The sequence below is a fragment of the Piliocolobus tephrosceles genome, chromosome 1 (assembly GCF_002776525.5).
Source record: "Piliocolobus tephrosceles isolate RC106 chromosome 1, ASM277652v3, whole genome shotgun sequence".
Taxonomy (NCBI): domain Eukaryota; kingdom Metazoa; phylum Chordata; class Mammalia; order Primates; family Cercopithecidae; genus Piliocolobus; species Piliocolobus tephrosceles.
Genome location: NC_045434.1, coordinates 102,004,705 through 102,293,062, shown reverse-complemented (window position 1 = coordinate 102,293,062; position 288,358 = coordinate 102,004,705). Strand labels below are relative to the sequence as shown.

Below are 288,358 nucleotides of genomic sequence, written 5' to 3'. Positions count from 1 at the left end.
AGAGCTATTTCCTCTTATATAAAATTTCCAGAAATCCATAGGCATACTGCATCATGTGGCAGTGGGCTTCTGCATTTCCTTGGAGCCTTACGACAGGCCACCCTAATTATAATCACTGGTTCTCAGCTTACCATCAGCCTGTGTTAAGCAGTCTCACTTTCAACTACTCATCGTCATCTCCAGAAAGCCTCCCTTGAACTTTGGACTGACCCAACTGCTCCCATAGTATCTATGTTTACCTCTGTCATAGCATTTCCTCACTACAGTAATTGTTTCTATTTTTGGTCTGTCACGACACTGGACACATTAGAGCTCCTAAGTTGTATGGACTAGCTGTCACTTATCTGCATATTATCAATGCTTAGCACTATGTCCTGCACAAAATACACATTCAGTATATACTGATGAGTCATTGTTGAAGGTTTAGTTGAATGGGTTAAGGTAAAAATTATTTCCAGGTCTGTGAATTAATTCTATTCCAGTGACTCTGTTGCCAATATTACTGTCATGAAATATTAAGTATGACTTGTTTTGACACTCAGACAGAAGGACATACAGCCCACTAGAGTTATCACTGCAAAAAGGCTAATTAGTTTAACTCTCAAAGAGTAACTTTATTTACCATGCCTTTGTTGGTGGGAAGGTGTTGAAAGGATGACTAACTTCCCCATGATTTCACCCTGTGGGAGACAAGGAATTTAGCAGCCACCTGGATTGGCCTTCAGTTTTGTCTATATCTCAGTATCCTTCAGTGTTATCTTCCTTAAATCTTCCCAAAAGTCTGTGTAAGGTTTCATGGACATCACCAAACTAAACTGCCTGATAAGACATATGGACCCCTCAACCTCTGTTTCAACTTTTTATCTATGGTCTTCCCACCCTCCACTGACACACAAGCATGCCTTTGTCTCAGATATAGACTGGGAGCCCCAGAGATAATCTTTACCAACCTCAACATCTCCAGTTTTCTCTGTTCAGCAACATGATAAAGACGTCCCTGAGGGGGATTTTCTATCCCAGAGGTTTGACCAGAAAACTGAGATTTTTCCAACTCTGGATCCTTTGGCTTTGGCCCTGATTATTTTACTAGGGCCTTAATCTTCTCTAATTCTTAACAGTTTAAAAAAAGTATTTCCCTTGCCATGGTTGAGAAGCATGAGCCCTTGTTAGGATGAGATTTGGATAGCTTTAATGAGAAGATGTATGTAAGCACATGTTGCAAAGAGACAAAACTAGAATATAGAAATAAGGCTCTGTTGATGAAGCAAAAACCCTCCTGAGACCAGCAGACTCTGGTAATGGAAAATGGGACCAGTGGCATTTTGCTTATTTGTTCTGGGCATCATTCTGGATGAAGGGATAGCTAATTTTTCTCTGTAAAGATTAATCAGTGGCGGGACCCAAGATAGTTGTTGTTGTTGTAGAGGGTGCCTCACCCTGTGAGCTTCCTTTCTGAGGAACACTACCAGCAACATCCTTAGGTCACAGGCCTGAGCATTGTCACAGGGTTAGACAAAGCCTAATTCCAGAAACTTAGTATAGAAGCTATGTATGAATATAGTTTCCAAACAAACTGAATCTTTGGGGACTGCAAATAACATCACATGATTGGGCCTTCCACACTCCTGCCTTGAGGTAGGAAGTGTTAGGCAAAGACCCACAAAAACTACAGGCTGAGCGGAGTGTGATCCTGACACTCTAGAGATGACTTCCATATGCAAGTGATACTTGAGCTCTTTCTGAATGAAACCAAACAAGAGGTGATTCCTATTATACTGTAAGATTATTTAAGCCAGGGAACATGGCTTGTGTAGCATTCTCAGAATTTTGCCCAAGAAAAGAAATATTTTCTAAAAGTCTGCCTTATCAAATATTAATGGCGCTAACGTCAGATTGCCTGAGTATGACCTTTGGCAAGATTTTTAGTCTTTCTGCATTTTTCTCTCACCTATAATGTGGGTATAATAATAATACTATCAGCTTCATAAAGTTGTTGGGAATTAAATAAGACACTGTACTATCTAAGGCGCTTAAGCTGGCATGAATAAGCACTTGATAAATGTTTCTTGTTTTATACTTATCACTTGAGAAAAGTTCACTCTGCATTTTATAAATCCTCGAGATGTTTTAGGAGAACGTGAAGGAATCCTACTAAAAGATATATCTCACAGATGAACTGAACCCCAGTGGGGCAAAGTTAACTGTTCCAGATTGCTTTGCAAAGCATCTGAGAAGCTGGGACTAGAAATTAGCCCTTATCTTTGCCTGCTGGGTTTATATAAAGGAAAAGCAGATTGAGATTGGCTCAGGCTAGGTTGGCTCAGGGGCTGGCAGAAACTCCCTGATGCCTAACAAATTTGTTTCCTCTTCTTCCTATGCATTCAGCTAGACTATATTGCCCAGTTTCCCTTGCAGTTAGGTGTGGTCATTGGAGTTCTAACCATTAGAATAGAGAGGAAGTCACGCACCAACACCAGAATGGGCTTATGAGTATCTCCCATGTACAAGTTTTTGTTCTTTCTCCTTACCTGCTAGCTGAATGGAGAGGCACTGAGCTAAGGGCTGAAGATATTGAAGCCATTAAATGGAAGATGATTGTTTTCCTAAATCATTGCTTGGAGAAGAGCCGCTCAATGAGAAACTCCATATTGGGTTGTGAGATGAGTGAGAAATGGACATTATTTTGCTAAGATTTGGAAGTTTATCTGTTACCTCATCTAGAGACAGCCTAAGAGGGGCTCTACCTGCCCATGTGTAGAAGGATGCATGGTGTGGGCAAGATGAAGAGAACTTCAAGAATCTTCTTCATGGAGTTCAAAAGCTTCCCTGAGAATGAGAGCTGCCAGAGGTTGACTTGGCAATCCTTTGGCAGCCCCCTTTGTCCACTTTGACTTCACTAGGTGAAAATACTAAAAATGACTCAAAACCCCTTTGGTCTTCTGTGCCTCTGCAGGGCCTGCAGTAAAGTGTAATAAAAGCAGAAACTGTTAGTAGGAAGCATCTGAAGTGGGAAATGCCGTTAGGCTGGCCCATAAAAGATGAGTGCTATGAGTAGTAAAATGAGCTAAGAAGGAAAACATGATGAATGTTTTCTCGGCTTTAAGCAGCAAGATCCCATTTCACCATCCCACGTGGCACTGTGTGCCTGACTAGAAAAAGCAAGGGCCTCTGTGCAGAGCCTGACTCAGGGAGTGTGGCAGCTGAGCCTATCCCTGGGGCCCTAGCTGGGGCAGTGGAGTGCGGTGGAGGTGTTGGGGGATCTGGGGGGATGCAGCTTGATTTCTTCATCACCTCCCAGGCCCTACTGATGCTTTCCATGTTGAAGGTTCCCACTGAGACACTGGAGGAAATCCTGAATTGCCCAAGTTCCAGAGCAAGGACACCTCACACAGGGAAAGGGAACCCAGAGGTCATGGTGCCAGGAACAGCAGGGAGAACTTCATGAGATTTGACTTAAGAAAATGAATATCTTCTGTTTCAATCTCACTACCATAGCTCATTATACCACACAGAGAACATGCGTCTTTACTGTGCTGGCCCCACCCTCGCACCAGGACACCATCCTCCTCCTCAGTTTAGGCAGTTTCCATGAATTCTTCGAAGTACGATTCAAGTTCAACTTTCTCCATGAGCCCACCACTTTTTATTATAGTCCCTATAAATCTCATTTTTGGAAAAACATAGTAGTGGAAAGGTCTGGGTTGGAGCCCTGCCTTTGTTACTTGCAAGCTATATGATTTTGTGCACATTGCTAACCTCTGTAAGTTTCGGTTTCCCTATCTATAAAATAGGGATTGAAATATAAATCCTATAGGGTGGCTGCAAGGATTACAGGATATTACCTTGCATAATGTGTAAGACGTAATAAACACGCAATAAAAAATTAGTTTTCTTCTGAAATTTTGCAGCATATATGGTCTTTACCACCAATTTAATACTTTTATTGTTTCATATGCATGTAGCTTGACTCCTCAACCAGGGTAAAATCTCCTTCTAGAACAGAATGTCTCAGATCATTATAGACTACCAAGTCATATTTAATATTTTTGCTTATTAATTACCGTTCATCATTAATCTGATTAGCATCAATTGGTTGGTTGATCATCAGTTTTAACCTTTCACAAAGTTAGATAGAAAGATGTCTCTCATCCTCTAAGAACGTCATGAAAATATGATTTTACTCGGGCTGTGTAGAAGATAGATTCACATTTTGAAGAGTCTCTAAATTACTCTAGTCCCAAGAAGACTCCAAAAAATGAGTATCAATACTACAAAGCTATTGTAAAGACAAAAATGCCTGGCCTCCACTGATACAAGACCAGCTGAGCACATCTTCCAGTGAGGCATGGCTGCCCTCAGCACAAGTTACAGTAAGCCAATTCTAAGAAAATGGCTATATTTATACTAGCTCAAACATCACCCTCTGAGAGCAGCCCTCTTAGAAAATCCTATCTAAATAAGCCTTCATTCTCATTGTCCAGCCATTCTCCATCATTCTATTATTTTTAATTTCCTCAAAGTCATCATTGCAATCTGAAATTATTCATTTACTTGCTAGTGTATTCAATATCAGTCTCCCACCAGACCATGAGTTCCTTAAAGGCAAGAACATATCTGGTTGTTCATTGCTACATTCTCAGTGCCTAGAGCAGCACTTAACAAAGAGCATTATATAATATTTATTGAACTGAACCTGATGAACCTTGACATAGTTGTGGGGAACAAATCTCCAGTTGATGATCATAAGCAAAAAAGCTTTTGTGAAATGCATCTTTGCAGCTGGGTTTCCTTGGGAGGACAACTCTCCTTTAGCTTACTGAATGCAAATTGTACAAACAGAGCTTCTCTGAAATCCTCAAAGTACTAAGCAATGAATTAAACACTTGGCATCAACCAAACAGCTCTGTTCTTGGATCTCAGCTCTCAAAACTCCCACTAATGAAAAAATATTCCATAGAAAAAGATACTAATCTATTGGCTGTAAGAAAGTTCTGAATATCTCTATCTTTATTAAATTGCTCCTTGAATTGAAATGCTATCATTTTTCCTCCAATGTTTATTCATTGTACTATCTTTTGAAATCTTATTTTGTTCTCAACCCACCATTTCTTATTTCTATAAAAATTCTGAGCATCCTTAAAAGTTCAATAGAAGTTCTGCCTCACCAACAAAAACCATTAACCTCTGCTTCTTACCCTAAACGTCGTCTTTGAATTTCTAGAGCCTTTTCTTTCACCTCATTGTGAATGGCTGCCTAAAAAGTGAGCCCTTTCAAGAAAGAAACCATGGTGTGTTTTTTACTCTTCATTCTCTTCATTCTGTATAATTGATGCTTGCTAGCTACTATTTAAATTTACACTAATCTACCACAGAATACTATATGAAAAACAATAAACCTTTGTTAACTTAGGTAGCTTTAACTTGGAGTAAATAATATTATTTAGCCATGCAACCATTTTTTACCATCCTTTGAAAAAACGCTTTGGTCAACAAATTAAACAATAAGTATGTATTGAGATTCTATAATAGATCAGGAACTGTCCTAGCTATTGAGGATGCAAAGATGAACAAGATAGCCTTTCCCCTAGAAAAATGAGTAATTGTAGAGCACCTTAGACTATAGAAGAATAATCCTTCTAGTAAACTCCCCTTTGTGTAATCACTATGCCAATTCCAATAAATGCTCACTATTTCATGAAAGAGAATTGCATAGAGCATATTCTTCACAATTCTTTATCCAGTTTGTTTTTTAAAAAACATTTTTATTACTTCTTCAGGTACACATAGAAACATATGCCATAATTCAATGGAACTAACTTGGATTGTTCTAATTAACCCAAATTACAAAAATGTTCTGTACTTAATATTCTGAATGATTACTGAAATTATGATTCTTACTATTGGATGAAAATATGGAGATTTCTATGTCAAGTTTTCTGATTGGCATACTATGATTACCTACCACCCCAAACCTCAAAGGGTGTTAGATCAGTGAACAATGTTTGGTATGCTGCTAAATTAAAAAATAATAATAATAACCATAAACTTCACATGCAATTGTTTTTGTTATACCATTATGAAACCAAGGGGTGATGCAAGGTTTCCAAATAGGAGTGGTTTTCTAAGTTTTGAGGCATGTCATGCCCAGAGAGCCTACAATCCGTAGAGGTACTCAGTCAGTCATTGTCCAGCTATTTTGGCAATGATCTGATGGCTAATGGAATTAACTAGCATGCCACCCTCTGCAGTTGTTTATAAAACCAGAGCAATGAATAAGGTTTTTGCTCTCCCAAACCAACCTCCATTTCCAGTGAATGGCTGCGGTGGTTGGCAACCTGAGCCCACCAAATCAAACCCTAGTGAAATGGGTCAGTGAGCAACCAGTGTAACAGTCCACCAGGAAACAGTCTGGAGTAGGGGCAAGAGTAGGAGTTTTCAAGTCCTGGCTCTGCTGCTTCCCAGCCACTTAAGAATGGGCAGGTCATAAAGCTTATCTTTTACTTCTCCATTTGCAAAACGATACTTCCTGGCCTGTCCACCTTTCATGGTTATTGTGAGACTCCAATGAGATAATATACCAAAGTTCTTGTAAATGGCACAGTCCTAGCCTCTTTATTAGTCTAACTTGTCAGTTGGTGCATGACAACTCAAAACCACTCACCCTATGCTGTAGTGATGCATTCAAGGAGGATAGTGTATACTTATTGTTCAACACACCAAACAAAATCCAGGCTCAGAGGCACCCTCACCTCAGTGCCTTAAGATACATCTTATTTCTTGACTGTCTAAGTGCCTTGTGGTACTGCTGAATGACAGAGTTAATTGACCTTAGGGTCAGATTGCCAGCTCCACCACTTGGTCAAATATTTAACATTCTATAAGCTCGTTTCTGGATCTATAAAATGATGATTCAAATATTACCTATCTCACAGAATTGTGGGAGGATAAGATAATCATGTAAAATACATGGTATAGTATCAGGTGGCACACAGTAATGATGACAATTACTATTAGCCTCACACAGGTTTCTGCAGCTAACACGAAGGCAAAAATCCCATTAGAGTCAAAAGATCTGGTTTCATGTCCTCGTTCCCTCTGTGACAGGCTGCATAATGCTGCCAAATTCATTCAATCTCTCTGGAATGCAGTTACTACATATAAAAGGATGCTAATATTCACTTCATGGGGTCTATATAAAGATCACATAGAGTAATATATATAAAACTTCTATACTCACTGTAATGCACGATGAAGATGCACAAGGCTGTTATTTGATTTTTCTGTATGAACAAACATGCAGAAAACAATTGCAAAGATTTTATTTAGCGGCTTTCTGTGCTTGGCACTTAGAAACAGAGTTCCGTGCATAAGGGCAAATTTTTATACACCTTTTCTTCATACATATTTTACATACCCTTTTATTGCCCCCTTTTTCATATTCATAATATTGGATTCCCCACTAGGCACATAAATACATTTATCTACAACACCTCAAAACCAGAAATCTTAATAATATCTGTATTTTTTTACTTGGTATTATTTGCATTTCCACACCATTTAAAAATTTTAGCTTGCACCAAGCTTCACTTGCTTTCTTACTATTAAAAGATTTGAAGGGAAAGGGAAAGATGAAGGAAAAAACCCAAAACTTCAAAATGCAATGAACTATTTGATAAAAATGGAGATCTAAGGGCAGGTAGAAGGTATAGAAGACCCATCTGCAATTGCCTGGGACATGAGGGGATTTTTCCTGCCACAGGGGTAGCGGGCAGGCATTCTAGGTTAGGCGTCTGGATCCGGCACTTGGAGGTCAGGCCTCTATTTGTTGCCTCTGCTCTTGATATCATCTTCTGAGATTGTAAAACTATTCCTTCTTCACTCCCTTCTATTTCCCTTCCCCTACCAGGCTGCATGCTGTGGAATCAGCACTTCCCACGTAGTGCACCTCTCTTTTGGATCACAGTGGTCAGAGCTGTGGGCTCAGGATGCATTCCTTGCTCCGTCCCTCTGACCAACGCCCTGACCATGCTCAATGTGCCAGAGATGTTTACTCCTCAGTAATGCCATGATTCTTTCTATAGTAGTGGGGCAGGCGGCATTTGGGGGGACAAACCAAAAACACATCTCCTTGGTGAATTAAAACTCTCATCATTGCTCACACTTTCTTTGTCACTCTTGCTCTCCACCTCTCTCCTGTTCTCTGTTCTTCCTGTTTGTCTTTCTCCTGTTCAGCTGTTCTTTCTCCCTCTTTCCACGGGCACCACTGGGAATATCAATGATAGCATACAAGTGAAGAGAGCCAAAGTTCAAAAGCAATCTTTTTCCAGAAGCCAAGTCCAGTTGTACTGATGTCTTTCCACTCTCATCCATGGGGAGGGTCTCCAGGATACATGGTTCATTCCAGAAGCAGAGGAAGCTGCAGGGGAGAAAGACTCGCAGCTACTGCTGGCCCACTCCATCTAGAGTTGTACATAGACAAATTCTTGGTGAAAGCACCCATTCTGGGCCTCCCTCCACAGAGTTCACCCAGTTCAGAGTCAGTGTGCATGTATGATTGCATGTGTATGAACTGTGTATGACTATATATGTGTGTGTGCATGTATGTATTGGTAGGTCTGTCTGTATGTGGGTGTGTATGTGTAACTTTTCATGGCTGCCACACACTAGCATCTCCCTTAACATTATGACGAAGTGATTATTCAGTCTCTTCAAAGGCCACTCTGGAACAGACAATGCTTTATAAAACTAAGGTCTGGGAAGGCAGGAGAATGGCCACTGAGTTGTGGATGATTCTGCCGCAAGTATCCCTCACTGGCTTAAAGGTGTCTCTAGTTCTTGGGGATATGTTTTCCTCCAGGAAAAAAAAAAAAAAAAAAAACACAGTTTCTGTTTTCTGAAGGCACTGGACTCTCAAAGAAGAGGATCTGACCACGAAGACTCTGGGGCCTTGATTGCCAAATGCTCCGTGGTGTTTGGACTGGCCTTTAAACCATGTGCACAGACATCTGGGAGGAGGAGCCTGGAACTGCCCCATATTGCCGGCCATCACAAGTGTTGGTTGCCTGTTGGTTATTGGGTGAAGGGCTAATCATGTGCATGCTGTGCTCCATCCCTGACGGCAGGTACTGCCTCTCTCCAAAGGCCCCGTTGGAAGGAGAAGAACAGAGTAAAGTGCTTTGAGAGGCGCTCAGTTTTTCTGGGCTTGCAGCTAGTCTAGGGGAAGTGGGGAAATTGTATCCATACAGGTTGTAAGGGTTGTGAAGGGAGAAGGCATTGTAGGAGCTCTGCTGCATGTGGCTGCCCCCGAACATGTGTGGTGATGAGGAGCTGGAGGCAGCATTGCCTGCCTGCATGACATACTGAAACTGGGAAGTGGGGAAGGACCCCAGCTGGCCACCATAGGCTTCCATCTTGCTGTTGCCAGGCAACGAGGGAGGAGTTGGTATTCCGGATATCAGGGATGGAGTCCTCTGAGGCATGAAGGTTTCAGAGGGCTGAGTGGCTGAAGTGGTGCCACTCTGAAGCCTGTTGTAGCCACTGTCACTCAGCCCTGGGTAGCTCTGCAAGGCAGCCATGTTGCTTCGGGCACATGGTGGATAATCAGAGAGGTTTAGATTACACAGCTGGCTCTCTCGGCAGCCCACATTGAAAGTGTTGGGGGCCAGATGAAAAGTTGGAGGAGAACAGGATGGAGATAAAAGATGAGAAGAAGCCGAAGGGGATGGTGTCCCAGTGCTGGAGGTGGTTGGGGAAGTGCCTGTGCTGCCTCCTGAAAAATAAAATGTGAATACTATTGAGACAGAGTCTTTTAAGATGAATTGGCCTAAGTCATATGCAAGCCATACTGGAGGTGCCTTGAAATGTCCAAGATAAGGCTGACTTTTACAGAACCATTTTTCCTCTTAACTCAGCAGACCTATGCTAAGTGATTCCACCTGTGGACACATACACAGTCCTACAGTCATACACACACACGCACATTCCAGAAGACTGTGATCAAAAACAACACTAAATTCTTTTGTTTGTTTCTCTCTGTAAGAGCCTTAGTGAGTCCTTTGTATAAAAATAACAATAAACCTTCCAAGATTCACGTTGCCATTTCTCACCATCAAATTCACTTTCTAAGACGACCTCTGATGTCAGCATTAAAATCCACTAGCTCAGCTCTTCCCATTCTTAACGGAAATGCATTAAATATGCATTTTATTCAAGGGCTGTTGCCTGCTTTGCCATTTTTATTCTTCCAGCCAAACATGCAGGGCACCAAAGCAGGACCCTAATCTCAGAGGAAATGGGGTAATGGAAGAGAGTGCCAAGTCAAAATTGAGGCCTGGGGGTGCAAGCAGTGGAGCCTGGGGTATGAGATTGAAGTTTCATCACGTGAAAGACATTGGGAACACAATTATAAGGGCTAGATTAGAATAAAGCAAGGCTAACCCAAAACAAAATCATTATGAACCAGAGACTCTGCTGATCTCCTTTGATAAGATCATGCCCATTCTCAGAGACTGGAATAAAGACTGTAAATGGAGTCTTTGGAGTTTCGATATTTATGAGAACAAGAAGCTAAACAGGCCTTAAACTGACCTGAAAGTCAGGAGATCTGGGTCTGCTCACAACTCTGCCACACTAACTGCCCAGGTAACCCTGGGCACATCATTTACCCTCTGCAGGTTATAGTTTCTTCATCTAGAGATGAGGAATTAACTTACATCAGTGGTTCTCGACTATAGAGGACCTGGCAGCTTTTAAAAATGCTGGTGTTCCAGGATCCTACCTCGGATGAACTAAAGCAGAGTTTCTGGGCATGGGACCCCCACATCAGTATTATTTTAAAAGCTCCCCCAGATGTGTAGTGTGGCTTAAGAACCAATCATACAACCCGAATTCCTCATTTCTAAGTACTCAGAATAGTCCTTCCTAAATTTGAGTGTGTATGAGAATCAGCTAGATGGCTTGTTAAAGCATAGATTGCTGACTCCATCCCTAGAGTCTCTGATTCTGTTGGTCCAGGGTGGGGCCTACAAATCTGTATTTCCAACAAGTTTTCAGGTGATGGTCCAGAGACCACACTTTGGGTTAGAGGAACTCCAGATTCCTTTCATTTCCAAAAGTTCCTGAATCTGTGTTTGAATGAGTTGATCTTACGATGTGTGAATGTTAGAGCTAGACAGGTGGATGACACACCAACAGACTGGGGACTAGTTCAATCCAACCTACTTCAGTGTGTTCTCAGATAGTTTAAGAAAGCCAAAAACGACCTTTACGAGCCTCCTCTTTCCCAAAGTCAGGAAGGAGCAGTGTAGCATCCGCCTCCTGTCTCATCCAATGGAAGTTAAAAACATGGGTGAGTGCTAGGGCTGCAGGGCCCTTTATTTGAATTCTGGAAAGAGCAGTTGCTTTGTCTTCCATAGAGAATCTTCCATGATGTAACTTCCTCCTTCACAGCAAGGTTAGGAGTTTCCCAGCATTGTCAAGAGCTGTGATTTCCCCAAGGAATGTAATATCCTTTAGATCACCTATGCTAGACTTGTTGGGACTCTTAGAAGATGAGCATTATAAAAGGGTAAGGGGCATTTTAGGTAGAAAAGAGAAGGAATAAGGTTTTTCTCAGTGAAGAAAATGTTATAAAAACTAGCAGGGGCTCGGTGCGCTGGCTCATGCCTATAATGCTAGCACTTTGGGAGGCCGAGGCAGGTGGATCACTTGAGGTCAGGAGTTCAAAACCAGCCTGGCCAACATGGTGAAACTCTGTCTCTACTAAAAATACAAAAATTAGCTAGGTGTGGTGGTGGGCGCATGTAATACCAGCTACTTGGGAGGTTGAGGCAGGAGAATCTCTTGAGCCCAGGAGGCAGATGTTGCAGTAAGCCAAGATAGCACCATTGCACTCTGGCCTGGGCAGCAAGAGCAAAACTCTGTCTCAAAAAAAAAAAAAACGGCAGGATTCCAGAGACACTGGAATACAAAGAAACCATCCACAGTGTGCTAAGGACTCAGGGGTCCCAGATGTGTCAATTAAGAGACAGGTGCCCTCAAAGAGGAAACCAAGGTTAATTTTTAGCAGGGAAAAAAAAGCATTCAGCTTACAGCCATGGTCATAAGTAGTAGTGCTGGCTATAGAAGTACAAATTTGGCTCTTGTTGTTATAATAGTTTATTCAGAGGTAAATTTTAACAAAGCCTAACTAATAACAAAAGAATTTCAAAAGAATTTCCCCCAATGAACTTTCAAGGAAGAATTGTATTTAATAGAGTCATTTCAGAAACTTCTCCTTCCTCCTTTATAATACTCAACTTAAAAATCCTTAAAAAAAAAAAAAAGTAAAATGATTTTTATTCCACAATTTGAGACAAGGCCAACATTGTAAATACCACTGGGAGAAGGAAGCCAGCAGCTGGCCACGTTGGAAAGAGCCCTGAGTCTGATTCTAGGCTTATTAACCTCTGTCCAGTTCATGACCACTAGCAATGCAGGCCACCTCTTCATTCTCATTAGCTGTGAAATCAGGGACTTGAACCAGTGGGCCTCAGTTTCTGTCCTTCTCAGCATATCTGTAACTGAGGTTTCAAGTAATATAAAGTGTGAATTGCCAACAACAAGTACTTTCCATGGAATTATTTTAACGTAATGAAGGATGTCTGGCAGGAGAAGATTCTAGAAGGAGGAGGAAGAACATCTCATCTGTCTTGTTTCTATACAGCTGAACGGCCAGGCCTTCTGTGCCTTGCAGAAATCTCAAGGATTTATTTCAAGTGTGTAGTTCTTCTTTGAGGCATCCTACACATTTTCCTTATTTTCCACTCTAAATGCCATGAGCTTCTCTGAAATAAATGCTATGGCACAAATGGAGAAACCTGACTCCAGCTGTAAAGAGATATGTGTTTTATGGGATAAGTATCTGGTCACTTCTCTTTGAAAGTTCATCCTTGCTCTCCCTGATCTGGTGTTTATGTGGTCCCTGAGAAGACCACCTGTTCAGCATGCCATACTGTCCTGTTATAGGCATATTCCATCAGGCACTGGTTCTAGCCCTGCAGCAGGAAGCATAAGGTGGAACAGATGACTTCCTACAACTCTAAATGGTTTCCTCTCATGGCCCAAGATGGAACGAGTGGTACTGATTTGAGGCCTCAATTGGTTTCACTACAAAAAAAAAAAAAAAAGGTGGGGGGAGGGTGGAACTTTTAACAAGTTACAGGGATTTCTGCTGAGCAGATGAAAGACACATGTTAAAAAGTTTGTAGTCAGCTTGCTTGGGCTTTTAAATGACACTCACTGGAAATGAGACTTGGTGGCCTGCTGAGCTTGAGTGGGAGAAGACCCCGTATGAACTACTGTTTGAAGGAGGCAGGGGCAAGCCTGTCCAAGAGAAGGTCACCTTGCTTCCATGCACTTTGAAGAAATGCTCTTGTGCACATAAAGTACTCAATACAGATAGCAGCTATTTTTCAAAGTCCCCATAGAAAGAGAAGACTATGGTATTCATTTTGCAGAGAAGCAAACCAAGATACTGACAAGTCTTTTTCCTCCCATGATCTAACAGCTTGTTAACTGTTAAGTAAGACTGGAATTTCCAGCCAAGGGCAAAATGAGCACAAAGAGGGAGCCCATCCTCCTTGTTCATTTTCAACACTTGGCTGACTAGAGATTCTCATCACAGAAAAGCTAGGGCAGGGTGGGAGGCCAGGCCAGGCCACACTGATACAGGAGGGTAAGAGCTGCCTCTCAAAGCAAAGCATGCCTCTCTTCCCTGTGCCCTCCTCGCCTCTGTACCTGCCAGGTCCTGCGTGCTCTGAGCATCTTGACAGAAATTTTATTTAATGGGTGAGTGTGGTCTATAGGGTCAAACCCAGTTCCAATCCAAGTTATCTTACTGATTAAGGACAGAACCGTAGCAAGTTAGCATCTCCAAGCCTTTTACATTATTAAGGAATTGCTGCTATCTACTTGGTAGAGATGTTTTGAGAAATAGATAAGATATAATAACATATATTACAAAGTGCTCATAACTGTATTTAGCACATAGGCATTAATTTTTTTAAAAAATAATTTTTAGTAGAGATGGGGCCTCACTATGTTGCTCAGGCTGGTCTTAAACTCCTAGGCTCAAGCAATCCTCCTATCTCAGCCTCAAAGTGTTAGGATTATAGGCATTAGCCACTGAACCTAGCCCAGCACATAAGCATTAACTATTCTCTTCTATGAGAGAAGAGTGAAGGAAGGAGAAAGGAACTTCGGTTCTAATGAGAATGGCTCTGCGGTGTTGGACTCTGTCTGTGGAGCTAAGCATCTTGGCCTCTCGCCACCCTGATGAGCATTATCTCTCAATAGCTACATGTTTGTTGTAACATGCTAGAGGAACCTCCATTGCTGTGAATGATGGAGCACTAGGCCAGGTAGCAGCTATGGCCCTACCTGGGCCATATTCCCAAAGGCTAACCTAACTCTGGTTTCTCTCTGAATTATCTGTTCATCCTCCCTCACTTCCAGTTCAGGACAAGAATGGCTGCCCGTGTCTCCATCTTTCCTCAAATGAAGCAAAGTGGAATTGACAGAACACAAATAGCTAGACTGTTGTCTTTCCCACTATCCTTAGAGGTCTTAATTCACCGCTGAGAAGTGATTAAAATATAATGCCCTAAGTAGCTTAAAACTTTCAAGAGTTCTGTAGCATCTGTAGGATCTGTAGGTCCTGTAGGATCTGTAGGGTCTGTAGGATCAATCTCCTACAGCCCCAGCTCCCTTCATCCTATTTTACCCATGGGCCAATATGAGGCGGCACACATAAAAATTCATATATGACATTAACTTGTTCCAATATCCAAGGCTAATGGCCAAAACAACCAAAAAGGATACGTTTAGCAGTAATTCCGTATGAGGACAATAACCTAGAATATACTTCATTTTACCATAAAGACAAGTTAAATGTGACCATGAAAATCCTGAATACTAAACCTGCTGACTTTTGCATCTCTAAATTGATCATTTCCAGATTGTAATATGAGGGCTTTCACATACAGTTTCCTTTTCAATTTGTTTTGTTGCGCTTTTCTTCCTCCTCCCCCAAAATTGAAAAACAGTAAGGCGAAACCCCATCTGGGCTAGTAAAGAATAAATTTCCATGTAATTACTTGGTTCCATGAGCCAGACTCTTCTCTCATATAATTCAATGGCATCTTTCTCTGAGGAGTGCTGATTCACTGTGTATCCTTGAGAAGTCTTCTTTGAGGCTTTCAAACAGGTAAGAGGTAAAATATCAGCACCCTATAGACTGATCCCAGAGAATAAACCCAGAGATCATAAAGTTTAATGAGCACAGCACTATTCATTTCAACAAAAGAATTACTTAGTTGAGATGAGTACCATCCTCATAATGCAAACGTGAACATTAGAGTGCTAATAGGAAGCGTGTGGTTTCAATCTTAGAAAGATTCCTAATGAATCATTCTCCATAAAAGCTAAAGGAATGCACAGACCTAAACTCCTTCTATTTAAAATAGCTTTGAATATATTCATCCAATCCAATTTTGCACATTGGTCCTCTGTGTTCTGAGTGTCTGCTTCTTAGATGGTCCTATTTTATATCTACCACATTCCTTAGGTGGACTGCAGCATTTCTTCACTTTCCATTAACTTAATTGTTTTCTCCGCTACTTGTTTTACTGCCTTCCTTGCCGCAGCATGCATCTGTTATCTTCATTTAGAATTAATCTGCTTCTTTCTGGCAACAGTATCTAGTTTTCCCACCACTACACACTTTCTCCCACTCTCACTGCTTCACCCCTACCTTCAGGGAAGGCATGTGACTCAGGCCTGGACAATCAAAGCATCATTTTCCCCCCCACCACAGTAATTAAAATTGAGATGACTCGATTAAAGGCAATTAGATTCAATGAGATTTTGGTAGAAATCTAAGGAGAAAGGTACATGCCTTTTCTCATCAGATTTAAATCTCAAAATATGTAGGGCCAGGGGTTCTGGTAAGCATGTTCATACCATGGGGAACCTGAGAACAAAGTCAGGATGATAGCAAAGTTGAGAAATGGAGTTGATGATCTTTTATGGATGCCTACATTAAGCTTTGCCTAAAACTGGCTATTTGAGTCATTTCAGTTTCATGACCCAATGAGTTTCTTTTTTGCTTTGCCATTTGGGTTTTATATTATTTACAACAGTAAGAATCCTCATTGATATGCCTCCCTAATTCTATAGGTAATTCCACTATGAAACTGAAGGGGTAGGAATATTAAGATAAAGTTGGAAGAGACAGAAATAAAAATGAGAACGGTAGGACTAGACTGTGAACCACTTTGTCAAATGGAAGCTATGGATGATTCCTTCCTAAGACATGATAAATCACCTATGAGTAGAAACAAGGTATTTCAGCTATGTAAATAGACATCTAGCCCTGTAAAAAATACCTAATAAGATAGTGCCTTTACTTTAAAAATATACATAATCTTTTAAATGGTTTCTGGCCTCACTCTGATCAATAAGAACAGGCTAAAAAATGAAGTGAAAATGCTGGCAACTTTGCAAGATGATTTTTTCATATTAGTGTTCATGACAAATAAGGAATATAATATGCAGAATAGAAAAACAACAGCTGCTGGTTTTTTTTTTAATTTTTCTAAAAGTTCAGTAGAAAGAAATGTACAAATCTAAACAAAAAGGTAATTTCAAAAACCTATATAACCCCACAAATGGTGAGAAGATAAAAGTGGAGTGTCTAAAGACATCAAAGTGACCATTCTCTGATAGGTTTGTGAAATGCAGTTAGATAAGACATAAAAGGAAGAATATATAAATAAAAGCAGGAAAAACAATGGTGTGATCTTGTGGGAATAACATTAGGACGCCTAGAATTAAGTGAAGTTTGTAGTCTTCCCTAACAGTAATACTCATATTTTTTCTTGTACTGTGCTTCTTTCTTTCAAAGTATATCACTTTAATTAACTATTCTTGTCATTATTTCTATCCCGAGAAGACTTAACATTACCCACAACAGCATGAGAAACATTAATGTTAATCGACTGCATGAGTGAACAAGTGACTCTTACTTCTCAGTATTAAAGCTTCAAGGTCATTTTACTCACTCCCCATATTATACATACTGACACACGGATTTCTGAGATGATAAATAATTTTTTCCCAACTTACTATCTTGTTATTTTCACTTAAGAATTTTGGGGGCCAGGTGCGGTGACTCATGCCTGTAATCCCAGCACTTTGGGAGGCCAAAGTGGGCAAATCGTTTCAGGTCAGGAGTTTGAGACCAGCATGGCCAGCACGGTGAAACCCCATCTCTACAAAAAATACAAAAATTAGCCAGGCATGGTGGTGTGTGCACCTGTAGTCCCAGTTACTCGGGAGGCTAAAGCAGGAGAATCGCCTGAACCCAGGAGGCAGAGGTTGCAGTGAGCCGAGATGGTACCACCGCACTCCAGCCTGGGTGACAGGGCAAAACTCTCATCTCGAAAAAAAAAGAAAAGAAAAGAATTTAGAATAATTTCTTCACTTATTTTCTTCTTTTTTCTTTTCTAATCATCATGCCCTTCAAATTTTATCCCAAAGTTGTCTCTGGTTAATTTTTGCCAAACACATTGGCATTAGTCCCTATGATATAAAACCTAGCAGAGTTTATTCACTTATTCAATAACTATTTGAGTACTAAATATTAACTATTTCAATAACTATTTGAGTACACTCAACCAACTGGGAGTGTTTGGACCCAGGGATTTAATCATGTGGGGAAAAAATAGTGAGAAAAATGTGGATAAGAGACATTAATGAAAGAATGACACAAATAAACAAGAGTTCACCTTAAGGAGATGTGGCCTACTCTAGATGGCAGGGAATTTCCCCAAGGAAGTCCTATTTAAGCTGTGATCTCAGAGACAGATAGCACTAAGAAGGCAAGTGGGTAGCAAGGAGACTTCCAGGGAAAGAAAACCACGTGGCAGGAAAGAGCACACCATGTTTGAGAAAGGGAAGTAAGATGAGTGATGCTGAAACAACAGAGAGAATGAGGGGACGTGATATAGGCTGAAGCTAGAGTAGTAATAATAGCAATAATAAGGATGATCATAGAGAACATTTTTTAATACTCAGTAAATCCTAGGCTCTTTTCTAAGCAATTTACATTCATTAATTCTCATTGTTATTACCTCTATTTTAGAGGTGAGGCAGCAAAAGCCAGAACATGCAAGGACTAGCGACAATGTTAAGGAATATGTCTTTCATAGGTGCAAGTAAACTGTGGCCATTGAGCAGCTTTAAGCAGATTGGAGATAGAAGGTTGAGGCACAAAGATGTGTGTTTTGAAAAAATGACTCTCATTTCTACATGAGGAATGGCTTGGAAGAAAATGTAGAGACTATAGAGGACATTACGGTCATGCAGTGAGAGGTGACATCAGTGCAGAGTGGTATGGTAGCAAGGAAGGTTAGAGATGTGGACAGATTTAAGAACTTAGTAATGGTTGGGCATGGGGGTAGGGCAGGGAGGGAAAATTCCGGGATATCGAGTGTTCTCCTTCCCCGTGGAGAGGGCACCAGGCTGTGAGGTAGATGCTGACTCGGTTTTGGACATGCTGAGCATAAGGAACTTTCGGGACAAAACAAAATATGAAATCAATTACTGTTTGTTTTAATGGATTGAATTGAGATACTCTCTACCCCCTATCAGGAGCTCTTCATGATTATAGTGCAGAATTAGGATATTGCTCTTCTATAGCTAAAAAGGGAGTGCTTTAAAAAAATTCTATGTGACTATTTACTGGTAAGCTATACATATGGCCATTATTCCTCACCTCAGCGATAAATAAGATCTGTGTAAATCGACTATGTTTTGATCATTACAGTAATGTTACAGTTCAATGGCTCATGTCCACCTAATTGTCCTTCTTTCCCAGTATCTTACTTGTATGACTTGATCAGTAGCTGATCCCTCTCACTAACCAATCTCAACTAATACAAGTCAAACTGATGAAAATTCAGTCACCAACAGAGATACTCATAATCCTGACCCTTTAACTGCCTGACAAACACTGAAACACCCAATGGTACTGAGCTCTGTAGTGATGTCTGCCAACTCTCTTGGGGAATGGAGAGCTTTTGTAAATGGCAGGTACCCTCATGTCCACAGATGGAAAGTTGGCAGTTCTGGTGTCATTGGTCCAGAATGATTCCTTTTAGGACAACAGTTATCAAACAGCTTGAAGTCACTGCTGATAAAGCTCTCAGTTTTGGCCACTCAAATAGCTCCATTATATACATGAGGAAGTTGAGGCACATATTTTATTCAAGGATATCCTTCAGAACAACAACAGCATTGCACTTAGCTATAACTGACCTGGACTTTTATTTCCTTTTCCTTCTATGTTTACATTGCCTCAGTCACTTTCTCCAAGCATAACTTGCCTGGTTAGTTCATTTTCTCCTTGTCACTAGCAGTGTTCAGGCAAAAGCCATTCCTGAGATAGAATCTTCATCTCCAGAAACTCCAGCCACTCTAGACTCTCCAAACACATAAACATCCTTGAGTCTAACTGAAGACATCTGAAGACCATATACTTGACTTACAAAAAAATAAATTATTGACCTATTGAGAGTTAATGCTCAAGTTGTTGAACAATAAAAACCATTAATAGGAAGAGCAAACTAAAATCTTTGTGGAAAATTAAAGCTGTGGTAACAAAGAAAAAGAAAAATAATGTAATCTGGTGGAAAGGAAACTGTCCTGTCAAATAAGAGATCTGCGTTGATACTCTCAACTTAGTTCTGCCACCGCTTAACTACAGATATACTAGACCAGACTCGTCCAACCCATGGCCCAAGGGCTGCATACAGCCAAGAATAGCTTTGAATGCAGCTCAACACAAATTTGTAAACTTTCTTAAAACATTATGATATTTTTTGTAGTTTTTTTAGCTCCTCGGCTATCATTAGTTTTAGTATATTTCATGTGTGGCCCAAGACAATTTTTCATCTTCCAATGTGGTGCAAGGAAGCCAAAACATTTGACACCCCTGTACTAGACCGTATCAGGCTTCAGTTTCTTTTTTGTGTCAAAGGCAGAAGATAATTAATCTCATGTATCTTCTCCCTAACACAACTATTTAAAATACTCTATTCAATGTGATTTTAAAAAGATTTGAATTTTTGCAAAACTGTGGAGAATTTACCTAAGTGCTTTCCTTGAAGTTTTATCAGCAGATGAGTCTTAATGACAAGAGAAATAAAAGATGGCAGCAAAGCCAGGATGAAAAAAGCATCCTTAACCTCATGTATGCAGAAAGACAGATCCACCCTCACCAGTAGCAGCACAAAACTGTCTAGGACTGCTATGTGACATGACAGATATTCATGTGCTTGAAACAATGAGGTGATATGGACAATTGGATAAGTCAGTCAATATTTGGCACCAATTTTAGGTTTGGTGCAAACACTGCCAATACTCACCTCATTAAAAGGGAACTACTGTAAAAAATAGACTACCACTGCAGTTTCCACTAGAAGTTCATTCCTCTCTATTCCTTCTAAGATGCAAAGCAGTTCAGCATGCATGGTTGTGTCTCTTCTCTTCATTTTATGACTGATACTGTCCAGAGTCACTGAAACTTATTTCTTAAGGGAATAGCGGATGATGTTGTTGGGTTTACATCCTTTGTTAACGTCAAAAAACCAAGCCACATGTTTTTTAATAATGAGAATCTGGATCAACTTCAATGGATATTTCAAAAATATATTCCAATTAAACTATTTAATAGAGTCCTGGCTTTTTCTCTAGCCCCATCCCATCACCATATGTATCCAATAATTCAAGTTCTTTCTTCTCTTCTGATAAAAGTGAGGGTCACTGAAGTGTTTTGAAAGTTCAGTTTATCTGAAACCATTGTTTTCAAAATGTCAATAATAACCTTTCATACTGGTAAATTTTTAGTATAAGTACCAAGAAACCTACTATGCTGCACATCTAAGTAACCCATGCAGGCTTCCTGTGTCTGTGCCTGCCCAATGGTCACCCTCAATGATCACTCCATATCCATGTATATATACACATTAGGTGATTGTGCTCCAAGATGAAGGCTGAGAGTGGCTCTGCACACCTGAGTCACAGTGCCACCAAGTGATCCCATTCACTATTCACTGGGTTCGTACTAGGTGCCAGGCCCTGTGGTAGATCGTGGGGATACAGCATGGAAGACAATTGTTGCCATTAATGCCTGCCCTCTGAAACTGGCAATATCACTGCCAACCTTCTCCGACCAACCTCCATGATACAAACTCTGCTTAGCTAGAGCTTGGAAAGGCAATGAGTAAAGCAAGGGCAGATAAGCAAAGAAGCCATCTCAGAACTAAATCAAATCAATGACACATTTTTGTCTACACAGCATGTTTATATAAATTTCCTCACACGCACAAAATAATTATCCCTCTTTTGTAGGTGAGAAAACTGGCACGCAGGAATAGAATTAAATTGTTTCAAATGTAGAGAATTTGTGACCATCAAAGATAAGGGCCTAGATTTTCCTAAGTCCCTTTAAGCCCCTGCCTCTTAATGGCCATCCATGAGGACTTCAAACCCGTGGTGACACCTTGAATAACTATTGACTCTGCTTCTAATCACAGCTTTGTAGGGAGGACTACATAAAAGAGTTAGAAATTCTGGATCACTTACTTCACCAGATCCCTGTGAAAATGAACAATCTAATCATAGTTTAAATAATTAATTATCAGAAAGGCAATATTCCCTGGTCCTGACATAACTTTGCTTAAGAGTCTACATACAGGGACATAAGGGCCTTGAAGGTGAAGATAATGAGGATGATGAAGACAATGATAACAAGTAGTATTAAATGCTTACTATGATTTTAAATGGACGATCTCATTTAATTCAAGAATTCTATTTGATTCTACTTTTCCATATAATGCAGAAGATAAAACTGGGTGTCAGAAAAGTTGAGGGACTTGAACAAGGTCACAAAGCTAGAAAGGATCAGTGATAAGAGCCTAGCCTAGACCTAGTCTGACTCCAGAGTCAATGCTTTTAATCACTACACTCATCCTAAAACCTGACAGATTTCAGCAGTTTAGGTTACAAACCTAATTCAGTGTGCAAAATGTTAGAAGCTCCTCTGAAAAGGGAATGTAATATAATACATGGGTGCTATGCCTGGGGAAGCTACAGACTAGACTGAGAAAATTTGAAATAAGTCACGACCCATCTGGCCACAGGTTTCCCAACCTGAGCTGCAAGGAAAGAAAAACTATAAATTGGATAAAAAGCACAGAGTTCAAAGCAGTAGGGGGGGACGTCTATTTAGTCCACCAGCTGAGAGGGGTGTTGTTTTATATAAGCAAAAAAGGAAAGAACACAAGTTGCAAGGTTCAGATAGGCTGGCAGCAGCCCACTCCTCACCTTGAGACCTCATACAATTGATTCCCATTGTCCAGAGCTAAGATTTTGCTCATCACAAAACTTTTCTTATTCTAAGAAAAACTGAGAAGGCTACCATGAGGAATAAATGAACTTATTAAGAAAATCTCTTCAAATACCAAGGCATATGTGAATGCTTAGCAATATTAATAATAATATCATCATTATCATAATAATATATCATATAATGATGATATTATAAATATATAATCGCACTCTCAGGAAGGGTGAGAGCATTTTGAGTGCCAGATGAAATGCTGCCTTTGGACCCAGCTTGTTTACCCAAGTGGTGATGCTTTGGTTATTTACAGAGCTCCTGAGTTCTCTCCATTCCAGGAGAATTGGTATAACCCATATCTTGGCCTGAGGCCAGATGTGCTATATTCAGTTGAGCTCCCCACTCTGTCCCTGGTCCTGTCACTAAGCAGAGGCCTTGCTCCAGGGCTTTACCTTGCTGCTTCTGCATGGTGGTGAAGTCTTCAAAGGTGAGCGTGCGCACAGGAGGTCTCCAGAATGCATAAGTCTCCATGATGGCTTCAAGTCCAGTTCTGACGAGAGAAAAGCCAGCAAGGGAAGTCATAAATAATCTCAAGAAATGCAATGACTTTTCAAAGATCCAGAGGTGGACTGTTAAACAGGTAATAAAAACAAGTACTAAGATCTACCACCATCAGGGTAAATTAGGGTGAAAAAACTCAAGGTACAATAATACTGGACTGCAGGGGAAATAACAAATTAACCCAAGTCAGATAATTTGCAAGCAAATCTACAACTATGATGGAATTTTATTCTGACCCTCCTTTAAAGGAGGCTTGGTTTGCAGGGAAAAAAAAGCATGGTAAGTGTTAAAGGTTAAGGCCACTAATATCATGAGTACAGTTGTGCAGAAAGTAACACTGACTGTTTCTCTAGCACAGAACAATGTCGTCATCATTACCACAGTGCACTGACACAGCCTGACTGAGAGTCAGCTCCTCACCTTGGGTATGTACAGAATGAATGGAACAGTCAAACTGCTGTGGTTTTAAAGCCTTCTTAAATCAACAGAGATGAGTAGGGCAACAGAAATAAAAGGAGAGGTAAGCAATGAAATACAGTTGGGTTTCTGCTGTAGTAAGAAACACCTACTTGAAGATAAAGAAAGGGCTTGGTCTCAGAAATTATGGCTCAGGCAAAAAGACTAATACATTTCTCTAAACATTCATCTGCATTTTAGTAACCTAATAATCAGTCTGGTCTTTGGTCATCACAAACTGTCAGAGTTCAGGAAGTATCTAGTATTTTACAAGTACATTCCTTCAAGGCTCCTGGTTCATTTATATCGGAAATTCCATAAATTGGACTATGTGTATACTGTCTTTTTACCCTTCAATTAACTATGTCTCTAATACATATGCAAGTGTTGATATACATCATTTTCACATGATTATTGAGGTTATCTCAGACATATTCTTGCTGATATCCATACCCTCAAAACAAAATATCACCTGGGGCTTTGTTTGGAGCTTTGAACACAGCTTCTAATTACTGATTTTTCTTTTTAAAAAAACTGCTTCACTTAACTAAATAGAGGGAGGAGAAGTGTGGGACCTGCGAGAAAGGTGGGAGGAGAATGGGAAAGAGCAGATGGCATAAATCTTTTCATTGCAAAGTCACTGGAAGGTGGGTGGTATGGCGTCCCTTCCTGAAATGGATTAGCTTTCCCTTTTGAGATGAAACTTCTGCTGCCTGTGCTTCTTTCTTGGTAAATGTATTTCCAGAGTTCTCTTCAGCCTTACATAACAAGAATAAAGACATTTTATTTTAGGTGAGAACAAATATCCTTTACTTATCAACAACTATAGGAAACCCTGAGGTTCTTCTCAGAAGAACTGTTGATACACTGATTGACTCTTTGTGTTGGAAAATTTCCTCTCTGAACAGGCCTCACTTGCACAGTTAACTTTCTAAAGTCTTCCCTGGAATCTTGGAGGCTTTAAATACACCAATGTTGGCAAACCAAACTCTGTATTTTAAGAAGAGGTTCAGACAAGAGAGTGTTGCATGGTGTTTATTAGCTGTTAATCTGTTAGAAGTAGGAATAGGAGACATCTCCACATAGTCACTCTACGTTAATGTTGAATACAGTACATGAAACTATTTGTGGAGAGAAAGAGCCCAGGCAATTAGGGAGTTCAGAATAATAAGGGGATAGGCAGATAAAGCCACACTGAGCCTGGATGGATAGAAGAAATAGATAGGCCAGGCTTAGGTCTTACTGCTTTGTTTTGGAATGTTGGCCACCCACCAGAATATCTTAGGATTCCCTTTAATGGCACAGGAGGCTCACTGAAAATGGCAGGGTCTTTATTGTTCCACCTCCTAGTTCTTTCTTCCCAGGAACATGTACTGATGATGAGGACAAAATATTAGCTCAAGGACAAAGAACAGTCCCTTCTCAGTTCATAATAAAGTGCTAGAAGACTATGAAATTGCAGTAACATACTGATACACTGCCAATGTTTTATTTGTTGAATAAATAGAAAACGAACTTCACTTTCTATCCTAGTTCATTTTGTGATGCTATAACCTACCATACACTAGGTAATTTATAAACAATAAAATTTATTTGGCTCACAGTTCTGGAGGCTGAGAAGTCCAAGAGCATAGTGCTGGCACTTGGTAGGGGCCTTTGTGCTGAGTCATACATGGTGAAAGATGGAAGGTCAAGAGAGGGCAAGAGCAAAAGAGAAAGGGTCCAAACTCATTCTTTCATCAGGAACACACTCTTGTGTTAATTAGCCATTCGTGGGGCACAGCTCTCAGAACCTAATCACCTCTTACAGGTCCCAGCTCTCAATACTGTTGTATTGCAGATTAAGTTTGGAACATATAAACTTGGGGGAACATGTTCAAACCATGGCAGTTTCTTTTTCATAATAGGCAAGAAAACTGTGACAAAAGTGTTAATAGTTTTATCTTATTTAAGCAGTTAAATCTATATAGAATAGTGACCACTTATTCATTAATTCAAATCTAAAATCCAACTAAAAAAACTGAGTTGTAAAAGCACAGATTTTAAATCTGGGAAGAATCTTAGATGTCATCTACTATACCTCTTATGATATCATCTTGAATGGTTATCCACCTCTGTTAGTATATATATCCCCAGGAAATTTTTCAGTTTTTTGATAGACCTGATATAACTTTCACCCTCTGGTTCCATTACCAATAAGTAAATAGTAAGAGGACAGGCATTTCCCACAAGGAGTCCACCTGCCACATCCTCAGCAGGGAGACCTTCCTTAGCTAAAGAACATAATGTACAACATGCCACATATGGACACATATGTAATCCATCCAGGGGTCTGTCACAACAAGGATCAATTTGGTTGTGGAATTGTGTGGGGAGGGTTATGGCTCCCAAAAAAATAATGGCTAAGACCACACATGCCTAACCATCTTATTAATCCACAGTGGATCTATGTCTCATAAATATATCCTACATAGCATATATATAAATTATTCTATAATAGAAATGATCTTATAATATGTACTATCCTATGGAGAATAATATTGGTCTCATAGATTTATATTATTGATTTTATTTATGTATTCAGTGTGTATTGCTTTTTAGAAAAATTAATCCTATTCATTTACCATATTCCACCTCTTTTATTTGTACTCAACCCTATTATGCTTCATTGGATAGATCTAATTATTAGAAGGTACTAGTTCTATATACCAATATTTGGTGTAGTGCCATGCCAAGATTAAACAATTCACCTCTCTCCACCACTAGTATGTTCACATCTCAAGGGCTTGGGTCCCATGTTCTTCTATGCCCAGTTTTGTAGCACGGTGCTGGTTACAGGGTAAGATCTCAAATGATATGCATTGAATTAATAAGTAGAGGAATTAATGCTTTATTGCTGAGTCATTCTTACACTTTAACAAGCATTCACTTTTCTAAGTCTAAAACTTAGGAACACAACTCAGTGTAAAATAAAGTCTCTGAAGACAGAAAAGATCCTCCAGTATTAGAGATTTGGGAATTGTTTCTATTGCTTATTGTGATTGTGCCTTTATTAACTTCAGGCTCAGAGAGGTTTGCATTTTCATTGTATTTTTTCCATTCCAGTCATAGAACTTCTGAGCTTCAGCAGAGTCTGAGTTCCTCGCAGGGGCAAGTCATTTCACCCCCCATCTTTTCTTACAAGAGTTCTTGCCAACCACCTATTAACATCTTCAGCCAGTTGGATGTCTAGTCAAAATTTACCCTGTGCTACATATTGTTTATTCATTTGTCATCATTTTACCCTAGTTTTGTAAAATTGTATCTCCAAGTTTTTAAAAGTGAATTCATTTTCAAACAGGTGAAAAAAGCAGTCTTAGGTAATGGTATGCCATTAACATGTTCCACATGGTGAGCCTCTCAGGTCTGCTGAACACCAGAGACCTGATGTCATCTCTGAGATTTCCAATCAGAGAGAGTCAAATTGGCAAATGTCCCCCTCTTGCTCATTTTTCCCTGTTAGCTCCAGTGACAACACAGGCCGTATCAAAACCACCTTTGTTCAGTGCTTTGGCTATAATCACCTCTCTGGTTTCCAGGCCTCTTCTCTTTAGGCTTTTCAGGCTGCTCACTGGCCAAGCCAACAGAATGTGCTGAAGACAAGGGGAAAGAGGAAGAAAAGAAAGCAAGCCAAGGATCTCTTTTGCAAATAGATGATGCCTTGAAATCAATTTATTTGGAAAAATAGACTACAGAAAAAAAACATCCTTCCAACGTTTTCAGTCCAAAAAAGATGGCAGGATCATTCCTTCAAAGTTCAACAAATATTTGATAAGTACGACAATAATTATAATAACTTTCATGACCCTACTTGGTAGCACTCCAATACATATTTCTGCTTTTCATTTGTCTTGAGATAGGGAGTTGCTTTTTAATTTTTCCTTTGTTTATTTTCTCTTTAGTTCTGACTTCCTTAATTTTTACTCTTCCACATACTATTTGCTGGTGACACTGGTAACAAAGGGAACATATGCTATGGGTTGATAAGGCCATTGGTCATCCCTCAGTAGAAGATAGAAAAAGACTAAAGGAAGCTTACTGAGACAGAGGTCTTAAAGTAATAAAAGAGTTATCCAACCAGAAAAAAATACTTACATGCTAAGTTCAGGAAATGTAAAGACAGAAAAGATACAGGGTCTCTACTCTTTACAACTGTCTTGTTTTTTTAAAAAAGGAACAAGATATAAATGACTAATTTCTCAACTATGCAGTAAATGTTACACTGAAGACACGTGCGCCAAGATGCCATGGAGTATTGAGCAAGAATCACTTAATACACCTGAAAAACTCAAGGAAGATTCCACAAAAGGCCAGTTATTTAAGCTTACTATTAAAGAGTACTCAGCCATTTTCCATCCAGAAAAAAGGCAGGAAAAGTTTTTCTAGTAGACTTAACAGTATGTGCAAAGACTTGGAGGTATGCAAGAGAAGGCATGTTTTGAGGACATAGTTCAGGGTGGCTGGAGCCTAGGGTACAGAATGGGAGAGGGGCAGTAGACATCATGAACATTTATTCCATGTTAGGTGCTTAGATTTTATCCCATGGGTGGTGCTATGCCTCTGATCCCCTTTATTTTCCCTTCCAGTATTTGAAAGGACATATAACTAGAATATACTGTTCCTTCAGATATAATTATCACATCTCAACATTGATAGATTTTCTTGCTTGGTTGAGGTAAGGCCAAACCTTCCATACTTCCTTCTCCTTCACTGGATCTGAAATAGAATTACTCAGATCAAAATAGCCAGATTACTCAGGAATTTTATTGTCCAGGGATATTCTAAAATATCTAAAATATCCAGCAGAAGTGTGCAAATTGACTAAAAACCTAACCATCATTCAAAACTTGGCATTAAATAGTACCATAAGTATATCTACATGAGGAAGTAGCTGTCATTAATGTGCCTTGCAATGGCTTGGGAGAACAAGTGTTCAATGGACAGATGCCTGGAGTTGAGTTAAAATTATTCCTTACCAAGTGATTCCCAACTTGAGAACCCTGTCCTCCCTTGGCATATGAATCAGTAGCAATGGCAGTCCATAAACAGTTTTCACTGACTCAAGAAGTGTAGTAATAACCCATGATCACACAAAGTTGGTTAACTAGAATATTAAGTTTCTTTGCATTTTACTGAAATTGTCTAACTTTAATTCAGTGATGCTAAAATCACATAAGGGACAAATTAGCATCACGGTTAAGAGCACAGGCTCTGGGGCTAGATTACCTGGCTTCAAACTGCAACCCTGCTAACTATTAGTGCAACCTTGGCCAAGTTATATAACTTCTTCATTTCTAAGTCTGCCTATCTATAAAATGGAGATAGTCATAATACTTCCTCCTAACTGTGATTTAAAAAATGCAGACTGATTAAAGACAAAATGTATCAAAACAAGGGAGAAAACATAATGAAAGTTTGAGGACCATTGGTCTAACTCAAGCGAAAGAATTCCAACCATTCTGCTCAGATTGTGACCTATAATAGAAGAATATATTCTTACTTCACTGAAATCCAAAGTTCTGTCAGCCATCTGGCTCTGGATTAAATGTGGAGGGAGCTATATGGTACCTAATTCCATTTTTCATTGTCTTCTCAAAGAAACAAAAACGTGTCCCTCAAGTCCCTGTAGGCCTCATTATCTTGCAGATATTTCGGACTCCAATATGTTGGCCATTAAAAAGACGTCCCTCTGTTCGATGACACCATCTCTGGGCAAAAGCCACATATAACAAAATGATTGCCAATTTTCTCTGGCAAGTTCACACAGCCAGGAGGACAATGGTGGAAAAGGCTCATGACAAGGGAGGGAGAGCAAATAAGGCAGAAAAAAATGTTAAGTACTGGCTGGAAGACCACAAGCCAAGGAATATGATAAACAGCTACGGCCTGCATGAAAAGCAGGAGTGCAGCTGGATCATCTGCCAGAATCCAGCACAGGGCCAGCTATCTTGAACTGTAGATGTGGTAGTACCTGATGGAGTGTCCAGCACTTATTGCTTCTTTAGATCTGCTAAATGGAAGAAGGCACCCATGCCAGGGATAACAAAAGGGTATGCAAAATTTGTGGGGGCTGGTAAGATTGCCAGGAAAGAGCAGAAAGAGATTGGCTGGAAAAACATACCCAATGGCTTTAAGGAAACCAAATGAAAATATAGAAATTGAAAGTAAGGTAGACACTTGAGATATCATGCTGGTTGAATTAAAGACAAGTGGTCAGTTTACTGACTCTAAGCTCACTATATGAGCCTTCAGGAGTGACAGGGAGCCAGAGGTGGACAAAGATACAATTTCTGTTGACGAGCAAGCTATGCCTAGCAGAAGAGAGTTAAATCATTCTCTGTAGGCTGTCATTAGCTGGATTTACAAATTCTGAAAGCTAATACCTCATCTTGTTCAGTCTTACCATCAGTAAAATGGGAAATGGTGCATTGACATCATCAACTTGGAGATTAAAATGGACAATTTGGACCACAGATACTCTATGAACTAATTATTACTGTTGTTTGTATACTTATTATTTGAATGGCTAAAAATAAATATATGAGGTTAAACTGTATGAAATTGCTAGCATTTTGCCATTTTTGACCTATAAATACAGTATTTTTTTATGTTTAACTTAACAGATAAAGGTATAGATAAGATTTGAGTTACTTGGTATAATAGAGAACTCTATCAGCAAATTTTAACTGAGATCCTCTGTATACCCTTTCTCCTCCCACCCCCAAAGACAAGTTGTCTCAGATTTCAGCAAAAACAAACTGGCCCTAGGATTAATTTCTAGCCGACTTTTCCTTGTCCCTTCTTTTCCTCCTGTTAATATTAGGCACTTTGATTCCTCACCTTACCTTCCACCTTCTATTATTGGATATTGTGAGGAGGGGCTGGCCCTCCAACAGGGGACTCCTATTTGTGCCCAAGAGAGGTGGTTCTTTATAAACATGGCCATGGGACAGCAGCTGCTGAAGAGGTGGTCACGGGAAAGTTCTTTGCTCCCAAATATTTTCTCCACCACCATTAGAGAGAAATTATTTATCTCAGGTTAAATATCAACCTCATTAAACATCCTTTTTCAGTGAGCAAATATATCCATTCCCGTAATGCAATGAGTGGCTCCATTTTTAGATCAGCATCCTCTGACACATTATGTAAAAGGACACTAGACACCAAGAAGGACTGCCACCAGCCACATTCCCAGCAAACAGCACTGCTGGCTGCAAACACTCTAAGAATATAAGCTCAGACTCAGATGTCTTCTTGCGCCTCATCCTGCAAGCCCTATTGTTTCTTCAGTGAGGGGCAATGCATTAAAACTACTTACCCATAAAAAAAAAAAAAACTTCCTTTTGATACAGAGCCTGCCACTGACTCCTTTCTGATAGGTTCTAAGTTACAGAATTTGAGTGTTCTGGCTCAGGCCTCCAATGGTGGATTTCAAAGAGAAAAACATACACTCCTAAGAAGCTGTACCAATTCCCTGGGCTAGAGAAGGACCATTCCACTTGGGCCCTATCGTGGGACCAACAGCAGTGGCTTTGGGGTGTCGTGCCAGCTGGAAGTATCTGGAGGAAACTGTGTCAGATGGGACAGTCCTGCCTGTAGCTGTACTAGATGCAATGGAGGCTAAGAGTAAGGGTAAAACCCAAGGTCATAGACAGGATGAAGGCTCCGTCAGAGGAAATCCCAGAGTCTTTCACTCCATAGCACGTTTAAGACAAGTTCATAGAACCTTTCACTAACCAGACAGACCACAATCTTAATCATCTTATTTTTACATATGTGTTTGCTTTGAAGGAAGTCCCTGAGAATTATATAAAATTTCCCAAGCTGAGTTGTGCTTTCTGTAAAATCTTGGCAGCCACCCCATCAAGGACAAAGCTTTCACATCAGATGTGGGATGAAAGATGCAAAGTCTCTTTCTTTCCACTTCTTTGGTTATGTCTTACATGTGCAGGGTCTTGACAGTTGTCATGCTCCCTCTAGCTGAGCACAGTGGACTCTCCAGGTATGCGTGCACATGCACTTCCCAGGGGTGCTTCTCAAAAATTAGACCCAGCGCAAAGACTCTTGCTCCTCTTCAGCTTCAGGATCTTTGTCTTCTCCTTGGTGCAGGTTCCCCATTGGGGTGGCCATCCTCAAAGACATAATTTTACCTCTTGGTTCACTACTGCATGGCCTTTCTCAACCAAACCTCATTTTGCTTTAACTCAGTCTCTGGGAACCACTTCTTTTCTGAAGCTCGCAGGCACTGAAAATTGCTAGGAATCCTTCTCCAGGGAGCCAGAACACACAGACGTGCCCCAGCTATCTAGAGCCAGATCAGAGGGCCTCAAGGGTGTGTGTGTCTAATCTGCAGTTAGGCTAAATCAATGTCTTACAGCAGCAATCAGTCTCTGACTTTCATCAAAATTGTCATTAATTTTTAAGCTAAGCCTCTTTAGAGATTTGCTCTTTCTTCCCTCCTTATGTGGTATTCAAAACTAGCTCCTCACTGCTGCTCTACCTGATTTCCCTCTGGTTGGGACAGGGCTTTCTCTCTCTAATGCTCCTGGTTTTTATATTCTGTGCCACTCATCAACACCTTTTCACTGTTTTGTAGCTAATTGAAAAATTATTATTTTATTCTGTATTCCTGGCACCATGAAAAAAAAAATACAAGAACAGAAACCTGGAATAGGTACAGTCCCAGTCTTCCAGGAGCTTATATTCTAGTAGAGGGGAGAGCCCAGGAACACAGAGCACAATACCAAAAAAAAAAAAAAAAAACTTAAGCTGAGAAAAGCTATTTTCTCCTGAAAATGGGCAAGTGTTACTATCTCCCCCAGTAGGAGAAGTCTCCCAGAGGCAACCCTGGATATTGTGTCTGAGAGCTATAGGCCTGATAACAGGTGAACACTGCCCTCCTCCCACACACACACCCAAAGCCAGATTCAGGCCACACAATTTCTAAGAAATCTAGAAGTAGAAACAACTTAGAAAAAAATAAAAAAACAATTTCCCTCCCATTGCAGAGACAATGCCTGGAAGCAAAATCTGTCAGTGATTTCACTCCAGAGGAAATGGCCATCTGCTATTCTTCCCCACAGTGTGAACACACACATACTCCCACTCCTCTCTCTCTCTCTCTCTCTCACACACACACACAGTCATATACAGGTATACTTATACTTGCACACACACACATATTCACACATATACGAATACTTACAATACTTATACAAACACACATAGACACACACTCACACATATACAGGTTTACTTACACACACACACACTCAACATTCACACACATACACATGCATACATGCTCCCAGTGAAGACTTCTCATCAGGGGCTTAATTACTTGGTAATGGAAAGTAGCAGTTCCATAAGTCAACTCTGAAGGGTGGAGACCTTCCCATGCTTCTCACCTGACACTTCCTAAAGGAGCAGGGAGAACTACAACAGGCTCTAATGATGGTGGCACCACAGGGCTGAAACGCGAACTCACTGGGGCTCCCACTGGGGTCTTACACAGTCCAACGAATATCACCTCTTGTTTCACCCAAGCTCAGAATCTATTCTGTGGAAGGCACAGGAGCCTAATGCCATGGAGACCAGAATACCATTTTCACTATAGATAAAGGTGTTTGGGGGTTGTGGCATAGGTGAGAAGGCTGAATGAGCTGGCTAGAACTCCCCTGAAATAAGCCAATGCCCCAGAAACGTAGGCCTCGTCTGCTAGACTTTCCACATAATGGAAAGACAGCTGGGAATGTATGTTCTGCAGGTAAGCAGGCAAGAATCTAGGGGGTTCCTTCTTCCAGACTCACCAATCAGATCTGGTTCCCATTTAGAGTAATGAGAAGGTGATGGGGCTAGAAGCCAGGAGGACTTCTCCGTGGATATCCCTGGTTTGTTTTTGTTGTTGTGGTTGTTGTTGTTGTTTTCTTCTTTGAGACAGATTCTCGCTCTGTTGCCCAGGCTGAAGTGCAGTGGCATGATCTCGGCTCACTGCAACCTCCACCTCCCAGGTTCAAGCGACCCTCCTGTCTCAGCACCCCTAGTAGCTGGGATCACAGGCACACACCATCAGGCCCGTCTAATTTTTATATTTTTACTAGAGATGGGGTTTCACCAGGTTGGCCAGGCTGGTCTCAAACTCCTGACCTCAAGTGATCCACCCACCTCGGCCTCCCAAAGTGCTGGGATTACAGACATGAGCGAACGCACCTGGCTGGCTGTCCCTTTACATCAACATATGAAAAATGGGAAGCTAGTATGCTCAGCCACAGGTCCCTCAAGTACTCTTTTCTATACTTCAGAGGACATAGCTGTCAGCCAGGGGGCCACATTCAGATGGTTCTGAGTGTGAGAGGCTTATGGGCTGAGAGAGACTCTCACAGGCATTTGAGGAGAGTGTTGTGGGTGGCTGTGTCCTCCCCATCTTTCCTCTCATTCCTCATTTCTTGAGCCTCTGGATTGTACTTGGATGTATTGAGATTGACAAACCTGAACATGTTTTGGTTTGAGGTTTGGCAAACTCTGTAACTCCAAAGTCTTCCACAAATGTTTTGTGTTCTGCAAAACCAAAAAACATTGGACAAGCACTTTCCCCCCTAATTTTTAAGCCCATGTGTTTTTAAAGGAAATACAATCCGTATGTTTTGGGTACATTTATATGCAACTCATCAACCATGCTCCTCTGCATGAGTCACTTGATGTCTAAAATGCATGGGGAAGATCTTAGATTTAAAATTTAAAAATTAGAATTTCTTTTTACCACAGAAGGGCAATAGATGAGGTGCTGGATGGAAGGTGGTGAACTGGGTCCTGATTCTGGCGCAGAACCACAAGTTCCCAGAAGATTTGCAAATAATTCTCTATATCCTTATCTATCAATATTTCCCACCTGCAAAGTGGCATTAATAATTGTTACCCTCATCAGATCCTGTGGGTAGCCAGTGAGAATTAAAGTGTGATTATCAGGTAATTTTGAGATATTTAAAGAGAAAAATACAAGGACTTCCTTACTTGTCTTAACAATTTATTTTAATCCAGTTTTCCAGAATGTTAAAGGACAAAAATGGCTTCTATCTTTAGTAATTCATCCTTGCCCCATCATGAGACACATGACTTCAATGTCATTATATCATAGTTTCATCTGCTAGGGAAGGTCAGGCTGGCTTCCCATTGTCTACTAGGAAAACACTTATTTACACGGGGATAGAAAGTTGATAATGAAGTCACGGGGAGTAGACTATGAAGACAAACTAAGAATATACAGTTTGTGTTGCTTGGAAAAGCAAAGGTTCTAGGTGACTTGAATAGTGTTTTTACACAGATTAAGAGGTAGGATTCTGCCTTTTAGAGTTGGGATTCTGTTCTCAATATCTGTTGAAGATAAAATAAGCCAAGTGTAAACTGTTAGCATGATAAAGCACAAAGCATTCAGGCTTTGAAGTCAGGCAGAGTCGGCTTTAACAGCTGTTCCAGCTTTACTATGTGACAGTAGGAAAACTGCCCAACCTCTCTGAGCCTCAATTGTTTCATTTGTAAAATACGAGTTGTTTTCAAGATTAGAGAAAACATAATTAAAGGTCTGGAACACAGTAAGTTAACTGATAAGATTTCTGATAGTACTTAAAGTAGCCCTCAGATTTTGATGGAACATAATGAAGAATTCCCATGCTATCAGAAAAGAATAAATAAATAATGCAGGGAAATGGGCTAATGAGGATCCACAGTTCTGCTTTCCTGTAGCCCTTAGAGAGAATAGAGCTCATTAGGAAGGACACACACATAACTGTCCGCCCTGAGCAGTAAGACAGTCACCAGCCTTCAGGCCAGTAGAGGAATGAGGGCCTCAGCACTTGAACTGAGATGTCATCACAATTCCTAGCCAACAGCAAATCCTTCAAGATACAACAGTCTAATTCTCAAAGTTAAAGAGTGGCTCTATTTCCTACAACATAGATCTAATGCTGGTCAACACTAGCTCATCTAGCCTACTTTTCTGTTATAAATCATGCCTCAGCACCTTCATTCTCATGATGCTCAGTCATGTTCCTGGGCAGGGGTCATGCTTTGTAGTCACAGGGCCTCCTTGTGTATCATAGACATGCCTGGCACACATCTGTCTTTGCACTCGCTGTTTCCACTGCCCCAGAGTACATAGCTGGCAGCTTCTTTTGCAACATTCATGACATCTTATCAGAGACACCATCCCTATTCACCCTGTAAAAATATCTCCACCTCTCACTCTACCTCTTAATCTGATTTATTTTTCTTCTTCGCATTTATCAACAATTGACCTACATATTTCTTGATGCCTTTGCAGTGCAGACAACAAATGGTCAAAGTACATTCAGATGGCAATTTCCAAGGAATGGGTGACTGCTCATAGGAAAGTACTTATTTAGAAATCAAATTCAACTTTAGAAAAATAAACAAATCTCTGAAAAACACGGACTCAAAAGGGAGAAAAAAAGCAAAGAAAATAAAATATTTCAAGTGCCAAGAATAAAATAAGCAAATACTAAATGCTATTGGAGATACAGAAGGAAGGAAAAGGAAAGAAGAAGTTTAATAACTAACACCAGTAGGCTGGAACCCTTAAGAAAGAGAGAAAGTTGTATCCAGAGCAGAAATTCTTAACTTTAAGACTTTTTTGAAAATCTGAAGAAACGTATAGACCTCTCTCCAGGAAAAATGTGCATCTATTCATTCAAACACAACTTTACCTACAATATCTGAAACCCCTGAAAAATCTATCCATGTACTCCAAGCTAAAGGTCTTAAAAGCCCTTACATACCACGGCCTGCCTCCAGAAATAGCCTGTCATGAAAGTCCTGCCCCAAAGAATCACCACCAAGACAGAGCTAGAGGCTTCTTTACAAAAGGCCAGCTTCTATTTTTGATCTCCTTATCACTAACAAGGTCTTCAGTTAGCCCACAGTGCAGAACACCTTGGAAAAAAGGCAATAGGAAATGACTTGCAAGCACATTCTGCTGACCTGGACATGTAAAATAAGCTAATGGGATGGAAGAGGACAGGTCATCTGAAATGAAAGTAATAGGTATTCATTCCTCACTGGCTAAATTTTGAAAATGAGGGCCTCTGTCTTGTTATAAACAACGAAAGATCGAAAGGAAAAAGCATTTGGCATATAGTCCACAAGCCTGAGTTCTACTGTGCTCTACCACTAACTAGTAGTTGCTTGACCAAAAATATATTGCTCAATTTTGTCGTCCACAAGCTGGAAGTTTAAGTGATTTTTACTTTTCTCAGTGCATACAATTTCTTAAAATTCTAAGGTAAATACAATTTTATTCAAATCTAAATATATTTTAAATATACATACGTTTAGTAGAGAAGTGATTCATAAATCATTTTGTAAAGAAAATGATTGCCATAACTGATTTTTAGCATAAATATGGATTCTAATATAATGCACTGCACATTTCACAAAATGGTCTTAAATAAAAGTTTTTGGTTAAAACTCTTACAGAGAGAATACCGAAGATAATTCCTGGTAATCTGTCATTTGAATGTAAATAAACGCCCTCAAATTATGGGGAAATAATCTATTAAACAGTCATTGCAAAGCCTACTCACTTTATGAGACAGATGTGTCACATTTGTGAATTCAATATTGTCTATATAAGATGAAATTTTCTGATTGAATAATCTTAGATACAGCTGGTTTCCCTACCCATTTTGAGTCTCTCCTAACTTTCCATAAGTAACAGCTTTTAATTTTATATAGGAGGAGTGAGAAAGAATTTAGAGAACAGAAAGAAGTATCATCCAGAGAAATGACACAGTTTGTAAGGACATTTATAGCAGGAGCAAATAGTCCTATAAACTTCAGCAATTCTTAAGAGATTCACTATATAATAACCTAGTTATAATGACTGAGGCTAAGTCATCAAGAAAGGGGTTTCTATAAACTCTCTTTTCTAAGGCAGGAAGCATCTGATATATTTTGGAATTATTTCCCAGGAGAAAAGCAGTTATATTTTTTTTCACATTATTTTAGCTCTTAAGGGAGTAATTTTCTGAAAAAAATGTTATTTGTCTACAACTCCTTGTTTCCCGGTAATGGAAATAGATGAGATATCACTGCAGGTGCTGAAGCCACTTACAAATACTTATCAGAGAAAAAATGGCAATCTTTTAATGATAATAAATTACCATAAAACTTGTTTTAAGTGACTCAGTTACTAAATATGACACAGGGAAGAAAACAGCATGAGGGATCTGATGTGGTGATTTAGGCTATGCGACAAAGAATTTGATTCTTACGTTAGCTATCCATTTCTCTTTGCTGAAGTGTACACAGTGGCGGAGCATACAGGTGTTTTCTAAAAGGCAGGAGCCATCAGCCGTCAGCAGGATGTGAGGGAAGTAATGTCACATAGAAAAGAAGTGCCTCTTCCCCGGTGATTCTTACCTGTTTCTCCCAGAATCTCTGAATCCTTTAGCAAAAGGGTTTCGGTCAATTTTTAATCTGGTAATCTAGAAACAAACAAATAAGTATGAATTGCTTTTATATTAACTGATTTCTTTTTTAGTACTCCTAGAAAATTACAAAAATCACTTTTTAAATAACAGCTGTTGCTTTTACTTAATTTCCTTTCAGCTTGAGATTTAATTTGAAGCTGGATATAGAACTTGGCCTGGCACACAGATGTCTGACCCACCTGACTCACTTCTCTATAAAATCTAAAGTTTGCCCAGTATGTGACTCTATAAACTCTCTTCTACTCACCTTCCTTGCCCCAAAGTGGTGATAAATCACTTGTCTAGACAGATATTGAAATGGAAAACTGGTCAATGGTCATATCCATAGTACACGACACACAGAAGGCACTTAAAAAATGCTTGTTGAATGAATTAGTTAACAAATTATGTGCAAATGAGTTAATAATTAATAATGGACTCAGTCAACTCAGTTAGGTGCAATCAGACCACCAGACAATCTGCCTCAGCCTGAAAGACCCCAAAAATTGACTGCATTTGCCATTTCACTGAAGGCATGCCTTTCCTACCACTAGAAATTATTCATTTAATGACCTGAAATGTTCATGTAAAGGACAGAAAAAGCAGACTTTTGCCAGGGTCTTACCCAAAGGAAAATCTACAATGTGAGACTGCACGGGACAGGATGCAGTACATGTCATTCAGTCTCCAAGAATCACAAGCAAACCAGAAATAAAGAGCCAGTTTCATAAGGCTGACCAACCTAGCACATCCAATTGTGTCACCAGCTTGGTCCTCAGGGGCCATGTGGTTCAACCTCCACTCAACACATAAGTCCCCATCCATTGCATCCTATCTTAGTTCTGGCAACCCCTGCCATGGTTGTATACATTGCCCTCATGCCTGTAGACTAGAACAAGCCTGAACAACATATTCCATATGTACTCTAGTGTTTCCACTTTCAGCCTTGGTACCTTTGTGTCTGCACCAATTGTTAATGACTCACTACATTCAAGCAATGGAGACTTAGGGATAGGTGCTAGGGAGCTCAGGAAAGAAGGAAGGCACTCTCAGTGCAAGGTGATTCTAGAAATAAGGAAATCTCATTATTTAAGATCATCTTCATATTTTTGATAATTGCAGAACTTATCATTAAGACAGCTAAAGTTGTTTCCTACATTGCAAATCTTTCCTAGTTCTCTCTCACCTCATTTTATCGGAGTGGAATTTCCCAAGACCGCAGTCTTTAAAGGTCTTTTAAAGCAATGTGAGATTCTGACGACCAGACTCTGACTTGAAAGAGTCTTCAAGGCTTCAAAGTTATTCTTCTCCCTAAATATTCCTTGCCTTTAAAATTGCACACTAATTATGCAGCACTAATAATGTAGCAAAGCAATTTTGCATGTATTTTATAGACCAGAGCAGTACCCTAAAGGTTTGACTTTCTAAAGTTGAGTGTCTGCCATGTGAATACTGTATTGAGTTTAAAGAGTGTCACTGCTTTTCTGTGTTGACTTAAAATCAGTTCTTTCTTCCTCCATAATCCACAGCAATAAACCATGCACCATATTTTCTTTTCAAGTTGGGGTTATAATATTTTATTTTCTCTTTCAAGTTGGTTTATCCTGTCCAACTCATTTATGATAGGGATTTCTGACACATGACTGTGATGCCATGTTTTGGGGGTCTCCACAGACCCATGTAAATATAACAGCACTCAACTTCATGGACCTGGGAGAAATGGTTGAAAATATATTTCCCACAGCTCACTGGATCCCAGGCCAATGGGTATGCATGGAAATTTAATAGCAAATGCCTCAAATGTTAGAAAAAACAGTATCTGTACACTTGTTTTAAAGCTTTTAATGTGAGAATTAGAGAGCTTTATGAAGAGCATGGTTGTGCCACTTATCATTTATCATCAAGTGCCTTCTGTGTGCAAAGCAGTGTGACAAGCAACACAGGTGACAGAGTGGTGCACAGCCAGTGTATAGCTATGTGTCATCCATTTTTCCTCAAGGAGCTTATAATATAGAAGAAAGAAGTAGACGTGCACTATCAATTACAATATAAAAAAGAAGGTCATGAAGTTCACAATAAAGGCAAAGTAGCCTGAGAGCTTAGACGAAGTAGGAATTACTCCATGTTGAAGGGCTCTGGGGTTTCATGTTAGAGACAGCATGTGAGCCAGGCCTTGAAAGATGTGTAGGATTTTAATGAAAACACAAGAGAAGGAAAAGGAACAAAGGAAGCATTTCTTAAGAAAGGCACTCTGTAACACAGGATATGATCAAACACTTCTCAAAAGAAGACATTTATGTGGACAAAAAACACATGAAAAAAACTCAACATCACTGATCATTAGAGAAATGCAAGTCAACACAATGATATACCATCTCACACCAGTCAGAAATGGTGGTTATTAAAAAGTCAAGAGGCCAAGCATGGTGGCTCATGCCTGTAATCCTCATACTTTGGGAGGCTGAGGCAGGTGGATTGCCTGAGCTCAGGAGTTTGAGACCAGCCTGGGAAACATCCTGAAACCCCATCTCTACTTTAAAATACAAAAAATTAGCTAGGCATGGTGGCGTGCACCTGCAGTCCCAGTTACTTGGGAGGCTGGGGCGGTAGAATTGCTTGAAACCCAGGAGGTAGGGGCTATAGTGAGCTGAGATTGCACCACTGCACTCCAGCCTGGATGACAGCATGAGACTCTGTCTCCAAAAAAAAATAAAGAAATACAAAATAAAAATAAATAAAAATCAAGAAACAACAGATGCTGGCAAGGCTGTGGAGAAAGAGGAACAGTTTTCACTGTCAGTGGGAATGCAAATTAGTTCAATCATTGTGGAAGACAGTGTGGCGATTCCTCAAATACCTAGAACCAGAAATAGCATTTAACCCAGCAATCTCATTACCGGGTATATACCCAAATAAATAGTAATCATTCTATTATAAAGATATATTCATGTGTATGTTCACTGTAGCACTATTCACAATAACAAAGACGTGGAATCAATCAAAATGGCCATCAATAACAGACCGGATAAAGAAAATGTAATACATATACATCATGGAATACTACACAGCCATAAAAAGGAATGAGATCATGTCCTTGGAAGGAACGTGGATGGAGCTGGAAGTCAATATCCTAAGCAAATGAACACAGGAACAGAAAACCAAACACCACATGTTCTCTCTTATAAGTGGGAGCTGAATAATGAGAACACATAGACACAGGGAAGGGAACAATACACACTGAGGCCTGTCAGGGAGTGGAAGAGGAAGAGCATCAGGATAAATAGCTAATACATGTGGTACTTACTACCTAGGTGATGGGTTGATAGGTGCAGCAAACTACCATGGCACACGTTCAGCTATGAAACAAACCTGCACATCCTGCATATGTATCCTGGAACTTAAAATAAAATTTAATTTAAATGTTTTTAAAGAAAGGCCCTATGTAAGCATGAATATCAAAGTGAGAAAGAATGACATATATTCCAGAAACTTTAGCCCATGTCATCATCTCTTGACTGAACTACTCTATGTGGCATTAGAACTGAACTCCTTTCTTCCATTCTCGTCCCTGTACAACCTCTTCTCTACCCAGCACCCCAATTGGTCTTTGTTAACATGTAACTGGACCATGTCATTCTCTTTAGTGGCCACTGCCACTCAGAATTTAATTCAAATTCCTTGCCCAGCCTTGTAGAGCCAGCAGGCCCTTACTCTGGTCTGCCTCTCCAACCCATTCACACTCCCCCGCCTTGATCCACAGGCTCAGGGCAGACTGAGCAACTCAGCCAGACTGAGATACTCCCAGTGCTGGATTGTGCCAAGCTCTTTCTGTGTTCAGACTACTCACATTTGCACTACAACCAGATTTGAAATGCTCATTTATCTACTTTGCACATACCTGACTCCTCGTTCTAAGTCTCAGTCAAAATGTTATCTCCTGAGAGAGATCTTCTCTGATCATCTCTCCAAAATAGGATAATTCTGCTACTCTTCTTAACTGCACCCTTTTAAATTCCATCTTTGCTCTTAGCCCAACTGGTAATTACACATGCATTTTTGTATTGACATGTTTATTAACTGTAACTCCCCCTGGACCACAGGTAGGAACCATGTCTATTTTGTATACCATTTAATTAAGCAGAACCTAGTGTGACATGCTCAATGAATATTTATTCAATGAGCGAGTGAATGAATAAATGACGATTTGAGAGCTAGGGATCAAGAATCCCAAAACCATGATAAGTTTTAGAGAATCTAGACCAAACAATGCTCTTGATTCTATTTGCTTTCACTAGAGGCATTAGAGACAAAAATCCTATACTAAGAGAACAAGATCTATTAGTAACCTCCTGTGTGACTAAAACAAGTCTACTAGTCTACATGTCCAAACTTTGCCCAATGATAATGAGAAGAGAGGGAAAATACAGAGGTTGTAAAAGCATTTTACTTTACAGATTTTATTTCCATAACCTTATACTAATTTGTATAGTTTGAATTATAGAACACTGAGGCACATAAGGGGGTGGTTGCCGACTTGCCACCATTAATGTTAATCATTGTCACAGACTTCTTGCCTAGTAACATGGAGGCAGTTAATAAATGAGGTATACTTCACAGTGCACTAGGCAGACATAAATAGCACAACCTGAAAAGGAAATGAAACTTGAATATCCTGAGTATGGTTTTATAGTACCAAGGCTGAAAGGGCCTTCTCTTATTAACACTCTTCGTTATTTTTATTTCATACTATATTGCTTGAAAGGTTTTCCATAGGGGGGAAAACAAAACAAAACAAAAAACCTTAGCCCATATGAAAAAAATTCCACACTGATTTGAGCCAGCAAAACGACTCTCTAGTTTAGACTATAATGAGGGGCTCAGAAATCCTACTGGATTTGCTCGCACAAACCTGGATGTGGTTTCCGACTTCCTATCTGGTTCATGTAGCCAATTCTCATCAAGAAATAAGACTGTGTTACCTGGGGAGAACAAGGCCATGTCTTTTTGAAATCTAGTTTCCTGTTTGAAAACAAAAATCAACGTTCAGCATTCTTTTTCCCTTAGAGAAGACAAAGGCTTTGCAATGGAAATTTCTTGCTAATTCCGTGAGGATGTGTTGGCGTCAGATTCTTCTATGAAAAAGCATGAAGTGTTGAGTCACCTTTATTCCCACATCTACCACTTTATTTCCCATGAAGAGATTCTGGGCATGCTGCACCTTTCTCTCTGCCATAGGTCTGCCAAATTGGCACATAGAGAGCAAATAATAGTAATAATAACTTCAGTATGCTAGCAGCCCTAAGAGTATTGGTCAGTAAGCAAGGATGGAAGGAAGGAATGGAAAATGGGGAAAGAAAAGCATAACATATTCCATGAAAATAGAAAAGCTCTCTTCACTACTACTTACATCCAAAGAAAAAGAACCCCAGATATATAAAGAAACCAGTGGTAGAGTCGTGTCGGCTAATCATTCATTCAGTTTCATTTCAGTCATTTGCCAACCATATATATTAACTGCTATGCAATATAGGTCAGACACAAATATCTTAGAATTATGGAGATGTGCTTCAGAATTTTTTAGGCCAATTCTAATCCCCCTCCCATCATTTGAGGAATCAACATTACATCCCAATTTTTCATTCTACCAAATGGAGACAGTTAACACCTATCTACTCTCTCCTGTCTCATAATTTCATAAAATAAGTGACATTTTTATACCTAAAAAGTAGGAAAGACAAAATAAAATAAAGTCTATTAAATTGAGAGTCTACATTCATAAAAGTCTCTATATTTCTATATTTTTCTCATTTTTCAGTGGACCATAAAAGCTTCTGCATAGACTAGTACTGATTCAGACCAAATCATCAATTTGTAAATGAGAATACTAAGGTAGAGTGATTTGTCAAAAGTAGTACAGTCTGTCAACTGCAGAGTTGGGTCTAGAACTCAAGTCTCCTAACTCTCAACTTCGTGTTTTCTACATCATACTATTTATTTGTAAAAGGTACAACTTTTGTTCTTAAAAAGCTCAAAATATCAAGAGGAAGAGTGGGGATGCACGCCAAAGTTACAATGTGATGAGGTCATGAGAAAGTGCAGCCCCCTAACAGTTCTAACTGGGGAGAGTTCATTTGCAGCTGAAAAAAGGAAAGGAAGTGGTAGGGGATGGAATTTTCACTGAATTTTTGAAGAGTAGAAGGAATCAAGACAGATAAAAATGAAAGTGAAGGGCATTCCCAGAAAAGAAAAAGGGACATACAAAGGCAAGGATGCAACAAAGTTCAGGCAACAGTAAAAATCTGACCAGATTGCAACTCTCTTGTAGATGTGTGAGGAGGAATAACAGAAATTGAGCCTAGAAATGTAGTTGGTTTTTAGCCACAGAGGACACTATTGGAAAGACTCGGGTTCCAGGACTTGACTCCCTAGGCACTGAGGAGTCATTAACAATTTTTGGCATAGAAATGGTGCAATTATCGCTGTGCTTCACAATGATGTATAGGATGGCTTGTGAGACATTAAGCTTGCAGTCCAGGTGACCTAACTGGAAGCTATCATAAGAACCCAAGGTCGGGGGAAGGCAGGAACAGAACAAGGGCAAAATCAATTAGGTTAGAAAGAAAAAAATATTCTATCAGTAGAAGCAAAAGACATTCGTGGCAGACTGGATGTTGTGACAGCTAGGTGTTCAACCTGGGTGACAAGATGGAAGTTAGCAGGAACACGGTGTTTAACAACGGAAGGCTCACACTCGTAATCCCAACACTTTGGGAGGCCGAGGTGGGAGAATCGCTTGAGCCCAGGAGTTCAAGACTAGCCTGGGCAACAAAATGAGACCCCATCTCTAAAAAAAATCAAAATAATTAGATGGGCATGGTGATACCGCCTGTGGTCCCAGCTACACAGAAAGCTGATGCAGGAGGATGGCTTGATCCCAGGAAGCCAGGGCTGCAGTAAGCCATGTTCACACCACTGCACTCCAGCTTGGGTTGACAGAGCAAGACCCTGTCCCAAAAAACAAACAAAAAATAAAAACAACAAGAGAACTGAAAAGAGTCACAAATGAACAGTATATTGGGGAATATCTTATTTACAAAACACCATGTTCATACCTTTCAAGTGTAGACTTATTAAAAATGTACTGGTATAGATTATCTGGTGAATAAAAACAATTTTCAGACATGAACATTCTAATAATTTTCAGTAGCTGAAAATCGTGTTGATTGTCTTGGTTTGAGAACAATTGCTCCCAATCCTCATTAAAAATCATGCAGAAAAAAAGAGGGATAAATTAGAATTCCAGAGCTATCAGGGACCTTGTAAAGCACAGGCCAATTCCTCATTTTCTAAGAGAAGAAACTGCAGTGCGATTATTGTAAAAAAAAAAACACAGCTTGCTCAGAGCAACATGTGTAGCTAGTAGAAAAGTTAAGACTAAAACCCAGGTCTCCAAATGTCTAGCTCATTGCTGTCTGTGAAGCAGGACACTGCTTTTCCTTAGAAAGTCTGGGTAATGTTCCATTTCCATTACATTCCCTCTATTGGCTTTTCTTCAGTGTTTCCCCAAACAAGTTCCTGAGAACACTAAGGACCTACCACTAAATTTTTTTCTCTTTACTATTTCACAGGCCTACTAACCATTTCCTTAAAAAGAAATAGATGAAGTAAATAATTTTGCCGTATTGATTGTTCTCATTCTAGAAGGTTATGAAGAATAAAAACACAGTAATAGGTGAAAATAGCTCACAAAAGAGAACAATTTATGCTACCTGGCATCTTCAGAACAAGTCTGAAAAGTATAGTTAGGTAACAGCTCTGACCTACAGGATGCAAACTTCAGGATTCCTGGGGGAAAGACTCAAGGTTATTTTGTATTACTAGAAGTTACTGTATTATATTAAATCATATCTGCACAGCCAAAGGGAATGTTAAATAAGCATGCTTGTTGATTTATCCAGGGATTAGAGGCTTGTTAAACAGGCAAAAGCTGTCATCTTGATCCCAAATGGGCAGAATTGAGTATGACTCATCTATTTTGAATGTCAGCACATCATGAATTCAACAATATGACATGACGACCGAGAGATCAAAGTAGTTACCTATGGATTATAATTCCTTTGAGAGCCATTACAGCTCCTCCAATTTCCAACAATGCACTTTTTCCTTAATAAGCAATTTATTATTTAAAATTGCTTCTATGCCCCACTTTTCATGCCTGTTCAGACCCAGCCACAGAGCAACGTAGGCTGACTACTATTAATTAGATGTCAGGTTTGTATCTGTGAATTTACACACGTTCCCTGATTTAGTCCTCATAGCTCTATAAGGCAGGTGCATTTTCAAGACCGGAAACACAAGTTGAAAGGAATTAATGCCACACAGTGTCAATGAAAAGATCAGAAATCAAACCTAGCTTATCTGCTGCCAAATTTCATGATCTTAACCATGGTATCCTGCTCCCACTTCAGCCCAGATGTAAACAAAATGTTTCTATGATAGAATGTACTCATGTGCTAGAACACTATCTGTGAAAGAAGGTAAAGGATGTGAAGGGGCTGTCAGAAACCAATGCTTGGTCCTCTTTCATTGTCAAAGTGAGTTGTAGCTTTCTAGTTTCAACTTGGGTTACAGTACTGGCTCTCCTGGTCTCTATAACTGATCTCAATAAGGCAGTAGAATGTTTGTTCTTCAGTGTTCTATAAAGTAAATTCTGATGTTGAAATATTTATTGTCACATCACTGCCTTCATCAGAAACTAACTATTTTAAATTGTGACTGGAGTACTCTTAGAAAAGTCTAATCAGTTATCCAGAGAACTCAGACTCTTACTCCCCTTCTTCTGAGCCAGAACCAATCCCAAAGTTCTGGTTGCTCCAAAGTCCATGTCTATATTGATGCTATATCTTGTATTGGAGCTGGAAAAATCTTAATTATTACAGTTTTCTGTATGGATCCTCCATGGCTGCTGCATTTTTACTATCTAAGGAATTCGAGACAGTTTAATAGTTTCTTAAATAGCACCCAAACCAAACTAAAGCTCTTCTTCTATTTTTGATGAAATGTGGCATTCACTAGGAAAATCTGAAGTTGGAAACACTTTACAGTTGCTGAGAAGTCTAACACTACAGTGTTAGTACTTAACCTTTAGTGGACTAAGGGTTGTTGTATGTCAAATTCCTCTGAAAGTAAATAATACCTAAGGAATCTTATGCAGAAGGACCATGAAGATAGAAATATCCTTTTTATCTGAGTCAATACTTACATAATTCGCCTTCAGCTGCCTGGCACATACTAATCACTTGATAAAGAATTAGTAAACGAATGCTTTTCTATATATTGCTTTCACTGTTAGAGCACGAAGCAGAGTATCCAATACAAAAGGTATTGAGTATAACAGTGTATATTCACTTTGCTTCCATAGGTCCCAAATGAAAGTAAGCACAATTTCAAGCAAGATAAACAAAAAATTTCTTTGTTTTGGAAAGGCTCACTGCAGAGTCTTTGTAATTACATATTTTGAAAAATAATTAAATACCATCCAATTAATAAAAATGGCATTCTTATGCAACTTTTAGGGAGTTGTGTAAAGTGAGACCACTTTTAAGCCCACCTAGCCACCTTCCTCAAAAAAAATATATAAAAATAAAAACAAAAACAAAAAACATGTTTAGAATACCCACAGTAATTCCAGACTTGACTTCTCCTTCCCCCTCTCCTACACATATTTCTCCTGCATTCTTCTGGCTAGTTTGTGTGTGTGTGTGTGTGTGTGTGTGTGTGTGTGTGTATGTGTCGACATCAGAAAAGTATCAACTCTTCCAGGAAAACTTACCTTATTCCACAAACCAAGAAACATTCTGCCTACATCTCTGTCATTGAGTTATTTCATTTTCCTATCATTATGTATTTACATGTCTTTCATTCAACAAAAATTATTCTTTTCTTGAAAAAAAATACATCTTAATCAGCTCTATTTCTCTGCTAAACTTGGAACATAGTCGGTTCTCAATAAATATTTATGGAATGAATGAATGTATTACAGATATAAACTTACAGATCTTATGATGTGGCTGGTGGTCACACAGAAGTAAATTTAATCTGAAAGTGTAAGTGGAAGTGGTGGGTCTTAAATAGACCCACAACAGCTTGATGCCTTTGATGTAGCCTGGTGGAAGGATACACAGAAAACTGTATATAAGAGAGAAGGCATGACTCAAACCTCAGTACTTGCAAAGGAATTCCAAACGATGAGGATCATTTGCCAGGATGTAGTAGAGATCATGAACACAGGTGCAAGTACAGAGAGACATAAAAATAATTTAATAGGTTTGGTCTTCTCAGTCAAGATCTTGTCTCTGATCTAAACCTAGACTGTGTAAGCTGTTACTAGGCACTACCATATTGTTATCACCAATGCCCTGTGTGTACTGAAAAGCTCTTGTCTCTCATACTAACTCTTCAGTGCCATGCAGGACTAAGCATTTCTTGCCCAAAGCAAGAAGAGACTCTTTTAAAAAGAGATGTAGCAGAAGACTCTCAAGGGCCACCTCTTACCTGCTGGTTCTGATAGGCAGTAACTGTGGTGAACACAGTCTCAGGAAAGTTGAACGTTTTCACTCCATCCCCAACAGGAACAGGCTTAGTGGGTGAAAGGTCGCTGCTGAAGTCTTTGCGAATCACATGAACTCGAGGCTGGTATTTGTGCATAGAGTGCAGAATGATCTGAAATAAAAAGGCGACTTGTACCAGGCTTGGCTTTAAGGAACCTACATTGTGCTCTCATGCAAAATACATCACTAAGTAGAAGCACTAGGAAAAGCACAGATTGGAGGTGAGATGTACAGAAAACTAGAAATCAGTATACTTGCCAGGAAGAACTAAGCGATTAAATAGCATTACATGGAACCAAATAGCAGGACATCCTTAACATGGATGGTAAAAGTATTATGTTTGCTTCAATTGGATAATGCCGAATGACTTCTCTAGTACCAATGGACAACATATCACTAAAAGGTCTCAGAACCTCTGCCATGTGACTAGTTATTCCCTCCAGCTTCAAATGTTCAGCATGTATTCATGCTGTCTTTAAATTCTACGTCCTATTATTTGCATTCATTATTGAATATGTGAACATTATTTTGTCATGTGAGAGTGAATGGTAGATATGGGTTTTCACTCTTTCAGAAAATTGTTATTTCCTTGAAGATGGAAGCAATGGTTTTAACTTATTCAATCTTCCCATAGCACCCAGTATGGGTCCTGCCATTCAGTGAAAATTCAATATATGTTTCACTGCCAAAGATATATTAATAGCATCACATGCTCCAGTTATACTTGGGAAACCTTAAGATTTAGTCTTCCCTATAAAAAAAAAATTTCTTGACAAATTAGCTGAAACTGTCATTCACTTGTTTCTCTTGTTTTATGGCCTTTGGGTTATTCTACTGAATGTTGTGATTTCTTTTACCACTGGTTAATTTGTCTTGTTTTTCTGTCTTGCCTCCTCGACTAGACTGTAAGCCTCTGGAGCACAAGGACTTTGTCTGGTAAACACAACTTGATGTATAACAGATGTTTGCTAAATGTTAGATTTGTAATAAATGGAATTTAACTGGAAAAAAAAAACACTTTTATGCTTACTTACTTAAAATGACTTAAAGTGGCATAGAGATTCCTTATTTTACCTATTTGAAAAAGACAGGGGCTAGCCAGCTCTAAAACAAACAGGGGAAGAGAGAAAGAAAGGAGAGACAGGATTCTTTGACTCACATGTCCTTGATCATCCAATTCATTGTTGGTGAGCTTGAGTTTGTCAAAACTGACCACCTGTCTCATCCAGGTGTCTCCAGAAGCCAGAGAATCGGGGTGTATATAAACTCTTGGGGGCACAGGGGAATCAGCATTGCCAGCCACCATCCACTTGGAGCTATGATACACATATCTGAGATAAAGAGAAAGAGAGGAAAATTCAGAGACAAAGGCAGAGAAGGGACAGAGGTCCAGGAAACAAGTTGAGACAGGGGAAAGGAGAGAAAAACAAAGAGATTACAGGAATGGAGAAGTAATGGGAAGGAAACAGAGAATCAAAGGAGGAAAAGAGAAGGGCAGATAAGCAGGGAAATGAAATAGAGATAGAAATGGACAAAAAGATGGAGTGGGGAGGGCAGAGAAGTGTTGTGGTTAATGATCAAATCTACAGCCCTCACAAGGAAAACATTCTCACAGCCCTCTTCCTTTCTTCCCTCTCTCCACGCCATGCACCCCTGTGTGCATACAGGCATCCTGAACTCACATGTCTAGCTATAGAAAAGGCATTTTACTGCAACCTTTCACCTTTCAAATGCAAACCATATAATCCCTTGGCCATTTGTTCAGGATTTTGTTCCTTATTAAAAACATCTTCCATATTGTCCTATAAAATGCAGCCATGTGCAGAGCCCTTCCAAGTCTCTCACTGGTTAACCATTTCCTTGCTAAGAATCTGGACTTTGAGGCATTTCTATGACGGGCCCTTGCCTCACTGCAACCATTTCAGAAACACCACCAAATACTCGCAGTTCACATTGTCTTTGATGAACCTGTTTTGAACATCATCTTCTACACTATTTTCCCACAAAGTCACTGGAAACAAGACGTTTGGTAGCAAAGGAAGTCAGTTTTCCCAACTTTGCCAATTTTCTCGGAGTTCAGAAGAAACATCTTCATGGATCTGGCACTTCCCTGCTTCTCAGTTCTAAAGGACCACATGGGACCTGGACCCTGAGAAATAGAGGCACCCAGTCCAAATCACAACTCCCAAGATCCCCTAAAACAAGCTGGAAGCATCTTTTCTCCTAAGTGCTGAAAGTCAGACGTGTCTCTCTCAGCCAGCTCTCTCCCTGCTTGCCATACTAGTTCTGGCCTTTTTCATCAACACTTGCCTCCCTATTCATGGGTTTAGGGCCAATTTCTTAGACTTTAGATATTTCAAAAATGAGTAATGATTTACTGATTTGAGTGAGACCTCAAGAGAACAAATAAGCAACAACTTTTTTTTCTGGCAAGAACTATGTATAAGCCATCCAAGAGACACGGAGACTACATTGGCTTTTAATCAGTTTGAGGGAAAATTACTTAACAATCTCACTCACAACCCATATCAATGAATAATAATTCTCCCTAAGTAGATATTCTTCCTAAAATTTTACCCAGTTCTCCTGTTCTTCCTCTCCATCATCTATGGGGTAATCCATCAAATATACATTTTAATATGCTTTATTGTTCCACCTCTCCTTTCTTTTTCCAAAATAAATCACCCCAATTTATTTAGCATTTCACAAACCAAATTATTCAGTATATTAATCACTCCCAATATTAATTAAATTAAATTTAGACTTAAGATCCCACTTGGTTTTTGCTACCTTGGGAGACACTATACAATCCCATTCTATCCAGAGACATAGTGGGGAATCCCAGTTCAAAGTTAACACTTTTTCCAACTGGTGCTCTGCCACAGGCCATTGACATAGTCTCCATTCCTTGTTCCCTGTACAGCATGCATTGCTAAAATATTTCCTCCAAGGAGTTTGAAGGATTGTCTTGGAACGCTGGTGATACCCACATTTCCACATCCCAGAGTTATTGTTACCTGTATCTTTTATTGTCCACAGGCACAATGTCCATTGCTATGTAGTACTGCTGATGTGGATCTAGGCCAGTGATTTTCACTCTCATGGCAGGAAACATCCTCCTATGTAGATGAATAAAAGAGAAAGCTCAGAAATCAGAACGGGAGAAGTAGCAGGGGTAAAAGCTAAAACAATGTTTTTTGTTTTTGTTTTTGTTGTTGTTGTTGTTTGATATGGAGTCTCGCTCTGTCACCCAGGCTGGAATACAGTGGCACAATCTTGGCTCACTGCAACCTCCACCTCCCAGGTTCAAGGGATTCTTCTGCCTTAACTTTCTGAGAAGCTGGGACTACAGGCATGAGCCACCACGCCCAGCTAATTTGTGTGTGTGTATGTGCATGTTTAGTAGAGACGGGGTTTCACCATATTGGTCAGGCTGGTCTCGAACTCCTGACCTCGTGATCTGCCTGCCTCGGCCTCCCTAAGTGCTGAGATTACAGGTGTGAGCCAATGTGCCCGGCCTAAACAATGTATTCTTATTAGATACTCTAAGCACATCAAATTCTAATGTCCTCTAATTCTCAAAGTTGGCTAATTTTTTCACTTTGGAAATTATCACTACGAAATATACTGGAGACTTATACTACTGAACTAGTATCATTTTATTATTTGAAAATAGTCTCTCAAGTAAAAAAGAATAAAGGAAGGTGTGACCAGTCTCTAAACAAAGAGCCACCAAGATTTTTTAATGCGTAAAACTGTAGAAAATTTTCTGCAAGTTCTCAGGCTGTCAACATGTGTGTCAGAAGAAGGACCCTGTGGAACTGGAAGCAAATACCAAATGAATTCTCGTGGCCTCCGGGCAATACCTTGTTTCTACCACAATGGCTTGTTAAACTTGCCAAAGCAAGTGAGGTCAGGATATAGCACTTTACAACTTCTCTCATAATTGAAGAGAGGAGGAGACAGAGCAGCCCAAAAGAGGTATTGAGTTTCAATAAGTCTAGAATAAAGTTCACCATTCTTCTTTAACCATAAGAAAGAAGAAAAACATCAAGCTCAAGCTCTTTTGCATCAAACCGGACATAAAAAGTCCTCAGTTCAAAAATTTGGATTGCCCTGAATGTGCTTGAGGCTACTTGTATGCAAAATGCTGCATTAAGCTTAACCATCTGGGGCTAGTTAGTCAAGCTGGGCAGAGCACAGTGCTAATGAGGTCAAGGTCACAGGCTTGATCCACATATGGCCTAATTGGCTTTGCTCCATTTCATGGCCATAGACCATACCCTGACCTCAGACAGCCATCTTGCAAACATGTACTGGTTGGTCACAGGAGAGGCTCTCTGTGCTAGTTACACACACACTACTCATCCAGGAAAAGCAACCCAAAAGGCTAATATCCCCTGGCAGTAGGTCAGTGACATCAATAATCACATCTGAGGGAAAGCACAAGAAGGATCACAGTCCTTTAATAGAGATGGTGGCTAATTCTTATACAGTTACAAAATTAATACGTAACTATTTCATCTTTCTCACCTTATTACTCTTCAGAAGCTTCTATGGGTATATCATTTAAAAATGTCTCACCCTACCCTCACAATTTTTATTTAAAAGCCTCATACTTTTGTCTTATGGTGGGCTAATGAAATTTGATGATGGGATACTCATATTGACTAAATCTAACATTCCACTATAGGTTAGGCACTTTAATTTGCATTAATTAATTCCAAAAATTTGGCAACCTTGATCTATACATTTAAATACAGATAAGTAATTCCCTTCTTAATAACACTGATTTATAGCTTCCCTCTATATGTAAATGTTTGGAGGGCATCTTGCCAGAGATAGGGCAAAAGTCCTCTCACTTATTACCTGAGATAAGAAAATATGGTTTCCCCCAGTCACCTAGAGAGGCTGTATTACATGAAAAAGAGAGACTTCTTTTCTTCATAACTTTACAAAGAAAGATGTTAGATTTTTAAATTCAGTGTCTGTTTTGTCTGGAACAGTTATATGACCTTCAATGGAGAAGCTACCCATCTCTTTCCAGTATCCAACTTCTAAAATGAATGAACTATGTGACTTTGGATAAGTCATTTAACCTCATCACCTATAAAACAAAGGAAATCGACTAGATAATCTCCACGGTGCCCCCTTGCTTTAAAATTCTGTGACTACCTTTGAATTCTCTTCTTAAAATCTTTGCAAGTCTTTTTTTTCTTTTTGTCACATTTTAGCACAGAATATCGGGTGAAGTCACAACATTCTAAAGGAAAGTTAATCTTTCATGTTTTACAAAAAGAGATGTGTTGGGTTTTAATTTTATGGCTAAATTTAGGCCAATTTTTTTGTCTTCTAAACCCATTAATCCTTGCAAGCACCTCTGTCCATGGTGCTGATTATGCAGGTTGGGTTGGTACACTCAAAGACTAAGGGCTCTATAGACTTCAGTAGCTCTGAATCAATAGGATCACAGTTCGGGATGTGGGAGGAGGTACATGTTGACTAGGATCATCTAAATGAGAAAAAGGAGAGAAAGCCATATATAACTAACATAACTAAGAAGATGGAGTTTGGAATTAAAATGGAAAATAATACTGACAATAATGTACAGGAAGAAAAATGAGTGAGAAGCAAGAAATCAACCAGGAAAATGAGAAGAAATGAAGAAAATTCACAGAAGAGAAAGCCTTATTTGTATGATTCTGAGTTGTTTCAGAATTACCTGAAAAGAATTAGATGTAGTAACAACAGTTAAGACAACTGAATGCATTGATGTAGTTTCTAAACTTAAACACATGATTTCAATTATTACTAAAGAACAAACTATGTGTCTGTCTTGGGGAATATGTAGAGTATTCAGATATTAAGGTGAATTTGTGAAATCAGAGATATGAAAATGAAAATACTGCAGAAGAAATTACAAAATGAGTCACAAGAGGGTGGTCAAGGAGATGTTCAAAAGAACTCAATGCACTGAAGCACAGGGAATAAAGGAGTAATACCAGGAACAAACATGACAGGAATACACAGACCCAAGAGTAATAAAGTAAAAACCCAAAAAGAAAACTGGAATATCTTACAGACCAAAAAAACTATAATATTTCTCCTCTCTCCAAACCAACTCTTCTACCAAAACCTTAAAAAACTTTTCCTTGAGTTACTTTGCTTTCTTCCAAGACTTTACACCCCAAAATGTGGAACAGAAGTACACTGAGACCCAAGCAACAAAAAAGAGATGGTATTGAACACAATTATCCAGCCCAGCTGCTCCCCCTAGGAAGCCTTTAATGGTTTTATTCACTACTGAGAGAAGGAAGAGAGTTCCAGAAGAGAAAGAAGATAAATAAAATTTCAGCTTTATTTTAACTTCATGTTTTTGTCATATCTTATTGTATTGGGAGGTTTCCTTATATACATGTAGATAAACTGGACCCAATCAAAATATTACTTTACTTTAAATGGCTATGTTCACAAAAACAGCTCATAATCAGTAAGATGGGATTTTTGTTCCCCATGACATGTAAGATTATGTACACTGGCTTTGAAAACACAAAAGTAGCATAATTGTTTTGCTTAATTTCAATGAACTATTCCTATATGCTGAAAAGCTTAGTCCAAAATTTATTTATTTTTTTATTTTTGAGATAGAGTCTTGCTCTGTCACCCAGGCTGGAGTGCAATGGCATGATCTTGGCTCACTGCAACCTCCGCCTCCTGGCTTCAAGTGATTCTCCTGTCTCAGCCTCCCAAGTGGCTGGGATTACAGGCACCCATCACCACATCCAGGTAATTTTTGTAATTTTAAAAGAGACGGGGTTTTGCCATGTTGGCCAGGCTGATCTCGAACTCCTGACCTTAGGTGATCCACCCGCCTTGGCCTCCCAAAGTGCTGGGATCACAGGCATGAGCCACCACGCCTGGCCCAAATTTAATTTTATCTAAATAGTTTCATTTTGAATCCAAGGGGCAAGAACTACAGCCATTTCTTAACAGTTCAGAGTTGAGACCACTGTCTTAGAGCCACACAGATTTATGCAGAGTTCTGGAACTGCCTCTTAGTACCCATGTGCCTCAGACAAGCTAATTAATGTCTTTCATCCTCTGCATCCTAATCCATATATGGGATGATTATGTCCAACCTCATAGGATTCCTGTAAGTTTCAAAGATGTGTGTTGCGTGTCCAGCACAAAATAGATACTTAACTATGGAAAGCTGAAACATACCAATAAAGGAGTAGCTTAACTAAAAGTGTCTATATCAAGAGAAACTGTGTTTTTAAAACTTTGTAATCCTAGAAAAACAGTTTTGTAAGAAATTCCATAGGTCACCAATAAAGTTGCGTGATAATTTCAAGTCAATGATAAAACACAATGGACCATCAACAGGGCTCAGAATATGCATCAAGCCAATTCTTTTTTAAAAAATTATTACAAAAGCATTGTTTCTTTAAATACTTTAGAAGATGCGAGTTGTTATCTGGGAAGCAAACTTCTTGAAAGTATTTAATGGTGAAGTAAACACTTGCTTTGGAAATACATATTTTGGCTGTTAAGATACCACGGACTTTCAGTATTAGTTGAAATACATTTGTAGGTGGAAAATGTTTATGATTTACATGACTTACATTTGAATGGCCCTTGGAGGAACATCATACAATCACAGCAAACACAACAGAACCACTTTACCAAGATGTCCAAACGCAGAAAAATGAGCGCAAGCTGCTTTGGTTTTATTGATGCCATCACAAATAAATAAGAATGGAAGAATGTAATGGCTCCTACTTCTGCAAATTCTTTGAATCTGGCCACTCAAAGGAATTTGTCCTTACCTGCCTGCTTTGGTGATGATCATTTCAGTTCCAATGTCATGGAAACGCTTCCAGAGGTCAGCACATTGCAGCTCCACCTGAATCTCCTCCATGGAAGACATGGCAGCAGGCACAGGGCCTGCAGCGCCAGAGGCCAGGTCAGTGTGAGTGCTGAAGGAGCAGGAAGTCCGCTCAGTGAGTACCTCAGAATCTGAACCAGTGCTCTGCTCAGAATCTGCAAAATAAACAATCAAGCCTTAGGTGAGAAACTGCTGAGCTCCCCTCACCCCTGGCCCTAAAAGATGGGGGTGGGAAACGCAATGAAGTGGGGAGAGGGGTAAACAAAAGGAGACTTAAAGCTGGGAAGCTCCAGAGCACAGCACTCAGGGTATTTTATTATTTTTTATGGTTTGTTTTTGTGATTTATGACCTTCTTTCAGGTTTCGTGTTTCCAACATGACATCTGGCATTTTAGTAAGTTTTAGCAACAGCTGAAGAAAATTGGTCCACAACAGGCAATATAAATAGTACTAATGTCACCATGTTGAAGGGAATGAGGCCAAACTGGGTCAACAAAATAAATGCCAAATTAAACTAAAATAATTATAAATTATAGGTCCAAACCTAGATTAGACTACTTCATTTGTGCGAGTAAAGATTCAGTGCTAACAATATGTTCTTCAATTCCATACCACTCAGCGTCGCTGCCTGTCAGTTATTTTAAACACAGAAATTTTTCCTCTACTTACATAAGCCATGGCCATCAAAAGTAATGAAAAGCTGCTTGGGATCTTTAGAAGTACTTTGTCATATATTTGAGTAAATGGTTTTTCCTAAGAGTCTAATCAGGCCATTTTGGATGGGAAAAAAACCTCTGTTGTGAGTCAAGGATGTAAGCATATGGAAAAAGTTACCCAAAAAGGCAGTTGAAACAAAGGAAATAAATGAGTTCAGGAGACACCTTGATTGGTTTCTGAAGTATGGGCAGAGGGGAGGGGTGATCCAAACAGGAAGGTGGGATTGAGAGCAACCAAATAAAAAGTTGGCATGCTGGGCCAGATGGTCCTTTCCTGTGTCTTCTGTACTCCTGAAGACAAGTGGGGCTGGGGGGCAGGGGAAGCTGACTGATGAAGAAGGCTAGAGCCAGATTTATCAGGGAAGATTTTCTGGGATTTAAAATATTTACCTTTAGGAGCTTAATGCCAAGAATTGTATGTCCTAAAATTTTTCAAATTCAGATTATCTAGTATAATTTTCTTAGGTCAAATGATGCTGCAAGTCAAGCCTAAGAATCCATTTCTTTAACCCACCCTTAACATCTAGAATTCTAATTGCTTTCCTTGGATTTAAATATATACATGAGTAAAGGCTGGAACCAAGTGTTGTACTCTGACAAGTGACTTTTCAATGGTGTCAAGGGTCAGAGCTTCTTGAGCATCAGTCCTTGGCACTAGTAAGATGGAAAAAGAACAGGACAGAATGCCAAATCATGTTGCTGCCAACCTCACTTACCTGCAGCAGGTTTGCAGCCCTGTGAAAAATACATCCCATGGTTCCTTTACTTTTCTTTCCTTTTGTCACTGACTGTTTTCTCTTGCAACCCCAGGCAGCATCTCTGGCAAGAATATCTAACAGCTGTGTCAAAGCCCACAGAGAATAAAGTGCCCACAGGGGGAAAAGCGTCATTTCTCTCTATCTCCCCAATTCCTCACCTGTCACTTGTGAAGATATTCAGCTTGTTAAAGAACCAAACCAAACTTCTAAATAAAGGGGAAGTTTCTGACCAAAACCTTCAGTTTACCCATAATCACTACTGTAGTCACTTCATTATCCCTCCTCCTCTGCTCCCCCCAACAAAAAACAACTATAAAGTTTTATAACTAGGTTTTACATGTCTAAGCACATAATTTTATACCTAGGACTAAACAGCAGCTATTTTTTGGTCTTCTCCAAGCACTGAAAAGTAGAACTACTTATCTAAGATGACAGCTGTTGCTGAGTGACAAATCTATGTCCTAGCCTGATTCTATACGCCTTTCAGTGGCAGACCCATTATATCATCACACACTCAGCCAAACACACAATTCATGTCCCCTGAGACATAGATTCCCAAATCCTATTTTGTTTCCGGGATATTTTAAGAGCTCCTCACTTATCATGAATAGTGTAAATTTTTCAAAAAATTCCTCAAAACAAGATTTTAAAAATACATTATTGTCCTAGCTTTGGAAGTGAAGAGCTATGAAATCCACCATAAAGTGCCACAATTACAAAAAAATGAAAACATACACCTTAAGTAGGACCCAGCAGAAACTTTGAACATACGATTTCTCCAATGTATGTTTAGGAAGTGGGAAAGGGAAGGAAAGGTATCACTACACTAAGAGATAAGTATTTAATGGTAGCTAAATTGAGGTTGAGATTGGAATTGGGACTACGGCTGGAGAATTATGAAATAAGAGACTCTACCCTTAACTCAGTATGTCATCTGGAACAAAACAGGGACTCAAAATGTAACATCAAATGAATTAATGAATAAACTTAGACACGCCATTTAACCACAGGGGGGCCTAGGTCCTCAATGTGCAATGAGAAAGAATGAATTTAAGGATTCCACCTCTAATGACCGGTATGTAAGAATCCTCCCCAGTGCAAGTGCTAACCCAGGTAACCTCCATTAGAAACATCAAATTTAAAAGTCTTTGAACAAGACGAGTTAAATAAGGAAAAAGACTGGGGGCTCAGATTCACATTACCATAGGAGTTAAATAATTGAGTGGGTATTCTATAAGAGTTTATAGCTTCAATCAAATCAATCAATAAGCACCTATCAGCATATGGCCTTAGATGAAGTACGATGCAGATAATTAGAAACAGAATCCAAGACCTTAAGAAATTTCCCAGTTAGTGTTGATTAATTATGTGTTTATTGAGTGCTTACTATGTGCCCAGCTCTGTGCTAGATTCTGGGAAATAACGTAGTACACAATGGGACCCCTCTTCAAGTACAGTACAGTGGAGACTAGGAGCATTCAAAAATAATCAGAGAGCAACACAAACAACTGCCACACAGTTTTCCTGTCCCAGACATGTCTTAGAAGTCCAGAAGAGAAAGAGATCCAAGAGGGCAAGAACACTCCTGGGGAACCCAGGGTTAATAGAAAGGAAATGGGCAAGTCTGTGGAGGCATAGGCAGTATTTGTCCATGGAGAGGATTTTCAAAGACATTTATTTAATTGGAAATACCCTGAACTTCTGGATTTTCACTCTCTCACAAAATAGGATCCAGTGACTTTTATATCAAGAATGTAAGCAACAGCACACATGTGCAATAACATGAATGCATATGCAATCTTCTATTCTCAATTGTTTCTTAAATATTAAAATCTTAAAATAAAGTTACTGTTACTTTTATAGAGGCTTTATTTTAAAAGCTTCTTGAAGAGTTAGGGCCACCTGTGGGGTAAGCTACCCTACAAAACCCTTAAAATAGTAACCTCAGAGTCAAGATTAACAGGCTAGGTAAAAATAAAATTTAATCTTTTGTAAAATATATTTCCAAATCATAGTTACAGAAAATATTTTGGCTAACCAGATCAAAATTTTTAACTGTTAATTAGGATGTATAGTCAAGTTACCTAAGTCATGAAGAAACACACGGCTGGTTATTTTAATCAAATTAAATCATCCATTTAGAAATATAATCAGTCAGTCCCTTAGCGATCAAAAAACACCTCTGTGTTTTCAAATTCATTTATTCTTGGCAATTTGTGACTTCCTGTCCACAAAAAATAACTATTAGGAACTCATATGAATGATGCAGGACTTCTTGGCTATCAGATACTGTCAGAGTAATATTTCAACAGAAGTTTAAGTATATCAGGAACATAAAATGTTACACATAACCAAGGCAGCTAAAGAAGAAAACTTAAGTAACCTGCGCTGAGCCAGTTACAAATCACTGGAGAACATTTTGTGACTCACAGGGCCAAAGCAAAATAACCATTCTCATCCCCCAAAAAAATCCTTTACAAAGAGATTTTAATCATCATTTTACTTTCTATCTCTGACCTATTTCACTTTGATAAAATGCATACTGTAACACTAAGTTCCCACAGAAAGCTGAGTTTAGCTTAGAGTAAGTTCAATTCTCACTCTAGCAATAGTAATAAAATAACTTTTAATTTATATTTTACACATTACCTAATATTGTATTCCCATTGATAAGGTAGACATAGCATGTATTTTTATGTCTATTTTGTGGACAAGGACATGGAAATAAGAGAAACTGAAAACTAACATGTACTAGAATGTAGGTCTTCTCCATCCTGATCCAATGGTCTGATCTCCCCAAAAGCGTACTAGGCTCAACCCAGCCAAAACAGCTGGCAATTCTGTAACACCCCTTAACTATTTTAACCATCCTCACAACTAAGGTGGCTTAAATATGTTTGATTTTGGCCAAGTCACATGACTATTCTGGTCCCCAATTTCCTTAATCTTTATGGCACAGCACATGCACATTTAATTAGAAGTGCTATAAAGTCCCTTTTAACTCGAATGTTTAATGGGTGGATTAGTAGTACAGCTTAGAGACCACCAAGTCTAACAAAAGCAAACCAACTACAATAGGTTTATTTGTTTCCCATATATAGAAAATGCCTAAATTGCATACACTTTTATTCTAATAAAAACTTAATGTCAAAATTAGACATTTTAAAAGCATATTTTACAGTCCTGGCATCTCCACTTAACAGTTAATTTTGAGGAATTATTAGTTACTACAGTGAACAAAGCACATATACTCCTTTGGCTCTGCTACTGATCAGCAGTGGGATCTTTAAAGTTTCTTTGGTTCACTTGGCCTCAGTTTCCTTATCTTTACCATGGGAGTGGGAGTATAAGATACCTTTCTGCTAAAAAAATAGTTATATATTTATGATAAAGCATAGTGTAATGGTTCTATTGATAATAATATTATTGACTTTGGACAGGGAGATGACTACAAGCTCACAAGAACTAACACAAAGAGTTAATGGCCAACATTATTTGAGCTCTTTCTATTTGTCAGACACTCTGCCAAGACTGTACATGCATAACATCACTTAGTACAGGCAAGCCTAAGAGTTATTATTATTATCTCCATTTTATACATTATTGATGCCAGAGTCCAGGTTACATCCATTCTATTGCCTAAGGATTTCCAGCACAGAAGACTACATTTAATTTCATTTTTATGTCACCAAATATTTCTGCTTTGCCTTGACTAGATTACACATTAATGGGCCAAGACAAATAAAACAGGTTCTTGCTCGGAAGGAGCTCACAATTTGGTAGAAAGGACATGGAAACTGTTAAAGAAGGCTGACTGTGACAGGTACTCCAGCAGAGGTGGGGAAAAGTGTTGAGGAGCTTCAAAGTGGAAGCAAGTCAACGATAAGATGATTGAGAAGACTTTATGAGCTAACATTTGAATATGGTCTTGAAATAGAAATTTGAAACCAACAAGCAACAAAATGATGCGGAAAGAATTTCAGATAGTGGGAATAACAATGATTAAGGATTTGGAGTTTTAGAGAATTACAGACAAACTGGCATGTCAGAGTTTAGATTATGTAAAGGGAGAGGGGAGGTAAGATAAATGATGAAGATGGAAGGTCAGGTTCAACTCAACTAAATGACTGCATATTGAACATTTACTATGTGCCAGTCACTCTTCTAAACTCTTGGGACGTCAGGGAACAAACAAAAATTTATAGCCGAGGATCTTGGGTGTCAGGATATGGAGTTTAGACTTTATCATCTACATACTAAAGTTTTCTTTTACTTGCAGGTGGTAATAGTTCTGTCTTCTATTCAGACCATGAATTCCATAAGCTCAGTTTAATGCTTTGCCACATCTCCTGTGTGAATGATGCAAGATAGCCTGGTTTCTATGTGAAATGTGTAAGCTGGCTGTAGAGTCAGATAAGAGATGTAGAATGCTCTGAGATTAGATGCACAGTGTCACTTCTGTAAGACTGGAGCTCAGCTGTCATATTTTCCCCAAGGAAGAAAATAGTTTGAAACAATTAAAGGAGAAAAACCCAACCCAGATGATAGACAAGTCATCTTACTTTCTTTTCTGCCAAATACTGGTACACAACCACATTGAATAGTGTTTCCTATCTGATATTGGTAGGACAGCCACTTCTTGATCTAGTTTATAAATCCTAAAGTCTGTAAAACCAAAACTCTCATGACTATCTCAGTGCTGCCATTCATAGAAGGGCAGATACCAGAATCTTAAAACCCAGGCAGCCCTCTCTGTACCAGAAGCAAGTAAGTTCCTATTTCCAGAGGACCTCTGCAGTGGAAATTGGTTGTGGGCTATCACATTTTATCAGGTAGCTTAGAGAATGCTGGTGATGAAACTTTTCATAGAGTAACTCTAAATATGGCAGAAGCGGAGCATTTGGCACTGACCTGAGTACAAACTGAGCCCAAATTTGATACTCAGTCCAGAGCTTCAAGGGAATGAACTATAACCCGGGTTGGATTAAACTAAAATTATGGTGATAGCAAACACTCAAATGAGCCTGTTAGATGGCTTTAGTAATGGAATGGTGTCTCTGAGCTCTCCATGCCCTCCAAGTTCTATTTGGGAAAAGGGAGTAACCTGAAGACTGCAATTCCCATGCCAGTAAGCCAATTAAGGAGACTAAGGGCACATCATATCTCACCAGCTGCCTACAGCACTCTCCACTTAACAAGTAGCACCTCTCTCAGCGATACATAGAACCATAGCAAGGACTCAAAGTCATCCCTGAGATCAAAGCCTTTGAGAGAGTCTTTGCAAAGAAGTGGTAGTAGTAATTTTTTATATCTATTTCTTGGTGAGCCGGCAAAGTCTCAATGCCATTAAAGGTTCAACCTCTCTTTTAAGTTACTTGAAAAAGCTTCAGATTGCTCTCCACAGTGGCTGCACTAATTTGCATTCCCACGAAAAGTGTATAAGTATTTCTTTTTCTCCACAGCCTTGCTAGCATTTGTTGTTTTTTTCTCTTTTTAATAATAGCCATTCTGACTGGTGTGAAATAGTACCTCATTGTAATTTTGATTTGCATTTCTCTGTTGATTAGTGATGCTCAGGATTTTTCCTATGTTTATTGTCCACTTGTATGTCTTCTTCTGAGCAGTGTCTGTTCATGTCCTTTGCCCATTTTTAATGGAGTTGTTTTTTGATTATTGATTTAAGTTCCCTATAGATTCTGTATATTAGGCAGTTAACCAAAAAGACACTGCATTTGTGTGTTTATTGCTGTACTATTCAAAATAGCAAAGGCATGGCATCAACCCAGGTGCCTATCAATAGTAGATTGGAAAAAGAAAATGTAATATATATATACCATGGCATACTATGCGACCATAAAAAAGAATGAAATTATGTCCTTTGCAGCAACATGGATGCAGCTGGAGGCCTTAATCCTAAGTGAATTAACACAGGAGCAGGCCAGGCTAGAGGCTCATGCCTGTAATCTTAGCACTTTGGAAAGCTGACGTAGGCAGATCGCTTGAGCCCAGGAGTTTGAGACCAGCCTGGGCAACATGGCAAAGCCCTATCCCTACTAAAAATTCAACAATTAGCCAAGCATGATGGCACGTGCCTGTAGTCCCAGCTACTTGGAAGACTGAGATGGGAGGATCACCTGAGCCTGGGAAGGTCGAGGCTGCGGTCAGCTGTGATGGCATCACTGTACTCCAGCCTGGGCAACAGAATGAGATCTATGAGATCTAGCCTCAAAAAAAAAAAAAAACAGGAACAGAAAACCAATTATCTCATGTTCTTTTATAAGTGAAAGCTAAACATTTAGCACACATGGATATAAATATGGGAACAACAGACACTGAAGACTGCTACATGGTGGAAGAGGGAGGCATGGGTTGAAAAAGTACCTATAGAATACTGTGCTCACTGCCTGGGTGATGGGATTCGTACCCTAAACCTCAGCATCACACAATATTCCCATGTAACAAACCTGCACAGGTATCCTATAGATCTAAAACAAGAGTTAAAATTGTTTAAAGTTGAAATTTCAAATAAAAGATGAAATTATAAAAAACTTTAGTGATCCAGCATGCTTTAAACCTGGAAATGAACAAAAAGGAAGAGAAGTAGCAAGTACTGTATTAGGCACTTTATATACATTATTATCTCATACAATTTTCACAGAAACCTTTAAAGTAGGCATTATTGCTGCCATTTTATATATAAGAAAACTGAGGCATGACATGACTAAAAGGTTTCTCTCACAGTATATAAATGGGAGGTGCCAGAGTGGGAATTGAATTAGTCTGACACTAGAATTGATGCTCTTTTCACTATACTCTGTTGCCCATTTTTCAGAACTAGAACTGCAGAGTTATGCACATCCTGCTCTGAACTCAGAAATGCAGAGTTAATGCTCAGGCTGCTCAATCAGAAGTTAGCTCTGTGGAAATTAAAACTGTCAGTTTTTTGAGAAGGCAAAATTCAAACGAAGGTCTGATGGGAATTTTCCCCTGTCAGTACAAGGGCAATTATATTCAGGAATATTTTAGCTCTCTTCATCAATTTAACATTATTAATAAGCAAGTACAAGTATAAAAGGCCTCTTTTGCTGTATTTCACTTCCTATCCCCAATCCAACCGAGGTAAAAGATTCAAATGTGATAGACACTGAAGATCACTGTCAATGTCAAATCACCCTTTTGCTTTAGCCTAGACCAATAAGTAAAACATAACAAGGTACTTGGAAAATGTTTGGACTTTGAGAAATTTTAATGGAAGCATTGAAAGACAGAAGGCAACTGAAGTGGGTCCTACTTGTGCAGAATTTGGTTTATTTAGGCTTAACTCAAGTCAGAGTGCAGGACCCAAAAGTTTTTGATGGTCCTAAGTGGATATCTACGCTTGAAGAGAATTCAGCTGATAATAATGTATGTGAAAGCACATCATAAACAATAGTGTCAAATTAACATATAAGATTCTATGCCAATGACAAAGCATATCAGAAAGACAAAAATAAATAAATAAATAAATAAATAACAAATATGGGTACTGAATTTTCTAAAACAGTCCTAATTTCAAATATTTTATTTTATTCTTCCCACAAGATTAATGTTTATGAGACCAACTTTTGGTTTAGAAAATATTCCTGATGAACACACAGATGGTGCACAAATGGAATAATCAAAAATTGGCCACAAGTCACATGGAAATGTTCAACCTAAGTATCCCTTGCACCAAAGGTTCTTCAAAAGTTCATTCTGATAAACTGGGTGGTCTTCAAGATTTACCAGTCAATTTCAGGTGAGCACCTATCAACACAGGCCCCTTCCTAAGGCTCTTGGCATTTTTCCTGGGTGAAGCAATACATTATCTCATCCCCAAGTCAATGTTTATTTGCTCTTTGCAACCACTACTTCCAACCTCCCACCACCACCTCCGACACCAGCCACTGTCATAGCACCATTATATATCTGCCATAGCGATCTTTTAATTTCTGTGATGTGAAAAGTGGGCCTTTCTCCCAAGGCCCTACAAGCATTTGCTGTATACTTTGTTAGAATGTTCCCACTGAGCACCAATAAACAAACAAATTCATGATGATGCACTAAAGGTGAAGAACTAAGCAGCCAATTTCTAAACAAGTGTAATTTAACTATGACTTCTGGAGAGAGTGCCCCTGAAGGTGGCAGTTTCAAAGATATAAGTAGGATAAACATTTGAGTACAGCCAGGAATGCCCTTCAGATGATCCCAGGAGACCATCAACTACTCCAAGTTTAAAATGTACTCAACTCACCATGCAAACACAGAAAACCATCCTGTTTAGTAGATATAACATGGCTGATAACAATGTAACAACCTCTTCAGTAATCAAAATTCATCCATTCAATGAATCATTCATTTGTTCAGCAACTAATATTCATTTTCTAGACTGGGCCTGGCAATGTACTAGGTGCTATTAGGGGCACAACATTGAATAAGAGATGATCCATGTCCTCAGGAGCTTATACAATCATTTAGGGAGAGAGGATATGTCCATAAATAAGTCTAATAAAAGTAGAATAGTCAAAATCCACCATAGCAGACAGCATGCTGGGGCTTAGGATCCAAAAGACTGAGTTCTTGAGCTCATCTCTCCTCTTTCCAACCATCTAACCTTAAGCAAGTCACTTAACTTCTTAAGCCTTTGTTTTATCATTTGTAAAATGAGGATATCATTTGTATCTACTTTGTGAAACTTTTATGAACTATTAACAAGGTGCCCATGTATGCGTATTTGCACTAATACTTTATCAACAAAAAAGATCCAGACAAATGAATGCTAATTTTCAGGTACTATTATCTAAGAGAAATAACAACAAAATCCTATGGGAGTTTAGAGGTGAGAGAAATCTCTCCCAGTCCAGGGATTTTTTCTGGGCCTAATGAAGATACATCTGTGAGATGCAAAGGCAGAAATGGGGAAGAAAGAGAGGGGTCTTCTAGGAAAAGGGAATTTTCTGGCAGAGGCATGGCAATAAAATCTACCAAACCTATTTAGAGAGCAGCAGTCTATGTCATTCTGACCACATCAGTGTTATTCCTCTTGTATCCTCAGCACCTGGAACAGTGTCTGGCACCTATTATGCACTCAATAAAATGTTTTTGTTGAATGAATTAATGAATGAAATGCTGTAGTTTTAGCAAAGTAAGAGAAGAGATATAGCCAGAGAAGATCTGGGAGGGTAGGCTTGAGCCAGATGAAGAATCTTGAATGCTATTCTTCTCATCTTCTTCCAGGAGACAAATATATCCCTAGTAATGAGGTGTCTTAATTGCATGATATGTTCCCAATGAAATCCCTATTAAATCCCAGGGTCACCTCCTGACATTATAACCTGAACTACTGGAATCCTACCAGCTTTTCCTTGCACGACTGTGAGCTGTGTCAAACTGATTGGCGAGGTCTGTCCCGAAATCTTTCAGGGGTTTCCACTGAGTTCAAAGAGTTCAGTCACTTCTGTGAGTAGCAGTCAGTCAAACACCTAGAAAATACTCAGATACTAACTCTCCTCCACGTTAACCTAAGAAGAGAAGATGCTTACAGTCATGAGGATAAAATAAGGAAAGGATCAAGTTCTTCTACAAATACTAGAGCTAGTAATGCTAAGGGAGAGGTAGTGAGACAGAGACACCCTTCTCCTTCAGGAACAGAATGACTGCTGTGCTCACCAGGTCCCCTACACATCCAGCGTCTCTGTTGTCTGCAATGAAGTGGGGTTTCCAGAGTTGCTGAGAAGTAAGGGAAAAGATTACAAACCTCCTTTAGAATTCCACAGACCCAGATTATGACTGGGCAAGCTACTTAACCTTTCTGAGCCAATTTCTTCATCTAAAATGGAGATAGTGGATACCATGTGTCTCAGTGAAGCCCCTGGCGCACAATAGGAATATACTTAATATAAATGCTTTCCATCATTTGGAACAGAAAATGACCATATGGGTTAAGTCTTTTCCCAGTCACTTCCCTGTCTCTATCAGAGAGGCAGAAAGAAGACTTTCAAATGAATAAATGCGAACCTCACTAAAGAAAATGTAAAATATAGAGTGGGAAAAGATCACATGATGAAGAAAATATTTCAGGGTCTAGAGCAAAACTATGAAAATTGAACGGTGTTAGGAGAAATGGTGGAAAGGCAGAAAAAGGGAAAAGCAGAAGAAACAATGAAAATGCCATGTAAGGAACCCTGCTTTTGTGTGGGTCTGCTTGAGTGATGCTCTCTTGGTCCACAATGCCTGGCACAATATCTGAGAAGAAAAGTGATAAGGTCTAAAAGAAGAGAGAAAAAGGTAGATCACTAAGAAAAGAGGTATATTGGGTTTTCAGTTAGGAAAACGGGCCAGGGAGCAAACTCTCACCTTGAACAGAGAAGAAGAGAGAGCAATTGAGGCTGAAGAAGCTGCTCAAAGGCATTGTTTCATGAGAGGTGGAAAGGATAGGGCAGAGCTTGGAAGTTGCAGGAAGCCCTGACTCCAGATGGACAGCCTTGTCAGAAACACTCACCTGGCTCAGGATAAGGAAAACACACTGGGAAGGCAGAAAAAAATCTGGTACCTAGGTGAGGCTCACAGGGAGCATGAGCAGGAGGCCTGAAATGTAGGCATTTTAACCCTATTTTGAGACTTCTACAAGGGAATACGCCCACTGTCACCCACCCAGAAGTATCAGAGAGAACAAATTGACCCAAGTCTCTCCCATTTCAAAACTTCATCTCATCCACCATCCCACACCACCTTCGGAAACCCTAAAATCAAATGCTTTGATGGCAGAAAGAAATTCACTTTCGGGGCACAAGGCAATCATTGAGAATGAAATCACTGAGTGTCTTTATATTTACACCTCAACAAACCCAGATTAAGATGCTTGCAAAACTTAGAATCTCACCCTCACATCCCAAGCTCCCAGACCCTCCAGGAAAAGTCTTCCTCCCAAGTCTCTCCTGTCTTTCTTTTTCCTCTAAAGTTCTTCCCAAAGGCGAATGAGTCATCAAAGGATGCTAACCCCAGGGTGGATTTTTTATGATGGCCAAGAAAAGGAGGGTGGGGTGAGGTAAGCAATTGCCCTACTCTGTCTTCTGTGTAGAAGGCTGATTTGGGAATCGCAAAGTGAACATGTTATTCTTAACTCCATTCCCGACTCCTTGAGTCATTCTGACCATGTCACTTAATTCCACTCATTCCATGGTCAACACCCTGGCTTCAGCAAGCCTCTGTTTTTCCCCAGGCCTACCTACCTTGAAGGGTCAGAATGACCCTTGAAGAGACAGTGTCCTTCAAGTGTGTCAGCAATTCAGAAACGGACAGCTTCCAAAATAGCTGGTGTGCTGTTGAGTGTCTGTTGCCTTCTGAAAGAGTGGCAGTGTCGCCGAGACAGCAGGATTTCCTTGCCAAAGTTGCTCCTACCCTCCTCCCCACAAGACTCTGCCCTGCCTCTCCCTGTCCCTGCCTAGGAAGACTTTGAGTCCAGGGGCCATGGCATTTAAGCACTGTCAGAGTTCCCACTTCAATTCCCACAGTGGTGCCAGTTCAGCATCTGTCATGATGACCCAGCCTGAACTGTATTTAGAAGCTTGGACATGGCACCATGTTCCAGCCCATCTCAGAGTGACAGGAGATTTCCTGGGCACCTGGGCTTGCGATTCAAGCACTCCTCCTCCCAGGGAATGGGGGTCAAAATGACTTTCCTCTGATGTTCTGTTTCCTTCTTAGGATGGCGTCCTTCTGTTGGAGGCCTCTTCTCAGAGTCAATCTCCAACAATGCTATTATACAATGCTGTTTAAAAATCCATACTTTTATAAAGTTTGCAATACATAGCAGGGGAAAGAGAGGAGAATAGGAAAGTCAATCAGAAAATGAGTTTAGTACTCTGTTCATGGACTATTCTTACAAAGATAAATTTCCCAGAAAACATAGCCTGGGAGTATTCAGAACCTACCAGATAATGCCGGTGAATTGAGAGAGCCTATTTCACAACTAAGTGGGACAGTGTATAAGAATTCACTTCATCTTCTTGGCAGCATTTATGCCAGTCTTTCAAGCAGCATACTAGAGTCCCCCCAAAATTGTAAGTTAATTCTGGTTAGTGGTTAAAAATTAAGTCCATTTATTTACATATTCACATTAATCTCCACCCACACAGGCAGACTGATAATTGTGTAACGCTAATCAGGTGGGCTATAAGTTTTGAGGGTTACTGCACACAGAGCAGGTCTAGGTCCTCAATCTGATAGATCACAGGAGAAAGAACGGCTTTTTCTCAATTCACCCCAAACTCTCTACCCCACTTTCCCTAACCAGAGTTCCCTGGAGACACCCTGTCATTTAAAAGGCATCAGTGTTTGGTCTCTCCCATTCCTGGGCAAGAACCCAACACTCAGAGAATGTGGTTTTAGGATCATGGCATCTAATCCATTCAAGGATTATTTTCCCCCCCTACTGTTCAGATGGGTGTGTTAATCATCACCTCTCTTTGTTCTGTAATAAATTCAACCCTGGCTAATTCCAAACCTCTATGCATCACTGGAGTTTAAAGATGGCATTTTGACAGGTCAGATATTCAGAGTCAATGGACCACCAACCAGTCAAAAGTCTTTAAGTACCTTTAGGAACATGTGGAAGTAATTTTTTCCAAGAATTTACAAGTCTGGAGGATGAGATCTTATTGATGGCGTATGAGCTGTTGTATATATTAAAGTATTACTTTATATACCATATTCTACATATGATCAACATTGATTTACGAGTGAAGGCAGATTTTCTTTTTTATACCAAGTACTACATGAGTGTTATCAAATGCAAATTACAATAAAGTATACAATATATAGCATCTTTTAAAAAATAAGACTAGAGTAAAACTATAAGTGAATGTGCGATGAGTACATGTTTGAAATGCAAATGTTATAGGCTAGGAAATTTCATAGATATCAGAATATTTTATATGACACTTGCTATACATGTACATTTTAACTACAGCCATAGTTACAGATGAATCTTTTTATAAAGAAAAAATATATATAAAACACTGACTTTCAGTTATTTAAATGAAGAGGTTATTAACCTAAAGTCAATGGACAGGCTTTGGAGGTTTACAAGTCACCTAAAATGGTAAGTTACATTTGCAAAAGCTTGTGCGCTTTTCTGGGGCGAGGATGTATGGGATTTATGAGATTCTCAAAGGAATCTATGGCTTTAAAAGGCCTTAAGGACTACACTGATTTGAAAGGTTTTCTTCAAGTGTAATAAACATCCAACTTTCCAAGCTCTCTTCTGCTGTAACAAAATGCATTTTCCCTCAGCCAGATACTTACAATGAAAGAAAGCTTCAAAAGAATATGGCACAGAATACTAATGCTGCATCTTAATAAAATATATTTTTATCTGTATTATGAAGATGAAGGGGTTGTGTTTCTCTATGTAGTAGTGAGTATTAAAATGACCACCTGAGACCATCTTACTTTCTCTGTATGGTTCCTTATTTTCCATTGATCTTTATTTTAACCACACATACACATATGTATAAGTTGGATAAATTATAATCCATATTCATCTACTTACTTGGGGAAAGCAGATGAATTGTAAATTATTTTTGAGTGAATGAAAACATGGCTTTTCCTTTGGCCTTGCTGCTTTTACTCTGGTTCTCTTTTCCCCTGTCTCCCAGGAAAACATTAGTGGCACAGGAACCCCAAGCTCACCAGGTTCTTTCTCTTTATGTGTGCCAAAAGTCTGCACAGCAAGTCTGCTGTTGTGGGACTTGCACTCCCATCTCCTCACTGGGGATGTGCTCTTAGTCAATGGTCCCTGTATCTCAGAAGAAATTCCTCCACCTCATGTCCTCTAAGGCAATGTCTGCATCTGGCAGTGGGGTTGAGAGGCAGCTCCCCAGGGGAAGCTGGACACAGTGAGTCAGTGAGGCTGCCCCCGGTAGGCCTGCCAAGGCTTTCCTAAAGGCCATGGCAACAGAGCCTGCCCATGAGAAGAACATTTTGGTGAGCTCAGTTTGTTTGCTACCAAGAACCTCCTTGTCCTCACAGCTAAACATCTATTTTTACCACACTGTGACACTGAAAACTCTCTGCTGTCATTAAAGTGAATAGTAAACACAGTCAACTCCGCATTATTTGTCATTTTATGGTGAAAGAAACTCTGGGTTCAGAATCACAAGGTAGGAGTGTTAGTCCTGGCTTGGAGTCAGAAAGCAGGAGTGTGAGTCCTGATTCTGACTCTACCTAGAGATATGATCTTGAGGAGCCATTTAACCCTGTGGCACCTCAGTTGACACATCTGTGAAAAGTGGAGAAGGAAACCTACTACTTACCCAACTCAATGAGGCACGAGCAAAATAAAATAGTGCAGAGGAAAGCACTTTGTAAATTATAAAGCGCCTTATAAAATGTAAGTTATCATTACTACATTTAATCATTTACCCTGCAGAGATTTCTCAGTGTGCTCTAAATACCATGCTTAATCTATACTTGCTAAATCCATGCAGTGCCCATTAGAGATGAGGAAACTGAGACTCGGTGAAGCAAAGTGGTGAAGTGAGAAGACCTGTTTGCTGAGACCCTGGGTTGTCTCCTCAATCTTGTCCCTGTCTCCCCCAGCAGCAGTACTTCACTTACTCTTGCTGAGCAACCTTTGTCTCATTTTTAAAATCTCTTAATGTGGACTGTTAACTGCTTGCTCCTATGAGACAAAGATCTAAACAAAATGACCTCCCCAGCATCTTGTTCCATGATCTGTGATTCTGCAAGACGTGAGCAAGGTCATGAGTTATCTTGTGGTGCGGGGGAACTAGCAGCTAAGTGTGCTGACCAATGGACCCCATTTGTTCCTTTGGTTTCTGAAGCATAGCACCTGGCCATCTCCCCAGTGGTGACTCTATGAAGAATCACAGTACAGTCAGAGTCTCTATCATGCTAGGTGCCTTTTCCTATACTCTGATTCTCTGTTAAGAAACATATGTAGCAACTTTTCACTAATCAAGCAAAATAACCCATTTTATAATGGGGGGAGACAGATAACATCTTTAAAAGGTCAGTTTACAGTCCACACCAAGAGGTTAGCTCTATAATATATCCTCTTATACAGAGGCCACTAGGCTGCAGGATAATTAGTACAGCCAAATTGCTCTAATTATTTTCAGCAAAAGAAGGCTTTGCTCAATCCAACGGCAAAATGTTCTAGGGACTGACCCTATGGGATTCTGAGACCAGCAGCAGAGCTGGCCTTCTGCTCCCTCCTAAAACAAAAGCTAGTCCCAAAGAAACCTCAGGTTTCACATAAAGTTGCACAACTTCTCTAGGGTCCAACCTGCCTGTCTCTTTTCCCCTCTGGGCCTCAGTGCTGTTCTTCTCTCAAAACATACCTCACTTTGCCTTTACCTCACAGAGTCACTGTGGTGGCAGGACTCAATGTTTACAACTGTTTTTCAACTCCACAAAGAAACAACTAATGAAAGATGTTGCTATTGATTCTGATTTCTCAAAATGATCTTCTGAAACATGCTGCTTGTTGCCTCAGAGGAAGTGACTTTCCTTCCCTCTACAAAGACCCTACCATGGTTTGAGTTGTGATTACACATCTTAATTCAGTTCGCACAAGATAAATATTACTATTTAGAGATAAATGTTCTGCTAACTCAGCCCTTAGAACTCAGTACCAGATTGATTAGTGATGTCTTTTCATGAACACAGGAGTAGGGAATAGCAGCATATGCATTACATATTTATTATCATATTATTTCTAAGGTCTCTACTGGGATGCTGCTGTGCATGAATTGTCACAATATCCTTCTTACCTGCTTTCAGGAAATAAAAGCTATTGTGTCATTGTTCATCTTTTATGTTATTCTTTCCAAGTGGCCCAGATTTTCCAGAGGCATCTGAGAGGCCACTAATCTCTCCCCTCTAGAAATAAGGTCATCATGTTAGCAAACTTCCTCTGCTCTGACACAGTTGTGGTTTTAATGGAGAACTAATGTCTTCATCAGTATCTGTGCTATTTCACACTTCATTTCCTCCCCAACTCTTGGATGAAAACCATCCAGTCCTGGTGATTTACTTTGCAGGAGTTTCTTTCAAGTTTGTTTCCTTCTCTAAATATGTCACACAAGCATTTTCAGGGCTCCAGCTGGGGAGCACCCAGCCTTGAAACATCAGTGTGTGATCAAGTCACTCAAGAAACCCAATGTCCTTGGCAGGGACCTGGCTGTGAGGCCTCTTAACTGAGGCCCTAGAGTCTGAGGATAAGAGAAGCAGCTGCTACTTTTCCTGCCTTTCCGTCAGCACTGGTTCAATGGCTTAAGATGGTCCAGATTGCCAGGACCCCAAAACTGGGAGAAAATGGGAGAAAAACACAGACACCTTGAACTCATGATCCACTATTCAGGTTGTCTCCAGATCGCTCAGTGAGTTTCACAAAAATCTCAAAACAACCCTGAAGAAAGAATAGTCTTAAAGTTCTTTTATATGATCCATAGTTGTAGCCATCCCTCGATCCAGATTCTCCAAGACAGTACTTATTTCCCTTCTGTGGTCCTCGAGATACATTTGCATTTAAAATAATCTCCTACTATCTGGCTTGAAAAACCATGGGCACACAATAAATACCTTGCTTTTAACTTGATAAAATTCTGGCTACATGACACAGCTCAGAGAAGCAAATAGGGAGGATGAAGGAAGAAATTGTAAAAGACTGATTTTCAGTGGCAGAAGGCACTCCCTCTTCATAGTAATAGTCATATACTCTCGGGGTCTAGGCATATATGGCTTGTGGAGGAGAGATTTCTCTGCTGCTTTGAGGCCTCTGGCTTCATCGGGACAGGCTCTTGTCTGACTTGTGCTTCACTGAGAGTGGACAAAGACAGGATTGAGGATGCAGAACCCAAGATGAAGCCAGCTCATGCTGAGCCAAGACTCACTGACATAAAGAGGAGCTCTTTCTTCATGCATCCTTGGGGCAGAGGCCACATGATGTGGTCTCATCTTTGGCCTTAAACATAGTTTAAATGAGGACAAGAGCCATGTTGGACCATTAAAGTATCTCCTAATAGCAGCTGAAGAAAATATATAAGCACCTTCCCTGAGAGCAAACTCCAAGCACAGGGTCAAGCTGCAGCCTTCCCAGAAAAGTCTGTTGAAGTGGTAGTGGACTGAGCTGCCTGACCTCTCATGTAGCTTGGTGGTTGTTCTTCTGTTTCTTAAATGAACATCTGATATTCATACCTTGATAAGTATGGGCCTTTATTATTCTCTGATAGGAAAGCTTAACTCAGAATGTCAGCTATATTTCAAAGACCATCACAAAAAAAGGAAGAAAAAAACCAGCTTCAGTTTTCAAGCTTGCCCCATAGTTCTCATTGGAGGATCAGGTGGGTCAGTCCAAACATCAGCATGTGGTCTTGGTTCCTTACCAAATGAGGCAGTGGTGATAAAAGAAAAAAGTCCAACATGCCACTGTGCACTCTGAAAAGACACTAGCATCTACTGCCCCCCAAAGAGCAATGCACAAGAACAATTTTCATACTGCAACGAATTTAAAGTTTCTCAAAATTTAAAGTTTTGAGAAAAGATAGAATCATCACACCATTCAGATGCCATGTAGCTAGCTATAAAAAGAATAAGATACTACAGAAAACAAACTACAAACTATGACTACATCTTTAATGTCACAAAATAACCTGGCTTGAAATAAATTTCCTTGACAGGAGAAAAAAGATTCCTTTTATTCAGAGACCAGAAATGTTCAAACTCCAACTGTCATAAGGATAACAAAATCATGAGAAAGGAGTTTACCTCCCAATGTAGAAGACATTTCCCCTAATTGGCTTGGCATTCTAAATTCTTGGAATACACAGGTAGCAGCTAACATGCAATTCCCAGAATAAGAAGCAACGACAACTCTCTCCTAAGAAATAGAGGTAACCTGTGCCACCCCTACCTCTGCCAGCTGGAGAAAGTCCAGTGGAGGGGTTTTGAGTAACAATAATAACACTCATCGGCTCTGAGCCCAGGGCAGGAGAGGCAGGAGATCTGTGGAGTCCCAGAACCCTGGTCCTTCCTCTCTTATTGGCAAGGTCTCCAAATGGTTCCTGAGCTCTTCTTGGCAATCACTAAAGGTCACCTGCCACAACCACAGGTGCCTTTTTCTACTTTGCCTCATGCCCTCGGTTGCAACATCTCCTTGTTCCTGATTCCAGGTGGCAAAACCGAAAGGTCACCATTAACCTGAGCCAAAATTGCTTCCTGCTCCCATTATCTGCCAATTCGCACCACACACTCCAAAGGTCACCAACTTGATGTTAGTGTCCCAGCCCTATCTGGGCCTCATTGCTTCTCCACAGCTACAGCCCTAACAAGGTTATGTCTCTTCCCTGTGCCATCCCTGGGTAAGGGTGGGAGGGCCCTGCTTCTGCCAGTGTTCAAAATCTGAATGTGACTCTCTATCCGTGCCTTCAGCTTGCAAGAATGTAGAGCTGCAGTGGAAGTTGATATAAGCACACTTGACCCTTGAACATCAAGGGTTTGAACTGTGCAGGTCCACTTATATGTAGAACTTCTTTTGCCTTTGCCACCCCTGAGACAGCAAAACCAAACCCTTCTCTTTCTCCTCCTCTTCAACTACTTAATGTGAAGACAATAAGGATGAAGTCCTGTGATAATCCACTGCCACTTAATGAACAGTAAATATATTTTCTCTTTCGTGAGGTTTTCTTAACATTTTCTTCTCTCTAACTTACCTTATTGTAAAAATATAGTATACAATACTTGTACAAAATATGTATTAACCAGCTGTTTATGTTATTGGTAAGGCTTCCAGTCAAAAATAGTCTATAGCAACTAAGTTTTGGGAAAATTGAAAGTTATATCGAGATTTTTGGCTACACAGGGAGTTGGCATCACAACCTTCACATTTTTCAAGGGTCAATAATATAGAAATAAAAATTTAGAAAAAAATAATTTTCTGTCCTTAAAATCAACCATGTCTTTAGATTCAAACCAAGACTCTAAATTCTCAATTATTTTAAATGTGGGTTCCCATCTCTCTCAGTGCCCTCACTGAGTGTCAACAGTCTTACGCCCTCTTTTTTCATAAGACATTTTACAGTCCTGGGCCAACCATCAGTTTCTGATGTCTAATCCCTCCTTCTCCTAGGCAGTCTGCCCTAACATAGCCCTAAATACCTATAGATGCCCAGACTAGGCACCTACATAAAGTATGGCTAAACTTCCCAAGTGGGCTAGCCATAGTAGTTTTGACCAATAAAATATTAGTAACTCTTTGGCTCAGAAAGGTAATAAGGACCTTTTCCTTGGCCAAGAAACTACACTAGGAGCCACAAGAGACAGAAATCAAGTATTTACTTTACTTGAAATTCTGCTATCTCAGAAAATCAAGTACAGGAAACCACCAGGAAAAACTGTCATCAGCCAAGTGCCTTTAGCACTTGAAGGAATGGTACATCCCATATTTAGATCCACTCACAGCTCAGGCTTCTTAAAGCAGAATAGAAATAGGAAAATATGGCTTGAGGAAAGAGAGGCACTTCATGTTTTTTGAATGTATAAACCCAATACTGACATTTTTCCATGCTGCCAAGGACTAGTTTCTGAAAAAAATAAAAAATACACCTGTGGCCAACTAACTATATTCTCTTTAAGATTTGCTTTTGTGACTAAATTAATTAAGGCCACTGGTGTTTTTGTAGACTAGTGATTTTTTTGGTTGTCCTCTGAACCTAACCCTCATAAATGAGTCACTGGAATTTAACTCATTCTAAATGCTACTTTTTATTTTAACCCTTGTAACACCTGACTTAGCCAACCAAACATAAAATACAAGATATAGAATAAATACAAAATAGAATGTACATATAAGAAGAGATAAAATAGAATCTTGGTGAATCCCAACTGCTCTACATCCCCAAGAGAAAAATTTGGTCTCCGCTGTTTCACTCATTCCCAACCTCCCACTCTGGGCCTTGGGACCCTTAGAGCCCCACTCCAATTAGAAAGAAAGGTAAGAATGACCCTCAAAATTCCAATTATAAAACACATTTTAAAGTGAAATTTCATTATTTCACAACTCATACAATAATATTTCAGATGGGAATGGAAGTGAGATGAGAAGGGCCATGTGCCTATAATATGTTTGATGTTACACATATGGGAATTATCTAAAACCCATGTCTTCCTAACCCACCACCAACAGTTTATACACAGGGTTGTTCCAGGTTTTTTCTTTTTTTAAGCTTATTGGTTTTCACTCTCAAGAAAGTCAACAATTTTCTTCACTACATGAAATTTTTTTATGAATGTTCTTTTTGCCCCTCAAAGGTAGATATTATTTCAGCAGATCTGAATTAGTTTTAATAAACAGTCTGAAATGAACAAATTGTCTTTATTTGCAGAGGGAGTGAACTTAACGAGAATATTGTAAGCTATCTATAGTGTCCTTTGCCTACCCTTCTAGGTTCTTATAACCAGACAAGACCTAATAAAGCCAAGGTTCTATCCCTCAAGATTTGTCACATGACATCCAGGTGATTATGGGAGAAACACTAATCTTCACATGGACACTTGGAAGAGCATCATTCTAAATAGCTATTTTCCAGAGGCCGTCAAATCCTTCTTCTTCTCCAACATGTAATCAAATCAAACTCTAATAGGAAGACTAAATATCACAAATCAATAGTCAGATGGACCTCTGGAGACCAAGGAAAGCTAAGGAGTTTCCCTGCTTGGCCGGGCAAAGCAAGGATCAAAGGAAGCTTGGAGTAGCTGGAATATCACAGCACTGGAACAGAGGTCAGGTATTTGGCCTTTTCCTGGCTTTCAATGATATTGAATACAACAGATAAATTAAGATCAAGGAACAAAGCAGTTCTAAAAGCACCAGCCTGTCCCCAGGAGATCCCAGGAAAAGAGTCGTCGTCTACCACGAGCCAGATCTTATCTTTACTTGGAGGAATGCCTGTCTAGTTGAGAGTGGATTACATACAACAATGTCTAATCAGAAGCCCTACAACATGATCACAGAAGGAGGCAAACTCATCAAGAGCATTCACTTGGCCAAGGAAGAGATCCTAATTCAGGCACGGGACAAAGTAAATGAAGTTCACTATGCTTCAGCTCCTGATTAACCATATGTGTGTAGAGAGGTGATTACCCAAAACAGCAAGGGAACTCAATTGCTTACGGGAAAATCTGACCCTTTAAGTTAAGGCAAGAATGGCCTGCCAGCAAATCTCAAAGACAGGAAATATTTCTGGGATTAATAATTCAAACCAATATTCATTTCAGGTTGCGGGAATTCCCTAATCCAACTGTTGGTTTCCACAACTGATGCACACAGGCATCTCAGCTGGAAGCACTGCATGATTTTATAGGCCTTTGTTGAGCATACCCCTCAAGTTCCTTCAGAGACTATCCCCATCATAAAGAGGGAAGAGTCCCAAGCACCACCTTGGCTAGAAGAATTACAATATATCACGCTTCAGGCTTCATCAGGCCCAAGAGTGAGACCCACAAAGGGAGTGTGAAGAAGGTAAGCCACCTTTCCAGAATCCCTCTTCATGGGCAGCATAGGAGTCACCTACATGGCATCACTTTAGGGTTGCCAAGAAGGCCTCCCTTGCCCTAAGTTTGCCTACACCTCACCATGGAAGATCAGTTAGCCCACAGGTTTATTTTTATCTAAAAGGGGCTTTTAAATATGTAGAAACTTCCTTCTTTTAAAAGGCTATCTGCTCTTTAAATATGAACATGTGATTTTAAAAAAAAGGATGTTTAGGAAAAGTTAAGTCTGGAACTGCTATAGTGATTTTGCCTGTACAAGGGAAACTCCAGAACCACCCAGGGTTATAAAATTAAGCTAACACAGAAAAACTTTATACTGATACACAAGTCAGCATCTCACTATATCTCCCATCTCACATATTCCAAAGCAGCTGGGGTTGTTCCAGAAAACCACTCAATCAATGAATAATGGGAGATGCAAATAAGAATGATTCAGGACCCTGCTCCCAAGGCTCTTGCAATCTAGTGTGTAGTTAGTGTGGAAATACAAAACTATTCAGCCAGAAAAAAACCTTGGCCTGCTTTTCTGCGAGGCAAGACATTTTCTGCTACAGTCTAGAAAAAGAGCTCTCCAAACCATTTCACAAAGAGTAAGAACTCCCTGCTCTAGAGCCATTAGAAAGTGAAAAAAGGCAGAGAATCACATAAGGTCATCCTCTTCTGTTTCAATTCCCTGACCCTATTCTAGACTTTATGGAATGCTTGTGTACGGAAATTTAGCAAAACCCAAGGATTAGTTACAACAGCCCACTCTTCCCTATGTGTGCCTCATGGAGATTTATAGTTCAGGTATAAAAGATCGTCTACCAAATAGTTATCCTTCCAGGCAAGGTAAATGAGCACAGAGTTTATCCTAGGTCTTCAAAGACCTCTCATCTTAACGGTTATGAGCTGTGGGTCATGCCTGGCTTCTCCATCCATAACCTCCTTGAAGATCTCTAATTAATAGGACTAGTGCCCCTTATAAAAGAGACCCCAGAAAGTGGCCCTACCCCTTCTACCACATGGGGACACAGCTAGAAGGTGCTATATATGAATCAGGAAGCAGGCACTCACCAGACACCAAATCCCAAATCTTCCAGCACCTTGATCTTGAACTTCCCAGCCTCCAGAACTGTCAGAAATAAATTTCTGTTTATAAGCTACTCAGTTCATGGTATTTTTTTCGTAGCAGTCTGAACAGACTAAGACAATAATCTTGAATTAGCTCTTAGATTAGGTAAAAAAGAATACTAGTAATGGATATTAGGACAAATGGTAAAATGTAAATACCAACTGGGTTAAATAACAGATTGTATCAATGCATGAGTCTCCAATTTACTAACAAATAGTTCAGAAAAAAATTGGTATTTATGTATAAATGTTTATACAAAAACACACACTCATGGAGAGGGCAAATGGAGCAAACTATAAACAATTTGTGAAACTATGTAAAGGGTATACATGCAGGAGTTCCTTCTAATAGTTACTGTAAATTTTCTGTAAACTTAAAATTACATCAGGATTAGAAGTTCAAGAATGTTTAATCATTTTGGAAAATCATCCCAAAAATTTTGAAAAAATAACCACGTCATCAGAGAGCTGAAAAATATTCACACCCTTTAAAAAATAGATTAAATCCACTAGTACTTCAAGATTACAGAAGTCACAACAAAAGAATATTCAACCTAACAAAGCTGAAGGTTCTGAATGGGTTCTCTAGTTCCTGCCTACCTCCATTCCTATGAGAAATTTAGAAAATTATACTTGGCTACTGAATGTTATATTTAACTAATTACTGTAATGTTGAATAATATTCAAACTATTGTGGAACAATGAAAATAATTGAGCATTGAAAATACAACCATGCGCTTGACAATAATCAAGGAGAAAAAGGAAATGAAGAATTTGGTCAGAATCAGACCAATCCAATGAGGGTCAGACCTTGCCCCTTTGACTTAGAGTAATGCCTCAGCCCCTTGCTCTACTCCAAATCCAGGAGGTGGGTTTCTCTAGGGCAGGACCAGGACTGGAGTGAGGTGGGCAACACACTGGCCTAGAGTGAAAAATTTGAGGGGCACCAAAAAATTCAGCAATCAAGATAAATAATATTTCAATGCAATATTTTTAAAAATTAAAATTAATGCAAAAATTTGGCACGAATGAAGTTATCAAAATATTTAATAAAATAAAGATAGTGCTATGGACTGAATGTTTGTGTCCCCACAAAATTCCTATGTCAAAACTCTAACTTCCAATGTGGCAGTTTTTGGAGACAGGGCTTTGGGGAGGTAATTAGGATTAAATGAAGTTGTAAGGGTAGGGGCTGGTCCAGTGGGATTAGTGCCCCTATAAGAAGAGGCAGCAGAGAGTTCGTTCTTTCTCTCTACCATGTGGATGGACACCTGCAAATCAGGAAGAGAGCTCTCACCAGAGCCCAGCCCTGCTGTACCTTGACCTGAGACTTTTAGCCTTCAGAGCAGTGAGAAATAAATTTCTGTTGTTTAAGTCTCCCAGTCTATGGTATTTTGTTATGGCAACCTGAGCAGACTGAAACACACAGGATCAATATTCCTGATTTTTCCTTTTGCTTCAGGTTCCCATATCACTCCAATATTTTGATGTTTAGTTTAACATAGTTTCTTTTACATTAATTCTGAATTTTTAAAATACTGCACTAAATATTATTTATCTTGATTAGTGATATAATTTTTGCCTCACCCGTAGTCCTGGCCCTACCCTAACAGACACAGTCTAGGACTCCATTCCCACTACAATATCCTTCCATATTCCCACCAGCCCCACCTCCCACCTCCCAGAGAAGTAGCTAAATCCTCATGGTTCCTGGGACTGCATTTCACCAATGTCTTATCTTATTAGGCATGTTGAGATGCTCACCAATTAATACCAACTCTACCTGGCCACTACCTCCTCTGCTTTCTGATGGCCTAGTTCAAAAGAAGAAAAATATTAAACAGCTGTCTCACCCTAGAAGGAGCAAAAACAGAGGCTGGAATAGTAAACAAGAAGGAAGATTGGTAAAAGATGGGTAGAAGACCATTCTTAGTGTTTCAGTGTTATAAATACTAATTAATAGGGAGGCTCTCTAATTTGGGAAGAAAATGTCTTAGTGGTCATCAGAAAGTATATCTTCATATATACACACACACACACACACACACACACACATATAGAGAGAGAGAGAGAATGTGTGTGTGAAGTTAAACATATACTCTGGTAACATTCCTTGTGGGAGAGGGTAGAAATTAAGAACAAAGGAAAAAAGGGAATGTAGAATAGAGTGGGAAAGGTCAACAATTAAGGCCTCCTCTGCACCAGGAACTGTGCTAGATACTTCCCACATTACCTCACTGAATCCTCCCAACTATGAATGCTGGGCTGTGGAGGATACACTCTGATCCATGCCAGAAAGCCTTCAGGCGAATAAGAATATGTATTTATAGACATCTGCAAGAGAGACCATCAGCTCTCCTTTGGAAGGCAGACAGCTGTGTTCTGCCAGGTGTTCAAGCCTTCTGCATCTGAACATGAAATGTACAAGGTGTTTCAGGCCTGAGAGATGATGGTCCTTGATATTTCTAGTACCTAACCTCTGTCAGCACTGTAGGGGCTCCGGTCTCTGTAGCTGGAAAAAACAAAACAGCCCTGCCAAGCTGAATTGAGCCTTCCCTGGAGTTACTGCCACTGCAGCACCGGTTTCACTGCTATTGTGTTTTCCCTAAAACCACCTTAACATTCTGAGCATCAGCAAAATATAGAACGTTGTTCTCCAGAACAGTGTCAGTCCTACTCCAGCCCCCTAATTCATCATTGTTAAATACTGAATGAGCTCAGTTCAGTGAGCAAGGGGAGCTACATATAGACCAAATAAGAACGAGATGAAATCTGACTTCAAAATCAGAATAAACACAAATGTCTGCAATAAATTTAGTACATCCAAAGATGCTCTGATTGCAAATAGAGTTAGGAGGCAATTTCTTCTCCTTGTACAGACACCTGAAATACAGTACTTTGGGGTGGAGCAGAGAGGCATGTTTCCTGTGGCTTCCCAGAGAAAAGCCCTAAACTGAGACCAGCTTCTCTGAATCTCTCCTGCACTCCAAGAAAAGGCCCAGCAACTTAGAGATTGGCAAGACAACTGCAGGACTAGCTGAAGAATCACTGGAGCAAAACAAAACTTGAAGAGAAAGAGAAAAAAAAAAACAAAGAAAAAAAAAAGGGAAGGCAGGGCAAGGGAGAAGAATGTCTGGCAGGAGCCTGTGGTTTGAGTGAGGCAGGATGGGGGACCCCTGGCTATTTCTGCCTCTGCTTTTGGCGGCCTCTCCATCTTGCTGTGTTTATGGGCCTGACGTGACTTTCCACCCAAGTACGCCTGCTAGGCTCGCACTGGAAAACTTGCCACCTTCCGCTCAGTTCAGGTTTCATCTGATTCACACCAGGAAGCTCTAGTTTCGAAAGCCCCATGCATTTTTTGCAGCTGAATGGAAACAACTGGATGCAAATTAGACCTAGCGAACACCTACAGCTCTTCACTGCCCTTGCACCTCCATCTAACCTTTGAGGCGAATGGCTTGGGTGGCCAGACTCAGTGACTGAGCTTCTCCAAGCTTTGACATCCACAGCTGCCAGCTTCCCAGGACCCAGAAGAGGAGGTCAGTTCTAAAAAGTACCAAAGTTTACACAAAAATATTGAGCGACCAGGAGGCCAAACTGGACAATGAGAGGAAGGGCTGCAGGGAAGGCCTGCCAGGGTAGAAAGCACAAGGTTTAATTTATAGGAGATGACACAGCCTCCCAGGCAGGCTACTGAGTGAGCCGGTAGTCTCCCTCAGGATGAGGGCTTCGTGTTCCAAAGTCCAGCTGGTGTGAGGAAATAGGGACAAGCGGCCACTCTGACTCAGTCATCCCCAGTGTTTGCTACTTGTTGCTTTGAAGGGAGGAGGGAGGGCAGAGCCGAGGTCTGGTCAACACAGCAGTGGCTCAAAGTGCAATTTAATCGTCCTGGACTTGGCCCAACCCATCCTCTTAGTGTGAGGGAGGAGCAATTTGTTATTGCTGCTGTCATCAACACTAGGCAGCCATGGACAGAGATCTGCAGGCAGCAGCAGTAGCAGGAAAGGTTGGGGAGCAAAAGAAGGGGGTGGCAGTTGTGCTGAGCTATAGGAACCGCAGGAGAGTGGTGGCCTCCAAGGACAGGGAATTCATGCAAGTTCCTTCTTCATCCAGACCCTGCTGTAGGATACTAAAGCGACTAAAGAGACTAAAAATGATTTCCTGGCTCCCCCTTCCTAACTCAGGCTCTGTGCTCCATACTCTGTCCATATTCTGTCGAGACACTCATCACCCTGTGTTTCATTTGTCTGATTACGTATGTCTTCTTAAGAGCAGAGAATGGTGTTTATTCATCTTTATACCTCCCAGCACCTAGTACCATGTTTGTTGAATAAGTGAATCAACTATTGCTATGATGAGAGTGTGATTCATTCTCTCCACTGAAATTGAGCATGTACTTTTGTACAGTCTCAGTGTTTGCAAAGTACTGCTGGGAATAAGGAAGCCATCTTCCCTGGGGAGAAGGAGCATTACTCAAAGTGCATGGGGGGAAGGGACATGTCAGAAGAATGCCCCAATTACTATGTAAAATTCAGGTTCCTAGAACCTTCCTCTGACTCTCTGAAGCAGAAGCTTGATGATGGAGGCCAAATAAGGACGAGAAGTTTCATCTCACTAGATCCCCATATTAAGTGTGAATCCTGAGGCCTAGGGAAGAAAAGTGATTTGCTCAAAATTTCCTATCCAGTACTTGCAGATCGGGGAGTATCATCTGTCTAAACTCGTTCTTTCCCACTATAAGCTGAGTCACTTCCATGAACATCTCCTTGGTACTACCTGAGGGACTCTCTGGTGAGCTCTGAGGGGAAAAGATGATTAAGGCACTATCCTTGTCCTCAAGGTATGTACAGTCTAAGTGCTGAGATAAGATCCTCTCCTATAATCAAGACAGACTATGGTATCCATGCTGAAGCAAATGACAATGGCTTTGGTCTTCCTACAACCCAATATATGGATGTTTACAGAAGAACTTTTTAAGTTACAGTCAACTTCTACTTTTCCAGAAGAACTAAAAGAAGCCAGGATTAACATTTATATCATGAGGATATGCCAATTTTTCAAAAGTTCTAGTACATTAGGCTCAAATCCTAGCCAACAAAATTTCTTTTTTCTATGAGGACAGTGTTACACAAAAGGCACATTCATTTTTTGCAGAACTCTAAGGAAAACTCTGTAAGGGTCAATTACTACAGACCAGCACTGATAAAATGTTTGGCTATGTGAGCTTACAATTTGTTCCAATATCAGATAAATAAAAAATTGACTATAGCCTTTTTAGACAAACCCTAAAAACAGCCTTCAACTTCTGGTTGCCTACATAACCTCAAATCGTGCCTACATTTCCTCAATATATAATGACAATTCAGCTGATGATAAGGGTAACCATCATCACTTCTCTCAAAAGTAAAACAGGCTACTTACTCTTGTCTCTGTGGCCAAAAGCAACCAACAACATTCCCTTCTGTGTTTAAATGACAATGACGCTCATTCCAAAGCCTCAAAATATCCTAGATGGACAAGTGGAAAACTGATAAGGCTTCATGAACTTCAGTGAGCCACCTCACTACCCCTAATCAATAATGAAATACTGATGCATCATATCCAAGTGCTCTCAAAAATGGCCAAACCAAGTGCTAAAGTTTTCATGTCCCCAAAAAGTGTAACCTCTAGGATTTAAGGGACTCTCTCTACCCCTTTACACAGTTTCCTCACTCTATTGGTTTATTTAGCTATACAGTGAAGCCTTCAGTTGGAATCTAGAAAATTGATGGCAATGATGATCTTTGGAAAATATCTATCATGAACACTGCCACTTAGGTAGCTGAATTAATTTAGAAATGGTTATTACATAATTAAATTACAAGTTGGTAGGACAGATCTCAAAAGCAGAAATAGTTCATGACAACCCCTCAGTTCCATTAAAACTAAAACTTTCCAGAAAAGGGAAGAATGAAACTTTTAATGAATTTGCTTTTCAGGAAGATGGCATATTTAGAAAATGGAGATAAGAAACAAGTCACTTTTAAAAGTTTATCCTTCAGGTTTATCATTACATTGTCTAATCTCTGAAAGTTTTTCTAACCTTTATGCTATAAAGCCTAACATTCTTGTTGAAAAAGAAAAGTAGGGAACATACATCTAAGTAAATAAAATAATCCATGACAGGACCTCACATCCTTAGAGCAAAACCCAGCTATAATATTAACTCACAGAAATAAAGAAAACATGTGTTTTTATGAGGTTAAAAAATACAGCAGAAAGTTGATTAGGATATTATTTAATCTAAACTATTACTAACCAGGTATTTGAAGCACTTGTTCATTGAATCAATCCTCTCCTTTATAATGTCTTCCTAAACGCTTTGTTTCAGACCTGTATTATTGCTTACCTGGACCACCACAGGCATCTTCCCTAGTGACAGTAGAAAAGATTTCTAGTTTCATTCTTACTTGTTTCCCTCTTCTGAGCATCAGAATACATCGCTAAGGCCTTCTGTACTTAGACAGGGCTATGATTAGCTTTGGACTGTGACATACTTAACTTACAGGCTAAGGCCCCAGTGTAACCCTCTTCCCTAGCCATGGCAATATTGGAAGTCATGTGTTGAGATGGCGGAACTATAAGATGAAAGCAAACTGGGTCCCTGAGTCATCTCTCAGAAGAGAGCCATGCTGGAAGATGTCCAGATTTCTCACAGTATTACAGACTATTACATCAGTGGATCTAAATTAATGAACTCTTCTTCTCAGTATTTGTACTGTTGTACAATCTCCTTCCACACTGACGCTGAGTTTAGTAACACGACTTGCTTTAGCCAAGTGGACTTTTGTAAGCATGATGCAAGGGTTGATACATGTTTGCACACTGGAGCCTGTCCTCTTAGAACACATCCTCTTAGAGTCCAGCTTACATGCAGTGACAAAATCCAAGCTAGCAACATACAGAAGCCACATGGAGGAGAAAGAGGAGACCATCTGACAGCCAAAATGGAGACTACAGATATACATCCCCTATTAGGTCATCTCATGGGTGGGACAAGCCACCCCAGCTGAGTCCCCATGTATCATGGAACAAAGATGAACCATCCTGCTGTGCCCTGAATACCTGACCCACAGAATCAGGAGCAAACGAAATGGTGTCACTAAGGGTTTTAAGGCACTAAGTACAAAAACTGATAACTGAAACAGTGAGCAAGAAATAAACTTGTATATATTAAGCCACTAAGACTTCAGGGTTTGTTTGTCACTGCCATGGGGCCTAACCTATCCTGACTAAACTCATATCTCCACATTTCTTATCTTTCCCCATTCCATGCTTTAGCATCCTATTTACTACTGTGACATGAATCTTCCTAAGGCATAGCCCTGATTATGTAATAGTTACTGACATTAATAGATCACTAATTGTTGATTACTTTAATTCTTATGACAAAACCTTTATAGATAAGTAAATGGAGGTCAAGAGAAATTAAGAAACTTACCCATGTTTTCAGAGCTAATAAGAATTAGAGTCACAATTCAAACCCAGCCTAAGCTCATAACTACTCTCCTCCTTGAAAACTTCGAGGGACTCCAAACATCTACTCAATTATGCTTTCTGCCTAGATTGTAAAGTTTTTAGGGCAGGGACTATTCCTTACTCATCTACATATTGCAAGTGTTCAATAAATAGTTGTCAAATTTAATTGAATGGGCTATTTGTCTCAGGCCTCTTGTAAAAACAACCTGAAGACTGTGCATGGTGAAAGAAGGCATATGCACTGGGTCAAATCAGCCACATGGCTCATAGCTGCTTGCAGCCACTCTTTGGAGAAAGGTGGGAATAGCCAGCTGGAGTCATGGTTTGGGTCCCCCTCCAGGCTTTTCCAGTGGTTCCAATTCTTTCCTACTACAGGAAGAGATAAACACCCTTCATATATTTCCTCTCACCCCCAACTGCAAGGAAAACAGTAACACTAATTAGTTGTAACAGGGTGTTCATTTCACACAGTTCTCAGCAGGTTGCCCTGCCGTTCTTTGAAATGGTCTGGAAACAGCCTTTATTTTAAACATCTGAAGATAATTGAACCAAAGTTGCACCCAGAAACCCTGAGTGACATGCCTTTTATTCTCTCCCTCGCTAACAAGAAATGTTTGCTGCCATTTCTTATTTACTCAACACCTTGAAAGCCTCCGGCACTGAAGACCTGCACCCCAGGATCCTAAAAGAATAAGTTAAAGTAATGATCGGTAATAAATGGAGGAACAGGGAAGCCTGAGATATTAAACAAAACCCTATGCCTGTTTAAAGGGAAGAAGGAATTACTCTACAAATCTATAAACTTAAGCTCTGTACTTGGAAAAAATGGGGAAGTTGGGGGGAGAACAGAAGAGAATTTATGATGAAATCAATTTGCAAGCATTATACCCTTCAAATACGAGGGTATTAGGTAGCAAAGACAAAAATATTTTCTAATACATTGTTGGCAAATGGATAGGAAAATGGGCTGTCATACACTGTGGGTGGAAGTGTAAATTGAACAATCTTTCAGGAGGGTAATCTGGAATAACCATCAAAATTGTAAATGCCATGACTTCAACTGTACAACTCTACTTCTAGAATTTATTCTATAAGTGCTATCACAAGAATGCCCCAAAATAATCATGGAACCTCATTTAAAGAAGGAAATGACCGGAAACAACCTGAAGGCTCATCAAAATAGGTTCAATAAACACTACGATAGATCCACACGATGGAATTCTATTAGACTTTTAAAAGAGGGGGAAGTGGAGAACCTGCAAGAATGACTATTTGACAGTCTCCAACACAAGTTCAAAACCAAAATTATAAAGTCTAAAGTACTATATGTATTATGCCACAATTTCTCTTTTAATTTTAAAGGTTTGTACATATACATATGTGTGTATGTGTACATAAGGACTCATATATATCATACATGTATCTGGAATGATGCAAAAGGAAACTGGTAACAGTGGTTATCCTGGGAGAAGCTCAGAAACTAGGGATGGGAGATTGCTCTTTACTTTATGCTTCTCACTGTTCATTTTGGGCTATTTGGATTTTTTTAAAGTATACAAATAATCTGAGTTTTTTTTTTTTTTAATTTATAAGTAAAAAAGGAGAAGAAGTAAAAAGTATCACAGCCTATTAGAGAATAGAATCTGGGGCCAACACAATCTTCTCAGGCACAGCGGTGCACGTGGTACTTTAAGATGAAAAGAAGAATAGAACCAATCTTGTGACTCTAAGGTTTTGATTCAGTCTTTCCGGGAAAACCGGAGGCCCATGCACTGAAGAAGATACCTAATGGGCTGTCACCCAGCAGCGATTTCACAAATCGTGAAGCGCAGGTGCTCCTGGGCCTGCTGGGCAGCAGCTGAGGAAACACAAAGGTAGACATTCTGGGCTTAGAAACATGGGCTCCTCAAAAAAAAAAAAAAAGTGAAGGAAACCCTCCATATCACTACTATGTACCTCTAGGCCTGGCCCTCAACCCAATTCATAGGACAACTAGGAGAAGACCCATTGCACATTCAGAGGTCCTTAGAATGTAAAATGGCATTCGGCCTGCCTCCAGCACATCCTCTAAAGTTCCACCCACACTGCCCAGGGTAAGGAAAGGAGGTACGGAAAGGAGGAGAGTATACTGAGGAAAGGAAAGTATACTGAGGCTGGGCGTTTTAACAGGAAAGCAACAGATCTATCCCAACAGCTCTGCTCATACCTGGCTGTGATCTTGCTTAAGCTGTCTTCATTTCCTTTCCCAATTCTAAGATAAGACTAGTAGTTTCATCTTCTATGTTTTTGAGAGAATGAAATAAAATTGTCAACATGATTTTCCATCCTGGGACAGACAGTACTTTGAGAAAATAAACTAATATACAAACACAAAATATTAGCAGTATTATGCTAGTGATGTTTTTGGAGAAAAGCCAGTGATTTGACTAAATTTTCCAGCCAGCTGGTTCAGTCAAAACAGTTAATCTGACAGCTCAGCACAGACAAAACCCAAAACTATGATTATTCATTAATTGCCACACATATTAATTAATAGAGCACTTATTGCAAGCCAGGGATGGTGTGAAGACTAGACATACAGAGATAAAGACAGACTCCTGACCTATAGGAAATACCAGATCGAGTGAAGAAGACAGATGTAAACAAATAATTGTACTCCAATACCATCACTGCGGTATACTGTTAGAGGTACAAGCAAAGTGCCACAAGAGAAAAAGAAAAGGGTTGACCTCGTGACACCTACATTATTGACCTTCACAAGCAGACTCACCAAATCTTTATTTTTTATTTATTGCTTTGTATTGTTTTCACTTAGTCAAGCATCTAAGTGAATAATTTCAAAAATGAAGGACTAAAATTGTCAAGATATCACAGTGGTCAAAACACTATATAAAAATCATAAAAATGACCTATAAGTAGCAGCATAATTAGGCAATATTTCAAATGAAATGATTTAAAACAATGTGTCTGCCACCACTGAGCTAAGATTTTGTGTTCTCTTTATGCCTGACAAGGATAGCTATATTCCTTAGAAACTGCACCGCGTCTGCCACCTCAACAAATCAAATCCATCAGTTAAGCGAAGGAAAGGGACAAGTAGAAGATAAAATAGTCAAAGCAGTTGTTTAAAGCCATGTAGACAAAAGAAGAGGTTACCCAAATGCTTCACTTTTAAACTTGTGTTTTATTAGATTTGGTGTTTCATTCAGGTCTAAATATCATCCTAAGAGTTGCAAATGTTGAGCACAGCTCCCAGAGTTAAGCTGCATAAAATTAAATTTAATTCTAATTTAATTCATTTCCAGAAGGGTATTCTGTTGTCAATGTTAAAATCCTGAAGGAGTTTCATTTTCCATGACCTCTATAAAATAACTAATTGCATTTGCCACAACCAGAAAAACATCCCAGGCCTCATTTGCTTAGGGAGCCTATAATCAGATATTACTTACTGCCCTCACGTTATTTCAGTAGCCACAAGTCACTCCTATTAAAACAAAAAGTAATTTTCTGACTTAGCTACAGTAATGAATGTTCTTGGTTAAGACATTTATTTGTATACTGGTAGAACTATTACAATAGCATTACAAATACAGGTTCCAGAGCACTGTGACCATTTTTGCCAAATGTACACTTCTCAGTCTTTTTCTCCTGGGAATTCCTAAGAAAAAGACAGTGGTACAGAACAGTGTTTTCCAAACCTGGCTGCCCATCAAAATCATCTGAGGACTTTTTCTTTTTTTCTTTTTTGAGAAAGGGTCTCCCTCTGTCACCCAGGCTGGAGTGCAGTGGCGTGATCTCAGCTCACTGAAACCTCCATCTCCCAGTTTCAAGCAATTCTCCTGCCTCAGCCTCCAGAGCAGCTGGGATTACAGGCATGCATCACACTAATTTTTGTATTTTTAGTGGAGATGGGGTTTCACTATGTTGGCCAGGCTGGTCTCAAACTCCTGACCTCAAGTGATCTGCCCACCTTGGCCTCCCAAAGTTCTGGGATTACAGGTGTGAGCCACCACGCCCAGTCTTACATCGTCTGAGGAATTTTCTGAAAAACAAACTTAAATGCTTTCTCTCAATGGCATATATATATATATATATATGCACACATATATATTGCAAATATATACATATTGTATTTATGAGTTAACCAGCTGTTTTGCCAATGCTGTTGGGTGAAGAAAGGAAAGACCCAGAAGTTCTCAGCATGGAAACTAGTTTGAGGGTCTGTTCTGATTTGGGCTTCCAAAACAGGGTGTTGGTGCTCCACTTCCCATCTAAAGAGAACCATATGATGTGAAACTTGGATTACAGTCTACAGTGAGCCCCAGAGCCAGGCACAGGGAGCTTCCCTGTTTGCCCAGACCCTCCTTTTGATAAAGACACCAGGCCTCTGTCTCCATCGTAAATACCAGGCACTTCAGCTTCTTTGAAAACTATAAATACCATTGGGATTAGAAAGTAGGTTTTGGGGTTTTCCTAAGATAGAACAGCCCAAATGGCATAATTAATACGTCACCTAGCATGTATTGTTAACAGGATCTGGGTTAGAAAATCCTTCTTGCAAGTCATGAAAAGCAACTGGCAGAGCAGTCAGAAGATCCCTTGCCCCAGAGTGTCTGCACCATGTTTCTTAGCATCATGGACCAATGGACTTACTCCCTGTACCTAGTGCAGCTCAAAGGCTAGACATCTCCCAGTAGCCTATGGTTCAGGTTCATCCCATCTTCTCCTTCACTCAATAGGACCCACTTCACTGTGAAACAGAAAATAGGGGAGCTGAAACTGTGTGATTATTATAGGGGTGTCAAAGCAGTGACCTTCTGGGGTTACTCTCTGGAGTTGTTGATTCTGGACTCTGGACCATGAAAGTCCTGAAGGGTAGCCTATAAGAGAACTCTATAAGCCTTAAGGATCAGCATACAGATGAATGAATAATGAACTTTCAAATCTTTATGGACAATATATATCCTTAGAAAGCACTTCAGCATCTGAAGAGACTTGTTGCTTTCAGAGGCATCAAACTGGGTGCTTCATGACCTATAATCAGATCTTGGTGAGTCATCTTGTACAACCCTTCTAGGGTTGAGTTCCTGGGTCATATTCCCTTTCTAAAGAGGATACAGAATAAGAACTATGTTGGAGTGGTGTTCTCCCAAAAGACACCAGCTCATTCAACAATTCCTAGAGTCTGTTGGCTAATAACATTTAGAGACCCACAAACGTATCTTGAAGAAGTATCCTCCAAGATTCGGGATCAGGGTTTCTAAACTAGAGAAAGATAGACTAAGTTATTCTGATCATTTACATATTAAGTGCAGAGAAACTCTTTTCCCATGCTTGGACCTCAAGGCATCCATTCACTTTAAGTCTGTTGGCCTTTGATATAGTTTGGCTCTATGTTCTCACCCAAATCTCATGTTGAATTGTAATCCCCAGTGTTGGGAGAGGGACCTGGTGGGAGGTGATTGGATCATGGGGGCAGATTTCCCCCTTGCTGTTCTTGTGATAGTGAGTTCTCACAATATCTGGTTGTTTAAAAGTGTGTGGCACTTCCCCCTGCGTGTTCTCTGTCTCCTGCTGCCATGTGAAGACATGCTGGCTTCCCCTTCACCTCTGCCATGATTGTAAGTTTCCTGAAGCTTCCCCAGCCATGCCTACTGTACAGCCTGTGGAACTGTGAGTCAATTAAACACCTTTTCTTAACCAATTACCCAGTCTCAGGTAGTTCTTTATAGCAGTGTGAGAATGGACTAATACGGCCTCCTTGTGTAAGTCTGGCCCTCCACGCCTGTCTCCACTTTGCAGGATTTAGAATATAACAATGGCTTGGAAACCACCACCCCTGCAGAACCCACAATAACACTGGGTCAGCCTTAGCAGTCCAGTGCCACTGTGGGCACACTAGCTGAGAGTTCACACTGAATCAAGGAGACCTTTATCTTCTAAACCAATGGATTGTTAACAAGATCTGGGTTAAAGAGAAGCCCTCTTGCAAGTCATGAAAAGCAACTGGCATAGTAGTCAGAATATCTCTTTCCAAGCAACAGCAGGAAGGCAGGTCATAAGGCATAAAAGAAGAAAGGAAATAGCAAAGTGAGGCTGTTTTTCTCCTTGACCATCTGCATCAGAACCAAAACAGTACTGAGGATTTTACATGTAATTCAACAGAACCAAAAAGCACCTGGCACTCTGTGGATCTCTGCTGCTGACTCTTTTGACCATGCAGTTTTTTTAATGCATCCTCACAGAGCTGCCTTAAACTTCTCAACCCTACATTTTGCTCAGTGATTACCTTGTGTTTGAGAGGGTTTTCCTCCTTCCTTCTCCTGACAATCTTCCTTCCCTGGTACCATGGAGCTGAGTCCTAAGCTGGGATCTCCTGTCAGTTCATGCACATATTCCCCACTGCTCTTGGGAAGGGAAAGACAGAAAAATTTCTGTCATTCTGCTTCAGCTTAACCCAATTCTGCTCTCTCAGGCAAACACGCACAATCTGTCTTTCATTTAGAGATATTTTTGCACTTCTGTTTAACACTAGATATTTTCAGATTGCCTTTTATTCTATTGCTTTTTCTCCCTTGCTGGGCAGAAAACAGAGGCTGCTGTGGTCACAATCCTGAAACAAATAGGAAAAGAGGAGGCAGAGAGGTTCCCACAAACTCATTATGTTTCTAAATGCTAACACCTCATCAGGCAAAAGCTCCAAAAGAGACTCCATGAGCATTCAACAATTTCTATCTACAAAAATGTTAAATACCCTTTCTTTCTTCTCTAAGTCCAGGGTTCTTATTCCTATTATAGAGATTCCAGAATATAGAGAGATCAACTGACACGTTCGAGGTCACACCTACAGGTGACTGGCAGGCATCTCACGCTGGGCTCGAGGATCATCTTGAAGCCAAGTCATCTGTAAAGTGGCTGTAGTGGTCACAAAACCCATCACTAAAGTTTGACAACCACCAATTCAGTTTTACGAATGTTAACTGAGTGCCAACAGGAAATCAAAGATGAGTAAGACACAGTGCTCTCCAGGGTTTTCCAGTCTAGTTGGGGCTTGTAAAATAAATATTTCTTCCAAAAAGTTATAATTCAAGCAAAAACATGTTGGATGTCATAAGAAAGGTACAAAATATTAGTTTTTACAGGCTTCTAACTTATCCATTCATCTGTGACCAATTCTAAAATGTAGAAAATATCAACCAAAACCATTGTTTGAGTGTGTATATGCATTTACATGTGCACAAAGATGGCCACAGAATAAGAGGGACAGCCAAAGCCAACAACCCTTTGGATATAGGCATCAATTGCCCAAAAGTCTAAAGGTTAATGCCAATCTAATAGGGCAAAAGGAATCGAACAAGTGTGCATCCTGCCAAGAAAATAACAGGTTAAAACCAAATTACTGTCCTGTTGATAGTGTAAAGCCAGCAGGTATTCTATGATGATAAAGGCAGGACAAGAGCCTTGATTAATGGTCAAGTCAGGTGAAGACCCCCTCCCAAGAGGAGCTGATAATGATGGCCAAAGGGGGACCCTTGTATTTGTACAATCTTAGCTACACCTTTGAGAGTTGCAGAAGCTAACTGGAGCTCTTCTGTGACCACAAAACCACAGAAGCACCCTGGCGCCATTTTGAGAGGAAACCAAAAAGACATCTCTAAAAGAAGCGCTCCCTTTAGCCAACTCCAAGTTAAAGGTAAAATTGGTGAATCCAAAAACTTCCTTCCATTACAGTATATCAAAACATATGAGCTCTGCATGGACATACGTAATGTTCTGAAGCCATTACATGTTTGGATTTATACATCATGTCAATTAACATTTATATCAAATTGCCCTTTTCTATCTTAGAATATTCCTGTCATATTTGGTGTCAAGATAGATCTTGAAAGTAGAATAAACTTTCTTTAGAAAGAAATTTATGGGAAAAAGCAGGAGGAACAGTGCTCCAGACAGCAGCAATAATGGCACGGAGGAGGAGAAAAAGCCGTGTGGAGAGGAGCTGTGATTAGGGCAGCAGTAGAAAGTAGGCAAGGAGGGTAGTTTGGTAGTTTGGGACCAGGGACCATCTTGTGCCAACACTCTCCAAATACTTTCTTTTCCTTTCTTTTCTTTCTTTCTTTCTTTTTTTTCTTTTTCTTTTTTTTTTTTTTTTCTGTAGATGGAGTCTCTTGTCACCCAGGCTGGAGTGCAGTGGCGCAATCTCAGCTCATTGCAACCTCTGCCTCCCAGGTTCAAGTGATTCTCCTGCCCTCAGCCTTCCAAGTAGCTGGGATTACGGGTGCCCACCACCGTACCCAGCTAATTTTTGTATTTTTAGTAGAGACGGGGTTTCGCCATGTTGGCCAGGCTGGTCTTGAACTCCTGCCCTGAGGTGATCCACCTGCCCTGGCCTCCCAAAGTGCTGGGATTACAGTTGTGAGCCACCGCGCCCGGCCAAATGGTTTCTCATAAAAACACTAAAGAGTATCTGAGCTGTCTCAATGTATGAAAAGTGTAATTATGAGCAAGGTAGACAGATGATAATATTGAGCATTCCCTAATTTTGCACCAAATATGACAGGAATATTCTAAGATGGAAAAGGGTAATTTGATATAAATGTTATTTGACATGATGTATGTACCAGGTACTATGCCAAGCACCTTAGATTTGTTATCTCACTTAATTCTCACAACAACTCTGCAGCAATATTATTGCCCTCATTTGACACGTACACAGCTGAGGTACAGTGTGCCCAGGTCATGTGTTCAAAGTCACAGCCAGAAGAGTTGCTCAAATCAGGTCTCCCTGACTCTTCCCTGCAGTTCAGTGCTACTTCTTTGGCCTCTTATCTACTGTCTTAGTTTCCCATACCAACAAGCTTTCTCTGCTTCTAGTGTATGACGGCTGTCTGCTTTCATGCTTTCATACTCACACTCACGCTCATCTCCCAACAGAGGCCATCCAATACACTACAGGGTTAGTAGTCAGCTGACAAGATGATGGACAAAAAAAAAGCCCTCAGAATTCAGAAAAGGTGCTGAATAAAAAATCCCTCAAAAGTCTAAACCCATATACATGCCCAAAAACTGCCCTTATAATAAAGCAGATTTTTCATTCTCAGCACTGACCAGCAATGAGCCACACAGCTGTGGAAGCCTAACAATTTGGGCAGGAAAACAGACAGGCAAAGAAAAAGAAGAATGTAGTCAATCCCCAAAGAAAAAATGTTAACATCCGGAACCAATTCACCCACGCAGGCTAAGGAACTGTTACACCCAGTTCTCCATAACATCCCTCAGCACCGCCCCCAACGCTCCCCTACACACATACACACACACACTCTCATACACACTGGCTGAGGCTTGGCTTACTCTCTGCTCACCCCTACAGCCATCAAATTGGCCTGTGTCTTTAGGAAGCACCTTCTGCAGTACCTACCACCCAGTCAGAATATCACAGAGATGCCTTAAATCTCTGTGTTGTCACAGTCTAATCTGGGTAATGCACAGTTGTACCAGATGGGATCTAATGTTCCCAGGATTAATGCTGGTCATGCAACTAGTGCTCTGAACACTGCAGGGAAAATGAAATGACCAAGGCCTGGCTAGTTGCATACCTTGCAGAATCTACATTTCTAATGTGATAGATCTTATGGATGAGATCCACTAAATCACCCAAGATTGCAGTGTTCATCTCATCCTCTGCCACACTCTATATTTCAAGAATTTGGCTCTCTATGGGTTCCTTGGGAAAGGAAATGGACCCAGAGATTCATATGCTTCTGTTGCTGCAAGAGCGTATCAAATCCCATCAATCAGTTGCCTGCATAGAGTGGTGCTGGCAATAGGAGAAAGCAAAGCTTTAAAACAGAGATGGATTTTACATCTTTCTCTTTTTCGCTTCTAAAAGCCATTTTTTTAATCACTGGGCACAACAGACAGGAATATGACAGACTGTACAACTAAAGAGCCAAGAAACACATTAATGCTAAAATCCACGCACCAAAACAGGGGCGGGGGCTGGATTTTCTTCAAATCCCTGTTGGAGACATCAGACTTCCTAAGAGAGGAAGGTTACTCGGAGTGGAGAAAAAGTGATGGAAAGACAGTGAACAGGTGCGCCAGAAAAGCATGAAACCTGTTGTTGAGTTCTCTGAAACTCACTGCTGGCATCTCATCCACTTACAGCATTAGAAGAGTAATGGAGCACAGGGTGTAAGTCTTCGTTGAGATGAGAAACTTCTGCAAATAGCTGAGTACCATACCAAACAAGGCTACTCTAAATAGAGCTGTTACAAAATAAATGAATCAGAGCAGTCACTCAGAGGTTAAAGTTAAAACCTCTACCCTAACAGCGGGTGTACTTGCCGTGGGTCCTCAAGGCAGTTTCCTAATCCTAAGGCATTAAAAAGAAGCCACTGTGGAAATCAGAATCTCTTCCTTTGTAAATTCAATCCATGGCAAAGGGATTTCAGCTGTGATTACTGAGTTTGAAAAAAAATCAACAGTACTTAGAAATGCACGAATTGCCCATCATTGCAACTGATATGTTTCTAAGCTGTTCCATTTTGAATCAATTACCAATAAGATTCCATCCATCCCGTTGTGAATGGAGAAGGGAATGGGTAAAACAGAACAGTTAAAGTTTCCCCCAAATTTCACTGCATGAGGAGATTTAGGATGGAGAGGTTTTAGATAAAATTCAATATGTAATCACTATACTTCAGACACTGAGATTTTTGTGCATTAAAGTCAAAGAAATGCAGGTCATGTTGGGAGGGCTGCACGTGCGCCATTCCAAAGACCACGGCTTAGAAAATCAACCCTATATTACTGCCACAAAATCAACCCTATATCACTGCCACAAAGAGACCTCTACTAGCAGGTATGGAAAAGTCACCTTAGGAGCAGAGGAACTAATAATGACAAGCAAGGAAGGAAAGACCTGGAAACTATAAATAACCTTTCTCTCATTCACAATTTAACAATTTCTGTTTTAGTGACAATGTGAGCAGCAAACATAAATTTCCACCTACAAAGGTTCAATATTCTCCCTAGAGCTCTTAAGAGTCATCTACAGGACAGGCAATATAATCTAGTGGTTAAGGATATTACTCTGGAGCCACACAGGGCTGAGTTTAAATTCTGGCTGGGTCACTTAAAGTATACTGGAACTGTGCAACGGTGGGTGAGCTATTTAATCTGTTGAGCCTTAATTTCCTCATTTGTAAAATGGAGAATTACCTTCCTCGAGACCTATTGGGTAGATGCAGTGAGAGAATGTGAATAAAACCATCCACACAGTACCTGGTACAGAGTGTGCTCTCAATTCATGAAAGCTACTGCTTGTTAGAGTTGTGGACACTGAGCAAAGATAATGCTTAGAAAATTGGAGAAGTATAGGAACATCTGTCTTGGAGATAAAACATAGGACAGAGTCTAATTTGAATACTGAGACCTGGATTCCAGAAGGAAAGAGGAGCTCCCTTTTCCTCTGGATGGTCAAGGATCTCAGCACTTCTTCTTAAGGGCCCTGGGCTGCTTCTTGAAGGAGACTGAGGAGAGGATCTCTTCTCTTCCTCTTTCCTAGGGAAGCCGCCTTCTCCCTCTGTTGCCAGGAAATAATATAAACAAAGTCTAGGGTGAAACAAAAATGTTTAAAAAATTAGTAAATTATCAAATCCAGGCTTCTGTTTTACAGAAGGAAGAAAACTGGGCAAACCAGGGCTGCCAAACGTAGGTTGTCCAGTCCTAAACTGGGCAAATCAGAGCTGAGGTTTCTGTTGTTTCTCTAAAAAAAGACTTCCCAATTTCCTCTTACCCGACATTCAGCTCAGTTATAGGTTTTCTTATAATTTAGTCTCTTTCTTCTTTTATTCTTTTTGTTGTTGTTGCTGTTGTTGTGTTGTTGTTGTTTTAATTCAGCCAAGCAACACCTACTAATCCTTTACTGCAGCTTCAACTAACTGGTGCAACTGGCTCATTTTTTCTCAGAATCGGGGGGTACATTGGAATATGGCTTTGCAAACAAAGAATGAATCCTCCTATTTCCTATCAGGTAAAGTCTGGTTTTTTAGGGATTTCTGAGCTTTGGGAAGAAATATCAAAAGCTAACCAAAGAGAAACATGCTTGTGTTATTCCACTTCCCTGCATTCAGAAAGGCCCTCCTGTCTTCTCAGAGCAGAGTTCCTAGGGAAGTTGGTAAAGCTGAGTCTCCTCAGCCCGCTTCTGCTCACCCCCTCTTCCTACTCTATGCCAGTCAGCTACTCACCACCCCATCCCCAGATGCTCACTCAGGTTGGCATTTTGCCTCACTGGAACCTTCAATAGCAACAGCTGTCAAAATTCCTTTCGTCTTTATTAGCCACAGGTACTCAAATTCTGTGCTGTTTCTAGCCATAGGCTATAAACAAAGTAGGGATTCCACTTCAAGTCCCAAACATTCCATTTAAAGCAAAAGAATGGGGGAGAGGGGCAATGGCTGCTATAGATTACAATTTGCAACAATTTCTTATCCAAGCTGCTCACTAGTTGAGTAATCGCTGTCAATTCAATTGATAGGAATAATAGGCACTATGCTAAATCTTGTGTTCCTGTATGTGAACCATCCCATGTAATTCTCAAGTAATCCTTTAGTGAACACATTTATCATTCCAATTTCATAGACGCAGAAACTAGGGTTGAGGGTGATTAACTAACTTGCCCAAAGTCATACAACTAGCAAGCATTAAAACCAGGGCTCAGACACATGCAGTCTGACCCTAAGAATCTGAGCTTTTAACCACTACACTGTATAATTCATTCATTCATTGCACCAAGTAGAAATGATAATAAGATTTGATATACATATAATTGTTATATACACATATATATGCACATATACATAGCACAGGGGCTGGCACAGAGTGCCTATTTAATAAATGTTGCTGTTTGTTATCATTGTTCTTATCATGTTATCATTATTACAGTTTTATTATTTATTAAGTGCTTCCTATGTAACAGCCATTTGTCCTAGGTTCTGGGGATACAAAAACAATGAGGAAAAGGTCGTTGGCCTACACGGGCTGCACAGAATGCAGACATCAGATGAGGGTGAGGAGCCATCACTGGAGTTTGAACCCACCTGCAGAAGTCTGTAAGGAAATAAAGCCCTACAGATAGAAACACAAGAAACCCTCCTAGGTGTGTGCTGGGCACAGTTTTGCATCTGACCCTGCCCTCAAGTTCAGCAGCTATGAATAGAGGCCTTGAATGCTAAGCTGTCCTCTGATCTATCTTGTTGACAAGCGTTTTGCCTGTTACTAAGTCATCCTTTTAGCATTCTCACATCTCTGCCAGATCAAGATCTCAGCTTAGCAGACTAGACATGGAAAATAGTTGCTAGTGCTTTCCATCAGGCTCAAATAGTAATGAGGGGGCAACTGATTTTTATTAGCCCACCAATTCAACTCAGCAGTGATGAAGTTACTTTTTTCGACCCTCATTTTCAAATCCAGAGTTTTTCCAGTTATTTCTGGGAATGGCACAGAAAATGTTCAAAGCATAAATAACTTACATTTCCTTTAAATTCGCTAATGCCGTAGAACCCTTTCAACAGCGTTCACACGAGCAACAATAGGTTACATCATACACAAGGACTGGAAATCACTGATCCAGGACTTCTGAACATGTGATATTAATATAAAAACTTTTTCAAAAACTTTACCATAGCTTTTAATTCTAGCTCTAAAAATCTCTCTTTTTTAATTTTTTGGCCTTGTGTTGCTATTGCTGTTAATTTCTACAACTGCAGTAAAACTCCTTCGTTCCAACAAAGTAAGGATGGGTCAAGTGATGGCCAAAGTACTTTAGGAGAAAATGTTAATATTTCAAAAAACAAAACCAAAGTTAGGATCACAGAATCTTGTAGCTAAAGGGGCCTCACATGTCATTTGAGCCTCATCTCCCTCATTTCACAAATGAGGCACTGAGGCCTCATCAGTGGCTATAAAACAATTTTAAAACTTTTTTTCAACATTAATATGTCTGGTTTTTAATCAAATATCCCTGGTTCCAACATCAATTGCAAAACTAGCACTAGAATCTAGGACTCCTAACTTAAGCTCCTCCAGCCCTCTTTCTACCATAAAAATATGGATATAATACAGAACATGAGGGTCTGTGTTTAAAGCTTTGCAGGAAAGTGAAGACATACATATCCACATAAGTAAGTAAAGTTTCTGATATAGTTTACAATTCAGTATTTCTCTGTAAGTTTGTTTATACCTATAATTTTCTAACTAAATCCTTCTTTCTAAATAGCGCATAGGTATAGCCCCTCCACCCTTTGATGCCAAAAAAAAAAAAAAAAATCAAATCATTAAGTTTCTAAATTGAGAAAACTTTTCTGAACCCAGGGAAGGCACTGCTGTGTTCACAATCACTTGTTGGCTCAAATGTTTGCCCCTTCCCACTGTGAAATTCAGTTATTTATTTTTCAGGAGCAAGAGTGGAAGCACTAAAACACCCAAGGTACCTAGCCCCTAGGTTTACAATTCTGAGCCCTGTATCCTGGAGAGATTAAAGCTTTGGAGCAAGGATGCATCGGGACAGGACTTCGCTTCAAAGGGAAGCCATTCCCGCGGGCTTCTTAAAAGAACGCAGTTACTTCAGCTACTAGTAGTCACTTCTCACTCTGCTTTTACACTTGGTTGGTTTCTTTTTCTTTTTCTTTTTTTAAATAAAAGAATGAGTTCATCGTTTTTTAATCCCCAAGAGCAGCGTGAAGGACAATCATTTGATTTTCTTTGTCTCGGTGGGCAATGCCCGCTTTCTGGGCGTGAGCATCCCTGTTTCTTAGGCACCCAGGGATCCTCCACGTCACTATCTCACAGGATGACTTTCCTTTTCAACAGACGAGCTACGATATATACTGACCCTAGATTTACCCCTTTGGAAATGGTTAGGGATTTAAAGTTCTTCAAGTCAGCGGATTCTTGGTTTCTAATTGCTAATGTTTGAAGTCAGTTTGATTCCTCGGAAATTTGTTCTGCCTGATGAAAGCAAAAGCTCGAACTCCCCTCAGGGCGTGAGGTGTAAGACCCTTGGGTTCCATTTGCATTTCTGATTTGCTGTTGGCAGGTTCCCGATTTGTTTTTGTTTTGTTTTGTTTTGTTTTGTTTGTGAGGGGGGTGTCTTTCGCCAGGACCTTCCTGGTTAGCCCAGGGTCCCCACATTTCTCCAGGATAGAGAAATAGAGCTAAGAACAGTGGCCATCCCTCAGGGTTTCGGGTCCCGGGTTTCCAAGGCCCCGCGACAACCCCGGGCGCACGCGGCGCGGCGAGGCGAGGCGAGGCGAGGCGGCTGGGCCAGCGCAGAGCCCCGGGCGCGAGAACAGAAACTCGGGCCGGCACACTGAGGCGGTGCAGCCCAGCCGCGCCTGACCTGGCCGCCGTTCCCGCCCCGCGGCGCCTCCAAGGCCCGGCTGAGGGGCCGAGGACGGGCAGACGCGGCCATGGCCCAATTCTGACTTGTGAAGGTCACCTAAACTGCTCTGTTTTCCCAGAGATGGGTTGACGGAAAGAGATGCAATCCCAGTTCCTTCTGGGGCGAAACGGAATCTGAAATTCTTGGAGAGGGGGAAGAACTGGACGTTTTCATCGTGCGTGGAGGAAAATTGGGGGAGGGGAAGTGAGTGGCAAGTAAGGGGGTTAACTGCTTCCCGGACCCTTTTCCGGAGCTTAAACTACACGTCCCCGGGTGTGGGACAGTAAAAGAGAACGCAGCGGTGAGGGGATTAGGAAAATCAGTTCATCCTGTTGAGAACTAGGAGCTAAAAAAACTCCAAGGCTCCGAGCTAGGTCTATAATAAATACCTCTCTAAAGTTCCCTTTCCAAGGGAACTCTACTCGTCATCTGTAGTGGGTGCTTTGTGTTTTTGTTTTTTAATCCTCTAAAGTGTATGGCAACATTTTAGAAACTGTCAGCTCATTTGAGCCTTGGCAACTATATTGTAGAAAATATAAGAAGACAATAAGAGGACACTTTTACATACATTCCTTATGTTCTTAATTTCCCCAAATCACGATGTTTCTCTAGTTATTTCCATAAGCCATTTTTATTACTAAGATTTCTTAGTTATTCCGTTTGCTTTCTACATGGAAGAACATGAAACCACTTTTTAGAATAAAAAGCACCATTCTGCCCATCCAAAATTAATACAAATTACAAAATTAAATTTAGTTAGAAAAATTCCACTCTCCCTGTTCTTTTAAATAGCATCTGTACAGTCTCAATATCTGGTATTTTGACTGCTACTTTTTTATTTTCCTTCTTTTTTGAGACAGAGTCTTGCTTTGTCGCCCAGGCTGGAGTGCAGTGGCACGATCTCGGCTCATTGCAACCTCGGCATCCTGGTTCAAGCGATTCTCCTGCCTCAGCCTCCCGAAAAGCTGGGATTACAGGCCCCCACCACCACACCCAGCTAATATTTGTATTTTTAGTAGAAACAGGGTTTCACCATCATGGCCAGGCTGGTCTTGAACTCCTGACCTCGTAATCCACCCGCCTTGGCCTCCCGAAATGCTGGGATTACAGGCATGAGCCACCTTGCCGGGCCTTGACTGGTACTTCTGACTTTGGTCACAGTCATCAGTTTATTTACAAGTTAAATGACAATGCCCATTACCTGGAAGTTTCAAAACTGGGATGCTTTAGAATCGTCCCATGATACCTAGGGGTGACAAAACTTTTGGCCTCCCAAATTTTATACATTCCCAATTTGTTAAACTGGCCACACACACACACACAATGGCAGTTTCTTGTCCCAAATTTTATCTACATCCAATTCAGAACTGATATTTTGATGCAGATATAGTGTTCTGGTGATATTATGGTGTTCACACACATACGTTTGTGTATAAGTACATACATTTGTGAACATGTGTTTTATACACTTATCTATAAAATATATAAAACACTAGCTAATATTTAAAGTATAAAATGAAAAGTAGTCATTTGCAAGGCCTGTTTTCACTTCTGGTATCAAAAGCTCCTCACCAGTTGTGCAGTCAGCAAGATATCGTGCCTGAAATTGAAGCCATTAATGGCACTGAAGAAATGTTGATTGGTCCTCACCAGTTGCTTGAATTCCCCTTTTCCCATTTCCCAGCGGGTCCTCCCTACCAAATCACATTTTCCACCTCCAACACTTAGAGCAAGGGCCTCACTTAAATTAACTAATGATTATCCTTCCCCCAAGAAGTGTAAACAGGACCCTAATTTATAAATTTGCTAATTGCTGTTCCCAGTGCAGACCCCTGAGTATCTCAGTCATGCACATATAAAATTCCAGACTTACTAGAAACCAGGAAAAGCAAAGCAAAAATAAACTACGTGATGAGAAAGAGTAAGGAAAAGAGATTCCACATTCCACCAGTTCCTTAGTTTTCCCTTTTGTGAAAAGTATCTCAAAAGGTCAAAACATAAAGCTCAGATGGGAAAATCATTTAAATATTTTCTCCTATTCAACAACTTTATCTTTTGAGAGTATGAAAGCAATAACCAGCTACGCTCCCAGAATAATAATCGAATGGAGTCCTGTTTCCAGAAAGGAGAAAGGTATATAGCATGGCAATCTGCCCTTTATCCCTATGGAATTTGCAGTTTGGCCTTGCTTTAAAAAACAAAAAACAAACAAACAAAAAACTATAGACACCCTGAGAAGGAATTCACAGATTTAAGAGGTAATTGTTTTTCTCTTGGGTGTGAGAAATAAAGTTCTACCAGAGTCTATAATCAGGATCTCAAAGCGGTCCTCTCATCTTGTAATTTTTTTTGGCAATAGAACGATTGTGATGGACCTGAAATATTTCACTCAACAATAGCATTGAGTGCCCTAAGAGAGGATTGGATGAACAAAATGTTTAGGCCTTCTAAGCCAAAATGTATTTGTCCCTTTCTCCTTGTGGCCTAATATGAGCGTTAATGACGAGGGACTCGTTTCCATGTTTACACTCATGAAGAACAGTATACAGATAAATGGAGAACACAAACCACAATACCCAGTATTTTTAGTTTTGGTCCCCAGTTTAGGCGTTGCATGCCATTCTTCACTCACTTCTCACATGCTGTCTATATTAAAAGCTATTTTAAACAAATTTTCTTTCATAATTAAAAGATTTGTATACCATTTGAAGTCATTGGTATGGGAGGTGTCAGAAAAATGTCAGACAATTTGTGTCACCATCATTTCAGTCTGAATTCCTGTTTAAGAAATTTAATTCTCCCTTCCTCCCTGCATGAAGGTTGCCCCCATGAAACTTTCTTTCTGGGAATTTCACCTATACAAATCAAGACACCCAAAGTGGCAAGCTCAGAGCCCAAATATAGTGCTCAGTAAGAAATAACGTTGAGTTGGGAGTAGAAGATCTGAATTCAGAATTGCAGCGCCCGTAGACTGTGTGTGAAGTTGCCTGGAAAGCCTTCGCTGCCCATGAGGTTTGTGCTTCCCCAGCGGGTCTCTGAGGTGCAGAGGTGGACGCCAGAGGTGGGTGAGGGATCGCCCTGCACTTCGTGGCAGCAAAGGGAGAGACCCGCACACCCGCTTGTGATCCCTGGGTCTATCATTACTGGCTTCTGAAGCGCGGGAAGCTAGGGTGGAAAGGGGTCTTTGGAAATGCAAACCACAGCCCATTTTACCTTCCTCCCCATCGCAGTCCAAACTCTGCATCTGGGTTTTCCCATTCTCTGAACTTCCCATTGTCCTCGTGCAATTTGCCGTGGTCATTTCTTTGGGTGGGAACAGGTTACAATTACTTCCTTTTGCCTACTGGTTTGTCTTGTGCCACCGCGCAGGAGCCAGAGTTTTACCTAGAATGTCTTCATAACCATCTCAGCTGCCCGGGAACCCAGCCCGGCGCACCCAAAGGGCTTCTAATTTAGTAAGATCAGATCAGTGCGCAGAAAAAGGCCCTTGGCGGTCATCCTGTCAGCGAACAATAATCCTCACTGGCCCATGACAAACTCGGGCCTTATCTCCCTCTCGCTTCCCTTCACACAAGGTCACTTACCAAAAGGGTGACCTCCGCGGAAGACCGTTTTAACCTGACAAGCGAGTGCCTTGCGTAGGTCCACCAGGCCTCACCCTTGACTCCTCGAAGCCACCAACCTCCAGGCCAGCACCAGTGCAGGGGCGTGCACAGCAGAGTCGAACCAAGGTTCCTTATCCCTGGACTCTACCCCAGCAGACCCTCCGGCATCTCACTCTACGCGTTCGCGGAACACCCTGTCCCTGCGGTCCGAGCTCCGGCCTGTGCCCTGGCTGGCGCTTGCCCCGCGCAAACACAAACACATTCTCCCCCGCTGGCTTGAACTCATCCCTTTTTATTTGTTACTTAAACGTCAGTGAAGAGTCACTTCCTCCGTGTTCACCCTGTTTCCCTATTGGGAGTTGGAGGTGGGTAGAGAGGTGATGTCAGAATTAAAATCTCCGAGTTTTATTTTGAGCAAACAAACCATAAACTGGCAGATTAATTCATGTGACCACTTGATCTAGATAACTGCAAAGAAAAAAGTGCCCTGGGGCGGCAGCGCTTACTGCACGGGCTTTTCCTGTCTCATTTCACTAGGAGTTGAGCTGTCAGGTGCGTTGGAGAATGCGAGACCTGCCACGTGTGCACGTGGGTGTGCCTGTCTAGGTGCCCACCCGCGCGCGCCACCACCTCCCCAGGCCTCTGGAGCGCAGCGGCTGCGTGGCCCGGCCAGAAGTCTCTGGAGGAGGAAATCCCTCCACAGAAGGTTTGAATTATTTCGCTCCGCGGGAGACCCGGCTTCGGCCGCACTCGGCAGATTTTGGCGGGAAAGGCCCAAGCCCTAGCTGAAGACTCTGGGTGGAGCCGGGGCTGAGGTCCGAGCGCAGATGGCGCCGCCGAGCGCCTGAAACATACTTGCAAGGCCTCAGCCAGAGCAGCTGTTCCAGCCGATCCTAGCCCTAAAGTTCCTCTGTTGCTCTGGGAGAGGGCGGGGACGAGCAGGCTCCAGAGCCAGGCTCCTCCGAGGCTGGTCTTGAGGCACTCCTAGCGGCTTCTCCAAAAGACGAGTGCCGGCGTAGGTATGACAGTGAAGGTACCTCACAGACCCTTCTCCAAAGTCTAGCGGGCCTTGGGGTTTTTCGGGGCCACCAGGCTCGGTGGAATTTTTGAAACACTTTCGAAATGTGTAGTTTCCTCCGTGGAGTGAGTGCCTACAACGCGCAGGCCGGACGAATCCCGCGTTGCTGCAGGTTGGTGCCCCAGGCTGCGGGTGCTTGGGCGCCAACTAAAGCCAATTCTGTCCAGACGCGGAAAGAAAAATGGGCTGTGAGAAAGCAAAAGGCTGCGTTTTTGAATGAAAAGGCCGCGTTTTAAATGAAAGTTAAACATTAAAATCTGACCCTAGGGTTGTCTAAAGATCGCGGAATTTTGAGGCTCCGGCAGAGCGGACTAAAAAACCGTGTCATGAGAGATGGTGAGAATACTCTAGGCATGAACGTGTGCGTGTGTGTGAGTGTTTAATTCTTCCCCCCAAACAATTTTTTGTTCTTTTCCTATTCCGGGTTTGTTATCGGCCTAGGGCGGGAGAGCCACACAGCGGCTTCTTGGCCCTAAGAAGGAGAAGAGAGTTGAAACATAATGATGCTTACCCGGGAAGAGACGCTGCCCTGGGCACAATAGGGTCGCCTGCGCTACTTCTCCATACACAGATCTTTAAATGTGTCCCTGTGTGTGTTCGTTAGGGTGCTACATTACAGCAAAATAAAGGCCTAAAAAGAATCCCAGCCGCGGTCGCGCCTTTCGCTACTGCCTGAGTCTGGAGCCCACAGCGCCACCTCTTCTGCTCCCTGGACCACTGCGTCTCCAGGCCAAGGCCCCCTTTTTACTAAAAGATCTTTTCTCATCCTATCAGCAAATCGTTAACAAAGTCTTAGCCATTGCGGGGGCTCCAACTTAAGGCTTCCCCTGGCCCACTAAAAGGCTAGGCCCGGCCTGTAGCCCAGCTCTGCAGAAAGCCAGAGAGTGCTGGGCTTTCAGCTTCTTCCTCCTAGACCCTTGCCTCACAAGTATATTTCGTTTTCTGTAATCCAAATACCCATCTTTTTCTTTAAAAAAAAAAAAAAAAAAAAGATAACGTAATGGGAAATGACCACCCGAACTCTGTTACATAAAGTTAGTTCTGTTAGATCTTCCACCCCACCCCCATCCCGCGGGAGAGAGTAAATAGAACTCGGGAGCTTAGCTCCCCACGTTCATGCTCTGGAATGGTCTCTTTTTGCCTCATTCCCTAACTTTCCTCTCTTCCGCCTCCTGAATGGAGCTCAGGCTGAGGAGAACGGCAGAAAGAGCAAACTCTGATCTGAGTCTCTAATTATGACCCCATTACCCCCTTTGAACATAAGGCCCTAGACGGGCTCCCTGCGAACTGCGGCCTCCCAAGAGAAAACTTCCTGGGACAGGACGTCTGCCACGCGCAGCTGAACAACTTCTGTTTTTTCCGTCGTGAGGAAAATAAAAGAAACTTACAAATTCTAAGGTGTCATAACCCCTGCAAGAACTTCTAACTGTATGAAGGCCCACGCGAGATTTTGACAATAGATAAATGAGGTGAGGAAATAGGGTCTGGCCAGGGAAGGGAAACACACATTAGCCCTGGGTCCCTTTCTGGAATGCCCACACAGGGGTCCGCGTGGACAAGCACTTGCATTCAAATACAGGCAAAGGCTTGGACGGTCGAAATAAATCTCCTTTTAATTTTCTTTTCATCGACTAATAAAAATAATTCCCCAGCACTAAACTCAAATACCGTAACGGGCCACAAAAACACGGAGAATTCATAAAACTCTATCTCTGCAGGTCACCCGCTAATCGCATTATTATTAGCCTCAGGAGCATGGAAATTGAACTGTCACTGCCTAAAGAGAAAATGTAAGCGACAGCTGTCCCTCCTGTGAGTTGGACAGCTTTGCGGTTGGGATCCCCAATTTCCTGAGCCCCAGGCCGTCTCTATCCCAGTGCAGGCCGCTGCCCCCTCCCCAGGCTTGCCAGCGTGCGAAGCGGGGTCTACTCCCCAGCTCTGGCTGTTCAGCAGGAGCACCTTCCAGTACGGTTTTAGAAGTCCGAGCTGGAAAGCTTCTGAAACCGCTAAACCAAGTTGCGAGCGTTGTGTGTGTGTGTGTGCGTGCGCGCGCACACTCAAGATTCTTCCGACAACAGCTGTTCCCGCGGGCTGTTTTTGCACAGTTGAAATCTTGGCACTTGATACAAAATGTTAAAGTTGGCTTCTCCCCTCCTAGGGTTCTGTTAAAATACAGACATGACATCCGCCCTGGTTTTTACATGTTCCGTGCACATAATATACATGGGTTACTGTAGGATCTGAGACACAAATCAATCGTACCCACACCCTAAATACACAGAGATGTGGGCCCTGAAGAGTGACCCAGGGAGTAGGGGGTCTAATACCCATTCTTGTTTCCGTAAACGCCAAAGGAGTAGAAATATAATTATGTTCCACCATCGAAAAGTTAGTGGGAGAAGGGCAAGGACGAGGTTGAAAGCTAAATGAGACAAACTGGTCATTCCCCGAGACTGAGGTATTGGATTGAAGAACGCCGTGCCAGTCCTCCCGAGTTCTCAAATCCTAGTCTCAGATCTCGGCTCCCTCCGCTGCCTTCGGCCCGCGCCCCTCCCAATCCCAGGGACCGGCAGCCCCTTCACCCACTGACACCCAGAAAGCTGCGCTCTGCTCCCAAAAGAAGGAAATGCAAACAAAGAGGACTCCTTGCTTAGGTTGGCGACCAAAATGCAAGGTTCAGTTCAGCCCCCAAAATTGGTTCCGGTAAATTTATGGAGGCTCAGGGCATTTGCGCGAAGAAAAAGAAACCTATGTTGGGTCACGGCAGGGCGTCAACGGCAGGGCCTAGCTCCTCATCGGCGGCTGGCGACTGGCCCTTCGGCGTCCCCTCTCCGCCCGCCTCCCGCGGTCGGCTGCGACGCACTCACCCGGGTGAGGCTCCAGGCCGTGTGCCGCCGCGTCCTCCGTGTCTCCGAGTGGGCCCGCGGGGCTCAGCGCCTCCATGGACAGGTCCAGCCCCTTCTCCTCCCAGTCTCGCAGTTTCCGTTTTTTATTTGAGCCGATCAAGGCTTCAACGGAGAAGGCATGTGCTCGCGAGCTCAGGGCGACTGCAGATCTTCTCCTTTCACTCATTTTAGCCGCCCACACCCCTGCCTCCGCTCGTCCCCGTTACCGAGGGAGCAGCCGGCGCCCTGAAGCTCGGAGCGCCCACCGGGCCCGGCCCGGGAGAGGCAGAGGCGCGGCGGACGAGGCTGAGGCTGCGGCTCACGGGTCTCTGCACCCTCCCCCTGCGTCCTCCTCCGCCCTCCGCTGCCGGATCGGACCTGCGCCCCTACGCTGGCCCAGCTGCTAGGAACTAGCGCCCCGAGCGCCGCCCGCTCGCTGCATGAGCGCCCGAGTCCTGCTTCCCACCCACCCGGGCAGGCGCTCACAGGCTGTATCCACTGAACTTCATCTTGTTTTTGTTATTATTATTATTCTCTCTCTCTCTCTCCTCTCTCTCTATCCCCTCCCTCTCTTTTTCTCTCCTCCCTCTCTCTCTCTTCCTCTCTGCCTTCCCGTCCTCCCTCTGATCCAAACTTCTGGGAAACTTTTTTTTCTGCTAAATTCCTCCCTTCCCGAGGAACAGGGGGCAGGCGGTGCGCTCCTGTCCGAGGGGTGAGGGAGAGGGAGGGGGAGGAAGAAAAAGACTGAGGGGGAAAAAAGCCAGCCCCCAACCAATAGCGAGGAGGGAACAAGAGAAACCCCGAGAGCGCGAACCAATGAGAGGAAAGGAGAGACTGAGGCCCGGGCCAAGGCGGCGCCCCAGTCGTCCCCTGGATGCTTCTGGGCCGACTTTAACCCCTGGCTTCCCGGTTTCCCCATGGGTTACTCCAAGAGGGAGGTAGGACGGTTGAAAGTCCAGGTCTGATCTGCGCCTTTACAAACTCCTGCAAATCCCAAATCCATACGTTTTTCTTCCAGATCTGCTGGGTCTCATAGACGCTGCAAGCCCAGAGTCACTTTAGTTGCAGATCTGGAATTTGGGAACTCTGGTAAAATGTTAACCTGTCCAAAACGCCAGAAAACGATTCTGATAATCTCGCATCAGCCCCAGGTGCTTTAGAATATGCTGGTTCCTCCTGGATTTCGCCACACAGGTTTTTAATGTTCCTATTGAACGTTTTCTAAGCAAATCTGGGTAAGGCAAAAGGAAACAAACAAACAAAAAGCTCTGTTACTAACCAGGGTCTTGTAACTGAAAATTCAAAGACCGCATCCTCCTTCCAGCTCTACCTGGTGGGGAAGGAGACACAGGCGCCTTGAGAGCAAGGAGCGGGCGGCAGAGCACAGGGTTTAGGGCGAGCTCCTCAGGCGTATTCCAGCTGGGCCCCGCACGCTGCAAATAAATACTCTTTCCCTACGGCCCGAACGCTGTGCTGAGCTTCGCCTATTCCGGGCTCTTGTTCCGGAGAACCTATGGAGATGTGCCAGGCGAGAGCAACTAGGAACTTTAACAGAAGAGAAGGAGCTTTTTCAAAATTCCCTGCAAATCCCGTTACCTCAAGAGCCTGGCTTTCCGGGCCAACTGATCTCCCCGCTGGCCTTCCCCGCCTTTTTCAATCTCTAAGGACTGCATTCAATATAGATTTCTAAGGAATTTAAAATCCAACGCTCCTGGCCATTCTTAATTCCCACACCCCTTCCCAAGTTACGCCACTGGTCGAGGACGGCAGGAGACCCCCGAGTGCAGAGAAAGCTCAAACCCGCGGCGAAGTCGGTCCTAGCCAAGCTGGAAAAACGTCTCAGATTTCGCGGACAGAGGCCTAGACACAGCCCGATCTTCCAGTCCTAGCGCCCTGGTCCAGACGGTTCTATCCTTTTGCAAAGAAGCCGGAAAGAGCTGGGTCCCGGGGGCGGGGGACAGACTGAGAGGCCAAGCAGTCCAGTCGTGACGACAGCCAGGCCCTGAGAAGTCTCCAAACCTGAAAGTTTAGGTTAGGGGGCCTACAGCCTGTTAAGATATTTTGTTGTTGTTTTCGCGAGGCCCGGGAGAATCAGCTCTCCCACCTTGCGGCAAAAAAAGATGACTTGTCAGGCCTCTGAAACGCCGAATTCTCTGCCGGCCTGCGGAGGGACCCAGGGAAATCTAGTCTTTATTATTACAGTTGGAAGTGCTCCGGTGCTGAAGGCAACCACAGTGTTGTGAATGCATCTTGGGCCTCTTTGGACAAGAGGCTACTTTTGCCCCCCACCTTCGCCCCCGCCTCAAATTAGGATCCAACCAGGATGTCGGGAAGCTAGCATCCCAGTGAATGCAAAAAGAACAATGGAAAAGTCACCGGATGAGTGTGATTCAGCCAAACCTGACCTCCCCGGAGCCTGTGTCTCAGGCTTGGAGGTCCCCAGGGAGCACGAACATGCACTCTAGGCTAGGAAGCTGGAAGCAGGGTACCGGTCCCCATCTCCTGCCGCTCTGCCCAGAGGACTTCGGGAGCCCGGATGGAGAGGCGCAGGATCTCCCACTCTAGTCACCATTTGGCGTTGCTTCCAGGAGTCGTCGCTGAAAGTCAGGGTGCATTCACTGCTACCGGGCTTCAGCAGAGAAGCTGGAGACAAGGCAGCCCGGAACCCTCAGTTTCCTTCCCCAACGGCTGGAGCTTCTCTCTTAGCTCCCAACTCTGGTGTCGCCCGGCGTTTTCCGCCTGCGGCTGGAGCCTGCAGCTACCAAGCTTGGTGGGGTAGCAATAGGGCCGCCCTCTAGACTTTCCCAGCTCTTTTCTCCTCCCCATCGCCGGTATTTCCCATCTCTCTCTGGCAGCCTTTTTCCTTTCACAGTCTCTCACAGGCCTGGTTTGGACTGAGAAGCTGGTACACCATAGGCCTCACCCTCCCTGAGACCATGAAATTTTCTCAAAAAGGAGGACTTAGCCTGGGCAACATGGAGAAACCCCATCTCTACAAAAAATACAAAAATTAGCCAGGTGTGGTGGTGTGGGCCTGTAGCCCCAGCTATTCAGGAGGCTGACATGGGAGGGTCACCTGAGCCCGGAGGTCCAGGCTGCAGTGAGCCGAGATCAGGCCACTACACCCCACACGGGGGGATAGAGGGGGAAGAACCTGCAAAAAAAAAAGAAAAAAAAAAAAAAAAAAAAGGAGAACTTTTTGGTTATCCAGGAACCTAATTGCAGGTCTAGAGGCCCGGTTGTTCCTTTCTGTCCAAGGACACAGCATCTGAGAGGCATATAAAGAGGAATGAGCAATGCCTTCAACAGCATGCATCTCCATCCTCCCGAAGCCTACTCTCAGCAGAGTCAGTAGTCAGTAGTCAGCCGGTAGAGTTCCCACACCCCTCCTTCAGATTGCACATAAGCTGCTCCCACCCCCATTTCCACAGACATACATATCCTGGAATTGTAGGTTAGGCCACTAAAACCAATCGAACCCAAATGAAAGCAGGCTGGGTTTTAGCAGTCTTGAAAATAAGGGGTTTCCTCTAAGTAAATGGGAGGAGCAGTGAAAACTCCTGTGACTCTATAGGAGTTAATGTAAGGTTTTTACCAGAAGCATGCACTCCTTGGTGGGTGACTCTGCTGATGGGGAGGAAAGTCTGGAGAAAGAGTAAGCGGGATGGCTTAATATATGTACTTAGGTGTACACTGGTGTGCAGCTGCGGGAGGGTTTGGGAGATTACATGTAAGAACCTGGAAGTGTGATACAAATTTTTCTTCTACTGATTACATCAACGGGCTTTTAAAATCTCTCCTCATTATCCCAGTTTATCTCTCTTTTACCCTTTATGGGTAGGGGTGGGGTACCCAGTTTATGAGGCTAATTCCCTAGGCACTACCTAGGTTTCCCTGCTACAGGCTCCAGCTTTTCACCTTTAGTGGATCCTACAGGCGATCCACCCTGAAATGACTCAATTTCAGGGCTGTTTTAGGCCTGAAACTGGTTGACAAAGACCAAGCAAGGTGTCTGCCTCCCACTTACTCCTTGCAGTCCCCAAAAAGGAAGCGAAGGTTATCGGGTACCTGGAAAGTCTGAGGAGCCCTGGGGTTTCACAGGCTCCCTGCAGGGACTTACAGGGAAGTGGAGGTCCAGGCCTAGTCTTGGAAGGGGGAAAAGTTAGAAAAAGAAAGGCAGTACAGTAACTGTTCACCTACAACTGACCATGTCCAGATATTTTGATTTTTCAAAGGAAGAGCAGAATCAGGCGGCAACAGATCAGAGTCATAAACACAAATAGGCGTTCCCAGAAACGGAGCGCCCACATCCTCCACATACCTGTCTTTTCGTGCCATTACCCCACACCGAATAGCACCTTAAATAACACCATTGCTAATGCCTCAATACCAAGGTGAACGAACCACCAGCCGGCTTTGATTTCGGAGTTTTGAGTGAGTAATTGAAAACAAAGTTAAAAATAGTTGGCCAGCGGGACATATTAGGCTGCCCTTAAACACGTGGGTAGGACACCCTGTGGGAGTGAGAGAATTACAATGAATTCGCCCATCAAGGTAGGTATAAAACATTATGAGGCGTCTATGGGGTGGGAAGAAACCATATAGACTGCAAGGCGAACTTGGAGCCTAGTGACCAGGTCCGGTTCACCTCCAAACTGTGTGACCTTCGGCAAGTTGATTAATGGCCCATGCCTCAGTTTCCCTATCCTCAGAGTGAAGGGGTTCTTAAAACTTTACAACTAAGAAAAGTAGGCAAGGTCATCGACCCTGGGGTTGGACAGACCTGAGATTTTATTATTGCTGTGATCGAATCTTCTGAGAATGTGAGGTCAATGATTCCACTTTTCACATATTTTCCCAAATCGATGCTCCCAAAGCAAAACAAAGCAAAACAACACAAAACAAAAAACACAGGAGCATGAAATGGGATAGCACAATTGATCTGGAACCCTCGGGCGTGGTGAGATGGGGAGAGGGAGTGGATTTCTGGAAACGCCCGCCCAACGCCAGTTTCGCGGAGGCGGCGTGGGCCCACTCTTACAGACCGCACCTCCAGTCGCTCCTTCAAGTCGCAGAGAGCTGCGGGACCCGCATAAGTCGTTAACTATTCAACCACCCCCTCACACTTTTTAAAAATAAAAGTCCGTGGGGGTGAAAGGTCTTTAATGATGTTTTTTTGTTTTCACGAAATAAAATATTTTATTTTTATTTTAAACCAGCAGCGTGCCCATCCCTTGGTCCTTCCAGATGTTTGCAATAAAATCGCAGGTTTTGCCTTTGGGACTGGAAATAAAATTTAACGGCCTTCACCCTGTAATTATTCTCTTAGCTTGCCCTTCATAAATTTATCTGCTTTCTATCGGCATTGGGGCAAGAGGCGAGCGAAAAGGGGGGGAAAGCCCCGATTTTATATTTGTGACTATAAAAAAGCGCCACCCGGTTTCCTCGCCTTCGGCCGCCGCGGTGTGGCCAGCAGAGCCGGGCGCGGCGGGCCGCAAAATTGCGCTATTGTTCGCTGACTTCGCTCTGCGCAGAAGCAGGGCCCCTCCACAAAGAGAGCCTTGTGTGGCCAGGCCGGAGCGGCCGCGCCCAAGAGGTGAGGAAATCCTGTTCCCCCAGGCCCAGCTTCTCTTTCCCCACGGCGTTTAGCGCAATGCCGCAGCCCGACCTTCGACTGCAGTGTGCGCCCGCCGCGCCAGGCGCCAGCTCCGGCCCTCCCAGCCTTCGCAGGATGTAGGATGCAGGATGCGTAACTTCGAGCCTGAGCTGGGCCCACTGAGCATGTGGGAGGAGCCTGCCTCAGGTTACCAAGGCGGAAAGTCAGGCCTAGGATGCGAGGTGATGGGGCTTCCTGGGAAGCCCTCTAGCCCCCTCCTTGGCCTTGCTTCCGCAATGCTGGAAGGTAACATTCTGCACTCTCAGGAGCTCGGGATTGCTTGGCAGGACCATAAAACCCAGTCCAAAGTCAGCGAGTTTTGAGGCCCCAACGTGCACCCACCCCGAAAAAAATACGGGTACATTAGCAACTACCATATACGTTTTATAGGAAGCTAAGTACAAGCATCATGCACGTATCATGTGTGACTACACAAAGACATATGTTTATCCAGCAGCACACATAAGCATGCAAACACTTCGTATACCCAGACGCATTGTATCCATGTACCTTTCTAGAATCAAACATGAATGTGGAAACAATACATACGTGGGTACACAGCGTCACACACAGGCATGTGAGGAAACATCCTGGCCCCACTCGGTTGCCCCCAAGGTCTGCAGAAATCAACACGCATCCCTCCTGCTGCATCTCTTGTCCCCAATCCATAACTCTCCTGGGATCTCCCTGGCTTCTTGAAGCTTAATCCATGTGGCTGTCCTGTAGCCTCCTCTCCTTTATCTGCCAGGGATTGCCTGAATGGTCAAAGTGTCTGAAGCAACCAAAGAAATGAAATATGAGGAGTACCCAGCTTCCAGCCCTCGCTCCCCGGAGAGCCACCCAGTTCTTGCGGGAGACTAGGACTTTTTCCAAAGCCCCAAGATCCTCAGTAGGGACTGACAGACAGGACAGTGAGAAATGGTGGGGCCAAGTGGGAGCAACAGGGCTTTGTCTTGCTTTCATGTGCAGCCCCTTGGCCCTTTAGTTGGCAGGCCTCAGGCCAAAAAGCCAAATCTTGGAAGCCAGATGAGTCCTACACAGAGAATTTTTTCCTGTTCTTTCTGGTCTCAGGAACCCCAGTTTTACCAGGTTCACCCCCTAAATGTGACTCCCTCTTCTGTGTCATGCTGGTTTTGCAGGTGCTTGGCTAAGCAGAGTTCTCCCTTTAGTTTTTCCACTGAGAGGAAGAATTATCTAAAGCTTATGCGGGAAGAAGCACCAGACCCTGCGGTCTAACTCTGTAGCAACGCTGGGACATAAAAGGGTTACCTGAGGTTTCTGCGGGGTGGTGGTGCGGAGGCTGAGGCTGGCAGAAAGAAGGCGGGGAGAGGGGCGTCTAGCACTGAAATCTGTTGGGGCACAAGGACCAGCAGCTAAAGGCAGCTGAATTGAGGCATTAGGGATTTAATTTGATGATGACTTTATTTTTTCCAGAAGTGGTTGAATTTCATTTGTTGCTAATAAATGGCCACCTACAAGCAAAATGTTCAAGGTGGAAATTCAACAGCTTACCCAGCCCTGAGCCATCACCCAAAAAGTCCCAAATGTGGATTTTTACAGCCTCCTTACACTCAATCTCCCCTCTCCACCAGTGGAAATAGTTATTCAAGGAGAGTGGGGTGGCTATTCTCCATTATTCAATAGCTATTCTCCATTATTCAAGGAGAGTGGAAAACAATTCTCCACACTGGAACAATTGGGCAGCTCCCAGGTGGGGCTGGGGTATTAGATCCTCCAGGCTGCCAAGGTCAGGGTAGCTGGGGCAGCTGGAATTGTTCTTGCCTCTGCCCACAGCCTCAGATAAGGCTGGAGGAGCGGGGTGTGAGCTAGTCCTTGGGAGGCTTTTATGTGACTTTGGCTCATCACTCATGGGCTACCTCTTCTACCTGAAGCCAGATCAAAGGGGATAGGAAGGATTCCAGAACTCTTGGGTGGTAGGTGTAGCATCCTGTGACACAAATTAGTCAGGGTAAGGAGATTACCAAGATCAGGTGCACAGTTGCCCTGGACAAACGAGACCTCCAGAAGTCTGAAGTAAATAAGTAAATATAGATTGATATATGTAATTCTAAATGTTGTTTTATAACCTGACCGTACTTTCAGACCAGAGACACATACGTGGGTGTCTGCTGAGAGGCAAACATTGCTGGAGTCCCTTGAGCTGCTGCTGGGGAAGAGTTGGGGCAGAACAGTCCTACTGCTGGTCCCATTCAAACAGCCACAAGAGACATTGCACTCTGGCCCATTGCCAAGTACCCCGGAAAGCCAGCAAGGAGGAAAGTGGTCCCTCTGTAACCAAGAAAAATACTGAATTCCTTACTTTAACAAGGACTTCATAAGACGGCCTACAGATCTAGGCAAAGAAAGGAATTTCCAAAATGGAACCATTCATGAATCAATTTTCTCCTAATTATCAATGATGTCTGTGGCATTAGGGGCCTGCAAGGCATGATGACTCTGAGGGGCAAGGGTCAGTGGCACTGTGCTGGATGGAAGCTTCCCCAACACCCAATATTACTATCTTTGGTTGCCTTTACCACAGGAAATGAGAACTTCTGAGCCAGCTCAGAAAACAGTAGAAGGTGTTTGCTATCCAGGAGAGGCAAAGAGAACAAGATAAGTGTTTATTTCTACGGCCTTCCTCTCTTGTCACCAGATTTCATTCTGTATCTCCTCTCTTTCTGGTCTGCACAAATTAAGAAGAGCTAACATTTACTGAGCTTGTTACTCCATGCCTTAGCACCCTGTGCTAAGTGCTTTACATGGACTTATGTCACCTGCTTCAAGCTCTACAAGCTGAGAACTAGTATTACCAGTCCCATTTTACACATGAGAAAACTGAGGTACCGAGGAGTTAGGCAGTTTGGCAAAGGTCTCACAGCTTTTAGTGCAGGTAAAATTCTAAAAAGAATTCTGCAGCTGGAATTCTTTGCTCCCACACCCTTAGCCCTTCTCTGTGAACACCTAAGTTCTCTCTGGTTGCAACTGACTCAAGTAACTTAGTAGGGAAAGATGGGGCACTGATGGAACTGTCTTACACAGGCCAAAAAATCTTGCCTGCCCAGATCTAAAATACACATGAGAGGTCTTCAAAAGGATAGTGGGGCATGGTCTCCCACTGTGACATTACTCAAGGCACTGCCCAGCCAAGTGCCCAACAGAACCAAGTGCCCAATATCACTGCAGGAGCCACAGTGGCTGCTTCCAGGAAGGCAACCTGGAGGCAGTCACCTATGGCTATGGGCAGTCAACTAGGGTCATGCTGCTAAGCTCTTCTTCTGCTCACCAGGATCCCCATTGCTAGCCTCAGACCAGCCCTTGGTCAGTCTTCTTTCTCGGTGCGCAGTCAGCTTGGGCAGCTTCACCTGAAAACATCTGCTTTACATGGCTTTGACCCTTTATTGGCTCAACCCCAAAGCCACCTGTTCTCTGAAGGCTTCTGGACCTTCAACCCCACCCACCTGGAGGCTGGTAACATCAATTACGTCTTAAGTAGAATTTGTCCTTGCAGTAGTGGTCTGTAGCCAGTGCCAAGCAGACCATTTCTGCCTGCCAATTGGGAGCTTCTTGAGGACAGGGTGTGTTAACCCAGCATGGGAGCTCTCTCCATCACTCTATGATGGCCACTAGTGAGATAAAGCTGCCTATGGTGGGCCCTCAAATATTTTCAAACTGAGTGCCCCTCTCACCCGCCCCCAAACACACACACACACACACACACATACATACACTCACAGGACTCAACTCAGGGGTCCTCTGTTCATTTTAATTGTCATCCCTACAGCTCAGATCCACTTGAAATGCAAATAAGAAACTGTCTTAAGGTTCTGAGCACTTACTGGTGTCAGTTATTTATCAGAGTAGCTGAGGACTTGGAAATCAGATTCCTCGTGAGAAAGGGGACAGAGAAACCTCACAGGTCCTTGGAGCCAAATGGAAGGGAGCAGAGCTCCAGAGTTCAGAGGAAAAACCTCGGCTTGGGAGAAAAAGCTATTGGCTTAATTTGAAGGGCTCCTGTCAAGCTGCAGACCAGCCTTAGGAAACATGGCTGGAGGGAGAGACAGCCTCGTCATCAAAGTCCCCACCCCTCAAAGGACAAACCTTGGCAGCCATGCTGCAAAGTCCCTCTTGACTTCTGGGCTTAGAGGAGTTCCAGCTCTGGGAGTGAGTTCGGTCTTGTTTGGGTGCCAGGGTGGCTGCAGCCTCGTCCCCTGGCAGAGACCACAGGCCTAGCTCTTTCCCACCCCACCCAACCCCCACCCCCTCCCACCTGCCCCCAGCAAAGGCTGGCCAGGAGGGCCTGGGCTGCCAGAGTAAAGGAAGCTTTTAGAGATGGAGGGGACGAAGCCAGTCCCTGGGATGCCCTGGACCAGGCCCCAAACCACTGTTTCCTGTGGGATCCAGAAAGGAAAGGGAAGAGGGTGAAATGCAAGAAGACCTCTCCTCTTTAGTTTTGCCTTTTCCCCATTTTGGACTTCTCAGTGGAATGTTGGCAGCCTCTTTTCTTGGTCTACATTTTCTCTCCCCTTGATGGCAAATCCAGTCTCACTGGCTGTCTTGCTCTGTGCAAATGCTGCATTAAAACTCTTGTTGAGGTAAGGTGGTGTTGCCCAGGTTTCCTTGGTGCAGGTGTTGCCCGCGCATTTGCTCTGTGCTGCTCCTGGATCTCCCTCCTGTCCTCCCTAGTAACTCTCAACCATGTCCGCCCCACTGGGGGAGCTTCCTTCAGTACTACAGATGCATTTTTCACCCAGCCAACTGACTGCGGCAGACTCTCGTATCATCCAGGGACCACCGTTTGCTTTCTTTCCATCTATTTTTTCCTGATTTTTTTAACCTATGACTGGAAGCCCAGCTGGCACCTGTCTCCTGAAGAAGACTGTGGGGAGGGAGGTGAGCAAGTGGAAGCATTAGATGCTCAAAGGAAAGATATGTGCAAGGAGGAGCCACTGAGTCCCTCACCTGGGCCTTGGGCCCTGGGAGGTCCCTGAGGGCTCTAACACTAGCTGCTCCTGTTTTGCTCCCAGTTTCCCACAGCACCCTCTGTGGGCTCTATCTAGGGCTGGAGATGCCGGTGGACAAGTGTACTAGCAGCCTCCGTGGGCCTGAGGAATGTGGGTTGCAGCAATTTAGAACAGAGAGAGGCTAATGAAAGCTAGGGAAACATGAGAGGGAATGGAAGAAGACAGAATTTAAGAAAAAAAGACAGGAATGGAAAAAAGAAAAGGAATGGAAAAAGGAAACAAAGGGTAAGAAAAATAGAAGGGAAGTGGTCAGCACTGCTTCTCAGTTACTGAGACCTTGGCTGCACCTCTGTCTGGTGCATGTGTCAATGCCCCCCACCCTGGCCCGTTTTCCCCAAAGAGCTTGAGACTATCAGAATCTGAGGTACTAGCAGAGGACTAGGGATCCTAGAACCTGTCTTCTGAGCAAGCCCATCATGTCATGTATAGCAGAGCCAGGGTGGCCCACTGCCTGGGGCTTGAAGGCCTCAGCAAAGGGTTCCTAGCACAAAGCAGAAGGGGGCTGGGTGGGGGGGTCAAGGGCCTGGAGGAATCAGCTGTGCAGATTGAAGGCCAGGTGGGAGTGGGTCTCCTGAACTCCTTTCTCAAACACTGATGTGTTGGATACAGCATGCCCTGGGCAGCCAGAGAGCAAAGACAAGAGATCTCAGAGTGCAGAAAGAAAGTGTGGTTATTGGGAGAAAGGGCTAAGAGACTAAGGGCCCTAGGGAGTGGAAGACCCAGAAGCAGGACCCAGAGCAGTGGGAGTTTGGCCAGGTTGACCCAGGCAGAGGAGGGAGGGACCTTGGGCTTAGCGTGAGGGTGGGAGAAATTAGTGGGAAGCCATGGTGTTTGTCGCTTTAAGTAGTTAATATTTGTCCAAATGTTAATCCAATTTGAGGTTATTAGGCAAAGTGCCGAGAAAGGTTGCACATCAGACTTATTCCAGTAAATCTCCGTGCTCTGGGTATGGGGAAAGACACGTGAGAACTGGCTAATATTGGCCCTCCACCCACTGAGTCCACAGGTGCCTCCACCCCTCCACTATTAGAGAAGAGGGTGAATGGCTTTTGAGTTTTCTTCTCCAAGGCAGGAGGTGGTTTTCTCTCTGAGTTCTTCCTCCCCTCTCTTCAATTCACTTCCCGGAACTGGAGCCTCAGCCTCCCCAAGCCCCTACCACCGCGCGCAGCATCTCTTCGTCAAAGACAAATAAAGGCTAGCTTCCTGCCTGAGTCGACCGGTTCCCCGTGGGGGGAGGGGGGGTTTGTGGGGGGGAGTGAGAGATAGAGAGAGAGCGCGTGAGAGAACCCTGGCGAAGAGGAATGCGCTGCAAACCCGGGCGAACAGATGTGCATGGTGCACTCACCCAGCCCCGGCATGGCCTAGACAGCCGCTGCTCAGCCCTGCGCCCGTGGAATTACATTATTTTCTCCCCGGTCCAATCATCGTTTTACAGGAAAAAAATTTAAATAAATATAAATTGCTGCTTTGCAAGATCAAAGTGCCGATTTCTGGTGCATCTGGAGGAGTGGGGAGATGCGGAGAAAAGAGATGGGGAGAGTGGAGCAGTCGTGGTTGCCCAACTTCAAAGGGTTCTCAACAGTGCGTTTTGCCATTGTATTTTAAACTCGCTTCCCCACCAATTTCGCAGGGTGCGCAGCGGGGAAACTTGTAGCTTCAGAGTTCAGAGCTCGTGGAGAAACCTTGCTTTGACCATCTCTGCGCGCCCCCACGGGACTTAGAACCCTGAGGCTCTTCTAGAGACACCAACTTGCCCAGGGCACGGGGCGGGGCGGGGAGATGGGGAGGTGTGGTGAGGAAGAGAATGTTTGTGGGGGCTGGGGGGTGATCTGGATCTGTAGAGTCACCAAATACACCAATAAACCGCGAAGAAGCCACCAAGTCGCCATGCCCCTACTCAAGCTCAAAGCTAGAAGGCTAGCTGAAGGCTCCTTGTCAATTTTCTTTGCGCTCAGGCGAGCTGTTCCACCGGAAGGACTGGGGAGATTCAAATTATATTGGGAGACCTGCATCAGTATCAGGTTTTCAGAGGTTAGCGGAGTACAGAAGTTAGCGGGGTTCTTGATGGTGGAATTATTTATTTGTGACCCGGCCACCTGGGCGACTACGTAGGCCTGGTACAGGAGGCCGGGGTTCCCTCTGTCCCCATTGCGCTTTCCTTAATCGAAAACCGGATAGATGCCAGCCAAGTAAAGTGCTCTAAAGTGTAGCTGGGACGCTCACGCCGGAAGCCTGGGGAGACGCGAGCGGCGAGTTCGCAGGGCTTGGGAGTGTTTTGCAGGGGGAGAAACTCAGTCTAGGGGCTGAGTCCCCTGAACAAGCTAGCCGCCTCTCAGCTTTCGCCAGGAGATTATCTTGGAGCCAAGCGGCCGAGATTGACGGCTCATTCTGCGGAATCTGCCTCTGGAGTAAGATGCGCAAGGGGACCGCCACGTCCTCACCCAGCTCCCAGCGGCCTTTGGGGCGGGCCCGGGGACAAGCCGGAGGACTAGACTTCTCCCAGAGCGCGGCTGTCTTTTCAGGAAAGACCCAAGTGCGCGAAGTCAGCCCGGCTGCGCTTCATCTGAATTGTCCTTATGTGGCCATTTCTGTTTTAAATTTCAGATTTGTCTACTAAAGAAGTATGGGTTAAAACAGCTGAGAGCGCGCCTGCTCTTTCCCGCTCTGGGTTCTACATCTCTCCAGCCTCCCACCAGACTGCATCTCCAATCTGGGAGCTATCCCCTTGGGAGGATGGAGCAACAGTGTTATTCTCCTTTCCAAATAAGGAAACTAACGTCCCTACAACTTGACGTTAAATGGTCCCGGGTTCCTGAGCCGCAAAGCTAGAACTATTACCTAGGTCACCGAAACATTTTTGTTCTTTCCACTCCCCCGAGGGGGATTCTGTTAGCCTCGCAGGCCCTTCTCCCACCCGTCATTTGAAGTCATCGACCCTGGGGCAGCCCCAGCAGCTCTGTGCGGGCCTGCGCGCACCGCCCTCACCGTGCGCGCCAGGCATCTCACCTCAACCAGGCAGGTGCAGAGGTGACGGGCGCGGCAGCCGCAGTTCGTCCGGCCGAGGGGCAGGAGTAGGCTGGCCGCCTCCTTCTGCTGCCCGGCGGCTGAGGGGGCAGGGGAGGGGGAACAGGGCTGGGAAACTGCCGTCAGCGGGTCCCGGCCCCGCCTCCCGAACACAACGTCCAGGAAACCTCAGAACTTTCTATTGTCTGAGAAGCTTCACTGAACAAATTGTCCCTAAAACTATAGAGCTGCGAAGGGCAGATCAGGGCAGGTTCTAGCGCGGCCCTGCGCCCCAGAGCCTGCCTGCCAGAAAGTGTAACTGGAAGCCCCCCCACTGTCAGGGCCACGGAGGAGAGAGAGCGCGGCGCCTTAGTGCCGCCCTGCGCCGTGGTCGGGAAGCTGAGCCAGCGGTGTCGACGCCCCAGGAGCAGGGGGATCCAGGCCTAAACTCATGGGTTCCGAATGGGCAAGGGAGCAGAATCAAGCATCGGCGGGCGCTTGTAGAAAGTGCGTCTGCCTTGGAACACCCTTACAGGGTACCCAACCCAAGCGCCAGGTTTCCTGGCCTTGCAAGGAGAGATTGAATTTGTCAGGATTCTCCGCTGTAAAAGGTGGCTCGTGGTGAAGTTTCACCCTTCCTGGTGTGCGCAGAAGTCAGTCAGTCTCTCTCTCTCTCTGTCTCCCCCCGCCCCCCAACACACACAACACACACACACACACCCCACCCTTAATCTCAACCCACGCGCTTGGAGGTAGAATCCCGAGATAATCAGGGAATCTCTTATTTTTCTCACCGCCTTGGGTGAGAAACCGCTACCTCCTCTCAGGAAACATCCGCCTGTTGGTGTGGACCAGTGGACTCGCTGGAACACTGACTCACGACCTAACCATGCACCAGTCTCTTAATTGCAGACACCGCATTCCTCTTTTGTGGAACTGGGGTGATTGGGGCAGCCTAAAGATTCCTGGGACTGGTTCACTATGGGCTTGGGTGCTCATTTCCAGTACATCTGACACGTGTGCACATCTATATTTGAATCCGACCACCTGTGCCCTGCTAACACCAGCGCACAGACCTACACTGTCTTTCTGTCCCTCCGGCTACTTTCCCTGCTTGCTGTTTCTGCTGGGTGATTAACGACCCCAAATAGTGTAAGGAATTCAACTTCTCAAGCTCAGCATTTTCAATTCCTTAATTTGTCCCTGGGTGACCATTAGCAATTGTGGCTGTAGATCACATGGGGCGGACCAGGTAGAATGAGCAGCTGATTCAACACTGTTGAGTTGGGGTTTGGTTTCATTTTTTTTTTAAGGCGACTCGGAAAGTAGCCCCTGGAGAACTTCAAGAAGGCAGCAGGCTGCAGGCTGTGGAGGTCCCTGCACTAGATGCCTTTGGGTTGTCACCACTTTCATTCTTTATAAATAGTAAAGTGCTAGCAACTAGCAAAGTCCCTCTGGGCCGTAGCCTCTGATGTGGGTGGGTCAGGCAGGTGAGAAAACTGAGGCTCAAAGGTTTCCTGCTTCAAATCAGAGGTCTTACTGGGAGAACTGCGCTTTGGGTTTCCTGTTTCCCCTGTGGATCCTGGGGTATATTTTCCTGGGAGCCAACAGGGAGTGTACTGGGAAAAGAAGAAGGTACTCACAGCAGAACTGTTCCAGAGGCAACCTTAATTTGACTTTTTTGTAATTGTTTGGGTTAGAAATAAGTTAGTCCTCTCCATTGCCCACCTCTCCCCTACACAGGCTGAGTCCTGATCATGGTTCTATCTCATTTAGAAAAGGAGCATTGTCCCTCCTGAGGGGCTGGGCATGAGATCTGAAACATTCCAGGTTGCCTCAACAGCTGCTACCAGTTTTTTTTTTTTTTCAAAGTGGGGCTTTAAGTGGAACTTTTAAAATACTTTCCTGTCCCCATCACCCTCCTGATTAAGCAGACAGTGGCTTTGGGGCCAAAGCCTTTAGAGATGACTCCCTTCATGCACTTCTGGTACTCCCAAAGTATAAGGAGGAGTATAAGAGGAGAGGTGGAGGAAAGAAAAAGGAGACAGAGGAGAAAGAGAAAGGGAAGTGTCTTTATCTGTCCTGTTTGCTTGTGTCTTCCGGATTCAGGAGACTGATTCTGCTCTGATGGGGAGAAATTAGCTCCTTCCCTCCCCTGCAGCAACTGGGGCATGGCTAGCTGCTCCTTCCAAGCTCAGAAAGGGTCAAAAAGGGCCTGGACCGGGAGGGGTGGCTCACACCTATAATCCTAGCATTTTGGGAGGCCGAGGGGAAGGGTCACCTGAGGTCAGGAGTTGGTGACCGGCCTGGCTAACATGGAAACGCCGTCTCTACTAAAAATACAAAAACTAGCCAAGTGTGGTGGCAGGAGCCTGTAATTCTAGCTACTTGGGAGGCTGAGGCATGAGAATCGTTTGAAGCCAGGAGGTGGAGGTTGCAATGAGCCGAGACTGAGCCATTGCACTCCGGCCTACAAGAGCAAAACTTCCTCTAAAAAAAAAGGTGGGGGGTGTGGTCTCGGCAAGGTGGAAAGAAGAGGGTATCTGCATCCTCTAGGTGGCAGCAGGCCTGGCTAGGGTCAAGAAGAAGACCCTCCAACTCCCTCAGAGGGATTAATACCTGGGGTCTTCTGGGTGGCAAGAGTGAGACCCATTAAGCTCCAAAGTCCTGGCACTGAACTCTTCTCTCCGAGGTGCCAGGTTTGTAGTTTCTGAAGTCACACTATTGTGATTAAATGCATGATTTTGTAAAACACACATGGACTGTGAGACTAGTCTTAGCTAGAGTGAGAACAGTGACTTCTGTCCTTTTTGGAGCTGACAAGCCTCTCCCAAATTAAGACTCTAAGCTTTTCTGAGAAGTTCAGCCACTCTGTGAAAATGCTGACTGAGGCTGAGGTGGGCTAACAGGGGCGAGCTGCCTGTCGGCAGGCCTGTGAAACCCAATCAGTATACCTCCTAGAGAGAGTTGCAAAGGAATGTACGGGTGTGCAGGATGAAATCAGCCCAAGAAACTTTATAGAAACATGAGTGTGATCTGTGAGGAAAGCAAGGATGTAACTAAAGCAATGCATTTGCTTTTACTGGCTGACTGACAGGCTTTGGTGGGGGTTGGATAATTTTACCAACTGGTTGCAAAGACCTAAGGCCCTGCAGAGACATGGGGGAGGGGGCTACTCAGAAGAACTAGAAGACAAAAAGGAACAAATAAAAAAATCTTCCTATATTCCATGCACACAATTCTTTGTCACATATGTATTACATATGCACATACAAACTTATTTAGTTTAAAAAGAAAACCCTTGCCTTGAACAAAATAGATACGCACATAAGTTCACGCATTCCCTCAGCAAATAATCATTGAATGCCTACCATGAACAGGGCATTTTGCTAGGCTCTCCTTTGTAAATATGTGTATGAGAGAGAGAGAGAGAGAGTGTGTGTGTGTGTGTCTGAGTACACATTCAACCAGCAAACTCCAATTTGGCTTCATAGCGGGTTTGTGAGACAACTCAGAACTCTGAGTGATGGGACTCAGACTTCAGGATACACACACTTTGGGTCATTGCCAGAGGTGGTAACAAGTCTGCTAGTGCCCTAGGAGTTCACACTTTTCCTTTTGTGCAGTTGTGGAAGTGGAGGGGGTATAGCCTTGAGCTCCAGCTTTCAGCCAGCTATCCCCTTTGGGGATAATGCTGAGAAGCAAAATATGTTAAATCATTTTAAAATAATGCTTTCTGTTCCTAAAGTCTGTTCCTCTTCCAGAATTGTTCTAAGGAGGTTGGAAATAACCGGGCAACCAATGGATTTCTTTTCAATGACTATGGCATTGAAGAGACTGACTTAGGGCAATTCCCGTAAGTGTACACTTCAACAGTATGTACACACACAGGCACGTGTATACACAAATATACACATGACTATACAAATTTACTTACATAGAATGTAATCATACCTAGAAAAAATGTAGGACAGAGTGGGGAGGGTGGATTCAGTTTTCCTTACTTTTGAAATTCAGTAACTCCACAAGTAGACTCAAAATATCACTTAGTTTTAAAATTTTTATTTGACAAAAATGGTATATGTGTATCATGTATATGTTGTTTTGAAATATATATACGTGGTAGAATGGCTAAATTGAGCTAATTAACATGCATTACCTCATATACTTATTTTTGTGTGTGTGGTGAGAACATCTAAAATCTATTAGCAATTTTCATGAATACAATATATTCTTGAAAATTGCTAATAGTCACCATGTGATACAATAGGTCTCTTATTCTTCCTAACTGACCAGGCAGTTAGCTTTTAAACCGTCATTTTCATTGTGTCCTTACCAACTTATCTATATCTGTGTAACCAAGACAGCAGGCACTACCCCAGCCTTGTAGCAACAAATGACCCTGTTGCTGTGGCTTCATGGAATAGTCGGTAAAATCCAATCCATAGTTCATGGTATGAAACGCTCAGACTCTCTCCCTAGCGGAGCTAGTGGAAGACGCTCAGCAGCCTTAGCATAGGAATCTGCAGGTACAAGCACATTCCTGGACTGGCAACTTTGAATCCAGGCCAAGCAAAGAGAGGTACATCAATACAGGGATTCTGTATTTTTGGGGTCTAATTGGTGAGTATACAATAAAGGAGTGGAGAGGAAGGCAAAACAACCTAAGTAATAGAAAATCCAGCCATAGAATGCAGTGGAAAATAATGGCATGAGAAGCCTTGGGGGCAAAGGTAAGGGGTAGCAGTTGAATGCCACCCGAACTCATCCAGATGCCGCTGCGTTCAAGCTCTCCCAGCACCCGCGGCCCAAGTAAATAACAATTCTCTGAATGCGAAGGCAGTGAGGAGAGGGCACTGCGAACTGCAGACTTCTTCTACGGATGAAGAGGACATTAAAAAACTGCACACGACCTCCCTAATGGCCCGTTTATCCTAGCTCTGTCTAGTGAAGTAGAGAGCAGAAAAAAACATCTAGCTCTGTCAGGTTGAACACATTTTCACTTTCACCTTAAACTAGTGAAGCAAACGGGTTTTCCCTTTTCGAACATCGCTCTTGTTTTTACATCTAGTCTTTGGGAATGTAGCCTCAATCTTAACCGCGTATGATCGTTTCCACTGCACCTGTGCTGGAGAGACAGGGGCATACCCCCGTGGCGTCTGATCTCTAAATTATCTAACCTGGCTGCTGCGTATGACGCAGGGAAAGCTCTGGCCGCGAGCTTTTTTACCCAGGCTTAAGCTCAGCAGCCGGGCCCGCAGTGTTGCCGCAAGTGGGGATGCAGGGAGGCTGTTGGCGTCCGGGAGCCAGGCGGGAAAGGGACTACAGCCGCCCGCGGTTGTAGCGCAGGAAGCGGGCGGTGCCAACACACATTTCGCAGTTCTGTACATTCTTCGTGTCTTGGAGGAGAGTAGAGCCCCCGTGTGAAGCTCCGTCCGCACCTGGCGAAGAGGAGGGCGTATTGCGCCACTCCAGCGACTCTGCGATGTTAAGACGCAGACCCGCTGCTGCGCCTGCCTTTGTCCGGAGCACGCGGGCAGCCGCCGCGGCGGAGCAAGGTGGGGCTGCGGGGAGGGAGAGCCGTGGGGCAGATCCCTGGCCGGGGTCCTCTAGAAAGCCCGCTCTGCGCCCAAACGCGCCGCTCGGTCCGTGGGCCACTTCGGACCCGACGCTGCCCGTGAATTCACGCGCTCCGGGACGCGCGGGGACCTTTGACGAGGTTTATGTACTGGGGGTCGTCCCCTGTAACCTGGCCGCGCTACCTCCCCAGGTGAGCCGGACTCGCGGGTGGGTTTGGCAGCCAGCGATGGGGCAAAAAGGCAACCTCGCCTTATTTCTAGGGGCTCGGAGATGAAGAACGGCTGAGTGTCCCCGTCCACCCCAACCAGGGTATTGCCCTCTTTTCCGTCTTCTGGAAGGCGAAAACCATGCCATTTTGAGTTTCAACATATTTAGATTCTGAAAATCGACGGCCCTTCCCTTCTTTCCTAGAAGGGCCTGCCCAGTAGGCACAACCTCCGGAGAAACAGGCGGCACGTGAGTTCCCTGGAGCCGCCGCCTGGGCATCCGGGCTCCTGTCGCACGGCTGGTGCGGCGCCCACTGGGCGTGGGGACTGGGTCCGAGGCTCCCGGGACCGGGTCGTGGTTAACGCCGAGGCCAAGCCCTTCGAAGAACTCTGAGTTCTCCGCCTGACATTTTATGCCTCAGGAAGCGTCCCTTCCCTACTTTTGAGGGTGTCTCATTCTTTGGCAGGGTGGCCCTGTAGGGGAGGAAGGAGAAGTGTTCCTCCACTGCTGTTCTGCGGAGCGGGACCTGGCTTTGTTCGGCCTCCCTGCTCTCGGGTTGTGCCTGTACTCCGGCTCGCATGCCTGACCGCTGGGGCTGGCCGCTGCTCGGGCCCCGCGCAGGCACACGCGACAAGGCGAAGCCCCGACGCCCCGCGGGCGCTTGGGCCCCGCACACCCGCGCACAGCCCAGGAGACGGGAAGGGCCATCGTCGGCTTCCCTCTCGCAGATTCTATCCGCTGGCACGCTAAGGTAACAGGGGCTCTCTATGCTAATTTTGAACGGGAACCACCACGAAGGGTTCAGGTAGCCTGGTGGGCCTGACTGCTCAGGGTGCGGACAGTGAGCTCGGATCCAGCTTCGCTGCCACGCGCCTAGCAGCCCGGCGGCCCCGGCCCAGCCCAGGGAGGGCTCTGGTTCACCCCCAGGGGAGGTCCCCGGGGATGCCCAGATTCAGGCCGGGAAACGCACACGGAGAGAACCACGGAGCGCTCTTGGTTGTGAACCAGAGCTTATAACTGTGGCCGCAGCTAGACCTAGGGGAGGCCTGGGCGCCGAAGCCGCGGTTTCCTCAACCGGAATTCGTGAGCTGCCTAGTAGGGGCCACGCCCTGCCTTCCTTTGCTGACAAGGCTCCGCGGGGTAGTGGGCGGGAGACAAGGGTCTCGGAACAGAGGGGCTGGCCCGGCGCGGCGGGCCCGGAACTCCGGGGTGTGTGTGTGCAGTGGTGCGGGGTGGGGGTGGAGGTGGGACCTCCTTTAGTTCTCCGGACCAGGGAATCCCGGCTTCTCGATCTCATCCGGCGCGGAGATCTTTAGCGTCGGTGGACCTGTTAGTGTGTATGGCCTCCAGCTTTTGAGGCTCTCCGTTTCAGAGCTCCAAAGGAAAACTTATGTGATTTCAAGAACGTCCTGCGCATTCACATGGGGTCGCCTCCTGGCTGGTTGAGGAGAGTGAAAGGTCTAGTGCCTAAGCCTCCTTTTTCCCTGCCCGTTTTTCTCACTCCTCAACCACAGATAAAGAAACAGTACATCGTGGAAAAAAAGTAGTGAATTATCTACCAGTGAGGCAGAGGAAATTAACAGTCCCAAGACTGCCCCCAGGTGATGGTTTTCAGGAATAACATTTCTGAGCAATCTCAGGTCGCTTTATTTCTCTTCGGAGCTTATGTCATCTGTGATAGAAAAGTTATTGAATCCAAAGGCTATGTTAATCCCCAAAAAAGGAAAAAATGGCCCCAGAAGCCTCCTGCCCACAGACACTGAGAATTTGTTCAATTTGTCTTTCTAGCCTTACATTTGATAACTGCACTTCCAAAATCAAATGCTCTCCTCCCCAAAAGGCAGACATGCTCCCACCCATCCCCTTTTCTTCTTTTTTCCCCTTCTTTCTAGTTTCCTCTTTCTGAAACAATAGCACGGGCTGCTGGAGTCAGTCTGATGATATAATCCTTAAGGCATTCACGGGCAGACCAAGGGCCAAGCTATCAAAGGGTTCAGCTTTTTCTTCTTTTCTTAAAGCTGTTTACTATTCAGGAAATTTGGTAATTATTTTTTTCTTCTCCATGTAGTGGTATTATCCTCTTCCTTTTGATATTAGATCCTTTATGGGCCCCTAGCTTCATGCTCTAGAGAAAGGAGAAAGATGAAGGGACTGAATTCTGCAGCAGAATGCAATTTTCCTTAATGTCATCATTGCTGCTGAAGACCAGCTGAGGGCTTCCAAAAGCACAGGAACCCCCAGAGCAGTCAGAGAGTCCTCATGTTTCCAGGGGCAGAAGAGAGTGCTAATACCATTTATTCTTTTACACCACAAACTTTTTTTTTTTTTTTTTTTTTTTTGGTACGTCACTCCACCAAAATACTTTCAGTGCTTTTGTACTAGGATTGAAAATGCACACCAGGAGGGGAATGAGAAGATTAAAATCATATTTTAAAAAAGTATTTGTTTAGAATGCCACACTGAATTTGGTGTGGGGGGTTACTAAGTAGTACTAATATCCTTGGAATATTACGGTGTTTACCATGGTTTTTCCCTAGCTCAGTACAGTGCCTTGCTTATAACACGCAGTAAGCAACAAATAATTGTTGGTTGAATGTTTGAGAAGTGTAAAGCAAAGGAGCACAAACAGGATTGGCAATTTAACTCCATTTAGTTAAAAAATGACAAGATTTTTGCACTAATGTGTGTCCTGCAAAGCAAGACCATTTCTGCTAAATTGTGAGGGACTATGTTTAATCAGTTTAAATTTTGTCTCCCCAACTGAACTGTAACATGAGATCAGAGACTCAATATTAATACTTTCATTATATACAACATCTTGCATATTGCTGGGTACACTGATTAATCATCTTAGAGTATGGTGAAGGGGAAGATTCAGCTTAAGATGGAACATGTTAAGTGGAAGTTAATGTGCAGGTATCCCCTTGGATAGTGCCAAGTATCCCTGTAGATGGGTAATAGTGGTCCAGGGGTGGGAAAATTTCTGTTCAGACTTCTCCTTTGATTGGGTCATAGCTCTTCCTGCCCACATTCTCTCCAGAACTACCACTTTTCCCTCCTGATCTTACCTTATTAGGATATGAGAGCATAGAAAAGGGGATGAGTTGAGCTGCACTGTTGTAAGCCATGATGACTGGTTAGCAGTCAGTTCGTGTGGATACTAATGAGATCGTCACAGAGGTTCTATCCACTTGGGCACTAGTTTGGCCTTATTCCAAGCATATCCATGATATCCTTTCCTATAAATGTATTCTGCTTGATCAGAGAGAATCAGGAAAGAGACAACCTTAATATATCTTCACAGAAGGTTATGTTTTTGGAAAAGGAATGCCAATCAATTGGATTTTCCCATAGGAGCCAAGGCATCATGTGGTCTTATGTGCCTGTGCCAGACTGTGTAATAAGACATAGAATATGTTTTCAAGGAGCATTCTATTTTCCCCTTTTTTGTTTTTTGTTGAAAATTTCCCCATCACAAACATAGGCACTGGAGATCAAGTTATGGCTTTCCAACTATAATGACTTCTGCGTTCTTGAATTGCCATCTCAATAGCACCTTGCACCTAGGATGTAAAGCGTAATATGGAATGCTGGCCTTCTTAGCAATGACTAGTTCACCTTTTGATTATTTATTACATTTCTGCTTTAGCATGTTAAAACCCCCCTATAGCTGAATTGAATGTTGACTAAATTAGAAGGCACATAATGCTGGGTTTGATCCAAAATCCACAAAATCAGAAGTATTTTTTGTCTCAGCCATACATGCTACCTGTAATGGTGAATAGCAACTGTCACTAGGCAGGGCTGTTTCTTTTAAGAAGGTAAGAAATTTTAAAGAATTAAAGGATTGAAATTGTGTAGAGAGTAATGGGGCTGATGTATCTTTTAAAATGCCACAATTTATAACGAATGAGAGTTGTTCCTCTAAGAAATTACCCTGGGATTCTGTATCTTATATAAATGATTGCTCAAAACATTTCTGGAATGCCTCTTTTGGAAATGACTTGAGGGATTCTGCATCATCACTTACTTCAATGCTCTTTTCTTCTTGCTGGCTAATGTGCATGTGCTCTGGGAAATCAAAGCTGCTCATGCTGAGGAATTAACTCTAAAAGCTGGGAGTATCCAGAGCAGAATAGCATCTTTGCTTAGAGAAATGGTGTCATTTTAGTGGTATTACTGAGATGGAACACACAGCAAGCAAAATGGTGGCCTAAAGCAACTGTGGGCCAGTCCCAACCACATCCAGTGGTTGCAGACCTCGGGAACAAAGCTGCTGAAGGGAATCAGAGCAGATTCCTAGAGGCATTTTGTCTGCCTAGGGAGTCCCAGATATTCTGGGTCTCCTTATTTGAGAGAGAGCTTGTTCTAGGACAGCAGCCCTATCTGGAAGTTTCTGAGATATTCTAAGGAAGTTCTCAAGAATAATTAAATTAGCTGTGAGTCCCTTCCTTACTCATCTTCCCTCTCAAATACAACAACAACAACAACAACAAAAAAAAAAAAAAACAAAAATGAATGTGTTTGACTAGAAATCAGACTAGTAGGGCTAAACAGTGGAATTATGAAAGTTTACTGATGACTTCAGTGATGAAAGAGCATTTGTAGTTTAGGAAATTACAGCCCCATGGCCAACCACAGGTTTCTGAATGCCCCCAACATAATCTTCCAAAGTACTGACCACAGAAAAACTCCACACTCATGACACAACTCAGGCCTGCTACCTAGCTGGTGCTGGAATTGTGGGGAATCTTGTGCTCCAGCCTACACACAATACTGGCAGCTGGTGGTAGAGAAATTGTCCTCTTTGCTCCTTATTGATACTTCCAGGTCACTATCCCTTTCTCCTCCCTAATTTCCCTGCTGCCCCAGGTTTTGGAAATGATGCTATCTGTCTACAGACTCCCAAGACCACTCCCCCTCATTTCTTGAAGACTTTATTCCTGGATCATTATCATTGTCTCTAGTGCTTCTCCCAGCATAGATTTTGTGGTTTCACGTTGAAGTAAATGATCTTTATAATACCCTAGACTCTTGACCTTCTCTCTTCCAGAGATTATGTTTTCCACTCTATATCAACAGTCATTCCTTGGGCCATATCTTGATCTTTGTCATTACCAAGAGTTGAACCCCCATAATCTTAATTTCAAGCTCTGACCCACATTGCCTGTCTTTCCAGTTCACTCCCTCAATTTGTTGACACCACCAGGACCTTCAATCAACTGATTTTTATCATCGTTCTACATCTCCACACCCCTTGCATCCTCACTTCCCACCTTGTCCTGTGTGAATGTCATGACCCTTACTCACACCCTGGCATCCAGCATATGTACTCAGGTCCTTTACCTCTTTGTCCATTGTTGCGATCACCTGGCGAAGCCCAGCTCTAGGTTAAATCCACTTCTGTCTACGTTCTGTCTCCGCCTACACCCACACAGTGGAATGTGGTTGGAACAAAACAATCAACTGTGCTGACTGCTCTCATTGTAAATTCATGTCCCTTAGCCTCAAGAGAGCCCTTAAATGTTGCCTGGCAGTTCTACTACATTTCCCTGTTCCCTAGATGACTATTTCACACCTCCTACTCCTCTCTCTTTAAACTTCCAACACATCCTCCCTCATCTCAATCCTCTGCTGAGAACCTTGATTCCTATTTCACTGATAAAATTGAAGAAACAAAGAGAACTTCTTGCTTTTTTTTTTTTTTTTTTTAACCACATGTAAAAATCCATCTGCTTCTGTGTCTATATATCTTCTTTCTCTCTTGTTTGGTCTCCCATCTAAATCCTGTCTACATGTGAACAGGTTGGATCCCATTCCTTCATACTTACTCAAGGACATTCCTTCAGTAATTGTCCTCTCTAACTTCTCAGTCATCAAATTCTCCCTCTCTACTGGATCATTCCCATCCAAATATGCAATTATTTTTCTCATTCTAAAAAGTAACTGCTATGGTTTTGATGTGGTTTCTTCCCTCCTAAACTCATGTTGAAATTTAATTGCCAATGTAATGGTGTTGGGAGTTGGGGCCTTCAAGACATGATTAAGTATTTAAGGCAGATTAATGTCTTTCTTGCCAGACAAGAGTGTTTTTTGGTTTTGTTTTTTTATTTGTTTGTTTTGCTTTTTGGAATGGATTCGTTTTTGCAGGAATGGATTAGCTCCTGAGAGAGAAGAGTGGGTTGTTATAAAGTGAGGTGGCCTCTACTGCTTTGTCCTTTTTTCCACAAGCCCAATTGCTTTTCCATTTCTCCACCATGTTTTGACATGACATGAATGAGGCCCTCACCAAAAGCTGCCAAATGCAGCTACCTCATCATGAACTTCCCAGCCTCTAGAACTATGAGCTACATAAACCTATTTTATTATGAATTACCCTGTCTTGGGTATTCTGTTATAGCAACAAAAAATGAACTAAGACAGTAACAAAACCCTCTTTTGATTCCATATCACTGTCATACTATTGCATTTTTCTGCTTCCTTTTACAGCAGTAGTCCTCGAAAGGGTTGTTAAAAACACTGTCTCCAATTTTTCTCCTTCCATTCCATTTTAAATGTATTCAAGTAGACTTTTGACCCCTCTATCCACCCAGACTGCTTTAATCAAGGTTACCAATGACTCACACATTGCTAAATCCAGTGATCCTTTTTCAGTCCTCACCGTACTTGACATAGACTAGTCTTTTTCCTGAAGATAGCTTTTCTACATGGCTTTCAGGGCAATCAAAGCTCTACCCTGCTTTTCCTTTTGTCATATTGTGCTTCTTTCCTCAGGCTCTTTGCTGCATGTTTTCTCATTTCTCTCCACCTCTAAACAGGATCAATCTTTGGACCTCCTCTTTTCCTGGTCCATGCTCACTCATTTAGAGATTTCATCAAGACTCCTGACTTTAAATGCTATCTATATCTATATATTAATGACTTTGAAATTCATTCATTTATTAGCCTGGACCACTCTCTGACTTCTACTTTTATTTATATTAATTATATTTTAAGACAGGCTCTTATTCTTGCCCAGGCTGGAGTGCAGAGGCACGATCATGGCTCACTGCAGCCTCAACCTCCCAGGCTCAACTGATCCTCCCACCTAGGGCTCCTGAGTAGCTGGGCCTACAGGCGTGTGCCACCATGCCTGGCTACTTTATTTTTTTATTTTATTTTTTGTAGAGATGGGGGTCTCACTATGTTGCTCAGGCTGGTCTCAAACTCCAGGGTTCAAGCAACTTCCCTTCCTTGGCTTCACAAAGCACTGGGATTACAGATGTGAGCTACCATGCCTGGCTAACTTCTATTTTCAAGTAGACAACTAATCAATTAATATCTCCAGATGTCCAAAACCAAACTCCTAACCTGTCCATATCTGTTCCATCTACAGTCTTTCCCATCTCAGTAAATGGAAAATCTATTCTTTTAACTTCTCATGTCAAAAACCTTTAAATTATCATTGACTTCTTTTTTTTCCCTCAAATATCACAACCAATCAGCAAATTTTGTCAGCTCTACCTTAAAAGGTATCCCAAATCTTACCATGCCTTACCACTTCCATCTCTATTATTCTACTCCAAGCCTTCCCTTTTGCATGGTCGATTAAAATAGTCACCTAACTACTCTTCCCACATCCATCTCTGACCCCTGTAGTCTATTTCTCAACATAATAGCGAACATGAACCTTTTATAACTTAAACCCACAATGGCTTCCCGATCCCACTTCCCTAGAGTAAAAGCCAAAATCCTTACCATGGCCTGGAAAGCCTTGACCCCCATCAACATTCTGACCCCATCAACATTCTGACCACTCTACCACTTTCCCTCTCATTTACCTGACTCTAGCCACATTGGTCTCCTTGCTGCTCTTTAAACAAGTCAAGCATGCTTCTGCTTCAAGACCTTTGCATTTGATGTTCCCTCTGCCTGGACTGGTTTTCCCTCACTTATCACATTGCTTTATTTCTCACTTCATTCAGTCTTCTGCTTAAATGAAACCATTCTTTGAAACTCTATTAAAACAAGCACCCTGTATTAGTTTGGTAGGGCTGCCATAATGAAATACCAGAGACTCGTGTCTTAAACAGAAATTTATTTTCTCACAGTTGTGGAGGCTAGAATGCTGAGATTAAGGTCTGGCAGGTTTCACTTCTTCTGAGGCCTCTCTTCTTGGCTTTGTGGATGGCCACCCTCATGCCATGTCCCTGCATGGTCTTTTCTCCTGGTGTCTGTCTGTGTGTCCTAATCCCCTCTGCTTATAAATCCAATTGGGTTAGGATATACCCTAATGGTCTCATTTTAACTTAATTATCTCTTTAAGGCACCCATCTTCCAAAAGAGTCACATTCTAACATCCTGGGGACTAGGACCTCAATATGTAAATTTGGGGAGAACACAATTCAGTTCATAATGCTCCATCTCCATTTTCTTTCTATTTCTACATAGCACTCATCACCTGGTAACCTGCCTTTCCTGGCTGGTTTATGGTCTGTATCTCACTACTACAATGTTAATTCAAAGAGGGCAGGGATTTTTGTCTTTTTTTGTTCACTGCTGTACACCCAGTGACTAGAACACTGCATGGCATATAATAAGCACTGAATAAGTATTTGTAAAATGATCTAATGGATTTACATACTTACCTCTCCCGTGAAGCCATTTGAATGTGCAGCCTCTAACCTCTCTCTTATCAGGGTTGTTTTCCATCAGTAAGCACTAATGTAGCATTTACTCTGTGCTCAGTGTTGCGATTCATATTGGAGTAATTTGCAAAAACAAAAACATGCATAAAATCCCTCAATCTTTTTGCAACAATTTGTATTCCAAGACACTTACAAATAAGAACACATAAGAGTTTTTAAAAAGGATAGTAATTTATGGTACAAATTTCAACTGCAAGAAAACATATAAGTTGGTAACAAAGTACTCAGGGAAAACTTGTCTGTAAAATGGGGACAGTAATTCTTATGTATTATAGAGGTTTGTGACGATGAAATACGGTTATAGTTTACCAAACACTTCTTCATATTAGGAAAATATTTGAAAGTTATAAGAAGAAAGACAGAGACCTGTGGGAGCCATGTAAGCCCTCCTGTGGAAGGTTCCTGAGGCTCAAGAAGGAATTAACTTGTCTGGCAATGCCCAGGGGCCTGTTGGGCCCAGCCAGTCAATAAAAGCAGATCACAGATGTAATTCTTGTAACATGAGTCTTTGCTGGGTGCAACAGTGGGGCATGCTGAAGCCTTACAGAGGAGCCCCTCTCTAGCCTGCCCACACAGTTCAATTTGCTCTCAATAAAAATGCAATAAAAACCTCATTTGCCTCCAGACTGTTGAATACTTTTGATTCCAAATTATTTGTAATTGAAATCCTGACTCACAGTATTTTTGGAAAGAAGACGGATGAAGAATTCTTAAAAGAAAAAAGAAGGGAGGAAAAGAGATAAAGTGGCTGTATCGTACCAAACTGATTGTAGTTTAAAGACACTGCAAGATTTTCAAAAATGTATGAGCCAAAGCTAAAATAATTTTTAGCAGCTATGCAGAAAGACTTTTGTGTTTCTAACAGCAGGTGGGGGAAATGCAACCCTTTTTTTAAAGAGTCACATAATTTGGGGGACATAGGGCAATACTAACTGCCATGTCTTCATTATGACAAAGAACCTATTATAGATTCACTGAAGTCCCAAGTTTGGCTAGATATTGAATGTGCTAATTCTTCTTCATCATGTTAGCATTGACCAAAGTATTTGGCTCCTATGCCAAAGACAGTAGGTTAGTTTGCTGTGTATAGTAATAATAATATTTTATTTAGGTTTTAGATTATCTACAGATTTCAATTATCTCGGTTGTCTCTTGTTAGTAAGAATAATGGCAAACTGGCTTTAATCTCAAATCATAATTATTTTCTTTTATGAGTTGCATCCATTGTCTCCCTTATTTTCTCTACCTTTCAAATCTGAAGTGTGCACAGGTTTTATACAAAACACATTAGGTACAAGAGTCTTTATTCTCACACAGTCTCCTTGCCAGCCCACAACCAATACCACATTGGTCTAGTCTGGTCTAGACTAGTGTTCTGAACACTGAAGATTATAATAAGAGGTGGTGACAGCAAAGATGGTAGTTTCCTTCTATGATATTGATGTCAGACATTTTCAGAAATAATTTGAACATTCCTAACTCATACTTATTGGAATTTTATGACTTTCTCCCTCATAAATCTAATCCATGCTCAACTGTTTTTATTTCTAGGCCATATAACCCTTTACAAGGTAATAAGTACTGTAATTTTACTACCCACTGTAAAAAATAACACCCCATTCTTAGTTTCAGTAAATCCTCATTGATTCTAAGATTTGAATATTGGTGATCTAATCTCTATTCACCCTATCTACCAATGTAACTTCAATTATTTCCCCTTTTAGGATTTGCATAGACCCAAATGGCCTAAAATTTTAGGCTGTTTATAAATAATCACATATAAAAACTAAAACAATATAGGCTAAATTATTGTGAGTTAATCTGACGAAAAAGGGAAGCAGGAAATAGAAAGTTAAGACAATAATTTTGTTTTCATAACATTATCTATCTGTAGCTCTCTGCAATGTAAACTCCTTCAGGATAGAAGCTAGTTTTTATTCATTTTTAGCTCTGCCCCCAACCACCTCCTGCTCCCGACTCACTTCACCCCAGTACAGTGATTCTCAAACATCTGTACATCTAGATCACCTGAAGGGTTTATTAAAATTGATTACTGAGCCCTACTCCTGGAGCTTCTCATTCAGTAGGTGTGGGGTGGAGTCTGCGGATATGCATATCTAATGAGTTCCCAGGAGACTCTGATGCTGCTTGTCTGGGAACCATATCTGGAGAACCACTTGCTGCCTCAGCTTATAGAAGGCTTTCACAAAATGTTGGTTGCATTGAACTGAAGCAACCTACTTGAAAGGAAGACATTAGACAAGGAGTCTAGTAAGATCAGTATATTAGTTGGGATAGTACCTAAAGTACTGGAACCAGAGATCCCAAGACAAAATAGCTTAAATATGATAAAAGTGATTTATCACACAATAGTCCAGAGATAGGTGAGTAGTCAGGGGTAGAAAGGTAGCTGTGCTTGCTGAGTCCAGAAACCCAGGCTGAGGGGTTGACTCTGTCTACCTTTCCTTTGTGGTTTCCAGCAATAGGTCAAACATGCTGTTCCAGGATGTATGGGCAAAGAAGAACACTTTGCTTTAAACAAGATGTGACTTTGAAATTGCACACATCACTTTTGCTCATATCCCATTGGCTAGAACTAATTTACAGGCCCATACTTTGCTGTAGGGGTAGGGTGGGAAATTTAGTCTCTACCTTGGGCTATGTGCTCTGCTACAATTCAGAGTGAGGGTTCCATTACTAAAAAGTGATATGAACAGGACACAGCGAAATACTGGATAGAAGAGGATGATCTCCCTGCAAAGGCCCCAGCCTGAAGCCTGGATCCTGCAGCCCTAAATGAGAATAGGTATTCCTGTTTTTATGCCCCAAAAGTTGCCTTTTGGTCTGCCATGCCCCTATCCTGCACCAACATAAGCCCTGAATCCCAGGCTCCAGGGACAGACCAGCAAGCCAGCAGACCAGATGATGGATGGTGGAACAACGTGGCAGAGAAAAACAGAAGAGGAGGAACATCTGAATGCCAAGAGAAGTTCAGCTGGGGGCAGTCAGAAAGGAGTCCAGCTGCTGGGCGGCCCAACTCCAGAGGAAGATCACCTTCCCATTCCATCCCCTTCTTCCAGCTCCCCATCTATCTCACTGAGAGCCACCTCCACCACTCAATAAAATCTTGCATTCATCCTCAAGTTTGTGTGTGACCTGATTCTTCCAGGACACTGGGCAAGAGCTTGGGATAAAGAAGGCTGTCACACTGGCCCTCTGCCCTTGCAAAAAGGCAGCGGGTCCACTGAGCTGATTAACATTCAAGCTGTCTGCAATGGCAAAGCTGAAAGAGCTTTGTAGCACTGGGGTTGCAGGTACCCACCCCTAGATACTAATGTGGGGCCAGACCCAAAAGCGCTCTCCCAGGGCCCTGCACGTGCCCATCCGTGTGCTCCCACTCTGGCTAGGGATTTGAGCAGTGAGGTGACCGAACAGGTGAGCCACACCCCTGTCACACATCCTGCGAGAGGTATCAGGGAACTCTTCCACTTCAAAAGGAGGAAAACGAGACTGGATACTGGCGGATAGTTGGCAGTCTCTGTCACAAAAACTTTATGGCAAATATATGTGCAAAGTGACAAAAATCTGAGTAATAAATGCAATAAAGGTTCTCTATGTATTTGTACATATTTTGGGGGGAAATTGAGATAGGGAAGCAATTACGCTTAATACAGATGTTGTTAATTTAGTATTAATATAGATCTAAATGCAAGACCCTTTCCTTTATTTCAACATGTCAATATGCCAGCATATCAAAGGAGCATGAGAATGTCCTGTCCTCACTAGAGGAGCATGGAGGAACACATGGTTTGGTGAATATGAAGTTGTAGGTGTGAGAAATGCATGGAAGTCTAGAATGGAAGTCTCGATAGTGGCTGGGGCAGAAAGAACAATGGGACTGACAGTGGGTAAGAGTGAGACACACGGTGGTAGGTTTTGCAGAATAGCAGGAGGAGAGGAAGATCACAAGAGGCACTCAGTTACAGTATAAGCATATGGTGTTAGACATCAAGGGAGACAATGGAAGAGAATAATGCAACCTACATGGGAGGCAGGGAAAAGCTTGACAGGAACATTTTACATGCGACAAACAGCAACAACAGCATGGGCGGGAGTTCTGAAGCACCAAGCTAGAAGAGAGCCAAAGTTGAAAAGGGCTCAGGAAGGGGTTTGTTTTGTTTCTTTAGCAAAAAGCAGAAAAAGCAATAGATAAGAGAAACGGCAGCAGTAGCTGAATTGGGCATCAACCTAGATACAGGGAAGGGGGAAGAGATGAATTCAGGATGCCCCAGGGGCAAAAGCAAATGACCATTATGCATAAATATGGATGCACACTAATCACCAGGGAATTCTTTGTCTTTGTGCTGAGTTTGAGGAGCTTTAAAGATGACTAGAAAACAGCAAGTAGAAAAGGAAGGCACAGAAAAAATGAAATAATAATAATTCACTGAGGAATCAGCAACTTCAGAAATTCTGTTTGTTAATTTTTCTATAAGGGGCCCAGGAGAGGAAACTATAATAAAATAATTTTGTGGCCTTCATCCTCATGAGTACTCACCTCCTCCTTCAGTACAAGAAATTTCTTCTGGAATATTGCTGAGGAACAACACCTTTCCTGCTCACTAGCCGTCTGGTTCATGGCGGGAACACTTCTCTCCCCAGGGCTGGTTCCCACAGTCATGTCTGAATAAGCCACGCAGTCGCTCATTAAAACCAAAAATATCGTTACAGAAGCCTCTTTTTGGGGAAGGGTACTGCAAATTCAGGGAACTCACTGAACAACCTATTTACTGGAACTGACAATTGTTCTCAATGGGTTTCCCTACAGAACAGGCTCGTGTGGGGAGATCTGGTGGTAAAGGCCAAGCACGTAGCACTTCTTCAGCACTGCATTTACAGATAGGAAATGAGACATGGCTTTCTTCCCAGGAAGAGCCTGTATTTTTATATTACTCACAAAAAGGGAAATCTGTAAAATCAGACCATTGTATCTTAGAGTCATATAAAGTCACACCATTTGATTTTTAGAAACACTTAGAAGAAAAGGATGACTATAGGCCTGCTTTACTATGTGCATAGGTGGGTAGAAGTGAGGAGGGCATATTATAAAATGAGTTTGCATTCCATAGAGCCAACATCGTTATATCAAATATTAAATATTTTATTTATTCAAGGACTACTAAGTGATTGTGACATCTAGAGGCCACATTCCAAATAATTAAGAGCAAATGCCACAGCTAATGCACAGGAGAGGGACAAGACTCAAAAGACTTTGGTTATAATTCCTATTCGACCTCTCACTGGCTTTCCATGTCCATCTCCACATAGACAAGGAGCCTGAGGGTAGAGACTGTGTCATTTCTAATTCTTGGTGCTTGGACTGTACCTGCAAAACAGGCACTGCACAAATGCTTGTTCACTGAGTATATTAGGTGAATCCACATGGAACTGCCAGTGTTTTAGGTAAAAAATAATAATCAAATATTATAATTTCATATGACTCAACCTAATATTTCCATCTAATTTTGTCCACATATTGTATGAATTTGCTTTTCCCTAAATGCGCTCATGTTTCTGTGCCCTACTTTTTTATTGAAAAGCCCTTTCTCCTGTCCTATATCAATCATATTCCTTCCTTGAACATTCTTGTGAATTACTCATTCCCAGATACTCATTCCTAGCTGGTATCTCCATGTGTCCTCCTCTAAACTGTAATCATATTGCATTTCCTCAGTGCCTACACAAAAATTTGTCTAATGTTGAATTACCTATCTAAGGATAAAGTCACTATAGCTCAAAACCCAGTTTTCTTCCTAGAGAAAGAAGAGAATCCCTGCCTGGCCAATATAACAGGATTGTTGAGAGTTAACATATGAGGACTTAAAAAGATTAACAGTGAAGGCTCCGGGTTGTTCTTCTTAAAGGGGTTGGTTTGAAAGTGTTAAGTGCTAGTGATAGGCAATTTGTTTTCAGCTCAGTCTCAGGGAGGGATTGACTCTTCCCAGTCAAAACATTTCAAAAGATGCACCCAGTTGACAGACTGAAAAGAGAATGTTGATCACATAGGGAGGACACACAGTCAGTGAGAACACAGACAGAGTCCTTGTGTTAAAGAGAAAGAGACCAAGAATTTCACATGCACAATTATTTCCTTTAACTTGTAACAGGGGCACATAGCACTTGACAGGGTGAACTGAAAGAAATCAAAGGCTGCAATCGAAAGCAAACTAAAGACTGCTCTGTGTACAAATGAAGAACTTTTGGGGAATAATTATAACAGCATTAAAGTAAGGAGAGGGGAGGGGGAAAGGAGGCAAGGAGGGAGAAGTGAGGGCTAAGAATATCATGGGACACACAAGAGAGTATCACAAGTACTTGGAGAAGATTCTAGACTCAATGAAAAGCGGCAGACTACTCCCTTGGGCATAATAGTTAAGGGATAATTCTTCATTCTTAATTAGGAGAAGCTAGAGACTCATAATAAATGTGTTACTTTTGGCAAGTTGCTGAATGTTACTTTAAAAACTGGTATTAATAGTTCCTATCTTATAGAGCTGACATAAACATGAAATAAGATATTGAACATAAATACACTTATAAAGTGCTCAGCATATGGCAAGTATATAATACATATTGTAATAGCTCTTATTATTTAATATTCTTTGGCAAACTATATGGTCATTCTCAAGTAATCCTTTTACTATCTTCATGAATTGCCCAGTTAATAACTCTCTAGGAAGAGTCCTGAACTTTAAGTATTTGACCTATTATAAGCAAAACCAGTAAACGGAATACTGAAGAAGCAGTATCCATAGATGGTTCTATGACAGAAGTGTTCTCCATCTGTACTTATTCACTATGGTAAGCATAAACCACATGAAGCCATGGGGCACTTGAAAGTGCTGCTAAGGAAGCAATTTTTAAAATTTAATTATTTCAGTTTAAATGGACACATACCATATTGGACACTGTTGCCCCCATACATACCAAAAGACCTATACAGGTCACTGGCCTAGTGGGGCTCTGGATTAGGTGACCTGGATTTGAAACCACAATCTTCCCTTTAGAAGCTGAACTACGTTCAGCAAGTAACTCAGCCTCCCATGCCTCCTCAGTTTCAACTTTCACAATCTGAGGTTGATAACAGTATCTACTTTATTGGCTTGTAGATTAAACTAGAGAATGCAGATAAAGCGATGGTTCTCAAAGTTCAGCATGCATCAGTATCACCTGGAAGGCAAAGACACCAATTGCTGGGTTCATCCTCCAGGTTTTTTATTCAATAGGTCTGAGGTAGAGTCAGATAATTTGCATTCCTAATGAGTTCCCAGGTGATGCTCATGTTGCCGGTCTGGGGACCACACTTGGAAAAACACTGTTATAAGCCATTTAGTGTGGTGCCTGATAAACAATGAGAACTCAATAGTAGTATTATGATAAGTATCTTGATAGTCTACATCAAGAGGGCTTTTGCAAAAAAAAAAAAAGGAAAAAAAATTCACGCTTTATTAGAAATCTCTAGCCCATTTTCTGACATGTACTTTTGATAAATGTTTATGAGTCACCTACAAAGGGCAAGACACCCCCACTGTGTTGTGTCAAAGTGGGTTTGAAGCAGGGTTTCAGAGCACCAAGTTACATGACCATTATTATTACCATCTGAAATATTTTTCACCATTTCAACTTTCTACAAAACATACAGGAAAAAATAAAAATTAAGTTTCTCTCCAATTTTTCATGTCCATTGGAAAGACTGTGAAGGGCCTATAAACGATCGGTGGAAGGGATGTGAAAATAGATCTAGATTCTATGCTTGGCTCTTTAATCAACTTGCTGAGATCACTGGGTGTGATGGATAATTTTTTTTCTTTTTTTTTTTGAGATGGAGTCTCCCTCTGTCGCCCAGGCTGGAGTGCAGTGGCGCGATCTCGGCACCCCCCACCACGCTCGGCTAATTTTTTATTTTTTTATTTTTTTTTATTTTTAGTAGAGACGAGGTTTTCACCATGTTAGCCAGGATGCTCTCCATCTCCTGACCTTATGATCCACCCGCCTCGGCCTCCCAAACTGCTGGGATTACAGACGTGAGCCACTGCACCCGGCCATGATGGATAATTTTATGTGTCAACTTGACTGAATTAAGGGATATCCAGATAGCTGGTAAAGCATTACTCTGGGTGTGTGTGTGAGGGTGTTTCTGGAAGAGATTGGCCTTTAAATCTATAGACTCAATAAAGGAGATACACCCTCATCAATGTGGGCTGACATCCAATCAGCTGAGGGACTGACTAGAACAAAAAGACAGAGGAAGGGCTAATTTGCTGTCTTTTAGAGCTGGGACTTCACCTTCTCCTGCCTTAGGACATCAGAGCTCCTGGTTCTCAGGCCTTCAGACACTGGGACTTACAGTGGCCTCCAGGTCCTCAAGCCTTCAGCCTTGGACTGACAGTTACATCATTGGTTCCCCTGGTTCTCCAGCCTGAGGACTTGGACTGCATCACACCATCATCTCTCATGGGTCCAGCTTGCACATAGCCTATCATGGAACTTCTCAGCCTTCATAATTGGGTGAGCTAATCCCCATAATAGATCCTCTAATATACAGATATATATCCTATTGGTTCTGTTTCTCTGAAGAATCCTGATTAATACTGATTAACCAGGCAAGATTCTCTTAATAATTATGGGCCAAGTTTGGACTTGAACAGTTGGGTCACTTACAAAAAAAAAAAAAAAACAACCGGTTGCAAACAAGTCCACCCTCACCAATGCATAGACTTTGGTCCCTGGAAGTTATCACAAGTTATTTGTTTTTCTCCTCTGAGATTCTTTCCATAGTGCCTTAGTTTTTTGGAGGAAAGATATTGCAAGGGGGTAAAAACCACACAAACAGATAAACAGATAATTGGCTTGATAGATCTACCTTTAGTTTTGTCATTTTCCAGTATTCATAATCCTTTCAAAGTTTCCTTTAAAGGGGGAAAAAAGAGGCCTGTAAGAAATAGCTCAAAGAGGTTCTAGGATTTATAGACATCCCATTCCAATATAAGATACAAAAGGCAAATAGATCTACCTTTAATTTTGTCATTTTCCAGTATTCATAATCCTTTCAAAGTTTCCTTTAAAGGGGAAAAAAAGAGGCTAGTAAGAAATATGCTCAAAGAGGTTCTAGGATTTATAGACATCCCATTCCAATATAAGATACAAAAGGCAAAATGTTTCCTTTTCCCATGATCCAGGCTAGCTCCAAGAATCCTAAAAAGGATCTTTTAATTCGGATTCTGAGATGTGGTGTTTTGTGGCTTTACATGTGTTCCGGCAAGAGGACCACTCTACTTCCTTAAGAAACATTAGCAAAAATGCTTTGCTCAATAACCTAGTTATGTATGTACAAATGGTGATCATGGTTCTTACTGACAAAAAACTTATAAGCAATTTCTGTTACAAAACTGATCTTGCTAACAGGTCTTGGTGTATAAGTCAGGATTATCATTTTCATTTTCAGGTGTCAGAAATAGAAGTGCAGAAAAGCTAGGTTTTAGGGTGACATTACTTAACTGAGGTAGAGGCAAGATGAGAAGCTGTCAGTCATTGGGAATATCTGATTTGTCAGTCTTCACTGCTGTTGTAGACTGGCAGAACCTATTTCAAAGTGTTTCTGCAATAAGCATAGAGGAGAGAACTTGGTACATGGGGATTGTGGTGGGGAAATGTGACCACGGTTGTCTGAACCCAGATTTTAAGTTTGCATCTATTGGCTGAATTGATGATATAAACATCATCAGTCGTTCCAATACCCACCTTCAAAATCAGAATGTTTAGAGTCTAAAAAATGCTACCTTTCAGCATTTTTGTTTTGGTACTGATGAAACAAGCACTATTCTTAAGAATAAGGGGTAAGGGTTTTACTCTCAGACTCGCTTCTCTTATGGAGTGATATCGTACAAGCTAATTGGATTCTCTCAGCCTCACTTTCCTCATGTGTAAAATGACAATAATTCTCCTAATTCATAGGGGGTTGGTGAGACTAAACTGAAATGAATGCAAGAAAGTACTTATTAAGAATATAATTCAGGGACTTGGGCTCTTGTACAATAAGTAAATCAAGTCAAAATAATGCAACCTCCTTAGAAGATCATATCCCATATCTCTGAATTAAAAAACAAATTATTGCTGGAACAGTTGGTGTCATCTCTTGGAAAACAAGTTAATCAACTTAAATATATTAAATCAGACACCACCTCAGTGACAAACAAACTATAAGAATGGACTTGTTTTTATGAGATCTGAATACAAATTGGCATCTGATCAAATGGCATCTCAAGGATTAAACATCTAAGACCTCTATATATTGCTTTGTAAAAGGGTTGAAGTAGATAAAGTGTGCATCTGTTACACTAAGCACTCCAGATAGAAGCACAAATGACACTCCATTTCCCAAATTACTCCTTACCTCAATCACATTTGTGTAGGCCAAGGAGTGTGCCTCAATATTTGGGGATTCAGACAGCTATGCCTTCTTTATTTATTTATTTTTGTTGTTGTTCACAGTATTTTGTTGATGGGGTTTAGAACACTGTCGTATTTTGAAGCTACAAAGCAATATTCATCAAATAAAGGCAATAATCAGCTATACCAAATTAAATGTCCCAAAACTATAACTTTTTCTTGTGAGGAAAGCTGCCGTTATCAGAATGCATGGAGTGCAAGGCACAAAAGCCTTGCTGTGATTCGTTGAAACTTCCTATAGAAAACCCACCAATTTCTTCACCTCCTGGCACACAGGGTATGCTAATTCTTTGGCTTTTGCTGATCCAATTTGTAAAACCTTTTCTAAATGGTCCTTGTCCAGCTTCAGTTTTTCAATTTCACGCTTAATTGGGGCAAACTTCTCAATCACAGCATCTGCCACGGCCAGCTTATAGTGAGCGGTGTCCATGCCCGCGCTGCGGCGCACCACTTCCTCCACAGAGAGCCCGGTCACCGCGGCGTGCACTGCCACCATGTTGGACACGCCAGCGCGGCCAGCTGGGTCATAGGTGACCTCCGAGGTGAAGTCCGTCACAGCCTTGCGGAATTTCTGCACTATCTCCTCTGGGCTGTCTGTTATTCGGACGGTGGCCAGTTTGTCAGGGTCTGATTTCGACATTTTGGCAGAAGGATCACGGAGGGATTTTACCTTCTTCATGGATGCTAGGTTAAAAACACCAACACACACATACCCAAAACAAAAACAAAACAAACAAATCACCAAGATGTATATACAGACAGTTCCCAACTTGCAATGGTTTGAATTATGATTTTTCAACTTTACAGTGGTATAAAAGTGATATCCATTCAGTAGAAACTGTACTTGAAATACCCACACAACCATTTTGTTTTTCACTTTCAGTATAGTATTCAATAAATTACATGAGATATTCAATACTTTATTGTAAAATAGGCTTTGCGTTAGATGATTCTGCCCAATTATAGACTAATGTAAGTGTTTTGAGCACGCTGAAGGTGGCTAGGCTAAGCTGTGATGTTCAGTAGGTTAGGTGGGTTAAATGCATTTTTGATTAACAGTGTTTTCAACTTACAATGGCTTTATCAGGATGTAACCCAATTATAAGTCAAGAAGCATCTGTTTATACTTTGTAAATTATGTACTATTTTATAAATGTTATTATTTTAAATTTTTTGTCTCTTTCATACTTTTAAAATATTTTTAGTTATCCTTTCCAATAACCCAACATCTTTTTCAGTAATCCAATGTGGTCTACTTATTAGTCCTACACTAGAGAAAACAATGAGGACTCTAGTTACAGATCCTGAATCCTGTCTACAAGAAAGCTGAGGTTAGTCCCAAGAAAGTTCCAAGCCTGTCTATTGTCCAATCCTCTCTTTAGAATATACCCTGATGTAACAATTATAAGTTTGTTACTTACTTAGAATGGACTTGGGCACTGGAAAGAACTCCCCGTACTTCTTGTTGAAACCTTCTGCTAGGTCCTGAACTAGTTCCATGTGCTGGACTTGATCCTCCCCAACAGGAACGTGTGTGGACCTTTAATAAAAGACCGACAGAAAAACACAGCAAGGCTCCTTCTTAGAGACAGAAATGATATTGCAAGCAGCTGCATTTCCTGTGAATATTTCACTGTTGGTATTCAACAAATGTTCACCAACTATAGAGGGAATGTTTAGACCTAAGTCTTTATCTATGAATCAGACAAAAGCCAAAAAGATGTTTCTCTACTCTAGTTGTGTTTTTTCCATAGCAAAGGAATACAGCCATCAAGAATAACAGGATCTTGCTGGGAGGGAGGAATGGGAATTTATATAGCATATGCTCTAGGCACAATTGCGTTTTAAAACTACTCCTCATTCCCTCACCCAGTCAGCACATATTATCCCAGGCCTGACCAGATGCTTTTTACCTCAGAACTGCAGCTCACACTTGAAAGGCACCCCACCCCACTCTTCAAATCAAAGACGGCAGAAAGTTCTTCAGGCAAGAGTTTTTCCTCCCTGTCACATAGGGAGTAATTCAATATTCTTTTGCAGTAAGCTTCATTTTCAAGTACACTGCAATCACAGGACAATTAATATGTTGCAGAGAACTTAAAATCTACAAGTACAGTGTAGATGGCTATCAAAAAGCAAGTTGGAGAAAACATGAAGTACATTGACATTTATGTAAATTTTACAAGTGCATATGGAAATATATCGGTAGTGATAAGCATAAAAACATACTGGAAGCTCCTCCCCAAATTTGTGATTGTAGCTGCTTCTAGAGAAGGTGGGAAGGAAATAGATCTGAAGAAAAGAACAAAGGAGACTTGAATTTTATCTGTAATATTTCATTTTATTAAGAAATGAAGATGTGAAACCAAAAATATCAGAATACAGGGAATGACTTTATCATGACTTTAATCCCATATGTAAAGTTTGCAGTGTCAGATCATGACATAGTACATCAAATAAGGGAAGAATGAACTATTATAGAGAAGTCTTCTTGAGGAAAATTTTATACTGAAGTCTTATGGAGGGATAAAAAACAGGCGATTTTATATATGTAATATTTGGCTGGGAGTTTAGACTTGATAATACAAGTAATACAGTGCTCTGAGGTTTTTTTAATCAAAGAAACAATATTGCTCCTGTGAAAAAAGTAGCGAGACATCATAGGCAAGTTTCTTACCCTTTCTAAGCCTTCATTTCCTCTGTAAAGTGAGGGTCATGATGGAGCTTACCTCATATGGCTCTTTCATGGATTACAAGTATACTATTTGATAGTAATTAGCTCTATAAATGGTTGCTATTGATATAATATATATACATCTCTATATATACATTCATTAATATCTGACATGATGAAGGACAAAATGGTAAAATAAAGATACTATAAAGAACCCTGATGAGGGGTACACTGACTTTTTTCACATCGGATCATTTTCCTTTTTCAGAGCTGACATACTACAAATAAGAATGCATAATCCCAGGGATAGTCACAGACCTGGGCAGTGATCCTGATATGCGTAGAAACCTTACTTGAAACTGACAGTTCACATATTTGATCAGGTAATCCCAAAATATAAATCGCACGTTACAGGAATTCTGAGAGTTCTTTTAATTTAAGGAAAACAAGAACAGAACAATCAATGGAAAGACAAAATGTAAGGACCATGACAGCAGACCCAGAAGGGGTTTCTCTTCTTCTAAGGCCAATAAGTGAATGTTGACCGGGTACAGTGGCCTGTGCTTGTAATCCCAGCACTTTGGGAGGCCGAGGTGGGAAAGTCACCTGAGGTCGGGAGTTCGAGACCAGCCTGACCAACATGGTGAAACCCTGTCTCTGTTAAAAACACGTAATTAGCCGGGGGTGGTGGTGCATGCCTGTAATCCCAGCTACTCTGGAGGCTGAGGCAGGACAATCGCTTGAATCCGGGAGGCGGAGGTTGCAGGGAGCTGAGATTGTACCATTGCACTCCAGCCTGGGCAAGAGGCGTGAAACTCCGTCTCAAAAAATAAATAAATAAATAAAAAGTTAAAAAAAAAAAAAAGTGAAAGTGGGAAATTCTACAGAATAACTGTTAGGGCCATAGTCATTGCTGTCTTCCATACAGCCTGGAGTAGAAAGCCACTGGATCAGTGAGTAGCAAAAACAAAAATATTCCTTTTTATGTTTTCGTAAGCACTCATAGTCCTACATGATACTCCTTTCTGCGATGTACATGCAGACACCCCACCTTTGTAACTTTCTCTTCTTTGAGTGGACTTTGCTACATCTGTCTTGTAATTGTAGTTAGGCTGACATGCAGAGGTCACCTGGACACCCCCAAGCCAAATTAGCCAACAGAGCAGGTTAAAAAACAATTACAGTAGCCCATAGGAAATCGCAATGGACTGCAACTAACACAGAAAAAACAATTACCATAATCAATACACTTAAAGCACATCAAAATGAATATTTCCACATGTCAAAATGGTTCCAGATTCACAAAGCAACCAAACTAAACAGAAAACACATTTAGTTTTCATAATGACTCTGCATGCATCTTTGCCTGATGTTGGTTCCTTGCCTCTTTTCTAACAATTCCGGGGAAGGGGGGGTGGGGGGTGGCTTTTTTTTTTAAAAAAGGATTTAAAAAATTTTAATCTTTTTCACCTGCCCCTATTGCTCCACTTGGCTTTTTCATCTGATTTTAGTGTGTTTCTCGCCTTCCCTCCCTGTGCTCCTGCTGCTTCTTTCACCTCCTATAATTTATCTTGGCCTTTACTTCTCATCTAGTGAGTTTACATTAATTTACATTAATTCATCTTGTCTTTGATTCTACTCACTTATGTGCCTTATTCTCTTCATATTTTCAGCCTTTCCCCTCAGTCTTCCTTTCACTTCAAATAATTTAGTGCTGTTCTTTAAAAATTTATATCCTGCATAATGATATCCATATTAATGTGTCTTCTCTTTTTTCTATTTTCCTTTCTTTTTAAGTTACTGACTGTGCTTTCTTAGACACAACATAAAACAAAAGCCTTTCATAATTTTGATTGTTATAACTTCTGTCACATAATAAGGCCTCTGATCTCCTCCTTTGGTGACTAAACCATTTTTCTTTTGCTTAGTTCCTTTTTGCATCTATGATTACTTAAGATCACCCCACCCTTCTGGCAGAATTAGTGTCCAGATGAATAATCATTGCCTACATATATCTGCTAACAGAGATTTGTTGTCTTATTATTTCTTTTTCTACTTTTTTTGGCTGTGTTTGTAACTTTTCAGTGCTGCTGCCTTTGACCAGCCCAGCTGGGACAAGAGTTTGGTGGTGTTTTCTTGTCATAAAGGATTCATTCCTCATCACTAGTTGCTTGTTGGATATGCAATAATGACTCTCTAATTCAGCAATTACTTAGTGAAGACCCACGATGTGAAAGACCTGGTGCTGGGTACTGTGAAATATACAATGAAAGGTTTACTTTCTAAAGATTTAAGACCTCCAGGAGGAGAGATAATACCCAAGGAAGCTCTGAATTCTTCTGGCGAGTCCTCCTTCAGCATCCCCTACCTCAGTGAATGGCAATGCTATCAATCCAGTTGGGTAAGTCAGAAACATTGGGTCATCCCTGACACCTCCCTCTCATACACATCTAGTCCTATCCATTTTACCTCCTAAATGTTTCTTATATTTGTCTACTTTTCTTCATCTTCACTGTCACCATCATGGCCCACATTAGACTATGAAATAGCCTCTAAACAGATTGCCCCAGATATTCTTATCTTCCTAAAATTCATTCTCTGTATTTTAATCAATTCTCTTTTAAAAGTATGAGTCATATCAAATTCGCTGTATCCTTGCAATGTACAAATAGCTTCCTGTTGCTCTTTGGAGAGCACACTGGATTATCTGTTGACACCTCAGCACCATTCTCTCCCTTCTACGCTACCTCTTGATTTTCAGGGGCTGGCAGCCTGGAAACTACATTTCTCAGACTGCCTTTCAGTAGGGTTCTGGTTTGGTATAGGCCTTTGCCTAATAGAAGTAAAGTGGAAAGAGAAAGATAAAAAATTGTTGCTTAGGTAGGGTGGGTGAATACGTGCATATGAGCAGACTGCAGAAATGAGCAGCAGGTTCCTAAATCTCAGAAAAATCCAGGCTCGACTGGCCTCACAAAGAATGAAGCACTTCAAGAACTGGAAGTCTCCAAAGCAGCTACAGGAACTCTAGCATTCTTAGAAAAAGCTCTCAAATGCTGTTCTATGACAGTTTCAAAAAAAGAGAAATAATAATAATAATAAGCTCTCAAAAAGCTTATTTTCGGTGGTCCTCAATGGCATAGCCTGATTCTTAGACATTATGATGACACCTCTTCTCTGACTCTACCAGCCTGAAGTTTCCGAGCAATCATTTTGCTTTCTATACTTTCTGGGTTTTGGTTTGGTTTGGTTTCTGCCTGCAGTTTCTTGAGGACTCTGTTGTCTCATTTTTCTATATCATTTTTGTGTTCATTTGCAGTCTTTTTTTTTTTTTTTTTTGAGATAGAGTCTCGGTCCGTCACCCAGGCTAGAGTGCAGTGGTGTGCTCTCAGCTCACTGTGGCCTCCTCCTCCTGGGTTCAAGCAATTCTTGTGCCTCAGCCTCCCGAGTAGCTGGGACTACAGGCACACACCACCATGCCCAGCTAATATTTTGTATTTTAAATAGAGACAAGGTTTCACCATTTTGGCCAGGCTGGTCTGGAACTCCTGCGCTCAGGTGATCTGCCTGGCAGGGCCTCCCAAAGTGCTGGGATTACAGGCATGAGCCACTGCACCCAGCCAGTTTCCAGTCTTTTTATCCTCTTCCCAAATTTTTCAAATTCTTGAGAAAGATAATCTAATTTGCCCAGATACTCACTTTCATCTCTATCTTAATGAACTTAGTGGAATCTCTCTGAAACTTCATTTCCTCATCTGTAAAGTGGGGATAATACCATCCACTTATTTTATAGCCCTATTGTGAGAACTGAACAGATAATGAGTGTGTAGCAGTTAGTAGATGACTAGCAAATAATGCTCAACACATGTAAAGTCCTTCCTTTCTTTTCCCTCAAGGCCATGTATAGTGCCTTTTCCTGGATCAGTGACATTGTAGGTACTTAGCAACTATTTGTTGTTTATTAATAAAAATTATTTGTGTGTGCTTTTATGTGTGTGTGTGTATGCATATATATACACACATATATATAAAAAACACATATACATACAGAGAGAGAGAGAGAGAGAAAGAGAGAGAGACATATACAGAGAGAAAGAGGAGAAAGAAATATTTACTTAATATATAGCCAGCTATTTGAAATTAGGCATTTGGAAAAATAATACAGATGCAGAATAGAAACTATGAATACTTGCTATTTTTGAGCATTGGAATATTTTGTCTGTATTCAAATTTCTTGTGCTTATCATACTCTCAAGTTAAAGACGGTCTCAGCTGTCCATTCCTGGGTTCCTTACCAAGTTCTGCCAAAACATTTACATAAATCTTTTATAAACTTATCTGAATGGCTCCTCTTCCATTCCTTTCTATTAAGTTTGTTCTCTGACCCACCATGCCACTCATTCTGATGATGATTTTGATAAAAGGAAACACTAATATTTGGTTTGCATCAAAATTTTATGCAGAGGTTACATGTAGATTTACTGGTAGGGAAAAAAACACAGATGTTTTATCCACCCTTCAATCTAACATCCTACCTATCTACATTTATAATACAAATATTCAGAGACATTCTGGCAATGATCTTTTTCAAAATCCAGAAATGTCTGGAACAAAGCAAAATAAAAACAAATAAAAATACCCTCAAGTGCTTCATCTCTGTTATAGGGAAAATAATGATATAGCCTAAAAATCAAACCTGAGTTTGAGTCCTGACTCTTCTACTTATTATCGAGCAATTAGGAGCTTCTAAACTTGAGAAGAAACATAATGAGACAAATACAAAATGTACATTAGCAGAAAAAGTGCTGTAGACCCATAGTCTTGCCCAGATGTTCCAAAGTCAACTAACTGGCTACACAACTTCAGGCAAGTTGTTAAACCACATTGGGCTGCACTTGTAAAGCAACGGAATTAAAGAAGAGGCTCCTTAAAGTTCCTTTCCATCCTTCGCTTCACGGTATCATTAAGAGTGCAGCCATTCTTGTTAAAGTTTACGCTTTTCCATAGCCCTAAGCTCAGAGGACTCTCCCATTACAGCTCTTCAACTGTTAAGGAAACCTACTATGCTCATGTGTTTTCTTATTCTAGTGCTGACAATTCTCAGCTTTTGTTTTTTGTTTTTGTTTCTGGAGCCAAGGTTTCACTATTTTGCCCCGGCTGGGCTCAAGTGATCCTCCCGCCTCAGCCTTCCAAGTAGTTGGAACTTCAGGCATGCAACACCATGCCTGGCTAGCCTTTGGTTCTATAAAGAAGTAGGTCTTGAAACAAAATTAGACAACATTGTAATCATCAAAGACATAGTCATCATTAGTCATAACCAAGTAACAGCTCCTAGTCACAGTACTGCCTGGCCTATATTTCATTTTAATCCTCTAATAATCCTGTGCTTAACAATTATTCCCATTTTACAGGTGAGAAAATCAAGTTTCTTCACAGAACCTTTTCAAGCAAATATCCTACCTCTCTAGAAAATGTATTATTAAGACTTTCATTATACTTTCATTTGTTACTTATTGGAGAATATTGTTCTAGCCTTTTAAATAAGTCAAAAGCTACTAATTACAAATAATACATGTTATCAAGAGTCCAGCATACAAGTTAATACAACAAACAGACAAATAATCCTTGCAAGTTTTCATCAGAATTGAAGATAGGCTGCATGTACTCATGGACATTCCCTGTTTGTAGAGCTAAGCAGCTGCCCTTTTGGCTGTTTCCATCATAATTGCACAAGGGCTCTGGAGTCATGCCACAAGGTACACAGATACTGTTGTCTTCATGCTGTTATCAGACTTCCATGCAAAGGACTGTAGTTCACAGCTTTAGGGGTAAGGGATGCAAAAACACTGGTGAAGTGTCTTCTTTTCCCAGAAGCTTTCACAGTAGCATGGCCCTAAGTGCATGCCAGTTGGGAGGCTTTATCTCTAGAAGGCCAAATGGGGGTCAAAGGAGGCTGATAAGGGGTTAGCATGGAAGAATTGAGAGGGGGATGAAATCAGAAGCCCTAGCCAGTAGTACAGCAAGTGCAGGGATCAGCATCCTCAGGTGTGTATTTTTTTAGGACGTTAAGTGGCAGCAGTAGCTGACTGGATGGATTATGGGTCCAGGAAAAGTACAAGTACCCTATATCATATTTTAAAAACTCGCTCTCAACCTGTAGGTCTAATACAGTGGCTATTTAAATTTAACTAAAATTAAATAGAATGTAAAGTTCAGTTCCTCTGTGGCACTAGCAACACTTCAGGTGCTCAACAGCCACACATGTGGCTACTGGCTACAGGATCTAGCACAGACATAGAACATTTCCATAAACGCAGAGAGTTCTATTGGAGAGCATTGCTTTAGAGTCTAGAATATATAAAAAATCAACATTTAAAATGCTTGAAGTTTAATCATCACTGGGGAAATATATATGGCATACTTGTTATGAGCACAGACTCTGTATCCAAACTTCGTGGACTCAAATCCTGGCTCCAAGCTTTGCTAATTATATGACTTTGGGCATGCTATTAACCACTCTGTCCCTCAATTTCTCCATCTGTAAAACTGGGACAATAAGAGTGCAAATTTTAGAAGGTTGTTGTAAGGGTTGATGTATGTAAAGCACTTACAATGGTTTCCAACACGTTGTAAGTGCTATTTAAATGTTAGCTCTTAATATTATTAGTTTCTCACAGAAACATACTTCTATAATGTAGTACCTATTTCTGGGGAATAGATATAAACTGATTCAGATGTCTGACCCTTTCTGTACTTCCCCCTGCCCATGAACCAAGTCTGTATTGAATAGGTTAAAACACTCTCTTGTCACCATGAGTATATACAAGACCAGGGTGAACTCTCTTCTTACTTGTACAACAGAATGTCGGCTGCCTGAAGTACTGGGTATGTGAGCAGACCCCCTGTGCCATCATGCTTCTGCTTGGTAGTCTTTGCCTGTGAGAGGTGAAAAGAGAGGAGGGTTAGAAATCTGAAATGTGACTTGAACCTAATTATACTGCTAAATTAAGAAAATTTTAAAACAAGCAAATTGTGATCTGCAGCCACCTGTAATAACATTATATGTGGGTTTCTTTTTAGCAACTCTAGCCATCTTCTGGCTCACTCGTCTTCATGCTTCAGGCTGAGGCAGGAATAAGGAGAGTGCATTTCACCACTGCCCCTTTAAAGGATCCTGCCCTGCTACTATTTCTTATTTATTTTATTAAAGTAAGGATACAGGCATTTATTGGTTCCAAATTGGATAAATTCCAGATTTCACAGACAAGGTCACAAATTATCATGAAATTAAATCTCTACAAATTAACTTGAGTTAATATCAAAAGCCCTATTGTTTATATGTGTAAACTTCCCAAAAAGTCTCACAGCATGCTACTGAGAAAACTGGAATGTTCCCTTACAATCACATTTAAATAACAAAAAACAAAAAATCATGGCATTTAAAATAAAACTAAGTGAGAGAAATTTTCATCTAACCAATCCTAATCACCTGTCTTGATCCTTAGGTGATTAAGCATGCTGAAGCAGTGAGGGTCAAGTGACCCAATGAACAGTACAGGTTGTATAGACCAAAACAGTTCCTTAATGGGGAAGTTGATGGAAACACCTGAGATGATATTAGAAACATTTAATAACTGGGTAGCAATAGATGTCGACTATAAACTACTACTGTGTACTCAGTAAACAGGATCCTAATGATGGTAACTACTTTGCTGCGGCTGCACATTGCTGACATGTCATTTGGTTCTCTGAGTAGAGCTATTTATCAGATGGGAATATTCTGCGCAGTTTCAGGGCCTAAGATATAGCATCTCTTGTAAAATAAATGGATGCTTTGGTATGTAGACAAATCTTACCCATTTAGTTAATGTGAATCATTTCCCTGAAGTCTGATTATTTCCAAATGAACTGGGCAACTGAATTTATAAACTTATTTTATTCCAGGGACCAAGCTCATGAGCTTACAAATTTGGGGTACCCCTACCAAGGTGCAGACACACTTTTTAAGGCTCAATCTGAAAATACAACAGCTTCTCTCCTTAGTCATCTTAATTTTGGTGTTTCATAATTTAGTTACAAACTTTTCTGAGTATACTTCAAGTGGTTTCTGGCTTATAGCAACCAACGCTCTAGGCCATTCAAAGGAAATTTGAATGTTTGAACATACAATCTCTTCACTACATCCCTTAATTACAAAGTTCATGACAAAGGCTAGTTCACAATTATCACCAGGTAAAGATAATGAAAGTTTAATTTGGAAATGCACAAATTGAAAAAGAACCCAATTTTTAAAAGTTGCCATCCCATTCAATTTATAGCCTTTTCATATTAGCGTAATGGACCTTGAAATTACAAGGGAGAGGAAAAATGTGGAGAGCATTAATATTTATTGAGTGCCTATTATGTGCTCCAGATGTTTTACATATATGTTACTGATTAATCCTCTAAATAACCCTGACCTCAGCAACCCTCACCCCACCCTTCTGTGCCACTATTCTACCTTTTGCTGTCCCAGTGGAAACCAAGCTAGGTGCCCTTATCAGATCCTCCATGGCACTGGAATCCTGCCCTCAGAGCGCTTCTTACACTTTCTTATTATTTATTTAATTGTCTCTTCCCAAACAGATTATAAGCCTCATGAAGGGGGCTACTTCTTATTAACTGCTATTATCTCTAGCACCTAGTATGACATAAGACTCACAGAAGATATCACTAGTATTTAATTAGTATTAATGAAGGAATGACCAGAGAAGACAGTGACACACCTGAGGATAAGACTGGGATTTGAAATTCATGTTTTCCTACAAACAAGCAATTATATACTAATGGAAAGGTTTTTCTAGAATATCAGCACATGCACTAGTAATGTGCTATCAGGAGATCTTTAGATGCTGTTTTAAAGTGGGAATAGTTCCTGCTAGATTAGCATTCAGTTCCTATAAAAAGGATTTCAACATTACACTTAATGGTAGAATATTATGGGGAAAGTATTGCCTAAAACCAAAATATGGCAGATAACATGAAACTTTGTTTCTAATTTGTGGCAAATAATAATGTGGCAGCATTACCAGTTCCGTCTTTTGTATTAAGTGTCTTAGTCCACTCAGGCTATTATAACAAAATACCCAACTAGGTGGCTTATAAACAACAGAAATTTACTTCTCATAGTTCTGGAGGCTGGGAAGTCCAAGATTAAGGCAAAGTCAGTGTCTGGTGAGGAACCTTGTTCATGGACAGTGACTTCTAGCTCTGTCCACAGATCATGGCAGGAGCAAGCAGTCTCTCTAGGGCCACTTTAACAAGAGCACTAATCTCACTCATGAGGGTACCACCCTCATGACCATAGCATTTAGGACCATAGCATTTAGGAACTGTCACTTTAAAGCTTTGTCTTTTTCTTTCTGTAGCATGTGTGAAGGCTTCTAAAGACCAGCTTTTGAGGAAACCAATGGCCCTGAAAATATGCTCAAAAGAAGCTTGAAATTGAAATTAGTGTTGATGTAGTTGGGGGCTACCTACCCTGGGGTTATCCAATTGCAAAAATAAATGGAAGTAAAGTACTATGAATTATTCAATTTATCTTTCTTGGTTGAACGTCTTAGAAAAAGTATAGCCCTAATTATTCTGTGGGTTTGAACTGTTGCCTGGACTCAACTTGTTTAACTGTTTAATATAATATGTTGTCTCTTCTCTCCACAATAAAAACATTCTTTCCTTACTGCCAGTTAATTCCAGTGGAAATGGGAGGCAACTTCAGGGTCCAGTAATCAAGAATCTGTGATTGTTTATTAACTACGTGGTTGTTCAAAGTCATTACCAAGTCTATCCAAAGGTAACGCTGATTCAACTGTACACAGATAAAAACGATTAACATCATTTTTAAGTCAGGAGGAATCTTGGAAAATCCTTTTATTTTCCTTTCAATACCCTGAAGCAGGGAGGTTAAAGATGATGTTCCAACCATTAGTGTGTAGCAGACCAGGGAGGAGAGTAAACTCAGGATTCCCAGAACCTAACATAAAAATAAACAGGAAGGGAAAAATAGCTTATTGTCTGTTTATTAGTCAGATTACTGGCATTTACCTTCCACTGATGTAAATGTTGTAATCGAGGTAGTCTGACCATGCAGGAAAGGATCCAACTTAACTGTGTGTGTTCAGACACCTAAAAAATTAAAATAGGACATCAGTAAAGGTGGCCAGTGTTTTCTTGCATATAAGAACTAAATGGTAAGTATTACCCTAAATGTCTGAAAACACCCCAAATCAAGGTTATTATAAGAAAAGGTGAAGGGGGCTTAGTTCTGATTCATGATGGATAGACTCTTCAGTGAAGAAAAAATCATACAAGCTAACTGATTTGAGTATTAATCTATTGTTTAAGGCTACTCCACAATACTCCACCAGATTCTGCTTCAACATCTTCAATGAGAAAGTTTCATGATGTCCTGAGGCATCTGTTCTATCTGTAAAAAGCCAAGCTTATTAAGAAGACTCTCTCTCTCTTTCTCTCTCTATCACACACTCACATACTCACACACTCACACACTGGTTCCAAGCCTCTCTAAATAACTTCTAAACATATCAAAGCAGCTATAGTACTTTACATACAAGTGGTGAAAAAAGGGACTGGACTTAACATTAAAGATCGAATTCTTTAGATCTAGGGTAATTTGAAAATTAGAGATTGCCTTATCATTCCATCACCCCAAAGGGTATTTTTATAGTTTCTAGTTCCTCCTCTTTCTCCTCTTTTTCATCTTTCTCTTCCTCCTTTTCTTTTTTTTTTTTAAGAAGTCTAATCGACAAGAAAATATAAACTTTCCCTTTTTTTTTTTTTTTTTTTTTTTTGGAGATAGAGTCTCACTCTGTTGCCCAGGCTGGAGTGTAGTCAGCTCACAGCAACCTCTGCCTCCCGGGTTCAAGCAGTTATCTGCCTCAGCCTCCCACGTAGCTGGGATTACAGGCACCCATCACCATGCCTAACTTTTTTTTTTTTTTTTTTTTTTGTCTTTTTAGGAGAGACGGGGTTTCACCATCTTGGCCAGGCTTATCTTGAACTCCTGACCTCGTGATCCACCCACCTCGGCCTCCCAAAGTGCTGGGGTTACAGGCATGAGCCACTGCGCCCAGCCCCAAATTTATTTTTGTTTCAACCAAATTTAATCAAGTTACCAAATCTGATGACCTACAATTTAAGGCCTATGCATCCCGTTTCTGTATTCTGGGGATTACAAGCCCTTCATCAACTGTGGTTTTGTTTTTGTTTTTGTTTTTGTTTTTTAACGTCCACATGATTTCCTTAAAAAACAGAGACTGTTGCCAACTCTGAAAAGTGGCCCCAAATGTGTTTTTTGTGGGTTTTGCAAAAAGAACATAAAGGAGTGGAGCTGAATCAGCCAGGCCTGTTTTACTAGCAAGGAATCACCATCTGTTGTAAGATAGTTTCTCATTTTTTTCCTCAAGTTATAGAGAGGGAAGAGTTGTTTTTCACGTGTTTGACAAGGAATCACTTTTAAAGTTTTCCAAGTCCCTGGGCTGAATCTGTCATCTTTCTTCCAAGAGGCATTTGGGTTTCATTGAGGGCAGTGACACTGACACACTGTCCATGCAAATTGCTAACTGCTGCTGTAAACAAATAGTTAAACAGTAACTAATCCTGGATGTAGGCAAGAGGACTAGAGTTGCTTCCAATCACCAAGGAAAATACATTCCCATTAGAAGTAATAAAACAAAAGCTGTTTTTCTGGCATGAAGAAGTAGGAGAGAATCTTTTTTCTTCTTCTTTACTGAATTGGGAGAAAGGAATGAAGACTCAGATAATAACCATGGATATGTGGAAAGAGACAAGATAACGCCTCTTTAACTCTGATTCAAATGCTTAGCTTTGGTGATATGCAAAAAGCTACTACCACGTCTCCATGAAGCTGAGTATTTTCCTTGGAGTAACTTTTTATTTGGACATATGGAATGAAACTTACTTAATATTCTGCAGAGATCTTCCTAGTGTTTCCAAAATAGTGAGCATAAAATTAATTCAAATTATCCTTACACAGAAAAAGTAGGTAAAAGGTCAATGGCAATTAATTTTTCACAATTCATTTTTAATAATGATATAAGAAGAGTAGGATACTTCAGATTTGGTTGTCTTACTTTGTACATATTCATGACAATTGCTTGGAAGGTTCAGATTTCCATTTGGGGGAAAAAGGGAAAATGGTATCTAAATATAATATTTTATCATTTATGTTGTGAAACCACAAACAAACTAGCTATATAACCTGATTGGTCACAGAAAAACAAAGGCATGGACAATAAAGTCGCCTATTGACCATCCACAAACAAGTCAGCAGCACAAACAACAAGAAAGAACTAAGATTTCAGTTCTCTAATTCTAAAAGGTGCATTCTTCAGTTGCAGCGGTTTTGCCTATCTTTTTCACAGCTGTAGAACATAACTTGGTACACTGTATGTCTCAGGAAATATTTGTTGAATGTGTTGGCAATAGGAAGTGCTGTAAAAAGAATGGGACCATTAGGTTTGGCAACAGACTTGGTGATTGAGGCAAAAGCAGTTCCAGGGGAGTGATTGGGATGAAAGGTAAATTGCAGTGGGCTGACGAGTGAGACTAGAAGGCAAGATATAAAGACAGATACGCAATAAGGATTGCAAAGTAGTTAAGAGTTCTGTCTTTGGAGTGAGGTTGCCTGGACCTGAATGCAAGTTCTGCCACGTAGTTGCTGAGTGACTCTGTGTGAGTGATTTAATCTCTTTGTGTCTCAGTTTTCTCCTCTAGAAGATGAGGTTAACAATAATATCCACCTGATAGTATGTAAACAGAACCTAGCACATAGTAACCACTCAATAAATGGTGGCTCTTATTATTCTATTTTTAGAAATACTTCTGTTTTAACTTTTAATTTTAAGATAAGTGTACATTCACATACAGTTGTAAGAAATAATACAGAGTGATTCCATATGCCCTTAACCCACTTTCCCTCAATGGCAACATCATGCATAACTACAGCTTAATATCACAATGATACAGAAGTGGGGAAGGGAAGGTCGTGGTCCCTTTAAATGATACAAAAGAGGGGCAGGGCATGGTCTATGGCTAGGGCTCCACTCCCGGATCTGTGCCCATGGACCTAGATGAGGAGAAACATTTTTGTTTTCCTGCCCAAATGTTGCATTTTCCAAAACCACCCTGGTCAATCACACCCTCATCCTGTGCCTATAAAAACCCCGAGACCTGGACAGGAGCGATGGCTCATGACTGTAATCCCAACACTTTGGGAGGCCGAGGTGGGCAGATCACCTGATGTCAGGAGTTCACGACCAGCCTGACCAACATGGCGAAACCCTATCTCTACTAAAAATACAAATATTAGCTGGGCATGATGGCAGGTGCCTGTAATCCCAGCTACTCGGGAGGCTGAGGCGGGAGAATCGCTTGAATCCGGGAGGCAAAGGCTGCAGTGAGCAGAGATCACGGAGACCATGCCATTGCACTACAGCGTGGACAACAGAGCGAGACTCTGTCTCAAAACAAACAAACAAACAACAAACAAACAAAAAACCCCGAGACCTTAGCAGGCAGTCACACAGGCAGTTGGACGTAAAGGGGAGCACATCAGTGGAGGAACACATGAAATACCGGGGGTTCGACAGGCACCTGCACTTCAGCAGGCCACTGACGGGTGGAACCACATGGAGTTTGTCTGGGGCAGTCGGAGGAGAACCCTGGCTACCCAGGGGAAAGCAGCCCAACTCCAGGGGAAAACCATCTCCCTTCTGGCTCCCCCATCTGCCGAGAGCTACTTCTACTCGATAAAACCCTGCACTCATTCTCCAAGCCCACATGTGATCCAATTCTTCCGGTACACCAAGGAACTCAGGGATACAGAAAGCCCTCTGTCCTTGCAATAAGGCAGGGGTCTAATTGAGCTAACACAAGCCCTTTACAGGTGGCTAAACTAAAAGAGTACCCTGTAATACATGCCCACTGGGGCTTCAGCAATAAACATTCACCCCTAGACACTGCCTTGGGGTCAGAGCCCCACAGCCTGCCCATCTGTATGCTCCTCTAGAGGTGTGAGCAGCAAGGCATTGCAAGCCACTCTAAGCCACTTCCCCTGTCACACATCCTGCGAGGGGGACAAGGGAACCTTTCCTGTTTCAACAACAAGAAAATTCTGAATTTGATGCAATCCCTCCACCCTATTTAGATTTCCCTAGTTTTATATGCACGAATTGTGTGGGGTATGTTTAGTATTATGCACGTTAATCATATGTGTAAGACATTTGTTTTTCAAGGAAGGATTAAGATGGGATAACTGATAGGAGTTAGAAAATAAGCATTTTATTTTGTTTTCTAAATTGGGATAACACACTGTTGATGTACTCAGCAGAGGGAGAGCCACTAAAGATTCAGGAAAGGGGATAATTCAAAGAACAATATTCCTGAAGGAGGAAAAGGAATGATACCCAACAGAGGTAAAATAATGAATGATGAAATATCTTCCATATCTTCCACTGAAAGGGGAGACGGGGGATGTGAAGACAGATGAGGACATATCCTGTGAGTTCAGAGTGGAGGACAGAAAGTTTTAGAGGAATCCACATCTAACAGGCTCTGTTATCTCTGAAAATAGAAGACAGGGTGATTAGAAATAAATGAGGTAAGAAATATACTCAAGAGAATTTCTAGGTGTGATAAGAAGGAACAAAAAAGGTCTTATGGAATGGAGTTATATGAGACTTGAATTGATATTGTGTGGATATTTTTGTGAATGAAAGAAGACAAGTGATAAATAAATTATACTCTTGGGGAAACTGATATTCTTTACAGTAGCCTAAAATATTCTGCCTAAGTAATAATGGATATTTAAAAGATTTGTAGAAAAAAATTAAATCAGTTGACTGCATTTTAAATTTCCTTTGGTCAGCAAGGACTTTAATAGGATCCAAAAAAGCACTAAACATAAAGCAAAAAATCTTGGTAGATTAAACTACATTAAAATTAAGGACTTTTCCTTATCAAAATTCACCATAGGGTGAATAAGCAAGCCACAGACTGGGAGAAGATACCGGCAATACCTACACAGAATATACTGGTACACAGAATACGTGAAGGACTCCTATGAATTTATAACAAGTAAGTAGATAAACCTATAAAATTAGCCAAAAACAGGGATAAGTAATTCACACAAAATAAGATCGCCAAATGACAAATTAATATATCGGAAAATATTCAGCTTCAGAAATCATCAGAAAATGCAAATTACATGCATTAAATGCAAATTAAAGCCACAATACAATACCAATACAGATTTATCAGAACGATTAAAGTGAAGAACCCAACAGCATCAAGTATAGCAAGGATGTTGAGTAAATGGAACACTTACTCTCACACACTGCTTTAGGAATGTAAATTGTTATACCAACTTTGGAAAACTGACAGTATCCACTAATGCTCAATATTCACATATCCTATGACCTAAGTATTCCATTTTTAGGTATATATCCATGAGAAATGTGGGTATATGTTCCATAAAATATATGTGCAAGAACATATTGTAACAACCCCAAATTCTGAACAATCCAAATGTCCACATAAAGTAAAACAGATAAATTGTGGTATATTCATACAATGGAATACTACACCAATGACAATGAATGAACAATTACATGCATCAACATGAATCAATCTCACAAACATCATATAAAAGAAGACAGACATATACTGAATGAGAGGAGTACATACTACATAATCCCATTTATATAATCTCTATAAATGGGGTATCTTGAGAATAAGGGGTAATAGTGATAAGGAAGAAGAATGAGGGGCATTCTGGGTGCTAGTTACACAGGTGTGTTCAGTTTATAAAAACAGATTGATCTGTATACGCTTAGGATTTTGTACTATTCTGTATGTTTGTTATACCTAATATAAAGCTTACATTAAAAATTGAAAATGTGAATATAAAGGTTGGAGTCATGAAACAAAACTCAATAGATGTGATTAATATTAGAGTGTACATAGCTGAAGAAAGAATCAGAAAACAGAATGAAAAAAAAATCACTCCACACAGGAGTAGGTAGCCCCCAAATCAACGCTAACTCCAGTTCTTTTCAACATGGTTAAGGGGGAGAATGGGATCCTGTTATTGAAGAAAGGTAAAGATATCAGAGCTGCCACTGTGTTTGATGAGACCACATCCTCCAACCCGATTCTCACTTAAACCCATTCCAATAGGTTTCACCTCCACCACTCCACTAAAACTACTCACCACTGTCATCAATGCTAATAGTTAAGGTGAAGTAATCATCTTACTTGACATATTCAGCAGCCCTTGCCACAACTAATTACCTCCTCTACCTTGATTCCTTTTCTTCTTGGCTCCCCTAGATATTACATTTTGGTATGTTTTCTCCCTATTTCAATAGTTTCTCTTTTCAGTCTCCTTTTGCTGGTTCCTCCTGTTTAACCTGACTTCTTAATTGCTGACACCCAGGTTTCAGTCTTTGTTTCTTCTATTGTTTTTTTATACCCATTCCCTTTGCAATATCATCTCATCTCACTGCTTTAAGTAAAATCTGTATAGCTGATGCCTTCTGAATTTATAACTCCAGTCAGACCTTGCTGATGACCTCCAGACTCATATCCAGCTACCTATTCAGCTTCTCTATCTGGATATCTAACAGGTTCTCAAGCTCAACACATCCAAAACGTAACTCCTGATCCTCCATCCCAAATCTGCTCTATTCACAGATGTCCCATCTCTGTGGATGGGACAACTTTGCAGTTGCTTAGGCAAAAACCTTGGCATCATTCTTCACTCCTCGTACTCTCTCACACTCTGTATCTAATCCATTAGCAAATCTTGTTGCCTCTACCTTCAACATATATTGAGTCTCACCACTTTTCACCACATCTATTGCTAGCACTCCAGTGTGAGACACCATCAACCCTCCCCCAGAGCACTGTGATAACTTCCTAACTCATCTCCCTGCTTCCACTCTATCTCCCTACAGTCTATTTTTAACATACCGGCCTAAGCGACCCCTCCACAACATAGATCACATCATTCCTCTACTCAAAATCTTTCATGTACTTTTCATTTTTTCAGAGTAAAAGCCAGAGTCCTCATAACAGCCTATAAGATGAGGCACAGTCATCTCCTCCGTTTCAACTCTGTAACCTCTGTGATTCAAATCCTACTCCTATCTCCTTTGTCCCTCCTTCTCCAGCCATGCTGGCCTTCTGGTGGTGTTCCCAGAAAACACCAAATTACACTCTCACATTAAGGGCTTGCACTGGCTTTTCTCTGATAGGAATTGTCTTCCTTAGATAATCACTGGCTCCCTAGATATTCACTGGCTAACTCCCTCACCTTGTCTTTGCTCTAATATCGTCTTACCAAGGGGGCTTACCCAAACTACACTGATTGAGTCTGTTCCCCTCAATCCCACTCCCAATTCTCCTTAATCTTTTTCCATATCACTTATCACCTTCTAATATACTTTATGTTTGGCTTATGTATTTATTATTTATTTTATATTACTCCAATAGAACATAAGTAGTATGGTAGCAAAGATTTTTCTCTCACATATTCACTAATACATCATGCTATAGTACCTAGGGCATGGTAAGTACCCAATATTTAGTGAATGTATGCATAAAATTAAACATTAGGCATTTATAGAGAAATGTCTAAATATGTGGCATATGTATATAGTTGCATACTGTACAACAAATAATTGAGCTAGATTTAAATGAATAAACATGATAACAAAACATAGATAACAAAAACATACTAGTGTGTGAAAAAAACAAAACTGCAAAAAAGTACTGTACTATTATACCAACTATGAAAAAAATGTTAAACCATACAAACAAAAATACTATACACTGTTCAGTGAATTACACATGAAAGCAAGTATAAAAAATGGGCTAGACTGACACCAAATCCAAGATTTTTGTTGCCTGAGAATAGAGGAAAGAGACGCAATCAGGAGGGGTAAAGGGAATAGGAAGGGAAAGAATTGAAGGAACTCTCAACTTCATCGATAATGTTTTTAATATAAAAAAGTTGAAACAAATATGACAAAATAATATTCATTTTTGGTATTGGGAATATGAATGTTTTACCATTTTCTGTATTTTGCTTTTTCTTTTTTTTAACTTTATTTTAGGTTCAGGGGTATATGTGCAGGTTTGTTATAGAGGTAAACTCATGTCACAGGGGTTTGTTGTATAGATTATTTTATCACCCAGGTACTAAGCCTAGTACCTATTAGTTATTTTTCTGCCCCTCTCCCTCCTCCCATTCTACACCCTTAAGTAGGCCCCAGTGTCTGTTGTTCCCCTCTATGTGTCCATGTGTTCTCATCATTTAGCTCCCACTTATAAGTGAGAATATATGGTATTTGATTGTCTGTTCCTGTGTTAGTTTGCTAAGGATAATGGCCTCCAGCTCCATCCATGTTCCTGCAAAGAAAATGATCTTAGTATTTTTTTTTTATGGCTGCACAGTAATCCACGGTAAAATGTGGTATATGTACCACATTTTCTTTACTCAATCTGCCATTGATGGGCATTTAGGTTGATTCTGTCTTTCCTATTATGCATAGTGTTGCAATGAATATATGTGTACATGTATCTTTATGGTAGAATGATTCACATTCCTTTGGGTATATATCCAGTGATGGGATTACTGGGTCGAATGGTAGTTCTGTTTTTAGCTCTTTGAGGACTTGCCACACTACTTTCCAAAATGGTTGAACTAATTTATACTCCTGTCAACAGTGTATAAGTGTTCCCTTTACTCCACAACCTGGCCCACATCTGTTATTTTTTGACATTTTAACAATTGCTATTCAGACTGATAAGAGATGGTCTCTTGCTGTAATTTTTTTTTGTTTTTTTCTGAGACAAGGTCTCATTCTGTCACCCAGGCTAGAATGTAGTGGTGCAATTTGCAACCTCCAGCTTCCCAGGCTCAAGCATTCTCCTGCCTCACCCTCCTAAGTAGCTGGGATTACAGACGGATGCCACTACCACCCAGCTAATTTTTGTATTTTTAGTAGAGATGTGGTTTCACCATGTTGGCCAGGCTGGTCTTAAACTCCTGACCTCAAATGATCCACCCGCCTCAGCCTCCCAAAGTGCTGGGATTACAGGCGTGAGCCACCGCACCCGGCCCTCGCTGTAGTTTTAAAGTTTTTGAGATGGGCTAATTTTTAATATTTTTTAAATTTCAAAAATATTTAACAGAAAGAGTGCAGGATAGACAGCATGATTCTGAAAGATATATCTGCTAGGTATCAATCAACTGATTCAAGCAATTAGCTGGCTCAGTAAATCCTGGATCAAATCTCTGTGTCCCTTAAGATTTTACTTTTTCACATGTAAATGTTATCTTCCTAGGAATTGGGTCCTGTAAGTTTTACTTAGAACACTTGGATGACTATTTAGACTCAGAAATTCTCATTTATTGCTTCCTCTTGGAAACTAGCAATTTATGCTGACTTATTTTTATTAGACTCTTATTATCCCCATGACAAATCCCCTTAAGAGGAACTTTGGAGTTCTGATTTCAATTAAAGAATCTCTGTATAAGCTCACACTCTTCAACTGGTCTTCCTCTTCTCAGTACTATGCCAATAAATCTGTCCATACACAGTTGGAGTTCTCTATACTTTTTCTTAGTCTAATACTTCCAAAGTTAAATAAGCAGCTTCTGTCAGGCTGTTCTTGACTTAAAACTCACCTCTATGTAAATTCTATTGCCTATTGTGCTTGTGTGTGTGTTTGCCTGTAACAATATATTCATCAGATTATGCTAGGCTATACAGCGTAACAGACAGCCCCCAAATTTAAGTGGCTTACAGAAATTGTTTTTTCCTCTTTCACATGACATATTGGTACCTATAGATTGGCTCTAATTCTTCTTTATAGATCTTTTCATTTCAGGATCCAAATTGAACAAATAGCCCCTATCTGAACATTCTGTTCTCATGTCAGAAGGAAAAAGAGCAAGAGAGCTACAGCAAACATGCAATGGCTCTTAAAGATTCTTCCTGGACATGGTGTACATCATGCCCACTCACTTTCCACTGGCTAAAGTAAACCACATGGACAAGTCCAACATCAGTGGGGTAGAAAGAGATGCCTCTCCCACAGGAGAAGTCACAAGGCAGTGGGCGAGGACATACAATCCTCCCAAGCAGGGGTCAGCAAACTACTGCTCCCAGGTCAAATCTGGCCTGTGGACTGTTTCTGTTTCACCCATGCGCTAAGAATGGTGTTTGCATTTCATAAGAGTAATCAAATTTTTTTAAAAAAAAAGAAGAGGAAAAATGGAGGAGGAGGAGAAAAAGGAGAGGAAGAAATAGAAAAAGAAGACAGGGAAGAGATAGGAGCAATGGCAGTGGCGACAGAGACTACATGTTGCCTGCAAAGTCTAACATGTTTACTATCTATCCTTTCACAGAAAGTTTGATAATCGCTGCTCTTAAAAGACATAAAAATGAATAATTGAGAACAATAATAATCTACCACTAGTACATTTCCCAAATTAGCTACCATGACAAAAAAATAAGAGAACTGACTGTAGAGAACTTGATGGCAGACAGTTGATATTTTATCAAACCTATCATTTCAGTAAGATTTTATTTAAAATTTCTATGTGGATATATTTGATAGCCCCAGGAACTTAGGTCCAACAAAATAATAAAGGTTTTTTGAGCTACATCAAAATTTAAAACTTCTCTCCATCAAGAGACCCAATCAACAGAGTAAAAAGGCAACCTATAAAATGGGAGAAAAATATTTGCAAATCATATGTCTGATAAGCAGTTAACATTCAGATTATACAAAGAACTCTTAAGGCCAGGCGCGGTGGCTCACCCCACTAATGCCAGCACTTGGGAGGCCAAGGCAGGAGGATTGTTTCAGCCCAGGAATTTAAGACTAGCCTAGGCAACACAAGAAGGCCCCATCTCTATCACCCCCCACCAATTTTTTTTTTTTAATTAGCTAGGCATAGAGGCATGTACCTGTAGTCCCAGCTACTCAGGAGGCTGAGGCAGAAGGATGGCTTGAGCCCGGGTGGTCAAGGCTGCAGTGAGCTATGATAACACCACTGCACTCCAGCCTGAGCAACAGAGAGATACCCCATATCAAATAATAATAATAATTAAATAATATTTAATATTATTAAATAATTTATAATTTATTTAATTATAAATTAAAACAATAATTATTAAATTAAAAATTTTAAATAAAGGACTCCTACAAATCAACAGCAAAAACAAAACAGAACATCAACTCGATTGAAAAATGGGCAAAGGATTTGAATAGACATTTCTCCAAAGAACATACACAAATGGCCAACAAACACATGAAAGAGATGTCCAATCTTACTGATAATTAGGGAAATGCAAATCAAAACCATAATGTGATATTACCTCATATCCACTAGGATGACTGATACACACACACACACACACACACACACACACACACACATATATATATATATATAAAGCTCCCAGAAAATAGTGTGTTGACGATATGGAGTAACACTTGTTACACTGTTGTACGCTGTTGTAACTCTTGTACACTGTTGATTGGAATGTAAAATGGTACAGCTGCTATGGAAAATAGCACAGCAATCCCTCAGAAAATTAAAAATAGAATTACCATATGATTCAGCAGTTCCATTTCTCGTATATATACATAAGAATTGAAAGCAGGGTCTCAAAGAATATTTGTACACTCATGCCCGTAACGGCATCATTCACAATAGCTGAAAGATGGAAGCAGCCCAAATGTCCATTATAAGATGACTAGATAAATGAAATGTGGCATAAACATATGATGTAACATTATTCAGCCTTATAAAGTAAGAAAATTCTGACACACGCTATAATATGAATGAACCTGGAGGACATTATACTAAATGAAATAAGCCAGCCACAAAAAGACCAATAATGTATGATTTATCTGTATGAGGTATACATTTGAGTAGTCAAACACATAGAAACAAAAGGTAAAGCGGGAGTTGCCAGGAACTGGGTGGGGAAAGAGGGGAATGAGTTATTGTTTAATGGGTATAGAATTTTCAGTTTTGCAAGATGAAAAAGTTCTGGAGATTGGTTGTTCGACAATGTGAATATACATTACAGAACTGTATACTTATAAATGGTTAAGATGATAAATTTAATGTGTGTTTTATAAATTTCAAAAAATTTTAAAAAGCTATGTAAAAATATAGATGAAACATATTTCTCAAGTTGGAAAAAATGGCAAATTTCATGTTACGTGAGTTTTGTTTCAATAAATTGTTTTTAAAAGTCAGATGGAAGGGCTGATTTGAGGCAAAAAAGAAAGGTCTGGTTTCAGATACGCTGAACTTGAGACTTTGAAGATATTCACATAGAGATGTCTAGAAGATAGCTGGAAATACAAATCTAGACTTAGAGAGAAACAAAATGGCTAGAAAAAAATCTGAGAGGTGGCCGGGCATGGTGGCTCACACCTGTAATCCCAGCACTTTGGGAAACCAAGGCAAGTGGATTATTTGAGGTCAGGAGTTCAAGACCAGCCTGGCCAGCATGGCAAAACCCTGTCTCTACTGAAAATACAAAATAGCTAGTCAGGCATGGTGGTACAAAAAGGTTAGCTGGACATGGTGGCGCACACCTATAGTCCCAGCTACTTGGGAGGCTAAGCACAAGAGTCACTTGAACCCAGGAGGTGGAGGTCATAGTGAATCGAGATCATGCCACTGTACTCCAGCTTTGGCAATAGAGGGAGATTCTGTCCCCCGCCCCCCGCTCCCCGCCCCCAAAAAAAAAACAGAGAAGAAAAGCAAGAAAGGCAAGAAAGACAGGAAGGGAGGAATGGAGAAAGGGAGAAAGGGAGAAAGGGAGAGAGGGAGAAAGGGAGAAGAAGGAGGAGGAGGAGGCAGGGGAGGGAGGGAGGAAGGAAGGAAGGAAGGAAGAAAGGAAAGAAGGAAGGAAGGAAAGAAGGAAGGAAGGAAAGAAGGAAGGAAGGAAGGAAGGAAGGGAGGAAGGAAGGAAGGAAAATCTGAAAGGAGAAAGAAAATCTGAAAGGAAATAGCCGACAGTTATAGATTGGAGGAGAATTTTGGGGGATTAAAGAAAAGCAGTTGATAATGAAAACAAATGAACTATCAGTATAGGGAACATGATACATCAACAAATCAAATAATTAGTTTATGGAATAAACCTCTGAGCAGGCTGTTTCTTGGTTGCATTGTGAATCCATGATTCAAAGATCAGATGAAAATCTCATACCATAACTTTTTTTTTTTTTTGAGACGGGTCTCTCTCTCTCTGTTTCTCTGTTGCCCAGGCTGGAGTGCAGTGGTGTGGCCTTGGCTCACTGTAGCCTGGACCTCCCAGGCTCAAATAATTCTCCTGCCTCAGCCCCACCAAGTAGCCGGGATTACAGGCAAGTGCCACCACACCTGGTTAATTTTTTTTTTTTTTTTTTTGTAATTTTAGTACAGACGGGGTTTTGCCATGTAGCCCAGGCTGGTCTTGAACTCCTGAGCTCAAGTGATCAGCCTGCCTTGGCCTCCCAAAGTGCTGGGATTACAGGCATGAGCCACCACGCCTGGCCCATACCAATTTTTCAGCTGCACTAAACTACCTGCAGTGTTCCCTACACTACACAGTTCCATGGGCTTTCCTTCTTTCTTTTGGTTCATATAACAACATCCTACGAGGCTATTCATTTAAACATTATACATTTTTATAGTATATATTTAGTCCATATATATAGTCTATATATTTGTAGACTTACTCTATAGACTATATATAATATATATAGACTAAATATATATATTTATATATAGTAAATCAAGCCTAGTGAGGCACACTTTATAAACAATAGGATGCACTCATTTTAGCTGTTCAGTTCAATGAATTCTGACAAATCTATACACATGTGTAACCAACACACCAATCAAGATACAGAAAATTTCAATTCCCCCAAAAAAGTTCTCTCATGTCCCTTTGTACCCTTTGCTCTTGGAAACCACTGATCAGTTTTGTTACTGTGGATTGGTTTGGCTTATTCTGTATCATTTAAATGAAATCATACAACATAAACCCTTATGCTTGGCTTTAATACTCAGCATGTTTTGTACAAGTCTTTTTGTAGATTATTGGTAAAGTCTTTTGGGTAAATACCTAGGAGTAGAATTGCTGGGTCATGTAGTAAGTATACGTTTAACTTTGACAAACTGTTCTCTAAGGTAGATTTATCATTTTATAGTGTTACTAGCAATGTAAAATAGAGTGTTACTAGCAATGTTACTAGCAATGTAAAATCCCAGTTTCTCAGCATACTTATCAAAGCATAGTATTAACAGTATTTTTAAGTTTGGTCATCCAAGTGGGTGAACTGGTATCTTACTATGGTATTTTTTCTGATGACTATGAAGTTGAACTTTTCATGTGCTTATTAGCCATGTGTTACTATTATTATTATTATTTTTGAGATGGAGTCTTGCACTGTCACCCAGGCTGGAGTCAGTGGCACGATCTCAGCTGACTGAAACCTCCGCCTCCTGGGTTCAAGTGATTCTCCTGCCTCAGCCTCCCCAGTAGCTGGGACTACAATGCGCACCACCAAGTCCAGTTAAATTTTGTGTTTTTAGTAGAGACATGGTTTCACCATATTGGTCAGGCTGGTCTTGAACTCCTGACCTCATGATCCACCTGTCTCGGCCTCCCAAAGTGTTGGGATTACAGGCGTGAGCCACTGTGCCTGGCCCCATTTGTTATCTTTGTTTGTGAAATGTCTACTCAAATATAGTGACAATTTAAAATATTAGCATGGCTGGGCACGGTGGCTCATGCCTGTAATCCTAGCAGTTTGGGAGGCTGAGGCAGGAGGATCACTTGAGGTCAGAAGTTCAAGATCAGCCTGGTCAACATGGTAAAACCCTGTCTCTACTAACAATACAAAAATTAACCAGGCATGGTTGTGGGTGCCTGTAACCCCAGCTACTCTGGAGGCTGAGGCAGGAGGATTGTTTGAACCCGGGAGGTGGAGGTTTCAGTGAGCCGAAATCCCGCCATTGTACTCCAGACTGGATGCAGAGCAAGACTCCATCTCAGAAAAAAAGAAAGAAAAAAGAAAAAAAATTAGGTTCTCTCCTTATTACTAAGAGTGTTTTATACAGCTGGATAAAAGCCTTGCCAGATATATGTACTGTGAATATTTGTTCCCACTTTATGGGTTACCTTTTCATTTTCTTAATGGCATTTTTGAAGAACAGAGGCTTTATCTTTTGATGAAACCAAATGTTATCAATAGTTTCTCTAATATTAAGTGATTTTGTGTACTATTAAGAAATCTTGGCCTATCCTCAAGGCCTGGAAAATTTTCCCCATATTTTCTTTCAGAAGTTTCATAGCTTTAGATTTTACATTTAAGTCTATGGTGGTTTTAAGTTGATCTTTTTTGCGAATGCTATGAGGTGAGAGTCAAGGTTCATGTTCTCCCTCACATGGACAACTAGTTGGATACCTAACGTCCTTTGCTGAAAAGACTATCTTTTCCCCACTGAACTGCTTTGAACCCTTCATTGAAAATATTTGACCATATATATGTGGGTCTACTTCTTGATTCCCTATTTCTTTTCAGTGACCTGTAAGTCTATTCTTATGTCCATACCACACTCTCAATTATTATAGCTGTAGAGTAAGCTTCGAAAGGCAGTGTAAGTCCTCTAGTTGTGTTTTCTTTTTCAAAGGTGTTTTGAGTATTCTAAGTACTTTGCATGGTCTTATACATTTCAGATTCAGTGTGTCAGTTTATATAAAAATATATGTTGAAATTTTCATTGCGATTGTGAGGAGTCTATAGATCAATATAAAAAAAATAGAGATCATGTCCTTTGCAGCAAGATGGATTGCGCTGGAGGCCATTATCCTTAGCAAAGGAACAGAAAACCAAATACTGCATCTTCTTACTTATAAGTGGGGGCTAAATGATAAGAGCACATGGACACATTGAGGAGAACCACAGACAGTGGGGCCTTTCAAAGGGTGGAGGGTGGGAGGAGGAAGAGGATCAGGAAAAATAACTAATGGGTACTAGGCTTAATACCTGGGTGATGAAATAATCTGTACACCAAACCCCCAAGACACAAGTTTACCTATGTAACAAATCTGCACTTGTACTCCTGAACTTAAAAGTTTAAAAGATATAACATATTAACAATATTAAGTTTTCCATTCCAATCTAAAAACAAGGCTTTCACTTCTAGTAATGGCTACTTGGCTTGGTATCAGTCTTCTTGGGCTGCCATAATAAAGTACCATAGACTGGACTCCTGAAATAACAGGAATTAATTTTCTCACAGTTCTGATGACTAGAAGTCTGAGATGAAGGGGCCTGCATGGTTGGGTTCTAGTGAGTGCTCCCTTCCTCTCTTCCTGGCTTACTGATGGCTGCCTTCATGCTATAACCCCACATGGTAGGCAGAAAGAGAGAGAAAGAGAGAGATCTTTCTCTCTTCTTATAAGGTCACAGGCCTATCAGATTAGAGCTCCATCCTTAGGACATAATTTAACCTTAATTACTTCGTAAAGACCCTATCTCTAGATACAGTCACATTGGGAGTTAAGGGAGCAACGTATGAATTTTGAGGGATACAACTCAGTTGATAGCAAGCTCCTATTGGATAAATTCTAACACACATAGCAAGTTTAAACTCTGAGTAAATATAAAAATCAACGGCCTGAAGGCATTGGAGAACATCGAAAACAGGCAGAAACTAGGGGTGTAGTTTACTCTTTCACAAAAAGGATAACTCTGAATAAGTGTCCTGTTTTGTGACTTTCTGTTTGTGGGCAGTCTTCAGTTGGAGACCTAAAAAGCATCTAAATATGATAGAAACCTGCATTTTTACTGGCTTGAAGAATGAGAGGACAAAGTTTGGGTGACCATAATGCCTGGAAAATAAGCAGAGAGATTTCTAAATAAAGAGTCAGAGTGGTATAGCCTTATATTCTATGTATTAACTCTACCCAAATATCTGGCCAATCCCTGAATTCCACATGCATGGGGCCACCTCCAAGCTATCCAACAATGGCTACAACAACTGGCAAAATATTTCAATTATTGCTTACTACTAGAAAAACAATTTGGGGTTTGAGCCTGCTAAACAAAACAACAGTTTTTTTCTTTATAAAGATATTCTTCTGAGGAATACAAAAGAATTTAGAATCTCTTCAATTTGTCATTTAAAATATTCAAGCTACTAGCCAAAATTATTAGCCGTATTACAAAATAGGTAATTCATTCTTAAGAAAGAAGGCAGTCAATGGAGACCAAACATGAGATGTTCCAGGTGTATTTAATGACCAAAAATTTTGAAGTGATTATTACAACTATGCTTAAAGATACAAATGAAAATATTCCTGAAATGAATAAGCAGAAAATGTCAGCAGATAAATTTTTTAAACAATAAAAAAGAGCAAATAAACATACTAGAATAAAAACATATAATATCTGAAATAATATCATTATAAAGTCTTAAACACAGATTGGGAGGACAGAAGAGTCACTGAATGAAAAGACAGATCGGTAGAAACTGACTCACTTAAGGAAGATAGAGATAGAAGACTGAAAAAATAAAGGAACATAGTCTCATGAAACTACATATTTAGGATCAGGAAGTTGGATGATACCTTCTTCCTTAGGGAGAAACTAATTCCTCATAGTTATTTTTACAGCATTAAAGTATTCACAGGTTATTGCTCTGTTTGTAAGTACAGAAATGGTAGCAGAGAATCAAAAGAGCAGCAACATGACTGATCTAACGGATTCTATTAGTTAATGGAATCTAGTAGCCAACTGAGTGAGCAGATTAACAAAACACTTTCACCTGCTCTATGAGACTCTGACTCTGGATCAACAACCTAGGTCTGTATTTACCAGATAAAACAGTATGTGTTAACAACACTGCTAGGCAACATTGCTTATGATAAAAATAATCCCCAGCTGGTAAAGTACATCTAGGCTTAGAGAACTATAAATACTCGAGAGAAAGTCATAGAGTAGGCTTTCCTGAGTAGAGTGACTCTGGTAACTGGTACATCTCTTTCAGTGACCACAAAGTCTATACATGAAATGTAAAAACAGATATTGGCTCTTGTGGAAAAATGAAGCTTCTTTGGTAAGGGAGATCGTACCACCCACTAATGTAGATCTCATCTCCTTGCATTTGAGCTGGAGAAAAAATAGTTCCTAGACCTATGTGTATACCTGGAGACAAGATACCTCCTGGAGCTAGCTGCATACTGCTGCAGGGACTGCTCTAGTAAGGACTCTTGTTTAGAGAAGCTACCTTGCTGGCAAGCTAAGGTTCTTGTTCTATGCCCTTTTAAGTAGACTAGTACCAAACATAACCTATGGTAGTCTCCTGATTCTGAATATTTACTTGAACTTACAAAGATAGCATGGTGGCCACTGGAGATGAACAATTAAAACAGTGATTTCCAAAATGAGATTTCTGATTCTCAGAAGCTGTGCGAGACTGTCTCCTGAAGCACAGCAATTTTTTTTTTTAAAAAGGACTTTTACTTATATTCATTTTTTAATCCCATCTTTTAAATTTTTGCTTTATAGAAAAGTTGTATGATTGATACGGTTTGGCTGTGTCCCCATATAATCTCAACTTGAATTGTATCTCCCAGAATTCCCATGTGCTGTGGGAGGGACCCAAGAGGAGGTAACTGAATCACGGGGACCGGTGTTTCCTGTGCTGTTCTCATGATCGTGAATAAGTCTCACAAGATCTGATGGGTTTATCAGGGGTTTCCACTTTTGCTTCCTCTTCATTTTTCTCTTGCCACCTCCATGTAAGAAGTGCCTTCTGCCTCCTGCCATGATTCTGAGGCCTCCCCAGCCATGTGGAACTTTAAGTCCAATTAAACCTCTTTTCTTCCCAGTCTCAGGTATGTCTTTATCAGCATCCTGAGAACAGACTAATACAGTAAATTGGTACCAGTAGAGTGGGGCATTGTTGAAAAGATACCTGAAAATGTGGAAGTGACTTTGGAATTGAGTAACAGGCAGGGATTGGAACAGTTTGGAGGGCTCAGAAGAAGACAGGAAGACGAGGGAGAATTTGAAACTTCCTAGAGACTTGTTGAATGGCTTTGCCCAAAATGCTGATAGTGATATGGACAATAATGTCCAGACTGAGGTGGTCTCAGATGGAGATTAGGAACTTGTTGGGACCTGGAGCAAAGGTGACTTGTTATGTTTTAGCAAAAAGATTGGCAGCATTTTGCACCTGCCCTAGAGATTTGTGGAACTTTGAACTTGAGAAAGATGATTTAGGGTGTCTGGCAGAAGAAATTTCTGAGCAACAAAGCATTCAAAAAGTGACTTGGGTACTGTTAAAGGCATCCAGTTTTATAAGGGAAGCAGAGCATAAAAGTTTGGAAAATTTGCAGCCTGACTATGTGATAGAAAAGAAAAACGAATTTTCTGGGGAGAAATTCAAGCCCACTGCAGATATGTGCATAAGTAGCAAGGAGCCTAATGTTAATCCTCAAGACTGTGGGGAAAATGTCTCCAGGCCATGTCAGAGACCTTCATGGCAGCCCCTCCCATCACAAGTCCAGAGGCCCAGGAGGAAAAAGTGGTTTTGTGGGCCAGGCTCAGGGTACTGGTGCTGTGTGCAGCCTAGGGACTTGGCACCCTGTGTCCCAGCCACTCCAGCTGTGGCTGAAAGGGGCCAAGATAGAGCTCAGGCAGTGGCTTTAGAGGCTGGAAGCCCCAAGCCTTGCCTTGAGCCTGCAGGTGCACAGAAGTCAAGAACTGAGGTTTGGGAACCTCCACCTAGATTTCAGAAAACGTATGGAAATGCCTTGGATGCCCAGGCAAAAGTTTGCTGCAGGGGCAAGGCCCTTATGGAGAACCTCTGCTAGGATACTGTGGAAAGGAAATGTGGGGTTGGAGCCCCCACACAGAGTACCTACTGGGGCACTGCCTAGTGGAGCTGTGAGAAGAGGGCCACCATCCTCCAGACCCCAGAATGGTAGATCCACTGACAGCTTGTACCGTGAGCCCGGAAAAGCCACAGACACTCAATGCCAGCCTGTGAAAGCAGCCAGGAGAGAGGTTGTACCTTGCAAAGCCATAGGAGTGGAGCTGCTCAAGACCATGGGAACCCACCTCTTGCATCAGCGTGACCTGGGTGTGAGACCTGGAGTCAAAGGAGATCATTTTGGAGCTTTAAGATTTGACCACCCCGCTGGATTTCGGACTTGCATGAGCCCTGTAACCCCTTTGTTTTGGCCAATTTCTCCCATTTGGAATGGCTGTATTTACCCAGGACTTGTACCTCCATTGTATCTAGGAAGTAACTAGCTTGCTTTTGATTTTACAGGCTTATAGGCAGAAGGCACTTGCCTTGTCTCAGATGAGACTTTGGACTGGGGATTTTGGGTCAATGCTGAAATGAGTTGAGACTTTGGGGGACTGTTGAGAAGGCATGATTGGTTTTGAAACGTGAGGACATGAGATTTGGAGGGGCCAGGGTTGGAATGATATGGTTTGGCTGTGTCCCCATATAATCTCAACTTGAATTATATCTCCCAGAATTCCCACATGTTGTGGGAGGGACCCAGCGGGAGGTAATTGAATCGTGAGAGCCAGTCTTTCCCATGCTATTGATAGTGAATAAGTCTCACCAGATCTGATAGGTTATCAGGGGTTTCCACTTTTGCTTCTTCCTCATTTTTCTCTTGCCGCTGGCATGTAAGAAGTGCCTTTAACCTCCCGCCATGATTCTGAGGCCTCCCCATGTAAAACTGTAAGTTCAATTAAAACTCTTTTTCTTCCCAGTCTCAGGTATGTCTTTATCAGCAGCATGAAAACAGACTAACACAATGATGTACAGTATATACCTATCTTAAGGGAAAATCTCAAATTTTTTTTTTTTTTTTTTTTTTTTGAGACGGAGTCTCGCTCTGTCGCCCAGGCTGGAGTGCAGTGGCCAGATCTCAGCTCACTGCAAGCTCTGCCTCCCCGGTTTACGCCATTCTCCTACCTCAGCCTCCGGAGTAGCTGGGACTACAGGCGCCCGCCACCTTGCCCGGCGAGTTTTTTGTATTTTTTTAGTAGAGACGGGGTTTCACCGTGTTAGCCAGGATAGTCTCGATCTCCTGACCTCGTGATCCGCCCGTCTCGGCCTCCCAAAGTGCTGGGATTACAGGCTTGAGCCACCGCGCCCGGCCTCAAAATTTTTTTACTGATAGTCATAAACAATAAAAAGTTTGAAATTCACTGAATCAGAAAATAGAAAGTATTTTCAAGCGCAAATAGAACATTTGTAAAAATTCACCATTTGCTAAATTAAAGCTTTAAAAATACAAGAGATCTGAAAGCACTGAGACTATATTCTTTGATTAATATGTAATGAAATTAGAAATCAATTTTTTTTAAAAGTTAGGTTAAAAGAAAGAGCCCTGTACTTGGAAATTTAAACACATACTTCTAAATAAATGATAGATCAAATAAGGAATAATGGTGAAAATTAGAAATTATTCAGAACTGATTTACAGTGAAAATACTATAACATATCACAACTTTGTTGATGCTGATAAAACAGAACTTAGAAGGAAATTTATACTGCATTCTTAAATGTTTATATTAGAAAGAAAAATGGTTGAAAATTAATGAGGTCCACTCAAGAAGTTAGTAAAAGCACAACCACAAAATTTCAAACAAAATAAAATGGAAGAGGGGTTGAAACTAATGAAATAAAAAACAAAGGAGGCAGGCGGATCACTTGAGGTCAGGAGTTTGAGATTAGCCTGGCCAACATGGCGAAACTCCGTCTCTACTAAATAAGAATACAAAAATCAGCTGGCATGGTAGTGGGTGCCGGTAATCCCAGCTACTTGGGAGGCTGAGGCACAAGAATAGCTTGAACCCAGAAGGCAGAGATTGCAGTGAGCTGAGATCATGTCACTGCACTCCACCTTGGGTAACAGTGTGAGACTCTGTCTCAAAAAAAAAAAACGGAAATAAATAAAAAACAAAGATAGAATAAGAGCCTCACAAAATCAGAAGTATATCCTCTAAATGATTAACAGAGTAGTCTAACAAAATTCATCAAGAGGTAACAAAGGAACAAAGGTATTTCAAAGAAAACAACCCACAGAAGGTATTGGTTATAAACATTTCATCTTTCCAGCATAAATCAGAATTTTAGAAAACATACATCCATCATTATGCATTAGACAGCTTCCAATATGTCAAGACATTCCTGATGAGAGCCGTGGTATTAACCAATGTGATTTTTAATAATATTGTAAATAAAATGTGACAGAATTTGTAAGATCTACATAGCTCAGTCTTAAATGTGAAAAACAAAACTTACCACATTCCAGAGATAATATAAAAGAACAGCTTTATCACACTCCCTTGCCAAGGACGGTTCCTATTGGTGGTAATGTAAGTTAGAATACCATTTTGGAGAACAAGCGGGCATCATCCACTGAGGCTGATGATGTATATATCATATATCCTCCTGAATACACTCTTAGGCATATATTAATACAACTAAAGAAAGTCTTTCACATGTGTACAAAAGGCAGATAAAAGTATGCCATCTGTAGTACTGTTTGCAGTAACAAAAAGCTGGAAAGAAAATCCAAATATCCTTTGCCAGGAAAATGGATAAACTGTGAAGGAGGCAGACAATGGAATACTATACAGCAGTCAAACTAAATAAATCCCAAGCATGTAACATTGTACACAAAAAATAGATGCGAGAGGATGTGGGCAGCATGATGCCATTCACATAGTTTTAAAACATGCAAAACAAATAATATAGATTGTTAATGGCTATATTATATGCAACAAATAGAAACACATTTGTGGGAATCATGAGTATCAAATCAATATAATAGTGGTTACCTCTGGGAAGGCACAGAGGAAAACGGCATTAGAGCTAAGCAGAAAACTTTCTATTATACTTGTAATGTTTAATGTGTAAAAAACAAAAACCACATGAAGCAAGTATGCCAAAAGGTAAGCAATTCAAAAGGCAGCCATTCATCTTCATACTTTTATGAAAGTTTGAAATATTTCTTAAAAAGTCCTCAAAAAACCTTAGACAACAAACTCTTCTGAAAATACTTTATTATTGAAGATAAAAAGAGGCATTGTCATTAACTTTATCTCCATCTTCTAATCCCACTCTACCCTTATATAAATCCTTCTCAGTATCAAGGAGCCTAGGGTGGGAGCATTGTGTATAGTGGAGGAGGGTGATAGAAAGTTAACATTTGCTAGACAAAATATATTATCTTATTTAAATTGCTATTATAGACATTAAAAATGGGGTTCAGAGAGCTTGAGCCACTTGCCCATAGTCTCACAACCAAAAAGAAGTGACAGTAAGATTCAAGCTGAGTATATCTGGCTTCAAAGCCTGTATTTTTTTTTCACTATTGTTTTGACAGCAAGAAAAGAACTCTTCTTGAAGGTATAATTAACCTATCACCTGTTCCTATGTCCAGCATAGAAGTAACACAAGTACTGCAACTTGTTCATCATGTCACAGAGGAGTATAGATCCACGGAAGGAAGTAGTATTATTGGAAACTGTGGAGAAGGAAATACATGCAGAGTCTGATTATATAATAGTTTTCCAAACTTATTATTTATACCATGGGCCATTTAGATTCTTATCTCCCCCTAGGAACTTTGGAGGTGATGCCAATTTTACAAATATATTCTCCAAGTCTACTAATCTATGCAGACATTTGCTCCCTTTCCATTGTGAGCTGAAAGAGCACCTGATGTTCGCAGCAAACAACTTTGAGAGTCTAACAAATATAAATACACTCAAATATGTTTCCTAAATTACTAGAATAAAGGGAAGCACTAGACTCTCTGTCCAGTTTAAGGCCTTGGTTTTATACCTCTAAGACAAGGGACAATTGGTGAGGTATAACTTTTATTTATGTACAGGAAGCCAAGATTTATGTAGTCAGTTACTTTGGCCATCATTCAGAAACCAATTCCTCTATCGTCTCTCTTCTTTTATCATTATTGATTTTTGTTTCCTGGGAAACAACATAACTCTAATTAGAGAATGAGCCCACATTCCAGAGATGCAAATCCCCCTCTCCTCCCTCACTTTTCCTTCATCTCTTTGGACCCTCATAATACAATTATCTGGTGGCCCCAACTGTCCTTTTCTCCTTGCCTTGGCAGAAATCCAGTGCCTAGAGCTAGGTCCTCCACTTTTTATCTTTCATCTGCATAGTAACAGTGAAAGATGAAGAGGCCTATACCCCAGACAGCTGTAGGACTCAGATTGGATCTGCACTCAGGCCTGCTGGTTTGCTAGAAATAAAAGACCATTGACTCTGGCGTGGGGATGGAAACCTCTGCCAAACACACACATAGGCATGATCCCCTTCCCACGACGTGTCTCTCTCTCTCTCTGCCACACACACACACACACACACACACACACACACACACACACACACCTTTGAGCGGAGAGGGTCTATAAAATTCCGCACATATGGTGAACATATTTTAGGGGAAGCACATAACTAGAGGCCAGTGGGAGAGAAAGAAAAAGAAAATAATGAGAAAAATCTTCAGTAAGTCTGAATTGTTCCAGTCAGACTGCTGAGAAAGAATGCAAAGGATTGGAGATGAAAATTACTGGTAAAAGTCAACATTGTAACATAGCTAAATCCTTTCCCTATTTCAAGCCATTATTAGAACTTTTTCTGATGTTCAACAATAGCCCACAGAAAAATAGCCTTTCTAATTTAGCTGTAAGTAATTGACTTAACACAATGAATATAACTGAAGAAAGCACATCATAAAATAATATTTTTCTCTAACTCATAATTTCAAAAATTCTTAATTTTACTTGTAAATAATTGTGTGATGGGGAGGTGGGTATAACTAATGTAACTGGAATTGGCTCCCAAAACATTAAATAAAATTGTTTTCTAAATTCTTATCCTTTCTGTTACATATTTAATGATCAGTTAAATGCTTAAGTACACAATAAACCTACCAGTATAAAGGAACTAGCAAAAAGCCTTTTAAAAATGTAGATAAATAATATCTAATTTATCTGTTTTGTAAGTTAAGGACTGATTTATCAAATCTTCTCAAAATTAAACCTGAAGAAAGTATTTTGGCTTCAGCTTTAAAGGGTCATTGGTAGAAGTTAATCAGATCATCCAAGCACAAAATAAACTGATAATAAAAGGTCTGCATAACTTAGTGGTGTAGTAGAAGAAACACTGGTCTAGTGTACTCTGGGGCTTCATTTTTTAAGGGATTTCTAGCTAAGCTGGGTTTAGATTTTTACCTGAGGGCAGGAGAGAGATGCTGATATATTTTTAGTAGAAAGGTGACTATGGCTGCATTGTGGGGAATGAACTGCCAAACCATAAGCCTAGGGCAGGAGTGAAAGGGTAATTTAATTGTTCAGGTAAGAAATAATGAGGTCCTTGAGGTCAGCTCCAACTCCCCACTTCCCCTCTACCAGCATCTCCAGAGGCACAGACATGAGGGCTGGAGTAGGGTGCGTAGGCAGGGGGCAGAACAAGATTCCCGCCTCATGAGTACATCTTCCATAAGTGGTGCTTTAGGGGAAAACTGTAAAAGCCCTGGCTTTGCCACCTACGAGCTGGGTGACCTTAGGCAGCTAATGAAAAAGTTCTATATGCTGAGTATTTACTAAGTATGAGATACTGCTCAAAGATCATTTTAAGTACATTTGCAATTTACTTAATCTCTTCATGCCTTAATTTATTCATCAGTGAAAGATAACAGTAATATCTAACTCCTGTGACTGTTTTGATGATGAAGAGAGAAGTCATATACGTGAAATGGCTTGGTAAACTAACACATTGTGGTTTTCTTTTTTGAGACAAGTTCTTGCTCTGTCGCCCAGGCTGGAGGGCAGTGGTGTGATCTTCGCTCACTTCCACCTCTGCCTCCTGGGTTCACACAATTCTCCTGCCTCAGCCTCCCTCCCGAGTAGCTGGGACCACAGGCATGCAATGCCATGCCTGGCTAATTTTTGTATTTTTTGTAGAGACAGGGTTTCGCCTTGTTACCCAGGCTGATCTGGAGCTCCTGACCTCAAGTGAACTACCTGCCTCAGCCTCCCAAAGTGCTGGTATTACAGGTGTGAGCCACCATGCCCAGCCAGCCTTACACATTTAAAAATAGTTTTCTGGCCAGACACAGTGGCTCACACCTGTACTCCCAGCACTTCAGGAGGCTGTGACAAGAGGACTGCTTGAGGAGCCCAGGAGTTTGGGGCTGCAGTGAGCTATCACTCCACCACTGCACTCCAACCTGGGTGACAGAGTGAGACCCTGTCATAAATAAATAAATAGTCTCCTAATAAGCATGTTTTTAAAAAATAGATCTGAAAATATGATATTTTCTTTTCAGCATCCCCTCTATTGGAGACTACATAGATTGATCACCTCATACTTGTTAGAATGACTATTATTAAAAAGATAACAAGCCAGGTGTGGTGGCTCATGCCTGTAATCCCAGTGCTTTGAGAGGCTAAGGTGGGCAGATCACTTGAGGTCAGGAGTTCGAGACCAGCCTGGCCAACATGGTGAAACCCTGTCTCTAGTAAAAATACAAAAATGAGCCGAGCTTGGTGGCAGGCGCCTGTAATCCCAACTATTTGGGAGGCTGAGGCACGAGAACTGCTTGAACCCAGGAGGCAGAGGTTGCAGTAAGCCGAGATCGTGCCACTGACAAAACGAGATTCTGTCTCAAAAAAACAAACAAAAAACAAGATAAAAAGTGTTGGCAAAGATGTGGCGGAAAGGGAACCCATGCACACTATTGGTGAGAAAGTTAATACAGCCATTATGGAAAACAGTATGGTGGTTCCTCAAAAAAATTAAAAACAGAACTACCATATAAATCAGCGATCCCTCTAATAGGTATATATACAAAGGAAAGAAAATCAGTATGTCAAAGAGACATCTGTACTCTCATGTTTATTGCAGCACTATTCATAATAGCCAAAATATGGAATCAACCTAAGTGTCCATCAACAGATGAACCGAAAAAGAAAATACAGTATATACACACAATGGAATACTATTCATCCTTAAAAAAGGAAATCCTGTCAGTTATGACAACGTGGATGAACCCAGAGGGCATTTTGCTAAGTGAAATAAGCCAGGCACAGAAAGACAAACACTGCATAAGCTCACTTATATGTGAAATCTAAAAAAATCGAGCTCATAGAAGCAGAGTAGAATGGGACAAGAGGAAATGGGAAGATGTTGGTCAAAGGACACAAACTTTCAGATAGACAAGAGGAATAAGTTCAAGAGATCTCTGGTACAACATGGTGACCATAGTTAATAATAATATATTGTATATCTGAAAATCACTTAAAGATAGGTATGTGAGGTAATAGATATGTTACATAGCTTGATTTAGCCATTTTGCAATGTATATACCTTTCAAAGCATCATGTTGTACACCATAAATATATGCAATATTTATTTGTCAATTTAAAATAAAGAAAAAAGAAAAAATTCTTCCTAGCATTGCCTGTTAAAAAGAAGAAAATGAAAAAGAAAAAAAGACAGTTATTGATTATTGATTTTTGTATTACAAAACCTAAGTCATCGCCACGATGATTTTTCACCTACTAGAACTCTATAAATAATGGGGTCATGTGGTTAAGATAATAAGTGTTTCCAGAAGACTAGTTTATTCACTTATACTTCTACCTGAAAATGGTTCTAAGAAGCAAAAGCCAATACATGCCTTCATGGCTGTAAGATAAGGCATGAGGAGGGCCTTTCCATCAGCATCCATGAACAAACTGAAGCATTATGGCCATTCTAATGGAGCTGATGTCTAATGTTCATTTCTAGGTAATCCATGGGCAGTAGATAAGCACAGCTTCTACTCAAATTAATGAAAATGGTGATGAGCAATTATGTGGGACAGTAGTTTATAGTCACTAACCATCAGCTAACACAGATTAGTGTAAAGAGAAAGCAACTAAAACAACTAAGATTTTTAAGTTCAAAAGAACTAACTTTATAGAAAACAAAAGAAAACTTGATCAATACATCAAAAGTGAGAAAAAAAGTAGAAGCATAAAAAATCAAAGTTTTAATTATTTTCAAGCACAGGACTAACTTTACAGGAAATAAAGTTTGATGAACAAATCAAAAGGCATAAAGAAAAGAGACTTAAGATCCATAATCAAATGTAATATGTGAACCTTGGTAGATCTTCACTCAAACAAGCCTACTATAAAATACATTTTTGGGAGAGTCAGGGTAATTTGGGTTTTAGATGATAATATGGAATGATCATTGTTAGGTGTCATTACAGTATTATGGTTATGTAAGAAAATTTCCTGAATTTATAGTGGCACGCTAAAATATTTAGGAATTGGAATGCCATGATGTACAGTATCTGCTTTGAAATACTTCAACAAAGAAAATAACATTGACTAGGCACAGTGGCTCATTCCTATAATCCCAACACTTTGGAAGGCCAAGTTGGGAGGATCACTTGAGCCCAGGAGTTTGATAGCAGCCTGGGCAATGTTGTGAGACCCATCTCTCAAAAAAAAAAAAAAAAAAAAAAGGCCAGGTGTGATGGAATACACCTGAAGTCCCAGCTATTACTCAGGAGGCTAATGTAGGAGGATGCTGAGCCCAGGAGTTTGAAGCTGCAGTGAGCTATGATCACACCACTGCACTCCAGGCTGGGCAACAGAGCAAGATCCTATCTCTATTTCAAACAAGAAAAAAAAAAAAAAGAAAAGTAACATCAGTAAGATAAATAACAAAATGTTAACAAGTGATGGGGTACAGTATACTATTCTCTCTATTGCTATAAATTTTTAAAAACATTTTTAAATTAAATTACATTTTTTTAAAAAGGGGGAAAGAAAACCTGATAAAATATCCCATCCATCCATCCATCCATCCATCCATAGAGTTGTAATAAGGTTGGTTGCCTGAGTCAAAGAACAAAATGGCTAAGAACCAAGTTTATCTTAGGTTACAAAGACACCTGAGGAAATTTTTCATATTGCCTTTGTGAGACAAATTGTATAACGTAGGCAAGATGAGTGCCTCCCTTAAATTTTGCTGGCAAACTATCAAAATTCTCCACAATGGAGCTGAAGTGAGGGATGGCAAAGAGGTGAATTATTAAATTATTAAACAACTGCATTAAAGCTATGAGGAGAAGACAGGAACACACCAGTCAACTCTGCCCCTTCCACTCTCTGACCTAGACCCAATGAGCTCATTAGGTTCCATTTTAAGAGAAGGTGAATTTTGTCCCTCCTTTATGGGGAAGTCTTTACAAAGTCTCCCATATAGTGGGTTACTTTTTCAATTGCTATTTTGAACAACAAAGTACCACAGGGAAGAAAATATCTCAATAATTGCAAATTTTAGATGCTTATGAAGGTCACTGCTAAAATTCTTTACAAAGTAGAAAAAAATTATAATATGGTAATCATTCCTGAGAGATTGAGTTCAAAGTGCAAGTATAGGATGTAGTTGTAAATAAGTCTTTAATATTAAAGATCATTTCAAAAAGCAATCTGGCAAGTGGTTACTTTGTGGAGATTAGACATTCATCCACAAGAAGTATGGAAATAGGTACTTGTGGCTGGGAATATGATTTTTAGAAATAGTATCTGATAAGGATCAAAAGCCAGCTTGTATTAAAAACAGCTTAGATGAAGTGAAGATGATGTGCTTTGCAAAATGCATTAGGTGACTCAAAAAGTGGCTCTAATGATGAACAGCTCTCCAACTCTGGCAATGGATATGAAGCTTGAGGCACGTTCTTTTCAGAGAGAAGGTGAGAGTGCTTTTGAGACAGGATGACCAAGAAGGCGAGAGACCTTGGGACAGCTAGTTTGTAGAAGGAAAGACCTATACGGTAAGGACCTACAGAGTAAGATACAAATGGTACATAATAAATGTCTTTCCAAGTATTTGAAGAGCAGTTGTGTGGAAGCAGAGTTGATTTATTGTGTTTTTTACAGAGCAGAAATTAAATGAATGAATGGAAATTATATGGAGGTAGATATTCAGTCAATAAAAGCAAGTATTTTATAGTAACTGGATTTGTCCAACACTGAATTTGAAAAGTCATGTGCAAGTAAAGCCTTCCTGACCAACTATAAGGAATGAAGTTGAGGTAAATTGCCTTTATGGTCCTTTTAATGATCAGATTCTATTATTTTATCAAATTATCTCCAAGCTGGCAACAAAGTTGATAACTGCATTTATTTTATAAACATACAGTTGGCCCTCTGAATTTGTGTGTTCTGCATCCATGGACTCAACCAAACAGCAGATTGAAAATATTAGGAAAAAACAACAAATAAAAAATAACAGCACCACTATATATACACTATGGAATACTACACAGTCATAACAAGGAATGAAATCATGTCTTTTGCAGCAACATGGAGGACAACATGAAATAGAGGCCATTACCCTAAGTGAAATCATTCAGAAACAGAAAAACAAATACTGTATGTTCTCACTTATAAGTGGGAACTAAATAATAGGTACACATGGACATACAGAGACACTCCAAAAGTGGGGAAGAGGATGTTGGTTGAAAAATCACCTATTGAGTACAATGTTCACTATTGGGGTGACAGGGACACTAAAAGCTCAGACTTCACCACTACACAACATATCCATGTGACAAAACTGCACATACACCCTCCTAATCTCTAAAAACTTAAAAGATTAATATACATATATGAAATCAGTGTGTATTTAGGCATCAAAAAATAATAATACCACAATAGAAAAGTAATACAAATTAAAAAACAATACAGTATAACAACTATTTGCATAGCATTTATATTGTATTAGGTTATTACAAGTAATGTAGAGATGGTTTAAAGTATACGAGAGAATATGTGTAGGTTATATGCAAACATGATTCCATTGTATATAAGGAACTTGAGCATCTGCATATTTTGGTAGCTTTGGTGGTCCTGGAACCAACACTCTTTGGATGCCAAGGGATCATTATACTCTTTTCATTTATCACATATTTTTTAACAGTCTGCTCTGTAAGAATCGTTACATTAAGTTTTATGTATAACAAAACATATATAAAAATAATGATAGAAATGTACAAAGAAGGTTACATATATGCATGCATGTTAACATATACCATAGCATGTATAACATACCATTCCTTGGCTGGGCTTTGTCCTAAGGTTAAAGCAGATACATAATGAAGGCATGATCTAGTTAGAATTTTTATCTTTTTCTAGGGTGTATCTTGATTGCCTTGTCTCTAGACCAGACTACCTGCCTGTCCAAGAATAAACTGATTCATCCATAGCGAAGATATGTGTCAAATATTTTGGCTTTACTATGAAGGCTTTCTTGGCTTAGACACAAGACACTGAAACTTTGTCTTCTAATTTCCCAACTTGTGCTATCAAATCTTCTCAAAAACTATTATACAAAGAATGAACAGTGGGAATTATCCAACAGACCTTCCAAATACAACATCTAATAAAGCAACATTGGAATTACATAAAACTATTGGTCATTAATTTCTATCCCTGATCACAAGGAGATTAGTCGACAACACAAAATAATCAGTTTGAAAGCAACCCAGCATAGCAAAACAACACCAGGGCTAGAAGTACTCATGAAACACAACTCTTTGGTATATGAAGCATCATAAACTTACCAAATACAGTAGAGAAAAAGCTGAAAAATACTCTTACAATATAATGATAGTTAATGATATAAACACAAGTAAAACATTCAGCTGAAAAAAATCACATTTGAAAAAGTCACCTTCAAACACTTTTTAAAAATCACAAGCAGGGGCTGTGTGAACCATTCAACATTTTTTCCTCAATCTGCAAATAAAAGTTTTCTCAGTTCTAATCTGAGAAGCTGACCTGAGATTGTTGGAAAAGGATGCTTTTTTCCGGGTTTATGCCGCAGGCAAGAAGAACAGCAGTCATGTCCAGGATGCTCTGCCGAAGGACAGCTGGGTCTTGGGGGACAGTAATGGAGTGTAGGTCAACAATGCTGTATAATACAGAGTCATATTCATCCTGTAACCTCACCCAGTTCTCAATGGCTCCTAGGTAATTGCCCAGGTGGAGGATTCCTGTAGGTTGAATGCCAGAAAATATTCGCTTCTTGCTGTCTTTCTGGAACAAAGGAAAACAAACATATTTGCTTTTGAGACAGAATCCCATGAATCCTATGCCCATGCTATGGGAGCTAGTTATATTTTTGTAAACTACAATCTGACAGTCATCATCATCCCTTTATTTTGGGCCTACTCTGTAAATCACTATGCTAGGTGCTACTAGGGACAAAAAACAAAAAACAAAAAACAAAAAAAAAAAATTCGATATTAAAAATGTTTTTGCACTCAAACATGTACAAATGTAAAGACACATGAGAAAAGATCTGCAGCCAGGCATAGTGGCTCACGCCCGTAATCCCAACACTTTGCGAGGCCAAGGAGGGTGGATCACTTGAGGTCAGGAATATGGAACCAGCCTGGCCAATATGGTGAAACCCTGTCTCTACTGAAAATACAAAATTACCTGGGTGTGGTGGTGTGCCTATAATCCCAGCTACTTGGGAGGCTGAGGTGGGAGAATTTTGAACCTGGGAGGTGGAGGCTGCAGTGAACCAAGATCATGCCATTGCACTTTAGCCTAGGCAACAGAGGGAGACCCCGTCTCAAAAAAAAAAAAGAAAGAAAGAAAGAAAGAAAAAAAAAAAAAGGAAAAGATCTGCATCCCCAAGAGAATGTGATCTAATAGGAGATAGACGATATTGTTTATGAAAAGACAAGTAAAGGTATAACGTGGTAACATGATCATGACCAGTTTGGAATGATACAGAATAGGGTTCAGAGAGGAATTCCCAAAAGGAAAAGGTAACTGAGGTTTGGTGGTCAATGAGGAGGCCTTCAGACATAGAATCAAATTTCACTGGAGATTAAAGGGGCCTTGAGAGTTTTTCATGTGATTTAATTTATTTTGTAGTTAAGGAAATGAAGGCCTTAGCATTAGCGCTAAAGGCTACTGCTATTGGCTTAAGATTTTTGTTTATATTGTTGATATTATAATTTAGTGTATGAGATCTTGGGCTAGAAATTAGAAAACATATATTCTATTTCTAATATTACTTCTTAATAAGGTTATTTACATTTCCTATGCATTGGTTTCCTTTTACTTTTAATAAAATCATATTTAGGTTTTCAATTCTTCAAAAGGAAATTTTAATTCTATATAATTATTTAAATTATAAAAAACATTTGCACCCTGGTCATATTTTCCCTTTGGTTTGTACTTCCTAATGTTGAAGTTATAATAAGAAAATGAAAAGAAAAAAAATGCAATACAAAGTAAAAAATATTGCTATTTTCTCCCTGAATTATTTTGTAATACATTCCATCATGAAAAACCAAAAATGAGTATGTATCAGTAATATGCTGTAACTAAAAGACCCTAAGAAAATAAAATGCATCATTATCATTTTTAACCACCACCAAAACAAAACAACAAAAGCAGCAATAATTTACTGAACAACTACTATGTTGCAAGCATTTATGCCCAGTGTTTTACATATATTAATGCATTTAATCCTTATAATACCTAATATGGTAGGCATATTATTACCTCCAGTTTATAGATGAGAGACATGAGGCTCACAGATTTCACTAGCTTGCCCATGGTCACACAGCTAGTAAGTGGTGGAGTTGAAGTTTCAAGCCATATATCACTGACTTCAAAGCCCATGTATGTTCTCTCTACTAGCTACTATGCTTTGCTTAGCTACCATCTCTTAAGACATTATCATATTCGTTGTATTAATTTTGCAATTTTTCAGTCAGTTTAAAAATTTGCAAAATAAAAAATTATGGGGACAAAAAAGACCATTATTATACAGGTATCTTAGTGAGCCAAGATTCTCTAGTGTATATATCTAGGAGCAGAATTGCTGAGTCATAAGGTATATATATGTATCTTCAACTGTAGTACTTCAATGTGGTGAACTATTCCTAAGTATGTAACATTATGCAGTTTCTACCAAGTTCCTGTTTGTTCCATATCCTCATCAACACTTGGTATTAGCAATCTTTTTATTTTTAGCTAATCCAATGGAAATGAGGTAGAATCTCATTATGGTTTACTTCTCTTTGATTATTAAAGAAGTTGGGGACTCTTTTTATGATTACTAGCTATTTTTACCTCCTCTTCTATGAAAAGCCTAAATTATTTTGCCTGTTTTTCTCAGATTGGATTGTCTTTTATTGATTTAAGAATCTGTACATATTCTAGATGCTAATATTCTTCAATTACATGTAGAGCAAATATTGTCTTACTGTATGGCTGTCTTCTCTTTATCTTATCTTTTGATAAAGTACTTAATTTTATAAATCAAATACATAACTTCTGATAACAGATTATCGTATCACAGAAGAAATCTTTCAATACCCTAAAGTTATGAAGGTGCATGCGTGTGTGTGTGTGTGGTGTGTGCATATGTGGCTATATACATATAGCTAGACACACACATACATATATACAATGTGTGTGTGTGTGTATGTGTGCGCTTTAAAGTTTTATCTTTACTCTTCACATTTAGGTCTGTATCCATCTGGAGTTTTCTGCATATGGTGTGAGGTAAGCATCTAATTTCTTCTTTTTTTCCTGTATGAATATCTGATTATTCTAGCACCATTTATTGAAAAGACTGTCTCTTCCCATTGCTTTGAAATGCCATCGCCATCATAAATCAAGGATCCCTGTAAGAAGAATCTGGTAAGGGTCTGGTCTTTCAATTCTGACTCATTAGTCTATCTGTCTGTAACTGTGTCAGTATCACATTGCTTTTTAAAAATACATCTTGGGACCTACTAAAGCAAGGCTTTCCACCTTCTTTTTCTTCAAGAGTACTTTATTCATCCTTGGCCCTTTATATGTATCAATATATTTTAGAATCATCTTGTCAAGTCCCAAGAGGAAAAAAATAAAAAACCCTGTTCATTTTTTTCTTCTTCTTTTCAGATCAGATTAGAAGCTGCAAGTGTTGGTTGACGTTGCTGACTGGGATCACACTGCATCTAAAGATTGTTTCAGGGAGAACTGACATCTTTATAATATTGAGTCCTCCAATCCAGGAAGCCACGAGCCATGTGAAGTCTTTTTTATACCTAATGCTAGCTCCTGAGAGCTAATCTACTTTTGATAGGTGAGTGCCAAGGCTACTTAAATTTGGCACTACCTTTTCCCCAAGTTTTCCAAATCCTACAAATAGAGTCTATTTTCCTCTCAACTCCTAAGATGGCAGCCCTAAAACAGAATGCTACATCATAGTTCCATGGTCCAGAATTGTGCTTGATCCAAGAACTCAAGAGGAGACCCAAATGATTTCTGGCTTTGAGGATATGAAAAATATCCTTCAGGTAATTGAGAACAAATATAATCTTACACTCAAAATCACAAACACACACATAAAAGGCTTTCAAGTGATGAAATCCCCAGATCATAATCTAGAAACAGTATTTTAAAAATAATTCCTACTTGAGAATTGAGACAGAGAGAGAAGTTAGCATAGAATGAGTACCTATTATTGAGGCTTCCTCCAGGACCTAGGGACCTTAACCAGCTCTGGATTCCTGATATGGGAATAAGCAAAGGAATTTTCAGTGCAGTAAGAAATGATTAATGGGCTTTAGGGACTGATTGATGAAGGGAGAAAGCAAAGCAGAAAAACAAACTCTGAAGTTAATAAATGGAAAGGAAAAAAATACCATCCTGAAACACTTGACCTAGGAAGATAAGGGACTGTTTATGGTAATGTAAAGGGTTATAAAGACTAAGAATTTTAAGCTGCAAAAAATAGGAATATTTTCACATATATTTCTCCATCTTCAAACTCAGAAATTATTCCCCAGGAGAAATGGAGGAAACAAATCTTTGAGAAAACTAGAAGAGAAAAGCACCAGAGAAGAGACTGTGGGAAAAAAGTATTGTGACCAGTGGGAATAGGCTAGAAATGGTCTAATACATCTTTTTCATTCTCTAGTTCCCTCTATACATTTGCGCAGAGGGAATGATATTATCAAGCAATGAGACCAACAAGAAGTGTTCTGTTCAATTTTCAAGGCACTATTAAAAAAATACAGCCTCTAAATGGGAACCGGATACCTGGTCTTAAAAATATACAGAGTGTCCTGCTCTTCTGCAGTGAGTTTATGTTCCCGTCTGTTCCCTCTGCAAGAGTCAGCAGGCGGCTTGACGGCATGGCAGGGGAGACATGCCGGGTACCATGAAATCACGGGGTTGGAATGTGGAGTTTGGGTGGTGGGAGGATGGAGGTTCTGTGTTCAAAAGCACTAGAGTTAGAAAAGAATGAAAACGAAAGGAGCTTGGGCTTCCCATGGGTTTCGACAGGAGACAAACCACAAAGAAAACAGCTTCTAGCCTAGCCCACAGGCATTCATTCAAGGGGAAGCCTGGAGCATCAACCTATGATTCCATCACAGTAAGCAGAGGATTAAAAAAGAAGCACGTTAGAAAGTAGGTCTTCATTTCATTTCAGGCATATTTCCTTGGTAAATGCCACTTCCAGCCTATACATTTATTGACTCATTTTTATAACAGAACCAGCAGTACCATATCCCTGGGGAGCTTCAGCTCTGGGATTTGATATATACCAGAAGAGACAGTGGGTATTCAAATCAAAGGCAGAGCATACTTATCATTTTGACAGACATAGCTGAAACTATTCCTGTTGTAAGGTACTGAGCACATCCAAAATGTGTAATTTCCTTAATTTTCTTACTGTACTCAAAAACAATTGAAAAATCCCAAGTTATTAATTATGGCAAAAGAATTTTTGTGATTAGGAGAGCTTCTGTCTTTAATTTCAACTGAATAAGATACATCTAAAGAAGGCTACCCACTAGCTTTGAAACACTTTCAGCTTCAGTACAGTGGTGAGAAGACTTCAACTAAAGATTTCAAGACTCTTCTTACAAAGTCCTGCTTGTATCCAGCTGTAACACCAATTGTTCATTGATCACACTTGTTTTAACTACGGTCAAAGGTAAACCACAAACTTGGCTCAACGGCCACACTATGTCTTATTGGTTACATAAATGGCATTTTATCACAGATTATAATAAAAAAAGTATTCAATGACATTACCCAGCTAATTGGGATGAAAATCTCTTTCTATAAGTCTATTTATTCTTCTAATTGTATATAAATTTAGAAATACTGTTTAAAGCTCTCACTCCTTAGCTCTGTTAGTGTTTCTCGATTCTATCATTTACATTGCCCTACTATTTCAATCCTAAGTTCCTGAAATTATCTTCAGCATTTTCTTGAAAATGCCTCTACTGTCAATTAAGGATTGAAGAGCTGAAACAGAGAAGACCAGGCGTGACACTGGCTGGGAGGAGCCAGGTGCTCCTCTGAAGGTTTGGCAGTGCCTCAGCATTGTTCTGCTGTAGTCAGCTCTTTCCTCCAGAAAGCACTGGAGAGTCCTGGTCTGTCAAGAAGTGCTCACTCAGCACCAAGAAAAATGGGTTCATTTCTGCTTAGAACTAAAACCAGATGCTCAGACCTGGGAATCAATAGAGTAAATATGAATTCAGTATAAGAGAAAGAAGGTCCTTTATCACCTCCAAGTAAGAAAAAATATGTAGGCCAACAAGTAAAACTGAAGGAAAATTATTTTTTAAAAGAAAGAAAAAGGAGTGACTAATCAATTAGACTGTGAGCGCCTAAAGGGCATAAATGATAAGCACTTAATATGTATTGTCAGTTCAGTAAAACAGTTTAAAAGAATCAACTTAATGCTTAAAAAATATTCCCCACAGGCTTATTTAAGCCATTTTCAAATTTCAAGAGTTACGCATCTATTTTCCTTACATGCACTGTACCTACCATCCTTCTGTCATATAATGGAATGCTTCTGCAGATGTATTTTCCTTCTCGTGATGAAATTTAGCTATCAGAAACATGCCCTGGCCCTTTCATGTACTTCATCTCATGTAGTGAAGGTAGGAATCACAGGCATCATTTTTTAGGGAAGGACACTGCAAAGTTAAATAACCTGCATAAAGTCACAGGCAGGTGAGCTGGATTTGAGCTCTTGCCACTAGACTCCAAGTTCTACATTCCTTCCATCACATTGAACTGCATGCAATTTAGAACTTCTTGGCTTCAAGCTTCCCACTCCCACCCAACCCCTCTCCCCAACACACTTCTCAGAAGGGGAAAGTGTACCATGGAGATGTTAATCAAAAGGCCAAAGGCACACAACTAGTGGCACAGCTGGGGCCAGAATTCAGAACTCCAGTGCCCTGTCCAACACACCACATAATGTTCTTCCCCAGATGCCCTGTTTTGAACGTGTGACCCCCCCCTCAAAAATCAAATTGGAAAACCCCATTGTAGTAGTATTAAAAGGTGGGGCCTTTTAGGAAGTGGTTAAGTCATGAGGGTTCTGTCTCATGGATGGATTAATGCCCTTATAAAAGAAGCTTCAGGCTGGGTGTGGTGGCTCACATCTGCAATTCCAGCACTTTGGGAGGCCAAGGCGGGTGGATCACCTGAGGTCAGGAGTTCCAGACCAACCTGGCCAAAATGGTGAAACCCCGTCTTTACTAAAAATACAAAAATTAGCCAAGTGTAGTGGCAGATGCCTGTAGTCCCAGCTGCTTGGGAAGCTGAGGCAGGAGAATCACTTGAACCCGGGAGGCAGAGGTTGCAGTGAGCTGAGATAGCACCATTGCTCTCCAGCCAGGGTGACAGAGCGCAACTCCATCTCTTAAAAAAAAAAAAAAAAGGAAAGCTTTAGAGAAAGTATACACTGTTTTGTCCTTCCACCCTTTCCATGTAAGGACACAGCATTCCTCCTTGCTGGAGGATGCAGCAACAAGGTGCCATCTTGAAAGCAGAGAGCGGCCCTCACCACACACCAAAGCTGGTGCCTCGCTCTTGAGGCCTTCCTAGCCTCCAGAACTGTAAGAAATAAATATCTGTTCTACATAAATTACCCAGTCTGTAGTATTTTGTTATAGCAGTATGAGTGAACTAAGACACCAGGTTTTTAATTTTATACTGTTCTTTTCTCCTGTAGCTATTTCTTTTGTACCTAAACATCTCTTTGGGCTATTTTCTTCAGGTCTTTTTTTCTGTCTCCCCAGCAGACAGAAATGATGAAATATAAAGTCACGAAGCTTTGGCTCCCAGGAAGGATTACATCATCACCTCAGGGCAGTTAATCTATATTTAAATGCAAAGTTTATACGTAAGTAAAGAATAAGGAGGCAAGTCCTTTTTTTTCTTAGAAAGATGATTAAAACTAAATTAACAATTATCTAAACATGACATAAATAATTTGAAAATTAAATTCAGTGCAAAATATTTTAATTCCTAATAACACTACTTGCTAAACCAAATCAGCAAGTGTCATATTCTTGCCATAACATACTAACACAGCATATTTTTATCTTGAACAGGACAGTAAGTACAGGTAATAGATCAAGAAGCACTACAGTTTTAAAAGTATAAAAAATGATATAAAATGTTTTAAAAAGTTTTTCCTCATAAGAATTTTTTTTTTTTTTTCTTTTTGAGACAGGGTGTCTCTCTGTTGCCCTGGCTGGAGTACTGTGGATGATCAGAGCTCGCTGCAGCCTCAAACCCCTAGGCTCAAGCAGTTCGCCCACCCTCCCAAGTAGCTGGTACTAGACGAATACACAACTACGTCGGCTAATTTTTTGTGTGTGTATAATTCAATTTATATGAACTATTCAGAATAGGCAAACCCATAAACAGGAAGTCAATTGGTGGTTGCTAGGGAAGGGGAGGAGGGAGGAAATGGAGAGTTCTTGTTTAATGGGTACAGGGTTTCATTTTGGGATGATAAAAAATGTTTTGGAACTAGACAGAGGTGACGGTTACACAACATTGTGGATGTTCAGTACCAGATGTCACTGAATTATTCCCTTTAAAATGGTTAACTTTATGTTATGTGAATTTCACCTCAGTACAAATAAATAATAAATACATTGCAAGGAAAAATTTGGAAAGAGGCCTATCAAACAAAAAAGTTGTAATGAAAAAGAAAAGATATTAAACATGTTTTTAAACAGGCGGTTTTGGGCATGGAGCTGGTTGATGTTAAAAATCCTATCCCATTCATTCACATCAAGCTGCCCAAACTTAGTAACTGGAAAGATCCCACGATGCTGAGCTCTAAATATCAAACACAAAACTAGAATTCTAGAATTATCTGGTATTTTCCCATTCCTGAAAATTCCATCTTTAACTGGGGTCTATGGGTTCAAGAGCCATATTTATGAACCCAAATTCAGGACACATACTCTGGTTCAGGGACAGTGAATGGTAGGTAGAATATCCAGGATATGTAGCTGTTGAAACTGCAGCCCTCTCAATGACTCTAATACTCAAGAGGTTAAAAGAATCCAGCCCCAGGAGTTTTAGATACAAAAATAGTAACAACCCAACTGAACTTGACTGCATTTAGAAAACATAATTATTTCCAAATCTACTGAGCAGCTTAACAGTCTTCAGTGATGCCTACAGTCACTGGGATTCAAAGACTCCCGCTCCCGGCAGCTCCGGGTCCTTTCATGCCTATGGATTTATCTTGGCTCCTACTTCGACTTCTATGACTACGCCCTTCAGAACGCCTGTTGTACGGGCTAGAAAGTGTGTCTGAGCTCCTCCCTCTGTCCTTATCCCTGGTCTTTTCTTCTCTTGCCTCCCTCCTGCTTGAGGACCTGTGCTCGTGCTTGGTTTCTCCTTCTTCAGCTCCCTCTCTAGGTTCTCTGCCCCAGCAGAGTAGGCAGTCCTGGCCTTGGGGAGCTTCCGCCCCTCCCTGGGCACTGACTTCTGAGCTCTCTCCGAGTTCTTGCTGCTGTGCTTCTTAGGGCCAGGGTCATCCTTTTCCTTTACTGTCTTGCTTCTGGGTGACGAAGAGGATGGTTTCTCTGCCTGTACCCCCCGGTCAGTTTTCTCTTTTTATTTCCTTTTTTTTCTTTTTGTCTTTTTTTGCGCTTTTTTGTTGGTTTTTCATCTTCAGAGCTCTCAGACAAACTTGGTGAGGGGGTACGAGCCCCACAGCCCTTTTCCTGGAGCTCTTTGGTCACATCATCCATTTCTTCTAAGTCCTAGGAACCCAGTAGTTAGACACATGATCCACTCAGATAGTTCTTCCTTTGATCTTGATCCCAATAAAATTGTCAACAGCCAGAATTATGCTCCTCTGGTCTTCATAGCAGAGGAAATAGAATCCTTTGGATTTCCCAGTCTTCTTGTCCCACATGAGATTAATGTTAACAATCTCCCCATATTGTGAGAACACACAGATGATGTTCCCTTCAGTCAGCTCATAAGGAAGCCCTCCCAGGAAGATCCAGGTGCTGTCCTTTTACTAGGAGTGCTAGGATATCTTATTGGCCACCCCAAGCTGGACCTCTCACTCAATCAGTTCCTTGATCAGCTTTACCTTAGTTAAAGGGCTCACCTCCGTGGGCTCGCGCTCAGCATTCAGGTATCAGTGCCCAGGCAAGGCAGCCTGGCGCATACTCTGGCTAATTTTTTAAATTTCTTGTAGAGGCAGGGTCTTGCTGTCTTGGCCAGGTTGGTCTCAAACTCCTAGCCTTAAGTGATCCTGTTGCCTTGGCCTCCCAAAGTGCTGGGATGACAGCTGTGAGCAATTGCACCTGGCCTTCATAAGAAAATTCTAACATTGATTTTCAAGTGTTCATTCCGGGGGTATATGATACTGTCATTATCTCTTGTGGCCAACTAAATGCTTATCATACCAACAATTATCACTGCTCACACATCCATATCGACACCTGCCTGATTCCCCTCTTCAGCTAATTATCTGAGAACATTTATCCTTTGGCCAGCAGCTGAGAGATGTGGCTATCCACATCAAGTTGTCAGACTATTACAAAACATGTGAGGATTAAATTACATTGGTTTTAAAACTTTTCCAATTGCACACCCTTTTTCAAAGATAATATTCTTAGATGTGCCTAATAAGTGGAATTTTCCAAAGAAAAGCTTGAGAGGTAGATGGATAATAGCAGAGTCAGTGGGGGAGCTCTGGTGGGTCCTGACTGCTCTTTTGACCTCACCCCAGACAAGCACAAGGGGGCTTCTCAGAGCGCAGTCTGAAAACCAATTTCAGACATTTTCAAAGTATTAATATTTTGTTGAAATTGAAACTGTCTTCCTCACAATATTGGGGAATATACAGGAGAAGAAAGATAGTAAAATATGGGCTAGAGGTGCAAATATCACATATGCTGACTTAGCATAACTCTTCTCATTTCTCCCTCTGAGATAAGACTGACTTTGTGGGGTGGTCAATGCCCTTCCCAGTCATTCTCCAATCACACCTCCTGGGGAACGCAGCTGACTACTTGCCTTTCTTCTGTAGAGTATTACCCTCTGCATTCACACTCTTCCATCATCCTAGAATGCCCTTTACCCTCTTTTCTGCATGGGGAACCCCCCTTGGTTATTAGGCCCTAACAATCTCTCCCTGATTCTAAGACTCTTAAACATGTTCCTTCCTCTTACTAAACACACCCACACATGCTCCATGCTCCACCACACACACCATCAATGTCTCTCTTTCTCTCACTCAGAAGAACAGATGCCTCATTCATCAATTCTTCATTATTGCACATATCACATTGGTAACTTGGTAATTTTTTTTTTATTTGCTCCATAGATTTATTTTCCCGCCTAGAATATGAGCTCTTCTAGGACAGGGGCTATCTTTTCCCTCTTTGTATACCCAGTAAATAGCACAGTGCCAGGTACATTGTGGTCCCCTAATAAATGTTAACTGAATCATGACAAATCCTTTCTCCCATACTTTAGCTCCAAATGTAAAGGGTAAAATAACTATAAACAAAATAAGCCAAATGTTTCAGTTGCAGGCAATTGTTAAGTTATATTCTAAGAGTTTGTTTAAAAACCGGTTCTTTGAAACTCAGAAATTGAATTCTTTAAATGGGAAGCAGACCATCAAAGTCTCTTTGAGCCTATAATATTCTTGAAGAATGGTTTTAACAGCATGATTTCATCTGTACCTAACCAGCATCCATAAAATTGTTTCTGTAGGAAGGCGGAATCCAAGGTCCATTTTGGACACCAGAAATCTATTCAGTGGTGGCTTTGATTTTGTATTAAAAGGACTTAAGGGGAGCAATTATGCATGCAGAGGAAGTTGTATTTGCATATACAGTAAATTCTTTTTAAATTGTGTGATTACTTTGAGGTGGGGTAACAGGTTAAACATCCTTATGCATTCATTGCCTTTCCTAACACTAATATTGTATGGACTGCCAGAGGTAGCAGCCCTGGTCACCGCTGGTGGAAAAGAAAAGAGCAGAAAGAAGGTGAGAGGAAGGGATTAGAGTAGAGGCTCTCAAAGTGTGTTCCCAGTACCAGCAGTATCATCATGGCTTGGGAACTTGCTAAAAATGCAGTCTTGGGTTCCAACCCAGACTTACTAAATCAAGAATTCTAAGAGTGGGGCTTATCAGAGAAGAAGAAATGAGAACATTTATGCAACCCTGCTTTAACAAGCCTCTCCAGTGATTCTGATGTATGTTAAAGTTTGAGCGAGGTTTTTGGGCACCAATAATCTATTCTTAAAATTCACTTCAACTGCAGAAAATGAGGTACAGATAAAAACATTATGAATGAAAAAGAGAAGGTCCCTTCTAAGCCAACAGTTCTCGGTCTTGGCTGCACTGTAATCACTTGGGAGCTTTAAAAAATACTGATGCCTGGGTACCACCCCCAGAGATTCTGATTTAATCAGTCTGGGATTTGGCGTAAGCAATGGGAGTTTTAAAAGCTCCCCAGGTGATTCTAACATGAGGCCATGAATGAGACACCACTGTTCTAAGCCAACTGCTACATAATTATCTTCCAAAGCTGCCAACCTGCTAGGAAACACTGAAACACACACACACACACACACACACACACACACACACACACACAAATAAAAGGACGAAAAATATGAGGAGTAAGTTCACTTGCTAGTAATTTACATTTCAAGATAATGAAATCTCTAAGGCAGTGATTTAATCATGTATGGGCAGAGGCCGCTTTGGCTCCCAGCAGTTTGGATATTACATGCGGCAGCCATGAAGGACAGAAGATTATGAAGCTGTGGTCATAGCCTCTATGCTGGTGAGAGAAGACACCTGTGACAACAAGTAGGCACGCCATCTTCGACGCCTAGGTAGACTTACTTGGCAAAGTCCAATTCCATAAATCTCTCTGGCTCAGGGATTTAGAAAGCATATATAGCCTGGACATCACCAAGGAAGTAATACCACTGAGGAGTGTTCAATATCAGAACTGTAATGGATTGGAGACAAAATTATCTCTGCATAGATATATATTTCTACCCATGTCCCTGCTTGGCAAACTCCCTACTGCATTCTGATCTTTCCTACCAGAAAGTCTGGATTCAACAGTCAAGCACTGTATGTGGGTCTCACGGTTAGCTCAGTTGGTTGGCCAAGTCCTGGACTAATATCAGGTGGCCTTGGGTAACTGAAGCTGAGATGCCCAGTAATTCTTATACATAATGTATGATATAATTCCATGACTATCTCAAGTGTTCTGAACCTTTGAGAGACAGTGTGAATTTCTTACAAAGTACCCACAATACGAAAGGAAAACACATTTCTAAAGTTATTTTCCTGGCATAAAATAGTTTACAAAAAAGGGAATTTCTTTGACTGTTATTTCACCTCTTCCAAGAGCAAATAAGTCTCATGTTCCAGCTAATCATGGCTCCCTTTCTCATCCAACCTGCAGACTGATATAAGACTACAGGTAGACAGACCACATTTGCATCAGTTCAGACCCTTCTGTCAGCTCATATTGTTAACTCAACCTTATAGTAAGTTAGAAGAATGACAAAACCAAGCACTAAAATATGATTGTGATAACTAGCTTGGTTATAAACCATGGTTGAGAGGCAGAATCTAATGCCACACTGCCGGGATTCAAGACTTGCCCAATTACTTATGTGACGTTGAACACGTACAAAATAGGGATAATAACAGTACCTATCTTGTAGGGTGGTTAGGAGGACTGTGACAAGTTTATTAGTATAACGCTGGCGCAGAGTAAGCTCTCAGTAATCTGACCATTTCTGGAGATCAAAATTTTGTTTTATTTTGACCCAACCATTCAATGTATGAAAATCTTTCCTATAGAAATACTCACACAAGAATGTAAGAAGATCTGGTGTTCCCCCTAATTATTTAATTATGAAAGAATTATACTGGTACATATACACCATGGAATTCTACGTAGCCATAAAAAGGAATGAGATCATATCCTTTGCAGGGACACAGATGGAGTTGGAAGACATGATCCTCAGCAAACTAATCCAGGAACAGAAAACCAAATACCACATGTTCTCACTTATAAGTGGGAGCTGAATGATGAAAACACAAGGGCACATGGTGGGGAACACCACACACTGAGGCCTGTCAGGTTGGAGAGGCCGAGCATCAGGAAGAATAGTTAATGGATTCTGGGCTTAATACTTAGGTGACAGGATGATCTGTGTAGCAAACCACCATGGCACACATTTACCTGTGTAACAAATCTGTACGTCTTGCACATGTAGCCTTGAGCTTTAAAGTTGAAGAAGAAAAAAAAAATTATAAGTAACTCATGTCCATCAGTAGGGGAAATAGTAAATAAGTTATAGTTTTCTTTTTATGTAATGAAATACTATGGAATAAATAAGAAGGTAGGTCCTGTTCAGTACTGAGAATTGGCACAGGGTGGAGGTGAGTAGCCCAAATCTAGAGTCAGACATGTGAGTCCAGTGCCAGCCTTCTTGTGCACCAGCTGTGCTTCCTTGTGCAAAACAGGGAACTTCCTTAGCTGTAAAACGGGAGGAATGACAGTACTCCCCTGAAGGTTCTATATAGACATTTGTTAAGTAGATACATGCTGACAAGGAAGACAGCCTACATACCTAACTTACTAGTGGTTATACAAGGAAATGGGAGTAATTACTTCCTTTTTGACTTTTTTGTATTGTTTAACATTTTTAAAACTGCATGTCATTTTTCTGTCACCAAATTTTAAAAATAAGCCTGGGCCAGATGCAGTGGCTCACACCTGTAATCCCAATACTTTGGGAGGCGGAGGTGATAGGATCACTTGAGCCAGGAGTTTGAAACCAGCCTGGGCAACATAGGGAGACCCTGTCTCTACCAGAAAAATAAAATAAATAAAATAAAACAAAACAAAATAAATAAAGGCAAATTAGCCAGGCGTGGTGGCACATGTCTGTAGTACCAGCTACTCAGGAGGCTGAGGTGGGAGGATTGCTTGAGCCTGGATATCAAGGCTGCAGTGAGTCATGATTGTGCTACCATACTCCAACCTGGGCAACAGAGCAAGATCCTGTCTCAAAAGAAAAATAGGCCTAGTTTATCGGCATATGGTCTGATTGAATTACTTGATATGTAACTAAGAGTCTCATACTAACAGGAATGTTGGTTATTACCATTTTCATTTTAAGTAATGGGAAATTAAGACACAGACAATGTTAAATGATTTATTAAGTTCAGATATTAAGTTATTTGTAAAATGAAACTAAAATAGCAACTGTAGTGTAATCTAAAGGACATGAGTTTTGAGGATCAGATAGTGCTAGGTTCAGATTCCTTCTATGCCTCCTAGTGCCTTTCGCATATTATGTAACCTCTTTGAAACTCAGTTTTATTATTTGGACAATGGGGTTAATGGTAATAATAGCTAACATCTATTGAGTGCTTACTACATGGGAAGCATTATAGCAAGAGCTATAAATGTATTATCTCATTTGATCTTCATAAAAACTCTGAGGTACTATCATCCTTGTTTCACAAGAATGAAGGAACTGAGGCACAGAAGGGTTAAATGAGTCATCCATAGCTAGTAAATAGTGGAGCCACGACTTGAACCCAGGTTAATCAACTTCAGCCATATGTACTTCAGAGGGAGATTATGAGAAGATAGCAAGGCACTCAAGAAATTATTTGCTTTTACCCCTTTGATTCACTAGAATGTATGGCCTAAAATTTTAATTTTATGTTATAATAAACTTCTAAGGGGTGTGTGATTCTCTTACACTGCTCACGCTAAAGATAACTGACTGCTTGATATACTTGTTTCATTGAGAAGTGGTGGCCCGTACCAGGGCAGGTGACAAGGACAGTGGTTCTTATTCATCTGGGCAGCAGCTTCAGTGCTAATTCTAAACACAGGTGGTGAGAGAGACAGCCAACAGGAAGGGGAAAGGAATCACTGCTGACATGTGCAACTGGGAAGATTGATGGTTTCCCTCTCTCTTTTCCCCCAATGTGTCAGCCTGGGAGCAGAGACGTAGAAGCTGCTGTGCTGAGGACAGTAAAATACACAGCACAGTGTCTGCCTGGCTGCAACACTGATTAATGAGACCAAAATGACACAGAAAACAGGCGGTGCTTCGGAAGGAGAATTCACAGGCATTTCTTTATTTAATCATTTCAACAAAAGCAGTTCCCATAAACTGCCCAGTTTGAACTAGAATTCCCCGTGGTTAGAGCAACGCAGGGGTATATTTGGTGAGATGCGTGAATCAAAGAGTGAGAGTGTAAAGGGAATCTGTAATGAAGTAAATTCACTAATGACTGGCTGGGTACAAACTTAGGAATTCCTCTACTTTTTCTGACTGACCAAAACATTCACAAAGTTCCAGGTAAGATAGTTATGTGCCTACCTAACTTAATGTAGGGATGATATGAGAATGCGTTATCACAAGGAATTGCACCCTGTCAAAGCACTCTTGCTTTTCAGGACTAGTAGACAGCATCACCAATTCTTCACGTTTTACCATAGCTGCATAATGTATACATTTAAAATGACATTATCTTTATTAAGGGAATTAATCTAAAAATTAATTAACATCAAATATTATTTTTAGTTCTTACTATCACCTGTCCTACTTCTCATGAGTAGCTCTTCAAACTTAATACTATATCCCAAACTAAATCTACTGACTCATGACCTTCAGGTCAACTCTCCCCCATTCTGCACTGTATTCTCAATTCTGGCTAATGATACAACCATCTACCTAATCTCCTAACCTTAAGATTCATCTCCAACTCCTTCCTTTCCCTTACCAGATTCTGATGGTTCAAATCCTGCCTCCTCCAATTACTAGCTATGTGATCTTTGGCAAGTATTTTTGCCTCAGTTTCCTCACCTGAAATAAAAATTTTAATAGTACTGATTTATAGGAGAATTGCAAGAATTAAATTAATACATAAAAAGTGTTTAGATTGGTGCCTGGCACATAGAAAATACTTAATAAATATTAGCTATCTTCATCATCTAATCCAGTACTAAATAATCAGGAATGTTTCTCAATACAATTTCATTTCTCCATCTCCATCAATGTAGTCTAAACCACAATCGTCTCACCTGTGCTGTTTCAATAGCTTTTTTCAGAGTTTATTCTACACTACTACCTGAACTATCATTTAAAAGTAATGAATCTCCACTGATTCTTCCTTTTTCACAGAGTCAAATCCAAACCCTTAATTTAGTGTATAAAATCCTTCATAATCTGACTTCGAATACATGTAGATTACTGAGACATAGTCAGGGCAATTATCCCCATGAATCAACATTATTTAAGCAAGTGAGAAGTCTTATGAGAAATTCAGGGTTCAAGTTTTACATTTAACATTTTATAACATGCTGTTTTTCATTGATTATCCTAACACTACAGTAAGTATCATATTCACCGAAAAACCACTGAGTAATCTTCAGGATCTATAAATTAAAGCCTAAAACATAAACAAAATGACATGTCATTATTCTAGGGGAAATTAAATGTACTGTACTTCCAGTGCTTGGTGTAGTGGGTTGGATTATGTCCCTCCAAAATTCATGTCCACCTAGAACTTCAGAATGTAACCTTATTTGGAAATAGGATCTTCGCAGATATAATCAGTTAAGATGAGGTCATACTGGATTATAGTGGGCTCTAAATTCAATGACTGGTGTCTTTAAAAGAAGAGAAGACACAGACACGTAGAGGGAAGAGGGCCACGTGACAATGGAGGCAGAGACTGGAGTGATGCAGCTACAATTCAAGAAAATCCCAAGGATTGCCAAGAGCCACCAGCAGCTAGGAAGAGACAAGGAAGGGTTCTTCCTTAAAGTCTTAAGAAGTATGCCCTGCCAACACCTCAGTGTCAGATTGCTAGCCTCCAGAACTGTGAAAGAATACATTTCTGTTCTTTCAGGCCACCCAGTTTGTGGTATTTTGTTATGGCAGCCTTAGAAAACTATTAACAGCACACTTGACTAATGTCTTAAACTGGTAAGGTAAGTAAGGTCAGTTGTTCAGGATCTGTAATCTGGTTACTATTTCTGTAAGAAATTAACATCCAGGACACTGGCCTTCTCTTCCAAGACTGTGCAAGCCCCGGGGGCAATGCAGAGTAGCTCAGGAATGCAGAGTAGAATAAAGGTATTCTGCACTGGTTATGGTGACTGACACAACCACAACTACAACTGTATGTAGGTAGTGGTGCTGAGAGGCAGGAAGCATTATTACATAGACCATGTCAAATAAACAAACAGCCATCAACTAAGGGGCTGTAATCATAGATGAAGTTGCTGTTACTTTGTTCTGGGATCAAAGTTCTGGGATCACATTTGCATTGATTCCGTAAAATTACTGCATATAGTTGACTTTGCTCCATTTATTTCTTTCATTTAAACAGTAGCTCCTGAAATTTTCATTATGCTGTAATTGTTCACAAAAATGTAAATTTAAACTTAGCAAATATTTATGTCCTTTGATAAAAAAAACATATATATATACTGATTGTATACCATTTTCCAGATGAAGCAGTATGGCATGCGCTATTTCAACTTCCATGATCGATTATTGCTCTCCAAAAGGACTTTTTTTCCCTTTGAAACCTTGAGATTGTTTTTTGGCATAATTACCCCAGCCCAAACAGTTTTGAGATATGTGTTTTTTTTTTTTTTTAAATAAGCAGTAAACTATTTCTTTTACTTTAAAAAAATATATGCCTTTAAATTTTCTTTGAAGTTCTTTATAAAAACTTCTTTTCTAAAAAATAAATGTTATTGTGTATATTTAAGGTATACAGCATATTGTGGGATATATACAGATACCAAAAAGGTTACTATAGTAAATTAACATATCCATCATCCTACATAGTTATCATTTTCTTTTGTTTTTATGTCAAAAGCAACTAAATTCTTATTTAGTATCAATCCCAAATACAGTACAATTTTATTACCTATAGTCCTCATGTTGTATTTAGATCTCTAGACTTGTTCATCCTACATATCTACTACTTTGCATCCTCTGACCTACATCTCTCCATTTCATCCTTTACAAAGAATTCTCGTATGTAATAAAATAACCTCAGAGGAAAAAAGAAAAATTCAAATCTGCAAACCAGTATCAGCCAATCATTAATTCACCATCCCTCTTTATGTTTAAAAGATTATCTCAGTAATCTCTGGAAGCTCTGAATGTCTATAAGGTTAGGGAACAAATAGTCCTATATATATTAATTTTCTTTTGGAGTTTTTTAAATGATCAATTCCAAATATACAGTACAGGGAAGGTGAAATGAGTAAGAAAAAAATCATATTTAATTCCATGTTAACACTAAACTATATTATTCAAAATGTCTTTCAAAATACTTAGCCAGATCACTAAATCTCAGTCACTACCTTAGTTTAAAATATTCACTAAGAAAATAGTCAAGCAACAGAAATCCATTGTGACACACCATCTAGAGTGAAAAGCTACACTGCTATATGTAATTTATTAACTTAGTAGTTTAGTCTCTCAATATTTAGCAAGTTTGTTTAAAAATTACCATTCCCACTGGTTTACACTGACATTAATATAAATCCATAATTTCAAAGTCAACATTCCTTTCACTGTGAACTAAAGACTTCTTTCTTTTCTTTTCTTTTCTTTTTTTTTTTTTTTGAGAGGAGTCTCACTGTGTTGCCCAGGCTGGAGTGCAGTGGCGATCTAGGCTCACTGCAACCTCCACGCCACCCGCTGCCCCTCGCCGCCCCCGGGTTCAAGGGATTCTCCTGCTTCAGCCTCCCGAGTAGCTGGGATTACAGGTGCCTGCCACCGCACCCAGCTAATTTTTGAATTTTTAGTAGAGACAGGGTTTCACCATCTTGGCCAGGCTGGTCTTGAACTCCTGACCTTATGATCCATGCACCTCAGCATTCCAAAGTGCTAGGATTACAGCAGCAACTCACTGCACCCTGCCAGTAGTCCAATATATTTTTGACATACCACACAGCTTACTGCATGTCATATCTTTGAGCCTCTTATACAAGTTTTAAAGAAACTGGCAATCTATATAGAGATGCAGAGAGGGTGTTATTAAGGAAGTGTCAGTATTGGGGAGCACTGAAGAGTTTTAAGTTTCTCAAACTTACTGGTAAACCTTAAAATTTGACACAATTGAGTACTTAGTCCTTTCTCTAAAATTTTACCATCACATTGAATCTTCCACTCATGTTTAGTGGCACCATCATGGTTCTAATTTGCACTTGCTCTGTGTGTGTCTGTGTGTCTATATGTTTATAAAATAACTCTACACTCCTAGTCAGTTGTCTTATTGTGCCTAATAAAATTCAAGGACATTTCTTTAATTAAGAGAGGCTTTCGCTTCCTGATTGCTTGCATAAATTGATGGCAATTTTAAAATTGTTATTAAGTTAGCTTATAATGTATTGTTTAATACACTGAAGAAATATTTATTTCACTTGTAAAGTAATGCAGCACCATAGTTTTGTTTCTCTAATGTAAATTATTTCATTTGGAATATGAGCATTCTTGTAGTAATCAAGTTGTAAATGTAAAGGTCAAAATAATGTTCTTTTTTATATTTTCTTTTTCTTTTTTTTTTGAGACGGAGTCTTGCTCTGTCGCCTGGGCTGGAGTGCAGTGGCCGGATCTCAGCTCACTGCAAGCTCCGCCTCCCAGGTTTACACCATTCTCCGGGCTCAGCCTCCTGTGTAGCTGGGACTACAGGCGCCCGCCACCACACCTGGCTAAATTTTTTTATTTTTATTAGAGACGGAGTTTCACCGTGTTAGCCAGGATGGTCTGGATCTCCTGACCTCATGATCCGCCCACCTCAGCCTCCCAAAGTCCTGGGATTACAGGGGTGAGCCACCGCACCCGGCCTTATTTTGCTTTTCTAAGAACTCTAACAAGTTTACTTGAATAAAGTAATATTCACCTAGCGAAATATTTACCATGTCCCTTTTGCAGTAAACAATACACTTTCAATTCTGATTTTATTTTTATACATTTTATAGCTTTATATGGGTATATTCTACTTTTGCAAATATGCTTTAAGTCAATAAATTATAATTTTTAATAGTTTCACCATAAAATCAACACTCACACTCAAACTGTAAAAATTTTAAATGCAATTTACTTATGAGTTTTTGAGACTCCTTCCCCAACTGGAAATTTTTACATGCTGTACATAATTCTTCTCTATAGTACATTTGTACAGATAAAATAATTAGCATAAATAGAATATAACTCTTTATACTATATATATGTATTAAAATATTAAATTGCGCCCCGTAAATATGTACAATTACAATGTTTCCATTTAAAAACTAAAATAGTGCTCTTATTTTTGACAATTTCAAACACGTGGTTTGAAAATGTATCTTGAAAGTATATTACTTTTCATCTACTTAGATGACAAATTACTGTACCATGAAAAGTTATTAATGATAAAATACTTGGTACCACAAGTGATATCATCGCTTGCCTCAACTGGTAAACTCCTGGACATTTTTGGGAAAAATAACATAGACTTTTGTTTTGCTGTTACTATCAAATAATTATAGTAACTGAGAAAGTAACTGTAAATGCTCATGTCTGGACCATCAAACAGTAAAGGACAGTGAGAAATGTATGTACCAAGTGGAACAGAGCTGTTTTGTGTGGACAGGTGGAACCCCAGCTGGGTAAGAACAATGCTATTGAAATGTCATCAGTTGAGTTATACTGAAGTGATTTTCTTTATTTTCTATCTTGATGAGAAATGTGTGATTTTTAAAAAATACTGTAGCAGAAAAAATAGCCCAATTACTGATCCGATGTTTTATGTAACAAAGTATTTTTCAAGTTCTCTCATATTTCTAACAATTTTAACTTTTTTGCTGACCTCCCACCCCACCGGCACTACTGGGTTAATAAGAATCAAGTCTATCTTTTTCAGCCTTTTTCTTCTACCATTCCACTCCATGAACTGTATACTTCTTTTACTTCCATACTCTTGCTAACTTCCAAGACTCTGCACTTGCAATTCTCTCTGCCTGGCGTCCCTTTCTTGACCTAACAAATTTCAATATATCTTTTAAGACCCGGTGCAGCTGTTACCACATTTGTGGAGCACTCTACAAATCCCCAGGACAAGATGAGTCACTTGCTCCTGTAAGCAACTACAATGCTTTGTCCTCCCTCTATTATAGCACATAGTTGTACTGTAACTCACTTTTCCTACATGCCCACTACCCTTACCAGCCAGTGAAATCCTCGAGGGAAAGAACCATGCTGTTATCCCTAACACCAACCGGGCAGGGATTCAATATATGCATAGGAATGAAGTAGAAATGAATACTACATGAGGCTTATGAAATGCAGGAGCTGAAGTCTCATCTTAAATCCCATGACACTCGGAGTCCCCACGATGGATGAAGATGGAGGCAGGCCATTTGCCAAGATGAGTAGGGAAAATTTTCAAATTATCCCTTCCCAGACTGCCCATCCAAATGCTGGCCATCTTTCAGGTAACAATATCTACAACTATCAGAACAGTAATCCCAGCACTTTGGGAGGCCGAGGCGGGCATATCACGAGGTCAGGAGTTTGAGATCAGCCTGGCCAATATGGTGAAACCCTATCTCTACTAAAAATACAAAAATTAGCCGGACATGGTGGCACGTGCCTGTAGTCCAAGCTACCCGGGAGGCTGAGGCAGAAGAATCGCTTGAACCCAGGAGGTGGAGGTTGCAGTGAGCTGAGATTGTGCCACTGCACTCCAACCAGGGCAGGAGAGTAAGACACCGTCTCAAAACAAAACAAAACGAAACAAAAGAAAAGCCTAATACATTAAAATTAATTTAATAAAACACCCTTAGAATAATAAGTACTTAAAAGCTACCTCATAAACTCTTTATAAAGTTCCTCAACTCTCCTTAGAGTGCAAGCAATCTCACTTTAAAGTTCAGAGTAGATGTTACGTGATAATTTCCTGATATTTATTTTATTTTATTTTATTATTTTTCTTTTGAGACAGAGTTTAGCTCTTGTTGCCCAGGCTGGAGTGCAATGGCACGATCTCGGCTCACTGCAACCTCCACCCCTTGGGTTCAAGCGATTCTCCTGCCTCAGCCTCCCGAGTTGCTAGCATTACAGGCACCCGCGACCACATCCAGCTAATTTTTGTTATTTTTAGCAGAGACAAGGTTTCACCATGTTGGCCAGGCTGGTCTTGAACTCCTGACCTCAGGTGATCCACCTGCCTTGGCCTTCGAAAGTGCTGGGATTACAGACGTGAGCCACCGTGCCTGGCCTTTATTATTATTTTTTAAGACAGAGTCTTGCTCTGTCACCCAGGCTGGAGTGCAAGGTGCGATCTCAGCTCACTGCAACCTTCACCTCCTGGATTCAAGTGATTCTCCTGCCTCAGCCTTCTGAGTAGTTGGGATTACAGGCTCATGCCACCATGCCCGGCTAATTTTTGTATTTTTAGTAGAAACGGGGTTTGGCCATGTCCGCCAGGCTGGTCTTGAGGTCCTGACTTCAGGTGATCCGCCCACCTCAGCCTCCCCAAGTGCTGGGATTACAGGCGTGAGCCACCATGCCCGGCTAATGTTAAATTTAATAATTTAACATTATTAAAATAAAAAATATTTATTTTAATAATGTTCTGTGAAAGAGGCATTCACAAGTATATAGGGAAATTCAATATAAATTCAGTTTGATTTTTGACTAGTTTTGCCCTTAGCTAGAGCATACATTGAACCTGTAATACAGTGTAATTTTCTCTTTTCTGGAAGACAGTACTGCACATACCCCACAAGACACCCAAGAGCACTCCTAATTCAGCAAGGGCTGAAACATAGCACAACACTGCAGGATCAGGATGTTTTGAATTGAGTTAATGGATGGGATTTATGGGAAAACTGAGTGGAAATGTGTTTAGGTTTTTAAATCTCAATCTTTAAAAAGAATGAATTAAGAATCTCAAAATCAATATCAGATGCATGATGACTTCAATACAACAAAACACATCTTAAAACAAAATATATTGAAATCGAGTTCCTTTTCTGCTCACCTGCTGCTGCTATGGTTCAAGGGGTCAGTTTCCTTCCACTGCAGAGATTCCTAAGAACCAAAAGCAATATGGAGGAAAACGCTTTGGTCTCACTAATGTCTTAAGCAGTAAGGAAGAAACAGCAAACTCCTAATGTCATCTAGTTAGTAGAGGATAAATGTGTGGTTTAGTATCAGAATTATTTCAACTTTCATTAGGAAATAAATTTGGATTAAGCACGAACTTACACTGGAGAAGGGACATGCTCTTCAATAAATAATGCTGGGAAAATTGGAGAGCCACATATTGAAGAATGAAACTGAACCCTTCTCTCTTACCATATAGAGAAATCAACTCAAAATAGATTAAAAACTTAAACATAAGACTTGAAACTATAAAAATACTAGCATAAAACCCAGGAAAACCTCTCCTGGACACTGGTCTAGGCAAAGAATTTATGACTAAGTCCTCAAATGCACAGGCAACAAACCCAAAAATAGACAAATAGGACCTAATTAAACTTAAAAGCTTAATTTTGGTTTAAGAAATAATCAACAGAGTGAATAGACACCTGTTGAATGGGAGAAGATAGCTGCCAACTACTAATCTGACAGGGGACTAATATCCAGAATATACAAGGAACTCAGCTCAACAGCAAAACAAACAAACAAACGAAAAGCAATCCCATTAAAAAGTGGGGAAAGGACATCAATAGACATTCATCAAAAGAAGACATGAAAATGGTAAACAGGTATTTGAAAAACTCTTCAACATTACTAATCATCAGAGAAATGCAAATTAAAACCACAATGAGATATCATCTTACCCAAATCAGAAAAGGTAGAAAATAATGGATGTTGGTGAGGATGTGGAAAAAGGAGAATTCTTATACACTGCTGGTAGGAATGGAAACTAGTACAGCTGCTATGGAAAACAGTATGGAGATTTCTTAAAAAACTAAAAATAGAATTACCATTTGATCCAGCAATCCCACTAGTGGATATCTACCCAAAGAAAAAGAAATCAATATATCAAAGGGATACCTGCACTGGCATGTTTATTGCAGCACTGTTCACAATAGCAAAGCTATGGAATTAATCTAAGTGTTCATCAACAGATTCATGGATAAAGAAAATGTGTACATATATACAATGGAATGCTACACAAACATTAAAAAATAAAACAAAACCCTTTCATTTATAGCAATGTGGATAGAACTGGGGGGTTTTTGTTTGTTTTGAGATAGGGTCTCACTGTCACCCAGGCTGGAGTGCAGTGGCCTGATCTTGGCTCAATGTAGCTTCGACCTCCCAAGCTCAGGTGATTCGCCCACCTCAGCCTCCTGAACAGCCACACCCAGTTAATTTCTGTATTTGTTGTAGAGATGGGATTTTACCATGTTGCCCAGGTTGGTCTCGAACTCCTGGGCTCAAGTGATCCTCCCATCTTGGCTTTCTGAAGTGCTGAGACTATAGGTGTGAGCCACGTCCGGGGCAAGTGAAATAAGCCAGGCACCAAAAGACAAACATCCCATCTTCTCACTCATATGTAGGAGCTAAAATATTTGATCATATGGAAGCAGAGAGTGGAAAGATAGATTAACAGAGACTGGGAGGGATGAGTGTGGGTGAGAGAGGAGGATGAAGAGAAGTGGGTTAAAGGGTGCAAACATACAGTTTGATAAAAGGAATACATTAAATGTTTGGCAGCAGAGTAGGGTGACTATAGTTAACAAAAATGCATTGTACTTGGATGATGGACACCCTAAGTACCCTTACTTGATCACTACGTATTATATACATGTAATAAAATTTCACATTACATATTATATACATGTAACAAAACTTCACACGTATGCTATAAATTTGTACAAATAAAAATAAAAATAAAATAAAAACAATATAAGAGTCACGCTACTTTTTTATGAAGGATACTCAAAATGTTTCCCAGTTAACAAATCATATTTTACTAACATTTTTCTCTGCATAATACAGGTGCTTAATATATACTTATTAAATAAATGAGTAAATGATAAAATTTCATAATTACTTTCCTGTTTATTCTCACCGAAAAATAAAAGACTATAAGCCTATTTCTGTTTTCAAGCAGTGTCTGTCCCTGTCCTCTTTTTTATCAAAATCTTTTACTGAAGTAAACCCATTATGTCCTCAAATCTGCAATCTTGGTGTTCACTTATGACCTCTAACAGGATTCCTGAATGCAAGCTCCCAAGTCTCTCTAACAAACATGCTAGTCATTTACTCAGTTTTAAATAGGGAGATCTGAACGATCTCAAAGTTACTGGAACATTCTGATGAGGACGCAAGAGCAGGAAAGAGCAAGCTCCTTAGGGGCCACTGAAACCACAAATATTCCAGAGCTACTAGCCGCAGAACAATGTGTGCTAGATCTAACAACTCCCCCTTTTTATCCAGCACTGCCAAAATAAAATATTACTGCTACCCTTTATCCTAAGAAAGCTAACACACACGATGTTGGGCTTATAAAAAAGATACCATCTATTGTATCAAGTCCTGTTTACAAACTGCAGACCACTATGGACTTAGTTTAATGATTACATTTAACTTCACCCAAGCCCTTGTTGGAAGCGGTGGCCAAGGTTGGGGAGGGGGAGCAATAGTTTGATTCAATTAAAATAAAAATACCAAATCCTCATTCATTCATCCATCCATTTACATTTATTGAGCACTAGCCATGTACCAAACACTGTGTTGAGGAGTGGGAACACAACAGTCATGAAATAGTAATTCCCTTGAGAAGTCTATAGTACAGTCATGATCGTGCCAAGCACACCTAATTCATTGTTCTATTTTACTTAGAACTAATTTTAAATCTCCAGTCTGCTTAAGCTCCCAAGAGCTTCTCTCTATTTAACAGGTAACCTCAGGTCTTGCTTTAATGAATTCAGTACCTTGTACCAACTTTTCTACTTCGTACTTCCAAATATTTCCACATAGATAACCATCCTCTCCTTGACTTCACAGAAAGGGGTCCCTCTAAGATTAACCCTTTCCCACAGTGCTACTAATTCTATCCTTTCTGTGTTCTTCAGAATATTTCTCCATCAGGTTTTATGTTTTTTCCATCTTTAATCTTTATCTCTTTATCAGATCCTTCAAGTCTTTCCTACTCTATGGAAATATAAAAAGGTTTACCTCCATCTTGGGTCATTTCTCCCTTTCCGACTCTTCCCAAATAGTCCTATAAGAACTTCATACCTGCCACCACCACTTTAACTCCCCATAAGGTACCCCCTACCTTAATCTCTCCACAAATCTGCTTTCTTACCCACAGAATTACTAACGCTCTTCTAAAATTAAAAAAATGATTCCTAATCCTTTAATTCAATAGGCTGTTTTTGTCTTGCTGTTCTTCAATGATCTCTTTCAATCTATCAACTGACACTGCTTATTATCATCCTACAAAACACTCCCCTCTCATTTTCATGAAGCTACACTGTGTTGTTTGTATTTTACACTCTGATTTCTCTAATTTTGTCTTTGTTGATTCCTCATTTTTTATTCTCACTTAGTAAATGGGGATCTAAAGCAGTAGTTTTCTACTTTTTTTTCTGCTACGACAGGTAATATTCACAGAAAAGAGAACAAGAGAGCTTACTTTCTTTATCTGATCTTGTTTAACACTTGTGTCAAAGAATTGCTCATCGAATTGATCAGCTTCAAGGACCATGACTGGTCTATGTTTGTTTGCTTGTCTGTTGGTTGGTTGGCTTTTTTCTGTGTGTGTGTGTGTGTGGTTGTTTGTTTCTTTTTCACCAGAGGCGTCTTGCCCTTTCTGTTATCCCTATAAGCCTATGCTAGAGCCAGGTCTGGCACCCTTGACTTGCTCTTCCCGCATGCAGGAGCTCAGGTTGGTCTCTGGTACTCAGTACCTCAGATAGGTGGTAATTCACATCCCAACATTTGGGTTTGGGTCAAGAGCTTTGGGCCTAATCAAGTTTACAAGAGCTAGACATGGGAATATCAGGCCCATATCTAGTAGTTAACAATATACTATTTTAATTATCATATGCCACTGCCCCAATATCTCCTTTAAAAGCTCTGGAAAAGGAATCCTGTGGTTTAAAGGAGAATTTGTACTTTAACTTTTTCGTACTGAAACTTCAGGCCATAATGTCATCTTTTTACTCCTCTTCACCATACTAGATATTAAAAAATTGTCAAATAATTCTGGTAGTTTATATAGTATATATAGTTTATATAGTTTAAATAATATAGAACTATATAAAGGTAAAAAATTTGTTCTTCTTTCCTTCATATTACCCCTAAATAAAGCCATTAACATTAAGATTCAAGTGTATATATCTACACCTTTATTTAAAAATATGAAACAATTTACATATGTAGGGCACATTTTTAAACAAAATTGGGATCATATATTACTCTGCACTTTATTTCTACTTTTTTAATTAAAAGAAAAAATATATATTTCTTTTAATTAAAAAGGAAAAATACATATTTTCTTTTAATTAAAAAATGTATTATTTTAAATTAGAATCTCACTATATTGCTCAGGTTGATCTCAAGCTCCTGAGTTCAAGTGATCCTCCCACCTCGTCCACCTCAAGGGCTGGGATTACAGGCATGAGCCACTGAGCCAGGCTTTATTTCCATTTTCCATATTTCCATATATTTCCATATTTCCATATATTACTCTGCTTTTATTTCCATCTTACAATATACCATAGACATCCTTCCAGGTCAATATATATAGATGTAACAAATTCTTTTTAAACTATCTAATACCCATAATATTAGGATCCTTTCCCCCTCATACCTATAATCTTATAATAACCTTTGACTGGTCTCCTTGTCTCCATTTTCTTCCTTTTGAGAATCATATAACATAAGAATATTAAAAATTAAAAGGCAAACAGCAACACATTTCTGATGAAAAAACTGATGTCTCAAGAAATTAAACAAATTGCCCAAGAACACTAAATTAGTGGGAGAGCCATTCATTCAACAAATACGTGTTCGGCATCTAACATGTGGCCCTGGTATTGTGGAGCATAAATTCCAGAAAGAGACATGTGAAAAATAAGAAAGCAAATAACAATGATGAGTATAGAATGTGATTAGTGCCATGGGGGGTAAAACAAACAAACAAACAAACAGTGAAATAACAGAGTAATTGAGAATTCCCTACTTTAGATAGGATGCACATGAAAAGTACCTTGGAGCACATGACATTTGAACTTTTACCTAAATAATATGGGAGATAACAAACTGTAAGACGAGGCCAAAAAAAAAAAAAAAAAACCCACCAGCAAGAAAAAACAGAAATCAGTGTTCCTGGTGTGCAGTGATCAAGGGAAGAAGAGCTGCAGGAAATCAGGCTGGAAAAGCAGTGAGGGAGCAGATCACACAAGGCCTTGTAGGCTATGGCAAGCAGCTTGGACTGGGAATTGATTCAAGGATTTTTAGGAAAGGAGTGATGCAATCAGATTTATATTTTACAAAGATTACTCTGGCCTCTAGATCAAGAAATGATCAAGAATGCAAGCAGGAAAATCATTGCAGGAGCAGAGGTAAGCAGCAGCAGTGGATGTGATTAGGGTATTTTTGGCAAGCAAATAGAGAGATGTGGACAGACTTGAGAAATATTTGGAGGGGAATTTCAATAAGACTTGCTGATGAAATGGGTGTGGGGCTGAGGAAAAGGGTTGGTACCAAGGATGAATACTAAGGATTAATTGGTAAAACTGGTACCTAGGGCCATTTTCTGTGATGGGACTAAATGGAAAATTATCATCAAATGTTCCATTTTAGACAAGTTTAAGATGCTTAGTATTAGTCTTCTATATAGGAATGTTAATTAGGTAAATGCAGACAAATCTGATGCATGGGAAGAGCTGGAACCGTAACGTTAAAAATCATCAGCATATTCATGGCATTTAAAAGATGAAACCAGATGAGCTCACTGAGGGAAACTGTGTGGTAGAGAACTCAGGAGGTAGCTTAGGAGCCACCAACTCACGCAGGTTGGTGGAGTGGGGAGCCAAGATAAGTGACCGACAAAGTACAGCCAGGGAGGTAGGAGTAAAATAGGAGCATGTGGTGTCCTGGAAACTAAGGCATTAAAAAAGCACATTAGGCTGGGTGCGACTGGCTCACACCTGTAATCCCAGCACTTTGGGAGGCCGAGGTGAGCGGATCACTTGAGGCCAGGAGTTCGAGACTAGCCTGGCCAACATGGCAAAACCCTCTATACTAAAAACACAAAAATTAGCTGCTGTGGTAGTACGCGCTTGTAATCCCAGCTACTCAGGAGGCTGAGGCAGAGAATCGCTTGAACCTGGGAGGTGGAGGTTGCAGTGAGCTGAGATAGAGCCACTGCACTCCAGTCTGGGCAACAGAGCAGGACTCCATCTCAAAAACAAACAAACATAAAAAAGTGTATTAGGAGGGAGGGTGGAGTCAACTGTGTCAAATGCTAATGAATGATAAAAGAATATACTAAATATTGACCACCGGATTTGGCAATGTGAAGGTTACTAAAGATTTTAATAAGAAAGATAGGTAAGAAACAGGTAGAAGGAAGAGAATGGAACAAAAACCAACTTGGAATAGGCTGTTTTAGAAGGTCAGAAGTAGAGAAAGTATTAACAGGTTTTTTAAATTAATAAATTTATTTTTTAGAGACGTTTTAGGTTTATGGCAAAATTGAGCAGAAAATAAGAGTTCCCATATATCCTCTGTCCCCGCATATATATCACCTTCCCCACTATTGGCATCCTACACCACAGTGGAACATTTGTTAACAATGAACCTACACTTACACATCATAATCATCCAAACTCCATAGTTTACACGAGGGTTTTCCCTTTGGAGTTGTATATTCTATGGATTTGGACAAATGTATAATAACATGTATCCCCCATTACAGTATCGTGTAGGAGAGTTTCACTGCCCTAAGAATCCTCTGTGCTGTGGCTATTCATCTCTCCCTTTCCCAAAGCCTGGGTAACCCCTAGGCTTTTTACTGTCCCCATAGTTTTGCCTTTTCTAGAGTGTCACATAGTTGAAATGGTAAAATATGTAGCATTTTCTGATTGGTTTCTTTTACTTAGTAATATGCATTTAAATTTCCTCCATATCTTTTCATAGCTTGAGAGTTCATTTCTCTTAAGTGCTGAAGAGTGTTCCATTGTCTGGATGTACCACAGTTTATTTATCCATTCACCTACTAAAGGACAGCTTGGATACTTCCAACTTTTAGCAATTATAAATAAAGCTGCCACAAATATCTACATCCAGGGTTTTTGGAACATAGTTTTTAATTGATTTGGGTGAATACCAAGGAGCATGAGTGCCAGACTGTACGGTAAGAGTATATTTAGTTTTGTAAGAAATTGCCAGACTGTCTTCCAAAGTGTCTGTACTATTTTGCATTCCCACCATCAATGAATGAGAGTTCTTGTCACTTCACATTCTTGCCGGCATTTGGTGGTATTAGTGCTTTGAATTTTGGCCATCCTATTACGTGTGTAGTCATATCTCATTGTTGTTTTGATTTGCAATTCCCTAATGATAAGTGATGTTGAACATCTTTTGATATGCTTACTTGCTATCTGTATATCTTTGTTGAAGTGTCTGTTCAGGTCTTTTGCCCGTTTTTCAATTGGGTTGTTCATTTTCTCATTATTGAGTTTTAGTATATTTGTATATTTTTTGGGTAACAGTCCTTTATCAGATTTGTCTTTTGCAAATATTTTCTCCTAGTCTGTGGCCTGACTTCTCATTTTCTTGACATTGTGTTTTGCAGAGCAGAAGTTTATAATTGTAATAAAGTGCAGCTTAGCAATTATTGCATTTATGGATGTCACTGCTATACCAAAAGTCATGTAAACTTTATCCTATGCTGTCTCCTACATGGTTTATAGTTTTGCATTTTACTATTTAGTGTTAGGATCCATTTTGATTTAAGTGAAGGGTGTAACGTCTATGTCTCGATTCGTGTCTTTCAAGCAGATGTCTAATCATTCCAGCATCATTTGATGAAGACTCTTTCTTCCACTGTATTGCCTTTGCTTTTACTGTATATACATATATAGTCAACTGATACAATCTCCTTCTACCTATTTCCTACATAATGCCTCTCTCTCTCTCTCTAGATGAATGCACTTTTATAGCTGGAAAAACAGAAAGAGAGAGAGAGAGAGAGAGACACTAGTTAGGATTTCCAACACAATGTTGAAAAGGGGTGGTGACATCCTTGTCTTGTTTCTAACCTTAGCAGAAAGCTTCAAGTTTCTCTGCATTATGTATGATGTTAGTTGCAGGTCTTTCACAGGCATTCTTTATCAAGTTGAGGAAGTTCCCTTCTACTACTGGTGTACTGAGAGTTTTTATCGTGAATGAGTGTGCATTTTGTTAAATGCTTTTTTTCATCTATTGATATGATCTTGTGATTTTTCTTTTTTAGCTTGTTGATGTGATGGATTGCATTCATTGGTTTTCAAATATTAAACCAGTCTCACATACCTGAAATAAATTCCACTTGATTATAGTGTATAATGCTTTTTCTACATTGTTTGCTAGTATTCACTTTGCTAGTATTTTGTGGATGATTTTTGCATCCATATTCATAAGACATACTGATCTATAGTTTTCTTTTCTTGTAATGTCTTTGTATTTTGTCTTTTGTTGGTATAGGGTAATGCCTGGGTTCACAGAATGAGTTTGGAAGTATTCCCTCTGCTTCTATCTTCTGAAAGGGATTACAGAGAATTGGTACAATTTCTTCCTAAAACATCTACTAGAGCTCATCAGTGAACCCATCTGGGCCTGGTACTTTACATTTTGGAAGGTTTTAAATTATTGATTCAATTCATTTAACAGATTTAGACCCATTCAGATTGTCTGTTTCTTCTTCTGTGAGTTTTAGCAAATTGTGCTTTTCAAGGAATTGGCCCATTTTATTTAGGTTATAAAATTTGTGGGCATAGGGTTGTTCATAAATTCCCTTTATTATCCTTTTAATGTCTGTGGGATCCATAGTAATATTCCTTCTTTCATTTATGATATAAGTAATTTGTGTCATCTCTCCCTATTTCTTAGCCTGGCTAAGGGTTGGTGATTTTATTATTACTTTTTGGGGAGGCATGTTATTGATTTTATTGAACTTTCCAAAGAACTAGTTTTTGGTTTTGTAGGTTTTTCCTATTGATTTCCCATTTTCAATTTCATTGATTTCTGCTCAAATTTATTTTTTATTTTCATTTGCTTATTTTCAACTTAATGTGCTTTTATTTTGCTAGTGAAAGTTTTGATAACTGATTTTAGATCTTTTTCTTTTCAAATATATTCATTTAATGCTCTAATTTTCCCTCTAAGCACTGATTTCACTGCATCCCACAAATTTCAGTAAGTCGTACCTTCAATTTCATGGAATTCAAAATATTTTAGAATTTCTCTTGAGATTTTATATTTGACCACCATGTTATTATCCGTTTGTTGTTTAACCATCAAGTATTTGGGGATTTTCCAGCTATCTTTCTGCTACTGACTACTAGTTTAATTCCATATGGTCTAAGGTCAGACATTGTAAGATTTCTATTCGCTGACACTTGTTAAGGTCTGTTTTATGGTTCAGAATGTGGTCTATCTTGGTGAATATTCCATGTAAGCTTAAGAAGATGTGCAATCTACTATTGTTAGATACAAATCATCTATATATGTCAATTCTATTCCATTGATTTATGGAGTGTTGAGTTCTACTATGGCCTTACTAATTTTCTGCCTTCTAGATCTGTCCATTTCTCCAACTGTAAGAGTGCATTCATCTATTTCTCTTTGGAGTTCTATCAGTTTTTGCTTGTGTATTTTTACACTTTGTTGTTAGGCACATATATACACATTAAGGATTATCATGTATTTTTAGAGAACTGACCTCTTTATCATTATGTAATGTTTTTCTTTATCCTTGATAACTTGCCTTGACCTTCAGTCTGTTCTGTCTGAAATTAACACAGTTGATCCCCTTTTAGCTAGTTTCTTTCATTTAGTTTTATCATGGTATATCTCCATCTCTTTACTTTAAATCTGTATGTGTCTTTATATTTAAAGTGGATTTCTTATAGACAACGTAAGTTGATTCTTGTTGGTTTTTTTAATCCACTTCAACAATCTCTGTCTTTTAATTGGTATATTTAGCCCAATGACATTTAAAATTATTATTGATATAGGTAGATTAATATCTACCATATTTGCTACTGTTTTCTACTTGTGGCCTTTTGTTCTTATTTTTGTCTTCCATACTTTTCTGCCTATGTAGTTTTTAATTGGACATTTATATGATGCAATTCTCTTTCCTTTTTAAGCATATCTATTATACTTCTTTTACTTTTCTATGTGATTGCCCTAGACTTTGCACTATACGTTTACAACTAATCCAAGTGACTTCGAAATAACACCTACTGCTTCACAGGGGGTACGAATACCTAGTAATAACGAAATATTCCTAATTCCTTCCTCCCATCCCTTGTATCATTGGTGTCATTCATTTCCCTTATATATAAGCATAAATAAGTATATACCTATGCATATGCAATCAAATACATTGTTGCTATTATTATTTTGAACAAATTATTATCTATTAGCTAAATCAGGAATAAGAAAGATTAAAGTTTCCATTTTACTTTCACTTATTCTTTCTCTGATGCTTTTTCTTTCTTTATGTAGCTCCAAGTTTCTGACCTATATCCATTTCCTTTTCTCTGAAGAACTTCTTTTAATATTTCTTGCAAGGCAGGTGTCCTGTAACAAATTTTCTCAATCTTTGTTTGTCTAAGAAAGTATTTATTTCTTCTTCACTTTTAAATAATAATTTCACAGGGTACAGAATTCCAGATTGATTTTTTTTCCTCTTAACATTAAATATTTCACTCCATTCTCTTTTTGCTTGCATGGATTCTGAAGAGAAGTCAATTGTAATTCTTAATTTTAATTTTCTTTTTTTTTTTTTTTTGAGACGGAGTCTCGCTCTGTCGCCCAGACTGGAGTGCAGTGGCCGGATCTCAGCTCACTGCCAGCTCCGCCTCCCAGGTTCACGCCATTCTCCTGCCTCAGCCTCCCGTGTAGCTGGGACTACAGGCGCCCGCCACCGGGCCCGGCTAGTTTTTTGTATTTTTTTAGTAGAGGCGGGGTTTCACCATGTTAGCCAGGATGGTCTCGATCTCCTGACCTCGTGATCCGCCCGTCTCGGCCTCCCCAAGTGCTGGGATTACAGGCTTGAGCCACTGCGCCCGGCCTGTCAATTGTAATTCTTATCTTTGTTCCTCTATAGGTGTTTATTCCCTCTGGCTTTTTTCAGGATTTAAAAAAAAATATTTGATTTTCTGCATTTTGAATATAATATGCCTAGGTATAGTTTGGGGGGGGGTTGTTTGTTTGTTTGCTTTTGCACTTATCTTTCTTGGTGGTCTCTGAGTTTCCTGGATCTGTGTTTGCTGTCTAACATAAATATGGAGAAAATTCTCTGTCATTTTTGCTTCAAATATTGATTCTGTTCCTTTCTCTTTTGCTTCTCCATCAAGTATTTTCATTACATGTATTTATAACTTTTATAGTTGTCCTATAGTTCTTGGATATTCTTTTCTTGTTTATCTTTTTTTTTTTCTCATTGATTTTCAGTTTTGGAAGTTTCTATTGTCTCAAGCTCAGAGGTCCTTTCAATGACTATGTCCACCCTACTAATGAACCTATCAAAGGCATTCTTCACTTCTAATACAGTGTTTTTGATCTCTAGCATTTTAAAACTTCTTTCCTAGAATTCCCATCTCCCTGCTTAAATTACCTATCTGTTCTTTCATGTTGTCTACTTTTTCCATTAAAGCTCTTAACATATTAATCATAGTCAAAAAAAAAATTCCTGGTCTAATAATTCTCATATACCTGACATATCTGACTCTAGTTCTGAGGTTGTTTACTCTCTTCAAATTGTGTTTTTTACCCATTAGTATGTCTTGTAACTTTTTGTTCAAAGCTGGACATAATCTACTAGGTAAAAGGAACTTCAGTAAACAGGCTTTCAATAGTGTAGTGGCAAGTCGTAGGGGGCGATAAAGTGTTTTACAGTCTTATGATTAGGTCTCAGTGATTTGGTGAACCTGTCACCCTGAACTGTGAAACTCACAAGTGCTTTTCAGCTTATTTTTTCATCTCTCTCCCCCTCTTAGGTGAGACAGGATGGCTAGAGGAGGCTGAAGTTAGGAATTTGCCTTCTTCCAGGTAAGTTCGACTATGACACTCTATGCTTCTGCTGTTTCTTCAACGGTAGTAAGATAATAATATAATTTTAAGGATCTCTCTTGCTTCAACTCTCCTGCTTGCTAATCTCTGTAATTCTTTCAGCAGACCTCAAGCTCTTTTCATTTACAATACGTAATAAAAGGCTTAAGATGCTAAATACTTGCTTGAGGTAAAAATAAGTAAACCTGTCTATTCTAAATTATATCTAATAAGAAACAACAACAGTAAATATACGCAGTACTAAGCACTCTCCTACACTATGCTCTTTTCTTTATATACCTTACTTAGCTATCAACACAAACCTATAACAGAGGCACTATTAATATTTGTATTTTACAGATAAGGTGACTAAGGCACAGAAGGGTTTAAGTAACTCAGGTAGGAGATGGTAGGGCCAGGAAGTCTGGCTCTAGTAATGACTTGATTATCACCATCTTTCCTCTTTTATTTTTATACCAGAGAGGAGATCTGAGAACAGGTAAACACTAAAGGAAAAACAAGTCACCAATCTAAAGAAAGGGACAGGCTAGTCTGAAAGTGGCCAAATGGAAGCTATGAGTATGTGTACAATGCTTAGCAGGGACAATATTGCTAAGAATTAACACTGCTTTGCTTGATTTATAGTTTGGAGGAGACTTTGTTTGTTTTCAATACCAGGATCTAAAAGAAGAAAAGAAGAACAAGAAAGTTCTTGAGTAAAGTTCCTAAATGATGAGAAGATAGGAGTACTGACAGTATCAGTTTGGAGCAAAATATAATAACTTTGGACCTTCCAGATAACCTGAACAAGGTACACAATACCTCTTTTAGTAACCCAGCCACAACTTAGCAAGGCTTCTTCAGCTTGCTGGGTCAGGTTAGGAGATTTAGTTGTCCTAGTAATCAGAGTACAGTTGAGGACCATTCCTGTCCACAAGAAAAGTAATTTTCACGGTTAGGATTTGGCAACTCTTCTTGCCATCCCATCCCTGTGTAAGAGACAAAATGGCAATTCCCTACAATTGTGCCTACTGCAGAAGCTATAAATGAATTCCTAAGTACATCCTGCAAAGAACTAAACCAAAGCCTGTTTTATCACAGCTTAGATGGCTTCCAGCTACCTTAAAATGTAGCCATATGCTCCCTGATATTATAAGTCCTATTATGCAAGCCTCCTCCCCAATCTCAGAGGAGACTAGAAGACATGCCACTGCTGTTGCTTCCCATCCACATTTTAAAATAACAGAAAAAAAACAATCAGCTTCAATTGGCTCCAGTTGGTGTGAATAATGAGATGTGGTTGTCAGATTTCTGGAAAGCTGCCAGTATGGTCATTAACTAGCCAGATACTAGGCCCACTTACAAACAGGATAATAAATACAATTTTAAATAATGTCAATATTAATGAGATTTTAAATTTGGGACTTGGGGATGGGATGAAACAATCTATGAATCAGAATCCTTCTTGCAGTATGTGCTGTCTATAAGAAAGGGGATATACTAGGACAAGGGAGATGGAGCTTCCTCAGCTGTGGCAATCAAGCTTTTCCCAATTAAAATATGGCCTTTTTTTGAAGTCTATGATGGAAGTATCCTAGTTTTGACAAGTTGGCAGTAACCCTTGTGATCTATTTTACTGGGATATATATTGTCACTGAAAAAATAAAACATATTACAAAACTGGAGAGCAGACCCTGCCTGTGATCATTAGACAGACTGGACCAAGTGCCTCAAGCCTTTGATGCCCTGACATGTTATTTTTTGGATAGTGTCCAGCAACCCAATGCAGCATAGCTTTTTCTCTACTGTATCCAGATGGCAAATGGAAGAGATCAAATTCAACAGTTTCAGGACTAACCTTAATGGATGTGAAGGCTGGCTCCCCTATGAGCTTTTCAGGGATATACAATACAAAAAGGCCTTTGAACAAAGACACAAATAATTAGTTTTCTCTCTCTTTCTTTCTCTCTTCAAAACTAAACCATGAATGTGGTAATCTGGTTCAAATCGATCTTCTGGTTGAAAAGGACAGTCAAATATCTGATGAATTCTAATCACTGACACCCATGACACTTTCTGTGAAGTTCAGATGGGTGTTACTGTTAATATTCTGGAAAGCTTTTTTCTCTCCCTTCAGGCAAATATTTTTACTCTTTCACGATTTCCTTCAAAACATTAACCGTGTGTGTGTGTGTGTGTGTGTGTGTGTGTGTTCCCAAATGTTCAGGCAGCACTGTCTTATAGAAAGATTCTCACACCCTCTCTAAAGGCTGATTTCAGAATTGGCTAGCATAAGCATTACGCGTTTGTGCGACTGTGTACACTAGACCTTCACTCTAAGTACATTTGTACAGTAAGAAATATTATATAAAGTCTGCCTCACTCTCCCAGACTTTACTTATTTAAGATTTGACTTTCTGTCATACCAGAAATACCTAGTTATTCACATAACTAGGTATATGTAACCTATGGTATACAGCATCAGACCAGCTTTGTAGTTAGTAAGTGGAGTAAGTATAGTTAGTAAGTGGAGGAGGCAACTCAGCATTTGAAAGAAATAAATACGTTTACTTTCTGGGTTCTTCCATAAAACAAAGATAGGTCAACTTAAAGTAGGAGTTGTTAGGGAGAAAAGAAGAATGGCAGGTAAGAGACAGGACTAACGTGCAGCTCCCACTTAGAACAGAACAGTGTCTGGAGACTCACATCGTGAACTTTGGCTCCAAGAACCATCGCAGAAATATACCAGGAAAACCGAAAAAATTCACAGACCCTTTGAAAGAAGTGGCTTCCTGTTGCAAGTGCCACAAGACAGCCGAAAAACTGTGAGTTCCCAAAGTGTGAAAGGGGAAAAAGTCAGCCTCTGAACACACATCCTCACTGGGGAACCTAAAAATCCAGATCACAGGAGGATTTAACCATACTTAGAGCTAAAATGGATTTAGGGAGCCAAGTGAAATATAAAAGTAGAAGTAGCAGAAAGAGCCCTGTAGGCATTCCCAGTCCTCAGCTCAGGCCCCAGGGAAGCCATTCCTGGCCTTATCTCACAGAGGTCCTTGGAGAAGGAAAGGCAGCCAGTGGAACTGGGGAGAGGCCACAGGGTAAAGGAAGCTCCTAGCTGAAGTCTGTAATAATTTCAACTGAGCAAAACTTCCCTGAGCAGAATCCAGGGCAGGGGAGTAGAGAGGAGTGAACAGGAAGTGTAGATATAAATGCAGAAGTCACAGCCAAAGGTTCAGGCAGGCAGGGAGGTAAGGACTGAGAGCCCTGCTTGCTTTCTCAGCTGGAAGGCTTTTAGGCCAAGGCAAGATCTCAGCCCTGCTCTCCTGCTGCCTGGATATAAACTCAGTGCAGTTAGGGAGGCATGGTGAAGGTGAGAATGGCCTTGCTGGCTGCAAGGGAGTGGAGTGAGGCATGTCACTGCCAGCTTTCCCCCACTTCCTGGGTGACCTGTATGGTGCAGCAGAGGTAGCCATAATCCCCCTGGGAACATAACTCTACAGGCCTGAGAACCACCCCCACTATCCCCCATAGTGGCTGCAGCAAGCCCCACCCAAGGAGAGTCTGAGTTCAGACTTGCCTAACCCTGCACCCACCTGATGGTTTGTCTCCACTGGTCCTGTTAGCCAAAGACAAAAGACATAATCTCTTGGGAGCTCCACAGCCCCACCTGAGAAACCTGAGTACTCATCCTGGCCAATGTGGGGCAAGATTATATCCCCCTTCTACTACTGCAGCTGGCACTCTCTTGAAAGTGCCACCCCTGGCTGGAGGCCAACCAACTCAACTAATAGCAGAACAACCCTGCTCCAAAGAAAGAGAAAACAACAGCTAATTCTACCATGTGCAACACCCTAGCTAACCAGAGGTCCTAAGTCTGTCCACATGACAACTTCACTGTGAGCATAACCAGTATTCAAGAAAACTGGTGCACTAAATGAAACTACAACTGAAGACTTCCACGGAGTCCACTTCACTCCCCTGCCACCTCTACCAGAGCAGGTGCTGGTATCCACAGCTGGGAGAACTGAAGATGGGTCACATCACATCACTTTTTACAGCACTAGCCTGGATCCTGGTAGCCCCACTGGGTGGCTAGACCCAGAAAAGCAATAACAATAACTGAAGTCTGGCTCTCAGGAAGCCCTATCCCTAGAGAAACGGGCAGAGCATCACATCAATGGATCACCCTGTGGGACCAAAGAACCTGAACAGCAGCCCTTCAGTTCCATATCTTTCCAATGAAACAGTCTACCCAAATGAGAAGGAACCAAAAAAATAATTCTAGTAATGTGACAAAACAAGGTTCTATAACACCCATAAATAGCTCCAAATCAAGTAGAAATCTCTGAATTGCCTGCCAGAAAAATAATTCAGAAGGTTGATTATTAAGCTAAGCAAAGAGGCACCAGAAAAAGGTGCAAATCAATTGAAATACATTTAAAAAAATACAGGATATGGATGAAAAAGTTCCCAGATAAATAGATATGGTAAGGAAAAGACTACCACAACTTCTGGAAATAAAAGACACATTTAGAGAAATGCAAAACACACTGATAAGTATCAACAATGGGATCAAACAAGCAGAAGAAAAAACTTCAGAGCTCAAAGACAAAGCTTTTGAATTAACACAATCCAACAAAGACAAAGAAAAACGAATTTTAAAAATGAACAAAGTCTCTAAGAAATGTGGGATTATGTTAAATGACCAAACCTAAGAGTAATTGGTGTTCTTGAGGAAGAAGAACAATCTAAAAGTATGCAAACTTATTTGAGGGAATAATCAAGTAAAACTTCCCTGGTCTTGCCAGAGATCTAGATATCAATATCTAAGAAACTCAAAGAACATCTGGGAAATTCATCACAAAAACATAATCACCTAGGCACATAGTCATCAGTTTATCTAAAGTCAGGATGAAAGAAAACATCTTAAGAGCTGTGAAGTAAAACCATCAAGTAACTTATAAAGGAAAACCTATCAGATTAACAGCAGATTTCTCAGCAGAAATGCTGCAAGCCAGAAGGGATTGGGGTCCTATTTTTAGCCACCTTAAACAAAATATTATCAGCCAAGAATTTTGTATCCAATAAAACTAAGTTTCATAAATGAAGGAGAGATAAAGCCGTTTTCAGACAAATAACTGCTGAGAGAGTTCACCAGTACCAAGCCAGCACTAGAAGAACCACTAAAAGGAGTCATAAATCTGTAAACAAAACCTCAAAATACACCAAAATAGAACTTCCTTAATGCATAAATATCACACGATCTATAAAAAAGTAACACAATTTAAAAAACCCAAGGTATTCAGGCAACAACTAGCAGTGATGAATAAAACAGTACCTCACATCTCAATGCTAATGTTGAATGTAAATGGCCTAAATGTTCCACTTAAAAGATACAGAATGGGAGGATGTATAAGAATTCACCAACCAAGTATCTAGACCTTCAAGAGACTCACCTAACATGTAAAGACTCACATAAACTTAAGGTAAAGGAGTGGAAAAAAAGATGTTCCATACAAATGGACACCAAAAGCGAGCAGGGGTAGCTATTATATCAGACAAAACAGACCTTAAAGTAACAACAGTTAAAAAAGACAAACAGAGACATTATATAATAAAAGGAGTAGTCAAACAGGAAAATATCACAATCCTAAATATATATGCACCTAACACTGGAGCTCCCAAATTCATAAAACAATTATTACTACACCTAAGAAATGAGATAGACACAATAATAGTGGGGAACTTCAATACTCCACTGACAGCAATAGACAGGTCATCAAGACAGAAAATCAAAGATGAAAAAATGGACTTAAACTACACTCTAGAACAAACTGACTTAACAGATATTTATAGAACATTCTACCCAACAATTGCAGAATATACATTTTTTTTCATCAGCACATGGAACATCCTCCAAGATAGACCATATGATAGACCACAAAACACATCTCAATAAATTTAAGAGAACTGAAATTATATCAAGTACTCTCTCAGGCCACAGTAGAATAATACTGGAAATTAACTCCAAAAGGAACCCTCAAAACTATGCAAATACATGCGAATCAAATAATCTGTTACTGACTGATCCTTGGGTCAACAATAAAATCAAGATGGAATTTAAACAATTATTTGAATTGAATGATAATAGTGGCACAACCAATCAAAACCTCTGGAATATAGCAAAAGTAGTGCTAAGATGAAAGTTCACAGTATTAAATGCCTACATCAAAAAGTCTGAAAGAACACAAATAGAAAATCTAAGGTCACATTTCAAGAAACTAGAGAAACAAGAACAAACCAAATCCAAACCCAGCAGAAGAAAAATAACAAATTTTAGAGCAGAACCAAATGAAATTGAAACAAATGAAAATACAAACGATAAATGAAACAAAAAGCTGGTTCTCTGAAAAGACAAACAAAATCAATACACCATTAGTGAGATTAATCAAGAAGAGAGAAGATCCAAATAAGCTCAATTAGAAATGAATGAGAGATATTACAACTGACACCACAGAAATACAAAAGACAATTTAAGACCACTATGAACACCTTCATGTGCATAAACTACAAAACCTAGAGGAGATGAATAAATTCCTGGAAATATACAAACCTCCTAGATTAAACCAGAAAGAAACAAAAACTCTTAAAAAAAAATAACAAGTAATGAGATTGAAACAGTAATAAAAAAAGTTGCCAACAAAAAAAGGTGCAGGACCAGATGGATTCACAGCTGAATTCTATCAGACATTCAAAGATGAATTAATACCAATCCTACTGAAACCATTGAAAAATATAAAGATTTTTCTAAATCATTCTATGAAGTCATCATTACCCTAATACCAAAACCAGGAAAGGACATGACAAGAAAAAGAAAACTACAGACCAATATCTCTGATGAACACACATGCAAAAATCTTCTGTAGCTAAATGAATTCAACACAATATCAAAAAGATAATAGACCATGATAAAGTGGGTTTCATACCAGGGATGCGGGGTTGGTTTAACATACACAAGTAAATAAATGTAATGATATATCACATAAACAGAAATAAAAACAAAAATCATATGATCATCTTAACAGATGCAGAAAAAGCATTTGACAAAATCTAACATTCTTTTATGATTAAAACCCTTAGGAAAATTGGCATAGAAGGGATATATCTTACAGTAATAAAAGCCATCTATGACAAACCCACAGGCAACATTATACTGAATGGGGAAAGGTTGAAAGCATCTCCCCTGAGAACTGGAATAAGACAAGGATACCCATATTCACCAATTCTATTCAATATGGTACTGGAAGTCCTGGCCAGAGTAATCAGACAAGAGAAAGAAAGAAAGGGCATCCAAATTGGTAATGAGGAAGTCAAACTGTTGCTCTTTGGCAATGAACTGATTGCATACCTAGATAACCCAAAGACTCATCCAAGAAGAATACAGGAGGGCGGAGCAAGATGGCTGAATAGGAACAGCTCCAGTCTCCAGCTCCCAGCGCGAGCGACACGGAAGACGGGTGATTTCTGCATTTTCAACTGAGATACTGGGTTCATCTCACCAGGGAGTGCCGGACAATCAGTGCTGGTCAGCTGCTGCAGCCCGACCAGCAAGAGCTGAAGCAGGGCGAGGCATCACCTCACCTGGAAAGTGCAAGGCGGAAGGGAATCCCTTTTCCTAGCCAGGGGAACTGAGACACACACCACCTGGAAAATCAGGTAACTCCCACCCCAGTACTGCACTTTACCAAGAGTCTTAGCAAACAGCACACCAGGAGATTATATCCCACACCTGGCTGGGAGGGTCCCACACCCACGGAGCCTCCCTCATTGCTAGCACACAGCAGTCTGCAATCTGACTGCAAGGCAGCAGCGAGGATGGGGGAGGGGTACCCACCATTGCTGAGGCATAAGTAGGTAAACAAAGCCACTGGGAAGCTCGAACTGGGTGGAGCCCACAGCAGCTCAAGGAGGCCTGCCTGTCTCTATAAACTTCACCTCTGGGGACAGGGCACAGCTAAACAAAAAGCAGCAGAAACCTCTGCAGATGCAAATGACCCTGTCTAACAGCTTTGAAGAGAGCAGTGGATCTCCCAACATGGAGGCTGAGATCTGAGAATGGACAGACTGCCTGCTCAAGTGGGTCCCTGACCCCTGAGTAGCCTAACTGGGAGACATCCCCCACTAGGGGCAGATCGACACCCCACACCTCACACGGCGGGGTAACCCCTGAGACGAAGCTTCCAAAGCAAGAATCAGACAGGTACACTCACTGTTCAGCAATATTCTATCTTCTGCAGCCTGTGCTGCTGATACCCAGGCAAACAGGGTCTGGAGTGGACCTCGAGCAATCTCCAACAGACCTACAGCTGAGGGTCCTGACTGTTAGAAGGAAAACTAACAAACAGGAAGGACACACACACCAAAACCTCATCAGTAAGTCACCATGATCAAAGACCAAAGGCAGATAAAACCACAAAGATGGGGAAAAAGCAGGGCAGAAAACCGGGAAATTCAAAAAATAAGAGCGCACCTCCCCCTCCAAAGGAACACAGCTCATCGCCAGCAATGGATCAAAGCTGGATGGAGAATGACTTTGACGAGTTGAGAGAAGAAGGCTTCAGTGCATCAAACTTCTCAGAGCTAAAGGAGGAATTACATTCCCAGCACAAAGAAACTAAAAATCTTGAAAAAAGAATGGAAGAATGGATAACTAGACTAATCAAAGCAGAGAAGGCCATAAACGAACTGACAGAGATAAAAACCATGACACGAGAAATACATGACAAATACACAAGCTTCAGTAACTGACTTGATCAACTGGAAGAAAGAGTATCAGCGATTGAGGATCAAATGAATGAAACGAAGCGAGAAGAGAAGTCTAAAGAAAAAAGAGGAAAAAAGAATGAACAAAGCCTTTAAGAAGTATGGGATTATGTGAAAAGACCAAATCTACGTCTGATTGGGGTGCCTGAAAGTGAGGAGGAAAATGGAACCAAGTTGAAAAACACTCTTTAGGATATCATCCAGGAGAACTTCCCCAACCTAGTAAGGCAGGCCAACATTCAAATTCAGGAAATACAGAGAACGCCACAAAGATACTCCTCGAGATGAGCAACTCCAAGATACATAATTCTCAGATTCACCAAAGTTGAAATGAAGGAAAAACTGTTAAGGGCAGCCAGGAAGAAAGGTCAGGTTACCCACAAAGGGAAGCCTATCAGACTAACAGCAGATCCCTCGGCAGAAACTCTCCAAGCCAGAAGAGAGTGGGGGTCAATATTCCACATTCTGAAAGAAAAGAATTTTAAACCCAGAATTTCATATCCAGCCAAACTAAGTTTCATAAGTGAAAGAGAAATACAATCCTTTACAGACAAGCAAATGCTTAGAGATTTTGTCAACACCAGGTCTGCCCTACAAGAGATCCTGAAGGAAGCACAAAACATGGAAAGGAGCAACCGGTACCAGCCATTGCAAAAACATGCCAGAATGTAAAGACCATCGCTAGGAAGAAACTGCATCAACTAACGAACAAAATAACCAGCTAATATCATAATGACAGGATCAAGTTCACACATAACAATATTAACCTTAAATGTAAATGGACTAAATGCTCCAATTAAAAGACACAGACTGGCAAATTGGATAAAGAGTCAAGACCCATCAGTCTGCTGTATTCAGGAGACCCATCTCACATGCATAGACACACATAGGCTCAAAATAAAGGGATGCAGGAAGATCTACCAAGCAAATGGAGAACAAAAAAAAGCAGGGGTTGCAATCCTAGTCTCTGATAAAACAGACTTTAAACCATCAAAGATCAAAAGAGACAAAGGTCATTACATAATGGTAAAGGGATCAATTCAACAGGAAGAGCTAACTATCGTAAATATATATGCACCCAATACAGGAGCACCCAGATTCATAAAGCAAGTCCTTAGAGACTTACAAAGAGACTTAGACTCCCATACAATAATAATGGGAGACTTCAACACTCCACTCTCAACATTAGACAGATCAACGAGACAGAAAGTTAACAAGGATATCCAGGAATTGAACTCAAATCTGCACCAAGCGGACCTAATAGACATCTACAGAACTCTCCACCCCAAATCAACAGAATATACATTCTTCTCAGCACCACATCACACTTATTCCAAAACTGACCACAAAATTGGAAGTAAAGCACTCCTCAGCAAATGTAAAAGAACAGAAATTATAACAAACTGTCTCTCAGACCACAGTGCAATCAAACTAGAACTCAGGACTAAGAAACTCAATCAAAACCGCTCAACTACACGGAAACTGAACAACCTGCTCCTGAATGACTACTGGGTACATAACGAAATGAAAGCAGAAATAAAGATGTTCTTTGAAACCAATGAGAACAAAGATACAACATACCAGAATCTCTGGGACACATTTAAAGCAGTGTGTAGAGGGAAATTTATAGCACTAAATGCTCACAAGAGAAAGCTGGAAAGATCAAAAACTGACACTCTAACATCACAATTAAAAGAACTAGAGAAGCAAGAGCAAACACATTCAAAAGCTAGCAGAAGGCAAGAAATAACTAAGATCAGAGCAGAACTGAAGGAGATAGAGACACAAAAAACCCTTCAAAAAATCAATGAATCCAGGAGTTGGTTTTTTGAAAAGATCAACAAAATTGATAGACCGCTACCAAGACTAATAAAGAAGAAAAGAGAGAAGAATCAAATAGATGCAATAAAAAAAGATAAAGGGGATATAACCACTGACTCCACAGAAATACAAACTACCATCAGAGAATACTATAAACACCTCTACGCAAATAAACTAGAAAATCTAGAAAAATGGATAATTTCCTGGACAATTACACTCTCCCAAGACTAAACCAGGAAGAAGTTGAATCCCTGAATAGACCAATAGCAACCTCTGAAATTGAGGCAATAATTAAGAGCCTACCAACCAAAAAAAAGTCCAGGACCAGATGGATTCACAGCTGAATTCTACCAGAGGTACAAGGAGGAGCTGGTACCATTCCTTCTGAAACTATTCCAATCAATAGAAAAAGAGGGAATCCTCCCTAATTCATTTTATGAGGCCAACATCATCCTGATACCAAAACCTGGCAGAGACACAACAAAAAAAGAGAATTTCAGACCAATATCCCTGATGAACATCGATACAAAAATCCTCAATAAAATACTGGCAAACCAAATCCAGCAGCACATCAAAAAGCTTATCCACCATGATCAAGTGGGCTTCATCCCTGGGATGCAAGGCTGGTTCAACATACGCAAATCAATAAACGTAATCCAGCAAATAAACAGAACCAAAGACAAAAACCACATCATTATCTCAATAGATGCAGAAAAGGCCTTTGACAAAATTCAACAGCCCTTCATGCAAAAAACTCTCAATAAACTAGGTACTGATGGAATGTATCTCAAAATAGTAAGAGCTATTTGTGACAAACCCACAGCCAATATCATACTGAATGGGCAAAAACTGGAAGCATTCCCTTTGAAAACTGGCACAAAACAGGGATGCCCTCTCTCACCACTCCTATTCAACATAGTGTTGGAAGTTCTGGCTAGGGCAATCAGGCAAGAGAAAGAAATCAAGGGTATTCAATTAGGAAAAGAAGAAGTCAAATTGTCCCTGTTTGCAGATGACATGATTGTATATTTAGAAAACCCCATCATCTCAGCCCAAAATCTCCTTAAGCTGATAAGCAACTTCAGCAAAGTCTCAGGACACAAAATTAATGTGCAAAAATCACAAGCATTCTTATACACCAGTAATGAACAAACAGAGAGCCAAATCATGAATGAACTTCCATTCACAATTGCTTCCAAGAGAATAAAATACCTAGGAATCCAACTTACAAGGGATGTAAAGGACCTCTTCAAGGAGAACTACAAACCACTGCTCAGTGAAATCAAAGAGGACACAAACAAATGGAAGAACATACCATGCTCAAGGATAGGAAGAATCAATATCGTGAAAATAGTCATACTACCCAAGGTAATTTATAGATTCAATGCCATCCCCATAAAGCTACCAATGAGTTTCTTCACAGAATTGGAAAAAACTGCTTTAAAGTACATATGGAACCAAAAAAGAGCCCGCATTGCCAAGACAATCCTAAGTCAAAAGAACAAAGCTGGAGGCATCACGCTACCTGACTTCAAACTATCCTACAAGGCTACAGTAACCAAAACAGCATGGTACTGGTACCAAAACAGAGATATAGACCAATGGAACAGAACAGAGCCCTCAGAAATAATACCACACATCTACAGCCATCTGATCTTTGACAAACCTGACAAAAACAAGAAATGGGGAAAGGATTCCCTATTTAATAAATGGTGCTGGGAAAATTGGCTAGCCATAAGTAGAAAGTTGAAACTGGATCCTTTCCTTACTCCTTATACGAAAATTAATTGAAGATGGATTAGAGACTTAAATGTTAGACCTAATACCATAAAAACCCTAGAAGAAAACCTAGGTAATACCATTCAGGACATAGGCATGCACAAGGACTTCATGTCTAAAATACCAAAAGCAACGGCAACAAAAGCCAAAATTGACAAATGGGATCTAATTAAACTAAAGAGCTTCTGCACAGCAAAAGAAACTACCACCAGAGTGAACAGGCAACCTATAGAATGGGAGAAAATTTTTGCAATCTACTCATCTGACAAAGGGCTAATATCCAGAACCTACAAAGAACTCAAACAAATATACAAGAAAAAACAACCCCATCAAAAAGTGGGCAAAGGATATGAACAGACATTTCTCAAAAGAAGACATGCATACAGCCAACAGACACATGAAAAAATGCTCGTCATCACTGGCCATCAGAGAAATGCAAATCAAAACCACAATGAGATATCATCTCACACCAGTCACAATGGCAATCATTAAAAAGTCAGGAAACAACAGGTGCTGGAGAGGATGTAGAGAAATAGGAACTCTTTTACACTGTTGGTGGGACTGTAAATTAGTTCAACCATTATGGAAAACAGTATGGCGATTCCTCAAGGATCTAGAACTAGAAGTACCATATGACCCAGCCATCCCATTACTGGGTATATACCCAAAGGATTATAAATCATGCTGCTATAAAGACACATGCACACATATGTTCATTGCGGCGCTATTCACAATAGCAAAGACTTGGAATCAACCCAAATGTCCATCAGTGACAGACTGGATTAAGAAAATGTGGCACATATACACCATGGAATACTATGCAGCCATAAAAAAGGATGAGTTTGTGTCCTTTGTAGGGACATGCATGCAGCTGGAAACCATCATTCTTAGCAAACTATCACAAGAACAGAAAACCAAACACCGCATGTTCTCACTCATAGGTGGGAACTGAACAATGAGATCACTTGGACTCGGGAAGGGGAACATCACACACCGGGGCCTATGATGGGGAGGGGGGAGGCGGAAGGGATTGCATTGGGAGTTATACTTCATGTAAATGATGAGTTGATGGGTGCCGACGAGTTGATGGGTGCAGCACACCAACATGGCACAAGTATATATATGTAACAAACCTGCACGTTGTGCACATGTACCCTAGAACTTAAAGTATAATTTAAAAAAATTAAAAAAAAAAGACTCATCCAAAAAGGTCCTAGATCTAATAAATCAATTCAGGAAAGTTTCAGATACAAAATCAATGTAATAAATCAGTAGCACTGCTATACACCAATAGCAATCAAGCTGAGAATCAAATCAAGAATTCAACCCCTTTTACAACAGCTGCAATAAAATAAAATAAAATTCTTAGGAATATACCTAACCCTAAGAGGTGAAAGATCTCTACAAGGAAAATGATGAAATACTGCTGAAGGAAATCAGAGATGACACAAACAAATGGAAACACATCCCATATTCATGAATGGGTAGAATCAATATAGTAAAAATGACCATACTGCCAAAAGCGATCTATAACTTCAATGCAATTCCCAACAAAATATCACCAACACTCTTCATAGAACTAGAAAAAACAATCCTAAAATTCTTATATAACAAAAAAAGAGCCCACATAGCCAAAGTAAGACCAGGCAAAAAGAACAAATCTGGAGGCATCACATTACCCAACTTCAAACTACTACAAGGTTAGAATTACCAAAACAGCATAGTACTAATATAAAAACAGGCACGTAGTACAATGGAATGGAATAGAGAACCCAGAAATAAAGCTAAATACTTACAGCCAACTGATCTTCGAGAAAGCAAATAAAAACATAAAGTGAGGAAAGGACACCCTATTCAACAAATGGTGCTGGGATAATTGGCAAGCCACATGTAGAATAATGAAACTGGATCCTCACCTCTCACCTTTTACAAAAATCAACTCAAGATTGATCAAAGACTTAAATCTGAGACCTGAAACCTAAAAATTCTAGGAGATAGCATCAGAAAAATTCTCCTAGATATTGGTCTAGGCAAAGAATTCATGAGCAAGTGCCCAAAAGCAAATGCAACAAAAACCAAGATAAATAGATGGGACTTAATTAAACTAAAAAGTGCCTACACAGCAAAAGCAATAATCAGCAGAGTAAACAGACAACTCACAGTATGGAAGAAAATCTTCAGAATCTATTTACCTGACAAAGGACTAATATCCAGAATCTACAAAGAACTCAAGCAAATCAGCAAGAAAAAAGAAATCAATCCCATCAAAAAGTGGGCTAAGGACATGAATAGACAATTCTCAAAAGAAGATATACAAATGGCCATAATCACATGGAAAAACGCTAAAATAAAAATTACTAATTATCAGGGAAATGCAAATCAAAACCACAATGTGATACCACCTTACTCCTGCAAGAATGGCCATAATTTAAAAATCAAAAAGTAATAGATGTAAACTAAAAGAACAGTTTTACACTGCTGGTGGGAATGTAAACTAGTACAACCACTATGGAATACACTATGAAGATTCCTTAAAGAATTAAAAGCAGAACTACCATTTGATCCAGCAATGCCACTACTGGATATCTGCCCAGAGGAAAAGAAGTCATTTTTATGAAAAAGACATGTAGGCGTACATGTTTACAGCAGCACAATTCACAATCGCAAAAATATGGAACCAGCTTAAATGCCCATCAACCAAGTGGGTAAAGAAAATGTGGTATATATACCATGGAATACTACTCAGCCATAAAAAGGAATTAAATAATGGCATTCACATCAACCTGGATGAAGTTGGAGACAACTCTTCTAAGTGAAGTAACTCATGAATGGGAAAATCAAACACAGTATGTTCTCACAAGTGGTAGCTAAACTATGAAGACATAATGGCATAAGAATGACAGAATGGACTCTGGGGAATTGGGGAAATGGATGCAAGGAGGGTGAGGGAGAAAAAAAAAGAATAGTAAGAAATTGAGAAGAAAAAATCAGCTCTCTGAGGATAGGAAAAAAATGTAGGAGTTCTTAACTTGGGTTTATGAACTTGTGAAACTGTATCAGTTTTGAGAATGCATATACACATTTTTCAAGATAGAAGGTCAACATTTTAATCAAAGGAAATAGTGAACCCACCCTCCCCCCTCGAAAAGCGTAAGAACTCTGAGGACAAGACTTAATACACTTAGAGAAACAAAATGAGGCACATTAACATATCTAAAGAAAGAATATGTCCCCTTGAGGGGTGGAAGCTTTAAAAAAGAAGCTCTACCGGGAAAACTTTGGCCTTGGGTTTTAAAGAACTGCCCAAGTGAGTTGGCACTATGGCACAGGCCAGCAATATGTTGCCCAAGGAACAGGTGTGTCCCATACTGGAGATGGATCTTTGGATAATGATAGCTTGATTACCTTAGCCAACAAGGTGCTTCAGTGAACTCCCTTTGCTCTGATTCCATACCCATCAAGCTATCTTACTTAATAATTTGGCTTCCCAATTAAATCTGCCTGCAAGTAGAGACTACGGTAATTAATGAAGAAAAGTAGTTGATACCCCTCATCATTCCGTCTACATATAAGACATGTGAGTGTTGGGGGGAGGGTGTTTTTGACTGTGTGCAAGAGCATGCACTTGTGTGCATGCGCGCACACACACACGTTAATGTTAGTCTATAAAACATTTTCCTAACTTGGCTTCCAGCATGTTACCACTTCCTACTTAACTTATACTTATCTGGATAATAGATCTTGTCTGGTTCTCATCATCCCAGCCTCTTAATGTTGGAATGTTCACAGGCTCAGTACTCAAACCACTCCTCCCCTCCCACCCTCCCCTCCCGTCCTTCCCCTCCACTCCTCTCTTCTCTTCTCTTCTCTTTCTAAACCTGCTGCACAGATAATCACACCCTATCTCAAGGCTTTCAGCACAGTCTATACAGAGGACTCTCCAATGTACATCTCCACCTATACCTCTCCCCTAAGCTTTGCTCTCACATGTGTAACTGCCTACCTGACATTTCCACTTAGATGTTCACAAAGCATCTAAACTCAATTTGCCTAAAACTTAACTCCTGATAACCCCTGATCTTCCCTCCCAAAATCTTGTTACTGTTGCATTATTTTCTATCTCAGTAAATTGCAAATTCATTCTTTCAGTTGCTCTGGCCAGAAACTTTAGAATCATCATTGCCTCTTTTGTTTCTTTCATCTTCCATCTAATCAGTCAGAAAATCTTATTTGCTCTAGCTTTAAAATAAATATCCATTGCCGGGTGTGGTGGCTCATGCCTGTAATCCCAATGCTTTGGGAGGCCAAGGTGGGCAGATCACTTGAACTCAGGATTTCGAGACCAGCCTGACCAACACAGTGAAACCCTGTCTCTACTAAAAATACAAAAATTAGTCTGGCATGGCGCGCTCCTGTAGTCCCAGCTACTTGGGAGGCGGAGGCAGGAGAATTGCTTGAGCCCAGGAGGTGGAGTTTGCAGTGAGCCGAGATAGCACCACTGCACTCCAGCCTGGGTGACAGAGTGAGGCTCTGTCTCAAAAAATGGAATGAAATGAAATGACATGAAATAAAATACAAAAATAAAATAAATATCCAGAACCTGATCACGCCTCATGAAACCATCTTCACCACTCACCCTAGTCCAAGCCACCATCATCTCTTTCTTGAATCCTGTAGCATCTTACCTGGTCTCCTTGCTTCTACTCTTGTTCCTCTATATTCTATTTTTAACATGATAACCAGAGTGAGACTTTAAAACTTACATCATATCACGCTATTCTCCCACACAAAACCTTCCCATGACTTCCCAATTTAATGCCAGAAAAAGTCAAAGTCTTTAAAATTTATTCTAAGGTTCTATACAACTGACCTCCCCATGTCCACCCTCCTATTAGCCATCTGACTTCGTATATTATTACTATAATGAACAGCATAATGCAAACTACTCCAAGGTTAAGGTCCTGGCTCTTCACCCTTGTTAGCTGTGTGCATTCTGTTGCTTGTGTGGCAAGTTACTTAACATCTGTTTCACAGATCCTCATCTGTACCGTCTTATAGGGTTGTTATAACAATTAAATGAGTTAATACTTGTGAAGTATTTAGAAAAGTATCCAACACATAGTAAGTGCTATATAGTATTTGTTACAGAAAATGCTCACTCTCCTGCAGCCATACTGGCTTCTATGCTGGTCTTCAGACATGACAGTTTAGCCCCCACCTCGTGGCTTTTCCATTCTTCTTTCCTCTTCCTCGTATCCTCTTCCCTCAGATATCTACTTTGTACATGTTCTCACCACCTTCAGGTCTTCCATTTAAAGTCACCTTCTTAGAGGCCTCTGCTGACCACCCAATTTACAGCTGTGATACCCTTTGGCTCCCCACCTCCTGATTCCTGCTTTGTTTTATTCTCCATATCACTATTATCTAACATACTATATATCTTAATTACTTGTTGTCTGTCTCTCCTACTGGAATTTAAGATTTCTGTTTTTCACTGGTCTATCTCCAATACCTACCACATAATAAGTATTCACTAAATACTTGTTTAATCAACTATAAAATACTCACAACTTTATAACTCTCATGAATTAGAGATGAGGACAGAATTCACCAGGTGACATATTCAAATAATCCTCCACTGAACAGGGTCTTTTAATCATTCAGGGGACAATGGGTCCAAAAAGTTTTACATGACTACATAAACGAGAGAAGAGTAGATATTTACACTTATTCAGGCCTCTGTTGTTATCTTTCCACCTCCTGAATACTCTTCTATTTATCTTTCCACCTCTTGAATACTCTTCTAAACTGATTAAAGGATTAGGAAGCTGGCTGTCTCTCTGCCTCAGATTCTATTCTCCAAGAGAGTTCAATTATCAGGTAGACTACCCATCCAATACACTAGCATTCAATACATTTGTTGGATCTCCTCAACCTCAATCCTTTATTCCCATGTTATACCCTGGGCCTTGCCATTACACAGCATTTCTCCATTTTTGAAATCATAAATGTCAATATTCTACTCAGTCTGTAACCTTCTTTTAACTCTTTCATTCTCTAATTCCCAGTATATGTGCTCTTCAAGCTTATTTAGAAATCACAGCCTTTGGTTTTTCCATTTTTTGCTGATACAGCACTCCCTACCTGTCTTCTCTTCTTCCCTACCCAGCCTGGCCCCAAGGTCATCACTTGGACTATGTTCTCCCGAGCAACCTCAGCTCCCCTTGCCACAGTGTACCAATAGCCAAGACAAAAACTCCAATCGTGGATCAAGGGTAAAGAACTCATTCTTCACTTATACCCCTTACTAGCTGAGCAGTTTTGGGGGGAAAAAAAAATCTCAAAATAATGCAGAATTTTGTTCCAAATCTAATTTGCAATTTCCAATTTCAATTAGGCTCTCAACCCTGCTTTAAAAACCCTTTTTAAAAACCTACATAATACCTACAGTGTGCCTAGCACTGTTCTGCATAGTTACAAAATATTAACTCATTGAATTCTCACACTCATGGTAACACTCTGAGGTAGATACTATTTGTTTTTTTTTTTTTTTTTTCCACAAATAGAGGACTTTTTATTTGCCACTATTATAAGTCTGAACTTCAGGCCGGGCACGGTGGCTCACGCCTGTAATCCCAGCTCTCAGGGAGGCAGAGGCAGGAGGATAGCTTGAGCCCAGGAGTTCGAGGTTCGAGACCTGCCTGGGTAATACAGCAAGACCCCATTCTCCACAAAAAGGAAAAAAAAAAAAAAAAAAAGATAAGTCTGAACTTCAAACAGATTCTTGGACTGGTGGTTCATATACAGCAGTTCGTTCAACTTTAGCACCTGTCTTGTCCCCAGTGACTTTTCCAAAACTGCTACCTTCACCATGAAGCTCCATAAGTTTTCCCAATTCAAACTTGGGCTTCTTCAGCATTTTTCCTTTTCTAACGAAGACATCATAGAGAGGATAAATAGATTGGCAAGCCTTTTCTATGTCTTTTCCATTACTGTCTGGAATCAATTTATTGACCACTTATTTCAAGTCATTTGTCTGCACCTCTCAGGTCATGATTTCCACCATCTTCTTCCGGATTTGGAGGACCTGTTGGTGCTGAGCATAAGAGGTCTTCCGTATCTGATTGTTGCATTTTTTAGTGAAACCAACACAGAACAAATGAAGCAAGTAACCATCAGTAGTCTTGACATCAATGTGAGCTTCAATCATTGTCTGCCATTTTTTGACCATGGAACACATTTTGTCTCAGGTAAGATCTATGCCATGGATGTTAGGCAGTTTTTGCCCTGAACGTCTTCAGTAATTAGCTTGAATTTTCTAAATGCAACTTCATCATTCTGCAAATCAATAAGACTCACTTCAAACACACAACCCTTGAAGCCATCAGATGCAATTTTGATTCCTTGGGTCCTGCTGACTAGCATCTTTCCAATATTTCTTATATTGAACATAGCAAGTGCTTTCACATCATACCAATCCTTCTTAGAAAATGGACCAACCACTTTCTTCTTGGCTCCCTTTTTGTCGCCTTTTATAAGGCACTTGTTCTTGCCAACCGCCATGGTACTGCTCAGAGAGCCAAAAACTGAGGTATATACTATTATGGTCTCTGTTTTACGGATGAAAAAAAATTAAGGCACAGAAAAATCAAGTGACCTCACAAGGTCACACTGCCAGTAAGCAGTAGAGCTTACTAGCTCCAAATCCTGGCAGGCTAGCTCAAGCTTTTATCTCGATGTTCTTCTCCATGTTATAAATGAAAATGAGGTACAGAGAGGCTCAGTAACTTGCCCAAGGATACCCATTTATTGAATGGAAGAACTTTTGTTTGAATGCAAGGAGACTGATTGCAGAATCCATATACAAACCCACTAACCTATACCATCACCTCAGGACTAAAGCCATCTGAGAGAATGATGCTCAGCAGGGTTTGGAGCTCCTTGATTTCCCATGCCATTCTCAGCAAACTTACCTAGACCCACACCTACCTCTACCTTTCTCCCACTCTGCTGGTGTTCAATCATTTGCTCTGGACAAATTTTTTCCCATTTCTCTCCATCTCTTTCCTGTATCGTCAATCTCCCCATCTTTACTTGCTCTAACAGTCACGTTCAAGTTTCTTTCATCCCAAAAGACCTTATCTTCAAGAAAATTTTTGGTAAGGCCATTCTTTATAGCTCCCTTCGCCTGCTCACTCCCTTCTCAATCAGGATCTTCAAAAGAGCAATACTCACTTTCTCACCTTTTCTCTCATTGTAACTGAACTTCTTCACGAATAACTCTTCTAAAGCTTTTGTTGCTAATGTCTTTAGTGATAATACCGACTGTAAATTCTTTTTTTTTTAATTTTGTTTTTTGAGATGGAGTCTTGCTCTGTTGCCCAGGCTGGAGTGCAGTGGTGCGATCTTGGCTCACCGCAACCTCCACCTCCTAGGTTCAAGCTATTCTCCTACCCCTGGGATTATAGGCACCCACAACCACTGGCCTGTAATTTTTGTATTTTTAGTAGAGATGGTGTTTCACTATGTTGGCCAGGCTTGTCTCAAACTCCTCAGGTGATCCACCCACCTCAGCCTCCCAAAGTGCTGGGATTATAGGTTAAATTCTAATGGATAATTTTTAGTCTTTATCTTACCATGTCACTATCTTGCTCTTCATTTCTTCTTCTTGACATTCTCTACCCCCTTGGAATCCTTAGATCTACACTCTAATGATTCTTCTGCCATCTCTGTCTCCCTTTTTTAATTCCTCAACTCTGGTCTCTTCCCCAGGGTTTGAACTGAGAGAAGTTTAAAAAAGCTTGATTTAACATTCCCTGCCACCCACCCACTCCCATCCCCCCACCCATGCAATGTACATGCTTTATTCTTAATGATCTCCCTGTAGAAAATGCAATTTAAATGGTATTCAGCTGACAGTAATCCCATCAGTGGTCATGGCTTTGTTACTCCTTTTTGAACAGCCACCCCTCTCATTCCCCATTCCTTCTAACTTGTGGTCAAAATGGAAACTGGCTGACCCTATATCCACATGGTTGGTCTAAAGGTAAGCATCTGACTTTCCAAAAGACAGGTATAATGGAAGCCTGACCAAAAACCCTGCTAGCTAGATGGAAAAGAAAGACAAGAGGGCAAACTGTGTCTCTATTTTAGTCATAGATATGTTAATATATTTTCAGTCAAAATTAAGGGAATGTGGTCTGCTAAAGAAGTTTTGTTCTATTTTAGAATGTGAGAAACAGTGCAGGAGATGTCAGGTGGATGCTGAAACACTGAAATTTCAAAGACACTTTAAAGATTTATGGTTATAAAGTATAACTGGTTCTGGATTTTACAAGGTGTCTGGCCACTGTAGTCACAGACTGCAAGAGAATGTTTGTGTCCTCCCAAAATTCATACGTTGGAACCTAATTCCCAATGTAATGGCATTAGAAGGTGGGGCTTTTGGGAGGTGATCAGCGCCCTCATAAAAAAGATCTCAGAGAATGAACCAGGAAGGAAGCCATCACCAGACATGGAATGTGTCAGCACCTTGATCTTTGGACTTCCCAGCCTCCAGAACTGTGACAAATAAATGCCTGTTGTTTATGATACCCAGTCTATGGTATTTTGTTATAGCAGCCTGAATACAGTTAGACATAGATTTACCAGATACATGCTGCAACCAAACCTGTCCTCTTGGCCAGGCAGAGTAGCTCACACCTGTAATCTCAACACTTTGGGAGGCTGAGGCAGGAGAACCATTTGAGCCCAGGAGCTTGAGATCAGACTAGACAGCATAGTGAGACCTTGCGTTTAATAAAAAACAAAAAAATTAGTCAAATGTGGTGGCCTGTGTCTGTAGTCCCAGCTACGCAGGAAGGTGAGTATCACAAGGAGGATCACTTGAGTCCAGGACATCAAGGCTGCAGTGAGCTCTGACTGCACCACTGCACTCCAGCCTGGGCAACAGAGCAATACTCTATCTCAAAAAAAAAAAAAAAAAAAAAATCCCATTCTCTCTAACAAATATAATATAGCACGATTTAAGGTTTTATTAAACATGTAATGACAATTTGGTTACCAAGCATTGCAATAAAGTTTTCCTGACCAACTACTATAATATCACTGGCCACTTTAAAAGAAGAAAATATAAATTCTTTGCAAAACCTTGGTTATATAGATATAAAATCTGTTTGAATCACATTTCTCTGCATTTATCAAGGTGCAAAGAAAAATGAAGTTGCATTAGCTTACAAATGGCCTGTCTATATCGTGTAAAGGTGCAGTGAGACCTAGGGCTGTTTTCTCGATCTATGCAGGGCATACCAAGATCTACAGAGCAAAACTGCTAGGCATGGTTTGACAGGCTGCTTAAACGGGGCTTAAGGTAGGTAAATGGGGAAAAACAAAAAAAAAGGCAATGTCAATACAATCAATGAGCTTTTTATTTACTTTGTAAGTGGAAGAAAGTATACTCTTGATTATAAAAGCAAATACCACATCAGTGGTTGTATAGATAATATGGCACATTTATGAACTAGACAGTCCTTTGAGGCAAAACCATACTTAAAATAAAATCTTTTCATCTTAATCCTGAGTATGTCTACACTTTTCTATATACAAATGTAACAAACCTCAGTATAATATAAAGAGGTGGCAAACCCTAGTATAATTAGTGGTACCTGTGAAAAATACTATTAGGGCCAGAGTGGCAATAAAAGTCAGTTAAGCAAGAAGTTTGAAATTCATACCCTCTTAGAGAAAACTGTTGAAATAAATTTTCTCTAAATGATTGGTATGACCTTCCAATCATTTATAAACATATGGATACTTGGGGCAATAAGATCACGTATTAACTGCAGCAAACATTACACATCTTTTGTAATTAAAAAAATAAAAATGCACACAAAAATGTATGGTTTAAGTTCAACAATCTCCTTGATGACAATGCCATGCACTGTCTCACGTGTTGTCTCATTGATTTTTTTTCACTGAATTCATTCACTCATTAAATACTTATTGAGCTCCTTCTGTAATAGGAGTTATTATGCCAAAGATTTAAGAATTAAATCTTTATTATTATAATAACTCATTTTCTCACACACATAGTTATCACAGCCAGGGCTCAACACGAAGAATCTTCCAATCTTCCTGTCTTTCATGACTGGTGGTGGCCTCTAGAAACATACTGCCTGGGGAGGTCTGCCTGTTGAGTAGCAACCTATGCTGTACCTGTGGTATGGTGCACACTAAACTGTTTTCTGCTGAGGTATTCACAAAAGGTCTAAATGAAAAAGAGCATGCTCTTCCATCTATCTTGAAGCAAATGCCTATACACAAAGACAGAATATAAAGGATGTATTTTTTTCTGTAAGAAAGATACAATGTCCTATAAAATTTCAAAATGGAAGCAATCATTTCCAGCTTCAGAACAAAGTTTTTAGAACCTATATATGAGATTTTTTTTGTTGCTGTTTGTTTTAAAACACTTCATTGTGGTATAATTGATACTGCAGAAAGCTGTACCTATTTCTGTTTTGTTTTTAAAGAATGATAGAATAAAGACAGATAAGGATAGGAAGAAAGGCCTTTCCAAGAAGAGGTAATGGCATTAACAAGGAAGTAAAAGGGAGTCGCTCTGAAGAAACTTGGAAATTTTGTGAACTCTAGGGCAAAGGATCTATGTAAGATAGCAATGGTCTACAGAGGTATTTTGGATCTGGACTGTGCAAAGTTTTAAACGTTGTGTGGGAAGTCTGGACTTTATCAGAAACCCCCACAGGCTTCTCAGCAAGGGAACATAATTAGAACTCTGCTTTTGGGAGATTAACATAGTCAGACTGATTTGGGGGTTGTGGTAGAGGGAGAAGAATAGTATGGCAATGGGAAAAATCCTATTAAGAGTGATAAAAAAGAGAAAGGTTGCTGGATAGAATTATATATTATTGAAGAAGTCATCATCAAGCAGGGAGGACCTACCAGGTGCTGTGCGGTAGCCAAGGAACTTTATATATGGTAGGATTTCAAATCTACATAAAATTCCCACAATGCAAGGAGTATTATTAACATGTCGTACATGAGACAACTGAGGGTTAGTGAGGTCAAAAAACTGCCTGGAATCACATTTAAAATGTGGTGGTAGAGCCAGGCCTGGCTGATCCAAATAGTCATGTATGATCTATTTTCCCACACTTCCTCTTAATGAAGAGCCAGTCAACTTAGTACAATGTTTGTGTGAATGTTTATCCCCTATGAACTTGGGTCTCTAATAAGTTATTGAGTCTGGATGTCTCATAGCTTAGTGGCATGGGAGTAGCTGGAAGGTTGCCAGCCATGGGAAAAGCCAAAGTTTGCCAGGTAACTAGTAGCCATAGTCGGGGGGCCAATCTGGCTCTCTCCCCCTGACTGGTAAGGGTTCCACACAGTCTGGTCCTTAACATCTCCCTTGGGACTCCAACTTCGCACTGCACACTCACCCTCAGCCCAAGAGGCCTCTTCTCTCTTCCAGCAAATTTATGAACTGGTTGCTCAGAGCATTCTCCCCATGGGAGGACAGGAATCCAAATCTGGGATTTGAGCAAACAGCTCCATTTTCCTTCACTTTTATATTCTCCTGCTTCCCAAAAGGGTCCAAAGTAACATGGTGAATAAAGAGTAGGCTTTATTCATATAATAAAGTTGACCACTCCATGCAAAGTCTCTGTTCATGAGGAGTATGACAAAAAGTTCATGAGAAGCTCTTTGTTTGATGTATAAAATGAATTCTGTTCAATATTGCTAATTTTAAAGCCCCATCATTATTCTAATATATTAATATACTCACCTTAATACTCTATAATTAATGAATTATAGACCTCTTTAAGAACTCCTTCAAAGGACAATCTTTTAGAATCAAATTCTTCCTTGCCCCTTGCAGAAATGGCCCACAACACTATTTTCATATTCCCCACCTTTTCATATATTTTCATATTCCCCACTTTGTACTTCTGCTACTTCTTGAAGAAAGCACTCTAGCCATAAATCCCAACTAGACCCTAGATACTGGTCCCCTGGTCACCCATCAGCTTTAGCTCTCACCACTTCTCCTCTGCCTGCAGGGCTCTGTGCAGGTTGACCTTTTAGCTATAGACTGTATATAAATAGAACTTCCTACATGCACCTTGGGACTCATGTGTTAAAAGCCCTTATTTTATACAAGGTAATCCTAGTGGTAGTAGCCAAATAGAGACATGGAGATAAATTTACAAGACAGCTTTGCTTCTTTCTCATAATTCATTGAGCCAAACAAGACTGTAAGAATAGCAACAACAAAGGATGATTTATAATTTCTACTCTATATATCACCATGGCAAGACATATAAGTGGCTTTCATAGAACAGATTTAAAAGTTACAAGGCAGTTATCAGCAAATTAACATGCGTACTTTGTTTCAGAATTTATCATCATTGTAGTTAGTGCACAGGGTTTGGAATCAGGCTAGCTGGGTTTACATTTTGGTTCTGGCACTTGCTAGCTATGTAACCTTAGGTTAGTTATCTAACCTCCCAACATCACCATCTATAAAATGGGGCTAATAACACCTACCTCATTGAGTTATGAGGATTAAATAAGTTAATGAATGTCAAATACTTAAAACCATGTTTGGCACATAGTAAGCATCCAATGAATGTTTGCTATTATCATCACCACCTCCATTACCATTATGTTTAGTAATAACTGAAATTATCACAATACTATCAGACCAGGGCCCAAAAATGAATTCAACATTAAACTAATTTTAGTACAAATAGGATAATAGTCGCTGAAGTAAAACTTGAAAGAACACTGATATTTACTTTATATTCATCATCATTGCAAAACTGGTTAAAAAACATGGGAAGGTACAATAAAAGTTTAATCAATGAGTAAAAATTTTTGATGGCTAAATAGAGGAATTTTGTATGTTGTACTCAAGAGTAAACGAGAATGTGAAGCATTCTGAAAACTACAAAATGCTGTATTAAAATAGGATATTATTAAAGAGAATAGATTCCACTTTAAAATGTTTTACAAAGATGTTATTTTATTTTATACTTTCAACTACCTTACTGAAAAATCTACACCTATCATCTCAAGAAAATGGGATAAGACGCAACCTAACCAAAGTCATTCAGGGATCCATCCTCAGTGAGTCACAGTCAGAACATGAAGATAAGAATGTGAAGAAGAAACTGACATTCTTGCATGCTGTTTGGTGCATCCGCAAAGAATGCAAAGGATGTAGAAGGCGCAGTTGTAAGAATACCCATGAATTAAAAATCAGATTGGCTTCACTCTGCTTTTTAGGAGGCAAAAGGGCAAAAAAAAAAAAAAAAAAAAAGACAAAAACAAAAAACAGTTCTTTAGCCAACCAGAAGTCAGTTCAATTAGAACTTTCTCAATTAGAAATGGAGGAGTAGCTCTAGAAAAAAACAGAAGACTATATGGCAAGAAAAAAAGAAAGCTACAGATGAATTTTGGTTAATAAGTAGAAACCTAACAGAACTCAGGTGATGGGTCAGTGTGAAGACCTATAAATGACCTTGCTATGCTCAGTAAGCAAAGAAGTTAAGGAAATCTGTGAAGCCTCTGAACTGGAGAAAAAAAGATAGGATATTGTTAAGAAATGGTAGAGAGAGAAAACTGTAAATGTCTGAGCAGAGTTAAATTAACTCAAGCTGGAGTCAGCATATCATCTCTGTACCTATAAATTATCTCTCGGCATCTAGAGTCTGACAGTGTGGCTGAGCAGCGTCTACCCTAAAGGAGTAAATTTCTCTGTTGAAATTCAGGAGGAAGATTTAGGCCTCATATTGTAATCTTCAGAAGAGAAAGTCTTGAACTCCTGAATGGTGGCAGTAGAATAGAGTCAAGAAAAGAATGAGAATAAGTGTTCTCTGTGAGGAGGCTAGAGGCTAGGTTAGTTACAACAGTGACAGAGTGAATCCAAAGCATTACCTTTGGGCACAAAGATCAGCATGTTAGGCAGAAGTTAAGCTGTAAAAAAGAAAGAAGGCAAGAAAAGGAAGTTGTCTGACTGCTATTATCTCATGTACTCTCATGTAGCTTAAGATCAATAGAATACAGTCTTTTAGTTATAAAATACATACACATCAAAGTAAATACTCTCAAACCATTCATTTACAGTGCAGCTCCTTAAAAATAATCCATCCATCATATGTGGTCCTGATCAACAAACTTACTTGAATATTTATGGAAGCTGCAGTATTTTTCAAACTACATCTTAAGAAATCCAAAATTGTGTGGCACCATCTCAGGAGCCCATGGATTGTGGAGTGGGGCGGGTAATGGGGGAGAGGGAAATCAAACAAGCAGGGCTAAAAATACTCCTTTGCTTCTTAAACCAGAAAAGTTTTGCTTTTGTCTGTTTTATATAACAGGGATTCATGTAAGATTTCATTTGATAAAAGACTACTGGTAAAGTGGGAGCATAGGCAAGACTAGCTTTGAACTGTGTCACTGCTATTTACTTACTCTGTGACTTGGGAAAATTACCTAAACTCTCTGAACCTTAGTTTCCTCTTTTATAAAATGGGAAGAATAATATTTACAAATTGTTGTATGAAGTAAATAAGACAAAGTATGTGTAACACATACCATGAAGCTTTAGCACATAGCACGCACTAGCTGTTAGTTCCTTTTCTAAAAGACATGGAATATAGAGATAGACAGATTAGAGAGAGAGAGAGAGAGAGAGAGAGGCAGACAGACAGATGGATTTGGGGGGCTTTTTTGTTTTTCAGACAGGATCTTAACTGTGCAGTGGCACAATCACTGCTCACTGCAGCCTTCCTGGGCTCAGGGGATTCTCTTACCTCAGTCTCCTGACTAGCTAGGACTACATGCATATGCCACTAAGCTCGGCTAATTTTTTGAATATTTTATAGAGACAAGTCTCACTATGTTGCCCAGGCTGGTCTCAAATTCCTGAGCTCAAGAAATACACCGGCTTCGGCCTCCCAAAGTGCTGGGATTACAGGTGTCAGCCACTGTGCTTGGCCAATAGATGTTTAAATAAATACATACATACATACATACATACATACATACATAAATAAATTTGTACAAATATATTTATACAAAAAATATATATATATTTGTCTGTGTGTGTGTGTAGATATAGTTGCAGAAGATTCTGCAGACAACTCTTCTATAACTTGCAGTCATTCAAAAGATACACTGAGCAAGAATTTGGAGGTCAGCAGCATCACTCTCTTTAGCATTTCCAGGCCATGGCTGCCGTACTATCTGCTAGCATAAATCCTTAGCATTCAGCTACAGTTCTTCCTTCCTCTATATTTTCAACAGGTACTATCAGTAGTTTTCATTAGCTGCTCAAAGCTATTTTGCAAAGAATTTAAATATTATTATTATTTATAATAAACTAGGTCAGTTCACAAAAGCAACCAACCACAAGAACACTTTAAACAAACAGACTCACTGACTGAGATTAAAAGGAGCTTTAGTGGATCCATGCAACACCTTTATTTGCCATGAGAGATGAAGTAACCTCACCAAACTGGCAGAGTAATCAACTAGCAAAATTCCCAGATGGTTGTAGTAGCTCTTGAACACATACCATGCCGATTAGCTCACGTTGCATATTGCATGAACAATACATGGCAGAGAAAAGCTAAAAGACAGTGGGAACACTACCCCAATTTAATGTCATCAACAATGCAGAAACCTACAGTAACAAATACTAATTGCAAAATATGGAATGAAATGCCTACATTAAATCTTACCATCCTAATTCCACCATTGTGTGACATTGGGCAAGTTACCTAACTAAAGACTATTTCTTCACGTTTGAAATAAGGTGGCAATACCTGTCTCAAGGTCTTGTTATGAACAATATCTCTTCGTGGTATTCTTGCCAAAAATCCATAACCTCAGTCTAATCACAAAGAAAAATCAGACAAACCTAAACTGAGAGATATTCTACAAAATAACTGACAGTTCTCTTCAAAAGTGCCAAGGTCATGAAAGAGAAAATGTATAGATTAGAAAACACATGAAAGCAAAATGCAATGTAGGATCCTGGATTTGATTTTGGACTAAGGAAAGGGACAGTGAAAATCTAGTGAAATTTGAACTAAGTCTGTAGCTAAATTACTATTATTGTACCAATATTAATTTCTTGATTTTGATAACTGTATTATGATTATTCAAGACAAAGCTTGGTGAAGGGTACACAGAAATTCTCTGTACTAATTTTGCAACTCTGTAAATCTAAAATTATTTTAAAATTAAAAACATTTAAGACTTGTGAGAATTAAATACAGGGTCCAAAATTTTAAACCATGCTTTTTTTAAAGGCATAATTCTTCATCTAATGGCTATACTTGGCAATTGTTAACAGCAAGAACATTATGTGAATACTGGCCAAACCCAGGCTAGGAACTGCTAATAATGAAGAATGTTCAACTGCAATAAAATGTGGACACTTTATCATACTTCAACTGAATAACAAATATTTTTGCAAAAATCTAACCATCAGTATTTCACTCTTTGCACAACACAATCATGACTTGGTTCTTAAAGAAGTATGGATTCTGTGTTTGGCCAATGATGACAGGCTTAAATTTACCTAATACCATCAACATTTAAACAGAACATGTCAAATCTTAATTCCTCTGACTCTATGACTACGCTCATCTTGTCAGATTTCAACAGTTTTCTGTCAGGCAACACCTGGCAAAATAAACCGTTTTCATATAAATTGTAGACATCCCATAATGAGTATGGAGTGATGTGCTGTTATTCCTGTTTCTCCCTAATTTTTATTTTCAACTTCAGTTTACATCTGGCCTTGAGAGATAAAAGCCTGCATCTGAAATAAGCAAAAATGCCCTATGCTAAGCTTTTTACCCAAGATTTTGTTTTAAAAAAGGAAAACACTAAAAACCATTAAAACAACCTAGGAATCACAATACTTTATTAGTTAAGAGTTTCTAACATAGCACTGCTATGGCTCATTCACTATTGCTTCACACCTCAGGGAGTAAGTGCACAGCCAAGGCTAATAAAAACTAACGTGGCTATTTCTTGGTTTTTGATAGAACCATTCATATGATAAATATACATTTTTTCCCATTATACCATAGTCTTGCAAAATAATCTTTGTTTTCTACAAAGGTTATGAGATATCATAAAAATGTCTAATGCATCTGGTTTAAGAATCCAATGCCTCTTTCACATATTTCTGCATCTGTTCACAAAATCCCTTTGACTTCAAAGGAAGCTTTTCAAGAGAAAAAGAAGATACATACAGGAAAAGTGGCCATAAATTTTTAGTAGTCCTTTTCTAAGGCCATTTTAATAATGGCACTGTGGGACAAGTATCTTCCCCAGAAACCTAAAATATCACAAATGCTATTAATGGCTAAAGATTTGTATAAAGATTTATGATTTCAAAACTTTTTTCTGGTTATAAAAAAGTGTGTCTTCAATTTAGACATGCGAAAAATATGGAATGCTGTGAAAGGAAACAAATAACTTTTAACCCACTATTTAGGAAGGCCAAAGCAAAATTAAAAAGTTAAAAAAGTTTGTTCCCTTCCAGTCTTTTTTTCTACGTATATGTTTATATAAACACTTACATATAAACATAACACTGTAATAACACTATGAACACAATTTTGAGTCTTAGTCTTTTGAAAGACCACATTAATTTTTCAAACCATCATTTCCAATGACTGAAATTATATGTAGATTTACACTTTAAAAAAATACTCTCACATTTAATTCTTATTCTACTCAAAGCTAAATTAAAGGTTTAGAAACATTCATCTGTACTGGAAATTCTACATCTTGAAACAATCTAGATTAATAATTAACTTTAATAGCCCTATTCATAAATGCCACTGCAACAATAGCAGAGGTTTAAGAAATTTTTTCTTTAGCATTTATAATGACTTAGTGTCTTAAACTTCCCTGGGCAGTCTTTAGCAGGCTGTAGTTTTTTTCTTTTTTTCTTTTTTCTCTTTGATTCTCTATTCTTTAGTTTGGAATAAGGGGAAGTTTGGGTCTAAGGCTTAGCTACTTTGATAACACAGGTGTTAATGTGCTATTAATTATAAATAATCAGCTAATTCTGCTTCTGCAGAATCAAACCCTCAAATTTCAAGAAGAGGAATTCTTGATAAATTTATCTAATTTTTGATAAATTTATCTAATTGTCTTGCCTAACATTGCTGCTGAAATTTAAAGTAACATTTGAATAGTTGTTTGTTGACAAGGAGATTTCTGGTAATATATTAATATATTAGCTTATAAGAATTTTGTGAGGCTCACATCAATAAAAAATGGAAGTTCAAAAAATTTATGACATGATTAGAAAAATAAGTTGAACTTAAATCTTGGTTTCCATAATTACTCTCATTGGCTTTGTTTTGGCTTCATAATCATGGAACTATAGATTTCCCAGAGCTTGAAGGAACATTAACATGTCAATCAGTCAACTCTTCCTCCACTCAATATGAGAATAAAAAGAAAAAAAAAAAGTCTCAGAGAGATTGACTCCTCACACAGCTATCAAATGGCAGACCAAACCCTTGACCTCTGGGCTACCTTCCAGTCTAGCTCTCAACACATCAGTTACAATAGGTGTGATATCCTCACACCTACGCATTATAGCAATGAATATGCAAACGACGCCAGGAAATTACATTATCACATTATCTCCTTTCCCTCTAGTTTCCAGAAGATATCTCCCGTAGACATCGTATGTCAAAGTGCTTGCCATGAGACTGCACTTGGAAGATGTTTGGTAAAAGCCTGAATAACAGAAAGAGTATCCTTTCCCCTTGACTTTTTGGCTATGAGGGTAAAATTCCAAATATTTAAGACAAATTCCAGTAAGACCAGGCTGTGACATGGTCTCCGTACGACGAGATTAATGGTAACGGCAGTGCTGCCAAGCGCAGGACAGGACGAACTCTGTGGCAGCTTGCGGTCACTCTTTCACCTGCTACATACAGCAGTGCTGTGGAGTCACGAGAAGCAACCAGAATGGAAGCAGCACTGACACTTGCTCAAGTACCACACTGCCAAGCTGCTGCCCTGACCTAAGCCGCCCAATGCCTAACAAGACTTCTCTAACCTCTCCGATAGCCCCTTAGCTTGTTGTTAGGGTAAGGAGGGTAAAAACAGTAATAGGACCACGATAAGAAGAGCAGTCTCTAAAACAACCTGTCTCTGAAAACATCACAGCTAGGGTAGCCTCACCGCGTTGCCCGGCAACAGCGGCAGCGCTCCGCTCCCAGAACTGGAGGCCGCCGCACGACGTCAGGAAGCAGCGCGCTTTTTCCACCAAGGGACCTTTACGTCATCACGTATCCTTGCAACGTCACTACGCTCTGAGTAGGCCGGCAGTCATAGACGAGTAGACCTTAGGGGAGAGAAGGCACGTACTTTCCCTAAGAAGCGGGAGGAGAGAAATAGAGAGCAGTGGGATGAGAAGACCCTCGCGCGTCGGAAGCCGCGGAGGGAAGGGCCGGCTTTGGTTACCTGGGGAGCGGGAGCAGCTGCGGATCCTTTATGAAGTGCCCGGATGAAGCTCCAGCACCCACGCGCTTTCCGGATTGAGTGCAGCGCCATCTTGAGATGGGTGGAGCCGTCATTTTCGTAATGACGTCTGTTCAGAGAGCCAATCCCAGTCTCGCGACTCCTGCTTGCTGGGCGAGGCCTGGGCCTCCAGGCTCCGCGGCGCAGCCGCTATCAGGCGGAGTGCAGTTTTTACCGAGCAGGTGGGGACAGGAACGGGGTGGGGCTTTAGTGATTTTCCCTGGGTTCTGTGTCTGCGCAGCCTTCCTGGAAGGAGAATCTCTGGGGATTATTAGTAGGAGCGCTTTAGACTGGGAAGAAAGTCAAGTAGGCTGCCTTTCTGATCTTAGCTTTGTGAAGGCAACCTTAAAAAAGTTTGTTTAGGAACGCCCAGTTCTTTTAGAGGGCAATGTAAGTGGTCTTTTTAGAGGTATGTGGCCTCATTTCCCTTTTTTTCTTTGAGACAAGGTCTCACTCTCGCTCAGGCTGAAGTGCAGTGGCGCGATCTCGGCTCACTGCAAACCTCCGCCTCCCAGGCTCAAGCTGTTCTGCCTCAGCCTCCTGAGTAGCTGGGACCACAAGGGTACGCCACCACGCCCGGCTAAGTTTTGTATTTTTGGTAGAGACAGGGTTTCACCATATTGCCCAGGCCCTCTCAAACTCCTGAGCTCAAGCCAAGCCATCTGCCTCGGCCTCCCAAAGTGCTAGGATTACAGGCATGCACCACCGCACTGGGCTTATGTGGCCTTATTTCATTCGTCCTGTGAACTTTGTTGAACCCTACCGTAATGTGTCAGGCACTGAAAGTACAGAGAAAGACGTATCTTGCCTTCAAGATGTGTACAGTCTAATAGAGTATCGGATAAATAAATGATGTACACTTAATAGGTGTTAAAGAAGCAAACACCAAGTTTTGAGGAGGAGTGGTTAGGACTGTGGTGTTTCAACCTAATCTAGGAAAGACTGCAGGAAGGTTATACGTGATGGAAGAAATTGTTTTGTTTGGGGTTATGATAAAATTTAATACAGTTCTCCTGCTTCTGTTAATTCACCTAAAAATCGCCCAGACAGATTTACGAGTGTTTCAGTAAAAGTATAACTGGAAGAAGTTAATGAGGATTCCTTTATGTGTTTTGTTATAATCCATCCAGCTACTGAAAATTACCAAGGAGAGGTAGGAGATAAGAGATGCCTATAAAGGAGCTGAAATCTACCAGGGTAAGACAAAACAGTAAATTAAAACCATATAGTATAATCTTGTAGGTATACAAAGTACTGGTGAAGTATAATTGGTGTAATTTAGAAGTGAGCAGAAAAGGAATGAAGGCAAAAAAAAAAAAAAACTAGGAAATCAAGTTACAGCCTTCAACAAAACTCATCAGTTTGGTTTTGGCTGTTAAATTTGAGGTGCTTGTAGTACTTCCAAAATGTGGTGCCCATTAAATAGATACATGGGTCTGAAGCTCAGAAGCGATATGAACTACAGAACAGATGGTAATTGAAACCAAGGAAATCCTTGAGACCACCAGATAGAGTTTGTGGAATGAAAGCAGCCAGATGATGGAAATAAAGGAGCCAAGAGGTGTTGTAGAACCCAAAGAATGTGATATTACTGAGACCTTGGAAACAAACCTTGCCAGGGGAAAGGGGATGTATGTTATCCCTCGTAAAATGCAGTTTAATAAATGCCCTACATGTTTTACTCATACATAGAGCAAAGCATTATAGTACAGTTTTTAACATATATTTTATTAATTAGATTATATGAGCCTAGCAATTAGCAAGGTTAGATTTCTGACATCCTTAGCCATCTAGATAGTAAGATAAAACCTAGCAATAAGACTATGGTGCACCAAAAGCTGTCAAAGGGTATACCTACTTTATTTCTTCAAGAAGTAGTTCTTAGTCTTATCTGCAGACTCCCATGACCAATAATATTTTCATGGGACATGTTTCCAAGACATAGTCCCACTAAAAAAGGTGGGACTTTCAGACCACAAGTTTGATAACTTCAGTATGCTGATTTTTAAAATCAAAAATATTTGCAATTTTTAGACTTTGTTAGAAGTAATAAATTGTGTTTTGCACCGTGGTTGTCACCTGGTAACTCTCAGGTGTCACTCAGCCAGCCTTGCTTCTTGGACAAGGACTATAGTTTATATTTCTAACATCTCCCCCAGCACCTAGAATCGTCTCTTGTGCAGAGTAGGCACCTCTTTTACAAGTAAATTGGATTTTAACAAATTACACAGCTTATTGTCAGCGATTGATATGCTTTTAACAGCCGGAAGGAAGTTAACAGAAAAGACACAGGATGTATTAAAAATGAACCAGTTCTGTCTATTTTTGTACTTTTTCACAGTAAGCATTTTGATGTTGGGGAAAGTGTGACTATAAAGCTCACCATCTTCTAAGAGGAGGAATATATTCAGTTCAGTATATTTAACTTATTTTAGTAAGTTTTTAATAGTGGTAACCGTGACTCCTCCGGGAAAGATATATTATTCAATGTATGTTTAAAGAAAAAACCTGTAATACACTTTTGAAATGTTTTCATACAAAATGGTTAACATTTAAAAGTGTAAATATATCATGGGCTGGGCATGGTGGCTCACACCTGTAATCCCAGCACTTTGGGAGGCCAGGGTGGGCAGATCTCTTGAGGTCAGGAGTTCCAGACCAGCCTGGCCAACATGGTGAAACCCCATCTCTACGAAAAATACAAAAATTATCCGGGCATGGTGGTGTGCGCCTGTAGTTCCAGCTACTTGGGAGGCTGAGACACGAGAGTTGCTTGAACCAGAGAGGCAGAGGTTTCAGGGAGCCCAGACCGAGCCACTGCATTCCACGCTGGGTGACACAGCAAGACTGTCTCAGAAAAAAAAAAGAAAGAAAGAAAAATGTGTATTATGCAGTTGGTTATATGGAAAATTCTCCTATGGAATACTTCTTTCTCCAACAGTGTTGTTTAAATGAAGCACCACTGTATATAATGACAGTATTTTACCACTGCTATCATTTGAGTAAGCTAAAGAACTTTGGTAAAGTGAGATATAAATGTTGTATTGAGAGCAGACTTTAAACATACCTGAGATTAAAAACTTTTATAGTCCTATTCTTACACATAGACTATGTGTCTACGTATGTTCATGCTTACAATTTTGAACACTTGTTTAAATTTTGATTTCTCATCAACACTTTTACTTTATAGTAAGTTCTGGTAATTTTGTTGTCTCCTTAACATTCCCTGCAAATCCTCTCTTGCTAGAAACAACAGATTAAAACCAGACTGGCAGTTGGGAAATGGTTTCTATTGCAACCATGTGTGTCAGAAGAAAGGATTAGGTTTCCTTGTCCAAGAACATCAAGGGGAACCTCCACCTCTGCAGACACACCTCTATTCCTTAGTAATGGAGAGTTTATACCTAGTTAGATTTAAATGGGATAAGGGAAGAGTTTAAATCCATTCTTAGCTCAAGCAGTATAATCAGCCCTCAAGTCTCAAAGTATCCAATTTTGTTTCTCTAATTTAATTCTAAGTGTCAGGTTGGTGTTAGATGCTGATCAAGGTAATGGAGATTTGCCCTACACATTTATTCACTTAAAGAAGAATTTTGCAGACTGCAAAGACTAGATGGCAATTGTCTTCAAAATTTACTTAAAGCACAATTCATTCACCCCTGACCTTTCATTTATATTGAATATGTTTTTTCAAATATAGAAGAGATTCTATAATAAAAGCAAAGAAACTTCTCTCTTCATAATTATGGGGTACAGTTCTCTGTACATGTTCTCTGACCATGCCATCTTATGCTGGACCTATTATAAGGACCCAAATTTAAAGTGAAGCAGATCCTGCTTTTGAGTGAGATAACCTCCAAGAGTCATTAAAGTATGTGGGAAGCTGTAATAATGATTATTCTTTTTTTACCTTTGGCTTAACTTTAGTTCCTCCTCTTATTTTATAACTGATGAAACTGATCCACAGATATTAAGTACCTTGACCAAAATCACACAAGTAAAAGCAAGAATGAGAAGAACCTTCAGTCAGGTGCAGTGGCTCATGCCTGTAATCCCAGCACTTTGGGAGGGCGAGGTGCGCAGATCACCTGAGGTCAGGAGTTTGAGACCAGCCTGGCCAACATGGTGAAACCCTGTCTACTGAAAATACAAAAATTAGCCAGGCGTGGTGGCAGGTGCCTGTAATCCCAGCTACTCAGGAGGCTGAGGCGGGAGAATCACTCAAAACTGGAAGGCAGCGGTTACAGTGAGCCAAGATTGTGCCGATGCTCTCCAGCCTGGGCAACAAGGGCGAAACTCCATCTCAAAAAAAAAAAAAAGAACCTTCGTCTCCAGATGAGTGTTCTACTTTGACACCACGGTAAAGCTGAAGAGGCTAAAGCTAGGGCCGGTCCAAATGGGGAAAGGTTCCACATAAAGCCACATCCTTGTGTTAGGCTTCAAAGTCAGAACAAGCAAATACCCTGTTTTTAAAGGCTGATACTCTCATCTCCACCCCAATGTAAAAAGATGTTGTCTTTCCCTAGTAGTTTTTGGGAGAGAGCAAATTATAGCATCTTAGTGTAAGGACAATAATCAGAAGCTCATCTTATCTTTGGGAAGGCTTAAAGGGTTTTTTAGGGAGCTATCATTATCACTTTATTTCTGGAAGAAAGAGCAAAATGCAAGAAGAGACTAAGTGATGTGAATAGCAAAATGGGATTTTTCTCAGAGAACTTTTTTCTTAAAATTAAGGGGCAAGGCCACACTCTGTATTGCCAGGTTCAACTTCTTGCCTTAAGGACGGTTTTCCACCCCACAACAGAGAAGATATTTTGATGAGAGTTAAGGTGGGGAAGGTGGGTAGAGAGTCAGAGCAGATACAAGTGAATAACATGTATGAAAACTGACTCCATTACGTGTAGAGTCGTTAGTGTACAGAACCAGGAGGAATACTGATTACATAGCAACGTTACAGGCCCCAGGATTCCTGTTTATATTTAATGTTTTCTCTCCATACTCTTACAAATGGTCATTTCAACATTAGAGAACAGGTCTTTAAAAAAGGCAGAGAATTGCTCCCTTGTGTATGGATCTAGAATAGAGAATAATTTGCGAGAATTGTAAGACTATTTCAGTGTTCCTTATCCCCATTTTTCATCCTCAGTCTTAGGATGTGTATCCCATAGAGGAAATACAACTTTAAAATGAGCAAAATTAAACTTTTGAAAATGTATTTTATCTTGTTGTCTCTTTTGCATGGTGTATCTTTTCTGCTTGGTATGGCCCTAAAGACAATATCCTTATACTATCTGTATACTTATTCTGTTTTAAAATCACCATCCTTTGCTCCCAGCTACTTTATAACTTGGGGGAGCAGGGTTTGCAATTCAAAGTTTATCTTTTACAAAAAGAACTTTAACAAGATCTCCAAAAAGCTCCCTCGAGTGGCTTTTAGATAGGCTCTTTTCTGTTTGTCTTTGTAATCAAACTACATTAGATTCCATCCAACACCCTGTCTTCTAGTATGATGCTGTGATCCTAGGTGTGACTATTAAAAGTAAAACATAATGCTTAGATCTTGATATTTATAAAAACATGATTAAAAGATATCTTTGCCTCTCTAAAAATAGAGTCTTGACCTCACTGTCTCAGTCAAATTCCACTTCAGCCCGTGAGATTTCACTGGACTTCCCCAGATTCATTGACAACTGCAATCAACTATGTTTTTCTTTACTTTTTCTCCTCAGTAAGTAGAACTGAGCATGATCTTGGAGAAAATCAGCATGCATTACTGATCTGTGAACCATTCATCCTTCACATGCGTCTTTTTCCGTGTATGTGCCTCTTTTTCCTTGTATGTAAAGTGAGGGGAAGAAAGAGGAGGGCTAGATGACACCATTGTAACTCTTGTGTTTCAAGACACTCGTTTCTGCCTTGTCTCAGATTACAGTCATTTCAAAATACAGAAATAGATATTACAGTCAGAATCCACATTTTAGAGTATATCTGCTGACCCCATGTCTGTGGAAGATACTGAGATGCAGGTACTGAGAATGGGCCTCAAAATTTTTCTTAAGACTGTGCTCCAGGAAGCTATGTTCAACCAAATGAAATTGGCCCTACTTGTCATCTTAGCATAGCAGGTTTCCGTTTATGAAAGAGAATATGCAACTCTCAGCCACCTGAATATGAAGTGGCTTTCCACAGATCTCTTTTCGAAGGGTAGGTAGGAAGAATATCTTGACCTGTTTTCGTTCTCTGTAGCAGTTCCTCTAGCTCCCAACTGTATGACTTTTTGCTTGTTCTCAGAAATATGCTTCTTCTTTTGTAATCGGCAGTAACAATGATTTGTGTGCCAGCTGCTAGCCTAAGAGAGAGTTCAAGAAGAGGGCTACCTAACAGGTGCTGTGGTATTTAGAAGAGGAATGGAACCACTGTCTACCTACAGCTTGTAGGTGTGGAGAACAAAGTATATGTGTGTTGGAGAAATGGTGGGTGGGAAATAAATCCCCCTGCCTCTCTCTCCTCTCACCCTTTGATCTTCTGATCTTTTGGTTACTCCCATTTGATGAACCTCAGAGCAAAGGAGTATGACTTATCCAGTCCGTAAAGGTCAGTCCCTCTGCCAGCCCCTTCCCCAGATGCGCAGAACAAAGTGCAAAATGATAGACAATGGATCCGAATGAAAATATTCACTGTAGAGCTATCTATTTGCAGAACTAGGAATATAACTAAAAATGATAAAAACCAAAATCATCTTAGGATAACTTTTTAGTTAGGCATTAAACTTCTTAAAGGCAAGACCTTTATCTTCATCTCTGACTTAGAGTACTAGGCACATCCAAGATGGACTCATCAGTGCTGTACGTGGAAACTAAGGAAAAAAAAAAAGAGGGCGCTCAATAAATATTGGCAAATTGGTTAAATGAACAAAACACATGCGAGGGGGAGGAGGGAAATGTGCAATGGGATATTTTAGATAGTGCAGAGAGTTGGGAAAAAATTGTTTTTGAGCCTAAGAAACCCTGGAAGCATTTTTTAATTCTCTACTACATGCTTGCTTTGTTGTGGTTTGCTCTTTCCGCTAAAAAGCAGAATGCATAAAACATTCTGATTAGTTAAGGGTTATTACTTAGGTTCCAAATAATGTTTCACATATAAATCTAAATTACTACTCTTCCTCCATTCTGCTTCCCTTTCTGTTTGGTCAAATCCCTGTGGGAGAGAGTAGCATTCCTGTGGTGGGTAAAATAATTTCTATGGAAATTTTTCAAAATGCAATTTCTCTAAACATTATGTGAAGATATGATTTATTTCTGGATTTAGTCCTTGTGCTTGCATCATCTAATTTATCATCAAGTTCTCTGTGTGCCAGTTCTGTGTTTAAGGATCTGTTCATATCAGTTGTAATCTAAGAGGGTAAACTTCCACTAGGAGAATTGAAGCAGAAAAGAAGAAAATGTGTCCCAGAAGGTAATGGGTGCACTGAAAAGAAGATGGGACTTTATATCCGGTCCTAACACTGCTGTAGCAAGTAAAGTGACATTGGAAAGTCCTTAACTTTGCCACTTTTTTTTTTTTTTTAGACCGAGTCTCACTCTGTTGCCCAGGCTGGAGTGCAGTGGAGTGATCTGGGCTCACTGCAACCTCCACCTCCTGGGTTTAAGCAATTCTCCTGCCTTAGCCTCCTGGGTAGCTGGGATTTCAGGTGCCTGCCACCATGCCTGGCTAATTTTTGTATTTTTCGTAGAGATGGGGTTTCACCATGTTGGCCAGATTGGTCTCGAACTCCTTATCTCAAGTGATCCACCTGCCTCAGCCTCCCAAAATGCTGGGACTACAGGCATGAGCCACAGGGCCCAGGCAACTTTTGAACCTTTTTGTGCATGTATGTGTCTGAAAAGAACTGAGAATGTTTGAACCACATGCCTCTCAAGGTTCCTTCTAGCCATTAACATGTAAGCTTATGCTCATGTAGGTGTTGTTGCATTTCTAACCCAAAGACTGCCCAATACTTTGGAAATACAGGTTAATAAGTGGAATTATCCTGCTATTTTGACAGAGGATCCCACTGGCACCTCAATGATTCTTTGATTGTTATATCATGAATTTGTGGAAGACCCAGAAACCGTGTCTTGGGTAGTCTAGCGTTGGAGGAATTGAATCAAATTGTGGCTAACTTGAAGAAAAAATTTTGTTAGAAAACATTAGATAATAAATTCAAAATAAAGGAGAAATAAAGAGTCTTCTAATATTATTACATGCATCTCTTGGTGGGGATTGGAGGGGGACAAAGTTTGGGAGCTAGTATTGTGGGAGAGAGCCTGGAGGGAAGAGTAAGATCTGGAAGAAATGGGAAAACCACTTATCACTAAAGCTTGTCAGGCAAAGGCACCAGTACTCGTATTCATTCATACTGTTCACTCACTTACAAAAATTATTTAATGCATTCTTACTGCATGTGCATGAAACTAAAGCACTGAAAAGATAATTTTTATCATTATCCGAGTACCACATGTGATACTTCTTACATATCAAATGTATCACGTTTTCTTGGCTCTAGTTTCCTACTTCCCACTCCAAAACCTCAGAGACGTGCAATTGGAAAACGACCTTTCTTTCCTCCCTCCCTCACTGCCATTCTGCCCACATGTGTTGACCAGCTCTGATTAACATGGTCGTGTCTAGGATGCTGGCACTCCATGGAGGATTAAAACGTGGATCCCACCATAGAAAAGCTGAGTATTGCAGGAAGGATTTCTTATAAACTTATGAAATACAACAGGAAAATAGGTGCCATTCTAGAGCATGAGCATGATAGTATGAACTCAAGTGCCCTATTATTATTTTTGTTTTATTTTATTTTTTTTGAGACAGCCTCACTCCGTCGTCCAGGCTGGAGTGCAGTGTTGCAATCTCAGCTCAACGCAACCTCCACCTCCCGGGTTCAAGCGATTCTCCTACCTCAGCCTCCTGAGTAGCTGGGATTATAGGCGCCCGCCACCACGCCTGGCTAATTTTTGTACTTTTAGTACAGATGAGGTTTCACCATGTTGGGCAGGCTGGTCTCAAACTCCTGACCTCAGGTCATCTACCCACCTCAGCCTCCCAAAGTACTGGGATTACAGGCATGAGCCACCACGCCCAGCCAAGTTCCCTATTTTTAAAAATATTAGCCACTAGATAATTTAGTATGAGTCCACACAACCACTGACAGTTCTTGGGACCTTTCTCCTGGTCTGCATGCACAACCCCACCACAGGAGTAAGAGACAGGGGTACACTTATCACTTACGTTGTCACTGCTAGTTATTACCTCAGTAAAAACAAGACTACCATGCCTAGTGCACAGAAGGTGACAGGACTGTAGTTTCTCCTCAAAGAGTGACATTCGTTTAGAACGTAGTCATCCCTCTTATCCCAGAACTGCTTGAAAATTAAGGAGGGAAAGAAAAGAAGAGGGTCTCTAGCTCTGACCTTTACTTTGTTGGGAAGATCCCCACTCTAATCGTGTTGCCACTTCTTTTAAGACAATAATAAGGTCTCCTTTTCTAGAACACTCACCTCATAGGTTTTTAGACCTGTCCAACTGACATTTAACACCATGAGATGGTGGAGTTGGGGGAGTCATGAGACTAGTAACACACAAACAGATTTTCAAGAGCTTTACATTCCATTATTTACTCACCTAGCAAATACTTATTGAGTGTCTAATGTGCCAGGCACTGTGCTAAATACACAGAGCTGAATAGGATACTATCCGTGCTCTCAAGATCTCAGTTTAATTAGGGAGAAGGCAAGCAGCAAACAGAATTTCAAGTCATAGGATGTTGGCTGTGGGTTTGTCAAAAAAGGAAAAAAAATTCAAGAGAAACATCTTTGTATCAGGAAGCCCTTTCTATTTCCTTAGAATCACACTTTATGAGCAATCCTAGCCCCACTGCTTGCTATTCGTATAACCTTGGACAGGCTTCCTAAGAGTCCTGGACCCCAGTGTCCTCATCTGAAGATGGGGGCAAAGAATAAGCTCCCCAAGTTTCCTTACTGCTCTAAAATGAATACTGAGCTCAGTCTTGAAGGAGTGTCTGTATAGAATTTTGAATTGGAAAGAGGAGCAGGGTGCCCTTAGGAGAGAGAACTGCATGAAGAAAGCAAGGATATGCAAATGAATAGGGCATCAAGAAAAGTGGGAGTAAAGAGAATAAGGTACCAACACATCTCCCTGCTTCTACATTCACTCCCTTCCATGTATTTTCAATCAGCCATCAGAGTGGTCTATTAAAATGTAAGTCAGGTCATGGTCACTCCTTTGCCCAAAACCCTCCAGTGGCTTTCCATGTCATTTGGAAAAAATCCAAAGTTCTCAAAACCTATAAGACCTAAGTGACCTGCATCTCCCATCCCAACCTCTCTTTCTGACCCTTTCCCCATTGCCTTCCCCCTGCTTTGCTCTACTCCAGATGCTGGTCTCCTCACCAATGCTCACCAGTTACCACCTAAAATCTTTTACTTTATTTTCTCCTCCTCTAGAATATAAGCAGCATAGGAGCATGGCCTTTTGTCTGCTCTATTATGTATCCTCAAAGTTCAGAATGTGCGTGTCTAGTAACGTATTTGTTTTTTTTTTTTTATTTTTTTTTATTTTTATTATACTTTAAGTTCTAGGGTACATGTGCATAACGTGCAGGTTTGTTACATATGTATACATGTGCCATGTTGGTGTGCTGCACCCATCAACTCGTCAGCACCCATCAATTCATCATTTATATCAGGTATAACTCCCCAATGCAATCCCTCCCCCCTCCCCCCTCCCCATGATAGGCCCCAGTGTGTGATATTCCCCTTCCCGAGTCCAAGTGAGCTCATTGTTCAGTTCCCACCTATGAGTGAGAACATGCGGTGTTTGGTTTTCTCTTCTTGTGATAGTTTGCTAAGAATGATGGTTTCCAGCTGCATCCATGTCCCTACAAAGGACGCAAACTCATCCTTTTTTATGGCTGCATAGTATTCCATGGTGTATATGTGCCACATTTTCTTAATCCAGTCTGTCACTGATGGACATTTGGGTTGATTCCAAGTCTTTGCTATTGTGAATAGTGCCACAATAAACATACGTGTGCATGTGTCTTTGTAGTAGCATAATTTATAATCCTTTGGGTATATACCCAGTAGTGAGATGGCTGGGTCATGTGGTACATCTAGTTCTAGATCCTTGAGGAATTGCCATACTGTTTTCCATAATGGTTGAACTAATTTACAATCCCACCAACAGTGTAAAAGTGTTCCTATTTCTCCACATCCTCTCCAACACCTGTTGTTTCCTGATTTTTTAAGGATTGCCATTCTAACTGGTGTGAGATGGTATCTCATTGTGGTTTTGATTTGCATTTCTCTGATGGTGAGTGATGATGAGCATTTTTTCATGTGTCTGTTGGCTGTATGAATGTCTTCTTTTGAGGAATGTCTGTTCATATCCTTTCCCCACTTTTTGATGGGGTTGTTTGTTTTTTTCTTGTATATTTGTTTGAGTTCTTTCTAGATTCTGGAAATGAGCCCTTTGTCAGATGAGTAGATTGCAAAAATTTTCTCCCATTCTGTAGGTTGCCTGTTCACTCTGATGGTAGTTTCTTTTGCTGTGCAGAAGCTCTTTAGTTTAATTAGATCCCATTTGTCAATTTTGGCTTTTGCTGCCGTTGCTTTTGGTGTTTTAGACATGAAGTCCTTGCCCATGCCTATGTCCTGAATGGTACTACCTAGATTTTCTTCTAGGGTTTTTATGGTATTAGGTCTAACATTTAAGTCTCTAATCCATCTTGAATTAATCTTCGTATAAGGAGTAAGGAAAGGATCCAGTTTCAGCTTTCTACTTATGGCTAGCCAATTTTCCCAGCACCATTTATTAAATAGGGAATCCTTTCCCCATTTCTTGTTTTTGTCAGGTTTGTCAAAGATCAGATGGTTGTAGATGTGTGGCATGATTTCTGAGGGCTCCGTTTTGTTCCATTGGTCTATATCTCTCTTTTGGTACCAGTACCATGCTGTTTTGGTTACTGTAGCCTTGTAGTATAGTTTGAAGTCAGGTAGCGTGACGCCTCCGGCTTTGTCCTTTTGACTTAGGATTGTCTTGGCAATGCGGGCTCTTTTTTGGTTCCATATGTACTTTAAAGCAGTTTTTTCCAATTCTGTGAAGAAACTCATTGGTAGTTTGATGGGGATGGCATTGAATCTATAAATAACCTTGGGCAGTATAGCCATTTTCACGATATTGATTCTTCCTATCCATGAGCATGGTGTGTTCTTCCATTTGTTTGTGTCCTCTTTTATTTCATTGAGCAGTGGTTTGTAGTTCTCCTTGAAGAGGTCCTTTACATCCCTTGTAAGTTGGATTCCTAGGTATTTTATTCTCTTTGAAGCAATTGTGAATGAAAGTTCATTCCTGATTTGGCTCTCTGCTTGTCTGTTACTGGTGTATAAGAATGCTTGTGATTTTTGCACATTAATTTTGTATCCTGAGACTTTGCTGAAGTTGCTTATCAGCTTAAGAAGATTGTGGGCTGAGACGATGGGGTTTTCTAAATATACAATCATGTCATCTGCAAACAGGGACAATTTGACTTCTTCTTTTCCTAACTGAATACCCTTGATTTCTTTCTCTTGCCTGATTGCCCTAGCCAGAACTTCCAACACTATGTTGAATAGGAGTGGTGAGAAAGGGCATCCCTGTGTTGTGCTAGTTTTCAAAGGGAATTTTTCCAGTTTTGGCCCATTCAGTATGATATTAGCTGTGGGTTTGTCATAAATAGCTCTTATTATTTTGAGATACGTTCCATCAATACCGAATTTATTGAGCGTTTTTAGCATGAAGGGCTGTTGAATTTTGTCAAAAGCCTTTTCTGCATCTATTGAGATAATCATGTGGTTCTTGTCTTTGGTTCTGTTGATATGCTGGATTACGTTGATTGATTTGCGAATGTTGAACCAGCCTTGCATCCCAGGGATGAAGCCCACTTGATCATGGTGGATAAGCTTTTTGATGTGCTGCTGAATCCGGTTTGCCAGTATTTTATTGAGGATTTTTGCATCGATGTTCATCAGGGAGATTGGTCTAAAATTCTCTTTTTTTGTTGTGTCTCTGCCAGGCTTTGGTATCAGGATGATGTTGGCCTCATAAAATGAGTCAGGGAGGATTCCCTCTTTTTCTATTGATTGGAATAGTTTCAGAAGGAATGGTACCAGCTCCTCCTTGTACCTCTGGTAGATTTCAGCTGTGAATCCCTCTGGTCCTGGGCTTTTTTTGGTGGGTAGGCTATTAATTGTTGCCTCAATTTCAGAGGCTGCTGTTGGTCTATTCAGGGATTCAACTTCTTCCTGGTTTAGTCTTGGAAGAGTGTACGTGTCCAGGAAATTATCCATTTCTTCTAGATTTTCTAGTTGATTTGCGTAGAGGTGTTTATAGTATTCTCTGATGGTAGTTTGTATTTCTCTGGGGTCGGTGGTGATATCCCCTTTATCATTTTTTATTGCGTCTATTTGATTCCTCTCTCTTTTCTTCTTTATTAGCCTTGCTAGCGGTCTGTCAATTTTGTTGATCTTTTCAAAAAACCAACTCCTGGATTCATTGATGTTTTGGAGGGATTTTTGTGTCTCTATCTCCTTCAGTTCTGCTCTGATCTTAGTTATTTCTTGCCTTCTGCTAGCTTTTGAATGTGTTTGCTCTTGCCTCTCTAGTTCTTTTAATTGTGATGTTAGAGTGTCAATTTTAGATCTTTCCTGCTTTCTCTCGTGGGCACTTAGTGCTATAAATTTCCCTCTACACACTGCTTTAAATGTGTCCCAGAGATTCTGGTATGTTGTATCTTTGTTCTCATTGGTTTCAAAGAACATCTTTATTTCTGCTTTCGTTTCGTTATGTACCCAGTAGTCATTCAGGAGCAGGTTGTTCAGTTTCCATGTAGTTGAGCGGTTTTGATTGAGTTTCTTAGTCCTGAGTTCTAGTTTGATTGCACTGTGGTCAGAGAGACAGTTTGTTATAATTTCTGTTCTTTTACATTTGCTGAGGAGTGCTTTACTTCCAATTATGTGGTCAATTTTGGAATAAGTGTGATGTGGTGCTGAGAAGAATGTATATTCTGTTGACTTGGGGTGGAGAGTTCTATAGATGTCTATTAGGTCCGCTTGGTGCAGAGATGAGTTCAATTCCTGGATATCCTTGTTAACTTTCTGTCTCGATGATCTGTCTAATGTTGAGAGTGGAGTGTTGAAGTCTCCCATTATTATTGTATGGGAGTCTAAGTCTCTTTGTAAGTCTCTAAGGACTTGCTTTATGAATCTGGGTGCTCCTGTATTGGGTGCATATATATTTAGGATAGTTAGCTCTTCCTGTTGAATTGATCCCTTTACCATTATGTAATGGCCTTCTTTGTCTCTTTTGATCTTTGATGGTTTAAAGTCTGTTTTATCAGAGACTAGGATTGCAACCCCTGCTTTTTTTTGTTCTCCATTTGCTTGGTAGATCTCCCTCCATCCCTTTATTTTGAGCCTATGTATGTCTCTGCATGTGAGATGGGTCTCCTGGAAACAGCAGACTTATGGGTCTTGACTCTTTATCCAGTTTGCCAGTCTGTGTCTTTTAATTGGAGCATTTAGTCCATTTACATTTAAGGTTAATATTGTTATGTGTGAACTTGATCCTGCCATTATGATATTAACTGGTTATTGTGCTCATTAGTTGATGCAGTTTCTTCCTAGCCTCGATGGTCTTTACATTTTGGCATGTTTTTGCAATGGCTGGTACCGGCTGTTCCTTTCCATGTTTAGGGCTTCCTTCAGGGTCTCTTGTAAGGCAGGCCTGGTGGTGACAAAATCTCTAAGCATTTGCTTATCTGTAAAGAATTTTATTTCTCCTTCACTTATGAAACTTAGTTTGGCTGGATATGAAATTCTGGGTTTAAAATTCTTTTCTTTAAGAATGTTGAATATTGGCCCCCACTCTCTTCTGGCTTGTAGAGGTTCTGCGGAGAGATCTGCTGTCAGTCTGATGGGCTTCCCTTTGTGGGTAACCCGACCTTTCTCTCTGGCTGCCCTTAAGATTTTTTCCTTCATTTCAACATTGGTGAATCTGGCAATTATGTGTCTTGGAGTTGCTCTTCTGGAGGAGTATCTTTGTGGCGTTCTCTGTATTTCCTGAATTTGAATGTTGGCCTGCCCTGCTAGGTTGGGGAAGTTCTCCTGGATGATATCCTGTAGAGTGTTTTCCAATTTGGTTCCATTTTCCCCCTCACTTTCAGGCACCCCAGTCAGACGTAGATTTGGTCTTTTTACATAATCCCATACTTCTTGCAGGCTTTGTTCATTTCTTTTTCTTCTTTTTTCTTTTGGTTTCTCTTCTCGCTTCATTTCATTCATTTGATCCTCCATCGCTGATACTCTTTCTTCCAGTTGATCGAGTTGGTTACTGAAGCTTGTGCATTTGTCACGTATTTCTCGTGTCATGGTTTTCATCTCTGTCATTTCGTTTATGACCTTCTCTGCATTAATTAGTCTAGCTGTCAATTCTTCCACTCTTTTTTCAAGATTTTTAATTTCTTTGCGCTGGGTACGTAATTCCTCCTTTAGCTCTGAGAGGTTTGATGGACTGAAGCCTTCTTCTCTCATCATATCAAAATCATTCTCTGGCCAGCTTTGATCCGTTGCTGGAGATGGGCTGTGCTCCTTTGCAGGAGGAGATGCGCTCTTATTTTTTGAATTTCCAGCTTTTCTGCCCTGCTTTTTCCCCATCTTTGTGGTTTTATCTGTCTCTGGTCTTTGATGATGGTGACATACTGATGGAGTTTTGGTATAGGTGTCCTTCCTGTTTAATAGTTTTCCTTCTGACAGTCAGGACCCTCAGCTGTAGGTCTGTTGGAGTTTGCTTGAGGTCCACTCCAGACCCTGTTTGCCTGGGTATCAGCAGCAGAGGTTGCAGAAGATAGAATATTGCTGAACAGCGAGTGCACCTGTCTGATTCTTGCTTTGGAAGCTTCCTCTCAGGGGTGTACTCCACCCTGTGAGGTGTGGGGTGTCAGACTGCCCCTAGTGGGGGATGTCTCCCAGTTAGGCTAGTCAGGGGTCAGGGACCCATTTGAGCAGGCAGACTGCCCCTTCTCAGATCTCAACCTCCGTGTTGGGAGATCCACTGCTCTCTTCAAAGCTGTCAGACAGAGTCGTTCGCATCTGCACAGGCTTCTGCTCCTTTAGCGGAGCCCTGTCCCCAGAGGCGGAGTCTACAGAGGCAGGCAGGTTTCCTTGAGCTGCTGTGAGCTCCACCCAGTTCGAGCTTCCCAGCGCCTTTATTTATCTACTTAAGCCTCAGTGATGGCGGGCGCCCCTCCCCCAGCCTCGCTGCTGCCTTGCGGTTAGATTGCCGCAGACTGCTGTGTTAGCAAGGAGGGAGGCTCCGTGGGCGTGGGACCCTCCCAGCCAGGTGTGGGATATAATCTCCGGTGTGCCGGTGTTATAGCGCAGTATTGGGGTGGGAGTTACTCGATTTTCCAGGTGTTGTGTGTCTCAGTTCCCCTGGCTCGGAAAAGGGACTCCCTTCCCCCTCGCGCTTCCCAGGTGAGGCGATGCCTCGCCCTGCTTCAGCTTTCGCTGGTCAGGCTGCAGCAGCTGACCCGCACAGATTGTCTGGCACTCCCGAGTGAGATAACCCCAGTACCTCAGTTGAAAATGCAGAAATCACCGGTCTTCTGTGTCGCTCGCGCTGGGAGATGGAGACTGAAGCTGTTCCTATTCGGCCATCTTGCTCCGCCCCGACGTATTTGTTAAATACATTTTCTTATTTATAGATAAGGAAACTAAGATCAAGGAGAATGCAAATGAAGTCAAACTGCTCTTTCGGAGAGTGTGGACCAGAATGTGCACAGATTTTCTGTGTCTCTGCCCCCAGGGCTTTATGGTAGACAGAATAATGGGCCCTGAAGATGACTATATGGCAGAAGACACTTTGCAGATGTGATTAAAAATCTTGAGATGAGAATATTATCCTAGTTTATTCTCCAATGTAATCATAGAGGTTTTTCTAACAGAGGGGCAGGAGAGTCAGTCTGAGAAGGAAATGTGATGATGGAAACAGAAGTTGGAAGATGGAAGGGGACCCAGGGCCAAGGAATGCAGGTAGAAAAGAAAAGCCTGGATTCTCCCCTAAAGCCTCCAGATGGAATTCAGCCCTGCCTCCACCTTGATTTCAGGGCTTCTGACCCCAAGAACCATAAGCTAATACATTTGTTTTTGTTTTTGTTTTCTTTGAGATGGAGTCTTGCTCTGCTGCCCAGACTGGAGTACAGTGGAGCAATCTCAGCTCACTGCAACCTCCGCCTCCTGGGTTCAAGCGATTCTTCTGCTTCAGCCTCCCAAGTAGCTGGGATTACAGGCGCCCACCACACCCAGCTAATTTTTTTGTATTTTTAGTTGAGACGAGGTTTCGCCATGTGCTGGCCAGGTTGTTCTCGTACTCCTGACCTCAGGTGATCCACCTGCCTCAGCCTCCCAAAGTGCTGGGATTACAGGTCTGAGCCACTGCACTCAGACATATGGTTTGTTTTAAGCCTTCAAGTTTGTGATACCTTGTTGGAGCAGCAATAGGAAACTAATACAACTTCAATTCACTGCATCTTCAGAGAAAAATGCTGGGCAGGTAAGGTGGGGACCGTTTGTTGATTCATTATTTAATAACTAGCTATTGAGCACCCCTCCTCACTTTTTTGGTGGAACACTGTGTGTAGTAATATGAGGTAAAGAACATAATTTGTGCTCTCAGAAGCTTACTAGCTAGCAGCTACAGCTATGGCTAGGGAATGGCTAGCCTTGAATTCAAGGGGATAGGATTTGCACCTAACTTGAGACCAATGCTTAGACTTCTAGATGAAAAAAATGGGAGCCTCCTTCCAGGATTTGATCTCAACACAGACAAGAGTGTTTGTTCACTCATTTATTAATTGACTCAACCAACATTTACTGTATACATTGATATATCTGTTTTAGCAAAGAAAACAGGGAGGATATGAAAGGGGAACTTTCACATCTTAATGTAATTTTTCTTTTAAAAAGCAGTAGGATTAAGTGTCTGTGTGTGCTTTAATTTGAAGATTTCTAGTATTTTTTCATGTTTTAATTAATTATTTTTGAGGCAGGGTCTCACTGTCTCACCCAGGCTAGAGTGCACAGGTAAAATCATAGCTCACTGTAGCCTCAACCTCCTGGCCTCAAGTCGTCCTCCCACCTAAGCCTCCCAAATAGCTATGACTACAGGCATGTGCCACCACACCCAGTCAGTTTATTTTATTTTATTTTATTATTTTAGAAAAGGGTTCTCCCTGTGTTTCCCAGGCTGATCATATCTCTTGGCATCAAGCAGTCCTCCCGCCTCAGCCTCCAAAGTGTTGGGATTACAGGTGTGTGCCATGGCACCCAGCCCAGTATTTTTTTTTTTTAATTAAAAAAATGGTGGCTCACACCTGTAATCCCAGCACTTTGGGAGGCCAAGGTGGGCAGATCACTAGGTCAGGAGTTTGAGACCAGCCTGGCCAACATGGTGATACCCCATCTCTACCAAAATACAAAAAATAAATCAGCCAGGCATGGTGGCGTGCACCTGTAAATCCCAGCTACTCCAGAGGCTGAGGCAGGAGAATTGCTTAAACTCTAGGGGCAGAGGTTGCATGAGCCAAGATCATGCCACTGCACTCCAGCCTGGGCGACAGAGCAAGACTCCTTCTCAGGAAAAAAAAAAAAAAGGAAACATTTTCTGAAAGTTACTCTGAGCCAGGTAGTATGAAAGACACTGAAGATAAAAGGGCAGCCTTGAACTCTGGACACTTACAGCTTAATAGGAGTGACAAGTGAAGAGGAGATTGCCCCACCCGAAGTTGTTGTGACTAGAGAGAGAAACAAGGTTTCTGTGGAGGCCCAGAGGGGTCCTCTAACCCTGCTTGGAGGACAGTACTGGGGTAGAGAGGGTCAAGTAGAGATTCCCAAAAGTAACATCTCAATTGAGCGGTCTGATCCTTAGCAAGCCTCGGGCGCTTTGGCCTTGCCTACGCTGGCCTTGGTTGTTTTGCTAACCAGAGCCAGCTGTGTTGTGGGTGTCTTTTCCTCTCTCCTGGTGTCCCCGCCTGGACCCTTCACTCTTTGCCTCCCACGCCCTGGCATGACACAGGCATTTTCAGACCCTTTCCCAAGATTCTGTTTACAGCCAGCATCCTGTGCAGCTCGTGAGGAGTCATAAGCCCATGATGAGATAAGAGGAGGAACTTAGAGGAAAACATGATGAACATGGACAAAGCCAAGGGGGTAAAATATGCATGTTTTCATTTGCTTTTCCCAAACAGGATGCTTTCACACCACTGTCTATAATCCAAACAGTATGTTTTTCCTTAACATACTGTGAAGATGTGAAGCCACATGAGAAATGTTCTCCCAAGATGGAGTTAGTGTCCCTCCTGGAGCTCCCTCAGCACCCTGTGCTCCCACATTTCAAAGGATCACTCACACCCTAGCCCATTTCCTCACTCTCTAATATTCTCCACGGACCTCTAAGATCCTTCTAGAGCCATGAGCAGCCTTGCTCGAGGTTGTATGGCATATACCCTGTGCACAGTGAATGCTCAGTAAATAACTGCTCCATTGAACTGAATAGAATAAAACAGCACAGATACTAGTTTGGTCAAATTTTAAAACATCAGAAGTTTAACTCTCATTTTGGAAGGCGGGGATGTGATTAAAATTCAATTTTAATCGATTATTTCTCAGAAAACATAAAAATGTTCCTACAATTCTCAAATAAATATTTACCAATTACATTTTCAACCTGATTTGACACTCTGAGGAGGGGGGAAGGTTGAGTACATCATAAAAACTTCAGTTTACCTCTAACTTGTGGTTGTGTGTGAAGAAGGAGCACAGGATATAGAAGAGGGAAAAATGCTTTGAAAACTCTAAAGTGGGTTGCAAATGTTATTTGGTTTTCACACAACGGACACAGAAACTGCCCGTGCATTCAGGCACTTGCAGACTGAAGCAAACAGCTGTATTTGGATGAGGCAGAGGAATGGTGGGAGGAACTGTTTCTCGTTGCACAGAGCATTCAGTTGTTCTGGGCTTTGCCAGGACACAGATGGTTTTCCTTGCTGGAATTGGTCAGGGAGGGCAGGGAAAGTGCCCAGGCTTTGCTTTCCCATAATCGACAGTACAGAGTTTTAAGAAATATTTGAACAGTAGCACTGTTCTGGTACCTACTTGGGAAAGCCAATTCTTGATTTTAAAAAATCAAATCAAAACAGTGACAGTGACACATTCTGCTTCCATTTCATACCATTCCTGACTTCTTAGAAGCGGTTGATGCTAGTGGTCTTCTCTGGCAGGGATTGCTAGCCCTGGCTTTGCAGCAGCCCATGGAGCCACCAGTTCTCCAGGGGAATTGCAAAATACTGCTAAATATTCTAAAAATGAAATTAAATATTCATTTTGCTGTAATTTACATGCGCCATCCAATACTTTTAGAAGATGTCAGTACCGTGGAATGACATGACCAGCAATAATATGTTGCAACTCTGAGATAGAGCTAGAAATTCTCAGAATCAGAAGCTGATAGTCCTGCAGTCCAATGCCATGTGATTTTCACTGTGGCCAGCTGTACAAGACTTAGCCTATATTTCACTCTGTGAAACTGTAAAACATTTTGTAAGTCTAAGATGGTAATATATTCTTTCATAAAACCTCAATCTACTGAGTTCTAATCATTCTTATCTTTCTCAAATAAATAGTGGTCAAGTCTTTCCCAAAAACTAAGTAACTAAGCATTCACATTTTACAACTATAATGTAATTTTGGTATGAGAAAACTATTTCCTGGTCTCCAGGATCTAGAAAGTAAACATGTAACAAACAATTAGGAATGTGGTATCGGGTAGTCAAATGTTCTACGCGTCTCCAGCCTAAGCTCTCCACTTCAGATTTCTTGCTCTTTTCCTTTTTGCTTAAGCATATCTTGGTATGTTGCCTGGGAGTTTACGTGTGTTACCACAACAGAACAAAGAATTATGTAATATAAAGCCCAACTTGGTTTTCTTTTCCCTACCAATTGTACTATAACTTAGACAAAATTCAACCATTTTCTTTCATTATGTACAGTGGCTATTAAAAAGAAAGGATGTAGAAAAAATTTTTTTCAGAAAACAGTGGGAAACTAATGCATCATGATCTGCTTAACAGGGGACTGTAAATAGAAGTCAAGTCCAGACCATGGAAATTGCGTCTTTAAAATATATTTTTTTTTCAATTTTAAAAGTAATACATTCACTTGGTTTAAAAAACCCCTCAAACTAAAGAAGAATACAAAATAAAAAGTAAAAGTTCTGCCCTCCAACCTACTACCCCAACTCCTGAATCCCACTGCCAAGAGAAACAGTCATTTGTTGTGCATCTTTCTAGGAGAATTCTATGCATATTACAGAGATGTCACAAATACCCACATGCTTTCTTACAAGCTCTGTGACTTGATTTTTCTCCTTACTGTGCTTTGAACATCTTTACATATTAGTAAACATATACACCTCAGTTTAAAAAAATCAATAGCTGGGTGTAATGGTGCATACCTGTAGTCCCAGCTATTTGGGAGGCAGACAAGCAGGAAGATCCCCTGAGCCCAGGAATTCTAATCTACCCCGGGCATCTTGGCAAGACCCTGTCTCTTAAGAAAAAAATCAAAAGCTTTATAGTATTCTGTTGAGTAAGAGTATTATTATTTGTTTATACAACCTCTTTTTGGTGGACATTTGGCTTGTGTTTAGATAGTTACTAATGCAAACAATGCTTCCAGTGAACTTTTGTAAATATATATTTGTATATATAAGAGAATAAATCTTATACCTGCAGAGTAAATTTCTGAAAGTGAATCACTAATTCTGAGATTATGTGCATCTCCAGAAATGTTAACAAAAAGCAACACCCAGCAACAGTGCAAGACAGTGTATTTCCCAACTGCTTTCCCTCACTGAGATTTTTTTTAAAACATATAAACACTATTATAAGTTACCTCTGGAGTTAAAGAATAACTTTTGCTTTTTACTTTCATAGATGTCTGTACTATGTAAACTTGATATGGTGAGGATGTTTTCTTTTGTAATTAAAAGAGATTAAAGAGATTCAGAACACTTGTTTGTAACTGGTTTTGGAATGAAATTTCACTTGGAAAATAAACACCTAGAATATAAGACTGTTCTTCAATAGAAAACCATTGTAGGGATCAGTTACAGGTAAAGCTCTGTTTAATAAGTGTAAGCTGATGGCAGGGAAAGGAACAGGCCTTAAAGAGAACTCACCTATGAGAATTGGAGAAGGTAACCCTGTGGTATCAAAATGCAGGAGACCAGAGATAGCTATAAATCTCTTACAGTGTTAATGCCTCCCCATGAAGTCATAATCCCTAGAATGAGAATTTATTTTTGACAATACACCAATAATGCAAGGGACAATGATAAGGAAGTAACGCACTTAGTCTTTCTTGTACCCTGAAATGTTTTTCATTTTATGCCCTTCTAGAATAGAGTGTACTCACTTCCTCTCTTCCTCACATAGACTTGAAAACTCAGCGACTTTAGGATGCAACTCCAGGTTGACACATTTTCATTAGTTTAGAAAACCCATGTGTCCCACTCTCAGAATCATTATTATAGTAGAGGAGATATTCAAGGCAAGGATTCTTTGGGAAACAACATCCAGATTCAAGGGAAAACATCTGAGTCACGACAACTTAAAACCCAGCCTGGCCTGCCACAAAAAGTGTTTATGTAACATTAAGTACCTCATATGCAATTCATGAAAGAAAAAATTATGTCAATATAACATGAAATTTGTGAAACTCAAACATGATCGTCTAGGCAAGGAGAGCTGAAATAGAAGAAACAAAATTATAGCCTCTAATATGAAAGGAAATACTTTTAGTGTGGCTACTGCTAAGCAGTACTTTGTTCAGCCATATTTTTTAAAAAATTAAAAAGAAGCACTTGATTGCTGGTGATAGTGCAAACTTGAATAAACCCAATGAAGTGAATTTAACAATACCAGCATTTATTTTTTAAGAACTGAATTGTGTTCCTGTCACATTTATATGTTGACATCTTTACCCCCAGAACCTCAGAATGTGACTGTATTTGTGGACAGGGCTTTTAAAGAGGTTAACAAAGGTAAAATGAGATCATTTGGGTGGGCCCTAATCCAATATGACTAGTGTCTTTATAGGAAGAGATGAGGACACAGACAATACACAGAGACCATGTGAAGAGAAGACACAGGGAGAAGTTGGTCATCTACAAACCAATGAGAGAGGCCTGAGAAGAAATCCACTTTGCTGCCACCTTGATCTTGGAATTCCAGCCTCCAAAACAGTGAAAAAATACATTTCAATTGTTTAAGCCACACAGTCTGTGGTATTTTATGGCAGCCCTAGCAGATTCAGACACTCATGGACACATAACTTCAGAAACATATTTCCACAAAAACAAATGCTTGTGATCCCAGCACTTTGTGAGTCCGAGGCGGGTGGATCACCTGAGATCAGAGGTTTGAGACCAGCCACACCAATATGATGAAACTTCGTCTCTACTAAAAATACAAAAATTAGCTGGGTGTGGTGGCGGGCACCTGTAGTTCCAGCTACTCGGGAAGCTGAGACAGGAGAATTGCTTGGACCTGGGAGGCAGAGGTTGCAGTGAGCTGAGATTGCTCCACTGCACTTCAGCCCGGGTGACAGAGCAAGACTCCATCTCAAAAAAGTAATATATATATACACACACACACACACACACACACACATACATACACACACACACCCCCACATAGATACACATATATATACAATTAAAATTATTCACAACAAAGGAACAAAAATGGAAACAAACTAATTCCCTGCCATAGGAGAATGGTGAACTATGATATATTCACACAGTGGAGTATGATGCACCCACAAAAAAACTGAGGAAAGCTGGCTGGGCGTGGTGGCACACCAGCATTTTAGGAGGCTGAGGAGGGAGGATGACTTGAGCTCAGGAGTTCGAGACCAGCCTGGCCAACATGGCAAAACCCCATCTCTACTAAAAATACCAAAGTTAGCCGGGCGGTGGTGGCATGAGCCTGTAGTCACAGCTACTTGGTGGGGGGGGGGTGAGGCAGGAGGATGGCTTGAACGTTGGAGGTTGAGACTGCAGTGAACTGAGATGGTTCCACTGTATTCTGGCCTGGGCAACAAAGTGAGACTCTCTCTCAGAAAAAAAGTACTGTGGAAAGCCTCTGTGTCCCAATATGAAACAATCTCCTGGATATACTCTTGTGGAAAAAAGCAACGTGCCACAGAGTATATGTAGTAAGTTTTATCTATATCAGAAAGAAGGAGAAATAAAAATATGTGTATGCATTTGCATATTTTTGTAAAAAGTAAACACCAGAAGAATAAGCCAAAAAAGCAAATAATGACCCGAGGTGACTGGGGGACGGGGGTAATGAGCTGGATAAGACAGGGAGGGGAGTGTGATATCCCCGAGTATATATTTTTATGCAGTTTGAATTTCTGAGTTGTATGAATGTTTTACAATTTCAAAAATAAATTGAAAAGTTGAAAGAAGCAAACCTTACAATTGAATACATTCGGGAAAAAAAAAAACCTAACCACTTGTCAAGTTAATAACATAATGATGCAGGTAAAAAGAATGAACATAACTTTTGAAGACAACAGTCTGAATGGGATCTGTCTATGGACTAAAAGATCTGCAATAAAATCTGAAATAGTAGATTTGTTATTAGGAGTGGCATTAGAGTACTGAAATTATTTTATTTGTATTGCAGGATACAGAAAAAATTGTTTTCAGATAGTCGGGAGCTTAGGTTTTCCCTGTTTAAGAAGAGGTTTAAATAT

At 40.4% G+C, this 288,358-nt stretch overlaps 2 protein-coding genes, 1 long non-coding RNA gene and 2 pseudogenes across 5 annotated transcripts; all 5 read right to left on the bottom strand.

Moving 5' to 3' along the window:
• Positions 1-7,299: 7,299 nt before the first annotated feature.
• Positions 7,300-113,428, bottom strand: TBX15 (T-box transcription factor 15). 2 transcript variants are annotated; one of them, XM_023222773.2, is made up of 8 exons: positions 112,925-113,428; positions 56,420-56,633; positions 51,608-51,709; positions 49,750-49,921; positions 48,535-48,702; positions 37,931-37,995; positions 22,894-22,991; positions 7,300-9,769 (listed from the first exon to the last, which is right to left on the bottom strand). In XM_023222773.2, the coding sequence occupies exons 2-8, from the start codon at positions 56,518-56,520 to the stop codon at positions 8,985-8,987; spliced, it is 1,491 nt and encodes a 496-aa protein (XP_023078541.1). In that variant the 5' UTR covers positions 56,521-56,633; positions 112,925-113,428; the 3' UTR covers positions 7,300-8,984. The 2 variants fall into 2 exon arrangements, with proteins under 2 accessions (XP_023078541.1, XP_023078540.1); XM_023222772.3 differs by lacking the exon at positions 112,925-113,428 and adding an exon at positions 111,173-111,921.
• Positions 113,429-123,931: 10,503 nt separating this feature from the next.
• LOC111549564 lies at positions 123,932-124,992 on the bottom strand. Its single transcript, XR_002733774.2, has 2 exons — positions 124,856-124,992; positions 123,932-124,480 (listed from the first exon to the last, which is right to left on the bottom strand). It is a non-coding gene; the product is annotated as an uncharacterized LOC111549564 (long non-coding RNA).
• Positions 124,993-148,410: 23,418 nt separating this feature from the next.
• Positions 148,411-263,487, bottom strand: WARS2 (tryptophanyl tRNA synthetase 2, mitochondrial). 2 transcript variants are annotated; one of them, XM_023222733.3, is made up of 6 exons: positions 263,376-263,487; positions 194,558-194,815; positions 162,611-162,691; positions 159,378-159,463; positions 151,278-151,396; positions 148,411-150,540 (listed from the first exon to the last, which is right to left on the bottom strand). In XM_023222733.3, the coding sequence occupies exons 1-6, from the start codon at positions 263,463-263,465 to the stop codon at positions 150,092-150,094; spliced, it is 1,083 nt and encodes a 360-aa protein (XP_023078501.1). In that variant the 5' UTR covers positions 263,466-263,487; the 3' UTR covers positions 148,411-150,091. The 2 variants fall into 2 exon arrangements, with proteins under 2 accessions (XP_023078501.1, XP_023078502.1); XM_023222734.3 differs by having other exon boundaries at positions 194,729-194,815.
• On the bottom strand, positions 202,419-206,938 carry LOC111549550 (annotated as a pseudogene).
• On the bottom strand, positions 249,616-250,406 carry LOC111549584 (annotated as a pseudogene).
• Positions 263,488-288,358: the final 24,871 nt, after the last annotated feature.

Coding starts and splice junctions, on each gene's coding strand:
- TBX15 (XM_023222772.3), bottom strand. CDS start 111,377: ATGAGTGAAAGGAGAAGATCTGCAGTCGCCCTGAGCTCGCGAGCACAT. Junction 51,710..56,419: donor ATCATCACCAAAGCAGGCAG/GTAAGGACAAAT, acceptor TCATCTACATAG/GAGGATGTTTCCTGCCATGA. Junction 48,703..49,749: donor AATTGGATGATCAAGGACAT/GTGAGTCAAAGA, acceptor TTTTTATTTCAG/ATCATTCTGCACTCTATGCA.
- WARS2 (XM_023222733.3), bottom strand. CDS start 263,465: ATGGCGCTGCACTCAATCCGGAAAGCGCGTGGGTGCTGGAGCTTCATC. Junction 151,397..159,377: donor GCCGACATTCTGTTGTACAA/GTAAGAAGAGAG, acceptor CTTTTATTAAAG/GTCCACACACGTTCCTGTTG. Junction 150,541..151,277: donor AGTGCCCAAGTCCATTCTAA/GTAAGTAACAAA, acceptor TTTTTAACCTAG/CATCCATGAAGAAGGTAAAA.